We start from the raw sequence: 288,358 nt of genomic DNA on the forward strand, positions 1-288,358 counted from the left end.
AAGAACAAATCTTTTCTATCTTTCTTTTAAAAAACAACAGCGTATAGTTAGGTCCTAAAGGGATAGAAAAGTCAAAGCATAAATTATAGAGAAATGAACTATTTGACACAATGTAATAATTAGAAGGCTGGGGTTTCTCCTTGTCACCGCTCTGTGCACTTATGATGGTGCCAAATGAACAGCCTATATTTTCAAACACCACACAAAGTGAATTTCTAGCAGGGCTACAAAAAGATTGGGAAAAATCACAGTGCAAGTCAGTTCACTTTATTTTTAAAAGCTCACCAAGGTCACAAGCCCAATGAAAGCTTAATTAAAGTCGATGGAAGATGCAGAAGCGAGGCGGAAAGAATAAAATGGCAAGAAAAATCATTTTTTAAAACATATTAGATTATGTGAAGCCAGAGAGGCTTGACACCATCGATTTCAGAAATGGGTTAAAGATAAGGAACCAAGTATTGTAGGAATTACAATGAGGCAAAGCGGGCTGGGAACATTTGCTACACACATCTGTTTTCTAATTCCAAGAGATAAAATGAAGGCTAAGACCTAAGTGTGCCTAAACCCAATAGGCATTCATTGGTAGCCACACATGTAACTGCCAGGGCTCCAATTCCATTAAATAACAGACCATGCTACCGAGTGAACATTTCAGTCTTTCTTCTTGTTAATTGCTAGTAAAAGTTGCAATTTCCCCCCGCCCCCCCCAAGCCTCATTGTTTTGCATAACCCACTCTACCCTCTGCCATTAGCCCTGGAAAAGATGTAATCTTAGTTATTTCCTGTCCAAGAAGATAAACATAGCTTTCCAGCAAGCTGAGAAGTTGCCCCAGGAAACAACAGAAAACCAAACAACCCACAAGTTGAACCAGCACTTCTTATGCATAAAAGTACTGGCAACACGTGATACTTCCATGAAGCTTCTCCTCCTCATCATTGTTTAGCAACCAAAAAAAACCACAAAACACCTCCACAAGTAATATGGAGTTGTTTACAGCAGTCTTTTATACAACTGCATCTTAAATGGACTTGGATGACATAAGGTCAATGCTCACAGGTGTAATCCCCGTCAACAGAGCAATTTCCATTATCTGGGTGAAGATTTTTGCATCTTAACTCCTAAGACACTCGACCCCTCTCAGCACTCATTGTCCGCTAGCACCTTCTGCTGCAGTTACCAACACAAAAGAGGGACAAAAGCTGGTTTCAAAATAAAGAATGGAAACACCTCACATTCTGTCTGCCAACCACAGTTAGTAAGGCCAATTACAAACTTCAGAAACCACCATAAAGGAAAGCTTTCTAGGGGTTTGTGCAAAAACACAGAGGTGTCTGGGAGTCCATGCATCACTGAACTCAACTTCTAGGTGCATTTTCAGAAGGAAGATTGGGAAGGGTCCTCATCCAAGGAACTCCCCAAAATTTCCCAGGAAGTTTTCAGATGAAAGATGAATAGGATTATCCCCTTGCTTTTTAAATAGCACAATACTGATTGCTCTTTTTGGCAAAGCATTGGAAAATACAGTTCAGTATTTTATAACACAGAGCTAGAGACTCTGGACGAAGCAGACGAGCTGTCTGATTTTAGCATGTTAACTGCTTTTTAGCTTGAGGCTGTGCTGGCTAGATGAATGTTAGATTTGCAATCAATTTTACTAGCCCCTCTCTTGTTTTTCGGAGGTCCATATTGAATATTAGTTTCAAACAGCAATACTTGAGCTGAATAAAATATAAGTAGTTAAGAATTACACAGACATTTAATTGTTTAAAAAAAAGGTGGATGAGTTAAAGGGCTGTACATATACCAACATCTACCACACCTTTTCTAAGAATGTTTTTTTCCCTTCAGGACAATGCAATGCTTGCTTGATAGCCAGATGAAATAAAAGAATGAAGAAATCACATCCACCTGAAAATACTGGAGGACTTTGAAGTGACCTAATCGCTCTTAGAATTATCCGTCTGATTATCAGCCAAGGAAAGAATGTAGCCAAATATCGATAATGTAATAGGTTCAATACTACTACATTTATGAAACACGTTCTCATTGTTAAATTGGCCGCACTGTCTTCTCATGTTCACCACCAGTCAAAATATTCTTATTACTACTGAAGGAAGCCATTGCCACGTGAACTATATATTTGTTACTACCATTTGTCCTGTATATAGGCTATGTACAGCAAACAATTAAGTAAATGAATTGTTCATAAACAAACTTTTATTTTTATGAATCTAACTGCAGCCTATAATTATTTGGAGATCTTATGTCAGCAACTTTTGGCCTATGACATGCTTGAAAATTGTGTTTAGAGAATTAATATGGTTGTTTGTAGTAGGTCACCTTGGGATATGTTTCCGCTCTTCCCTTTCTTGATGACACACTTCAGTATATTTAAGTACATTCATGGACGAAAGAGGCTGAAGCAAAAGCAATTAGGGGAAGCCAGGTTAATGGATTAAAAAATTTGAAGGGTTTGGGCTTTTCTTTTTAAGATAATCTAAACCCATGTCTTTCTGGGCCCCTTTAAATGTCTCTGGCCAGATATTTTGGATTATTCTAAGAAAGTTACCTGCAATCCTTTATGTTTAGACTTTCTCTCCCTGCAAGGATATGTGGCTGTGTGAGCTGGAGTCCAGCCTACTTCAAAGGTTTCTGCTTCAGCTGATGTGGGGCTGTGTGACAAGGTGCCTGGCCACCCAGACGTATCTCTCAGTATGTCACGGCCATGCCTTTGGCAATTCCTGGCCCGGCCACACATTGCTGGTGCCATCTCAGCACTGTAAGGTAACTTTCAATGGGCCTACCTGGTGAGCTGACTGGAGCTGTGTAACACTGTCTGAGAGAAGTCTACACTTAATGCAAGCTTGCTCGCTGCTGTGGCTCAGGGAACTTCTTGACTCAGACTGCAGTCCGAGGGCAGAATCCCCCTCCTCACATGCTCCTCAGTCAGCATGGTGCAGAAGCTCTTTGCTTGCCTATGAAGAGCACGCATGAATATTTTTGTCTTCAGAGTCCTGCCGTGACAAACTAGCTGACTGACTGTGTGCCCAGTCCTCCCTGCGAAACTAAAGGGAAGTATCCACAGGCATTATGAGAATAATATCTTCTTGCTGAACACCCGGAAGAGTGTATTTCAGTGAAGATTTGCTTGGTTCAAAGGACTCTTTCTCTTGATATATCTTCCTTATTCTTTGGCAGATATCACCTGCATGCAAGTGACAGAAAACAGCAAAGGCAGGGGGATGTGCAGTAAGAGGGAGGTAATTTCTTTAAAGAGTCCTCCTAGATCTTGTACAGATATTCAAGGACAAAATTCAAATTGTTATCGACACCATGTCCTTCTGAGCCCATCAAGATAGTTCCGACTGGGAAGAAGTGTGTAATGGATAGACAGAAACAAACAGAGATAGTACCAGAAAAATACAATCAAAACAGATCACAGTCATCCTAGGAAAGGATACCAAAGAAGTTTTACAATGGAACTGTAAAATATCTGATCTAGATAGAGTTTTATACAGTTATTCTAAAAAGCAAAATATTACAGATGTCTCTGACATACTGAATTGCTATATGGAGTATTGAACTGGTATATGGAGATATGTAACAGTAGTAGTTGGGACAGCAAGGAACTAGGTTTCACAGAATCACAGAATCATTTAGGTTGGAAAAGACCCTTAAGATCATCGAGTCCAATCATAAACCTAACACTGCCAAGTCCACCACTAAACCATGTCCCTAAACCCCACATCTACATATCTTTCAAATACCTCCAGGGATGGTGACTCTACCACTTCCCTGGGTGGCCTGTTTCAGTGCTTGATAACCCTTTTGGTGAAGAAATTTTTCCTAATATCATGGCCCATTCCTACTCTTGAGTTCTACATAGGGAAGAGAGAGGGATCAGGGGAAGAGAGAGAAAAGTGCCTTCTGACAAATTTAATCGGAAAACCAAAAATTTATTACTTTCACTTTTACCTGAAATAGATTTGGTATACTATGAAACAGATTTCAGCTTACAAGCTAAAAAACCTATTTCTCATAAACTTTTGTACAAATAAAATTTCACTCACACGAATACAAATTTTTGTGAAGAGATGAACATAAAAAGCAGGAAAACCTGACCAGCTGTTTTACTTTCCAAATCATTCCAAATAGATGTGCTTTATTTTTCATATTATTTGCCCAGCTTTAAGTTGAACTTGAAGCCTAATTATTCACAGCCTTCAGGGAAAACACAAAGATTTCTGTTCCAGGTAGGCTACTGCAATGCTCTACTTCACAACAAAGAAGTTTTACCATTTAGTTTGTTGAGCTCTATAATCCCTTCCTAGATTCTAAATAATGCACCTTCATTAAAAGACAAAGCCTTTCAAAGACACCTTAATTTTGCTTCTAGATATTAAGCTGGCACAGTGGATAGACAGCTTTGGCTTCTTATGTTTTTCATGGGACAGTTTAAATCTCTCATGTCAGGCTCGGGCAGTCCTCACTACTCCATAATGTGAAAATTTGCCACTGGGCACTGCCCTCATAACCGCAATTCTTAACAGTGATGATTAAATGAGAGAGAAAAGTCACTTCTACTTGGTCTGTAGTTTTCATAGGGTAATGGATACAGTGTAATCTTAGTGGAAACCTGAGATGCAAAGCATGGTTTGATCGTGAAAGTCATTTCAGTGCTGGAAATGGATGTTTTTTGGAATAATGCCCAGTGAACTGCAACTTTCACAAAGTCAAGAGACTGTCCCATTAAATCTAAAAGGTTGGTTTAGCTGGTATACAGTAGATATTAAACTCAAAGTACAAAAGTCAGATTGACTTATTGAGACATTCATCTGCTGGAATGATAGTCCACCTCTCACTCTGTTCTGCTGAACTACCATGCTCCTGATTATATCTTTATGCCTATGGAAATATACGAGTGACACAAGGCAAGTGTCAACCCAGAGATTCTAAGGTGCATGATAGAGTTATTATCACTTTTTCTTTTTTTCCCATTTAGGAACTAAAAATGCATATAGTGTTTAAACAGTTGACAGGAATATTCTTTTCTTTCCAGGACTGACTTTTATGTTGCATGACCCATTTTTCTCTCTGGTACAAAGTTTTCTGCTCTGTTATCCATGGTGAACTATGGGGAAGGAGGCAGAACACGATCTAAATTCTACCAAAACTCAAGATATACTTCCACAGAGCAAAGGAGTTGTTACGAATCTTTACCTAGTTTTTGAGCATTTGCGCAGGACTTAGCCCATTAGCAGAAACCCCACCAAGGATGCTGTTTCATTGCATCCTGATGGTGAACTTTGAAGGGACCTCTGTGGCCCCAAATAGAAGTTTGCACTCCATGACATCCAAATCCTTGTCTGAGGAAAGTAGCCAGATGTACACCAACCCCTTTCTCTCCTCTAACCCTCCTGTTTCTACAGAAACGAAATCTTACAAGCCGTACAAGAGCCACAGAACAGCTGAGCCGGTGATGGAGAGCCCAGGTTGCACTGTGGAGCGCACTGAAAGATCATATTGGACAAAAATTCTTGGATGTGATCTTCTCCTCTCCACCAGACACAACGACATGTAACTCCTCCTTCGAGGCTAACGTCTCTCAGAAACAATTGTTGCAGAGCCAGGTATTGCCACGGTAACCACCTGGTTGGTAGTCAGCCAAGAATACAAAGTCACTTGATTTCACAGATATCAGAGGTGCCACTTGGCTATCTCCATCCTCATTTTCCTTCAATCTCAGATTGAAAATGAGAATGAAATTGAAAGAGAAAATTAGCCCTTAGGTCACAAGTACGAACATGTGAATGGGATCTGTGTCACCAGTGCAAGCATCTTCTTTCTGCTCTTCCCTAAAAGTAGTCAAGAAAAGTAGCATCAGATTCCTAAACCTTGTTCCTTAGTTTTAATGAGCAAGAGAGAATAACTTTGAAAGGACTTGTACGTTTCAAGTTGCAATACATCAGACTGTCAAAAACATTGGAATGCTACATACCTTAATTTTTTTCATTCACTGTAACACAGTCAGTGCAATTATCTTGTTGCAGTAAATTGGGAAAAAAAGTATCAAGATTGAATTAGCATATGATAGCTATAAAATCTGCATTGCTGGTCATCCCTTTTCTTATTAAAATTAAATAATGGAATATTATGAAATAATTAAATAAGGATATGATTTTTAAACAAGCCTATTTCTCCTTTCCACAGCATTGCAAACACTTTTGGTGCACAGCCGTGATATAATCTGTAATACTATTGGTGACAAGGAAAAAAAAAAAAAAATCAAACTGGATGAGACCTGTAATTTTAGAACCAATATGCACCAGCAAATAAATCTGATGGAAAATGCCATGAATAGTGATTGTTTGTTTGCAAGACATATGAAGGTCAGGAAAAACACTGGATAAATTTTAAAAGATGACAATACATACTGGGAGAAAATTAAAAATTGCTATTTCAATCACATAAGATTTTCTTTGCATCTTTAAAGTGTTAAGTGCACTAAAAATAATTAATACTAAATAATGTGAAAAATCTTACCTCTTTTCAGGTCCCTGGTGTTTACGACACTTTTCAGAACTGCCAGGCTGAAATCACCTACCTCTACCTGCTCACAGAAGCTCAAGAGCCATGTGCAGTGCTTGGATACTCCATCACCAGGATGCCTTTATCATACTAGAGGTACAAACCTAAAGGGACATGGACAAGTACAGAAATAAATGAGTAAGAGCCAACATGGTCTTGTCATTATTGTTAGGAGGGGGAAAGTCAGAAGAAAATATTAGAAAAGCAGGCTGAGATGAAGTACTTGAAACTTCTTCTAAAATTAGTCAATTATAAAAAAATAGCCTACCATTTGTCAACAATGGACCATTATTCTGGAAGCTGTGAGATGTGTGTATCAGTGTTCCGAATATAACAAAGTTCACAGTTTCACAACTGGGCTGTTAGGGAGTGTTGTAATACATGAACATTAGTACAGCTGCCTATTTTTTTTCTTTTTTAAATAGGTGGTTCAGTCATAGCACTTACTTGCATCAAAGTGATCAAAGGCATTATCCCTAAATTCAGTTGTCCAGAGTTTATATCTCAGTTGAGTTTTGGATTTTGCTTTCATTTTGCTCCTGAAGGACTTTGCAGTGAGCAATGAATGCTGATCTGCTAATGATCCTCCATAGCTGCAGTCATTTATGGCTCTGGAACACATGAAACCTTGACAGCAATTCAGTTAATATCTCTGAACATACTACTCTTTTAACTGTCGGTTTAGTTTGGAGTCTAGTTCTACTTTTAGTCAGCCCAATGGATTGCCAGTGAATCCACATTAATCAATCCAATTGTAAAAACTTACTTTCTGATAGTGCTTTTCCAGCTATAGTGATTTAAGGATGCATGCAAGATGAAGTTTTTAGGATTGGTGTTATCTTTTGTTGAGCCAATATTAATCTATATACCATTATTTCCATCATTACCATGTATCCACAGAGAAACTGGTACTAGATTGGTATTAACAGTTTGGTGCTTCTCCTTCCCAGTGTCAAATTGGATAAATCACATACGTATTTTTCCTAGGAGTGAAACTGTTACAGAATATCACTTACAAAAACAAGCATTAGCTGAACGCAACATAGACGTACTTGCACCTACCCTGAACTGTGAGGCAGCTGTATGCTGTGGTGCAATCTGTGGTCCCAGCGCCCTCCACCTTCTAGTTACCGACCTGGCAGGAGATCTCCTGGGTGCCTGCCAGGGCCGTGACCTCATCCGGCTTCACCACAAAAACACGTGGGGAGTAGGAAGACTCCTTCCAAAGTCTTGCCCTTAGATAGACTTGGTGTGTGGCTGAGGCACGTCACTCAGGAGCGCAGGACTTCTTGATGCCACGTTGTAGTTAAAGCTTCAGTTTCCTTGTGTACCAATTTCCAGGCTGAGCTGAAGGAGTATTGTTTCCCAACTAGATAGGCAATAGTTTATGTGGATGAATTATGCACAGAGAGGCACTTATGTACTATGGTAATGCAAGCCATAAAAGACCTAAACCCAGTGGCTTCTGTAATTAAATCATCCATCTCAGGAGAGTCAAGAAAAAACTGCAAATAGACATTTTTCAAAATGAAGAAAAATTAAGTGGTACATAAATGTTTAAAACCACACAGGTTAAATGAGTTTGCCTTTAACAGACTGAATAACTTGTTCTTAAAAGAATCATGAAAGCTGAAGTTATTCACTTAGTATTCACTTGGTCTGTTCTGGCTGATTTCAAATATGAAGTTTAGGGATTTAAAAACAGATCTGAATGAGGTTTTTAAATTATTGTTGAAGTCTTCCAACAAAATTATTGTCTTCCATTGCATGAAAGCCCACAAACAGATGAATGATAATTAACCATTTCAGATTTGGACTGGTTGGTGCATTATTCACAAGTGCATAAAATTTAACATATCTTTGTTGTTGTTCTTGTCCTTGTCATTTTAAGAATTCTGAAATGGCTTTTGTTAGTTCACTCTGGCACCCTCCTACTTGAGAATATCATTTCCGGTTAGATAAGGCTTCTTTGTTTCTGTGCAATCACACCACTGTGCGGATTAGGAAGGCATTTGATTATATTGGTGAACGCCTCACAAGGGGCTGCCTTCAACATCAACATTTAATCGATTTTATAGACACAAACAATGAAGACCTTGAAAAGTAAATTCATACTGAAGTGGCTAAGCCTTTTCTGTAGATCCCTCTAACTCCAGCATTCAATTCAAACTAAGAAAGCTCACATTCTTCAAGAAGTATTTTTCTTCTCTCTTTTTTGGTGATTAGCTATAGAAAGCAGTAAAGTGCCTGATGTACCACATTAAGAAGAATGCTAAGCGGTTTACAAGTCTCAGTAATTAATGACTATTTTTATCACAGAGAATATAGACTACTTTCTTATACCTATCTGAAACTCAATATAAGCCTCTATAAGCCTCCAGGCTGAATAATTGGTGCAACAGAGCTGAAAATGAGATGGAGGATATAATACAGCTCAAGTAATCCTGCCTTTAGCTGAAATGGAACAGTGGAGGCTCTGAGCATCCAGAAATGTTGTTTCCACTAAGATTTAAAGCCAACCAGCTGTCGGCTGCTGCAGTGAAAATTGTAGCGTTATTTACTTCCTTTACTTCAAATATTTAAAGTAACACAAACATATTTACGGGCATTTTTTTATCTCTAGCAAGTTAAGCAATGTATACTTTCACGTTTTTTCTTGTTAGTGGACAAATGAGCATATATTCTTCATAAAAATTTCAATTCAAGCACTCTGGAAATTACCTCAGTTTACAACATCCTGGAAACGAAGAAATTTGTTTTACCTTCTCTATGCAGTAGCTGTAAAAAATAAAATCTTTTCTAAATCATAATGGGTTTATAAAGGGTTTAGAGAACAGGAGGGAATATTGAAAAGGTTTATGCAGTGGTGACATTTTAAGATTGAAAGAGAGTGCTTGTTATACAGAGACCCGATGAAATCTGTCAGGTTGGGATTTACTGTTCAGCACATTTACCTCAGATATGAAAAAAAGAAAAAAGTTTAAAAAAGTAAAATAAAAACCCGCCAATCTCACCTTTTCTTTTTGCAAATAAGATTGGAACAGACAGATGATGATAATGACAAAATGTATTTTCTTGTATTTTTTTATGTCACTTATTAGTAAATGGTACATATAATATATTGTATCTCCTTTCTCTATGAGAGTATCGGAAACAATCCCCAAATGCAGTGTTCTGACCGAAATACAGACATTCAGTGTAGTTTTCCTTGATGTGTTTTTTCTCCCCGTAGAAATCTTGGCTATTTTAAAGTTATAACGGATGAAGTGCAGTCTATAACCTATGTTTTTGGATAAGGATTGTCTGGTTTTTAATTGTGTGCAAGGAGTCTAGCGAAGCAGAGCCCTCGGGCACCACTGTAAAACAATCATTGAATAACATTAAGCCTATGGCAAGGGAGAAGTAATCAGTATAATCGTTGTACATTTTTCCTCCCAGATCCACCATCAGCCTAGAGTCTCATTCTTGGTCTGCTGCAAATGCCATCTTTTGATTACAACAGAATAATGCTGTTAAGGTTTCTGCCGTTGCCACAGTCCTACTGTGTTTGTCCTTGTGACAGATACTTTACTATGTTCTGCTTCATCGTCTGCATCACTAAAATAAGAACACCAATCTTCTATCTCGGGGATATGTTATGAACTTTCATTAGTGATTGTCATGCATTTTGACACTGCTGGACCTAAAATGATGTGGAACCGCAGAACATTGTTATTACTGTTTAATAATGTTGAACGACACTTAGGAGCTGCTTTAGCTTCCTGATTCCCACTCAAAGTGCAACAGATGACTGGTAGGAAATCACTAGGCACTGTGCTTCATCCAAACGGGCTATGTAAATAACCTCTCCTAACACTTTGGCCACAGTGGGCCACCTTTGCTTCTAAGGGAACTGCTCTCATGCACCATGGGACTGTGACCAGAGATGTAAATAACCTCTCCTAACACTTTGGCCACTGTTGCTTCTAAGGGAACTGCTCTCATGCTACAAATCATTCTCCGTGATCACTTACACATTGAACTTTTGTCCCTGGACAACACCATGGGACTGTGACCAGAGACTGCTGAAAGGAGAATCTGAAGAGCTGGCGGTACCTGGTCACTCACTGTCACCTCCATGACCCAGACTCAATTCATAAAGAAAGGGGTTTTATGTAACTGAGACCTTGAGAAGAGAACCATTTACCCTATAAGGCAACATACACCTCTTTCAATGCTTTTAATCCAAGCATGGACGAGTTAACAAAAACACATTAATCCCAGAGACCCTGAACTTCTGTATTCTGCTGATTTTGGCCTAGGCAAAGCATCACTTAGATTGATGAGAATTCAGTTTCAAGACTGCAAAGATGGTGGGACATTCTGACCTTTGAGGATGGACAGAAGTGTCTTCCCTTGATACCTGAAAATGCTTCCTCTCATGCCACAATCTTTACAGTGGTGCCGAGCAACAGGACAAGGGGCAATGGGCACAAACTGAAGCATAGGAAGTTCCGTCTGAACATGAGGAAGAATTTCTTCACTCTGAGGGTGACAGAACACTGGAACAGGCTGCCCAGGGAGGTTGTGGAGTCTCCTTCTCTGGGGATATTCAAGACCCACCTGGACAAGGTCCTGTGCAGCCTGCTCTAGGTGATCCTGCTTCAGCAGGGGCATTGGACTAGATGATCCACAGAGGTCCCTTCCAACCCCTAACATTCGTGATTCTGTGATATGGACCTCAAAAGCAAATATATACCCCGTATTCATCTGTTCTGTGTTCTGCACCGTTTATGTATTATTTTGCCTTTCTGGATTACACTGCCAAAGAATCACTAGGTATTTCGCCAAGAGATAATATAGAACGTTATGCTAAAACTGGTTTATCACACTTACATTAAGTCAGTGTTGTCAAATCTGTTTTGGTATTCACTGTGACATAGAGAAATGCTTCTCCTTTTTATGCTAAATTTTTACTTTCCCCAGCACCAGATTTGAACTGCTTTGTCTGACTGGTTTCCTCAAACCCCAGGTGAACTAGAAATGGGGGAAACTTTGTTAAGATGGAGATTTTGTGAACCTCACATTATTTTCTTTGGTTCACAAAGTCCATTTGACTGTATAAAGCATTTCCTCCAGGATTTTAAGACCAGTCTTTCTGAGAGGTGACTCTACTTGTAAGAGACAGGCCTGTGAGCTACAGAAAATTTTGGTGATGTTTCTGTAGCTATAAGTGACCAAGGGAACAGTGGTTTGGTTGAAAGGAACAGAGTATTGCCACAGAAAAACTTAAGTTTAAAAAAAAAAGTAAGTGGGACTGAACATTTATTAATAGAAACAGTGATAGAGCTGTCCTGATGAGGACCATGTTCTCCATTCATGTCTTAACTCATCAAAATTTTTATTTTATTATTAAAAACTCCTCTAATTGGCTCTATAGGTCTTTATATGTTTCAAATTTGTATATTTGAATACTCTTTTTATCTTTCTACTATCATCACTTTCTTTGGATTTCTCATCAACGTTGTCTTCTTGGTATCACACAATTTATTTTTCCATTTCCTCCTCAATAATTTCACTTTGTTTTCTTATCATATTGACCTACTTATAAGCACAGATTCTCTTATTGTCAGAAGGTGAATCCAGCAGCGTACATGTTAGGATTAAGTTTTCAAAATCAATCCACAGGGGAAAGGGACACAAAAACCTTTAGCACTGTCACACTACTCTCTCTTCCCTGCAAAAAAAGTGCAAGATGACAATATTGCTCTCTGTATATATACACACAGAGCTACTGGCTTTTAACCTGTCCTACATCTTTCTGCGGAATGCTGGATGACAGACAGAGAGATTGCTCGTAACATCCGAAGTTTAACAGACTTCTGTTGGAGGAAAAAGTTCTGTTCAAAACCTCTTTAAAGTTTACTTTGTAGAATCAAGTCTTGTAGGTAAATGCAGAGTTCCTAAACCTCAGTAACAGGGAACTGTGCACTAGGTTATCCATTTCTTAATGTTATGGAATCTTAATGTTGGAAATTGTGCTACCTGCCCACAAGATAATGTATATCTCCAACTTCTGAAGCAGACTGCTTGCAGACCTGCATCACCAAGATGCATTTGACACATCAGGGCAGAGCTAGGGAGAAGAGGAAGAAAAAGGAAAGAGTTATCTGTAATCAGGAAATAATCATGGGAGGATAGTTATTATATATAATATAATACATTATTAAAGCCATGGAATTGGAATCTGCTGAGCCTATGGGTGAATTAGATGCCATATCAACAGTACAATGGTGGTAGTCCAGACAGCTTGTGAATAATTTGACTAGGTCAGTGTCAGAAGCTGACAAGAGGCTCAAAAGATGGGACACTCATGGGAAAACAATGATTATCAGGCCTAGCTTGGTGCATTCGGCTTCCTGGAATCCCATGAACTTCCTCTGTCATACTGAAGGACAACAAGGTCTCACACTGCATGCAGAAGCCTAGGAGAAGCATCTACATCTCAACTAGTTCAACCATGTTATGTCCATAGTATAAAACCTGACCCGCAGGAATGGCAGTCTAGGTCTGCCTTCATAAGCTGGCCATCGCCCGTTGCCACATGCGCTATCCTGCAGCAGCAAAAGCAGGGGAGAGTTCTGCTACCCCTCCCCAGGGAATCAGCAGTGCCACACATAGCAGGGCCGACACAGAAGCGAGTGGGGAGCTAATGCACACTGCCAGGAAAGAGGGCAACTTCTTTCATTTATCAAAGAATGGTTTGGGTTGGAAGGGACCTTAAAGATGGACCAGTTCCACACCCCTGCCATGAGCAGGGACATCTTCCACGGCTTCAGTAAGGCTGCAGCCTCATGGACCAAGGGAATGAACAATGGTGAGGGCTCTTTACACATATTTGCCAGCCTAGCACAATATGTATATGTACACACTCATGTGTATATACACACTATATATACGTGTGTGCGTGTGTATATGTAAAAATCTATAAATAAAGAGTCATGGTGCACCTGTGTGAGTGGATCTGCACAGGAGAATGGATGCGAGCGTCACCAGGCGCAGGAGGGCTAGGGGCCGGCTCTGCCACTACCGCGCTCCGGGAGCAGGGAGGGCCGTTCAAGCTCAGGTGCTGTCACCACATTGGCATGGCCGCACAGCACCCAGGGCATCTCTGCAGTCCCCCGTGCTGCTCTAGAAGGATACAGGGCAACAGCCAGGCTCGCCTATGGCCACCCTCGGTGTACCGCACTGCAGCTGTGCCCTGTACTTACCTTCAGCAATTCAGGCATTGAGCTGCTCTCCTTATTTTGTATTTTTACTCAAGAAGGGCACTTCCATATAGCCTGAATTGGATGCAGCAAATTCTACTTTGGTGTCTGGGTTTTCAAACAGAAGAGAACAGAGCTTTTACCAGAGCAGGAGGAATCGGGAAGTAGGTAATGGAGTAATCCTCTCTCAAAAGAAAAAGGGCTCTGGTCTCTTCTTTCCTCTTCCAGCCGGTGCCACAAGCAGGCTGGTTGCACTTACCGTGACGGCTGAACAACAAGCCTAGTTACCATCTGCACGCTGACAGGAAAAAAAGGAAGCCAAAAAAAGTAAACAACCAGTATTTATTTGTGTAATTAAAAGAGACAAAAACACGATAGAAATATCTAATCTCCACAAGAAATCCCGTAACCAATTTCCAACATGATTAAACTTGCATTGTTGCAAAATGAAACAATCTAATCAACAGTCTGTGTTCTAATTATGTCTACCTGATCCCAAAATATTTTTGAGCTTGTTTATATCCCCAGGCCTTTTCATCTTGACATATTGTAAAATCATTTCTAAAATGAATCAAGCAATGTGTTTTTCTTTCCACGGCAGGTACAGCGTTGTGAGCATAGGGAGGTTCAGAGACCACTGCCATGAAATGATGATTGAAAATCTCAGGCAAGTGGGGGGAGCAATGGAGAGGGAAATGAAAGTGCTCAGGGGCAAGAAACGTACCTAGTGCTGGAAACCGAAGGAAAAAAACACTGTATACAAATGAGAGTACAGCAGACCAGTAGGGTAAGCAGAAACTATACAGTGCAGAAAAAGAAAGGAGGGCAGAACAATGAAGGTGGGGCAATCGGAGGTACCGAGGAGTAGGATGGAGGTAACAGAAATAATTCAAGACTCTTTAAATTACTATTAATTAAGTTTCAAAAATTCACATTTCTGGCTCTCTCTCACACTGTACTATTTTATTCCTGTAAGCATTTACTCAAACCTGATCTTTGTTGTCTTGGCCATAGGAGTTCAAACAGTTAATGATGGTTGGTCTAGGGGAAGACAGATGAGGGCTGATACATGAACATAGCTGAATAGTTAATATTGTAAAACACATAATATGTTACCTCCAAAAGACAGCAAAGGAAAGGGACTTTGTAGAGTGGAAAAACTGCGTCTTCCTATTTCGCTGTACAGCAAAGTGCATTACAAGGTTTTGATCATGATACTGGCTTCTGGATGTTACTGCAACATACAGAATTAACAAGCATGGCATGGCAGTAGGAAAAGACAACATACTTTAAATTTGAAAGACTAGAGTTTGGAGCATTAATACTTTTACCAGCAGACTAACCACATCAATGATGAAGGCGGAAAAAGAAATGCAAACTTTCAAGGTTCTATTTTCCATTAAAAATGCTTATAAAACCCAAGCTACTCAAAAAACATTTCCCCACACACATACACATTTTAATTCCAAGGTTATCATTTAAATCAAGCTTGCTTCCTGCAGTGCTGAAAATCAAAAGGACCTCTAGCACATAGGCAGAGTCCCAATTAGAAAAATTAACAAAAGGCAGAGGAGATAACTTTCAACTGACGAATAAGCAGTTTCCTGCACTTCTAGTGAAGGCAAAGATTACTACATTTTTCAAAACATTCATAAACACTTCAGAGCTTCATTGTGACACACTAACTCCCTTGGTTTCTTGTTTCTGTGTGTACCCAGAAGGAGATACTGTGGGAGAAGATACAAGTATTCCTTGTTTAACATATGTGGAATAAAATTCTCTGCATGAAGGCTTTTTACTCCTCATCTTTTTAGTTTTAGATCCCTGAGATTTAATGTCTTTCCCATTGTTAGTCGCTATTAATGACAGCAACTTTATTATTGAGATCAGTATCCGAGAGAGTGGTCTGCCCTCACTGAGAAGCAGCAGGGTTCTGAAATTTCGGCAGGCTTCCTCTGAAGCACGTCTAGTGGCCCTTCAGTGCAAATAGGTATTCAAAGAGGCAGCAGCTGGAAAACTGAAGGAGAAAAAATATTATTTTGATAATTACCTCTATATTGGGATTAAAAAAAAAATTAAAAAAAAGAAAAGAAAGTCAACAACAACTCTGTGAGCTGTCACCAGGAAATATCATGGAAGCGGCTTCATAGCTAGAAGAGATAAAAACCTGGCTCAAACTTTCATCTTTACTTTGCACAAGTCAGAAGCACGCAGTAAGATTAAAACAACTTTCTGTGTGAACTAATTGGCTTTGTTGAGAACACACTGTGCGACAGACACATCCCACAGAGGATTTTCCCAAGCTCCAAAGGGCCTTGGGTGCCTGATCCAAGGGCAAAAGCAGGAAGGGGCTCAGAGCACAATTTGCTACTGGGGAATGCCAGCAGGGATCAGACTAAGATGTTCTCCTCAACTGTTAAGAGACAGAAGGAAAACGAGAGTAAATCAAAAAATGGAACAGAAAAAACTTGTCTGGGTTAAAAAATAAACAAACCACAGTTTTAGAACAAGGCTAGCAATTCCCAGAAGTACTTACAAGACCTAAGTGGCTTTTGTTCAAGTATACCAGTGCCCATAGTACAAGACAGAGCCACTCAGACTACCTCTGTACTAGGGCAGGCCTGATTACTGGTAAAAACCTAACTGTGGCTGCACAGAGCTCAGCATCTAATCACTTACCTTTTTTCCCTCACCCCTTCTCTGACTGCAATGTATATATTTCTCATTTATTTTGCCTACTCCACCCTTAAGAAGCTTTCTGAGCTTATCAGGCTTTGCTGTTTCTTCATACACAGAGAGACAGAGAAACAGCCTGATTATAAATTTCCAATTATGCAGAAAGTTGGTGTAGCTGCTACTGATTTATATGTTGCTTGATCTTTTATAGGTCATTTTAAAAGTTAACATTTAAATTATTTGAGAAATTCTGACTCTTAAATTGACTGTTTTAATAACATTATTGCTGCTGACTCCCTCGAGTGCTTGTGCTCTTCGTTTTCTGATTTTAATTATTAATCCACTGCCACATGTTGCGTTTCTCTGTAGCAACAGAAAGGTTAATATTCATAACCAATTTTTTAGGTTATTGTTAAAGGTAGGTGAGGAACAGTATGGGGGAAGATAGAGGAGGGAATCAAGTTTTAATTACTTATTAATATTGCTATCTAGGTTGTGTAGCTGATTGCAGCTCTGCCTCTTCCCAGGCTCTTTAACTGCACACCCAGAAGTGTGATTCCACCAGAGGCTGAGCACCGCTCCCTGCCTCTCCGAAATTACCTCTGTGCCAGGTGCTTTCAGGAACCTGTGACCAGCAGCTTTTGTAACGCTGGTCTGCTGAAGTAATAAATGAAGCAAGATATTAGAAAATCAGTCATGAAAAAAGAAAGCCTGTACACATATGTAATCTCATCTAATCTTATGCTTCACTACAGTACAAGTAAGGCAGCCCAGCTTCTTCCTTTGATTAGGAAGGACCACATCCAACTTCCACTCTCAGAAAGCCACAGATCTTGCTGGGAACCTGAGCTTCTTTCTGCTTTATTCCTTAGCGTCTCTCAGACTGATTTTTCTCCCGAGGGAAATCTAGACTTCAAGAGCCACCACAACTTCTTCCCTGCTGCCTATTTCTGGTTCTCCAGAAAGTACAAAAGTCTATTTATTTTATTTTTGCTACAAAGCCACACTGAGAAATCTGCCTTTATCTCATCTAGGATTTCCATCACAGACTCTACTACACATTTGCTATCAGAATGTAATATTTAGTCCTTTCTCAAAAACAGGCCCACTCAACTGCATCATTTACAGTGAAGTCAAAGTGAGAAAGAAAAGAGGAAGTGGAGAAAATCCTTTCACTAGCAATCTTTCCTCCATTTTTTTCTTCCAGAAAAGGTAAAAGCCGTTCACACTTAGTCACATCTAGAACTCGAATCAAAGCTCTGAGTTGCCTGAGACAGATCTCTCCCTGTCCCTGCACAACCTCTGTGTGTTCAAATGGGGAGGTTCCTGCTGGGACCTCTACTCTGAAATTAAAGATGTAAATGGACCAAACTTGTACTTTCCTGTCTTTCAAATGTACGAAGAGAATTGAGACACACACATTTTTTTTTGCCATTATAAATCCTCAGCCCATTTAAAACAAGACCAGAGCCACCTCCTTCCACTTCCCGTTCTCTCTCCTTCTCTTGCCCTGAGAAATGCACCAACAGGAGCTATGGTGCATAAAGTCAAGTTTTGCCTAGGAAATTGAGATGAGAGAATGCAATCTAAAATGTGTCGCAGCAGATATTTATGGAAGACAGAGTAAGATACGTACTGTAATACTATTTTTCCTCATCATATCTAAAGGTTCAGGATCATGTTTGTACTAAAAAAGCCCAGGGTCACAAGCATTACTCAATTCAGATTCAAAATTTAATGTTTACTTGGCACTCCTGCTGTATTCAATCATTCAATCTAAAGCCCATTTTCCCAGGTTTTAAAGTGATATGGCTACAGTCCTGCCACATTAATGAAATGCCCATTGCAACCCTGACAAGAACCCCGCATGTTTAATCGATGAAAAAACAAATCTTTCTGGTGGACGAAAAAAAAGTGGACGTGAGAAGATATTTTTATTATCTTTTCAGATTGTTATAGAATTCCTGTCTACAGAAAGATCCTCATGAACACTATTACTTTTTTTTTTTCCTTTCAATCAGAAGTTTCTTTGCTTTCAAAATTATAAAGCTTTATTTCACTACCTTGTAAGACACAGGCAGGCCCTAGGAATGAAACTCATCACTGTGCACTCATTCCTCGTGTTTTAGATAGTTTCATTCATCTATGTTCACAAGAGAATATTTACCTATGGCTTTGATTAATTTATTTTTCTTTACTGCAAATATTTATTATGCAGCACCATTTGCAAAGTCCTTTTTATGTTCTACATCAAAAAGATGAAGTGAATGAAAACTGAAAGTCTTGCCATATACATGCAAGATAAAAATTCCAACATGTAAATTGCAAGTCCATTTCAAATTTTTCTTTTTGGATCAGAGAAACGATGAAACTAAACTCAGTTTATTTGCATTCACCAGTGAAAACATGCACACCTGTCCATAGTTTCATGCAGAAAGTTGAGTTTTAACTAAGATTACAGTGCATTTAAGACATATTTACAGAGACACTATTGTGATGTTTCTCTGAAGACCTTGTAGTGCTATTCCTGCTCTGTCAAAGACCTCTAGATGGCATACTTTAGTAAACTTTTATGATTACACACATTTTGGCCTCAGTGCAGTTTACAGTGTTTTCACCAATGCTTCTGAATTACTCTACTGTAACGACTGTCAGTTTAATGAGTTATTAAAAGATATTCATGCCTTTGTAGTGTAAAGTGTAGCAAAAATAGAATAAATAACATTTCATTTATTATAAAAGTTCCTAGAAAAAAATGTATTTCTCTGACTGAACAGCATTACCAGCTCTAGGGACAATAAAAGCAACAGTATTTTCAAGCAATAAAATATTGTCTGGAAGAGGACACATGCCTGCAAAAATTATAGTAACCTATATTCCTCCTGCAGTCAGTAAGGTCTTTCTAAATAAGAACTTCACTAAGTTTGAATAGTTTACCCGGTAGGGATCCCTGAATGGTTTTACAAGCAGAACGTCTAGTAAACAAAATGGAAACTTGCTGCTACAAATCCTGCTTAGCATTACTTCAGAATGCTGCATTAATTTGTAGCAAACCCCCAAATGCCAGTCTCATTAGATCAGCAAATACAAATTCCTGTATAACACAGGCTCTCTGTTGCTGCTACATGGAGCCCACTAACTGGCATTTGGCTATAACCTGCCTTTCAGTGCTATACGCTGCAGAATTAGATCCAAGCAGTAAGGCAATCTGTCTGGAAAAGGGCAAGTCAAAAAGATGCCAATTGTTACTGCCGTCAAACCAACTACGTATATATACCCACATATGAACTGAGACTCTTCTCTGCCAATTCAGCACATGAGAACTGGACACAAACAACGTGATTATGGCATGGTTCATCTCCCTTCTATTCAAGATCGTGGCTATCTGGGGCTTCCTGAGTCACAGAAAATCAATGCCAGTACAGGCTTTCTGCGACATGGAGCCATCTCGTGCCCACTCAGATTTCCTACCAACCAATGCAAGCTCTGGGCCAGTTCCCTCATGCCTGTGCTGCTTCCAAGCCCTCATCAGGGCAGGTGGACTGAGGGCTGCATGCAACCGTGTGCTGACTGTTCCCAGATCTCCAGCACACAACTGCCCTTCTCTGCTACTGAGTTGGCATACACACTCTGCTGTCTCACCTCCTCCAATTGACTTAAGGTGCCTCCTCAGTCACCCCTTCTACTCCCTGCTCTCAGCTGCCATGCACCCCCCTTCCTTCTCTTCCTGCAAAGTCCTAAACGCTTGCAAAAAGACAAAAAGAGAAAGCCTTTTCGCCTCCCTCCCAGGCAGCCCCCAAATATTTAACTGGATTATAGATCCTGACCCACACAAAGCTGCCTAATAATTACTAGTCTGGGGGCACATCTGCAACTCTGCGTGCTTTGTTTAGGAATGCAGATGTGAGATGAGTAGATCTGAAAACCTGCCCCGAAAGCCTGAATCACTGGTTAGTTATGTTTGATTCGGTAAGTACATAAATGTTTTGTTTAGCTTTTTAACCCCCTAAATGAAGCCCTGTATACCCTCTGTCTGTGTTCTAGCAGGTGGATGCTACTGCATGTGGTATTCAGAATACCATAGGAAAAGGGAAATGAGCAAATGCTATATAAAAGAAGAACAAGGCAAAAATACCCTTGGGTTATGGCAATCTCCAGTAGATTTTTGCAGGTGTTCCAGGCTTCAACAGCACAGTGAGATTTTTTCATTCATGTTCTGCCTGCTTCCTGGAAAACAGCACTGATGTGAATATCCAAGCTAAAGCAAACAAACCCCAATGTATATTTCAAAAAGAGAATGAGTTTTATATCCCGTAGATTTTTATATAGCTGTGTTCACAAATTGTGCCTAGGCATCTCAGGCATGTTGAACTGTTCAAGCATAAACAGAGCCAAGATTATTTATAGCTCTTTTGTGCCATATTGGATGAGGCTATGTTGCAATCGGACAAGTAATAGGGCCCAAGGTGACACATACTATAATATTAATAGAGGGACAGAGGGGGAAATTACCGAATTGAAGTGCCTGGAAATCTACAACCTATAGCAAGAACAACCAATGTCATAAGAAAGTCATTTCTCTCGTAACACCACATGGATTCAGGTTCCTTTTAATCATTTTGTCTAGTTGTGTACTCTATTTTATGATGGTTTAATTGTAGCTGTACTTCAAATGCGGTGCACTGATGGGGGACAGCAGGGGAGCATTAGGCGTAAAATTTAACTGCAAAGCTCAATGCAGTCCTAATTATGGTGCTGCTATGACACCTCCATAATTACTCATTCTTATCCACTGGCTCTACTAAAATAATTCACAAGACAAAAAGCAAGCTGAGAATGCCAGCATTGTCACTGCAGTCCAAACCTAGACAGGGCTAAAACATAGCGATGGTTGGCTTTTCAACACCCACATCCCTCCACAGAATTTACAGAAGCCTTATTTTAAGCATTCGGTTTCCATATAATTCAAAGGTCATCTAAAACCAGCTGAAAGGAAATGCAGAAGAGAGAAGTCCCTAAAACCTCATCTTTCTCAGGCATCTCTGTGATCTGTGTTAGGTTTTTAATGAAGCCAGGATGCACAGTCCTGCAGCACTTGGGAAGCTTTTAAGCACATGCAGGCAACTTACACTTTCCCTCTTAAAAAAGCTAGAAACAGAAGTGGAATTTGTGCCACTATTTTTCTTTTTTTTTCTGTAACAACCTAGGAGCAGTGCATTTTATTCACAGACGAAATAAATAAGCATCACTATGCCTTTCCCTCTCTAGACCAGGACTGCAGTGACAGGGCTGGCATTCCCAGCTTGCTTCTTGTCTTGTCAAACGCTAAGCAGAGACAGTGGATGGGGAAGAGTAATGATAAATGTGTCATAGCAGTGCAGTAATTAGGATTGCACTGGGCTTTGCACTTGATTTGGGAAGCGCGGATCAATCTTCATTTCTCCCTTTGCCCAGGGAATGCCCTTATCGTGGGACCGCGGAGACAGTCCTTCACTCTTTTTAAAGACTGGCAAATCTAGCCTCCAGCTTTACAACTTGAATTCTTCCTTGGGAAAGGACATGTAAGAGTTTGCATTCCTCGGGCAGAGGATCAATTAAAACTTTGACCTGCACATTGTAATGCAAGGGGCATGTACCAGGTCTGGGAAACCCTCTCAGTACTTCCACCTCCTCTTCCTCCAGCCACATTTATCATGCAAAGGAAGCTAAATCAAGCCTAGACATTAAATACTTGTTCATAAAGACCACAATCTTGGCCACATTCATAAACAAAAAAACTCTTGCTACCTTGAATAGTCCAGTAAGAAAACACAGGTGTGCATTCACAGGCCTTTCAGTACCAAGACAGTTAGACTGTACAATGCACTCTTGTACATGTGCCCCATTTTACGTGCTTTTGTGTTTTAGAGTTTGTCTCAAAGTATCAGAGCTGGAGGAGCTAACACACGCTCTGGGGTATGCAAAATGGTAACCACTTCTATCACAATAAGATTAAAAAGCACTCGTTTCACTTGTGCAGAAAAGGTGGACGACAACTGCCAAAACTTTCACTGCTGTGTTTCAGTCTTTCTGTCCTTTAATTTTAGGGCAGTTTAGGTAGTTATAAAACCATTTACTGGACCATGACGAAAGGGATCTTTAAATTTTGGGGAGAATAACAACAGAGATAAAGCGTTCTTCTAGTACTGATAACTCCAAGTCATCCAAACATACAAGAGTTTGGTTTGAAATAATAAGCTTAAAATATATTTTGGAAATGGTGAAAAAAGAAAAAAAAACAAAACAACTCATAGTTTTAAGTTTTTCCCCTTTAAAAGTAAAGACTACAGACTGAAAAAAAACCCCAAATAAACCCCAAAACAGATTCTCCAATACTAACATACAACTGTGAAAGTGGAATAAGATGCCACACACTGCATGAATTTCAAATAAATAGTAAGTTTGCAACTCTGTCCCTGCTCAGCTCATTCATTTCCAGAGTGTAAGGCTGGCTGATAGGTACTGACAGCAAAGGTTAGATCAACTTCCCAATCTGCTGCAGGGTGCTTAAAGGATTAGTACCGAGGGATTTAATACTATTGAAAGCTTCATTCTCTCCGCTACTTCTAGGTTATTATGAGGAGCTTCTTCCCTCTGCTTACACAACAGCAAAATATCTAATCAAAGGTAAAAATCAGGTACGTTTATTTCATTTCCTGATCCCTTCATGGATGATTTCTGAAAATTGATACCCATTTTACCTAGTCAAACTTGTGAATCAATCAGGACTTACAAGGCACAACTGGTGATCAACATATTGGAGGCCAAGGTCAACTAAAACATTAGAATGTGCATTGCTGACTCTAAATATGGTTACCGTGAAACAAATGCACAGTCATTTTTAAAGTAACAAAAAAAAAAATATTCCTAGATCAAATTTTTGCTTAAAAACAATCTGGACCCACACTTCTACTATATATGTATATACACATATATAGATATACATATATATACACATACACATGCATGTATATATACACTATTAGTGTTTCCTGAAGTGTTTTCTAAATGTGAATTCAAATTCAAAGATCTCTTTTTATGCACACTGACAAAGCAAGACAAAGGAAGTTTAACTGCTTCACTTTCCTGAAGTCAGATTAAGAGTCATCTGACTTCCTACAGACATCTATAATGTAGATGGATATGTAAGAGCTAGTCAATTAGACTTCTACTATAGTCAGCACAGAAATGTAGATTTATTCAGAGTATGATTGATCTTTGCTGAAGGTAGAGGTCGAGATGAGACTAGAGGTCTAAAAATCTGGTAAGAAAAATACCTCTAGCACATTTGCAGATTAATTTCACAACATAAATAATGGCAGCATATTTGCATTAGTTAACAAAGAAAAGTTAAAATCGAGCTTTATCAGAACTCTAAACGTACAAAATGTACTGGACTCGCATCTCTCTTGCTTTTTCTTAAGATCTAAAAATCAAATACTACATCATCCATTAAATGGCATTTTGAAATCTCCCCTGATTCAAAGCACGCCAAGTTGACTAAATTTTCTTTACTCTCAGAAATATAATTCTGATCTGAAGCCAACTACAGCAAGACAAAAGGGATCTGGCTGAGGAAGCTGTGGACGATTGAGGTGAGAGTGGTTAATGAAACACAGCCTCAAATACAGTCATACTGCATCACCACAATATAAATATTTCAAAAGTAAAGATATCACTAAGCTTTTAAAAATATGTACCTATATAATGGAAAAAAGTGCTTAAGAAGCACATTATTCATCATTGCTTTATTTTTTTTCCCTATGAATCTGGAGAGTATATACTTAGTGTCTGTTACCTCTTGCAAGCATAGCAGGGAAGGAATGGATGACTGAACGCACCTGTAGCTAACAATTACAAGGAAGATGTTACAGATTCACGCAGACACCTTCAGGAAAACAGCACAGACAGAAGAGGAATTAAAAAATGTGGGAAGTTTTTTTCTGGAAAATGAATGGCATCCATGGTTAGTGAAAAGTGTTTTATAATTTCATTATTAGTTATTCACAGATAAACAGTAAAGTGCAAAAGAAAACTCTTAAATCTGAATTGTTCTGGTAATGTAGAAGAGAAATACGTGTCTAAATCTCCGTATGTTATTTCTTCAGCGGACAAAGGCTTCCAGCCTACCGCAAGAATGTTCACACATACATAGTGGCAAAATGGACAGCTGTGGTGGCCACCTCTGCTATTTATCTAAGGAGGAAAATTAGATGAACGATAAAAAGGTAGATTTTGTCTCTTCTATAGGAACAAATCATCCTACTTATACCTTAACAATCCATCACTACATTTTTGCCCTTAGCTCAAACAACCAGCTGAGGGGATTTTGTTAATTAGCTATGGATTGCAAGGTGCAAAATTCTTCTATCACTTTGTTTCTTCTTCTTCTTAAAAAAAATAAATCAGAACATTCAAATGCTCATGTTGCCTTTTTCTAATATTTCTTAAGTAAAACTTAGATGTTTAAGATACAGAATAAATAGTGATAGTACTAAGTAGTAAATACTAATGGATGATACAGTACCCATGATGCTAAAAGTGAATGCCAAAATGCTCCAGCAAACTAGGCCACTAGATTTTCTACCCACTATGCTGCCAATAAGGCAAATACAATGATTTTATTCATATAAATAACTGCTGTTGTTCACAGTTAATGGAAACTTCAGCTACTCAGTGTACAGCAGGCCACTCGAAGAAACAAAACAAAAATAAAGCACATCACAGAAGAATAAAACAATTGTGCAGTTGCATGTCTAGGTTTCTACAGAGAGTGACCGTAACTTCTGGTTCCGGGAGCGAGCACACAGGTGAACAGATAACTGCATGGATAAACAAATGTTCAGAATATAATTCAGACATTGAAAAACTGGCTCACAGACCAAACCTGCACAACCTTGAGCATAAGTAGCCTACTTTTTTTAAAATTTCTTTTCCTTTTTCTTTTCTTTGCCTGCATGTACCAGATAAAGCCATACGACTCACAGTGACTAGAACAAATGAACTGGTTCAAAGGGCTGTGTGAGGCAGTCTCTTACTACACAAAGAAGATCCATTTTTCCTTTGCGTGCTCAGTGCCATCTCTAATCCAAAACAATTGCTCTAAGGTGCCAGATGTATACAGCATGACAGCAAGTAACATTAATGCCTGCTTCCTCCAGATACTAAATGTTGCTGGACAGAAAACTCATGCTATATTCTGCTCGTGTCCCACCATTCCAAAAGAAGCCATAATATCTCAGATGTTGCTCCTCAAATAGCCACAGTAATTCTGTAACGAATGTGACCCTAAGGAGAGAAAAGTAATCTAGATTCATTCTGTAAAGAATATAAGAGCAACACAAGGGAGATTAATTACAAGCAGGATGCTTTCTTTTTGGACAGTTCACAAAGTTAAATTTTGGCCATGCCACTGCAGCAAAGATGTTACTGCTGATAACCAAGAAGACCATGAACCACCACAGCTTACAGTGCAGAACCTCAGTGTAAATGGAAGTAGTTGCTGATTTACACTGAAGTTAATCACTCTCTGTAGCTGAGGGCGGTAACTTTCTCACCCGTTTTACACAAGGTACCCATACTCAGGTAGAAACCCAGGGGACAGAGTGAAAAGAAATATGTTGAGAGATTATCAATAAATGTTTCTAGAATCATTTGTTTCACAGAAGGTGGTAAACTCCATACGCCATGCTCTAAAGTGGGCAAAATAATAGAAAAAAAACCAGTGAATAGACTGGATGTTGGATCCTCAGCCTGCATTATAAAGCTCCCTGGAGCCTCACTAGTACTTCCCTGAGGTTAGAGAATTTAAACATGTTAAGGCACAAAATACTGGGGGGAAAAAAATGCCTCTGTTGGTAGCTCAAACTACCTTTGATGAGCATGTACTCTGGCCTCCAAAGGACCAGTGTAAGGTGAACCTTGAAAACTCTCTCAAAGAGATTTGCTGTTGGCTCTTGTCTCTGCCTAGGGGACTGATAACCTAAGTGATACAGCGAACGAAAGTACCATGAGGAAGATTGTGAAGAAAAATTAGCATCTAGGATTATCAGCAATCACATAACAAGGCTTAGAAAGCCAAAAGTCAATATGAAATTAACAGATTAACTGTTCCGTATTACTGAGGAAACACCATCTCACCAGAAGAAAATATAACACGAGCACAGTGAGGCATTTGGCACCTTGTGAAACAGAATGGTTTTCTCCCAACATTAATGACATAAAGATACGTTAGGTTAATCTAACTGGAGAGAATTTTTTCACATACAACCAATTAAGAAAGGACTGTCCATCTCCAGGCTGAGGTGCAGAGGAAGAGAAGGAGGCTTTACAGCTGCTGTCTATTGGAGACATCAGGAGCACCTCGGCATGGAGGAAGGCCATCAGCAGAGCCCACAGCCTGGGCTTCTACCTAACAGCAGGAGAAATCTTCCTCATCCAATGCACAACTTTGAGGCCCAAGTCTCAGCTGGTAGAAAAAATATTAGTGCTGCTTCACTGATTATACTGAAGCTATCTCAGTAAAGGTGTTCTTTCCAAATCTTGCACTTTTTTGAACTAGCAAAGGTTGTGACCAGCTGTGCTACCACACCAGTTAATATGATGAGAAACAGTTGGGCTCACATGTGCTTAACATGGGAGGGACAGAGAGGTACCAGAAGTCAGCATCAGTGAATGAGAGAGATCAAAGCACAGCTGCCTTCTTGTTGAAAAAGGGCCTGATTCCAGTCATCTATTTGCAGCATTGCCATCAGCTGTGACCTTGGAAACCTCACTTCTTTGTTTGCTCCTTTGCCTTCCCACCTGTAAAGCATCCTGAGAGCGGCTGCTTATGTACTAGTGCTGTCTAAAACCTACAAGTTATTCCTGTAACCTGCACTCTTTCATAATTAAATTTGACGGATGCAATTTTGATTTAAAACTCTGTATTGTCTTTCACGTATCTCTGTAGAAGCATAGCTCTTATTTTTAAAGAAGCACTTGACTTCTTTGTTGTTAATTGTACAAGACATATCTGTTCCCCACTAATATCTCTGTGATGTAGTATTTAATTTACTTTCCGCCATTTTACTTTTAATTATTGCAAAACTCCCAAGCAATAATCTGAAGCAACATATTGATGGGACAAGCCTTTTAAATGATGAGACATAATAATTATTAATTACAACTTAAAAGTCCCTAGCAGCACTTTTTTGCTATAAATACTGGCTGACTTCAAAAGCTGGAAAAGACTAGTATTGTGCAACAGTCAATTAACTAGATATATACTGCAGATACCTTTGTTAATGAATTCGATTATTAACAGAGCAACTCTCAGATTGAAATACTGACTCAAGTGTTAGCATCCACATTTTTTTTTTCAAGGACGAATATATTAGCACATATGGGCCACCTAATGAAATTGCGAATTATGATTTTCTCTACTATCGTGCAGTATATAGCGTATGTGGAGTTCACATTTTTACACTTTTACGAACAGCTCAGCTAGGTGGCAAAACTTTAAATTATCCATAAAGGCAAACAATCTTTTGCATTTCTTTGTTGTCTGCATTTTTTTCTGTGGAACATGACAGAATTTTATTGTTAGCTTGAATATGAGAACAGGATTGTAAAAATGCATGCCTGTCACAAGTAAATCAACAGAGTACCCTTCTTAAAACATGTTATGAAAATGCTTAGCAAGTCTCTCTTTTAATTCCAAGCACATTCGAAAACTGGTAATTCCTCTTCAGAAGAAATGTCTTCACAGGTAGAGAAGATTTTTTGTCAGTTTTGTGAAAGAGCTTTTAATTACCAGCATTGAATTGAGTCTTGCACAATTTATGAGGTTTGCTGAGTCTACAGCAAAGCTCACACTGTGAGTCGTTCCTTTCTCTATTTACTTACCCAACTACTGTCTGAACCATGGTTTGTAGGTGGTTTTCCTTCTTTTCAAGAAAAACGAAAACGACAGAGATATGATCTTCTGGTACCAGTGAAAGCAGCATGGGCCAGGGTTTAGGGCATGTGGTCAGAACAGGATAACCGGATTTTCTTCTCAGCTGTACCAGTTAAACAGTAGAAGACTGGACAAGCCATGTCACTGTCTGGCATTTGCAACAACGCGCAGACAAGTACCTTTCTATTCCTGTTAGTTTTCTGAGAAGTGGAAAAAAAAAACCCTGCCATATAGGAATAAAATATAGGATGACTGCTTTGTAGAAGACCAAAGACCAACTCATGCTAAGATAAAACCAAGCACGCATTTACTAGTTTGCTTCTATTTGCAAATTGGATTAACTTTTGTAAAATGCAGTAATTTCCAATTGTGGTCACATTTTTCAAAGAAAATGGGAAGACAGATGACTAGATGCTTGAGAAAAAATGCAAATATTTGTATTGCAGTAGCATCCAGAGGTCCCAGGAAAGACCAGTAGAAAACGGTTTCTGTTCTGATGTGGTGATCTCGGCAGATAGGATGGGGGGGGAAAGTATTATTTAGCTAATTAGTATCTTAACTGGCTCTTTGTTTTATACAAGACATGAAACCTTTCTTGTGGACAAGTGAGAGCACAGCATACCCTAAGAATAAAGTGTTGAATTGAAGCATAGGAAGTTCCGTCTGAACACGAGGAAGAACTTCTTCACTCTGAGGGTGATGGAGCATTGGAACAGGCTGCCCAGGGAGGTTGTGCAGTCTCCTTCTCTGGAGATATTCAAGACCCTCCTGGACAAGATCCTGTGCAGCCTGCTGTAGGTGACCCTGCTTCGGCACAGGGGTGCCCACAGAGGTCCCTTCCAACCCCTAACATTCTGTGATTCTGTGTTAAACATACTAAGGACCTGACTGCACTGGCTGCTACTGTGGGCTCCAATATTTTCATGTCTGAAGGGTCACACCGAAGCAAGGAAGACTTTTGCTGCGTCATTTCCTCACTTAGTCTTTACCAGGATAAATATCACTCAGAAATATATGCCACGCTAACTGCAGAATGAACTGGTGATGTTTAGTTCTGCAAGCAAAGCCATGGAAAACATTGACAATACAACCTTGATGGTTCCTTCCTCCTGATCCTTAGCTCTTGACCCTGTGAAATTCTGATACAAAGGAAGATTAAAACAAACATACATATAACATATATATAACAAATAAGAGGAAAAACATCCAAAGCTGGCACAAGACTGCCAAACTCTACAAGTATACCAGTCCACTGAAGAACTGTATTTTAAAAGCAGCTTTAATTCCTTTTGAAAACTTTAAGGCATTCTCCTTGGGATAAAAAAAAAAAAAAACACCCTATTGAGAGAGACAGAGAGACTCCTAATCATATTTCTTCTCAGTTCTTCTCCCTAGCCCTAATTAGTAGGGGATATTTGCATTGAAACAATCCCTTTTTCTCCTTCATTCATTTGATCAACTGCTTATCCCTCACCTGGAGTCATAATCTCTTGTCTGTAGCTTCATAATCTTCTGCACTGCTAGGAGGATTAGGTATCCAGGTGAAGCATGAACAGCAGGAACTGACGATCACATAGGAAACAAATACTATTCTGACTTTTCAGACGCTGCTTTCCCCACTGGTAATCAAGTATAAAGAAACCCCGACCACCACCACCACCTCTTAGAAAGTAAAGAAGCAACGTTGCAAACACACAGAAGAAAAAAAAAACAAACCTCGAGAAATAGCTTTTTAAATAACTCTCCCCCAAATTAAAACTGCATGGAACTACAAAATGAGTAGTGTAAACAGAGAATAAGAAGATTAAAGACAGACAGAGATTATTCTAATGCTTTAACAAAATTGCTGCAATCTTTACAATGCAAATATTTTCCATTCTGAAAATAGATGTCTCTTTCTCTGGGCTTTCTAAAAGAATGGCAAAGCTGAACCAGAGATGAGAAGGTTACATTTTCAGTCTATAGTTTTTACTGGGCAAAATTGAGTCTGCCTGCTTACAGCCCATGCTCGTTTCTTTTACAAACTTACAGGGCATTTCTTGCATCTGACTTGTATTTTTTTAAAGCCAGTACACCTACTGAAATAAAGCACGATGTTGCCATAACCTTCCACCATAATTGAAAATCATTCCGATTACTTGTGCTCATTAAAAATGTACGAGAAACATTCGTAAAATTCAATATGCTTTTCAAAACTGTAAGATCTAAATCTAGCAACTTCATGCCCTTTTGACACACCCTTTTCATCTCATATTTGAGTCTTTTATTATTTAACATTTTACTGTTTTCCTTCATCTAGATGTCTGACATTAAGCTCAGATACACCCCTCGCTAACACACTGTACAACTGGAAAATTTTCAGAAATTGCTTTGATTGCCTAAATTTGTGAAAAAAGAAAAATTTATTTTGAAATGCATTATGGTCTTTTATTAAGCCTGGATATACATTAACTTTTATAAAAGCCAAACAAAGGCAGATGAACGTGACTGATTATTCAGTTGTGCTTATATGTGGGAATTGGTTAGTCTCCCTCTGAAACAGACAGCATCACCCAGAAAACGAAGCTACTGAAGAAGTAAAAAAGAAAGTCAAGCTATTCAAAATCACATACAACTTTGTACCTCCCATCTTCCCTAACGTTACAATGTGCTCCTACTTACTTATCTACCAATATTGTCCAAGGCCTAACAAAGCGTTGATTCTTCGCTATCAGTTTAATGAGCAATAGATCTGCTCCTCTCCATCACTAGCCTATGGAGATTTACAGTAAGGAAAGCAAGCCAGCCAAAACCTATTCCCGGGAAGTTTACCATCCCTTTCATCAATTAGAATAGATTTCAGTAAGTGAGCGGACATAATAGATGGTATAACTTTGTAAAGGTTTTAAAGGTCTGCAAAAATTCCAGCCAGATATGGATTGAGTTAACATAGTTTTACTGATCTAACCGGTCCCTTCAGTACTCCTGCTGACAATATACAGGCAGCGTCTAGAGAGCTGTCAAAAGACTAGCTGAACAGACTAAAATGAACACCTGAGCCAGGGGAGCTAATATTTGCCTACATGCACATTTCTTCTGAACAGTTTTTTAAATCTTACCATTTAGCAAAACCCACTGAAAAAAGATACCCAAACAGATTCAAATTTTATCTGTAAGTTCTCTTTACGACACTGTTATAAAACAACTTCAGGCACCCATTGCCAGGCGTAGATACACCAGGGCATGAAATTGGTAGCAAAAATTCAATGATGGAGCAATGGTTTAGGCGAGATGGAAGATGTGTGCTGACGATGTGCTGAGGACTGCTTTGGTGGTGTTACACATAATCGGTACTTCAGTCTATGGTTAAGCACATTTCAACACAAAATAAAATTGCAACACACCAAATTGAATTAAATGATGAAAATGATGCAGAATGACACTCACTAGGAGAATTTCTTTCTTTATTCCCCTGTGAAGATGACATCGGGCTTCCAGGAGATGCATTCACTGCCTGAAGGCTTACGGGGAAAGTTACCCTACCCAAGACATTTGTTGTGATCTGAAAAACCCCTCCTCCAGCTGCGGGCAAAGGCACAGGAACCTTCTGAACGTGGGGGCAGCTGTGAGCAGGATTTGCCACATGGGCATCCACAGTGCTGGGCTCATTCCCCATAGTAGCCTCAGGCCACTGACCTTCCAGAGTACGCTGCCAAGCTTGTATCTTTCCTTCGGTCGTGGAAATGGCAAAGTGACGTAAAAGGCAAGAGCTGAGACTAAAAAAGCTATAACATGGAACAAGCTGCTTTTTTCCTCCTTCACATTTATACTCATTATTTCAATCACAGGGTATACCAGAAAAGCCTCGCATCTAGGACAGGTGCTTTAAATGCCAAACATAACTCCAACCAGCTAAATATCTCAGAAAACTGGAATATCATTGGTGATTGCTCCAGAAATAATTGACAAGGAAGGACAAAAATCACTGAAAATACATTATTTGGCCAAGAATTGACTAGAAACCAATGTGTGAAAAAGAGAGTAGGTGTGTGTTAATGGAACGTTCAGCATCTGAAGGCTTCAAGGACCTAGGAAGGAGACAAACTTTTACTTTTTCAGACTGCCTTAAATAAAAATAAAAGTTACACAAATTTAGAAATCATTCTTAAATAAAAATCTTGTCTGTTCCTGAGCAACAAAGCTTTAAAATATTTGTGTTAAAACACCAAAGAGTTAAGGCATCATATTATAGAAAATAACTTAAAATAAGCTGGGCTTTATATTAAATGTTAATTGTTGAAAACCAAATTTGACATCTATGCTATTAAACCTAGAAAATGGTAAAGACAGATATGCCATATACATGTTCTGAAAAGCGCTGCTGCCCAACCACTTGTAACTTGATGAAAATAAGGATCTTTAAAGGCTACAGCTTGGACACATTTACATTTTTCTCAGTACACATACAATTCTCTTAATGATAGTTTACAACATTTAACAGCCAGATAGTTTAAGAACAAAGACTAGGTAATACATTATTTCATAGCAAACAGAACACGCAGTCCTTAACAAAAGTTTAGTAACTGATTAATTAGAATACAACAGAGAAAAAGCATTAAAATGCACAAGAGAAAAAAAATGAAATCATAGCACGACAATTTGACTTTTATATCCACTTGCACAAGATAAATTTAATAAAAGCTATCAAATTCATGTTGCTAGAGTGGATATTCAGTATTCTCGAACATCAAGTAATCTTTCTTAGTAAAGAAGAAAGAAACAGTGGTCTTATTGAATCTCAGTTGATTTGTGCTACATTGCTGCCAACACAAACACAACCGATTAGTAAAGGGGAAAATGCCTATTTTATGTATTTCAGGATAAACTGTGATCCATCACCCATGCAAGCACACGCTGTGTGTCTCAGCCAAAACTGCTTCTTGGAGCCATCTGGTCTACACTATCACCTGGTCAGCCCTGGCAGGTTTGGTGCCTCGTTGGACATTCTGACACCTACTAGCACAGTTTGTGCATCGCCTCCTTTTGTTTTGGTGCACAGTCAAGGAAGTTTGACTCAGACACAAGTGGAAACAGAGGAATGTACATGCACAAGAAGGGAATAGGATGGATGAAAACAATGGAAGAAAGAATGGGACAGGCAGGGGGTAAAGTCGCAGGAAGTTCTCCAGGGTACGGAGTTACGATCTTTCCTCTTTCAGTAATAACTCCAACTGATATGCCAAAGTCTATTTAACTCCCCTCTCTCACCTTTTTTTTTTTTTTTTAACCTTGAAAAACTATATGATAGAAGTTTTTTATCATTTAATTTGGGTAGGTTCAATTTCTGACTTGCCATCTTTGGTCAACCAATTCAGAAAGCATCTCCCTCTCATGCTTCACTCACAGTCTTAAGCGCAGTCCACAGTTCCACCAAAATTCTTCCTGTCTGTATTAAACCAGTTTATTTTCAGCTTCTACCATTTTCCATCAACATTCATCATGCTGGAGTACTTCGTCCACCTGTGTTCCATGCATAAGCTCATAGTATCATGCTCTGCACCAAAACACTTGCCTATCAAAACACAAGCCTAGGTGTAGTTCAGGGGCTCAGCACCAGGGAATTTTCAATGTTTCCAGTCACTCTATTTAATTTTTTTCCTGCTTGGCTCTTTTAATTACTCTAATTTCTGCGTTTACAGTAAACGGCTTGTCAGATTCATAAAATCATTGTTACCGTGAAAGTAATATTTTGACTCTATATTAAATAACATAACTGTATGTCTGCCCTCCAAGGCTTGCTAATTCTGACCAGAACAGCTTATTCTGGCTGAAAAGGAGATAAGAATATGTGCATTGAGAGTGCTTTGTTAGCATGTAGTAACAGTGATAAAAGTTTACACACACACTTTTGTCAAAGATTTAGGGACATGTACTGGTAACTTTTGAGGAAAGAACTTGTCCTGGTTTCGGCTGGGAATAGAATTATTTTCCTCTCAGTAGCCACTGTGTTTTGGGTTTAGTACAAGACAATTCTTAAAAAAAAGTAAAAAAAAAAAAAAAAACAAACAGTAAAAAGAAAAATAAAAAAAAGAAAAAAGAAAAAAAAAAGGGGGGAGGGAAACAGGCCGATATAGCCAAAACCCATTACTGTCAACAATACCTCTCAGCCTGTACGTGGTATCTCAATGGAAACAATGGAAGCACCAATACTTGATCCATCCTAAAGACTCTGCAAATCACTAAAAGTTTTGCATTATGGAACTATACTGGCCTAGCATGGACATGGAGTAAGTGAACAAAATAATCAGTTTCCAGCATCTTAGAACAAGGCACTGGGAAGTTGAACTTTTAGTTTATTATGTGAAGGTTATATTGCTTGTTAGCTCAAGTGTTTAAGCTCTTTTTTCTTTTTGTTCAAAAATGTTAAATTTTGTAATCCTTCAATCCAGCCATCTCAGAGTTGTTACTGAAGCTAGAAAACCTCAGAAGGCAAGGGAAAAAAAATTAAAAACAAATTAATGCAGAAAGATGAGATAAATCAAGTAGTGAAGGCAAGAGTAAATTATCAAAAGATCTTTTATTGAAAATGAGTCATTTTTTCTACTTCAAGAGAAACCCATTAATTTTATTCTCCCCCACTCCATTCCTTAGCATGACTGTAGTTCAAGCAGCAGAATATAAAAATAGGCTTATTAAGATTTGAAATGTGTTTAACTCTCACCATAAGTACTGCAGTCCTTCAAAATTTAATTTAAATATATATATATATAAATCAGGAGAACATGAAAGGGTTTGCACTTGACAATAATTAAGGGGAAAAACTTGGTTCTAATTGACAAATGGTAAGCAAAACTGAGCCAGAAAATAACTGGCATGGGCTGGATTTTGCAATCACTGACAGTATGTGACTGCTTTCATTGACCTTAAATGAGACTTTGGAGGGTTCCCTACAGAGTAATTCTAGGTTTTTTTCAAAAGACAAAATGTAGGAAGTCCAATGTGTTTTAATGTAAGTGAAGCATAGTGATTTCTTGAATATCCGTACTTCAGTTCTATACGACACTGAGCTCTCCAGTCCCGACTAAAAATGAAAACAAAATGAAAAGCATTCAACATACACTACACTTTTAGGCTTTTATCTCACTGGCATCCCTCGGTTAAGCAAATGCTTAAATTGCTTTCTAGACTGGCCAAAGTAAAGTCATGGGGCACGGCAGCTCCTAATTGACATGCAGTAGGTAACACGGGAATCATTTTGCAGTCGCTTACATTGCATATAGACTTCTTCCTTTGGCTTATTCACTTCAGCACGATCATGTCCATGTCTCTCCCCTTTCCTCTCCTGAAGTATTTATCAGATGAGGAAAAGTTCCTCAGGTGAAGGCTGCACTGTGCTAAAAGAAACATCCAAGGCACTGCCATTCCTGAAAGCAACTAACTGAGACCCGACAGCCAAAGCACACCACAATACAGACAGACTCGGGGAATTTAGCTGTAGGGGTTATCAAACCTTACGAGGTAACAGCCATTACACTTTCAGTGACTTCTGCGGACAGAGCTTGTTGAGAGATCTTGCAATAAAACAATGAGGTAAATCACAACAGAGCAGACTGGTGACACAGCAGAAGTATGAAGAATGGTGAGGGCCAAGTAATAAAAAGATGTAATAGTTTGCCAATCATTATGAGTTCTTACTAGGTGATCATTATTTGACTCATATTTATATAAATATATATATATATCAGAATCTGTAGGAACCCAAATTCAGTGGCATAATCCATATGCAGTTTGACAAGGTAGGCAGAATCTTATCTCTAATCTACAATATGAAAACACTTCTGCAAATTTAGCATACTGAGTCTTGAATCCTGCCTTCTACTTCATTTAATTCTGATCCTAAGGTATCAGAATTATGCTAATTACATCTCTGTATTACAAAGACAAACCACAGCTTTATGGAGGAAACATAACAATTCCCACTGACCCCGAACTGGTGATCCCAGAACTTTCCTGATGGACTACATTCACTTGCTTACAGGAAGCTAGTTAAATGAAAGGTCCAAAAGAGCATACTGAGCCAACAAAATGGCTTTGAAACTACTTCAGCTAGAGCATTCAAGATCACACAGACTCAGTGGCTGCTTTAGCAAGTTGTCAGGACAACAGTTTCACTTAATATTTAAATAAATATACTTAATGTGACAGAAATATACAGCTATGTGGTATTTGTCTGTCTGTATATTATCGTTAATGAGTGCAGAGCCTATAAAAAAGGCTCATTAGCAGAATTCCCCAACAGAAAGATCAGCCTTTTCATCCTGTTCCTGAAAACAATCTTTGTAAACTGCCTGTTTTATTGCATGTTAAAGTTTTTATTATTGATTTATTTTGCAGAAATGTCTAGGAATTTCACAAGTAAACCAGAACATTTTTGTTAGGTCTGTTCAGGCAAACAAAAATAAGCTATTCCTGACCCTAAAGAGCATGGAATCTAACAAATGTTGATGCAACCTTCTTGCACTCAAAAAGAAGAATTAGAGATAGGTATTTGTGTGTACCTACATATGCCATACATAAAACATACACACACATTTTCTTTTTGTAGAGAACACCCTGTTAGAGGAAAAAATCCAGTTGGCCAGAATTATTACACAATTTGACTGTTCAGCCAAACCAATACCCCAGACAGGATTGCCTGCACCACCACCACGTGTCCCTCTAAGACCGTGTGGATGTGCAGGTGGCCTACAGGACAGCCTTTAAAAGGGGGTGGGGAGGGAACAGGGACACGGGATGCAGACACAGTAGGGCTTGTATTGCAGATCACAGGACCAAACTGATGCTTTAGTATTTCTTGCACTTCAGGTCATGGCATTGCCACGTCACAGATGTAAACCAGCTACCCATGCGAGTCCAGCTGTGTCCCCTGGAAGCCAAATGGGTGGCTGAGGCTGTCAGAGGGCGAGGAGCCCAGCGCCTGTCTTGCTCAGCACAGCCTTGGCTGCTCATCTCTCCGACACCTGCCCCAACCCACAGCAACAGAGATGCCTCAGGCGCACGGGCTGCCCTCGTGCATTAAATGCTGCTTTGGTGGCACATAAGACCAACAATTTGGGAGGACTAGAAATCGTACCCCAGATATCTCACCTCCCACATGGGTGTCCTAATCACTAGGGTAGAGAATCACAATGTTTTTCTGAACCGACAAGCATTTGGGTATTTCACACCAACCTCACCACTGCTCTATAAGCAGACCAGTCATTTCACACCTAGGTCCATCTCACATTAACACTGAGACCTCTAAAAACCACGATTGGACCCTTGGTAAAACTGTTCTGTTATTCAGATGTTTCAAAACTAATCTTGTTATTTTAGGTCAAATGAAGTGCTTCAAGTATTAAAAACCATTGTGGTTTACTTTGGTAACAAAAGATAAAAACTGTTAATATGATCCTTAAATATTTCTAAATTATTGGTGTGCTGAATAACCCAATAAAATTCAATTATTCACCCAGAGAGGAGACACTGAGCTCTACCTCCACAGAGAAATCCATTTCAGTTATTGTTGGATTTTTATGAAAACCGAGGAGCGATTTTTCCTGGAGGACCGGAATGAGAATGACAGCTTAAACACTTTTGCTTAGCCCTCTTAAAAATTTTTCAAGATAAATTTTTTTAAGCTTTAATGGAAGCTGAACTGTATTTATAAATAATTTTTACTTTCTGTGGCATCAGCTGAATATATAAACAGGGATTACTCTATAAGCAATAAATATATTGAAGTCAGTATTTCCTAACTACTATTTTGTAATCCATACTCAGCAAGGCCCGAACCTGACACTGTGCTGGAGAAGTTTGTGTCTGAGATTCCTCACAATAACAATAAGCATGAATTGCTGAACTGTTGTTACTCAACTGATGTGCCTCTACAAGCATCAGATTCATGCGACTGCTGTAATCACCGCAGTACTGACCGGTGTGTGGCGTTTTCCAGTGAAAAATAATACTAAATGTGCCTCCCACAATCTTGATTTTAGTGCCTGGCACAGGGCTACAATCATTTACACAGGCTTTGGATTAACAAAGATGGCTGGATAACCTTGGTGATTTAATTTGTATTTAAATGAAATTAATTTTTTCTTACGCTGATTAATATTTTGTTTCAATACAGTGCATGGATATCTACAGTAGGCACATTAAGTGTATTTACATAGAAAAAAAATGTTAATCTTAGGGAAATCAAGCAAGGTCTCATATGCAGTGCTAGAGACGACACTAGCTATATATCCCAGTATACACAGCAAACACATTCTTTGAAGAGGAATAGCTTCATATTTACTGGTATACACCACAACTTCCCTGGAGTTACTGATGACCACACGTGCTGGCCATGCAGAAGCCCAACCTGCTGCCCCTGCACCATTCAAGCCGTGCCAAGGCAAGGCCAATGCAGAGAAGGCAGAAGGTGTGCAGCGCCTTGGAAACACCCTGCGCTCGCCTCTGCCACGACCCACCCGCACTGCCTTCAGCTGGAACAGGCTGGGGCAGCGGGGCGACAGCGCCTACCACAGCCTTGGCCACCTCCTTGTGCAGGGACGTCATTTCCCCTCCAGGCACTTCAAACTGTCAGAGTACTGCAACACAAGAAAACACCCGTGCTGCTTCTTCTCACCTGTCAGTTGCCAGCAAGGGCGAGGGAGGTGTTAATCTCTCCTGTGGCTCCACGACAGCTCTCCCAGGTGTCTTCTGGGATAATCCTCGCCCTGCAGCCACTTGATGCATGGGCAATGTGTGCTTCCAGTGACTGGGTATGGGGAGCACCTGGAGGTCTTATCTACCTACTCCAGAAATACACTTCTGCCCATCTCTGGATCCAAGAGTGGCCGTGCATGGCTAGCCAGGCAAGAACCAGCTGGCTCTGAAGCTCCAAATGGGGAGCTGCTGCGAAACTACAGAGGGCTGACATGGTAAAAAGAACAGTATGACCTTTTTATGGAGAACAATTTTTGCCTTTGATGTACCTTTAATGTATGACATGACACCCTCCCCAATTACTCCATTTGCTAGAGCATGCAACATTACAGCACAATGATAAAATACAGCGGAAAATGAGGAAAATAAAATGTGCGAAGGGCATCAAGGGCAGTATTCATCTCATCCAACTCACAGGTGAGCTTTTCCCGACTGCAGTTAAATAAGGAAGAATTTAGTAAGAGAAAAGCATTGCAAAATCTGGAAGTAGTGAATCCCTGTATCAGCGAAGTACTGGAATGTAGATCCTGAAATATATCCTCTATGTGACAGATCCCTACCTGTAAAGCGGGCCGACATCACTTTTACTTCTCCTGTGCTTTTGTCAGGGACACAAATCATCCCTCATGATCCCTTATGTGAATAAAATATTTGTGGCACAAGAAAGCACCAAACTCAACGAGGACTGAGACCTATTCCTGATTTTGAGCTTATGGCTGTACCAAAGGGAACAGCCACCCTTGGGTGCAGCAGACTGGAAGTGAAACAGAGAGCCTTGAGGGGGTGGGGGGAGTCAACTGTTTCACTATGTTCTGCTAAATAAAGAAAATGCACAAAAAACCCTCACAAAAAAACTCCCACAAACCATAAAACTTATTAACTTTTAAAAATCTTCTGGCCCATGAATACAAATTAGTCTCAGCTAAAAAAGCCTTCCCAAACCAAGCTACAACTGCCATCCAAATATCCTGTTGGTAATGATTTTGTGCACTGAAATGTTACACACACTACTTCAATTTCTAAATCTGCATTTCAGATGAAAAAGTGCAAAATAAGGTTTAGCAAATTAGATATTAAAGATTTTGCTACTGACTGCAGTTTCTGTTACATTAGACAAGCACATTATTTGCCTTAGCAGGCAGAAGAACAATGACTAAAGGCTGTTATTATGCCATAATGGCTACATTAAGATAACTATAAAAATAACTGTAGATTCACAACATCAGTTCTGTGTAAACATTTTCAGAAACATTTCTGTGTCTTTAATTTGGTTTGCCATGTTACATAAAGAACAGGGCTTAAGCCAAGGAATATGGATTCACAACAGCAAAGTCTTGCAAATTTAGAAATAATAGTACTGGTCTATCACGCTACATCTACGCTAGCAAGTATTTCAGGAACAGATCAAAGTGGCTGCTGCTGAGCTCTTCACACTGCTATTACATGTGGTTTGGGCAGTATACTGTGGATTAGCTGCAGTCTCATCTCCTACCCTGAAAAGTCTTACCTCCACATGCAATTTGAAGCTTCCTGTTAGGAATATTTATTAGATGCACGTGGCAAGTCCTTGCAGTGGGTGGAGGCCATGCATGGACATACTGGGACCTAAACAAATTACACACCAAGGGGCATTCAGAGTGCTTTTGGAGAAGAGACTGTTATTTAGTTCCACCTCTAAGGAATCTACTTTTTTTGTCCCAAAGCTGCTCTGGAAATTGAGTTAGCACATGGTAAATGGATACCATCAGAGGACTCACTTCAAAACTGCATATTACTTCTCTGATGCGAATCATTGTTACAGGTGCAGGCTTGTAGAGATACCAAACCATCTACAGCACACTGATCTTTCTGAACAATACCACCACTTTTTTGTTATCATTTCTAAGAGGTTCAGGCCTTTTAGGCTACAAGTCTAGAAAAATGTAGTGTTATTACACATCACTTGGTTAATTAACCAGTATCATTTGTGGAAATACTGTGCAGTAGTTGGTTGCTGTTGCTAATGATGTGACTTAGAAATGCAGAAAAGATATAGAAGTGGGTACAAAATACTGTAGAATGTGTGCTTAAAAAATAAAGCCCAATTACTCAAGCTTCTGTGACCAAGAGATACATCATCAGAAGACTTAAAAGCAAAAGAAACAGCTTCTCTAGAGATACCTGCCAGATACATCTGGATACTTCTTTCCTCCCTGCTTCACACAGATTCCTCTATCACGTGCAGCCCATCTCCAAGCAAACCCGGCTTCCCCATAAGGAGGATTATCACATAGATACCTGCTGCTGGCTGCTTGCATCTTCTGCCAGCTGTGGTCACTGTGAAAGACAGGATGAGCACCTGACTCATTCCAGAAGAACTGGAAGAGAGTTAAGAAACTGTAAACACCGTGTGTTTGTGGTTTCATGTCCTTGTTTGCCTTGGCCATCCTGCTATCCGATTTCTTGACGTTGTACTTGTGATCCCTTGAGTGTATCCAGTACCTACGTACTGGCATGGATACGACTGAACCCCTTGGAAGAGATGGGAAGAGGGTGGACTGGATTGCACCAATCCAGCAGGCTGCAGCAAGATTCACATCAAGTCTGACTCTTCCACTGGGCATCTAAGCAACCTCAGAGCTGATGTGCCGTGTCTTTGCAAGCCCTTCACACCTTCATGCTTTGTTTTGCTTCCCTTAGTGCAAAAAGCTGTACCTGGTGAGCTGTGGAGTGATTCTCTAAACTCTTGGGCAAGTCATTTGCCACCCATCAGCTTTTCAGAGTAGAGATGTACAGGGCATAAAGGAAACAGACTTTGAAATAAAGGCGAAGACATGCTCAGACTTACAGTTTTTCCTCATGGGGAAAATTCCCTACCAGCAACTGCAAACACTGCTCAGCAGATGACACAGAGGAATAAATTTAGGAAGCTGAAGATGGTTCACTTGCACATCTCTGATTGCACCTTACATCTGCACTGTTATGGTAATTGCTGTGAGAGCAACGGCTGAAATGTTACTACCAATGCCTCCAGGTCAATGACAGCCTTGAAAAGGAGCCACCAAATCAGGACGACAGAATCTGTAAAATCTGGGAAAGTTAGGAGTTAGAAGTGGGGCCCCTTGTGACCTTTAAGGATAAAGTAAAACACAAACCAACACATTTATTTGTGCTGCAGTCCCCTCTGTCTCCAAGCACCTGAAGGATTTGGCCTTAACAGATCTTTTAATGGGACAAACCTCTTGTAGATACCTGCATCAACATACCCACCCTGCTGGGTGGTGGGAACCAGAGAAGTAGGAAGGGTAAGGACATAAGGGCTGCTCAGAACGTCCGTATGGTTTGAGTGCAACAGACAGAAACTAGCTAGAGGCATGCAGGACTAAGCACGGCGCAGTCCTGCGAGGTGGCAGGACTCTGTAGGGAGCACAAACACACCAGACACCTGCCTACATTGTCCAAAATAAACAGGAAGATTCACAAGCTCTGTTCAGGAACAAGCAAAAACAAACAAGACAGGTTGAAAGCTATGTCTAGCGTCAAAGCATATCATGGCTTGAAGCTCATCAAGGCTGTTAATACTAAAGGTCATTGTATCTAATTAGTCATAGGAATGTCTGCCTGTGAGTTACTGGCAATGAAACATCAGCAATTATCTTTCATGTTTGAACAACCTTGCACAGTGTTTTACATAACACTGTGTATCACCACTCAAGTTTAAATGGGACCATTACAGTCAACCACTATAATAAGTATGCACTGCAGGGCAAGAATTTCGTGACGAGCTTCTATAGCAGCAGCAGATGCGTAACTCTGGGATATTTGCTCCTTTCATGTTTTGTATCAGAACTAACATGAAGATTTCTGAAAAAGAGTAACCCTGTTTGTGCAATGATAGAAAATCAGGACTCTTCTCCCTCCGCTCCGTCAGTACACAAATCCAACAGAGAACTGGATAATTACATTTTTTATTTTCTTTTTGTGCCAATATGAGAACAGCTGTCCCTAGTTAATTTCTAGCTGTATGTCAGTATGGTTTTCTGTTCCCTTTAATGTGTATGTGTGTGCATTTGGTGATAGCATTTCTAGGGATGCATTAACCACCAGTGATACCTTGTGCTTACTACATCCACAGGAAAGATTAAAAAAAAAGGAAAAAACTAAAATTGCATTAAATACATCTGATGTTTTCATTATCACTTCCTACCAGCTATCCCCAGTTCAGCAAACCACATTCAACTTGTTTTAAAATAGTTAATCACATTACTGAATGATTCTGTGAGGATTTTCTTTTTTAAAAAAAGTGTCATTTCCATGAAGGACATGTGGCCACCGTGTTAATCCATGAATATGATTTACTATATTACACTTGTCTGAATACTTTGAGGAACAGTGGCTGGCAGATCGAGGAGGTTACTTAAAACTAGAAGAGTTAGTTCTGTGTAATAGCAGGCTGTTACACAGCACAACTAACACATAAATATTGGATGCAGCGTAGTCACCATCCGACAAGTTGCAGGAAGACTGAGACATCAACTGTAAAGAGCTCATTTTCCAGCTAGGGTTATGTATATTTCACGGCCTCATGCCATTAAAGAGAGTTATATTCCCACCAAATCAGTTTTCCAGTCCAATTCATCAAGCGGCATCACCCACCTTTATGCAAGGATCACCACCGGGACAGCTTGACCCGTCTGGGAAAGATGCTGATGCCAGCAGCCTGGCAAAATCACTGCCTACCAACCCTCCCCAGCAGGCATCAGGCAGAAGTTACACAGCTGATTTGAATTTTAGAAGCCAAAGGAAGCCTACAGCAAGCTAACTCCATAGCCCTATCACTTTACTTGCTTGTTAAAAAAATGTTTCTTATTTTCAGAAGAGATTACAGAGATTCACTTATGCAATGAATTTAATGAAAGCCCCCTCCACACAGCTGCTTACACTAACAGTGTTAGAGCTGTCAGTGTACACGCTTGGCACATAATCCAAGTATGGATTTTGCTTAGTACTCTTACTTTTATCTTTTATAGAACTGTTATGGTAGGGTTTTTGACAAATACCTTTCTATAAAAATGTTCACTTGTCATAATCCAATATTTTTCACAAAAACATCCCATATTTAAAATCTTGGATTTTTTTTTTTACCTTGGGCAAATAGTTTTCTGCACAAAAAACTGTTCTCTATGTAACACAGCCCTTCTGCTCCATTTCATGAAGTCAGCAACACTAGTTCCTTCAGATAAACAATCCTGGATAGAAAAATACATACCAGTTTTTGGACATCATGTGTTTACTTCATTGGTTTTCTCATGCTAGTTCCAAGAAGTGCTTTTTTTTGCTGCCAGACAGGGTTTGTTTTTGTCTGACAAAAACATGCCACAGTCTAAGATTTAAAATTAGTGGAATTGCAAAGGCAGGAATTTAAGTGGCATTAAAAAAAAAACCACCACCCAAAATCTTAAGTCTTCTCGCTTATCCCTACCCTAGAAACACCCCAACCCATAGCGACCCCCAACTTACTACTGACGACTGAAAATTGCAATCGCCTTAAACATTCATAACTAGTATCTACAGAGGTTACAGAATACAGAAAGACTCAAAGAAAATGTTGCATTTGGTCTAATACCACTGTAATGAACAAAGAAAAAAATCCCAACAGAAGCAGCAGCCAATACATGAAAGGAGCTTTGTACAAAAGTAATGGTTAAAATGTCATACATTCTGAAGATCAGGTTTTAATTTCAGTTAATCTTCCATATCTTTACTGTACCAGAAGGTAGTGTTTTGATAGATTTTTTTTTTTTTTAATTTCTTTATAGTGAATAAACTGTTTTAAAGGAATTTACATTAAAATTAGTTACTTTTTGAAGTAGGCAAGTATTTTTGTACTTTGCTACAGGAATAAATATGTATCAACAAGTAAAGACTACAACAAAAGAACTGGCCCAAAAATTTTTAGCATGGAAAAGACTGAACACGTAGACTTTGATCATTCACAAAGGCGATACTTTAACCACAGGAAAATTAATCTACTCCAGTTATCTCGATCTACAACCCAAAGACACGCAGTATTTTGTGAAAGGCAACCAAGCAAAGATGGGATTTACCCCCCACCTTTCCCTTCAAATGACTTTCAAATGACTTCAACTGATATAACCTACTTTCCTCTTGCAAGCCAATTTCCTTTGGAGGTGGACAGCTCACTCAGTTTTTGGTGGAGGTGGTGGGTTGATCGCAGCAAACAGCCAAACACCCTCCCCAGCTGCTCGTTCACTTCCCTCCTCCAGGATGAGGGGAAAATAGAAGGAAGGTGAGAAGGCTTGTAGTCTGAGATAATGACAGTTGAAGAGGTAAAGCAAAAGCTGCATGTGCAAGCAAAGCAGAAATAGGAATTCAATCATGACTTCCCACCAGCAGGCAGATGTCCACCACTTCCTGGCTCGCCAAGGGGTGAGGAGGTGGGGGCAGAGTAGGAAACCAAAAAGCTTCACAATGTGCAAGCACCGTTCAGCAACAGCTAAAAGACTGATGTGTTACTATCGTGGTTTTGCCCCAGCTGGCAACTAAGCACCAGGTAGCTGCTCGCCCACTCCTTCCTCTCCTCCAGTGGGATGGGTAGGAGAATTGAAAAAAAGTAAAGACTCTTGAATCGAGATAAAGATAATTTAATAGGAAAGCAAAGGAAAAAATAATAATTATTATAGAATATACAAAATGAGTGATGCACAGTGCAATGACTCACCACCTGCTGACCGATGCCCAGCCTGTCCCCGAGCAGCAATCCCAGTCCCCTGGCCAACAGCCCCCAGTTTATATACCAAGCGTCACGTCATACTGTATGGAATATCCCTTCGGCCAGTTTGTGTCAGCTGTCATGGCTATGCTCCCTCCCAGCTTCTTGTGCACCTCCTTTCTGGCAGAACATGGGAAGCTGCAAAGTCCTTGACTTAGTGTAAGCACTGCTCAGCAACAGCTGAAACATCAGTGCATTATCAACATTATGCTCATACTAAATCCAAAACACAGCACTATACCAGCTACTAGGAAGAAAATTAACTCTGTCCCAGCCGAAAACAGGACAGTTACCAACACCATGTTCGGCACAAACCCAAACCACAGCACCACAGGGCTGCTGTGAAGAACGTTAATTCCATCCCAGCCAGGCCCAGTACAGCAGGACAGTTAGCTGCTTGCTCCCAATCCCTCTCTCCAGTGAAGAGAATACAAAATAGAGCAGAGTTGGCTCCTTTGCTACAAAAGACTTCAAACAGACTACTGAAAAGTAGCAGAACAAAAAAATACTATGGGAAAAACACTACAACATTATAGCATTTGCAGCTTTGCTTCTTCAGTGTTTACAGACATACCTTTCTTCCTAAACGCACTGTATCTATTTTGTTATATACCTCACACCCTGAGCAAAGACTGAATATTCAACGCACTAAATTGACATCATCCTATTTTAGACTGTCATTGTTCTACACATTTAAATTGTGATTTGTGAGGATTAGTCAGAAGAAACAAGCAAGTTTAGAGGGAGTTCCCTTCTAGCCTTTAACAATACCGAAGATTATTCTGGAGTCAAATGGTATAGGTGATTAGTGCTGTGTCAATTTTAACCCTCTCCTAATATTTTGAGAAATTATTGTCTTTGCCTGAACTTTCTAAGACAGTTTTTAGAACTAACTAGTTCAATTAAACACTCTTTTTCAGGGCTCAGAATAGCTTTGTAAATATGCAAAAATATCAGCAAAGCTGAGACCTATTACTTCATTGCCTACAAGTTCTTACATTTTCTCCTAATTCATTTTAGGCTTTAATTTACCATGAATATCCAAGAGTTATTTATATTTACAGGGTACGTTTTGTACTCACAGGCATGAAAAACATAATTTGTCTCATCTAATGAGTCATAATTAGCTTTTGTTTTTACCTTTCCATAACCAGAGTATTTTAAACATATTCAACTGGAGTTATTTTTACCCAACAATTTATGTAATTCCTTCTAATAAAAGCAGTCATATGTCAGCCTATCACTATTACCGCAATTTCAGATAAAAAAAATGAGAAAGTCTACATAACGGAAACATTACATGAAGAAAAAAATATTTCTCTCTCTAAAAAAAGGGAAACATGACCAAAATGTCTGGATTTTCTTTTTTTCAAATGGTCATGAAACTTTCTTAAAGATGCTATTTTTCTCCTCAAGAATTTGAATACAACTCTAAATAATCTGCAAATCTAAAGAGAGTTAAAACGTAAGTTTGGCATAAGAGACAGCTTTCCATTACAGCAAATAACCCACACCCTCAATCCCTTCAGAACACTTACACCATAAAATACAGCTTCATCTCTGTAGCAGTCCTTCAACAAGTTAGACTTTTAAATGAACAGGAAGTTCTTCCTTTAACCACTCATGTGCAGTTAAGAACCTGGAGTCACAAAAAAAATGAGGAACCTTAAACTTCTTCAAGCTGCTTAAAACATCATTTGAAAGCAGAACTGTGACTGACAGATTAATATGGAAAAACATCGCCTTGCATTATGTCCGAGTACCATACAATTGCTTACCAAGTCTGGTATCTTACTGTTCATACAGCTAGTCTCCCTTTGTCAGAGGATTAGCTACACCACATTCCTGTCTTTCAGAGTACATGGTTAACAAACTCCTTACTAAACTGAATATAATGAGCAAGACAAATTCCATAGGAGAAGAAAACCAAACATAAAGGTCAAACAGTTTTTTCATTAAAATCTCTTTTCCAGTAGTACTCACCAAGCTGAAACACCCACTTCATTCTTCACCTTCAAAATAAACTTCAGGACAGTAAGGCTTGAATTGTGGGAGAAGAAAACAGCAAGGAAATAAAAACTTATTGCTGTAGAATACGGTGGTGGTCTAGTGGATGCCTGCCTGCAAGAATAACCTGGTCTGGAGAAAAACTTAAATAATCCAGTACAAAGAACCATTCAGTACACATGATGCAAGACGGAGAGAAGGTCAGCCTGAATGCTTAGATAAACCAGCAGGTGAAGATGAACTTGAGCTTTCATTGACTGTTAAGAGACTGCAGAGTAACAATTTCTGGGGCCAGAGCTAACAAGAGTTACCAGCACTCTTTCAGGTGACAGGGAAGTATATATTTCTAAGAGTAGAAATATAAATCCTGATCGGTCCTTTACATTAAGAGAGATTATCTTTAAAGACAGTTCTTCCACGATGTCTGAATCTCTGTGGAGAGCTTTGTGTCCAGGGATACATCACCATGGACCATTTAATTTACTTCTGTGACAGAGCTAAAAACTGTCATATTTGACTGCAAAGTGTTGATTTGAGGTGTATCCAAGCAAAAAAAACTCTGGAGCCCATGTGCTTCTTGAAACGTGTCTGGGGCTTCAACCAGTCACGGCAACAGGCATTTACAAGCCTCAGCGCATAACAGTAAGGAGGGACTTTGGACGAAGTCTCGTAATCTGAGTGTGATGCTAGACAGAAGGTGAAATGGCAGGAGCTGAATGCCTCTTCATAATCCATCAGAATACGAAGAGCAGGAGGAAGAAACTGTCTCTCCATAGGTATCACAAGGGAAAAATTTCCAGCCTCGCAAGACAGGCAGGAGCACACCACTGTTAGAATGTAGAGGCTGAGTCCAAAAAGCCCTAATTATTATGCTTCCTATATTTATATGTTCATCTTGCAAATCTTGTAGTGTGCTTTTATTAATCTATCACCACATAAAAGAAAAACGTGTAGTACAAATATTCTACCAATCTCATTAGATTGTTTCTGACCAAGACAAGCTCCTGATTTCAAGATGGAGCAAAATCTAATACTGTCCTCCAGTGTTAAGACTACTGTACAATCTTACAGTACAAGCAATGAAACCATATATGCATTTGTTTTATCCTCCTCAGAGTTTATTTTGCATGTAATTTTACACAGTTTATACTTCACATCATACATTTATTCCTTCTCTTAAAAAAAAAAAAAAAAGGTTTGACACAGACACTTGTCTCGCATTACATTTTGAAACCTGGAACTGGTGCCAGTAAATAAAACAAACAACAAACCACCCTATAAAACATATTAGATCAGTATAATGCAAATATAACATGTATTAGATGTTGCTCGTTATTTCACTACAAGGAAAACAATCTGGAAAAAAAAAAAAAGATAATCCGTTCCAGTTGCTAAAACAGTTCCGTGAATTTTCTTTAAAGTCTTAGTGTAACAGAAATGCTTCTATTAGCCCACTACCAAAAAATGATTAAACGGATGCAGAGGAAAATGAAGCATGATCCTAAACAGTATTATGCTACTCAACTGTAATATAAAATTCTGTCACACGGAACATAGCAGAGTGGGGATATTCATAAAATCCTTTCAGTGTGAGCTCTGCAAAAGACTGTTTTCCATCATGCTGCATTATTCCATCATATCATTTATTTTGCTTAAGTAGTAAGCCATAAGAAAGCATTCCAAGAACTGTGAATAGATTTTCGGTGTTGGCACAACCATTCAGTAATTAACACAATGGTTCACATAAGAAACTAGGTAAAATTATGACTTGGAAATGGTCACGGACATCCTCCTCTTTGGCTATTTAAAGTTAGAAAATTCAGATTTGTACAAAAGACGCTCATTTCAGAACCAATTCAAAAATATGTTTTTAAATAAAAGGAAGAAAATAAAGCATGTCTCATTAATTTGATATTAATTTTCCAGAATATTCTGCAATACATTTTCAAATATACATAATCTTACGCTTTACAAAAAAGTTGTAGCTCATGAAACAACTCACTCGAGTAATATTAGCAGCACTCTGATAATTAACTATCTTGATTTTATCCAAAAAACACCTCAGTTTGATCACTGTATTTTGAGACTGCTTCTTCATGAGAAGCCACGTTTCAAAAATTATAAAAGTGCAAGAACATCATTATGTTCCAAGCTGAAAGGCAGCTTCTGGAAATGTGAAATCAGTATTGTAAGGTCTTGACATCAGTGAAATAAATACAATGGGAAGAATCACAAATTAAGTATCTCTTCCAGTGTAGTATCATGGCAATACAAACAAAACACTCTTCTCACTGAAGATTTTAGCCATTTAAATAAAATAGTTCTGTGATTTTTTTCAGCTGTAGCAGTGAGATGCACAGACTAAGTGATTTGATTGGGAGCAAATAAGCAACTTACACAACAGCATCAGCAGTGCACCAGTCAATCGGCCTGCTCATTTTGCTGTTCAGCATTTTTCTGCAATTTTAATAAAATAAAAAATGGCAAAGTACAATACTCTCGGAGGACCTTCTCAACCATTTGGATAAACAGTTCTAATCACTGGACTTCATTAAAGAAGAGGAGACTCAGATTAGGTCCCACAAACCGTTAAGGCTGCCTTTTAGCCAAAAACTTCTGTTTGATTTAAGCAAACTACTTACTTTTAATAAGAAGCATTAATATATAAAGAACATTTGAACTCACTATCAAAAAAAAAGGATTACAAGATATTACAAACTTCAGAGCAGGGTCAGTCTTGTTATTCTCTGTAAAATTCTGTAAACAACAATTGAGAACACCTGCTGCTTTGCAATACCTTAAGTGTAATTTTGTACTACTAGACTAGAACTACAAACCCAACATTTTCCTTTCTGCCTCTTTTGTAAAGTTTCCTCAAAAGAGGTTCTAGCACGTCAAGTGCTCTGCAATTATACGGTATGTGAATATTAAACTTTAAACACCTAAACTTACTATACTCAGTTTCAGAAAGCTTCCATAGGGCAAGTTTTGTTATACTTAGTACTAGTACAGTGTATCAGCACTTCTTCTATGGCTTGCTTCTTCAGTGATAGTTACAGAGAACTTCATTTTGAGATATCCATATTCTGAAGCACAATAGCCACTCTGCTTGGAATGTACACCTAGTAAAAACATGACAAGAACAAGAACAGCTGAAAAAAACATCAATCTCAAAATACAATTTCAATATAACAGTATGTGAAAAAACACAGGTGAAATACTGTAACTGTTAAAAATTTGATGCTTGTGCAATGTTGCGGGCTATACTAGTCACATTTAAAGAGTGATTATCGACTGCTTAGTCCCCAGCACTTGAATTACACAAGATAACCTGAAAGTTTAATACAGCTTCATTGCAATCTGTTCTCTTCTAGCTTTTTTTTTTTATATCTTACCTTGAAATATTTTAAAGTGGCTACCAGTAGAGGGCCTCATATGACTTACAAAGACCAGTTTCAAAAACCTGAAGACATCTAGGTCAACGGACCGTACAATGACAAATGACAAAGTTTCACAACACTCTTCTGCTGTGAATTAAAGTTGCCCCAAGGTCTATGATGTCATTTCATAGAAGTAAATACCAGCAGTATGACAAAACAATGTGTTCTTCTCACTCTTGGCATCTATGGAGTGTCAGTCTGAGCAATAAATCTCACTCCCAAAACTAGAGAGATTAAAAATTAACCATTAAATTATTTCATTTTTCTTACCCTTTTTTCCTGATTACCAGGAGAAAAAACAAACATATATAATCAAAAGACTCCTCATAGATCACAAAAGAACTTGTGGCAATAGATTTCACATGACATTGCTTCCAAGAAGAGTAGAGTCACAATCTGAAAACAAGACTGATATGTACTACCTACCAATTACCTTGATATATGGTACTCCATCAATTGTCAAGCATATGAATGTGTTTTCTGAACAAGTCAATAAAAATGCAATTATAAAAGGTAACACAAGATTGAAGATTATCGGCTTCATGCTGACAACATCCTCTTTTAGGTTATGCTTCATCCCTGTGGAATGCCTAATATTCTGCAATTTCAACTACGTTATCTACTAACTAGAGCCTGGTGACATGAAAGGCTTTCATAGTTTTCAAAACATAACAAAGCAATAAGCAAAAAGCTTTAGGAAGAAGAGAAAAAGGAAAAGAACAGCTGATCTTCATTGAACCAGACGGAGCTATGTCCAATGCTTCTTGAAAGGCAGCAAACATAATGATTTCCCCTAAGGTTTCGGTGATAAATAGCTTCTACAAATCTCTGCAGGAGTGGAAATACTTAATGAAGTCAACTGGCTCAGAACATATAGATAAAGGAGAGATTTTAAAATTGTGTGTTGAGAAATTCAGAGTTCTGGATTTGTATGGTGAAGTGAGAAGGAACAAATAGAAATAATTTTTCTAAGAAAGAATGTGTAAAAAGTTACTTCAGTTTAAGGGAATAAAAATTAGCATTAATACAGAACACAGCAATTTCAACTATATTCTGGTCATAATATGTCAGATCTTAGGAGAAGTAAATTAGCCCAGTTCCTTTAAATTCAATTTACATCAGCTGAGAATCTGAGAGCAGTGTGGAAGCATCCCACTCCTACCACTTCATTGCCAATGAGAATTTAAAAACTGGTTCAGGACTTGTGCAAATGACTGTATTTAGATTGATGACAGATAAGTTTTCTGGTTGACATGAAGAGATGCAACTGCCAGCTTATGACTTTAGTCACATGAATTTTTCCTTACCTGGGCAAATTAAATTTGCTTTGTATTGTTTTTTGTATTGGTGGGCTTCTTGCTAAACCATAGAAGAGCCACAAAGGGCATTATCTCCTATCACCTGATTTCACTGGTCAGTGTAACCACCCCTAAGGCTTAAATAAAACTGCGAGAAGCAACAAAACAATTAGGACATGAACAATGAATAAATATTGACTAAATATATAAATAATAATTAAATATTACATTCATTCCACTGCTGTACAATTTTTTTTTAAAAGGAAAAATACTACAAAAGTATTAGATAATTCTTCTTACAAATGTATTAGCATTATTCCTTCCCCACAGGGCAACAGTATTACCAGAAATACTACAGCGTATATGCTCTGCCTTTATTCTTTGTTTAACAAACAGACAGAACTCAGACCATTTGTGTGAGAGAGAGGGGAGGAAAAACGTGACCAATGAGGCTGGAAAGATTGCTCGTCTTTCCTGAGGTACAGTGACATCTGGAAGATCATCTGCCCAGGACCCCAGCAGGGTTTTCAGCCATCTCAGTTCAGATTTCTCACCTCCACTCCTTTCTCTTCTGACACCCCGAATTCCAGAACTTCCTCAGCCTTTCCACTCCAGTATTACTTCTTTTCCTCCAGCACCTCTCACCTGAACTACCGCTCTTGTAGTAACATATCCCTGTTAATGTAAATTTTTTTCTCTGTCCTTTTCCTGAGTGTACCGACTAGACTGTGCTCCAATCACATGCTACAATTTGCCACCAAGTAGCACAATTAAAACAAGCAGGAATCCATTACTGACAGGATAAGTCGAAATGCAAGCACTTTCATATATAAAAATATGGATAATCTTTAGCTAAAAGCTAATTAATTAGTAACATTAGGCATATTTTACTTGATGTCTCCATCTGCTTTAGATCAAGAACTCTGCTTGCATATATCTTAACCCATTGTTCTGAAACACATACATACAGTACTTAATAACATAGAAATAAATGTGCAATAGCATACGTTAAAGGGTCACATCCCCAGACACCGAAACAACCATGCTTCTATTGCATTACTCAGTTCTATCTTCCTTAAATACTGAAAGAAATTGGCAATCACAGTTCTTTTTGCATTTCCTAGGTAAAGTACCATGGATTCCCCCCCCCACCTTTTTCTGTCTTTAAGTTATTTAGGTCTAAATTAGAAATTTAAAGAGAATTCCAACACGCTGAAATGCATTAAGGAAGATATCTGTTCTGACACTTTATGATAGGTGTCTGTGACAAATTCCATTCCATTCAGCTTAGTATCCAGCACAACCCCAGTCCTTTTCAGTCAGGCTGCTACTCAGCAAGTTGGTTTCTAATCTTTAGTGATGGATGGGATTCTTTATTAATTTTCATGCAGCTTGTTGGCTAAATGCGCAGATTTATCAAGATGCACCTAGATTCAACCTCTAACATTCAATTTATCAATCACTCACTTTAATTCAGTGTCATCTACAAATCTGCCGAGGGTATGCTCTGTCCCATCATTCCAGTCACTGCTGAATACTTCAAATGGTATCAGCCCCGGCAGTGATTCCTAGGACGCTCTCCTTGGTACCAGTTGACAGCTGGACACTGGGCCTCTAATTACTAAAACACCAGCATCCCAGCCAGTTTTCAACTCACCTAAAAATCTTGTTAACCAGCTCGTATTTCCTCAGCTCCTAAGTAAGAATGCTGTAGGAGACAAAGCAGAAAGTCTCTGCATTGATTGTAGTAACTTCATGCACAGAGCTAAAGCACAGAATCATAGAATCATTAAGGTTGGGAACGACCTCCAAGATCATCAAGTCCAACTGTCAACCCAACACCACCATGCCTACTAAACCACGTCCTGAAGTGCCACAACTACACATTTTTTGAATGCCTCCAGGGATGGTGACTCCACCACTTCCCTAGGCAGCCTGTTCCAATGCCTGACCACTCTGTCAGTAACGAAATTTTTCCTAATAACCAATCTAAACCTCCCTTGATGCAAACTGAGGCCATTAATTTCATCACAGAAAGCAACCAGGCTGATCATGAATGTTTTGCCTTTGCTAAACACGGGCTGGCTTTCTGACTGACCCGTCTCATATACCCCACTTGCTTGGATAAAGACTCCAAGAGGAGGCGGTCCTTGATTTCTTTAGGGACTGAGGGGAGAGGCTGACTGGCCTACAGATGCCTCAGCCTTCTTTTTCGCTTTTACTACAGCCTTTGTTCAGCTGTCAGAAATTTCCCCTGACCACTATGATTTTTCACAGATAAGTCAGCAGCCTTGCAATCACATCACCGATTTTTTTCCAAACCTCTGGGTGTATCCCATTTATACATCACACCTTTAAGATGTCCTTAACCTATTGCTCTGCTACTTTTTTTCAACAGTATACTGACACACAAAAAGGCCTGAGAGCAGGCTTTGCCCCAGGAGTTTAAGGCAAAAAATAAGCATTGAATACTCCTGTACTGTCCCTAGTGCCCATCACAGGTTTGACCCCTCCCTTTGTCAAGGGACTTCCATTTTTTCTTAAGCTGCTTTTCCTTTCAGTATATTTGTAGAATCACCTTCTTGTCACTCTTTGTTATCTCTAGCTAGTTTTTATACATGTAGTACATGGTCTGAGACATGTACCTATTGATATATAAGTATACTAAAAGTATATACAGGTGTCCTGACTAAAACCATCATAGGAAATCTAGGTATTCATCAGTAAAAGACATTATCAGAGATACATCATTTTTGATGCTTTTCTGTACCCTAGGAGGAAGGTCTCAGAAGTTCATTCTTGTCTTCCCTTTTCCCTTTCATATACTGTTGCTGAATTATATATTTCCAATTACCAGCTTCAGTTCTATTGATCTCTGCTCTTCTAACCTGCTTCTTTCTGATCACAAGTTTTATCCCATTCATGTCTCCTTCACCATTTCACAAGGCTCACTTAATGAACATGGACAGAAGTGAAAATCCAAAGTACAGAATACCAAAGAGAATATATTCATAGCTAACCAATGTCTTGACTATCATTCAATCAAGTCATCCTCTGAATCTCTCTTCTGTTTCAAGCTTTCTGTGTTCATCTTAAACACACTTCCCAGCTCTTTCCTCTCCACCAGGCTCATCCATGCTGGAAAGCGCCTCAGGAGGCCCAAAATCCCTGGTGAAAGCAGGGTCAGCTATGAGGTCAGACCAGACTACTCAGGGCTTTAGATATCTCAATGAATTGGCCCTCAGCTTTCTACACCAATTGCTTACTTATTACCTCAGGTCCTTCAAGGTGTCCCACAAACTCCACTATTTTAGGAAACCATGAAAACATCTAAAGCCACACATAGGCAGGCTCATTAGGCCTTTTCTGATTGATGAGCGGAACAACATACAATCATCGAATCACAGAATGCTTTGGGATGGAAGGGACCTTTAGAGGTCATCTAGCCCAACTCCCCTGCAGTGAGCAGGGACAGCTTCAACTAGCCCAGGTTGCTCAGAGCCCCGTCCAACCTGGCCATTAATGTTTCCAGGGATGGGGCCTCCACCACCTCTCTGGGCAATCTGTTCCAGTGTTCCACCACCCTCATGGTAAAAAATTTCTTCCTTATACCTAGTCTACATCTACCCTCCCTTAGTTTAAAGCCATTACCCCTTGTCCTATCACAACAAGCCCTGCTGAAAATATTTTCTCCATCTTTCCTATAGGCCCCCTTCAGGTACTGAAAGGCTGCTCTAAGGTCTCCCCGCAGACTTCTCTTCTCCAGGATGAACAGCCCCAACTCTCTCAGCCTTTCCTCACAGCACAGGTGCTCCATCCCTCTGCTCATTTTTGTGGCCCTCCTCTGGACGTGCTCCAACAGCTCCATGTCTTTCCTGTACTGAGGGCTCCAGAGCTGGATGCAGAACTCCAGGTGGGGTCTCACCAGAGCAGAGAAGCAGAATCACCTCCCTTGACCTGGTGGCCATACCTCTCTTGATGCAGCCCAGGGTACAGTTGGCCTTCTGGGCTGCAAGAACACATTGGTGGCTCATGCCCACCTTTTCATCCACCAGCACTCCCAGGTCCCTCTCGGCAGGGCTGCTCTTAATCCCTTCATCCCCCAGTCTGCATTGATAGCGAGGGTTGCCCTGACCCAGATGCAGGACCTTGCACTTGGCCTTGTTGAAGCTCTTGAGATTCACACAGGCCCAATTCTCAAGTTTGTCCAGGTCCCTCTGGATGGCATCCTGTCGTTCTGGTGTCAGCTGCCCCACTCTGCTTGGTGTCATCTGAAAAACTTGATGAGGGCGCACTCAGTGTCGTTAAGTCATTAATGAAAATGTTAAACAGCGCCGGTCCCTGTACGGACCCCCGAGGGACACCACTTGTCACCAGCATCCATTTGGACACCGAGCCGTTGACCACTACCCTCTGGCTGTGACCTTCCAACCAATTCCTTCCCCAATGGGGAAGGAGAACACCAGATCTGTTCGGGACAGAGTCAGGATGACTCAGCTGTAAATATAAGTTTTTGACAAAGTTAACATTCAAAAAATTAGTCATCAAACTATCATCAAGAGTCTTGTTCTCAATGGAGTATTCAGCAGGAATGAAATGGCGTAATTGCGGTTGACTTCACAGGCAAGATGTGCTAACAGAGAGGATAATGGAGGACACGCATGTTGCTTCTAAGTCAAGTAGAGGATAATGGAGGATAGGAATGTTGCTTATAAGTCATAAACATACAAAATTGGTTTTTGTTACCATCGCTGACCTTTTCATACTGCCTGTGCATTTAAACTAGGAGGCAGTCACACTGTCTGAAACTACGCAAATCCCACACGGATCAAGGCTTCTGGCACTAAAATAGTATAGCCACTCTAATACAAAGACAAAAAAACCAACTTATTACAATCTATCTGTTTCACACCAACATACATGCTGTTCTATCATAATCGCAGTCCATTCATGTAGGCTATCTCACAAACAGGGAAAAAACAACTGGTACTACTATTACTTGCCAGGAACATAAGACACTTTTCAGCCATAAAAATGCTTACCCCATTACACTTTTTTTTCTGTGCTTATCCAGATAATTTCAAGAAGCAAGAGATTAGAAAAGCTAAGAAGAATACAGGAATACCAAATACAAGAAACCCTTGTGAACAATAGCAGCTATAAGAAGAAATCTCACCTTACATATTTTGGGAGAGGATTAGAGTACACAGCAATCTCCAAACATATCTAAAAACTCACAAGCAAGAAGTTCCGCAAATGACAGCTGCTACTTTCAGATCTGTCAGACTAGATTCAGTACCAGGTGCAAGTACAAGTGAAATTGGCTGGAACTGCAATGAGCTACTCTCATCCCACTTTCAGGGTTGGAAAACATCAAGCCCTAAAAATCATTTCAAGGTCATTTTGCAACAGATGGGAGAATTACTAGAACTCAGAGCTAGATCAGGCACTGCAGAAAAATATTTGATAGTGCATATTGCAGCTGGTAGCTGCAGAAGGCACTGTCACAAGAGTCTGTGTCTACATTATCCCAAATTTTTAATTGAAATGAAGGCTTTAGACAATCTCATGTCTCCGTATCTCTACTAATTGTCAGACACTGACACTATTCTGAGATTATAATTAACCATCAATGAATAAAATATATGATAGCTTCTGCTTTCTGACAATAATTTGTTATACAAAACCTCAGACATTTTGGTTTTCATTTTGCTAGATATTGCATATGACAAAGAAGGTATGCTTAAAATAATGTGAAGTTCTGCCTTCCAATTTGTTTTTCAATTTACAGCTGTATAACATGAATATGCAGAAAATCATTTCTCAGACTGTCTTGCTTCATTTATACAAAAAAAGTCCATATACTGCACAGGCTGTATCTCAAAATTGCTCCTCTATTATCTTTTGCACTCTTTCTTCGGGTTAAGAAAGAGTATTTCAAAAAGACAACAAAAACCCTTGGCAAAAACAAACAAGTAAACTAAAACATAAGATAAGATGAAAGAAAATGACTAACAGAATAACTTTGGAATCATTACACTTGCTTATAGTTTTAAGAAGTCAAATGTTCAATGAATATGAGCGAATGAATTTGTAAGTCTTTATCATCAAGAGGTAAAAATAACAAAATATTTTGCTGGTATTAAAGTCTTACTGATTCCCCTAGTTAAAACAGTTAATTTTCTAGCTACAAACATTCTTTCATATAAACTGTGTATCTGTGCACGTCATGGGAGAAAACAGTTAAAGACAACATCAGTACCTTAAAATTCAATACACAAATCCTCATGACGAAAGTTATTCAGATGAGTATTTTCAAAGCTAAGGTCACTAAAAGCTTTTAAATCATTTCAGTCTATGTGAGTATTTTAATTTGTCAATAGACTCCAGGAAGCTGCACTTTGACAGTGAATAGTATATATTAAGGTCACAGTTAAAAATCCAACCCAGTAATAAGGATATTCTTAAAATAAACTATATAATTTCATTTTCATTTCATATGAAAAGATTATATCAGTGGATGCCAAAAAAAGACAATCAGAAAAAAAACATATTGGGGACGGGAGAAAGAAGCACTTTTACATCTACTTACTTTTTAACTAATTGGAAAGAACTACAGAAAAAGTAGATCTATAAAAGCTGAAATATTTTAAACAATTATAGTTCTCAACAAACTGCATACTACTTTGCCAATGACACAATATACTCTTCAATATCCCATTTAGCCTGCTTATTACTCAATTCTGATCATGCACAAAGTATAAATCCCACTGTTTTCATATAAATCCTAACTTTTGGTGTGGTACAAAAATATTTATGTTACTAGGACACACTGATATCTAGTCCCATTTTACAGTAAAATTCAGTCAAATCAGATGCCTTAGAAAAGACTGACAAAACATTCTGAATGATGAGTGTTATTAAAAATGTTTCTTTTTCTTCCCCGCCCCAAATCTAAGTTTCACATCTAACTACAACAAACATGCAAGGTATCAACAAATGACTTCATATATAAAGTGGCACTAGGATCTGACAGGAGTTGAAATACGTGTGCAGCACTTAATTTACATCTTGCAAAGAGATGATAAGACATAAGTAAAACTAATAGTTTATAGAAGCATTGATAAAGCACCCAACTTCAATAAAACATACCTCAAAAAAAGACTACTAGGAGAATACCACAGTGGAGATGTAAACAGAAATAAAACTGTGGTAAAAAGTATTTTTACAATGTCCAAGTGGTTAACAGCTTGGTATTAGAAAGTTTGATTACATGGAAAGTTACACACATTTCGTGTATTTGTTAACAACCCATAACGGAGCAAGCAGTGAACTGGAAAAATCAGACTGTAATAACTATTTAAATCAGTCACATTACAAATGACAATTTTTGTGCATTTTTCTATGGTTTTCAAGGTGTGTCTGGTGATTTTGAAATCTAGCCCTCTACAGCATTACTAAACAAACCTGAATCATCATCTGTTCATCAACAAAATTTTACAGTGAAACGCCCAGCAGTGCTTACAAAGGTTCCTCTCCATCCAGGGTTTTTTGCTCCAGGAATTTCATATCTCCTTCTTCTCATTTTTCTATGTCACTTCGAATATTTCTTTTATTAAGTGATGTTTCTAGAATTAATCATGTCACATCTAATCTTCTATTTTTGTAACACATTTGTGCACTATTCAAGCTTGACTTGAGCAGCAGAATTACCGCATGTGCTTTCATTTTGTCACAGCCCTCTGGGCATGCTTTGCTGACTTCCGCACCTTAGGAGATGTGCGTCTGTCATTAACAGAATATTTATTTGAAGTTTGTGGTGGTGGTGGTACTAAAATTTTTGAAATAAGAAATTGAAGTCTCATGCATTATGTGAAGAGAATAAAATGATTGTTCAACAGCAGGAAAATAACCTTTGAGTTTATTGGGATGACATCATACGATTTTCAAAAAGAAATTTGAGGGGAAGACTTCTACATGCATTTTAGAAACTGCAAACTAAGACTAAAGCAACTCTCAAGGATGACTGATTACCCAAGAACTGGGATGTAAATTGCTATTTAAAATAAAACATCACTGTTTTATTGTAGAATAGCAGCTGGAGGTATTTACTGTAACTTTTGTTCTTTCTTGGAGTTCTGTCTGAATTTAGTCAGGTTTTCCAGATTTTTTTCCCCAATTACTTTTACTTGGTGTCCTTTCACTAGGCGTTTTACCTCTATGTGGTGCTTGTGGCATCTTCTGGGGTGTTGGCTGCAGGTAGTCTGTGAATTGGATTGCTGAAGGACATAAAAGAAAGTTAACGTGACCCATGCTGCTGTTCTTTTTTCTGACCCAGAAGTGCCATTGCCATGCCACAGTTTATGCTGCAATAGTGCATTTGCTGCTTTGCTTGTCACATGCCTTATCTTCCACATGCTCCTAGCAAATTGCATCTTCACATTTTGTCGCCCTTTTTTCCTGTCTTGAATGAATTCCACTCACAATCTAAAAGTCTAAACATGAAATACACATTCCAAATTACAGTTAACTGGCTTGCAAAAGTTAAGTTAGTGGTACATAATTAAGATGCTCTCCAATCACCAAAGCAAGGTATTTGAACAGGACACATGAAGCAAGAATTCTGGAAGCATTAATTTGCTACATAACCTTCAGGAATGAAGTCTTAGAGCCTTTGTTTCTTTGTGTGCAAATGAGCACAGATACCTACCCACACTGCGAGGGCACTGTCACATACAGATACTTAAAAAACCAAAAATTTTCCCAAGCTCCTTTACAACAAGCACGATGAAAGCGCAAGAATTCTTTCATGTAATGAAACTATTTTAAAACAAGCAAACGAGAGAAATGCCAATACCCTGAATACAATGAAATAGGGTGAGCGTGAGTGAGGGAGAGATTAAAAGTGACAGTAATGCTCAGGAGCTTAGATCTCATGAAAGATGTTAAGATGTGACATTAGAAATTGATGTCTTCATTCTGCCATGGAAGAGGAGTGGCCCACACAAATCAGTGTAGATACTCCACTTCTGCAGCCTGATAAGATTACAAGTGTAACTTATTTACAGGTTTTTATGTGTATAAATATACCTGTGCATAGAGATACACACACCTTCACCCATGTATATATTTTAGATACAAAAATCTAGTCAGCAATATAAGCTTTCTCAGAACTTCTTCAGTGAACTCTCCCTTAATTCATGACCTTTTTGAATCTTGCTCTGTCGTGTTTGTGAACTTATACATATGTATACATATGTGAATATATATCAAAAGAATGGGAAATATGTGTATGTATGTATACATATATAAATAATGGGAAAAATGACATTTTAAAGTTGTTAATTGTGGTAAGTGATTTTGATTTCAAGAACAATTTAGAAAAGTAGAGTTTTTATTAGTTACCATCTCAGCTAATAGAAACTGTACACAAGGATATGCCTTCCACTTCATCTGAAGTGATTCGTGGGAAAGTCTTTATCCATTATTCATATGACTTTAGGATTGGAAATTCTTGAAATTCTTGATGTGAACAGAGCAGCTCTGTTCCGTTTTGCAAAGTTTTTCTGTAAACTGAGGAGGAGAATGACAGCTGGGAAATCCATGATTTGCTCTAATTCGTGTTTGTGGAGTTAAGCAAATGATTTTAAGAAAGGAACACAAGAGTCAGTTTCCGCAGAGCTTTAAATAACAAAGCGAGCATAATGGAGTTTCTCACACATGAAAATCAAGCAAGTGATGATATTAAAAATGACAACTCAAAAGCATATTAGAAGGTTTTCATGCATATTGACATGGAATGCTGCGTGTCAGACACTGCAAGAGTGCATGCAAATTTAAATGTAATGTTGAAGGAGAAAAAAAATCATCATTATAGGTCGTAATCAAATCACAACATTGCCATCTCTACTGTAAAGGCTAATTTCAGAAAAAAAATTACCATGCCCCCCCCCAGGTACGACTAGAATAGATTCCATATTTGTCCAAAGAATCTTAGAAGTTATTCAGATGAAAGCAGAATGAAAAAAAAAAACTCACAACCCAAACCTTACTTACCATAAGTGAACTACATCGATAATTGTGAGGATATTCTTCAGAGAAGTACTCTGTACTGTGGTCCAGCCTTTGATGACCTCCATATTCTCCAGCATCAGAATCCAGAAGGATTTTATACTTAAAAATTACTATTAAGGAATCATGACAAATAACTGTTAAATGGGAAATAAAGCAAAAACCCTAGAAGAACTACTGCAACATAATTCATGCTAATATACCAAATATACAGCAAAAAAAAAAAAAGAAATAAAAATATCTAATAAAACTTAAGAGTGGAAAAATACACACAACATATAGAAGCTGTATGACATTTTGTCTTGAAAATTTCATCTTCATAGAATCATAAAGGTTGGAAAAGACCTGTAAGATCATCAAGTCCAACTGTCAACCCAGCACCACCATGCCTGCTAAACCATGCCCTGAAGTGCCATATCTACAAGCGTTTTGAACGTCTCCAGGGATGGTGACTCCACCACCTCCCTGGGCAGCCTGTCTCAATGCCTGACCACTCTTTCAGTAAAGAAGTTTTTCCTAATATCCAACCTAAACCTCCCCCGACTCAACTCGAGGCCATTGTCTCTCCTTGTATCTTAGCATAGTGACTCCTAGTAAAGAAAGAACCTTCCAGTCTCTTCTGGAATCTTCCATGTATGATAAATTTACAGTATCACAGTAGAGATGCATAGCAATTTATGTGATGAACTAGACTAAAAATGTAGCATCAAATGAGTGGATTTGAACTGCATTTAAGAAGTTACATAATTGTGACCATCAAAATCAAGCGGTGTTCAGCAACATTTTACAGTCTGTCAGCACCTGATCAAGTGTTCGTGAGAAAAGTGTATAATTTTACAGAAGAAAACCCCAGAACTCCCTTGAGAGTTTTTCAGAAAATAATTTGAATTATTATAGCACGGAGGAACAAAAGAAAGCATACATTTAATACAAGACCTTTTAAGAGACAAACATTCTTACTGCAGTTGTTAAAATGGTGTTCTTTAACAAAGCAGGACAATGAGTTGGAATACACACACAGATACTTAAATGATTCAAACAGATTTAGCAAAAAAAAAAAAAGACAAAATAATGCTGAAAGAAAACCAGAAAATGTAAGGAAATAAACAGGGATATAAAGAGCTTACATATATTCGAAAATCAGTTTCTTTTTATTTGGTACAACAACAAATAGAATGTTTTCATTTCATGATTATTTCAGTACCTTTGAATTTCTTGTTTGGACACAATTAAACATCTTTTCCCTCCTGAAGTTACAACAGATAGCCTCAATCTCCGCTCCCCACCACCCAAAACATATAGAGAGGGAAATAACAGTGCTCTATAATCCACAAACTGCTTCCTTAAAATTAAGTCATGGAAGAATCTTATTTTGCTACAGCTTGTATTTAATAGGCCTAGGGAAGAGTGAAGCAACATTCTTTTAAGTCAGGGGTTCTTAAACTGCTCTTGTGCTTCTGTGTTTGTTCAACCTTTTGAAAACAGGCCTGCTCAAAAATCTAAGGATTTTGATATTAACAGAAATGGGGTTTTTTACGTCTTTTTACACTACTTTGTTTATATCAGATGAGTATAGCAAATTTTCCAGCCACTAGTCTTACTGATTTAAATCTCTAGCAACAAGAAAGACTGAAGTATGACACGACACAGAGTAGCCTGAAACTAAAAGTAACTGCAAATTTACTCTGAGATATTTCAGTTTAGAAGACTGCACAGGTTTTGCTGACAGAAGGCAAAGAAGAAGCAGAACAGATGCACATGAGGAAAAAAGAAAAGCTGTCAATTAGCTACCAAATCACTAATGTTAAATAATCCTGTCCCCACAAGTATTTGCAGCAAAATGAGAGAAAGATCCAGAACTGCTAAGTTAGCTGTTGATTTCTAGAGGGCAGGTGCCCAAAGGGAGAAATAGCAGATCACCACCTTCTCTGGCAAAATCTTCATATTTGTTACCTTTTTTTTATAAAAAGAAAAATAGTTAGGAAAATCATAATTTGCCAGATTTAGTCCTCAACACCTTACACGTGCACTACAGGCCCACCTACCCCATTTATTTTACTAACACATTAAAATAACTATTCACTTGTTGTCACGAATAACTTACGAAAATACAAACTACAACTTGTAGTTACTCTCTCCAGTGCCTTTTCAAACACAACAGTAGCAGTGGCTGCTACTATTCCACTGTATATTTTATTAACATGACAGCAGAATGTCTCCCTCAAGCATTTCACTCTTCGCTTCTGTGATCTACACTATACATTAAATTTAATAATTTATCAACCTTGCTGAAAGCCCTGACATCTCTAATGATTCCTTTAAAACTATTTACAGCAAATGCAATTGTTATGGCTATGCTAATCTTAAAACAATTTATCCCATTTCCTTAATCCAGGCTATAAAAGTCTGTCTAGAAGTGCTCTCTGGCAATACAAAGTTAATATCACTCCTCTCCACACCTCGCAACATGGCATTATTTGGTGTAAATACTGTTAACCAGATCCTGAATAATGGGGTCAAGCATTTTAAGATCTTCACAAATTAGATATTTCTCAGTGAAAAATAACTACTTTGATAAGCATGCCAAATTGCCTTCCAACCTAAACCTCACAGAAAAGTCATTTTTTACATTTCAGATTTTTACAAGCATGTACGTTTTTGAAGAATACTTGCACAAAAAAATGAAACAACAGTTGTTTATTTTAGTTAAACACATAGCAGAAGTATTTTCTTTTGCAGTGAGGTCTCTTATTTCAGTGACAGAGAGCTAAAAATATTAACCTGTACTCTGACTGAAAAAAAAGTCCAATTTCTGTTCAGTTTGATGCTCCAAATAAATTTCCTAACTACTACAGTGCAGAAGAGAAGCAAAAGCAATGAACACTTGTATGGATAGAGCTGCAAATGGAAAGGCTGTCATTATCTACCACATTAATTACTGAATTACTAGGCTTTTATGATGTTTTGAAATACATATTTTAACACTGTTTTTTAATTTAATCTTATGCATGTTTAATGACACAAAAGCCACCACTAAGTAAATGCAAACCATAAAATAGGATAATTTGTATTTTGTTCCTCAACTCTTACTACTGCTCAAAGAATCCAAGTGCTATTTGTGGCGGTGATGGTCCAGAATAATAAAAAGCATTGCAGAAGAGCAGATAAAAATTTCTACTGACTGACTGTAAAATGACATAAGGCTTACTGAGTATTTATAAAGAAACTAGTCTTTTCTGTATGGCCTGGTTTGACTCACACAAACATCTATCACAAATCAAATATATTCAAATAATATTCAGTACACTGGGTCCTCTGTATTATATACAACAGCGCTATTACAGAGTTTACCTGTGACAGGTTACTCATCAAGTTAGAAAGTCCGGACAACTGGATATAGAGGAAGGGTAACCATACATACAAATAAACAGAAAGTGATGTTGATGGTTTAATCTTCATCCTTTCATAATCTGTTTTAAAATCAGGATTAGGAACTGTTATAGTTTTGATTTTATTGTACAATGAAACACTTTAAGCATTCATACTTCTGGTTCTCTGGTGCTTTCCAGGCATGCAACTAGAACACGAGTGTGTATGTAAATATTTATTTTCTTTTTAATTCATATGTAAATCAGCTCTCATTTTCTCACTACACTTCTCCATATAGATTATAATACATAATAAAGATTCCATTTTTATCCCTTGTTACCATTTCTAGGCTAAAAGCAAAAGCACATGGTTCTGGCAATACAGATGGGACAAAGATAAAAGTACAGATCAAAAAGGATTGAAAATTGTGCTGAAACACTGAATTCCCGTCTGTATATAGAAACTTTCAGAAGTGAATTTAAGCTACAAAGCAAGAAGTGTATGGAAAACAGAAGACATGGGAACGCTTTTGAAAAGCTTTTGATCCTTTAAGTGGTCTTCGGATCAGCTGGCTGCCCTGAACCAGTTATAGTGTCAACGACAGTAACACTGGCACAATCCTATGCCGAATCCACCTGGAAATTACAATCATATGACAAGATTACATTTATTCATCCTCATTACATCTACATGGTTTGAAAGATGTACTCACAAAATTACTGGCTAAAGATAACCTTGGATGCTTTGTTTAGGGTGTGCAGAGAAAGCTTTGGGTGGTTTTTGTTTGTTCATATGAACCAAACGGCTTTCCCATAAAGCCTTTTTCAATATTTCCTAAGGGAAATCCTTTACAGAAGTAGCTACAGTATATATGCTGTCATAGTTGCACACAGCATACAAAAGACTACCTCTTCTTAAGAAGCCTGTATCTCAATAGATAGCTTCATATATTTACTTATTGTTCAAAATATATTAGTAAAAGCTGTACAAAAAAATTAAACTAGATGAACTGTAGATACTTAACTAGGACATTTGGCACACCATGTAAGAATGCAGAAAAAAAAATCCCTCTCCACTCCAGCCCAAAATTCACTGTCATGCATTTTTCAAGAAGCGGTTCCAGAATTCCCGTAACAACGGCAGCCAGTTTGCACCCTCCACATGAGAACTTATATTACGCATTACAGAAAACCAGAGCTTTTTAAAGACAGACAAATGAAGAAAGGAAATAAAATTTCCTAGGAAAAAAGTTTAAAAGTTTCTGTATCAATTCTGACCCAGCATTCTAATCCAGAAACAGATATTACAGGAAGGCTTTCTTCTTTCAAATAGAAGTTAAAAAATAGTAGACTAAAAGAAATTTTTTTTTCCCCTCAATCATTAACAGTGCTATGTAATAGCAAAGTGCTGAAAACTTATATCATTATTGAAACAAGACACTGAATTAAAACAGTGCAAGCACTGTTAAAAGAAGAATTAAAAAAAACCAAACGCATAAAAAAATGCAAATTTAAAATGAACTAAATTTCTAAATCAACATGTCTGCATAGATGTTCTATATACCTTCTTCTAGAAGTTAAAAACATCTACACATTCGTGAAAGCAGCATGTTTTCAGATTTTACCTCTTGCAAAAACATTAAGCAGCAGTGGTGACAGTAAAACATGCAAATAAAATGCTAGAGTGATCAGTCACTGTAATTTTAATGTGAAAGTATTGGCCACAGTAATGGCCAAACCAAGGCTGACTTTGTATGAGGCTGAGTGTTAAATGGCTTCTTAGCATGATTAGTTTGTTAGCTACATGTACAGTAAGGGCATCACAAAAACTTCTAAATGAAGTCTTTAATGTATTGCATGCATTTTGACAAATCTAACCCTTAAACTCTTGGAAGATACTTTTGCCCATCTTAGATGAAAATCAAAGGCCAACTTTCAAGTATTGCACCAGCATTTCTCCTTAGTCTTGTTTTAGCACCTAGCACACCAGCAGTGTACATCTGCATGATCTTCAATATTGTAATAAATGGATTCTCAGAGATCAGGTTGAGTATACCGACAAAGCAATGTAGAATAACTCGCATCAGCATTAAACAGCTGAATATAGCAGTCTTTTCAACTTTGCTCATTGCAAAGTCACTCTAAGTCAACAATGTAGAAGACTACAATTTACTAAGGAGCAACCCTTATGAAGTATGGATTAGAAACCTATCAACAACACACCAAGATTTCCTTGTGCTACTTTGATTTAGAAAATTAAACACAAAAATAGCTTCTTTTTTTTTAGCACTTCAGCATTTAAAATTGGAAACAACATGAGGCAAAAAATGAAGTTCACAGATGTAGGTTTCATAATTTTAACTGCAGCTTTCACAGTTATCAATCACAGTCAGAAGTGCAAGTGTCCTTAAACGCACCAGTAGAATACATATTATCTGAAATTACATTTTTTCTTTACTTAGGCATATTTTTTTGTGTTTTTTGGTACAATCAGAAATTCACACATACAAGATATTATGCTAATTTTCTCTAGGTGAATCTGCCTTGGGAGACAGAAGAGAAACCCTCCCTGGGTTTCACTTTGAGAACTTAATATATTTACTAGGTAGGGCTCTGTGTGTTTCTGTTTGTTCACCCTGAAGATGCAACACAGAGTTATTGCAAGAAAAAACTAAAATTGAATTAATTAGATTTGCGGTAGTTCATAGAATGAGTTAATTCACCATCTGTTTCTTCAAAACTGAAACTGACTGCCCACAGAATTAGAAATACAATGTACGAAAAAGGCAAGTGCAATGTTTTAAAAGTGTAATTTTGTTGACCATAAGTGACTTACCTTCTGTATGCTTAGACATACACATTGAGCTGGGAGTGGAGAGTAAGAGTCATGGGATTGATGCTTACCTTTAGTTGTATAGCTACCAGACAGAAAGAAAGCACATACTAAACTTCCCTCTAATCCATGTGTTTACTGGGTTCTCATGTTCAATGTGAGAGACTAGGGGAATCAGAAGGCGCGTCTACCTTAATATTTAAGATGGGCTTGGGAGTACACCTTTGGAGCAATTCTCCTTGTCATCAACCCTCACCATGCTTTTGTTCGTGGTTCACAGCCAGTTTTTTGTGCCCGTGGAGGGTTTTTTTGGGAGGTGGCGGGTGTTGTGGGTTTAAGGGGTTTTTTTTGTTTGGTTTTTTTTTTTTTTTTTTTTTTAAACATTTACCCATCTTTAAGAATTTTTCTGAGAGAAATAACACAAAAAGCTGTCAAAAGCTGCTATTTAGGAAAGGCATTACGAAAAAAGTTGCAAATTAATGAGAACAGAGCTCACCTAGGCAAGAAAGGTGACCTTCACTTACCACAGGAGTTCACCCACAGAAGGGTAGGACACAGTATCATAAGCAAGTCTGAAGGAGAAAACACACGGATCACAAGTCATAGGATGGGATCACAGGGATGGAAGCAAAAATGACTCAGGCTGGAAGAGGCCTCTGGAAATCATCTACAGGGTCAGACCCAGTTGCTCAGGGCTTTATCCAGTAAGCTTTTGAAAATATCCAAAGATGGAGCCTGCACAAGCTCTCTGGGCAACCTGTTCCAACACTTGCTTGACGCCAGCACTGCGGACAAGTTTCTCTTAGGAAAGCAAAGATCTCTGCTATTAGAGCTGTAGCGAGGAAGGTAGTACCAAGATTGCAATAATCCCCACCCCCCCTGGATACTCTAATTCGGATTCACTGGCACCACCATCTACATTTTCCCAACACCAAGAGCTACCTTGCAGAGAATGCTATTCACTGCCTGTTTTGCAAAAGGATATAGAAAAGCTGTTGAAGAAGTGTCCAGACAGAGAAGTCACCAGGATGACAATGAAGACGACCATATGACTTTCAAGTACAAAAGCAGTAGCCGGCTTGAGAAGTCAAAGGCAACAGTAACGAGCCAGGGCCAACAGAATGTATTTACCCTACAGAAAACAAGAACAGATAAGCTGTCCTGGCAGCAGTTTCCATTGCCAAAATACTACGTGTAAAATAAGAGAAGAGATCCTGGCAACAAGAGAAGACAAGAAACAAAATGAGAAAAAGGAAAGCCAGGCACAGCAACAGCTGCAGAACTGACAATCATTATTCTCAAGATAGACTGAAAGAAAGTGAAAGGATACCAAAGATGAGAAATTTCTCGAAGAAATCAATTTTGTAGAAAACAAGCTATGGGCACAAGCATAATTTACAGATTATTAATATGCACACAGAACAAGAAATACAGCCACAGATCAATATGGCTAATTAATGAACTCTTCATTCACCTAGTAGCCTAGAAAGAAGCCTAAAGAAAGCGGAAACTAGATTTTCAAGCTAGGCATAATAGAATACAAAGACAGTAATACAGAAGCTAAAGGGACAAAATATATGCTGTTAAGACACATTATGGAAAACAAGAACTCTGTCATTAAATACACCATAAACACAGGGAAGACAAAAGAAAGTACAGCTGCAAGGAGGACTGTGAAGAGTCTGAAGTGATTGGGCCCTTTTGGTTTTAATAATCTTGGATTTCAATGAAAAAAATAGCATCATTAATTTCAAGATAACATAATTAAGAAGAGGGGGGGAAAAAAACCTGTGTAAGAGCATTTTCAGCTGCAGAGAAGAGTGAGAACTGCACAGACACCAAGGTCAGCGAGTTAGGAAGGGGAGGGAGGTGCTCCAGGTGCCGGAGCAGAGATACCCCTGCAGCCCATGGAGAAGGCCATGGTGAGGCAGGCTGTCCCCCCTGCAGCCCATGGAGGTCCACGGTGGTGCAGATATCCACCTGTAGCCCATGAAAGACCCCACGCCAGAGCAGGTGGATGCCTGAAGACGGATGTGACTCTGAAGGAAGCCCATGCTGGAGCAGGCTCTCCTTCCCACGGGGTGCCATCCCCTTCAGGAACAGGCTGCTCCAACATAGGTCCCCTGCGGCGTCACAAGTCCTGCCAGCAAACCTGTGCCCATGCCAGCAGCCTGTTCCTGAAGGACGGCACCCCGTGGGAAGGACACACGCTGGAGCGGTTCATGCAGACCTGCAGCCCATGGGAAGGACTCACATTGGAGAAGTTTCTGGAAAACTGTCTGCTGTGGAAAGGACCTCATGCTGGAGCAGGGGAAGAGTGTGAGGAGGAAACAGCAGCAGAGACAACGTGTGATGAACTGACTGGAACCACCATACTCTGTTCCCCTGCACTGCTCGGGGGGAGGAGGCAGGGAAAACCAGGAGTGAAGTTAAGCCTGGTAAGAAGGGTGGGGTGGGGGGAAGGTGCGTTTAAGATTTGGTTTCATTTCTCATTATCCTACTCTGGTTTAACTGGTAACAAATTAAACTGATTTCTCCAAGTTTGATCTGTTTTTCCCATGACAGTAATTGGTGAGTGATCTTTCCCTGTCCTGATCTCGACCCACGAGCCTTTCGTCATATTTTTTTTCGCCTGTACAGTTGAAGTGAGGGAGTGATAGTGCGGCTTTGGTGGGCACCTAGTGTTCAGCCAGGCTAAACCACGACACAAACGTAAATTTAGAGATATGTAAATCTGTATTGGTTGGTAGTCCTGAACATAAAATGCTGGTTTACTTTTGTTACAAGATAACAAGCCTTACTAAAATAAAGGGAAGGGATAAATACATAAAGCTTAATTTTAATGAGCCTGCCAACATCGCAGAAAAATTGTCTAACAAAAATCAGTGTGGGATCTTATGGAAAGGAAAGGAGCTATTTCTGAAATCTTTAAGCCCTTTTCCTGTACCTTCTGCCTCCTTTAAGCCATGTTCTTTTTGAATAGAGAAAAGAAGGTTTCCGTATTGAGTTTTTACTGCAGACAGGCCTTGGAATCAACCACTCCCTCACAGAAAGGTCTAGTCAGTAGTAAAAAAAGTAAAAATGGAAACTGCTGAATGGTTTCCCTGTTAACATTCAAAATTTTATCTACAAACAGAGAACTAGAGACAGCTGACCTAGATGTTGATTATTCTTCTATCTCAAAACTGAAGCAAATTAGGCAGAAATAATTTGTTAGCTCAAGCTGCCTGTTTCTCATGAAAAGGCTTCTGAAAGAGCATAATTTATGAAGCAAAATTCCAGCATGACCATAGAAATGTTTTCCTCTTTCCTTCACATAATGAAACAGAAATTGGGCAATAGCATACACCATTTAATAGTTACACAGACTCACACTGCTGAAAACCTACGTCTTAACCTACGCAGATCGAAGACGCATTCCCACATTAGTATGCTATATTTCTTATTCACATCTATTAACCTTAATGTATCATCTACCTTGACAGAAATTGGCATTTGGCTGATCCTAAATTAAGTCCTTGGCCTCCCCGCGCCGGATACCCCCTGAATTCGAACAGGCAGGGGCAGTTGCATAACCGCACTCCACAGTGGCCTGCAACGCAGCGTCTTCGCCTTCAGCAACTGCACGCCAGTGACTCATTCAAGTGACCTTATTTGCTCATTAGAAGCTCTAAGTGCAAGCTGCAAATGTCAGAGAGCCTGAATTAATGTGTTTGATTTTTTTTTTTTTAAGTATATTTTTGCAGCATTTTCATGACAGCATTTGTGATACCTCCAGTCTGATCTAGCTACGTGCTTATGGATAACTCTGACTTCAAATGTCTTTATGCACCCTAAATTCATGCCAACAGTAAGTGTATGACTGGTACTCATTCACTCTAGCATTGCAAAGCTTTGATATGTTCACTATGTAAAAATGGCAATATTTGTAATGAAGTAACCATTTTTTCCCATGACATTTTTTTCCTGCTTGCACTTTAGCAGTATATGACAACATGAAATGTCAAGATACAAACAGAGATAACCTAGTAGCGATTCGTATTGCTCATCAACATTTACAGACTTCCATGCTCACATATAAAATTAAGGTCTCAGTCCTTGAATACCTCACACTAGGGTACATCATCTTAGGAGAACAAGATGTAGAATGGAGCAAGCCAGTATCAAGAAAAATAAGCCAAGAGAGAAGACCATAGTATAAAAGGGAAGTAAAAATTGACTCCAAGCTGACTGTGCAGAAAAAGACTTTCCAAACCAAGCGGGACCAGAAGGACTGTACTGTCTACTGACTATCATTTTGTTTATAAAAGTACAATAAGGTTTACTACATCAACAGCCTACAAATAAAGAACAGCTGAAAGAAGAATGACATTTTCAATGAGATCAGAACAGAAGACTGCCTATAAAAACGTAGGCCAGAGAGGCAGGAAGCTCTGTATGTTTTAACATACCTGGTAACACATCTGAGAAGCTGTACATGACAACAGCTTAACGATATATATTACTACAATATACTGATATGCCAAAGCTACCCACGTAATAAAGGCAAATTTAATGACAAACGTTACATGAACAAATTTCACTACTTCAATCTACTAAACACACTTAAACCTAGGTAGTGAAAGAATCATCACATTTCCTACAATTCCTAATATATTCAGATAAACTTTTAAAAAGATTGAAAATAATTTAATCAATATATTGTAGCAGTTTGCTGTTCAGGCTCATCCAGTAACTGCCTCAGAGTGTCAACTTAAAAATCCAGCCATTTCTTAAAAGAACCCCAGCAGAGTATCAACAAACTTGTTTTTACGTACTTCTGCTTCATGTTTAAGTTCCAACGGGATCGCAAAGCATTCCTTTTAAAGTGGAGAAGTTGTTCTGAAGATTTAATGTCAGAAGTGATCACATTTCCTGGTTATAGGACACATTTGTTTTAAAAATCTCAGGTTAAAAGGTTCCATTACAAAACTACACATAAAATTCATGTCTCTAATTGCAGGACAAGAGTTAGGAAAAAGCTAGTTAACATTAAGTTTTATTATCTATTTACTTGAAATATGTTGGGGTGTTTTAGTCTGCTGGATGTTGGCAGGGAAGAAGAAAGGACGCTGAAAGCAAGAAGACTACGAGGGCAATAGTGGTTAACTTTGGGATATGTTTCATTTAAAAACTGATACTATAAGCAGTTCTTCATTGTTTCTAGACTACAAATGTTTGACTACTCTAGAAGACTGAGCTACAGTAAGAAAACTTTGTGATATTTTTTGTTTCTCTGATGCAAAGTACTGTTCAAGTCAGCTATTCTTGATTAACAGCTTAGAAATCTTAGCCAAGAAAGACTTAACACATTTAAAGGAAATGAATCCACATAATTTGCATCTCTCCTGGTTAGGTGGAGTATAAAGTGGACTTCCTATGGACTTGTATGGTTGATAAAATACTTGATACCCTTAACTTTCACTTCTAAAAATAAAGTCAAATCCTTCTTCAAGTACCAAAACAAGCCTCCATCTCCTTCATGCTCTGGAAATCATACTACCCTTTTCTTTTGCACTGTCTCACTTTTACCAGTCTTAGAAAGATTACAGAAATAGTGTAAATTAGCCCCCGTTTATTGGTAACAGCTTATGTAGTTACCAAAACTACAGAAAATAAGGAGATACAAATCTAATAGCACTGTCTCCCACTTGCTAACTTTTGCCTTTTTGTCTTGCAACCAGAGGAGATACGAATAGAATACAGAATTATTAGGGTGTGCTAAGAGAATCACAATTATTACATGTGGTCTCCTCACCTGTGAGAAGTGAGGCAATTTTAGTTGCTCTCTTTCACCCCATGCTGCAGTACCTCAAATGTGCTGTTACTTACGACTACACTTACAGTTCATTACCACAACTCAGCTAAGTAGAGGGTGCTTAAGCAACTGCTGTAACTCGATTTTGCTTTTGAGCCCTGTTTCAGAGCTGCACTTCAGTGACCATCTGTATCTTCTCCTTTCTAATACCAAAGTATTAGGTATGTTTAGTTTAATTAAGATGAAGCTTAAGATCTTAATTAACAAAAATGAGACTTTTATTTCAAAGGCCAAAGAGAAAAGTGAAAAATAAAGATGTTTACAAGCTAAATCAAAAGGTTTTGGCCTAAGTGAAACTTCCTTTTTCCTTTTCACTCCTTTGTTATTTTCTCCTCTTTATGCATAACAGTTTAAGAATAAATACTATGATTTTTATTTCAACAATTAAAAGAAACCACTGCAACTTTCTAAATTTTGTTTCAGGAAAGTCTAATGAAGATGCATTCAATCTGCTTTTATAAGCTAAAACTACAAATTTTGGGCAGCTGTATTATTTGTTCAAACACACACACCCAATTCTAGCAAAGTGTCTTTATGATTTTTTTTTTTTTTTTTTTTTTTTTTTTTTTTACTTTTTTTTTCCAACTGAGAGGAATTTTTTTGTTCTCCCAGCATGGGAAACACTGCTGTGTTCACCTTGAGGGTCAACCATGCAAAACATCACAGCCAGCTTTTGAAACCTGAAGATCGTTTCAGGCCAGCTCTGTGAACCAGAACTTGCAAAATCTCTTGCCATATGTCTGCCTAAGGACGTGTATTATTCAGAATGACGTGCATCCTCAGAATCCAAGATACTGGAAGGAAGAGAAGGTTCCTACCTTCAGACATCAAAATTCAAGATTAAATCAGGGTGAGAGCCAGCTGGCAACAGCTCCTTCCCAGCGGTTTTTTAGGAATTTCCCCTGGTTCATGCATTGGACTGCCACAGAATAAAACTAATAGGGGAAGGTTGTTGAAAAGGTGATTTATGGAAGAGTCTACATTTGTGATTCCCAAGTGAGAATAACCAAATTAAGAGAACTACTTCCTCTCAGAGTTGCAAACAGTACAATACTGTACAAGGGGACAGTTGCTTCCTTAACCAAGTAAGCAAGGCTCTCAGCAGGGGTGAAGGTGCACTACATTTCATAGAAAAGAGCGGCAGCAGAATTTAGAGTCCTCTGTTCCCACCAAAGGCAGCAAAGCACGTCACACACTGAGGACAGAGAACCACAAAATCCACTGTTTGCATGGGGCAGGAGGGGTTACTCAGATAAACCAGCTTAACAAAAGCAAATACACTGTTGGTAACTGGCAGTTCCAATAGCAATAAAAACTTTTGGTTAGTAAATGAAAAGCTAATATGGATCTTTATGCTTTAACAAAGGCCTTTTAAATTTAAACTATCTATAATATATGATGTAAACAAAATTATACTGCACACAAAGACAAGAATGTGAACTAACATATTAAAATACAATATAAACTACAAATATGAAACATCATCTGTATGCCTTGTTTATATCATACTTGTTTTGAACACACTTGAGCTGTTGAGTTTCAGTGAACCAAAATAAACATAAGCACTGTAAAAAAGTCGCTGATCTACTACTACTAAGTGAATAGCAAACACTCTCCAATGAGTTTCTGCTTATATTAAAAAAAAAAAAAAAAAATCTATTAGCAATGACTGCTTCTGACCAAGATACACTAGAAAGCTCTTTCAATGTCCAGAGTGAACTAGCAACAGATCAACTTACTGAAACCCAGCAGGGCCTTGATTTGTAAAGTAAAACCAGTGAAAAGCAGATTTTGCAATTTGCTTCAGCAGAGCTACTATACAGCAGCCCCAGCTGAAACAGGAGCAACACATTCAGGATTCTACAGAGGCAGCAAATGCCTAATTTATAAGGAGAAAGGAGATTCTGGTGATGTAAAACAGATACATGAAATTAATTCAGAACAAACCAGAAAATAAAGTCAGGAAAACAGCCTCATACACAAATATAATTAAATACAAGCCTGATGAAAATGTGCTATGGCAGAGTGTGAAAATAAGTGATACAAAAGTTATTAAGAGTGAGATTTTTGTAAAAATATTTCTTCAGCATTTCTGATAATTGAACCTCTAGCATCTTTGAAAAAGAAAGGCAGAAAGCGAACAAGAAAATGTGGATTGGATTTAATAGTATCTGTGTAAGTAACAGAGCAAAAAAGTCACACTAATTCTGTTATGTGTTGTAGTCCTTAATACTGAACTCGTACCTTTTCCATCTGCAGAACTCAAAGAATTTCATGCAAGACAGATGAACTGCAGTAGCATGAACTTAAATGGGTGAATACCCTATGACAGTCAAGTACTGGTATATCTCACAACACCAGATTAAGATTTTACTACTCGAATTTACTATTCCATCCTACTTTTGCCAGGAGTTCCAGCAGCAGCAGAAAGCACTGAAGAAGGTGGGTTTGACCTGATGTTTCTAAACCAGAATTCTGCTAAGGTCCTGAGACCCTGTCAGTCAACTCAGCAGTGCTCAGAGGTTAGGGTAATACATTAAACTGAAGCAACTGAAAAATAGCAGTAGTTTCCTGAAATTACTGATAAATACGAAGAGAGTAGGCCAAAACTGGAACTGTAGTGCTTTAAACTGACACAGCAAGATCCACTAGACTATGTTTGTCAAAGGACTTGAAACAAACTGAATTTGGGCAAATTAAATTCCTCCGGCAAATTAGCATTAATTTTTTGAATCTCCTTCAATGCTAAGAATTTGGACAGAAATGCAAAACCAGCCATGGAAACGCAAAACCATTCAAGCATAATCATTTACTGCTCAGCTGAGCTAAGAGTGCATTCTCAGTGCACACAGCTACAAAACAGAAACTGTACAACCTTCCTGATGAAGGTGTCATCCTCTATGTCAATGACCAGCTGCAGTGCATGGAGCTCTGCCTGGGGATGGATGAGGAGCCGACTGAGAGCTTACGGGTCAGAATTAAAGGCAGGGCAGGCACAGGTGACATTATAGTGGGGATCTGCTACAGGACACCTGACCAGATGGACGAAGCAGACAAACCCCTCTATAGGCACACAGGAGCAGCCTCACATTCTCAAGCCCTGGTCCTCATGGGGGACTTCAACCACCCCTCTATCTGCTGATGGGACAACACAGCAGAGCAGCTTATCCTGGAGGTCATCATCAAGCAAGTGGAAGAAAAGAAGGTTATCAGGAGTAGTCAGCATGGATTCACCAAGGGGAAAACCATGCCTGACCAATCTGATAGCTTTCTACAATGACATGACTGGCTGGGTAGACGAAGGGAGAGCTGTGGATGTTGTCTACCTAGACTTCAGCAAGGCTTTTGACACAGTCTCCCATAATATCCTCCTAGGGAAGCTCAGGAATTATGGGCTGGATGAGTGGTCGGTGGGGTGGATAGAGAACTGGCTGAATGGCAGAACTCAGAGGGTGGTCATCAGCGGCGCTGAGTCTAGTTGGAGGCTGGTAACTAGTGGTGTCCCCCAGGGGTAAGTACTGGGCCCAGCCTTGTTCAACTTCTTCATCAACGACCTGGATGAAGAGTTAGAATGTACCCTCAGCAAGTTTGCTGATGACACCAAACTGGGAGGTGTGGTGGGTACACCAGCAGGCTGTGCTGCCATTCAGCGTGACCTGGATAGGCTGGAAAGCTGGGCAGAGAGGAACCTGATGAGGTTCAACAAAGGCAAATGCAGGGTCCTGCACATGGGGAGGAACAACACCATGCATCAGTACAGGCTTGGGGCGGACCTGCTGGAGAGCAGCTCTGTGGAGAGGGACCTGGGAGTGCTGGTGGACGACAGGTTAATCATGAGCAAGCAGTGTGCCCTGACTGCCAAGAAGGCCAATGGCATTCTGGGATGCATTAAGAGGAGTGTGGCCAGCAGGACGAGGGAGGTTCTCCTTCTCCTCTACACTGCCCTAGTGAGGCCTCATCTGGAGTACTCTGTCCAGTTCTGGGCTCCCCACTTCAAGAAAGATGAAGAGCTACTGGAGAGAGTCCAGCGGAGGGCTATGAGGATGGTGAGGGGACTGGAACATCTATCCTATGAGGAGAGGCTGAGGGAGCTGGGCTTGTTCAGCCTGAAGAAGAGAAGGCTGAGAGGAGACCTTATAAATGCTTACAAATATCTGAAGGGTGGGTGTCAGGAGGATGGGGCCAAGCTCTTTTCAGTGGTGCCCAGTGACAGGACAAGGGGCAACAGGCACAAACTGAAGCATAGGAAGTTCCATCTGAACATGAGGAAGAATTTCTTCACTCTGAGGGTGACGGAGCACTGGAACAGGCTGCCCAGGGAGGTTGTGGAGTCTCCTTCTCTGGAGATATTCAAGACCCTCCTGGACAAGGTCCTCTACAACCTACTGTAGGTGACCCTGCTTCAGCAGGAGGGTTGGACTAGATGACCCACAGAGGTCCCTTCCAACCCCTACCATTCTGTGATTCTGTGATTCTGTGATAAGCAATCCAGGAGATTCCTGGAATGTGTTGATGATAACTTCCTTCTCCAAGGGATAGAGGAGGCCACAAGGAAAGGTGCTGTGCTGGACCTTGCTCTCATAGCAAGGAGGGGCTGGCGGGCAACGTCAAGCTCCAGGGCAGCCTTGGCTGCATTGACCATGAAATGGTGGAGTTCAGAATCCGTAGGGCAGCAAGGAAGGCACACAAAGTTCACTACCCTGGACTTCAGGAGAGCCGACTTTGGGCTCTTCAGGGATCTGCTTGGTAGAGTGCCATGGATAAAGCCCTGGAGGGAAGAGGGGCCCAAGAAAGCTGGTCAATATTCAAGGATCACCTTCTCCAAGCTCAGGAGTGATGCATCCCAACAATGAGGAAGTTGGGCAAAAATGCCAGGAGGCCTGCTTGAATGAACAAGGAGCTCCTTGACAACCTGAAGCACGAAAAGGAAGCCTACAGAGGGTGGTAGCCTGGGAGGAATACAGAGAAATTGTCTGAGCAGCCAGGGATCAGGTTAGGAAAGCAAGAGCCCTGATAGAATTGAATCTGGCCAGGAACATCCAGGGAAACAAGAAAAGCTTCTACAGGTGCATTGGTGACAAAAGGAAGCCTAGGGAAAACATGGGCCTTCTCTGGAAGGAAACGGGAGACCTGGTTACCCAGAACGTAGAAAAGGCTGAGGTATGCAACAACTTTTTGCCTCAGTCTTCACTATCAGATGCTCCAGCCACACCACCCAAATCGCAGAAGGCAAAGGCAGGGACTAGGAGAATGAAGAAATGACCACTGTAGGCGAAGACCAGGTTCGAGACTGCCTAAGGAAGCTGAAGGTGCACAAGTCCACAGGACCTGATGAGGTGCATCCACGGGTCCCAAGGGAACCTGTGGATGAAATTGCTAAGCCAGCATCCATCGTATCTGAGAAGTCGTGGTAGTCCAGTGAAGTAACCAGTAACTGGAAAAGGGGAAATATAACCACTATTTTTAAAAAAGGGAAAAAAGGAAGACCTGGGGAACTATAGGCCAGTCAGTCTCACCTCTATGCCTGGGCAAGATCATGGAGCAGATCCTCCTGGAAATTATGCTAAGGCATATGGAAAATAAGGAAGTGATTGGTGACAGCCAACACAGATTCACTAAGGGCAAATCATGCCTGACAAATCTGGTGGCCTTCTACAACGGGGTTACCACATTGGTGGATAAGGGAAGAGCAACTGATGTCATCTACCTGGACTTGAGCAAGCAATTTGATACTGTCTTGCACAACACCCTTGTCTCTAAATTGGAGAGGTATAGATGTGATGGATGGACCACTCGATGGATAAGGAATTGGATGGATGGTCGCACTCTAAAAGTTGCGGTCAATGGCTCGACGTCCAAGTGGAGACCTGTGATGAGTGGCATTTCTCAGGGGTGGGTACTGGGACCGGCACTGTTTAACATCTTTGTCGGCGACAAGGACAGTGGGACTTAGTGCACCCTCAGCGAGTTTGCGGACGACATCAAGCTGTGTGGTGTGACTGACACGCTGGAGGGAAGGGATGCCATTCAGAGGGACCTGGACAGGCTGGAGAGGTGGGCCTATGTGAACCTCATGGAGTTCAACAAGGCAAAGTGCAAGGTCCTGCACGTGGGTCGGGGCAGGTTCTATGAAGGTTTAAGCTAATGCATTTTCCTGTGTGACTATGTCCACAGCCTCCTCTTACTGTGGTTCCTTTCTGTAGTTTATTTAAGAAGTAGGAGTTACTTGCTTTTTCATGTCTCAACATAATTCCAAAAAACAAAGCATCACAAGTAAACTTTGACTTGTAGTCTTTAAACTGAAATTTTCATTTTTGGTTTCTACAAAACAATCTCATTTGAAGAAGGCAAATTTCTAAATTGTTTTTTGGCTGTACACTAAGAATTAAAGAAAGATTATACTGATGACAAGGAAATAGTTTCTTACCTTTTAACTACAATTTGCATTCATATTAGAAAACAGAAATAAAAGTAGTTTTCAACTTCTAAAGCTTTTCTGTACAAGCAAAACAGTCAAGAAAAGGATATTTTCCTGGAGTTTCAATACCCACTCTGTAGTCCACGTAACTTTGATACGGATGGAAGTTGAAAATAAAAATGAGACCTGCTCTCTCAAATGCTATGACCTTATTGGATTCATGCTTTTCACTCACAAAGGCCTAGGAAAGAAAAAGATGAAAATCCATTACTATAAATATTTGATTTCTAACTGAGTTAACAAGAAAAAACTCACAGCTTCTATACCTCATTTCAGGTAAAACAGTCAAAGATTCAAGCAACACAGATATGGTCATTGACATGCAAACTGAAATTGTTTACCTATGTAATGTCATATTTTGATTACTAAACTGCTTACTTTTTATAAGGCAATGTAAAATGAAAAAGGTAGAAGCATGTTAGGTATAGAACACTAGAAAAATTCTTGCTCAGCGATTGGTAACACAGTCTTTTTATCACACTGTCCTTTAGCTAAAAATAGACTCCTTTTATCAACTCATGTCCTCAATCTACTTGCTATCGGGATCAGCATCACATCTACTGTTAGTAATTTGGAAAATGAAGCACTGGAGAGGTTTTATGTTTTTTAAAATTTATGTGAGAAATAGCTTTGATAAGCCACATTAAACTTCCGCACATTACCACCTTTGTTCTATTTGTGAAAGCCATTAATAAATAACTCGACATCCATTAAAAAAAAAAAATCTTTAAAGTGTATTATGACTAGTATGAGATAATTAGACACTAAGAAATTACAATAATAGAGTTGCTTTGATAAAAACTAAAGTGCAATATTTAGGTAAAAAAGGTAAACACATAAGCGACAGGTTGAAGACTGGGAGACTCTAACTTACACTATACTCTGTCAAAAGTGTTTTCTCGGTAACAGAGTAATTATTTATATAAAGTAAATCGTCAGAACAATTTACAGTTTCCCAAAGCAATACTTGGATTGGATTATAGACAATTTTATAACCTGCTTTATCCAGTCTGCAGTTACTAAATAAAAATAGCAAAAATAATAGGAAAAGAGCTTGCTATGAAGCTAAAAGGAGACTGTCTCAGATTTCTATTATCCGTGGAAGATATTTCAGTGACATGTTTTGACAACCTGAAATATATGGTGGGGCATTATGCAGTGCATAATAAAGTGCTGCTTAAAATTTCTGCATGCAAATTTGGTATTGTTGTTATTCTGAACACGTAACCAACTGGTGACTAAAAACTTATCATCTAGTATATACAGCTTACCGGGGGAGATGCAAGCCAGCCAAATCTTTCCTCCAATTTATTCATGTCTCTGTCAAATGTGTTTAAGAATCTATAGCGAAGAAGATGATCCTCAGTAAGATTAAACTGTCTTCTGGCATAGTGGTAGCTTTCATTATTCCCTTTTCTGGGGAAGTCAAGCCATTCTGGATGCCCAAATTCGTTACCTGTATTTAAAAAACATTAAGGAACTGTGCAATCACGTGCTAAAAATACACAAAAATCACAGAAGTAAGATAAATTGTATTTCCCTTCTACAAGCTTTAAATTCCAAAGAACAATTCTCCATACAAAAATTGGTCATTATTAATTTTTTTCTCAGAACATTCATGCTTGTTAACAGGTTTGTTTGTCCAATAAAACTAGTAGAGCAAAATATCCATGGACTCCAGGGGAAGTATAAAGTGATAAATGTATTATAACCTTTATGCTATCATGCCATGCTTAAAAATTCCTCATTCCCATCTGTTAATAAGAACTACAGAAATTCAGTCAACCATGATACAAATTGTAGAGCTGCAATGAAACCTAAAAACATCATTATAAGAGTATAAACCCATTGTTTTAGAGTATTTAACAGAAATCAGCAATACAATTCACACGGTCAACTTCCACAACCACAAAGGCACCCATTTTATCAATTAAACTTCAAAAGAATAAAAAGACCAGATGGATGCACTTTTTTTTGTTTAAACATTTTATCCTGGCTATAAACACTGTCATCATTATTTCCAGTGTTATAAAAACAGCTATTAAAAAAGGTGACTTGAATCTCTGGTTCCTCACTGCCTAGAAAAATTCAAAAAGACATCCTAATTCATGTAGTGGGCTAGATTACAGTGAATAAAGTATAATGCTTAATGAGGATATATTCAGCATTTGATACTGAAACAAAAGGACTCGGGGGGTGTGAGAACTCGGGGATCTAACAGCACATGTCAATTCAGCCACCTTGCAAGACGATCTCCTTTTCCAAACAGAAAACATGGTGTTACAAGCACCAGAGGCACTTTTCAGGCCAGGATGAAGCATGTTCCAGCTCCGGGTTCCTCTGTGTGTCCACCCACTCAGATTCCCTTGAGTGTGTGCAAACACCATTGTATTTCAGTCTGGTTTCCTATAGCAGCAACGGTTCACACACATCTTGATTACCTAGCCCACAGAACTACTGAACAGACTTCACTTTAAGACACGGAATAGGTTTATTCAGACTTAGACCACACTCCATTAAAAAAATGCAGGGGGGGAAAAGTTGCAATTTAATAAAATAACAAAAGCTTAGCTTCTCTTATGTAGAATTCCCAAAGTAAGTCTCAGCTGTCAAAGCTAAGGATTCACAGCATCACCTCATTTGGGACTCAGGATTTTGAATGACTTTCAAGTATGCAAAACTTTCCTGTTTTATATACTGTTATTATTACAGTTTGAGACCAATCCAAACGGACTTAACGGTTCTAACTCGTGCTATAACCCGCTGCCTAGCAGACTGTCTGTCACTTTGGACTATTCATTTCACCCACGATTAAAATGTGTTAAGTACCTTGAAAGTTCAACACACATTTCAAAGCCTACGATAGCTGATTCACCACAAACATTTTGGATGTTACACATAACGCCTGCTCTCCATAAAATAGAGACCACAAGTGGTGTACCTGGAAATACGCATGGGAAGTCATATGATCAAATTTTTGAGATGGCTTCTATTAAAAGAAAAGATCCTAACATTTCTATATGCGGTTACTCAAGTTTTGTCAATCAGCTGGCGTTTTGTGGGCAGACGAAGGGCAGGGATGCTGCGAGAAGGCAAGCATCGATTCCTGGATGGGTACCCTGCATGTGCAGCCACCATCTGCTGTCTCGCACAGCCTGTGCTGCCTGGAAGGCCCGGAGGATACGGTCGGCAGTGACAGCTATGACTTTCAATGTGATTTTTGTTGATTTCCATGCTTCACGGGAACAAAGAAATGAACAGAGAACAAAAGAAAGGAGGCTGCATATATATTTAGGAGAATCCTTCACAGTGGTATCCGTTTTGTAAACGAACTGACAAGTTGTAAATTAAATTTCCCATTCAAAAGCTAAACCACTAAATTTCATATTCAGCTCAAAACCAGAGACAAATACAAAAGAATCAGAATCACAGCAGGACTTCGAAAATGACGTTGGAATAATGCTGGACTGAGCTCTTAAACTGTGCTAACAATAAGGTACAGAAAATGAGGAAAGATATTGCTACAAAACAGACACTGTATCTAACCAAATTCAGTATTCTCTTAAGAGCTGGGCAAGGTATTACCTTCTTTTGTGATCTGCGCTCTACTGAAAAGACAGGCTACCCAAGATAGCTCAGCTAAAGATAGCAAAAAACATCAGAAAGTCAGAGATTATATGCATCTTGAAAAGATAACCAAAGAAACTATACTTATTTGCTCAAGAAAAACATAAAAATGAGGGAAATAAGCAATATTAGACAGCAAATAATTTAGACTACACTAGCCTATCATTTCAATAGAGTATTCCACCATAAGCAGAGCATATCTCCTTCATGCTTATACCATACACCGACTTCCCCACCTCCACTCGCTTTGCCCACTTCCCCACCACAGTAACCAGTGCTGTTTGAATGTTGCGTTTTCTTGTTTTGTTTTTTTTTTTTTAAAGAAGTGTAGCAAATTACTAAAGCGATGTTAATTTCCTAACCATTACTAATGGCCATTAAGAAAAAAAACTAATTTAACACAGTGCAACAACTTGACCAAAGACTAAATTGCTTGCTGATGTCAGACAAGCATATTGATGGTCCAACACTGCCTGCTCGCACTTTAAACATCTGTTTCTGCGGGCACTTTCTGGACAATATACTCATGAGCCTTCTGTACACGTTGCTTGATTTTAACAGGGTCTCTTCATTTCTCTTTATAGAAAGTAAAAGAGAAGTTCATAAATTATGACAGAATGAATTCAAGTAGGCTTTTCACAGAATCACAGAATAGTAGGGGTTGGAAGGGACCACTGTGGGTCATCTAGTTAAGATGGGGTACAGGGAAAAGGAACTAACATTTCGGGTGCGCGCAGCCCTTCCAACAAACTCCCGAGAGTGCTTCTGCACTTGAGACGCACTAAGGCTATGCATCCCTTAACAAAAAACACTATCTCATACCACTATTTTCTTTTATAATTGCTATTTTTCCCTAGTTTATAACAAAAGAGGGGAGGTGCAGGTAACTGATCAACATCTACTTCTAGAGATAACTAGTGGTACCTGTGAAGCATGCGCTTCCCCCTTTCTCATGTTCCACTTCTCATTTCTGACAAGAATCAGCAACATTCACTTCTTGATAACTGCGACAGCCTCTAAGCATAGAAGTACTATTGGGATTTCTTTTCCTGTAATTAATTTGCTGTTTGATGTAAAGGTCCAAACTACAGATTGACAAGAAGCCAGCTGCTACAAATGATGCAAATCAAGACAATGGAACTAATGTGGGGGAGGCAGAGAACAAAGCTGAAATTAACTTAAATTTTGACTAGAGAAACAAAACAAAGACAAATCATTGAAGTGCAATGCATACTAATTTTATCTAGGAATTAATTCAAGTTTGCCATTTCCTACATATTGTGCATATTGGACAACTTCAGTATGTACAAGATTTCAACATCACAATTCCAACAACTACATTAACTTTCTATTACTATAATGAAAATTTACATCACACTTGTTTATTAGGCTAGAAATGCATTTACACCACAAAGTAGTTAGGCTGATGATGATTACGTTGAAGCTGTGCCCCACAGGTCATTAAAGTTTTCTTGATCTCTCTTCTTTAGACATGTTTACTAGCAATTCTATCTCAAAGAATCAGACTAAGCAGAACTGAAGGCATATTTAAAAGATTCAGCAGGCAGTGTCAAGAGATGCCTGCTATTTTTGTTTGTATTTTGAATTAACTATGACATTAAATATTTTAAAAGAGTTAAAGCAAGCAGTTTATTTTATTTATCAAAGGTAAGAAGTTTAATTAGGTGTATAAGGCTGACCAAGTTTTTAAATGATCTAAAATACTGTAAAAATATCCTATTTAAAGCTGATGAGCTGAAGACTGGACACATTGGGACAGAATTTCAAGAGTTCCATCTTAACGTATTTCTATCAGAGTAAGGTGAGTTATGTCAATTTACACAAGCCAGATATCAACTCATCCAGGAGTTGTAACTAATTTGAATTTAACTTCCCTACCACTGTGAACAATGATGACAGTGCAACAACCTGCAGATTATAAAGAGAATCAACATAAATCAGATCTAGATAACATCTAATGATTACTTGTTGAAACAATTATAAATATTTAAAACAATTAATGTTAATTTTCCCTAGTTGTAAAGCTCTTGGATATTAAGCAATTCTAATACTTTGTATTTACTCGTGTTTGTACTGAATCTTCTTCAATCTCTTAAGTAATTACAGTTAACATTCACACTACTAAAACCAGATCAGAAACTCTATACTGCCTCCAAATTATGAGAGAATGAGCTTCCCTACAAGCATTCATTTGATCTTGTCATCCACGCAACAATAAATAAAGTGAAATTCCAAATAGACTCCTGTTGAAACACTTGGGTTTGATGACTGAGATCTTTGTATTTTTTTTAACCTCTCCAGCACTGGTATTCAATGCCATATTGAAAGATTACCAAAAATCAATTCAGGAAAACAGTTATATTGTAATTGCTCCATAAAACACATGCTAGAGGAAATATTACGTATGAGTAAGTGGTAAAAAGAGAGGTATTGGTAAAATCAGTTCTGTGAGAAAAGTATTTTGCTCCCATTTTCTGAAAATACCAGATTTTTTCTCTTTCCAATCTATGATAAGACAAAAATCAGGATAAACATTGTATTTGCTTTGAAACTCAGATCTTCGGTATCTCCTAGGGGAGAAGGGAGGGGATGCTTATCCTTGCCTGTATTAAAGGATCAAAGAATGCATCACCTCTGGTGTAATACAGAGAAAACACAAGCATGCCTCTAATGTATCAAACACACAGAAGAGTACTGAGTCCTTAAAATGGTTACCCCTAGGTCACATCAGGGATACAGTACTCTATCCACAGTAGCTGACTAGGAGAACCAGGCCAGAATGAAGTTTTGTAGAATTACCTGGGATGTCTGACTTGTTGCTCCAAGAAGAAATCTTTCATTTTATCTAGAAATGTAGTTTCTTGTTCTTCCACCAGAATAACATTGATTTAATTTATATAGCACTAAATGAAGGCTTCCATTTTAATGACTTTTTCTGCTTTTACAGCCTCCCTTTTCTTCTTTAGTACTTGTCAATCTTAACTGTTATCACAACACTGTTCAAGGTAAGACATTCCAGTCTACTTCTCAATATAGCAGTAAACCCCCCTGCATCAGAATTAAATGCCCGTTTAGTTGCTTGTTTCCAACACTGGCCAAAAGCAGACGCCTGGAAAAGTACCGAAGAATACAAGAAGCATGAAAGATGCTTCCTCTCAACATGTTCCACCAGCCCCCTTAATTTTCAGGACATGACAATGATTATTTTTTTTTTCTTTTTTTTTTTCCCCTCCTCCTCTTACAGGCTATACTTTATGCATAAAACTAACATGGAAGCCCGTACTACGTTTTTCACACTTTCAAATGTCCTACCTATCATTTGACTATGCAAATTTTTAAACAGTGAACACTCTCCTACAGAGGTTTTAAGCCTCCCCCTCTGCCCTAAGAAATCCTAAAGAAAATGATGATAGTGGTCCTCCCCAACATCATAAGGATCGAACTGCAATACTAACCGCAATTTCTTCTGAATTTTATGATTAATTGTTGAAGCTCTGAAGAATATAAAAAAAAACCAAAAAACACTATACTAAAAAACATTCAAGATAACCTGAACTAAATTTTCAGAATGTTATCCTTAGATGTACGAAACAGTTTTTTGCTTTTTGATAAATACTGGTAGTTGTGAAACTTTCTGTATAAGACTGTTTCATAAAATGAGATTTGTGTGTTGGGGAATATCAGCTCTAGCAATACCTTAACTGAGACAATATACTCTCTGTCTCTTCTTTGGAGACTTCCATACTGAAAAACCAAAACTGGGTCACAGAGAAACCGCTTCTGGATTCAAAGAGTTTGGGACCACGACTAGGGTGTAGGAGACCTGCCTGTCACGATCCTGGAGATTCTACAGATGATCCTCCTCCCTTCACTTATCTGTCTACAATTGATTTGGATAAAACTCAGTATTTCAAGAACTCTGAAAATTGGTTTCTACTCTTACTTCCTAAGAAATAAAAACAAAGCTTTTCAAATTGGACAGAATCAAGTGCAGCATAAAAATATTTTACAAACCCATGAAAACTGTGTGTATATAAAAACATTATTCATGACATGTACCAAAGCATTTGGCAATGGAAAATTGTACAACATTGCTCAGCAGGAAAATGTTACCTTTAGAAGTTATATTCATCACAAAGTATTTTATTACCTTTTACACTTTTTTTACAAGGGCATTTACTGGTTACTGACCTTTTCTTCTCCTTTGTAGCACACATCACTTGCAATAAATGCCTTCTTGTCAAAGCAAACAGATCAACTTTATTATTCCCTCAGTCGTTAAGGCAAACAGGCACAGGTTAATACAAACAAATTATCCAGGAAAACAAATATTCTGATATCAGACACATTGTTTAAACTCAAGAGGCTTCATAATTTACTACTACTTTTTTATAGAAGCTGACAAATGCTCACCAAGTCTGTGCTCTTGCAAGGTACTCAATTTTATACTAGTGTTAAAAGGTCCAGTAGTCTGATTTTCCTATTTTAATATATTGGCCATTTTAAATCACATTACACTATTGTTTGGTACACAATTAGTCAAGCCTAGATAAATACAGTTAACCTGTACAGTTAGTTTTTGAAGGGATGCTGCACCTGTAACCTCTAGTCGAACCTGCTGCATTGAAGCAGCATCAAGTCATACGGGGAAACTGACTCTGCCTCAGTCCAGCAGGCTGCACTACTGTTGTACAATTTACGTGCTAAGGAAGGGCTTTACATCATAACTCTTTCTTTGCATTCTTACTGTTTTAGCCCTTTTTTCTCTGCAAGTACCTTGAAAAAATGAATAAGAAATAGAAATCCATTGAGGTCTTTGGTAGATACTTATAATAGAAATGTCAGGTCACTTTAAAATGTAAAGCATTTTTTTAAAAAATTAAATAAATTTTGATAACATTTAAGTTAAAACCGTATTTAATTTTCTGGGTTGTGGTATACCAATAAAGGACTTGCTTCTCTCCCATTCCTCCTTCTATCATGGTTGGCCCATCTTCACTCATTTCCTACTGATGTTAAAAAGTTGGAGCTACTGTACTGTACAATTTTATAATGTTGACAAAACAGCTCCAAGTTCTTACAGGAGACAATTTTCCAGTTGTTCCAACAAAAGTTCCAACCATACTAACTAGCATTGTTTAGTCCTCTTATTTCAAACCCGTACCTCCCTTTGGTCAGATCAATTACAGAAAAAAAAAAGTAACAAGAAAACAAGCAATTCTACTCAGAAGCACCAACCCTGTATACCTGTATTAGGAAGGCCAAAAGGCTGAGGAGCTTGCTTACATAAAGCAGTAGCCAGGTAGAGGCTGTAAGGGTCCGGACAGTATGAGGTTAAAATGTCTCAAACATTCGTCTACGGTCCTAATGTGAAGCACAAAACCCGTGAGTATTGGATACAAGGGCGTTCGGCACCTGGCGGTCTGATGCTATATCAACCAAGTGACATCTGGACGGAGGGAGAGACCCTCACAGCCCGATGCTGCTCTGGTAAAGCTAAGCAGACCACTTTTAGTTGCCTCCATACCCAGCTCCCTTTTTACAGCTAACAAGCCAATAGTGCTGTGCCGGGAAGACGTCAAACAGAGGAACCTGTGGTAGGGGGAGATCGTGGCCACTGACTCAGTTCAAGACCAAAAAGACTTGCCCCGCCGCACCTGTAAGGAGCATGTGTGCTACTTTACATGGCAAGAGAGGCTAACTTAGCCTATAAAAGAAAAGGTGGTTATCACCAACTAATTAATTGCATGAGACGTGAGAAACTCAACTAAGGGGAGGGGGCTAGCTACTTATAAAAATTGAAAGAACCACTGTAAAGGCGGCATTCCCCGGGACCTGGACCCCCCCTCCGTTGGCCGGATCAACACTGGACCCAGGACTGGTGATATCTTTTTATTTCTTCTTCTTCCTCTTTTCCTCTCTAACTTTTCTTTTCTGTCCCCCCCTTACGTTCTTATCCGCCTCCTTTGAAACTATAACACCAACGCTTACTATAATCGTACCACAGTAGCTTGTTTACCATAACCATACCACAGTAGTTGTTGCATCATAACCGTACCTCAGTAGTTTGCTTGTCATTATTGTGCATAATCGTGCCTCACTAGTTTGCCTGTCATAATCGTGCCACAATAAGTTTGTTTATCATAATTGTGAATAAACCTTGTAAAGTAATACAGGATCTCTGGTGTCATTTCACCTTAATCCAGCCAAGGGGATTGGCAAATCTGAGTTACTCTCATTAATGGAGTGGGGCATTTAATCACTCTCATTACTGTGTTGTGACACAGGCACAGCAGACAAACTATGGCATTTTTTAGTATTATTTACTTTACTTTTCCACAGAAGCAGAGTGCAAGACGGTTGTGCCAGCATGTTTGTATTTAGATGAGCTATACTTACACGGAAAAATTATTTATCTTATTTACTTGTAGATAGCGTTCCATCAAGAGTATTCAATGAAATATTAGTGGCGCTACTGACAATAATATTCGGATTGGATGCTTTAGTGAGCAGAGCTCAGGAGTTTCTGTAACTCATACTAGTGAATCAGGAGACGTCATCTAGACTAGCAGGGACCCTGAGAGGGCACTAATTTTACTAACCTACTCTTAGAAACTTTCAGTCCTGACAGGTTACCTCTCAGCACCCTTCCTCCACTGTAGAATTATGTATTTCAGACAAAATTTACTCCACGCTCACATACAGTATTTAAAAAAACCTGAGTAATAATGTAAACTATTTGTGTTGCTGTTATGCTGAAACAGTTTCCATGTCACTGTTTCTTATTAGATGCATCTTGGTAAAAACAAGAGGCTGACTTGGATACTGTGACATTTCCACACTCCACCTGTACATGCACAGTGTATATTATTTAGTTACCTACTTCCAAGGGCTCACTAAAATATTTAGGAATAGAAATATTCCACAACACCCTGCAAATGTTAAAAAGAAAAAAAGAAAAACAAGAACAAAACCCAAAAAAAGCATACAAAAGCTGTGACAAGAAACATTCCTGATGATATGGTCAAAGAAGCCCTAGCTCAGTCTTTCAGTGTGGCATACTGCTGGGTATTGACTGGTACCACAACTGACAGGTTAATGGGCTTAAAAAGTGAATCAAGGATCAGACTGGAACAGCAAGAGGTCACAAAGATGGCAAACTTTTTGCCATAATAGATTCAATATATCAGAGTTTTCTTACTGGTGTCAGTAAATCCAGAAGTTCATCCTCTAATTTTGAAATAGTATATAAAGCATTATGTTAATGAAAGAGAAAGAAAATGGAAACTCAAAAAAGCAAGCACTTAAATAGTATCTGATACGTAGGAACGTTAAAGCTTTTCATACAATGTGAATCAAAAATGAAAGTTCGGTAATATTCTGTTCTTGCTGTAGGAATAAATATAGTTAAAATTAAATAATTATGCATTTGTTAACAGCACAAAAAAGAAAACTTGATACTAAAGTTTGGACCAGTTAAAAAAGGCAGTTGATAAATTAAAAAAAAAATTAAAAATTACCAGCTTACCTTTGGAGTCTGGGCATTCACCAGAAATTTAATTACACTACAAAAAGGACCATAAGAGATGTGAAAACTGGCAACACAGATGTCTGGGAACACAGCTTTGTGCAGGACTGTACAGTGTCAGGTATTTTTGCAAACTTCTCCATACTACCTGAATCTAAAAGGAGCTGTTAAATTTCTCATTTATTTTAAACAGAAAACTTTCTAAACACCCCAAGTAACAGACGTCAGGACTCTTGAATATGTAAGTATTAATGAAGTGACATTCAATGATATCAACAGAGAAACCTCCAACTTTTAAAATATTATAAAGCTTTTGAAACAATAAAGCCTTATACTTTCATTAACAAATATTAACACAGCACTCTGACTTTACACAGTTGTATACAACTATTTCAAGCAACTAAACAGAAAGGAAAATACACGCATCTTGTTCCATATAACTGGCAAGTTACCATTTGAGAAAGAGGCATTTTGTGAAAGAAGGGGCACAATACAGTTTGTAAAACAGGAAAAAAACGGCAGACCGTACAGTCTAGAGTAACTCTAGTCAATAGACTGTGAGAAGCCGTGCAGGTTGTGGAGAAGCCATTTGCAGGAAAAGACACATAAGGATGGAGAAGTGGGCAAGTGATGAAAGACAAGGCAGAGCATCAGAATGAGAAGGTTTAAATTAAGCGGTCTCATCTCAGGTTGGGGAAAGACAGGAAAGTAGCAAAGTATGCTTGCATAAGGGAGAGCTCACATCCAAAAAGACACTTCGTAGTTTTCACTGTAAGGTTATTTTTTTTTTGCATATGTACAGATATCCACCTTATCCCTACTAGCCTGATTGCAAACAGCCTAGTCATGCAGTCCTCAGAAAGGTAAAAAGGACATACAGAGAACGTCGTCTCCCTTGTCTTCAGACACTACTCATAAGCACACAGAGTCCACCTGCAACTGGCATATCATCTATTCTAGCAAATCGGCTCCTTTCTGTTATATACATCATTGCGTGCACTACAAATAGTTACATTTACGCAACACATGCTTCATATACAGAACTAATGCAACACGGAAACAAAGAGGCAGATAAGGCACTGATTGGGAACTCGCTCCACTGTCCACAAACCAGGCTGGTCATCCTTATGCCAAAGAAGAAAAAAATAATACAAAGTCTTGCTCTCTTGAACTGTAAAACTCAGCCACCAGAGAATACTTCTGGTTGCAGTTCTGAACCTCGTCTTACCTAATGTCCTCAAAGAAGTTAATTCCCAAGATTCCTCCTAGAATCACTGCTTTGAGCTTACATTAAAGTCCAATTCTGCCAGCTGCCTCCTGCCCTCCACCTGATGTCAGCTCAACCCTGTCATGTTGAGAATGTATTTACAAACTTATCAAAAAACATTTGTTTTAAAATCATCTTCTCAAGACCTTCACAATTTTAAACACCTCTCATTTACCATTGTTTTCAGTGGACCTGGGCACTTATTAAGGTATTTTCAAAAACAGAAGTACGTGGTTATTGTACAAGTCTTTGAAGAGGCACAGCACCATACTGCTAGCTTCACAACTTTTTCCTCAAAGAGATGGGAAGCACCTATCAGCCAGTGCTGCAGCTGAAGCAGGTGGTACCTGGGCACCGTGGCACAGGTCTTATAGAGTCCAGAGGCTTACCTCTGGCAGCCACAGCCTTGAGACCGAGCACATCAATGTTAGACTCCTCTGATGTAAAATAGCAATCAAAAGTATTTCTAAGTTCACGTATCAAATATATTTCAACTTCATTAAGGAAATTGAGTTATTTGTATTTGGAATGTTACATAAGTGAGTTGTAAATTTTGAAGGTACAAGCAGTACTCTGTTTGCAGGACTTGGCACCGTTTCAAAGCAGCCTATTACTGCAATGTCTCACACCACTGAGAGCTTACGTATTCACAAATATACATAAACATAACAAAAGTAAAAATATGTAATTTAAATTTATATAAAAAATTAATTAAGTGGTCTATTTGTTTCTAAAAACACTTTTACACAACAGCCGAAATCTTAGGTGTAACTAATATCTAATAACTCCAGCCATACTTCAGATACGCAAGGATATTTGCTTAAGAATTACCTGGAACAAAGAGAGAAATGGTAAAAATCAAGTAGAAAAACAGCTACAGAGCTAGATGTATTGCATGTGAGCCAGTCCTATTCTGGAACATTTCTGGTTTGTAACATGCTCCCTACAGCAGACTCCACTGCAACAGTGACCATGCTATCAACGTGTTTTTCAGTGGTGCGCTCACCAACTTTTTGAATGTGCTACCTGCCTACTCGTCCCTCAACCTTTTAGTGAAAATACATACGAGACAGTAGTTCACACTGGTAGATTATCATTGCTGTTTTCAACTGTATGTTTTCTAGATTTATTCAAGGGTAGCCAGGCTGAAAACATGGCTTGCACTTCAAACACAACGTAGCAGTGTTGTAACAGACCCTTCTTGAGGAGATTATCTGTCATTCTCTGACTGCATTTCATTGATACCTATTCCTGCAAAGGCCTGCTTCACTTCTGACGTCGCCCTGGAGTCAGAGAAGCCTGTTTGTTGAGTCTGGTCCTTAGCAGGCCCTTCAGATGTGTATCGTATGACACTTTGCTCTGAGATACAGAGCAGAAAGTTGTGCAGAGCTCCTGAAGAAAGAGCAAGAGATAAATCTGATTTGATAGATACAAACACATCTCATCATGGCCTGCTGACTGGTATGTGAACTTTCTGCGCGTAAACAGCGCAAGCTTTACAGTCCAGCTCAGTTCTAATGAATATACAATTAACAGGTGTGATGTGAGCAAATGCAATTCCTGTATAATTAGGTCTGAACATAGCTTAGTCTCCGAGATAAGTTGTAAAGCTCAAAGGTCTTCTCTCAGTCCTTGGACAAAAAAAAAAAAAAAAAAAAAAAAAAAAAAAAATGCAGAAACTAGCACAGAAAGTAAAAGTCAATATCCTAATCTCAAAATGAAAAGTTTACAGAAATCAGAGGAGTACAAAATTTCATATAAACTTCTAACGCTCTCATGAGAAAATCTTTAACGTTAGCAGAGTTTTGCCACAATGAAGTGTGAAAAAACAGTAAAATTACTTCAAAACAAGCCATGTATCACATTTGTTAAGAATCTTTTTACATCAAAATCCTTGCAGGTTCCTAACTCTGCAATTAAACATTATGGCAACATATGAAGTTTTTGAACTCAATCATATCTTCCAACTACATACTGTTTAAAATATACAGATCAGTAAGATACAGACATATTTTCACAGTGTTCATTTGGGTGTTTTAATTGTTATGGAGTTTGACAACACCACTCCAACATAACTCATGTGGTGCTTGGCCAGTATAAGTTACTTCGTAACCCCTTGTTACGAAGAAAGGCAAACGTTATGACCCAGAACTGCATACTAACAATGTTTCAGGATACAGAAAGCCTTCCAAAACGAGAAGAGTTTCAAGCGTTTTAAAGTCAGGTTTCTTTTACAGAGTTCTCTCAAAATTTGTTTTAAGAAACAGACTTGCCTCGGTGAGCTGATAAAAAAGTGCAGCCCTGGCAAAATCCAGCATTCCTACTGTTCAGCACAGTGTATTTTCTCTCTACAACTACTTCAATTCCACTACTTAGCAGGAAGACATTTAAATTTTTATTGTACTTCTGCCTTGCAGCAAAAGAATGTATGAGGCTGATGCTAAATAACCATGCACTGAGGATTTAAGGTTGGATCAAGTTTGTTGTTGATTTTTCTTTGTTAGTTTGTGTTGTGTTTTTTTTTAATACACAGCAGATGAAAATAAATACCAACTACTGACACTGAAAAAATCTGGCCAACTATTCCCTTTGCTTCAGGGCTACTGCTGTGGAATGAATGAAATATTAGCCATCTGTGAAATTCAAACGTGCTGGCAAAAATATAAATACAGAATCCGCATTTTGAGACTCCTACGCTTCGCTAATAGTTTAAAACAATCCTGAGATAGGATGTATCGGTTAACCAGTCTGCTTTCCTATACAGTCATTAAAGTAAACCTGACACATGAGGTAAGAAGATTCATGAAAAGAATTGTATGTGTAAACAAAGGACTCTGAGTGTAGGCAACAAGTAAAACTAAGCAAGTCATATTGCCACTTCCAAATGCTCATGCAAAACCATTTTCAGACAGCAACAGGCTGCATGAGATGTAAAAGGGCCCAAAATACATCCCAGGTACGTATGCCTGAGTTTACCAGTTGATGGCTAGTTTGTGTGACTGAAGTTATTTAACCTAACAGCAGAGTTTGAAGAAACGAGAAAGTGAAGGGTGAATGGGACCCAGCAGAAACTGGACAACTGTGTTTGTAAGAAGGCCAGGATGCTGCACCAGGAGCAGTAGAGGCCTCTGCTGAGCTTAGGGCTAGCCGAGATCCAACTACCCTGCTGGTCACAGGCACTGAGAGGCAAAACCCAGGTGAAGCTCTGAGCTGGCAGCCACTGCCTCCTACAGCTTTAAGATATTGCTCACCAGCTGTCCCACGATGCCTTGCAGGAGATCAGTAACTCCACGCAAGTCCAGCCCAGCCCAGCCCACACGGCCACCTGCAGCGAGCAGCAGAAGCTACCGCAAATCCTCCGAGCACAGTTGTCCATACACGAACCCGCAATGTGCCACTGAGGAAGGAGTGACACTGCTCTCACTTTGTAGCCCACAGCCCTACTCCAAGCACCAAACAGTAGAGTAGCTCCGCATAAAACCTTATCTTGGGGAAGAGTGATGAGATCTATGTCTAGCTGCTAACACAAATGTTGGTTCAAGGTCTTCTAGCTCTATTTAAAGACAAAGCACAACCACCAACCCCAAACCAGAACACATCACAGTATTACGAATTACTTTTTTGGCACTTCCACTCAAACCAACAGTGTTGCAGTATGATTTGCAGGGGTTTTAGAAGGCATTTTTATCTAATGACTTGTTAAAACATGTTGTGGTCTGAAAAAACATCTAACTAGTTCAGACAAAGATTCTCATTAATCAGACAAGAGATTTAAGTGGTTAAAGAAGAATGACACTAACCAAAGTCAAAACTCACTATTTAAGCTAAGAAAATACAAGCTTGCCAAAACCTCCTTGTGGAAGCATCAGTATTTTGAGCAACCTGACGAGGAAAGGGGAAGCCTCAAGAGTTCCAAATTCTCATTTGCCCTATGTCAAATGAAACAGTACATTTATGTTCCAATTCATTTTCCTTCTGCTTACTAGTAAATAAATAGATGCAAACAGTATTATAAACAGTTTAAATTCTATCAAGTGGAAATAAAATCCTGATTTTTCATCTTGCATAGATTTGACTTTTCATCTTAATTTGGAAAGAAAACTAGCTTTGAAATATACCGATATTACAAAGAATGAAACTGCTGCTTTGCAGAGTATGTTTCAAAAGCAGTATCCTCAGTGGTTCATAAATATTTATGTTGGTATAAACATAATTAGTGTGTATATCAGAAGAACGTCCCCCATCATTTCACTCATTTTGTGTATTCATTGTTTCAGAGTCTTCCCCCCCACCCCCACCTTGTTAATTGCTATCTTTAGGGGGTTTTGTTTTGTTGGGGATTTTTTTGTTTTGCTTTTTGTTTGGTGGTTTTGGGTTTTTTGGGGTTTTTTTTAAGATACTCTTACATAAAAAATGAAAGAAGGTGACTGGTTTATTGAAGACTCTAACCAGACACTTGAAAGCAATTTTTCTAAGTGATGTTTATTAGTTTTAGCATATTTCAAAAGTGCTAGCATAATAATTGTATGGTGACAGCATAATCTGCTTCCAGATCTATGCTCATTACAGTTAATCATCAGTAGGATGCCTAAGGCACGATTATTTGTATTGTTGGTTTTTTTTCAGTTTTGGTTTTTTTGTGGTTTTTTTGCTATGTGGAAAAGGATAATGAAGCCTGCAATTTTGTGGTGTGATTCCCCTCCCCCCCCTCCCCCCTTCCAGAAAGAACAGTTAGATATCAGTAGTCAGTGTCTCTGGTACTTTGCCATGCTACAAAAGGGGCAGATTTTAAGAAGTCACATCTGCCTAATGATCGACTGAACTACTTACAACCAGCAGTCAGTATACTGAACTAAGAAGCCAACTGTTCACTCACGGAATAGAAACGTAGTGTAAAAACTGAAATGCTTTGCCTGTCTGTAATCAAGATCTACTAATGAAGGCACACAAAAGGTATGCATTAATGAGCAAACACCCTCTCACTGGAACGGGGACCAAGTCTCACGCGGTTTTCAAAGAGTTATTCTGAACTTTTTGCAACATATAAAGTGTCTGTCAGATGGAGGGTGACTGCACCTGCATGATGTTAAAAATCAGAATTCATTTAAAATCATTGTGATGTGCTGCTTCTACAAAAATACTTAGTCTTGGAAGGCTCACTACATCAGCTCTTAAAATTTAGCATAGATTTTCAATTGCTTCATGCAGATGTTATGCATAAAATGTTTTACATTGATGGAAGTGTTATAAAATTTTATTTTAAAGCATCTTAAACGTCAACCTCGATCCATTTTTATTCACATCTCAGGGTATCCAAAACAAAAAAATTAAAAGTTAAAATACAACAGCAATGTAATACTTGCATATTATTAAAATACTTTTATGACTGTTTACAACACCAGAACAGCATAAAGAAAGGCTGTAATCAAGAACCAGTCTCTGAAGAGCATTACTTTCTCATATTAATCTACAATTAATTACATCAGACACTGAGACCTTCTGATACCATGCTTTTAGACTATGAAATAAAAACCCCAAACCAAATGGTTTTGCACAGCATAGACTTAGCAGCTTTATGGAGCAGGGCCCTGTTTGAGTAACTGAGGATGGTGCTGCCAGTATGGGAGTGTTATGTGGAGACTGCAACTAATGCGAAGGCTAGGGCAGAGCATTACAAGTATCCTGATGATCGGATGGCCTGGATTTACAAGTGTAATTTAAAGATAGTGTCGGCTCATCTGTACATTAAACCAGTCCCAGCACAACTGACAAACGGGTGAAAGGGAAAAAAAAAAATACAGGAAAAGAGAAAATAGAAGACAGAAGAAAAACCATTTAGCAGGTTTAGATAAATCCCATCAGGAAATTGCCCAGTAGGCAATAGCTTTGGAAGCTGAAGCAAAACATTGCTCCTCAGATAAAAAGAGAACTTAGAGAATTGGTACTGATGGCACCTTTCATATCTTCAGGTAGCAAATAATTTATAAAATAGCCTCCAAAATTTGTCAGATTAGAGAACAATTGTCCAGTGAGACCTTCATCCTATTTTTTGTTTGCATGAGGGAGACGGGAAACAAAAAAAAAATTCTTGCAACATTGAAAGAACAAGCTTAAAACAAGATGTTCTTTGAAATTTAAAACATAACAGGGAAATCAACTAGACTGTAATTGAATGTTACCACAGTCTTTGAAAAATCAGTGGTAGCAGAAAACACCCTTTCTGCATGTTTAGTTAATCTTTCACATTCTCCTCCCCTTTTACCTCCGAATAGGGCATGCCTCAAACAAACAGCTTTAAGAGACATCAGAAGATTCACAAGATGCACTAGCTTATTGGCAATATTCCACTCCCTTTCCTTCAGGTAATCATTCTCACTACAGGCAAGAAAGACCAGAGGAAAGATTTGGGCCATTTGCTCCGCCAATAATATGTCTTCTGATAGAGAGCTTTTAAGAGGTACTCAGAGCGTCATCAGGCAGAGCTTCTGCGAATTTTGTATTTCGTCTACCAATTTTCAGGTTTTAGTACAGAAAATTGTTCAGATAACTAGGATATCCAAGACCCACTAATGCACTTCAACATTTCCTGGTGATTGGCATATTACATATGTGAGCCCAGATAAATATCAGGCCATGCATTAAGAACACTAGTATGAAGTATACGTACATGAGCCAAGCAGCATGTGTTCACAAACAGAAGCAGAGGATAATTTCTAGGTTTCAAAATACTGGTGATGATGGCTCTTGGTTTTTTTATTTAGAAAAGCTTCGGAAGAGCTAAAAAAGTCTAAGAACTCTCTATAAATAGCTTGGTGAATTGACCAACTCACTTCGTGCCACCTTTTTTTATGAAGAAAGACACTACTCAGTATATCTTATTCCAAAGCCAACAGGAAAGCAGAAGTTACATGTTTTGGTATCTCTAGCTGCATTTGTATTTACAGGAAGATTACCTCAGAGTATATAGTTAGGCTAGGGACTTTGACACCAAGAGTGAGCAAAGTGACTGATTTATACATGATAGAACAGAAAAGTATGGGGGTTTTGTGTGTGCTTGGTGGTTGTTTTTTTTTTTTTTTTTTAAACAACTAGAATTTACTACTTGAATCTGAGAAAAGATCAAACAGAATTTTGTAATATTAAAAAGAAATCTAACCAAAACCCTCTGGGGGGCTTCACTGGGAACTGATGAAGTGCTCTTTCTTATTGGCCTGGTGGTGTAGGTGGGAGAAAAGTTGCGTTTTGGACAGTGCATCCTTGTAGCAACTGGGGAAGGGATGACTCCGAACAAGCACCTTCACAGATCAGAATGCTAACTTGTGTTTAGAGTCATTCCTATAAGAAAGGAAGGTATCACGAAGCAAGATTGGTTGTCTATCTCAATAGTAATTTTTTTTTGGGTTTTTTTTTTTTTTTTTCAAACAGCTTTGTTCAAAGGAAGTTAGGAAACAAGTAAATAGTTGTAAATGAATAGTCCAACACTGTGAACGTACCAGATCCAGTTCCCAAGAAACAAGAGATTTTCCATGAACTACCCCTTCTCTTCACTCCCTTATATTCTCCCTCCGTATTTGCAGATTACAGCTATCCCTTCCAGTTTTAAAATTCAACAATTTGCTATATACACAGATGCAAGCATGACAAGATTCATCTTATACCTGAAACACATTGAAATTAGCCCTAAGACCTGAATCAGCTGAAGCCATAACAAAGCTAGGAGCCTTTCAAGACATAACTAACTAATCATTTTAGGTTTTCCCTGTGACACCAAGTTAATAGAAACAAAATGAATTTACACCAATAAATGAGAATCGGAGCAGGAATTCTTTCTAGATTACATTACGGCTGCTTAAAACATGATGAAATTTTAATTTGTTTTTCACATTTTGAAACAAATACTTCTGAACTAGCTGTATAAAACAATACAAGCAATCTCATGTAAGCAGGCACCTCCAACTTTTTTTTCCTTAAGCAATGTTTTACTAAAAGAATATTTTAAAACATATTGCTCCTTCCCCTACTCAAAAGTTTCATGTAATTGCTAGAATTTATTTTGTATGCATGTATACATTTATTATTTTAAAACAGTATTTCCAAAAATAGCATTCCATTTCACTGAAATATGTATGCATTCTAAGTACTATACTTCACGCTGTCATTGCACTGTATACAAAGAAGCGACACAGCCTTCTTAGGGCCCAAGCTGAAAATGTATTGCAACATATTAGGAGGCACATAATTCTTTTTGTGCCATTAAGATAAAAATTCTTTGTCAAAGAAAGAAGTAAATTCTGATTTCAGAAAAAAAAAAGCTTGCTTCAATGTCAGAAAAGTGTTGTGTGTTGTGTTACAACTGTTCAAAGAAAGTCAAATATGTATGAACACTAAGATGATTTCTCCCCTCCCTCTCCAGCAATGTTGTATGGAAATTCAAAATGAAAAAAGCGAAACACAAAACAGAGACAAGAAATCATCAGAGATTACTTGCATAAAGACATTTTGAATTGGACATATGAAATACTTATCAGTAGTGAATTTTCATTCCTTCACTTTTTTTTAATTTAAAAAAATAACTTGCTGAAATAAGTGTTTTGCATTGATCCTCTTTAAAAAAGGGAAAACAATCCTCTGAAACAAGCAAAATTACATCACTATTTGCAAAAAAATTATTTGCCAATGTCATTACTCATTCTCTTTTGTTCCATTTCATTCTTTTATAGAGCCACACTGTACTGGTAACTTATTTCACTACTTGTTTTCTTATTTAGGTCTTAATAGGATAATTTTATTGTTAGAAAACAACATAACCTTTGAAAACCTGATACTGCATGGTAACAGTGGGAGGCAGTAATAGAGACAGGCCTGTAACACGAGACTAGTAAAAACTTCTTATGTCCCTAAGTCTAGCCTCTTGGTATCTCAGATACGGCTCCTATCATCCCTTCATAAACAAGACGAAAAAAATCTTCTTACAGAAAGATAGATCTGCAGAAAGAAAGATCTGCTACAACTTCTAAACCCAACAGACTCACTACTGCTTTCTACAGGCTTTTCTCAATGCATATTCCTTGCAGACATCCTTCTAGCACAAGCACTTCCATATTTACAGACAGGCACTGAGAAGGAGTGGAACATAAGCCCTTCAGTCACACATCATACTGTTCTCTGTCACTTGTTCAAGAGTGACTGGTCTCTCTCAGCATTTTCAACATATTCGTAAAACAGAAAACACCACAAATCAAAAAAATACAGAGAGAACAGAACATGTTGACAGCTCCTTTATTAAGACAAATTTTATTTCTACTGGTCTCTTCCTGTATTTAAGTTTTCCGAGACAAGCAATGGATTTAGTCCTGTAATCTTACGCACAGCGTGCAAACCAAACAATAGTGTTCCATGTAGGAAATAAAAAAACCAACAATATAGTCTTTCTAGGCAACAAATATAAATGCAAGTAGTAAATATGAAAAGGGAATTTCACAATTTTTCTGAAAACTTCAGCTACATCTAGGTTACACTCTAGAAACTGAAGACTATTTTAAATTAAGAGACTCCCTGCTTCATCATTTGTAAGCAAGACACCCCTTCCTTCCTGCAAGTAGGAACAAGTATCAATAAATAGCTTGCTACATTTCTAAGACTGGTCACAGCCAGCACCATAACAAGAACACAGCATTATCGATTTTTGTTGCTTTTTGCTTTATTTTGTTTTTCTTTTCTCCTTGCCAACAAATTTCACATAAAGGTGAAGTCTGCACAAATAAGGCAAGTTCTCTTTACATCTCCTGAAATGAGCACATCTTTATTGTGGCATACTTATCAACTTAAGGGCTTTGAATAGTCATATTACATTTGATATAAAAAGACATAGCACAGTTTATAGCATAGCTTCCAAAATTTAGGATTAAATCGGGTGGCTGGGGGGGGGGGGGGGGGGGGGGGGGAGGGAGGGAGGAACTTTCATGAAAAAAACGGAAATAAAATGGAACCTAAAACAAAACCACACTCTTCAGTTGAGGAGATTGGTCTGTCTAAACTTCTAATCTCTCCTTTGAAAAGCACCTGCAGTTAGGATTAAGAATCACCCCAAACAGCACCTCCATTACTCTGTTCCACATTGTCTTTACCTCTCTGATCAGTGTAAATCAGTGCTTTAGCACCAAGATGCTTGCAGGTATGACATGCATTAAGATACAAGAGCGCAGGTAAGGCCCACATTGTGATAAAAAGCAAATTTAGAAACAAGGTAACCTAGCATTTCAAACGTACTATTGCCATACAGAACATTTTCAGTAGTACTTGCTAGGTTCTACTTTTTTTTTCTGTAAAAGAAAAAAAAAATGGAATTATTAGGAAAGAGATGAAGAGTTAGATGATATTTTAAAATACATTGAAAAAGCAGAGCGCTTAAAAGAATGAACTATTCACATATTCATTAAGGCCTGCAAAAAAGCTGCGTAAGTACAGCTAAACAGAACACAAGGGGGAAAAAAGCACAATATCAGAAATGAAGACCTATTCAAAATAGAATACATATTTACACAGTATTTTGGTACATATAAATAGCTAGCACTCTCACTATACAAGCCTAGATAAAAAAAAAGTCCATCCAGTTCAGACTTCTGCACTTTTCCCTTCAGGCAATATTATATACAATTCCTCACTTTCTAAGCTGGTGGCAGCTGTTATGAACCAAAATAAATAACCAATCACAAAAATAAACAAACATAAGGACAAAAGCTCAGCCTGAACCAAGTTTTTTGTTTGTTTGTTTTTAAAAGGCCATATACACATATTCCCCCGGTCCTAGAGAGAACACATGCACAAGACACCCATGCAGACATCTACAGTAAGGGAAAAATATAAAAGGTGTTTTAAGTGCTCATCACAATCACAACGGTTGCACTTTTCACAAATTTAAGGAGTACAAGGTAAATGGTGGAAAGCATGCTGCTGACCCAACAGTACATTAAAACAGAACGTGTTCCTTTAGATTTCCTTTTTTTTCTGCATTAATATTTTGACATAAGACTATCTATTTCTTCATTATGAAGAAAAAAGGCTGTGAGCTTAGGCTGTACAAAGAGCTGACCCATAATAGAACCACCAGGATGATCCAGGCTTTCTTGCAGTATTTTATTTTGTATTAATAGCCTGATGAAAAAAACCTGATAAGCTTAAGAGAGCCGTTTAATAGTCTGTGGACTGATTCAAGTCAGGATTGGATTAATAGATTACTTCTAAATAACATCTCTAAAAAATGCTAGTTAAGGAACTATTCAATGGAAGTACCTTATTTGCAGGACCTGCTCTAATTTTCACAAGAAGATCCGAATAACTATCCCAATTGAGTAAAACTTCTGGGCTTCTGGCCATAAAAAGACTGTGCTAGCACTTCTGGCTTTGTGAATAATCCTCTGTTCTTTGTGATGTTAAGTCACTTGTCCTGTTTCTCCTCCAGCCCTGCACTTTTACATAATGCATTTAGAAAGAAGTAGTCTTTTATATTCAACAAGACATTCCAACTCAAAAGGTACGTGTTCTATTCACAAAAAAAAACACACTAATAAAATTAATTTTCTGTTCAGCCAAAACTAATTTTCCCCTCTTCCTAAACTTCCTTTCTAATTTACTCCACTATATATTCCTCATCTCCCTTCTTGAGAGCTTACTAAAAATCAGCTCTATATTCATACACAAGATTAACCTCGTAACACTTAACTCTCAAGTAAAACTAAAATACCTCATTTTCACTGTATTTTTATCAATTTCTATGAGCTCACGGAAATAATTTACCCTGAATTATGTACAGGAATGCATCTTTTTAGCAGAAAAGATGAAGTGACTGTCCTGGGGTAATGGAGCCTGCAGTTCCACTCCAATACCAGCCTGATTGCATGCCCCCTCCACCCCGGCATTCTCCTGCTCTGCCTTCTACCTTCCACACGCTTCCTCCCCCTCAACACCAATACAAAGCTATCTCTCTATGACTGCTACTACATAAAAGCATTTTTCCATCAAATCTCTTGACATATGGAAGCACACCAAATGGGTTAGAGCGCTTTCAGATTTTTTGTAAACTTCAACAAGGTTATAATAAATTACAACAGAAACGTACTTCATATCAAAGCATGTAGTCTATGCTTGCAGTTATAAATTATAGTGACATCTGAAGCCTGTATATAGTTTGAAATTTCAAACTGAAGATCTCAAAAGACATCTGAGAAAGACAGGTCAACATTTATAAAGGATGTTTTAATACGCTTTACTCTGCAGAATTTAACAGTTATTATGAAAATTTGCATACAAAATACCTTGCCCCTTGAAGATCAACCCAAATTCAACTACAATGTTTAAATTCATATTCTAGTAAATTTCTGAGCTAGTGTTGGATTGATGGCCTCAGAAAAGTAAGACAATGAGAAGATTTTAAGCTAATAAATAGGGCTTGTACAAATAAGAAGCTCTTAAAATCAGACTTTTTTTTTTATTCCAATGTCATCACAGAATGCGTTATCTCAGTTTAAACTACATTGATTTGGGGAATTAATGACACTACTGAGATGAATTAATTTCAAATTACACAACTGCACATATTAAAATCCAAACTGGAATGTATGCCGAAGGATCTATTATTCTGACTTTACTCATACAAAATGTCACCTGCTCAGTCATGTCTCAAAACAGTTCCTTACTGAATAACACATGGGGTTTAATTCTATTAATTTAGTCAGAATAGTTTAGCTTTAGTCAGAATATTTTATCTTTACCTATTATTTTTTTTTCATAAAAGACAGCTAAGTAAAACTAAGCAATGCCATCTGCGTATAGTTTAATTATAGTTGACTGAAAAGAGTTTCTGAACTTTGTAGCTATGAAGGAAAAAAACCCCACAATTATGAAAGGACAGAGTAACAGCCATGCCCTGGCTGTCACATCCAGAATATGTGAAAAAAGCTTTTCATAACAATATGACTTAGTCATAATTTCTATAATAAATCATAATTTTGAATGCTTGAAAAGAGAAATACCTCCAAAAAACCGGTGCTGAAAGTGTAAAGTTATAATATATAGTGTAAAGTTATAATATAGAAGCCTATTAGTGTGATTATTCTTCAAAAACAATAATAAAGCAGAAGCGAAGGCTGTCACACAAACAGAAATGTAACTCTTGTTGCTAATATAACTTTAATATATTTATTTTACAACTTCATTTATTATTCTTTAGCAAGTCCTCACATCACATATAGGTAGACCAGGTTGTATGCACTCACACATGGTGACAGAAAAGATGTTACTCGTCTGAACTGTGAGCTGTACAAATCGTACAAGATGCAAGGCAACAGATGGGAGTTTTAAGAACAAAGCTTAAGACATTAGCAGAATGTCTCAATAACAATATCCATAAATATAACCATGGTTAAATGATGGTTCTAAGCATAGTAAAAAAAAAAAAAAGAAAAAAAAATCTGTAGTCCGCAAAATAACTTAACTCGGGCTTAAAAATCCAATCTCTTTATATCAGTAACCAAGAAAACACACTAGAAAACTACCCATGCTTTAAAAAAACACCTTGTACCTGAAAAAAACCTGTCAGAACAGCTTGATTTACTATGAATCCATCACACTATCGGAATATCTGATACACTAAAGACTTAAGACTCCGGAACAAAGTAAGGAAACATCAGCACTACTCAGAGAAAAAAGGAGCACCACACACAACAGCGACCTCAATTTAGAGGATTCTCTCTGCTTCTCTAGAAAATCCATGGATTTCAATCCATGAACACAGTTGCAGCAACTGTTGATTCCTGAGCAGTTCTGAGGATGCTGCTGACTATGAAGGCTTCCATTTCACAGTTCTGACTTGACAAGCCGCAGTGTGGACACTGATGCACCACCACGTGTATAGACTGCTACTAGTAACCATTTATGTATTTAAATGAGACACACATATGCATGGAGCTCTCTTCCCAGCCCTTTCAAGAAGGAAGTGCAATCAGCTCCTGCAAGAGATTTCTAGTATTTGGACATACTTAATTTGTGAAGAAAAGTTGAGACAGAAGGAAAATCAGTTTGTGTGCATGTGGTTTAGTTTTAAATTATGAGACAGTCTCGCTCTAACGGTTTTTCTCTCAGTCACTCTGATCTATTCTGAGCAAGTGTAGAAATGAAGTTTGTTTCAATCAACCAGTCTACATGAACAAATATTAGCAGTTTATACCTCTAGACCTTTTGGAAGAGAGTCTCTAAGCAATTAATGAAGCCTAATCTACATATTTGGATTCTATCCCCTGCCACTGCCCACCTGAAGTTGTAAGTGGTGGGCATACAGGGTACCATGGAACAAAGTTGTAGGTGGTCTATCACTACAGGACAAGTCATCTATGCAAACCCTAGTGAAGAGTTCACATTTCACTCTTCTTGTTTTCTACCTTAAAATTAAGATAATTGTTTCTGTCAGACCACCATGAAATTAAAGCACCTAGTAGAACTGGCAGCACAGAAAGCACATTTGCCAGGTACACTAGGTAAGCATATTAAGGATTACTTCAAACTACGCATCCTAATCCGCAGTCTTTACCAACCGAGCCCTTAAAGGTTGTTTGTCAAATGAAGTTGACTGAAGGGAGCTGTTTAAAGAGCATTTGCTCTTGCAAGGCCATTTTTCAGGTCATGGTCTAAAAAGTCACACTGTAACCAGTGCTCAGGAGTAATAAGCATGAGAAAGCGTACAGAAAAAGTGCAAAAATTCAAAGATTTGCTTGCAAGTTGTCTAAGAAAACAAAGCCCCCTTACATTTAAGCTAAACACCCTTGGTCCTGATACAATTTCTTTTTTATCTAGAATAGGTAGCAATAAAAGAATTTCATATTCTGTTATATGTAACATTCCCATTTATATTGGAAGTTATTTTGTATAATTTTATTTAAAATCTTTAATTAATAACCTTAAGTTGTATGCACATTTCCCACTCTCATATTGGTGCTACTGATAAGTTTTTGCATCATTTTCTTGTTCATCAACGCATTTTCGAAAGCCTTATTTTAGTAAATCCTTCAGTTTAAGAAAAAAAAATAAAATCTAAGTTTCTCTCTCAAAAGTACTCATAGGAAATACATAATACATAGCATTTTATTTTCTTTTATTTTTAAGGTCAAAGAGAGAACAAGGTCTCATTGTACCAAACCATTAGAGAAGAAGCTGTTTCACTGCATCAAAAAAACTCCTAAGCATAGAGAAAGTAGATAAACTACCATGTAAGTGAACTAACAAGTGGGAAAAGGAAGCTTTACAGATAGACTGATATTAGCGAAACAGGGGTAAATGTCAAGCCTAATGGTAACACCATCAGTCAATGCCCATGACTGCAAAAAATGTTCTAGTTACTGCAAATAATTTTCTAGCTTATATATATATGAAGTTGTTTTGCAGGGGAGAGACTTGGTCTCTGGAGTCCTAATTAAGAGTTGTTTTACTATAGAAAAGTCATGAAAAATAGTGCTAGAGGTTCACGTAGAAACTAATCTTCATTTAAATCAATAGATTTGAGTTTAAGCCAATTTAAAGTGAAAAAGGAAGCAAGCAAATGATTGTTAGCAAGCTGAAAAGCAAGACCCTACAGTGGCATAAAACAGGAGGTGTTTGTGCTATGAAGGATCCCAGGGACCTAAAAATGCTATTTAAGGGTCCCTGGGCTGGATCTTCTGCCTATCCCGGGCAAGAAAGCAGCTACCCTTGCTTGTCTAAATCTAGATAAACAGGTAAGTTTGCAAGGTAAGGAGAGAACATGGAAACAAGTTCACTGAGGAACTGGTACAGCTCCTTCCCATGTCCCACAGTTTCCCTAAAAGCAGGGCACATGCAATGAGCAAGAGAAAAAAAAAAACAAACCCCGCTATTTAAGGGAAAGGAACAACTACCATTGTCTACAGTTTTTCTTCAGGGACAGGATGGAAAATGAAGCCAAAGGAAAACGAAAAGATGTACAGACAGAACAGTTTTGTAGTGTTAAGTTCAACTATTATTTTCAGAAAAATACGTGAGAGTCTATGTTGAAGATAAACTTTGTCCAGTGGGTAACAACCATGGTTGCTTTATTTTCAAGGTGAGATCAGAAGGTTCCTGTAGTATTCTAAAGTCTTATAACAACTTTTATTAGTACTTATTTAGCAATTGAGAAAGTAGACTCAAATCTTAAGCCTTTTTGTTACTTTGTAGGTTACATCAACAATAAAGAATTTTAGTCAGACACAGCGTTTTTGTTTTGGATTTGTTTTCAAATCTACATATTAGAGAGGGCAAAGATCTAGGTCTCCAAATATTTTTCCATGTACTTTTCTGGTTTTAATTAATATTAGATGCATATTACATTTCAAGATTACTACGAATACAAGCAAAAATATTTGAGTATAGAGGGTTTTTTTCCTACTATTTCCACTAATAAAATTATTTCCACTATTTAATACAGGCACACACTATGAATGCTTGAGGCTTTCTTTTTAAAGTGTCATTTAAGTTCAGACAATCAAATGTGTATTATCTATGTCAACATCTTTGTGGAGGCTTGGCTGTGGAGAAGGAAATTCTTAAAGAAACATCACCTGTACCTCTGCTAACATGTTGTGCAGAAGACTTGTAATTTTTGTGATTTCCTGAAGTTGTATGACATCTTCTGACCAGTACTGGCCAGCCTCAGTATTAAAATATCTGTCTAAAACAGGAATTGGGTTGACCAAACTACAGCTACATTAGGACTGTTGCTTTCTACCTGCTTTGAAAGCAGAGGATTTAGACATATCACAAGTTTCAAAACAATTGCTACTTTTTTACTATTACTATTAAACAAACCGGCCTTCCAGAATGTTCATTCACTACAGCACAACGTTTATCATTGTCATACTCATTTTCAGCCAAGCATATGGAGTTTTTCCCTTTTTAGGTTAAGTCTTCCATGCCAGATGGCCATATGAAGCCCCAGAGATTACTTGCAAAGCTGCACAGAAAACTGAAATACAGATCGGAGGACAGAATGCTCCCAATGGTTTCTGTTGCAAGGGAACCAATCTACTGAAACAACAAAACTTTCCTATTCACATTTAAGTTTGCATACATCACTGGCATATAAGCAACTGAGAAGGAAAATAAAAGTCTTCAGTGAAAATTAAGCATCCAGAAACACAAAAAATAATAACAACTACTTCCAGGATTTTTGCAGTGATTCCTTACAGATGCCTGTGAGCAGGCCAGAGAACTATTCAGTGTGAAAAGTGAGAAAGATGGGAGAAAGCCCCAATCAGCATTTGGCATTCAGTGATGCACAACCTCTCTCAACAAGAATCTGCTTGCACTTATGGAGTACAAATGATACACCTACACAGCTGTAATTAAATATGATTCCAGATCTTCAGAGAAATTGCAGGACACATTTGAGAACACAAGTTTGCACTCCTGATACTTTTTTAGAAGTGGTTTGTTTTTCCTTAAGGAGAGCAAATCATTGAGAAAGCAGTGTGTTGCTTTGGTGTCTGTTTTTAGAAGGACCTGGAGAAGAACAGAGGCACCAGTAGTGCCTTGCCAGGTGTTGCAAAAGGAGATTTCCACTCCGCCCTCCACCCCACAGGAGGCTTCTCTTCCTCACCCTCAGCATTCATGCACAACTAAAAAGTTAAAGAACTCATTTGTCACTGTATTTTCTTAACTAGATAGCATGCTGCGACATGCATTTTAAGTACACTGGATTGCAAGCATTCTGAATTTTTATGTCTTCTCCTCCAACGTTTATTACAATCTTTTCACCTTTTATATATAGTGAACTATAACATAGTTACTGAAACATTTGCAGTACTCAAGCATACACAATATTAATTGCTCAATCAATCTGCATTGACAGACTGGATTTAACATGCCACATTGAATTACTGATCATTTTTCTAACCTTACCAACTCATTCTGGGGCAGAGACATCTGCAGTTTAGCTGGTGCATTTTTTAAACATGTTTTTCCTTCACTAATGTAGTATCACTAGTCTGAACAGAAGTGCACACATCATACCTTGCACATTTGGTGCCTGACTACACACTTCATAAATATTTCATTAACTCTTCTTCACTCTTTCTGCATTGTATTGGAAACAATAATTTTGCTAGTATACTATATAACGAATTGATCTGTTCTGTACTGAAGTTGCTTTTTCTTTTCAAGAAAACCCACAAATGTGGTATTTTGAGTGTTTTTCTAATACCAAGGAAGAGAACATGTATCAGTACAGACATGCTTAAATCAAATGCTACCATTGCCTTATTAATGTTCCCCATTTTTTTAATTAGAAAAATATATTTTTAAATACACTATCATGGAAGAAGGGCGATATACATCCAACAATCCCCTTTAACTTGATAATACAAAACGTTTAACAATGAAAGTTGAAGTCAATATTAAGCTAAAACTTCTATAATTTTGAAGTTTGTCAGAAAACTGAGATGGTTATTTACAGCATGCTTTCAGCCTTTTATTCCCCCATAACAATATCATAACTGCTACACTGTACTTGTCACACCACTATACAGAACTGTGATTTCTACTATAAAATAAGGATTATTTTGCAAAGAAATTAAAGAATGCAAATATGGTAAAGAGCATCAAGCATAAATAGCTTCAGCATTTTGCATAAAACTAAGAACAACATTCATCTTTTAAGATGACTACATGGAACTGTAACTTACTGATTAAATGAGATTAACTGATTAACTATTGGACATTATTGTAGCAATAGTGCTTAAGAAGCAACGCAACAGTTCTACTTTACAGCTTATGAACAAAAGGAAAATATTGCTAACTCTTACTATTTCCCTGTTTTGATAGCAGGATGTGCTTTCTATCTCTATGATTTGTCCTTGCCTACCTCATTAAGCCTGTGGCTCTTCACCAAGAAGCAATGAAATACACATCAACTGATTCCAGATTACTTCGTGACAATTAATAACTGAAATAAGCACAGAACTATCTTTAGTAAACACACTGTTACCCTAAAACGTTTAGGAGAGTAGAAGAATAGAGACAAAAGACAACCCAGCTGTGTAAGGCAAGGCTCACCACCTGACAAACTTGCAGAACAACAAAATATTAGTCTGAGTTGTAAATCAGAGCAACATGAACTAGATCTTACCACATTTTTAGAAGTTATTTCTGTTACATTTAGAATCATATTGATTTTATCTTCTTGTCTTACAATACATCTTACAGACAGAAAAACAATGCATGTTACCTTTTGTACTAAATCTTTACAAAAGCATTTATGCTCCAAACTTCAGCACTGTGATAAATACCGTGGATGTAAGATGATGTCAGATCGTTTTATTTCCCTGCCAAGCATTCTGTAGATGAGAAAATGAAAGATTTGTTCCTAAGATTACTTACCCATGAAGTTCAGATAGCTCTCTCCTCCAAGTGCATGAGTAATGAGACGAATCATTTTATGAAGCTGTATTCCACGATCAATAACTGGAGTAAGAGGCGAGAGCACACTCATGTTTGTATACATCTCTGCATCCATCAGTCGGAACGCCAATGTCTTATCACCAACAAGCGCCTAAAACAGTCCAAAAAAAAAGTGGTGAAGAAAACCGTTGGGTGTACTAGAAGTGTTCCTAATGGTTTTTTTAAAGCAGAAGCTCCACATCATAAGTGGACGACTTGGAAGACTGGCGAAGAGTCAAGGACGTGGCTCAGTGTGCACGAGCTACTCCCTGTTGACAAAGAACATCCTTCCACCGCTGAGGATCGCCAGGTCAAAACGACCCTAGTGCTTCTGGTCACTGCAGCTTTGTACTGTGTGACATGTAATCACCTGGGCATGATATATATAAAATCTGCTGTCAGAAAGAAAAATTATCTAAACTGAGGCAGGGACATCCCTGAGCTGAGCCTCGACTGGATCCCAGACCCGACTGCCTGTTTTCCCCTTGCAACCCTCCACATGGTTACTGGGGCTTCCTGCCCCAACAGGAGCGTCAGTGTATGATCAATAAACTAATTTAATAGCTGTCTGACCCCTTTTGTGGTCCTCCATTTCACCTGATGGGATTGAGCCGCACAATTACGTCCGAGAACCTTTCTGCCTACAGATATCAAATGTGAAATGTTAGTGTCAACTCAAAAAGCTACAAGTGACCCACCGCTTTGGAATTTTTATAGGAAAACACAGAAAACATCTCAAGTAAACTTCCTGGGATGTACAAGTAAAGGGCTATTAACAACACTCCTGATTTAGAGATGCAGAGTGAATATGAAACGTTCATTTATATGCAATCAAGAATGTGATTGGTTTGCTGTGATTTCACACAAGAGAAAAAAAAAACTAGTAATTCTGTCTAAAAACAGCGACTGAATTGCTAACTTGCTAGTGTTTACTGTTACTTGAGAAAGGCCACACAAATGCTATGTATCAAGGATTATTCTACTATATTAGCATGCAGGGAGCTGAAAATATTTTGGAGCATTTGTATAACAGTTTTTGTTCAATTAGCCCAATATTCATATTATACTCTAGCATGAAAACTCGCTAGATTCCAGATAGACAGAGTTGTAAACAGGTCTAGCTGAAAAGCACTACCATCATTTAGCTTTCCAGCTAACAATATAACAGCATATATAGCTGATTCCATGAAGTTAAAAACATTTTTGAAAAAAAATTCCTATGTAACAATGGCAAGACTGATGACTAATAAACAACTGCAAGGAACAACTCTTCTCTGGACTCAGAATGTGGCATTTGTTAGTGTCATTTATTTAATGTCCCCTAATCTTTCCATTAGAAAAGAAGTGTTCCCTATTCATGTTTTCTATGCCAGCCCATGATGTTATAAATTGTTATCCTTCCCCCTACAATGATCTCTTTTCTACCCTGAAGAGTTTTCATCTATTTAGTTTTCTTCTTATGAAAACTAACCCACATTTGCTACTATTCTTACCAACTCTCACAGCATTTTTTCCAGTTCTGCTGTATATCCTTTGAGATACAGGACCAAATCTGCCAATCTGCCTCCAGCATTCAAGATGCATACAAACCATGAAAGACTACCCCAGCATACTAATTTTGGTCTTTGTTCTCCCTTCTGTTCATAATAATCCCAGCACTGTATCTGCTTTTTTGACAGCTATTAGCATCGAATTTTGACACACTTATTGTAACCACGAGGCCCTGTATTCTGAACTGGTACTCATCAGCTCATAGCCCATTATAACATACAAGAAACTAGTATTATTTCAAGCCCCTCATATACTACCACTTCAAGTATGTCTGGACCGAATTTTATCTACATTCCAATTTTGTTTCTCTATCCTACTTTTCATATATCATCCTGGTGTATGGCTTTAATCATCATCTTTTTTTTTTCTATATTAAAAACAAAAATCATCTTCCATATGTAGTGATATGGAAAACAACTCAACTGATAAAATCCAGCAGGAAATACAGGAACAGCACCAGTAACGTTAGATGTAATGCTTTAGGATGAAGAATCAGCTTTTATAAGTGCAAGTAATCAGAGAATAATACGCATTTCCAAGTAATACCTGAAGTCCTTTACCAGGATTGGGACTCTCGTCTCATTTCCTAAGTGGACGCTGTGTAACAGTCAGAGAAGAATGTAAATAGGTACACAAAATGAAGCTGATAAACTCAGAATTCTCTTTTAAAAAAAAATACAGGCATTTTTTGGACACTTCTGTTAACTTTTATTATAGAAGGTATAGGAAATAGAGTATCAACCTCTATTATGCAGAAGAAAGAGTTGAAGGTAGGTTACTTAAACCTTTTAAAAAAAATCCATTTTCTAAGAAGTTCTAATTTTAAAATTCTCAATCAATGTGTTTTTTGATTCTTCAGAAACAACCATTATAAAGATTGTGGGACGTGAGCATTATCCAAACTCATCATTAGTTTTTCATTTTTCCCCATATACAGAACCATTACAATTGCTGTGTTTTCAACCAAATTGTTGAAGAATATTTCATTTAGATCTCAAAAGAGGATGTCTGCAATCCTTTAGGAGAGGAAGCATTTTCTTTAAGGGAATACAAGAGCTGCAAACACTGATTCAGTGAACAAAGTTGCTGATTTGTGATATTGTTTATGCTTATCATAAATAGTGCTCCAGATTACTTTATGGAAAACAGATTTTCAAAAGCATGGATTAAATGCCTTCCTATGACAGGCAGGCAAATTAAGAAGCTAGTACTCACTTCTTAAAACCAAAATGAAACTGAAAAATAACACCATTCACTGATTCCAGGCAGCGTTCCTTTATTAAAAAGAAGGATCAAAGCAAACAAAAAAAACCCCACAAGAAAATCCAACCCAAAAAATGAGCAGTAGTCCAGATCTACCCATCTCTGAAATTCTTGCCTAGCCTTCTCAACTCTTGCCTCATTTTTAAAAAACAAAACCCACCAAATGTCTAAACCTCATCTTCTACCTACTTCTATATAAACAAACAGATAAAAATACCTGGTCGTGGCTCTCTGCATACGCAATGTATTTTTCTTCGTACCTTCTGTTTGTTAATGTATGCACAATATTGCCCATATTCCAGTCTTCATCTTTTAGCTCCTTAATTATCTGCAGAAATAAAGGAAACATCATTGAAAAGTAATTGCTGTTTCAACTAAAAGCACGTGACTACCTTTCTTCATTATCTTGGAACAGAAATTTCCAAAAGAATTGTGAACAGTATTACTTTAAGTTCTCCTATTCCCAAGTTTCGAAGCTACGAACTTTCACTGATAATCCAAAGAGATTTTTTCTTTTGTATTCCACTACATAAATAAAATAAATAGAACACTTTGTTTCTCCTGTACTTCCACGTGTACGCAAGGATAACAGGACCTGCCATCTGTCGTGAATTCTCTGATGCAACTCCAGTCACATTGCCTGCTGTAAGAAAGCCCTGGACCAAAAACTGGGAAGAAATATGGGGGCACACACCTACCTACAAACAATACTGAAATAAGCCCTGTATTTCAAGCAACCCTGGCACATGGCAGCTGCCAGCTACAGCTTAACCACAGGGCTGTGTGCTGGAGAGTGGATCACTGCAAGATAGCACTAGGCTATTGCCATGAAGCACATAATAACTTCAGATGATGCTTAGCACTGGGAGTTACACGTTCCCCTGATCTATGAACTTCCAGTCAGTCCTAAACCACAGTTTCAATGTCAAAGCTTTGTAATACAAAACAAGCTTTATATTTTTTGCCATGATAGCTCCTGATTTTTAGCAATTTATATTAAATCACATCAACAAAAATTTTCTGCCTCATATGACTATTTTCCTCCCTCTTCTAAGTCTAGTCCAATTTCAGTGTTAGTCCTTTCTTTCTTCTATAGTACTTTATAGGCCTCGATTGATTGCTACAACACATATATGTAAATATATAGACATAAAAATAAAAGCTACAAGAAGGCAGCAATGCCAAGATAGCTGACACAATGCTGTAAAATTTCACGTTCTGACTGTAACTGGCCATGTACTCCTAAACCTTTTTTTCTTTTTCTCTTTTGACTCCATAAATTCTGGCTCTGAACACATTCCAGTCCTTATGCAGCATCACATTATATACTACATCTACCTTTACTCTGAACTAGTAGTACAGCCACTGTTATGACAAACAGCTTATCTTTCTTACTTCTACAGATCCCTCATTTCATGGAACCCTGGAGCTCCTTCAGGTTTAAAATGGATTTTAGGAAGTTGCCTAGAAAACTTGCTATTAACAGGTACATACTCAAAAGCTGAAGAGAAGTGACAGCAAGCAGTCTAGGACAGTTAGATAACAGCTGATAGACTCTGTTTCTAAACTTTTTTCCCTTCCAGTTGTTTCTGCTTTATTTTTGCCTCAACAAATGTGGTAACAAACTATGTGCATCACCTCCTTCTCTAACTTCAGGCCTTCTGTTGTGGTTGCTTATTTGCAGGTAGAAGCTTCTTGCCTGCACTGCCCTATGTTCTTTTGCAATCAACACGTTCCTAAATAACTGGTGTCTGCTGGGAAATAACTTAGACTACCACAGCTGAAGTTATGCCCAACATCCCATCAGCGTGCCAAGCATCCACCTGCTTTCCCATGTTCAGCACACACGCTAGAAGACTTTTTGTCCCGTTAAAGAATGGAACTTCCTGCAGAATAAGCATGTTTTCCCTCTGAGTACTGCAAATCAAAATAAGCAGACCACATCAGAGACTGCTAAATTAGGTTATCCCTCTTTTTTGTCCCTGTGAAATTCTACAGTCTAGTTTTTTTCCTTGTAATATGAACTTGACCACTTGCCTTTTGCTACTTAGGAAATTGCTCATCTTTGCCTGTCCTAAAGCACAGTAAGAAAATTGAAGGTGTAAGGAAAAAAAAAGCCATCGCAACAAAGTGTTTTCTGTTACTACAAATATATGAGCCCTTGTTGCATTCCAGGATCTAAATTACACACTAAAAGTTTAATGATGCTGTCCCTGTTGGAAAAGCAGGCAAGTTTGTCTTCTGAATGAAGAGGTTTGAAAACTGTTTTCCAATCGACCCTCCACCTCCTAGTTACAAAAGTGAAAGATGCTGAAGATAAATTAATTTGCCTTTTATTTTAAGCTACTCATTAGACTTATTGAAGCATTAATGCTCATATACAACATGTATTGTTTTCAGACGACTATGATAACCTGAGGGATTTGTATGCAATCTTCTAACTGAAAAACATTCTCCTAAACATCAGTAGAAGCCTTTTGAGATCATTTAGTGTTTTCTTCCTCTTATTCTGATTCTTTGTATTAAGCAAAAGGTGATTTAAATCCTTATCGTAGTCAGTGTTTATTAGTGTATTATTGTTCTTGAAGAGCATTTACAGATTTTTATTCGTTTTGTAACATCACTGTGTCATTTGCTGGTGTTAGTATAATTCATTTACGTTTGCTCTGGTTAAACTTTCAGCTCTATGATCAATACCAATTACTATGCCCATTTTCAGGAGGGTTTATTGTATATTTTCAGGTTGGTTTTTTTTTTTCAATTGATATGCATATGGTTAACTTGTTATCTACCTAGTCACACTCAATATAGACTACACATTCTACAGTTGTTGTGAAATTAGTCTATGTGTATTGTACAAAGAAAACAAATATCAGCTAGAACGCAAAGAATAGCTCCTAAATTTACTCTTCTTCTGAAACTTACGTGATATCTGACAGCTCTCATTTCACCCACTAATACCTGTGCTCAAACCTGTCAGAATTTATTTCGATAGGACATTAACAGATGAGAGAGTAAAATTAGTCAGTAGGATTCAGAAGTGCTTTTGTGCATGCACAGATAGAGAAACACCCCACTTTGAAGAGTAGAATGTGCTTTTAAAAAAGTTCTCACCTGTATCCACTTATCTGGAATAGCCATGGCTAGTCGATATTCAAAACCCCCTCCTCCCTCTGCAACAGGACGACAAAGAGCTGGCATTCCAGAAACATCCTTAAATAAAAAAAAAAACACAACATAATTTGCATAGCATTGAAATTATTAGTTCAGGATTTCTACCATACAGTAATACTTCTATACAAACACCCTGTAAACAGCTGCACAGATTGACCTGGGTAGGAGGGGGGGGGGGGGGGGAGGGAATAAAAAATAAATCAGTGAGTGATTACTACACCCAGATTTGCTGTTTGATTGCAAAAGTTACTGGGAAAAGCATTATGACTTTTCTCGTCAAATACTCTACTACAAAATATTTTAATACAGTAGATATTTGAGGGAGAAGAGACCTCAGTAGATGCAGAATTTGAAATAATTAGCTCTCTTGAGCTCTAAGTAATCAATATAAAGTAGTCAATGAAAGACAAATTAAACCTTCATTTTGTTTATTGATATTCTGCATAGAGAATGACATAAAAATAAATGGCTGAATATAAAGTACAGTAAGAAAGAAAAATACAATCTCTACTCTTTTCCTAAAAGCACAAAACCCAAACTATTGATCCAGCTAGCTCTGGAAAATGACATGCTCTTACTGCATAATTTTCCAGTTTCATATTGATAGAGGCTGATTATTCTTAAATTTGTAATTCAAAGTTTGTAAAATAAATATTTATTTCACCATTTTATTAGGCAGTTACATCACACAGCATTCTTTTTCTAAAATTAGCTTACCTAAAGTTGCATGTATAGAAAATGCAAGTCTCCAATAATTGCTAAAGAACTATCAGTACTCAATTTCATTCACTGATGTCAGCGAGAAGCCATTCCACCACAATGGTCATGGATTAACATACACCTCTTGCGTCTACACAAGAGAATTTATGGAATTAAATTCTGACTAGAACCAGGGCTTAATTGGGAAGCTCATTCTGGTTTTCTGGATTCAATCCAGTTTTTCATCCAATCGCTGCATTAGGGTAGCAAAAAAAGATATTTGCACTTGAAGTTATACATACACACGCATACATCTCCCCCCTATACTGACAGAAGCGAGGAGACCAGCCACACCATCATGAAGCTCATGGATGGCATCCTGAGGGGTGGAAGGGAGGGCTGCCATCCAGAGGGACCCCGACCAACTGGAAGAATCAATCAACGGCAAGCTAAGGAAGTTCACTGAGGACAACTGTCAAATCCTGCCCCTGGGATGGCCCAACCCCTGCACCCACACGGGATGGGGACTGCCAGGCTGGGGAGCAGCTCTGCTGGGAAGGCTCTGGGCCAGCAGCGAGCTGAGCATGGGCCAGCAGCCTGCCCTGGCAGCAGGGATGGCCAGCAGCATCCCGGGCTGTATGAACAGCAAAGCCAGGAGATCAAAGGAACAGATTATTCCCCTTTACTCAGCAGTCATTAGATCACACAGAAAACTGCATCCACATTTCCACAACATTCCATACACTACAAATACCAAAATTTAACAAAGCGGAATTTCTTTCCAAACTTTTAGATATTAGAAAAGGAAGCTCAATAGCTCTCCTATATCAGCCAGACAGAACAAAAGCAGACTAATGCTCTCCAAGTTATGCAGGACAAGATGATCTGAAACAAAAGCCTTTCCCCGTGATGCTATGACGCCTACCCGGACAAGGGTGAGAGTGTGAGATTTAAGTAGCTCCCATCTACTTTACTCACAAGTTTGCAAGGCAGATTTTTGGGAAGTAAAATTCCAAACTTAACACTATTTACATCCATCTATTGCTAAAAATTTTATCGGAATACTAAAATAAATAATAAATTTTAAAAAGTGTTCGTTTGTTCGGTATATTTTCCACCAAATGTGAACAGTCAATACCTAAGCATTTGTTCAGACACATGTAAAAAAAGAAATCACAGCTGTAGGGCTCTTTTGCCTGTTTGTTTTTGTAGTACTTCAGGCATGACATAATTTTACTTAACACTTTTTCTTCTCATTATATGAAACTTTCATCACAATTTTATTTAAAAGGCCAGATTGAAAAATAAGCATATTGTCAGTAATACCTAAAAACTTAGAAATTTCTAAGACTATGAATATACACAATATTAAACAGTTGTAAAGACTTATCAGTTAAACAATTAAGGAATATATTATAATTAGTTATGGCTAGACAAAAATATTTTTCTCATCTTGCACTCATTCTATCATCATTATAGACAAGCAGACATTCTTCATCACCTTTTGTAATTTTCAGTTATGTCAGCAGCTTCTCCTAAAATTTTCCTTTAACCATGAAGCACATTGATCAATTCTAAATTTTGTGTAGTGACTCCCTCAGGCAGAAAAATGATGTATTGAAACAGAAGCAGTTTTCAACACAAGCAAGAGAAACTGAAGACATCTTACTAAAAGAACTCTTAGTCCAGGTCATACAAGCGGACTGAACTCAGAATTTCATTGGCAGGAATGCTTATTATCTAAGACTACCTAGAAAATGAACAAATTTCACTCCAAATAAGCCTACAGCTCAATGAAGCCATCTCAAGTTTACTGCTCATTGCTCACCAGATACTGTTTTTGATAGCTTGTCATTAAGTTTTTAGCAGTGGTTGTCTATAATATAAAACTTTACCATAAGTAAAAAATGAAGCTAAGCAATACTTTGTTATCTGAAGATAAATAGGGAACTCTTAAGCAATACAAAAAGTGTTATTAGAAATCTGTGTAGTCCCAAATGAGATCAGATAGATGCAACTTTTAAATGAAAATAATTATTTAAACATAGTAACAGAAAAATCCTCAAGATTTACATGATTGTCTTTTTATGATAAAGAGAAAATATCAGTGAAAACATACCTATTCATACAACTTTAATGCTCTGGTGTTTCATATTGTTAAAAATTCCATGTGCCAACAATAATGTTTTTCAGTGAAAAAAGTTTCATCGATCTCAATCAACTGAAGTAATATAGTCTATTTACTCCCTCAGAAACATGGAGAACTTAAATACTAAATTTACATTAGCATACACATTCAACATTTATAAATTTATTGCATTTATTTTGAAGGGGAATTGTCAATTATGCCAATCTAATTCAAAATACACAAAACCACACTAGGGCTTTTAATCTTTAGTACCATGAATCACTAGTGACAAATGGCAATCATGCAAAAGCAATAAACTAATAAAAAACTCAATCTCATTACAAGTGGGGGGGGGGGGGGGAGGAGAAAACCCCACATTAATTAATGACCCATTAATGCAGAGAAAATTCCCTAAGTGCATGTTCCCAAAGTGAAGTTACTTTTCCCCCACAAGGCAAAGTCTGTCAACTAATTAATATTTCTCAGCTCTTGTCACTCTTTGAGTATTTGAAGTGTGACTAGATAACTAACAGGAAATTCACATCCCAAAGCAAACTAATCAATATTAATGTCATTGAGGACAGCAAATTCTGATCTTACCTCTGCTATGGTTATGCATTCCGGATGCAAGAAATTAATCATGTGGTTGGCCAGCATTAGGTAACACAACGCATCTTCATCCACATGTAGGCCAAAATATTCGTTGTAATCTCCACTGAATCCTGTGCCTAATAAGACAAAAAGTTTTAAAAGGCCACAGTTGCTGGTTTTTTTTAAAACCACAGAGATTTTGCGATATGCAATTTTATAAGCACCAAATTTATTCATAATTTCAGATCTATCCATATAGCAGCACAACAAGACATTAGCCAATCCAGAATTTTATGAGGATTCAGGGAACTTTTACAGCACTATTTCCACAGCAACAGAGCCGCAACAGGACTGCTCAGATTAGAGTTGATTAAATTACTTACCAATCCCATGATGGTGATACAACATAGACGTAACACCATCAAACCGGAAGCCATCAAAGCGATAATCTTCGATCCACATTCTCAAATTAGACAGAAGAAATCTCAAAACTTCCCAGCTGAAATAACATGAATATATTTTATAAGCTTTAGAAACTTCGGGATCAACTACAGTTCCTTATACCACGTTCCCCACTTGCATATATGGTACTTCTACTGGACATTTTATCATTTTATTGACTTCTTTCCCATTTTTCATTAGCCCCAAAATGTTTGTCTTCCTAAGTCTTTGTCTTCTACTGCACATAATTTTAAGATGGCAGATAGGGGTTTAGGAAAAATTGTTACCTGTCTATATAGGCATCTAAACAGGTTAGTGTTTGACCACATATATTAGAGATTAATACCCATACTTGCCACTGTACTTTTCCTTTGTCTCTAAGATGGTTATATTCTGTAGGAAAAGATCTTATAGAAACACAACGGAAGTTGTAATACACAAGATTTCATCCCCGAGATTTTATGGATTTACAGCAATTTCTAGGCATAATAAAAGTTGAAAAGCTGTTGTCCTCCCCCAATTATTTACGAACCACATGTCACCAGTAAATTACCAGATTATCTACTGGGTTGCAAATGTACACTTTTAAAGATTAAGGCAACTTATGGAAGTTGAGGAAATATTTTTCAAAATTCTGAACAACACGAATCGGTTATAACACACACAAACAAAGCGCAGACATGAAATTGAAAATATAAAAGAGGTTCAGCACGTGGAGGCATTTATGAACAAAAATCGTATCAAAGAACAAAATTGTTTCAGGGACAGTTTTTCTGCTATTCGTCACCTCCTCTCCCAGGTCACTCAGCAGCTTCAAAGACCCCCCTACCTTGTTTCTACTGGTCACTCTGCACACCACTACCCTTTCTGCCACCTTTGGTACAGGCTGCCTCAGGCACATCTGCAAACTACGGCTCCAAAGAACTCACCCGCCTCAAACAGCCAGCCACATGAGGTAGTGAAATTTTTGCTCACGTCTTCAACACTTACAGAATCATAGAATCATTAAGGTTGGAAAAGACCTCTAAGATCATCAAGTTCAACCATCAACCCAACACCACCACGCCTGCTAAACCACGTCCTGAAGTGCCATATCTAGACTTTTTTTGAACACCGCTATGGATGGTGACTCCACCACTTCCAAAGTCATGATTTCTCTTTAATCTGTTTCCCAACATAACACAACTACAACCCCACTTACTACCGAGTTACTGTTCAGAGAAGAGTGGAAGCAACACAACAGCATGCAGAGCCTCATTCACCACCCTCCGGTGGGTGAGATAGAAGGGGTACACCTGGCACAGAGCACATCAGTCAGCATCACTGTTACAATTTACCTGGGCACATAGTTGGCATATGGCAATGCAGGAGATCCTTTCTAGATCTCACTTTATTTAATAGACAGAGGCAGCAGACTCATTAGGCAATTATGACACAACGAATAAACTAGATTTTGACAAAACTAATGTGCCCACCTTCCTTCCTCCAAAATACTCCCTCATATGCAGGGTGCTTTACATCTGGAGTTACTGGTATTACGTGAAAAGATGGTGAGGCTGTGGACGCACTATAAAGTTGGTAAAATCCTGATATCATTGAATAGCCAGTTTTTATTTACTTCAACAGGATCACAGTATTTCTTCTTTCCTTGCATGTACTGCACAGATATACATTTGCACATATGAAGACAGAAACATTACTGAAGTAAAACCTCCCATATTTAAGAAGTGTGAATCAATGTATTGCCTCAGTTCAATATCTTTTTTGGGCACGCATTACATAACAAGATTTTTTGTTTCCATTCCCGTGTTCCCTGCCCCACCACAAATCATCCAATTCACAAGATAACACTGTACTAGGAAGATGCTCAGGAGCTTGTCTACAGAACCTTTTATATATTTATTATTTCTCAGGTGAGATGATTTGCAATGAATAAATGGTAGAGAGAAAATCCTTTGATACTGAAAGGAACAGAAAGGTATCAAAATTCCTACAAACTGGCAAGCTGGTCACAAAAATACAACTTTGTGCAGATGTTCGCTGTATCTTTCTCTGACCCAGTATCAAATTTGCAGAAAGCTATTTGCTGCAAGCTAAACACTGTAAGCAAAATCAAAGCAGTAGCTGTATTGCAATAAAAATACTATCTCACGTGGAATTAAGCTAATGCATGTACAAAGAGTAGATTAATTGCTATGAGCTCCAGCCAGAGTTAAAAGTTATTTCTCCTCATTACTGACTGCTTGACTTCATAACCTTAAAGTTCTTAAAATGGTGAAGACGATCTCTACATTTGTAAAACATACACACAAATCCCATAACGGATAACAAATGTAATTTTTTCCACCATTATTGGCACTGAAGATTGATCTTTGGAAAAAGATGGAGAACAAGTATGAAAATAAATTGTAATGACTTTTATATGGAAAAAGTGACTACAGATAAAAACAAACAAGATGAATTTGCTGAACCAAAAGATTAGCTAGCAAACTGATGAGATCAAAAACCTGAGTAGGAGCAGCAGATGTTTTCCAACCATCTGATAGCACATGGGAGAGAAGATTATAAATAAACAAACAAACATAGTAACTCTGACTCTAATCTAAACTTGGAAAAATTCAGTTTTAGGATAATTTCTAGGAATGATGTCAAATACTAGCAACCATACTGACTTTTAGAGAGATAGCTACACGGCTCCAAACACGAGCCAGAACAGTATTTTTTTTGAAACATGCAAATCACACCAACCATACATCGGTTCATGACTTTATCGAAGTACATTTCGTTATAGGAGCAGCAGCATTAGAAAGAGAAGTTGACAGAAGTAACAAATAACATTGCAGAATGCCAGGGGAGGCCAAAATCACAGCGTAATTGAAATACTTCCACTACAGAAGCAATAACTCAAGAACATTTCTAAAAGAAGCACATTGTCATAATTTTACAGACAGATATGGAAACATGATAGCATTCATTAAGAATGTAATTTCTTTTGGGCAAAAGCCATATCTTAAATTATATCTTAACAGTCTCTCATATTTTTGCATACCATAAAATTGAGAAAGTTCTTTCATTGCATGCATGATCTAAGAGAGGAAAATATATACTGTATTATCATTAAGGAACAGAACGATTTACGTTAAGAAATTTAAATAATTCAAAATTCACTTGACAACATTCAAAACAAAGAAGGTCTCAGAGAAGTCTTGATGTTCCCCAAATCCCCCCCCCTCGCCTTGGGGCCAACAGCTCACACATTAAAAACAGACTTCTCAGTTGAAGTAGTGAAATATCCATATCTAGCTAGATGACCTGGTTTCACAAGGTGATGAGAAATTTAACAACTTTCCTATACCAGGTGAGAAGAAAACATGTGAAATTGCTCACAAGTCAAACTCATTATTTATTTTTTTTCCTCCTGTACTAATAAAAAAGCAAAATAATGACTCACTGTAAGAATTCTAAATTCCAGTCCATGATGAACACAAAATATTTAGACACAAGCAAGTAATGCATTTAAACTAGTTAATTTTGTCACTATGGACAAAAAAAATAATATTGTCTGTACCTAAAACAGTTTGAAGCTGCAACTCTTGCAACATATATTAATGTTGACATTCAGGAACTACATTTATTATTATGTATTATAGAAAATGAATGTAACTGCTGACCTTTTAAGAATCTAGACTTTTATTATGATCCACCTGTTTTCAATTCTTAGTGTTTAATTAACTTAACACACAGTAGCAATGAATTGCTAAAGTAATAGCATTGACTTGCTAAAGTATTACTTTTTGAATTATCCCCAAGCATTCTAACAGCTGACTGGCTTAAATTCCAGCAGTGGACTGCTAAACAAAGATACTAGCATTCAGTCTGGTAATGCTACCTTTCAGTGAATCTAGTCAAGTTCATTTTATGAACTAAACATTAGATTTGATACAGAAATGTTCTTTCCTCCCCCTCCCCCATCAGCCAGCATATACCAGTTTGACTGTTATTTAGATGCACTTTGATGAGAGTGATACAGAAGAGTAACCAGTCTTATCCTGTTTGGAAACAACAACAAAAAAAAGAAACTCTCAGTATTCCCACCTCCTTCATTTACATTCTTCACTGTCCTTTAGTTAATATGGTTGCCAAGACCCCTAGCTACCTCCAGCCATAAGGGACTGAGGAGTCAAAGCAGTGCAGCAGGTGCCCACATTTCAGCCCAGGGACAATCCTGACACACACTGCTAGACTGCTCTCAATACCTGCACACATAATTATACTGAATGCCGCTCTACAGAAATATACACATCTCACTATCAGTAACAGAACATGATAGTCATTAACAGACCAAAATAGCTTTTGCTTGGTGATCCAAGCTGCAGTATGCCTCCAAAATGAACTGTGCAGACAACAAACACTAGACAGCTATCCTCCTGGGGCATACAATAAATAACCTGTGAGCAGAAGAGGTCAGCAGCAATATGTCACTTCCTCTATATCAATCCCAAGAAGAGACAGAGCAGCAGTGAATTAACTTTATTCCCCTCAGTAACAACCACAGAGGCACTGATGCAGAGCGCTACTTTTTCTAGACTTCAGATTTCTGAGAGTGCATTGCATGACTGCGTCCTGTGCAGCCAGAATAAAACAAACGGTTCTAGTTCAGTAATATTAAGCTCACTCACATTTCAAAGTTAATATTCAGACACAAAATTGCTTACAAGGAAAAAGCTTATTCTGAAAACAAGTAATACTAATTAATAGCAGTGGCACAGATATCAAAAGGTAAGAAGTTTCAGGAGACTAAAGGTTTCAGTTTAACATGCACTGAATTTTTAATATTATTTTAAAATAAACAGAAGACAACTGACAAAAATCTTGAGGACAGTCTTCTACACTCCAACGTCCAGTTGCAGGAGAATTTAGCTGGTAAAAGTTTTCAAAATGGCTGAAACATTCTTGCAGTATTCTTGAACTATTCTTTACATTGCCACAGTATTTTGGATATTTGCCATAGTATTTTGGTTATTATTAAAATAAATTAATATGATGAAACTTTTTTTTTTTTTTAACATTCCTACCATAAACAGCCCAAAAGACAATCAGTGTGGTCATCACCCCTTTGGTTACGTAGTTCAAGCCACTGCACTGTGAAGGTGATCTGGGGGCAAGGAGAGAACTTACAGGTCAGATGCATAAATTGTAAGGTCTCTACTTCTTGTCCATCACAATCTTGTACACGGATGAGGTTTGAAACTAACACCTGCGATAGCCATAGATCTTTACTCACACAAAGCTTGGAAAGACATTACTCGTACTGTATGGATTATAACTGCACTTTCTTGGGCAAGCTAATGGGGATAGTTCACAATTCTCTAAGTCTCCCACTGCTACTGGCTCAAAACTTCCTCAACAGGGAGCTCGGATCATTAAAGAAGATTTATCTATATCTCTTTCATCCACATCAGTGATAAAGAGAGGCACTTTTTTTCCCCCGAAGCCTCTGAATTTAAAATAAATATTAGCTTTAGCCCTAACTCTGGGAGTGTTTTTCTCAAATTTATCAAATATCTTAATTACTACTCCACTGCTCCTTCCCCACTTACTGCTTACAATCAATTGCTTATCACTACCTCTGTTCTCTGCATTGTGAGGTTTTGTTTGTTTTAAAGAGAAACAGATCCATACCGTGACCTTTCTGTATCACTTGATTAGATTATATTTGCTACCTGTATAGAATTCGTAACACTGAAAGTAGACAATTTATATACTGAGATACAGCAAAGATGTTGACAGTGCCAAATAGAAGACTTCTAACCTTTGATCTTTGGTCTGCAAAGCTTCTTTATCTTTTAAATGACATTTCAAATAAAAAAGCATTAAATAACACCAGTAACAGTGTATTACAAATATCCGAGTTTCATCTTTCCTTAAGGTCCACTACAACACCAAAAACATTAGGAAAGTTTAAATCGCCAATTAAATAGCTTAGTCTAAAAATTTCATGGCCAACTCTCCTTACAGCTAAAAAGCCTCGCGTAGGAAATCTTCACTGACATTGCAAGTTCTTGGGACCCAGCCATGTAACAAAGAGGACCCACTACTGAAGAAGAACGCACAAAGGTCATTGAAGTGGATGCAAAGGTTTTGACAATCAGTAATTGCTATGCAATAAAAAAATTTATTTCCCTGCTCGGATTCATGCATGAGTAAAGAGTACTCAGACATCAGTAAGGGAACAAAGACCTATGTTAAGGACACGTGTAAGATTTTGAACTATAAGGAAGTAAATGAATAAAGAAGAATGCTACAGGTCTGAAATCAGCAGACAAGCAAAGCTGAGTACTAAAAGGCAGGCATTTGAAAGCATACCAGATCATAACCTCGGGAGGTACAGGGACAACATCCTTCTGAAGCAGCGCAAGACTACCTGACTTGCCAAACATTAACCCATTTGTGTCTGTCCTAGGTAATCGCCCTCCTATTGAACCTGAAAGAGCAGAGGTCTGCACCAGAACACAGAAAGTGTTTTAAGCTGAAGTACACAGTCTACCCCGAGGCCAGAAGGGGATGCAGTCCTTACGATGGAAGTCTGAAACACCAGAACAGTAATTAGCATGGAGTCTCAGTATGATCTTGTGATTGAGAAAAACTTCAATATAAAAGTTTCCTGTATTCACAGCCAATAGTGTGGCCCTTGGGAATGTTTTGCTACCTGAAGAGACAATGTAAAAAGCCAACCAGCCCTCGGGGACTTAAAGCAAAGACCTAATGGAAGACAGGTCATTTTTAATTTATCTTGTCACAGTGAGGTGACAAAATGCCACATAAAGTGAATGTGACCTGTTGACAGTCCCTTCTCAGTCTGTTTCTGGTCAGGTATTTGAGTATCAATCCCAACATTAAGTCTACCAGCTGTGAGAAGAGCAGTGGTGACAGCAAAACCCAGCACTTGTTCAGATCAATGTCTACAAAACCTTTAGACATGTAGTGATTGGCATCACTAAGCCAGACAGCAATTTCCACTGGGAAGTACAGATCTCTCTGCACAGCTGCAAAAGGTCAGGGCTTTTTGCCTTGCTTTTGTTTTCAAACAAAAAAAGGGTCCTTAAAGCTAGTAATGGTCACTGATACCAGTTTTCCCAGTAGGAGCTGAACTTCTGACAAACTGCTTAAGCAGCTTTCCCTGAAGAGAATGGTAGTTGCCATTACACAGTTGATTTCCAGAAGAGCAAAATTTCCAAGTGTTTTGAGATTAGGGTAAACAATCTCACAGCTTTCTAAGAAACTGGAAAATAGACAGGAAGAGATAGATGCAAACATTACCAGATGTGGGTAAGCCATTCGTGTTTTTACTAAAGTCAAGATTCCATCTTTCCATATTCCAGGATGTTACTAGGCCACCTTGAACACAACAGTTTTCAGGCATGCACTTCTCAGCTACTAAATGCTTCTCACTCATAGAAACAACCATATCAAATTCAGATGGCTGTAGGAATGAAAAACCTTTCAGCACAGCCACTTGCTCTCAGCTGCATTGAGCATTTTTACAGAAGGATACAGACCTCTGAAAGGGCTGATAGGAAAAACTGGTTTCCATATTTTTACAGGATATCATTCCATTCAGTTGGAATGTGTAAGAGGTAAAAATGCTAAAAATAAACCCCACTAGATGACTAGTGCCTCACTACCACGAGTAGTAAGAAATAACAGGTTGTTAAGACCCTCCATTATTTAGAAATGTGTGCTGGAGAAACACTGGAATCTTTCATTGTAAGATTAAATGAATAGCAAACACGAAACTCGGGCACATCTAAAAGCAGGAAGCATTTATTCTTAGCCACAGAAATTGAGGATTTATTCATGCCATCATAATTAGAAAGCCAATGATATTACACTAATAGAAGACTATATCAAATAAACTCACTGAAAGACTAAAAGTTTCCTATAACAGTGAAAAATAATGGATACTTTTATCAATACTTCCTGCAGAAGACATCTTTGCTTAACTATTAATATCCCTGAATTAAAATGGAAAAATCTCACAAGTATTTCAGAATTTCAAGGCCAGCCTTCACAAAAACAGTCCTTAATTATTAAAGCAGTATTACGAAAAAGTCTTGAGAAGTCAAAATGAAAGAAGGATTATTATCAAATTTGGAAGTGTTTGTTTAGTGAAGATCTGAAATTCTTTCACAAGCTAAAAATCATACCGGTTTCTATCCGGCAACACAAAAGCTAATACTGCTAAACTAAATGCATGACTTTCTATACTGCCCTTTTCATCAGCAAAAACTCCAATTCTGCAGCAGCCACTGACAATTATATACAAATATTTTTACTTTTTTATTTAAAAATTCCAATAAGCAGAACATTGCTTATTATAACATTTATTTTGTGGCATCCAATAATCAAGCTGTAATTTGAAGTTCTGAGCATGAAAAGCTAATAAATATAAAATACTAATACTAAGAAATAAAACTGAAATAACCAAAATAGTTTTCCTGGTTTAATTATATTGAAACAAGTTTCACCTAACTATAGCTTTTCATTTTTTCTTTTAAGAGTAAACTAGAACTACAGGCCTTGAAGACAGAGAGAATGTTCCATTTTAATTAAAATCAGAATTCTAGAGTGCCATACAAGACAATTCCCCTTCTGGAAGCATTAATCCTGATCCCCATAAATTCTGTGTTATGCAGGGACAAAGCACTGCCACTCACCATGCTGTAAACAATACAACAGCAATATGCATTTATTAGACTTGATTCATAGTCAGTAATTAGTTAGGGAAAACAATTTTTTAGAAATAGGTACATCCTTTATTCACATACAAGCAGTGGTTCTGAAGTCCCCACAAAAATACTTAATTTTTTTTTTTCCTCAAAATTCTACTTTATCTGTAAGTTCCTTCAAGAGTTACTGGCACATAGGATACAATACACAGTTAAATTAGGGTGAATGAACATGTGCTAGATGAATAGTGATGGACAGTCTAACATTTTGGGGGGGCGGAATATGATAGAGGGTAACTATCTTTCCTTCTTGCAGGTCCTGCCCAAGTCACTATAGCTGACCCTGGGGGAACACCGCTGTGCGTCCTTGGAGCCGATTCCTCTCAAGAACTACTGAACGTGAGGCAGAGCAGTCTTAGTCACGCACCGCGCAGACTCTGCTCCAAGCACTGAAAGCCGATCCCCTGACCGTCTGATTTCAGATCAGAAAAGCCATACCAGCTGTACACACCGACACACGCACAGACCAAGAAGCTACAGCTATCTGAAAACTGTGAAGAAGCTTTGCACACAAAAAGGGAAGTTTTCTTTGGCGAGCATCAGATCCAAGCTCAACTCACAAAAAGCAAGATTCTGATGCATGGGTCAGGAAGTTGTTTTCTCCTCTGAATTTCCCAATTTTCAAGTGTTTAGAAGTTTGATCGATGTTTTGGAAAGATCCACCATCTTAATTTAGCAGGTTAACTCAGCACTAACTATCTCTATTGTATTTTGCCAATGAATTAAATGTGTTCATGAATATATTCACAACTTTACCGAAATGTTATTTGCACAAAGAGACGAATTTTCTCCTCAAAGGAGCTATGGACTACATATAGGTTTACTGTATCTAGTTCTAGACTTAAATTTTTCAGGCTTGTCCTATCTACACCTGATAAGAGTAAGCCAAATAATATGAAATAAAGCATTCAGTTATTTGCCATAAAAATGGAAGCAATAACTCAAGCATTACTCAGTAAAGGTTATGTCCTGCACAATGCGAATATAAGAACAGCCTTGGAGGCAAAGCAGATATGTGCTTATTGTAATGAAATCTAATATTCTTGATGCTTTTTTCTCAGAGGGCTTCCTTAAGTAAATAGAAAAAAATAAGTACTGAAGACAATTACCTGCAGTTTTAACAGAGCCTCCAAGACACACACATTTTAAAATAGAGAATGTCTCAAAAATAAAATTACAAAACCGTTTAAAGAGCTGATAAAGCCTACATGGATTTCACCTACGATTTGGGTAACATTAGCACTCATACCACTTGTGTTTAATCCAAGTAAATGATACAGTAATAAAATAAAAATCTTCGAGAAGATTTAAAATACTTTTCTCCCAAAATAAAATTCTTAGGATATCTTAAATTTGTTTAGTCATATAATCAAACTGCAAACTAACAATTGTTTTGCTACATGCAACTAAATCACAACAATTTTAAAATGTACCATCAGGATTTTGCACGCAATTTATCACAATTTATAACTTCCATAGTTGAATCGCGATCTCAAATGTTTCAGAGCAGTTTAGTGTTCAAAACTGGGTCTGCTTTCGAATTAAGTCTAAATGTAGTGTAGAAACAGCCAACAAATTATTACACATCAGGTGACTCATGATCTTAAACAGACCATTATCCTGAACCTTCCCCAGAAAATAGCACCAGAGTTAAGAAGGCGACTGGTAAAGAATCAAGAGATATTTAACTACTTTGTTGTGAGGTGATTTTTCTCCCCTTGAAACAGTATGCTATTATACAACATGTATAATAGAAAACAATTATCCTTGACTTTCAACATTCCCTATATATGAAACCAAAACTATACTCTCAATCAATTAATTCCATTAGCAGTGACAAAATATTAAATACCTGGCAAACTTAACATTAAGCTCTACTTTCTCAAAACCATCTTATTAAAAGCCTGAAACAGTGCTTTTTATAAACTTAATTTAATTTATTACTTAAAAACATTGATTCCAAAATTGAGACTCACACAAATTACTTCAAAGGGACACCAAAGCAGTGTTTGGTTCACTGCCTTTCCCTCAGTGTTTCCTACCTGACCAACTACTCCCAGCCTTGTCTTGATGAACCAAATAGAAACATGGTTGTCTCCTGCAACCGTGCAATTAAGCCACAGCTGAGAAATGCCTGCTGTGACCTCCACCCAAGTCAAGGTAGGATTTTGAGTACACTCCTTCCCTCAAACATGCAGGAACCACAGCTACAGCTGACAAAGCACTAGTCATTTTTTTTAGAATATCAGCCTAAATACAAATGCACAGAGAAAAAAAAATATTAAATATTAGTATTATGCCTGTACCTTCCAGATGAAAATGCAGACTGTTTTAAATTGGATTCAGGTGGAAGTTTTGGTTTTTCTAATGCTAATGAATTGCAACACAAATTTAAGTAGCAAAGAAGTAAAGTTCTTCATAAAAGAGAACATTTTGAAAACTCCTAAGGAAAAGCGCCAAAAAATTTGAACGAAGACGACTAAACCTCTGCCCTTGAGAAAATACCAGCATCAGTATAACTGTATCATCAAACACCTGGTTTTCCAAAAGTTAAGTGCACTGATGATTGAGAAGTCTTGTCTGTGGGCAGATGACTGTGAACCATAGTTGCTATGGTGGCAACAGAAAGACTCAAGTTCATATATACCAGGAACACACCAACAAAACCTTCTAAGTCTACCATTCAGTGTCCATACAGTATTATGAATTACTTTTTAAAAACAGGTAATTACTTTGAAAATCCAAAATCAAAACATTAATCCTCAAGCAATGAACTGTGTTAGCTACTTTTTTTTTAAGATAGCAAAACCAAATTCAAAAGAACAGTTTTTATCACATACAGAAGTCTGAACAGGGGACGACTCTTGCATTTTACCATCCTAGAACTTCTACTTACAAGAACCTATTATCTGAATATGCTTTTATTTCAGTCTGTCAGAAACTGGCATACTGGACCCCTGAAGTCTCAGTTGCCTGTCTCCATTTTATTGACCAAAAGTCTGTCCTTCCCTTCCTCCCAACTAGGCAGTTGGCAGCAATGTCACATCAGTAGAAGAAGAAAATTTTAAGATGGGTAGAAGCATTAATTGTCAGTCATCATCCAGTACAGACATTACAGTAGGCCTCTGCAATACTGACTCCATGTCCTGAATAGTAATTTACTAATTTCCTCCCCTGGGGAAGTTGGGGGTAAGGAAAGTTTACTCTTCATACTAGTATTACCTAATACAAAGCTTAGATTACTTCCTCTCACACTTCCAGATCTTACCCTCAGCATAAACAACTGCTCTGGATACAGTCCAAAACATTCTTTTCAGCACTACAGGACAAGACTGCTCAGTTACACGACAGACCTCATCAGGAAGGGCAGAAGAGTTTGTACATTGAATCGTTACCTTCACAGAAAAAGGAGATCTGTAGTGGAAGGCTCAGAGAGCCTTAAGATTGTCTTACTTCATCCCTAGTACGAGACTGAGGAAATGACTGCAGAGGTACGCAGCCATCTGGCAAAGCTGATTTACACATGCATCAGCCCCTATTATCTTTCAGCAAGAACAAAATGCAAAGCTGTTGCATTTGCACAAAACAGCACAGATAATCACAAACACACGGTTCACATTAAAAAGGAATCTATTCTTCAGCACAAGACAGCATTTCTCAATTTGTTGCACTTTTTAAAGTTACATTCTTGAGGAATGTAATTACAGAAAGATAATAGTTCATCTTACGCTGTGCAAACAGAATTGAGAACTTGCAAATGTACTGCTCTCTGTGTGCTTCATAAATACTTTTCCATGCAAGAGAACTTAAAAACAAGTTTATATCCAAAGACACTTAGTTTTTGTCTCAATTTCTTACTAGATGCTATCATTTCAGCTACATAATTTGTACTTCATGAAGATTAATACAAGAAAAATAAGCATATTTATAATAATTGTTACAGTAACTTTGGTATAGAATATGTAGCAAGATTATTATTTGAATTATCTCTGGGAAAAATAGCTACAACATAATTATTGTATTGATTCACAGCTACACTTTGTTTTATCTATGATTCTACTTAAAAAAAATTAAGCACCTATTTTAAAATTTTTTGTCATCTGAATGCATGTTTTAGTATACCCACTATCCTTCTATAGCTGCCAAATTTGTAAGTTCCAGCAGACACGTGGGAAAGATACTGTGCCAAAATGTATTCAGTTGTACTCCCACTAATCTACTGAAATTAAATTGGGACACTGGAAACCTCAGATAGTATCCTGAAAATACTCATAATAATCAGTGTCCTTATTCTACATACAAATTACTAAAATCATATACTACTGTCTACAGCTTATTTGGAAAACTGTTCAAAACCAAAACACTCCTCCACACCCTAAAAAGCTTTGTGTAGCATATATACATTTTCAAGTGAACACAGAAGTGGAAATTCACAAGACAAGGTAACAGCATTTTTGATAGTTTTAAAATCAACTTATATTGCTGAAAGACACCCGATTACTATACTAGAAGTCATTCATTCATCACAGAACCACAGAAAGGTTTGGGTTGGAATGGATCTTCAAAGGTCATTTAGTCCAACCATCCTGCCATGGGCAGGGACATCCTTCACTAGACCAGGTTGCCCAAAGCCCCATCCAACCTCCTCTTGAACACTTCCAATGACAGGGAATCCATAACTTCTCTGGGCAATCTGTTCAGTGTCTCATCATCCTCACCATAAAAAGTTTTTTCCTTATGTCCAATCTAAACCTACTTTCTTTCAGTTTAAAACTGTTGCACCTCGTCCTATCACAACAGGCCTTGGTAAGAAGTCTCTGTCTTTGTTATTAGCCCCCTTTAAGTACTGAACGGCCGCAACAACGTCTCCCCAGAGCCTCCTCTTCTCCAGGCTGAACAGCCCCAACTCTCAGCTTTTCCTCACAGCAGAGGTGCTCCAGCCCTCTGGTCATCTTTGTGGCCCTCCTCTGGACCTGCTCCAACAGGTCCATGTCCTTCCTGTGCTGAGGGCTCCAGAGTTGGATGCAGGACTCCAGGCGGGGTCTCACCAGAGCAGAGCAGAGTGGCAGAAACACCTCCCTCAACCTGTTGGCCACGCTGCTTTTGATGCAGCCCAGGATATAGTTGGCTTCCTGGGCTACAAGCACACATTGCCACTTCATGTCCAGTTTTTTGATCCCCAAGTCCTTCTCAGCAGGGCTGCTCCCAATCCCTTCATCCCCCAACTTGTACTGATGCTGAGGGTTGCCCCAACCTATGTGCAGGACCTTGCACTCTGTCTTGAACCTCACGAGGTTCACACAGGCCCACTTCTCAAGCTTGTCCAGGTCCCTCTGGATGACATTCCATCCCTCAGCAAGTTGACCACACCACTCAGCTTGGTGTCATCTGCAAACCTGCTGAGGGTGCACTTGATCCTGTTGGCTGTGTCACTGTTGAAGATACTGAACAGTACTGGTCCCCATACAGACCACTGAGGGACACCACTTACTGATCTCCACCTAGATGTATTAATCTAACAGTACAATTAATACACTAGAAAAGACTATTTGTTTTTAACCCTATGTTTCTTCTATGAAATTCTATGATTTTTAACTAAAATGAAAGCAACTGTTCCTACTATTTCAGAACATTTTTCAGCGCAACTATTAGCGATCTTGGCTTAAGAGCTAGCAGAATGATAGCAATCGTTGATTAAAATGGAAGTCTGGAGTGGAAACTTCATAACCTTGTGAATAACAAATTTTGCTGTCTAGGCCAGGATAAAACAAAAACAAAGAAAACCAAAGCTAAGATTCTCTGAAACATTTTCAAACAAGTTTGCCCTTGTATATTTTGCCAGTCCAGCATTCCAGGCAAAGAAATTTGCTTACACCTTGCACTTGGTAAACATACCCTTTCTAATCTAATTTCTTCTTTATTTGTCCAAATCTGGATGAACATGGTGCTGTGTAGAAGCAACTGCAGATGCAAACTGCAGAACATTCATTCTAGTACACAATTAATTTATAAGAATGCTATTTCATACTACTTTCTCTAAGTCAACAGCTTTGTTAACCAATGTTGGACAGACATTAGAACAACCAGCTTAAAATTGTTTCGATTAATCCATTTCCTGATAGACTTTTTGTTTCTTTCCCACTTAATCCAACGACCAAATAATTACCTTACAATTTCTTGTAACATAGTCAAAGTAGATTTTCATCTTTTCCAATGCCCTTACCCATGAAGGGGGTGGCAAAGGAAGCCTGAAAACATTGATAACATAAAATTTAGTCTTTTATAGTTGACTTCCTTTTCCTTCTCCAAAAACCATTCACTTCGTAAATAATGTTTGGCATTTAAGCATCAACCCCAGAACGGTCATAAGTCCCATACTACTACTTAAGCTTTGGTTTAAATTTTTATTTCCATTTTGTATGAAGAGAGATATGGAATTTGAGATTACAGGGTAGCAAAAAAAAGCCTAAAATTCTGGAGTAATAAACACTCAAACCAGAAGACGGGGAAAAAAGAGCAGTGGAAATCTTTTGGACGTTTTTTGGTGTTCTCCTGTGTTTGGCTGACTGTTTGCTTACACAGATTCACCAATTCTTTGGATATAGAACGTATCTAAGGAATCTAATGCCAAGAGCTAAATTTCAATGACAAAAAAAGGAATTTCACCTATCTTTGTTGTCTGTAAGACAAACTGCAAGTTTAGCAATTTGAAAACTTACACTACTTATTTCCCCAATTTAAACACCAACTTTAAGTATTTTTTTCTGAACATCCAAGCTTAATTCATTTCAAACTAAATAGAAAAAAAACAAACCCATCAATTCTAAATTACATAATTCAGAATAGAAAGTATTTAGTCACAAGTACAAGCCAAATTTATAGAACCCCAGCAGGTCATTCTTTTAGACAACCTTGGTACATGAAGCAATGAAGCGGATGCAAAATATACATATATCCTTTGTGTGAGCAATACCCTTTATTATTATCACTACTACTTATTATTCACCATTTTGACTAATGTGGTGTCATAATAGAAAAAAACCCCCAAACTTTAATATTCCTCCCTCCCCCTTTTTTGTTCCCTTCAGGGGAGAAGGGGAGGAGAAGGGAGGGAAGGGAAGGCAAGGGGAAATTTAGGACCACCTCCACCTGCTTGCGAAAGATCAGGGTATGGAAATGTAACACTGACCAAAACAAATATATCAAATGAATAGTCCTCACAGGGATAACTTTACTTCTAAATGTGGTTTAATAATGAATGGATTTTTTCCTCAAAAGACACTAATTTGTCTATTTACTGTATTAGAAAACTTAGGTATACTACTACTAAGCCTGTGCTAAAATGTGTTCTAAAATCTCATGCCCTAATTAAACCTGTGCTGCAGTGTTAATAAAATATTACAAACAGCAAGGGGAAAGAAAAGCTGATCACTGTGAAGCACTGAGGATAACAGCAAATGATAATGCCAGTCTCAGAAGCTTCGTGTGTTACAAATACAGGCCCCAGGTTCTAGCTGCATGGGACGCTTATTTTGGCAGGGTGAAAGGAATATGGCTTCATCCCACATGATGAAGTGACAAATCCCATGGTGTTTACATAAATCCCTCCAGTCAAGAAAAAGTGATCTAATGTGTTTCTTTAATCAGGGAAATGACAATAGTCATTACTTGACTTTCTTTATACATCTTAAAGGAAAAGAGAGTCAAGACAGAATAAAAATAAAAACAGCGAAGAACATTCTCCTCTTCATTGTGAAGCCCCTTCTAATATATACACTCACTAAAACAGCCTTAGTGCAATGACTAAATATATTATATACATACTTTTACTTCGTAATTCTCCAGAGAACTTCATTCTCAGATCTTTGTTTTATTGAGATGTCTCCTACAGAAGAAAATTACTAGAGCACACCACAGTGAATTATACGGATGTGTCTTTTCATTCTTGTGTTTATTTGTTCGTATGCATCTATCCTTATAGATTTATTTGACATGACTCTTACTGCACAATAATTAGGGTGAAGAAATCAAGAGGAGTCAGGTCTACAGAGTACTACTTGTATACCTACTTCCCTCACTCCCAGCTAAACTCTAAGTTTACTGTAGTAGAATAACTTAGAAAAACTTTTGTGTCAGCCATCTAAACTAATAATGGTCATCTGTATGGCAAATAATTAACTTTGTTTCTAAATAACTTTATACCAGTGGCAGGGGGGTTGGAACTTGATGGTCTTTAAGGTCCCTTCCAACCCAAACCATTCTATGATTCTATGACTAACACAGATACATAAAAATACTGGGTAAAGAGTTAGCCTCCTTATTAAAGAGGAGACACAGAGAGGAATCAGGACAAACAGATGTTTGATTGTGATTCTCATGGCATGGCAAACAATAGAGAAATCTATAAAACTACCTTTTTGCAAGAAACTGCCTACAACAAATACTTGGTAGGAAAAAAAAAGCCAAGCAAATTTAGTGTAGTATGTTTTTCTAAAAAAGCTGAACTCTTTTTTCCGAACTTGGGTTAGAACAATTTGCTTTGTTCCCAGGGAAAAAGCCTTTCATACAATATTTTCCTTATTTGTTAAGACACATTTGACATGATACACTATTTCAGTTCTTCAGACTTGTCTTATAACCATGTCAGCCAGAACAGAACCTAGAAGAAAAATCAGCAAAAGCTATTCCCAGTCCATCCATTACTATTAAAATGCGACCACAGTAAACCAGTTTGTTTCTTCATTAGTTTCACCAATAATTTTGTAAGTATGAACACTAATAAAATTTATTTCAATAACACATTAGTTCCAGAGTCAAAGTAATTTTGATGTTTAAGTAACCCTAAAGAGAACACCTGTACAAAGCTCAGTGAGTCCATGTAAATACTCCCTAACTCTTAGCACAGAATCACCAACATAGTCCTATCAAAAACTGAACCTCAGCCAGCAGCTAGAGTTGGGAAGCAATTTGGTGCGACAGAGACAGCTACCACCTGAAGCAGCAGGCTGGCCAGCTCAGTTGGATGCATTGACATCCGTCGATGGTTTCAATCAACTTCTAGGGACAAGAACTTCAGTTTTTTATGCTAGTCCATGAAATGGTATCCCTCAGGAAAACATGGCATCCCTTTGAAAATTGAAAGTAATACAACAGATCAACATGATTATCTGCAGATCATTTCCTATCTGTTGGCCTTAAATACACAACTGACTTTTGGAAATGCATACAGCATCTTGACAGTTTATTGTCTTCTACTTTGTAGATATGGTTGTTTAATTGCTTTGTCCCCAGTTGCTATCAATTTTCTTTCTCTTTCCAATGAGCTTTCAAAAACTGGATTTCAAGTGGATCTGTACGTTATACAACATATACGCACTAGAATCAGAAAAAAAGAAAAAAATGACAATGTCTTAAAGATCCCATCTTCTTTCCCTGTCATGCCTAATTTTTCTCCAACCTAGAACTTCTTTGGACGATACGTTATTACTCAACATTCTTCATTTCATTTGTGGATTTTCTTTAACACCTCTCCCTCATCTCAGACTTATACAACTGTCAAACCTTTTCCCCAGCACAATCTTCTATTCACCACAGATACTGTTCGTATAACCTGCTGCTCTAATCACATAAGAATGCTGTGAAAGTTGTCAATTTAAGTGTGGATTAATAAATGCAAGATCATTATTGCATTTAGACTGATGAGGAATGATTCTCTGCAGTGTGTTGAATCTCATCTAATTTTAGATCTTTATTGAAATACCATAATCAACGTCAGGTAAGAATGACTGTGTCTATTCAAGATACGATTGAATTTAATTGGCTACAAGTGGTGACCTCTGTATTTCAAAATATACTACCTGACAAAATTTGGAACAATTGGCTGCAATTTTTCAGGGTGCCTTTTCCTCACATATCAATATATTACTTTATTACTATACTAATTTTTGTGCAGTGACATTTTAGAAACCTCACACGAAGCTGCAATTGCTATCTTGGAGGTTAATATGGGAAATAATACTTCAAAGAAAGTTACACGTATTCTTACACAACGCTCTGAGTTTCAGAGCATCTGTGGATTTAAAGCCTCCCAGTCTGTTACATCAATCTAAGTGCAGTGCAGTAAAACAATTAAGCTTCTAGATAAATGTTTAATTAAAAAATTAAAGCAATTCTACAGCAGATCTAGACTGCATATACTGCAACTCCTATGCTCATGGCTGGAACTTTTTTTTTTGCACTATTATTTTAACCATTCCAATTATATTGCAGTAAGTTTCAATATATCATCCCGTCTGTCGATGCTTCCAGAACTCATTCCCTTCAAGAAAGGAAATTTATTAACTGCTACATCCCCATACGTGAAAGTGCTTACTTGGTAGCATTCACAATGGTTACTAAAAAGAATAGAAAACAGAAAGAAACAAAGATTTTCACAGACACAGAAGGTCTTAAACTTTAAGGTTGAAGTTTTACAAAGTACTTTTATGCCTTTACAGTCACCCTCAAGGTCCAATCTATTAGAAGCAGACTGCTAAGAACATATTCAGGCAGTGTTTTTGAAGTCGATCTGTGATAAAAATAATCACATTTATGAGCTCTTGGGGGGGGGGGGGGGGGGGAAGTATCTCACTATTAGATCATGAGCAGTGCTTTCTTAAAGCAATCATTAAAAAACAATCTTTGCCAGCCCAATCCAATTCCAATGAATATTACAGTAGCTCTAAATACAGAGTTTTCCTAAACTAATTTAGTGAAGGAAGACTGGCAGGAAACAAACTAAAATCAGCATAGGTGACAGTTTTACATCGTGAAACACAACTTTATCCATGTTCATACTGTAATTACCCTATAATCAACACTATACCAGAAAAACCCGTCAGACCGAGAATCTAGCTCATTGACTACTACCACTGCATTACCTTTAATCTAGCTGGAATTATGGCCAAGGTATCTCCCCAATGAGCATGTATTTGTGAGAAACATGCCCTGCCACTGGATGTCATTACTGCTGCATAAACGCACCTGGAAGAATGGCACCTGTACCTGACTAAATTCTCAGAAGCTGTGGAAGACAACAGTTCAGTGAGTACACCTACACTCTGGGAAGTCAACACTTTTGTACATGATACGTTCATACTTCGGTAAATTTCCCCTCTGCCCTTCCCTCTCCCCTCCCTCCTAACTGGTGGATCAACTGTGTCCCAAAACCTGCATAGTTTAAACTTCTAAGGAAATTGCTTAGTTGAGAGAAAGCTGCAACAAAATCTTCAGATTAGGGCTATGCAAACTAATAAAGGTAAAGTTACAGACAAAGACAGGTTTGTTAGTAGCTCAAAGATTCAACAGGAAGAACATGGAAAGGTGTAAAACCGTGAAAGAAAGGAAAAATTAATTACCAACCTTAACACAGGCTGCTGAAGATGTTAGAAGATCAACATGCCTTTACATAGTGAAGTAACATAGTGACCCTGAAGTGAAGTAAATTACTATCTATTGACATCAGTGGACATTTTTTCCCCATAAAATACATCATGAACTCTATACAGGATTTAAACACTGGGTGGCAGAAAAAGACATTGTCTCAGCATCCAAACACAGGTGTACCATGCCATTTTAGACGCACGAGTCTGGAACACAGGATAGGGAAGAGAAGCTTCAGGTGACCCACACCGCATGGAGGGGCAAGCTGGAGGACACGCCATCCAAACCAGAACTGAATCATGCTTCAGCACTTGACAGCGGCCCTATTTCTGCCACACTGACAGCATGGATAAAAGCAGTTTCTCAACTACAGTAGTTTATAACCCATCTTAAGAAAAACTGAAAAAAGGGCAGCACGCTGAACTACGATCAGCTGCTCCACCAACAGTTTAAAAGATCAAGCTGAAAGGAACATCTGCTTAGGCAGCAGGGGACCAGCATGTCATCTGTTGCCCTGATGTAAATTGTGGCTTTTGGGACACAGCGTTTATGCTCTGAACCCTACCTATAGCATTTCAAAGCACACTTGGCACAGATGTCACTTGAGACTTCATAAAATCGAAGGGGGAAGAAAAGACTAAAGAAGATATTTCTCCCATTACATGGCTTAGTTAAGTAAATTTTGTTTCCTCTACAGTACTTATGAGCCTTAATTCCCAAAACAGAGAGTATCACCAACAAATACGAACAAGACAAAACCTCTAGGTGGACAGGCCAAAGGATTCCCGCCAGTTATGATTTGGTGCCTTCACAGAAGAACTAAAGCACGGATATATAAAAAACAGTCTAAAGAAACCACCGAAAACATGGCCTTAAAAAAGCTTCAAAATAGACGCCAGGGATGTCTGCTGGCCCCAGAACCTTGTACTAACATCATCTCTTGCTGATCATACTGCTGCATTCAAGACAGCAGAACATTGTGATTAAAACCAGAATGTAATTCGACCTCTGACTTTTGTGCCAAATTCTTCTCCTAGATGGAGCCAGAACTTAAAAATTTGGCTAAGTGGTCAGGTGAAAAGTGTCACAGTATTACAAAAACACAACCCACAAACCAACCACAAAACTTCGGGCATCACACGATTCCTGCTGAGTTTTATTTCTACCATTATTCCTAAAGACTCACAGAAATTTATCAGTACACCTATTGTCCTAATGTGTGATTGTATTAATCCATTAGAACTGGATTAAGGAAGTGTAGAATCTAAGAAAGCCTAATGAGAATAGAGGACTACAGACTTAAAATAAAAAATCAAAACAATACTCTTGGATCCCAGTAAGCCTAGATAGGCAGCATCATTTACACATTTTAATTATGTAGTACTTGGAAAGAAAAAAAAAAAAACACACTACAACTTCTCTTTGCTAGGCAGTATCTTGTTCTCAATTCTTTTTAAATTGTTTTGCCTGATAAGTATTTTAGACACATTTGCTATGTGGGGAAACGAATTTAAAAATCAAAACACAATCAACCACTCTAATTGTGAATCCCACCTGGTCTCCAGGGTCTACAGCATCACTTCTAATGAACTGGGCAGCTGAATAATCTTCAAATATGATTTTTAGGAAGGAAAAAATTGTTAGCTTGTGCTAAATTAATTACAAGCAGAATCCTTACTTAAGATGGGAAGCTGTTTACATGTATTTGAGTGAGCTATCTTAAACAGGATCACAACAGAGACAAGGCACTTAATTTACCACAAAGACAGTGCCACCTTGACTACAAGTCCAGAGCTTGTGGCATCCCTTTTACTTTACAGCACTTCCCTATCACGAATTCAGGGACAGCAAAGCCACATTTTTAATAGGAACCAAGACAACGGATATAAAAGTTTGTGTTTAAAAAAAATTAACTGCAATCCTCACTCTAGCTTTCTGGTTCTGATTTTTGCATTGGCCACTAATGGGGGCAGCAGGGACACACACAGAGACAATCAGAAGTGGATGGAGATGGAGAGGAAGATTCACCAAATGCACGTTTGAGTAAAAACCCGTTCAGTTCCAAGTTCTGAAAACAATGGAAAAATGTGCCAAAATTATGAAGATGGAAGTTATTTCTCAATCAGTTTGTTATTTTTTTGAAGCAGAATTTGTAATACTTTTCTTGAAAAAAGTTAAGTAGAAAATATTTTTTTTATTTATCCAGTTATTTTCACTCCAAATTCTCATTTTACTGAAACTGAGGTTTTATTCTTGGGTAACAACACCCTGAACAGCGTAATTTTTAAGATGCTGTTTACTAAGAAGTTCACTGTTTGTACAACACTTGCATAAATACGGATATAAAAAACCCAAATTCTACTGCTCATTAAGTGTTGTCTTGAAGTCCACAACAAAAAACTTGCCTTCACCTTCCGAAGTTGCACTGTGGTGCGAGATACAACACCCAGGCTGTCCTTTGAACAGTTTTACTACTGCTTTTTTTGGAGCTACTCTCTACTTACATGTGCATTACTAAAAATATAGTACTTACAATACACCATGAATATAGTCCCTTTTTTTGCGTCTATATAGATCTTTTGCCGCCTTCTGTAACAGCAACTATTCACAGGCCCCTTCCCAGACAACTGAATAATCTTGCACACGCTGCAAGACCAATTTACTTACATCTTGGCTTTCAAAGAAAATAGAGACAGACTAAACCGACAAAGCAATTGTTTCTTAATCTCTTTCACAGCAGAGAATTAGTTTCTCTCAATTCCAAAGTAAACTGAGCATTTTGTGTATTTGATCTCTAAGTATCTGTAGATTTAACAGCTCTTCCCACTACAGAAGGGATTTAATGCAAGCACTGTACAGGAGAGAAGTCTGTACTGGCTGAAAAGATCTGTCTTGAAAAGCAAGCTTTTCTCTGTACCATTCAATAGGCTGTGTTTGGTGTCATTTATTTTCAGCAAACTTTGAACATCTGCAAGTAACTCAAGTCTCTCTCAGATTTTTATACTCCCCCCTCTTTCAGACTAGGTCTGCTCATTTACTGGTATGGAAATTAGCTGGCATGTCAGTAAAGCCTAAATAGAAAAAAAACAAACAAACCAAAAACATTTTCAATGAAATGTCAGTTCTAATTCTTTCACAACTTTGGGAGCTGTACAGATGAAAAAGAGGAAAAAACCCATACACCATTTTTTAATCAGTTCTGAGCAATACAGAATAAACATGATTGTTCCACCTTTTAAGACTTAAAACTTGTCTATAAACACTCAGAATATTTAGTTTCAGATATTAGGACTAGAAAAGCCCTTAACACCTAACAACAGTACACTGCACAGCTTCCTCTGCTGGAGAGGGAAGGAGGGGTTTTCCTAAAAGTTTCAAAAAGGAAACTGAAATTTGTTGTTGCATTTCATTAGAGAGCAGGCAATGGGTATTGACGCACAAGCCACCCTCAGCCATTCAGAGCACTATTTTTATTCATCAGTGGAGCACAGATTCAGTTTCTTTGGTTTCTGCTATTGCCTAATCTCTTCTCACAGCTCTTTCCACTCCCCCTTTCCAGCATTCAGTCTGGTGTCTATTCCGATCACATAGGATGAAAAGTAATTCTGCAGTGGTGGCCCTCCCCAGCAAGTACAGGAACATACCACAGAACGAACAGACCCGTGTAGGAAGTTCTTCAGTTCTGAATAAATACTTCACACTGTCAAGTGCTACCTAGGAAGCAGCTTGCCATTGCTTTCATTTACAAGAGCTCAGAGGGTTGTCATCAGCGGCGCCGAGTCTAGTTGGAGGCCTGTAACTAGTGGTGTCCCCCAGGGGTCAGTACTGGGCCCAGTCTTGTTTAACTTCTTCATCAATGACCTGGATGAAGAGCTAAAGAGTGTACCCTCAGTAAGTTTGCTGATGACACCAAACTGGGAGGAGTGGCTGATACACCAGATGGCTGTACTGCCACCCAGTGAGATCTGGACAGACTGGAGAGCTGGGCAGAGAGGAACCCGATGAGGTTCAACAAAGGCAAGTGAAGGTCCTGCACCTGGGGAGGAACAACCCCATGCACCAGTACAGGCTTGGGGCAGACCTGCTGGAGAGCAGTTCTGTGGAGAGGGACCTGGGTGTCGTGGTGGATGACAGGTTGACCATGAGCCAGCAGTGTGCCCTGGCTGCCAAGAAGGCCAATAGGATACTGGGGTGCATTAAGAAGAGTGTGGCCAGCAGGTTTAGGGGGGTTCTCCTTCCCCACTACTCTGCCCTAGTGAGGCCCACTCCTAGATGAGGAGCTACTGGAGAGAGTCCAGCGGAGGGCTATGAGGATGGTGAGGGAACTGGAGCATCTCTCCTATGAGGAAAGGCTGAGGGAGCTGGGCTTGTTTAGCCTGAAAAAGAGAAGGCTGAGAGGGGACCTTATAAATGCCTATAAATATCTCAAGGGTGGGTGTCAGGAGGATGGGGCCAGACTCTGTTCAGTGGTGCCCACCGACAGGACAAGGGGCAACGGGCACAAACTGAAGCACAGGAAGTTCCAGGTGAACATGGGGAAGAACTTCACTCTGAGGGTGATGGAGCACTGGAACGGGCTGCCCAGGGAGGTTGTGGATTCTCCTTCTCTGGAGATATTCAAGACCTTCCTGGACAAAGTCCTGTGCAGCCTGCCCTAGGTGACCATACTTCGACAGGGGGATTGGACTAGACAACCCACAGAGGTCCCTTCCAACGCCTACCATTCTGTGATCCTGTGATTTACAAATCTTTCCAAAACACTCCATACTAGTACCACTTTCTTTCCCAAATGTAAGAACCTGTTTCTGCTTGGAACAGAGAAAGGTGCGTAACTGCATTCAATTTATTTTCTCATTAAAGAAGTTGGTACTACACAGTTGCTGATTATACATAAGCATAAAATGAACAAAAGTGTGAAATACTATTGTATTGATATTAAAGCTTTAAGATTATCTGAAATAGAATTTAATATGAATTTAAAGATTAATAGGAAGCAACTCACCCAGGAAATTATTATCAGACATACCAAAATGCATTTTTTTATAATACCTAAAATCATAAGGCCTCCCAAATTCATCATTTAAATTGTCCTAAATAACAAATAAATCAAGAACAGTTCATCATGTTAAGTAACATAGTGCGTAAGTCACTTGCTACACTAGCCGCTCAGTTTAATTGAAATTGCAAGTTACTGCACAAGTGTTTCCATTGAAGAGTTGACCTTTGCTATGTAACATCACTTCTGCAACAGTGACCTCCTTAAACAGTTACAAGCCCCATAAGCTATGAAACTGTCAGCCTCAAGAGTATAGCCTATGAGTACAACAATAAAAATCTTTTTTGGCAACTAACTGAATGTATGTAATTCTGATCCAAGGTTTAAGGATATCTGCAACATAAGCACATCTGGTTAATGGCAATTCAACACAAGTGAAGGAGAAGTGTGTGGGGGGAGAAACCCAGTAAATTGAACTTGCAGCACATAAAACATAACAACTAACAGATTAACAAGAGACCGGAACTCTACAGTCACTGAGTGATAAGCCACGGAGAACCACGTAAGTCTAACCTTGCAAGGGTTAAACCAGAACTATGTCATTGATAAGAAAGTCAAACAAAGTTATCATGCATCTCAAATAGGGGTGAAAAAAGCAAATTTATCATGGAATAAGAGGTGAGTGAAACTGTATAGAATTTATTAAGAAATGCTTTAAGGAGATTGCGGGGTTTGTACAAAAGTTATTGTGGGATGTTTAGGGAAAAACCAAAGACAAGAAATGGGAGGAATCAAAGTGGTTCAGCGATGAACAAACACGGGAAAAACGGGAGAAGCAGACTGAAATAAGCTGGCTGCCTGTGTCTGCTTCTCCATTTAAGCCACTGAAATATTCAGCATACGAGATAAATCCCCTCACCCCCAGTACCCCCCCAGAATACAAAGTCAACAGTATTAAAGGCTAATCATCATTTGGCACCAACACGTGGTTTGACACACACACTGTACTTATACTAGTTAATTAAGCATGCCCTAAATGGGTCCATAAAACTGCCTACTGAAAACGACCTCTGGTTTGTATTAACTGTTGACTGACCTCTGGAAGCTCTTTGGAATGTAGTTGTCCTGGGGCAAAACTTCTGCTATATTTCAACAATCTGACAGTTTGACAATAAATTTCCAGGGCTTACAAACATTTTTTTCAGCTAATCTTATTCTTTTATTTATTTTTAGATATAAATATAACATACTATATATAAAATAAGTAATATATAAATATAATACATAATATGAAGATATAAATCTATTTATAATATATAAAATATACAATTAAATATATATTCATATATAATAAACATTTATAAGGTATATATACATAAAAATATTTGAATATTTTAAAATAAAAATAAATATAACTCATAACTACATAATTATGTAATACATACCATGCACATAGTATATAATGTGTACATATGTAGCCATAGGTGACAGAAGAATAACAAAACCTAAATACCATTATATAGTGTTAATATTTTAAGTATTTAGCAAAGTAAAGGAATTTAACTCAGCATATCATAACTGCTGAATAATTCAAATGACTTTTCAAGTTTGATGAATAGTGCAGTTTTAATAGACCCAGCAAGAAATATCAACCACTAACAAACCTGAAGGGACATTTTATACTTACTTTGCATAGTCAAAGAGCCTGCTGTCCCAGAGCTGATGAGTTCCTTTTGGACCGGAATGGAAGAAACATGAATCTGTACCATCAAATTTGTTGAGACCATCTTCAGAGTTTTTTGACGCATGGCTGTGCACAACATCCAGCAAAACAGTGATACCCATTGAGTGGGCAACATCAATCATTTCTTTCAGGTCATCTGGAGTTCCGTAACGGCTATCAGCATGAAAATGCAATGTGTTATGAGTGGTACAATTTGAACTTCAGCTGACAATACTGAACAGTACTCACAAAAACTACATCAAAGTCAGCAGTTCTTCATCATCTTCTTTCCAGTTGTATACAGATTATTTTTCCAGCCTCTTAAGTAGTAGCTATTGATTACAAACTCCCAATTAAAACAATTTTTTATTTATTAAATTACATCATGCATGCAATTGCAGAAATAATTTCAAAGTTTTATTCTTCCCTTTCAATCTGCTAATACATCAAATTCAGTATAAAAGATAACTGATACAACTTTAAGTTTTATTTAATATTGAACACTTCCTTATATTGTAAGAGACAAGAATATACTTGCACTACTGGAATAAAGTAATCCATATTGACTATAAAAGTAAAAGATGGGGGGGGGGAAATCACAACATTCGGGTTTATCAAAATTTTCTTAACAGTTACCTGAATACATTTTCCATCTATTTTCACCCAAGGCCTCACATGTAAGTACAGTCTGTTACAAGCATGGGAAAAAGTTCCCACAGAACACATACAGAAATAGTGTTAACCAAGTCTGTTATGAACAAGTAGTGTACAGGTCTGTTTATCATAAAAGAATGACTTACACATCGTGTTTGTTACTGCCAAGAATTCCACAACACAAAACCCATGCATAAAGACTGCTGAAGCTGGATTAACTGGAATACGCTATGGCAGCTGAAGTTACTTATAACCTTTTTGTTTGCATCCTATACAAAGTGTTTTACAGAAGAGCTGATCACTATGCCAAACTGATTTCAGATTTAAGACAAAGCTAGAGCAAATACCTAAGCCATTACTTTCTCTTTCCGTTAAACACTTATTTGCAAACACACATACAGGCATACTGGTTTCAACGGACGGGGAGTAAGGTAAAAGAACAGAGCAGGTGCTGCTGTACATAAACCTACCTCGATGCTGCGAAGAAGCTTGTGACCTGATAACCAAAACTGGCATAGTATGCATGTTCCATAATAGCCATGAGCTGGACACAGTTATATCCTATAAAAATAGAAGAAATAAACCAAACTCGCTCCTGCCTTAAGGACAGGTAAAAGAGGATTCAACACCAGTAACATATCCATTCCAGTCTTCTCTCATTTTAGCTGCTTCTAATTCTAATGATTAACAACTATAGAGTCAGCTTCTTTCAAGAAATAATTCTATCCAAAAGTTTATGCTTACATGATCTTCCATCACCATTGGAACAGCCAGTTTGTCAAGCGATCTACATATAACTAGGTGTATTGAATCTCTCAGACCAGAAGTGATACGCAAATACAAGCTTAAATTAACTTTGGAATATTAGCTATACCAATCTGCATGTTCTGAACTTCTGCTTCACTTTTGACACTTGTAGTCAGGGGGTGTGGGGGTAGTCACTGGCTACCCATAGTATACCTTACACCCTACAGAATCTTTTTTTACCACTTTAAAACCACTTTTTTCCAACTTTAATGATTACATTCCCCCTCTACAAGAGTCTTTCAAAAACCACAAAATATAAAAGTAATGTGGTTTTGTTCTGAGTTTACCAAAGAACCGAGGCAGTACAGGAGGATCAGGGACACACAGTCCCGCATACCACCTAAGACAATTCAATGCAATATTAAGGGCGGGAAAGCCGAAGGGAGAATAACACACTAATGGTGAAGCCACAGTACTTGCCACACATCCTAACTAAAGCTATCTTTATTATCAGTGAATAAGCACCCCAAATAGCTAGCAAGTGAGGACTACCAGCAAAAGATAGCCTTCAAGATTAATCTACAGTCTGTTGAGACTCCCACCACCACTACTTTTCTTTATCAGTTTAACCAAAATCTTCGTTCTTTAGTTTAGACAAGATACTGGTTTCTTTTTTATTGTTGTTTTTTTTTTAATTTTGCAGCTATAAATGAGTTATTATTAGAAACTAGTTGGCATGACATCAGCAATTTGTCAGATTCATTGCTGTTTTATAATTCAGGCTCATTGCGCTTATTCTTATTTACAGCATTTTTATAAACAGTAACATAGCATCAAATTAATCTCATTCAATTTGCTTGCTATTTATTTTGCTATTTGTCATGCACATATTTCTACAAACTATTAATATCTTAGCATTCTTAAATACTGAGGTCTTTAGGCTTGTCCTAACAAGACATTCCAAAAACAAATCTAATAGCCCTTAAAAAAGCATTTAAAGAAAAAAAAAATACTTATTTCCCACAGCGTTTACTTGTAAATGTAAATAAGAACAAACATTATCTATCATTCCTGTATACCTGACCTAAATTTGATACTGTTTTTATTTTGTGGTGTATTAGTCTTTCCATAACATTTCTCCTCCACAAAGAAAAAACTTTCCTAAAAGCTTTCGTAATCCTCTTAAACATATTAATCTCCTGGAATGACTGAAATTCTTTGGCAGTAAGGAAAGGGTCACAGATACATAATGTTGAATCCAAATTTACTTTTTCTTAAGGACCTCCAGATGTGGAAATTCTCATCACACCTGCAAGCTCAACTTTATTGAAAGGCAAAAGTAATATTCTGTGAAACACTGACTCAACAAGTAAACCTGCAAGAAAAACGTATGGCTTCTCCAGGCACTCTGATAAATAAATTTCAGAAAAAAAATAATCAAAGAACACATAAGCACAGCCACCATCCACAGAGGTCTCAGCTATGGATGTCAGGATTATTTTACAGCTGAGTGTAACAAAATGCATTTCATCAGAGGGCAGTAATAGCCAGCAAGTTCTAATATCGTCCATCACAGAAACAGTGCACAGATACCACAGGAACAAAATATTTGCCTAACAGAAATTGAGGTGAACAGTTCTTCTATGCTTCCTGAGACAACCATACCAGCTGTTTAATACATCCTCTCCAATATGCCAGAATCTCTTGTCTAAAAGAGGATTTCTCACATTTAAAGTTTCCATGTTCTGATACTTCATGGCAACTGTTCAAGGATAAAAAATTTAGCATGCTTATTCTGGCAAACAGAAAGGAAAATCCTTTCTATCCAGATATTTCTTCATCTTCCCTTAGAATGAAGATTCACATTACTAACACCAATTATGAACACAGTATTTTCTGAAGATTCTCTCACAGAAATGGGTCCTTTTTCAAGCTGAAAGCAAACCACACCAAAAGCAAACTGCCCTACAATGTTTATCTAGGCTTTTGCAATCATATTTTACTTAAAAATCAGTAGAGTAGACTTTGAGTCGCATATACTATTTCAGTCTTCATTTCTTCTCCACAGATCTCACTTGTTTATAATTTTTGCTGCCCTAAGAATCTATTTTTATAGAACTTGCAAGCTACAAATGCAAAAACTTACAGACACTTGATAATTACATTATCTAAGATAAGAGAGCACAGGCACATACATAAAAAAAAAAAAAAAAAAAAATCTATCTACAAGTATCTCTGTTACTACTTACCAAGATCCTTTATTCTAGGTAGTACATTGTATGTGAAGTTTTTATAAGAAGCTACTTTGCCTTCAGGGGAAGCAATTCCCACATGAGATTCATAGATTCTCAGGCTTCTTAACCTCTTGGGGGAAGGATGTTTATGCTACAAGGAAAAAAAGCAGTTGTCAGTAGGATACAAGAGCTTGGAAGTGTTGTCACAATCACATAACTTGTACAAGATGAAAAACAGTTTAAGAATTGGTTTGGTTTTCCTTTAAGAGCACAAACGTTTCGGAAATAATTAAGCATTCTAAACTGTTAAAGCAAATGTCTATTTCAAATTAACATTCTTCATGAACAAGAAACTGGACATCCATAATTCAATACTTTTCTTATACCCTTCTTAAATTGTACTGAAACATACAAACTTATAGCAGCCACTGTACTATAAAGTTCTTCTGAATTACTAAAAAGCTTGTTTGAAAATAAAAGACAATAGAAAAACAGGGTTTTAATTTTTAAGCACACCTACTTTTTGCAGGTATTTGAAATTGCTCTACCTTCTTCAAACTAAAAATTTATAAATATTTTAGTCCTAAAGAACACAGTTCCATAACACAGAATCATCTATATTCCAATTACTTAGGATTAAAAAAAAAAATTAAAAAATCCCAAGTCTGTAGGTGAGTACAGTTTTTTAGACAGGTGAAAATATTTAAAGAACACAGAGGCATTTGAAGTTCACAGAACCTCCTCCTTACACTTGAAGAAGAGCTTATATTTGATTGGGGTTTTACTTTTGAAAACAAAAGTCTCACCTGAAAAAAACTTAGGAAAACTACTGCTTAAAACCCGGGTTTCCCCCAGAAGCTTTTTATTTTCCTCCCTCCCCCAATTAAAAAAAACAGTTACAAGATCTCTATTGTATTTGTTAGTTTAATATTAAAGGGAAGTTTTAAAAAGTTAGAACAAAACCAATAAGAACACACACATACGTGAACACAAACTACAGAGACAACGTGAAGAATAAGAAGTTCTGGTTGAGGTTTGTTCCATGTATTTCACTTCCACTGGGTACCTCTCCTATACATAAACTAGCTTAACATGAGTTACCCTTTCTCTGTCATGCAGATGTTTCATAACTTGAGGTGAGCGCTAAAATTTGATTCAAAACAGAGGCTGCAGCACCTCCAATACAGAAGACTGCATATTACTTTTCAGTGAAAACATCAAAAAGCGTAATAATATGAAATAACATCACTTGGCCAGTCTGAAGTTTGAGTATTCTCCTAGGATTTTTTTCACATATCATATAAAGAGTTCATCCTCCCCTTACAGCAGTGCATGAGAAGTAAGAGGGCTTAAAAAAAAATTTTAAAAAAATCAACAAATTTTCCTGATACGTCGAAACTAGAATTTGACTGAAGCATGCATGCCTTACTGTTAAAAGCTTTCTCCAACTTCATATGGCGCTGACTTATTGGGAGTACTGAACTTTATATTTGCAGCTAACTCTTAAACCCAATTCTGACAATTCCCTGCTCTCCTCTGTACCAGGAAGGGCCGCCTAGTCGTGGAATAGTTATCGAGCTTACCTAGCACGTGGGAAGACAAGTACCACTTTAATGGGTAACTATTTTTTATATACTCTATGGGAGTCTAAAAAAAGTAGCTCAAAAACATCCGTCATTAAAGTCACTTCTTTCTGTCAAAGCCATGAAGCAAAACCCTTCACTTTTTAGGTAGCTACTTTAACTAGTAAACTACCTTCTCTTTTTTTCCTTCCAAGCATGGATACAAAGATAATATGATACATGGTTTTATACACCTTTTGAAAACAATATTTAAGCCTTACTATATAAGGGTGTGGTGGATTCCAGTGTACCCAATCGTAATTCACTTTATCTTCATCGCGGACTACATATCTTGCCCAAGGTGAAATACGATAGAGGATTTCGCCATTTTGAGCACAAATCACCACCTATAAAGACACCGTAACATATGCATGCAGTCATATATAATTCATACAACACCTCCTACATAAACCATAGTGGGGAATGAAATAGTACGCTACACAGATTTAAAGAACACACAAATACATAACACGAGTCAAGACAAGGAAAAACAACCCTGTTCAGAGAAATGATTTGTAAAGGGACAGCAAACCATGCATGTCAGACACACAAGCAATGTTCACAGGCAGCAGCTGAAAGGTGAGGATATATATGTAAGCTTCCTATAAGTAATGGGAAAGAGCCTTCCCAAATCAGATTACTGTTAGGTTCCCTAATTTTCCTTGTCATTACTATTTCCCCAACACATTCTTACATATTTAAATAGACTGCAGTATAATGTCATCCAGATGAGAACTGTGATTGTTTGCCAAGTAAACCAATCTAGTAAGACAATTTTTAAAGTCTTAATTCACTCTTCTCTAGTTTGTAAATCCTGACTGATATCATACAGACCAGAACCACAGACCTACACAAACAGCGCAGGACAGCTTTCAGGTCAAGAAGGGAAAAGAGTAAAATTTAAATCGCTGGGTTTCTGCTGTTGCCTTTCAGTTTCTCTGGATTCCTTCATCATTCTAATAATAAAATAAAGTATTACCATCTATCATCAGTTTTACTTTCCATTTTTGGTTTCTTCCATTTTACAATGAAAAAGAACCATTCTTCTCAATTCCTTTGAAAAAATCATAGAACTTCACCAGAAAGAGTGACCAAACACAAACAACCTAGGAGCTCTTTTCGAAGATCATAATTTTACACAACAAAAGCAAAATTGAAATAATTACTAGGATGTTGTACTGGGACCTTGCAGAAAACATAGTATTTGAGGAGCTGTTGATCTTGAACATGACATTTCTGCCCTATTGAATAATTAATGTAATCTGTAGCTTCTAAAACAGCCTTGAAAAAAGGTATGAGAATCAAAGGGCGGAAGGTAGTGTTGCTGACTGGGAGAGTGTTGCATGTTCAGGAGCTAGGGACAACAGATCCATGCTGTGCTGCCCATGTTCCTTGGATGTACAACCATCTCAGCAGGACAGAGGGACCTGCGGGCAGCTCCCTCTTGGCATCAGTGACATGACCTGCATGACCTTGCCTTTGTCTAGAAGTGCAGCAAGAAATTCTTATGAGAACATACTTCAGTAGTAGAGATGTTTTCTTGTAAGGAAGTTATATACCAGGGAGAGCTTCTCTCCAAGGACGGGATCTACTCCACACAGCATGCCCTGGGAAAATCTACCAGGGCACTGTCTGATGCCATGCTAATGCAGGGTGGCCAGCACTGGAAGGCTACTTGCTCACTGTCAGTATTCCTCCTCTTATTCCAACTAAAGCAGTTATCTGAGGAAGCCAATTATTGTCAGGTCTTCCTTCCTGAAATGCAGAGAAACCTGCTCGCTCTCTCCTGCCTCACCCCACCTCCCCCTTTCCAGCACCACTCTGGTTTCACTTGGTATTTTGGCTGTCATTAGAATTAGAACAATAACACAGAAAGTTTGAAGATTTATAAGGCAGCAATGTACAAGCAAATGAAGTCCAGAAATTCTTCATTCTGCTTTTGTTTAGGATTTGAGGGCTGGGCTTTTTTTTTGTTTGGTTGTTGGGTTGGGGGGGGGGGGAGGGGGAGGACTTTTTTGTTTTAAGGAAGCTATGAACATCATAAGAAGCCTCAAAAGAAAAAACGGGGTGACTTTTTTTTCCTTCTCCTTTCTCTAATAATGTGACTTTTCTCTGCTCTCAACTCCCAACAAGTAGTCTGGAAGAAGACAGCTACCCACTACAGAAATAAGATAATCATATATGATTGCTTATAACCATACCTAGTATTCCTTTTTCTCTGTTCTAGTGTAATTTAGATTACATATGCTTATGAGAGGTAGTCACATTTTAAGAAATATGAGGCAATTAATCTAACTTCAGAACATTATTTAATTAGATGTAGTACAGGTTTAGTCCAAAGATGATACTGGAGGTGAAAAAAATTTATTTATTATTAAATACTAAAACCAGTCATGTATACTCTTAATTTAATCCATTAAGCAATGATAAAACACTTCAGAAAAACAGATATTAGAAACACATTTAAATAAGCAACCAGTTATTTCACTTTAACCCCTGCTTCCACAGTTATGGTGCACGTGTTAACCAAAACAAATCTCTGCATCTCATCCTTCTGAAATAAAAGAACTATTGTTGTTCCATAGTCACTCAACTTGAATTGATTGTATTTTCCCCTCATTTCTGAGCCATCAGTGCACTTGATTTAACCAAAATGACTACTGAAAAACTGGTAAGTACTACTTTTAGTCAAAGCATCTATCAGGTCAAGTTTATCGGTTAGACTTTTCAGGAACTGAGAGACTTTTGTTCAAACTTGTACAAATTCCCACCAACTTTCACAGACAGAATTCCAATAGCTACAAATAAAACTTCCAAAAAGCAGAGGCATATGTGTATTTGTCATATATTATGACAGTAACAACACAGAGCCATAAACAAGTGGTGTTAATTTAACACCTTCTGCAAGGGTTCAGTTTACATGCTTTATCTTAGACTTAAGAGTTTGCTCTATTTTAGGGTTCACAATCTAAAATTTGTTTGGTTTTTTGTTTGTTTGGGTTTTTTTAAGAACTTAAAATTTGCAGCTTTATTATGAGAAGATAGAAGAAACCCCTCATGTTCTACAAAATAGGATACATTTAATCAACAATAGAAGTCATACAGTTTGCCCACACAAATGTCAGAAAAATTTCTTAGGGAGGGTGGCACTTATTTTAAACAAGTATTCAGAAAATTCATTTGTTGCTTTCTTCACATTGTAGGTCATCTTAAGGAATACTTTCCAAATATCTTCAGCTATGGTTGCATCTGGTTGAACTTCATAACAATAGAAACTTCAATTTTGCTCATGTGTTGCTGTCATTTTTGAACACGTGCACATAGAATGCATAGTCAAGAGGAACATAGCTAACCCAGAAAAGGAATGATGACGACACTAAAGCTGGTAAAGTTGGATCCTGTTCTTCTCCAGTTTACAAGAGCATCATCAACATAGTTTCCTTAGACATCTACTACATGATCCCTAACAATTTCAGTTCTTATTTCTTATGCTTGCTTAACCCTTTTCTTAATTTTATGTGAATCCCATTTACTGAATGTTTCTTCTCCTTCACTAACTCAATCAACTTCTTACTCCTCTCTCCTGATTACTGTAGAAACTTGATTAGTAAGTTAAAAGTAGAAAAACTTCAGATATTTTCTAAAATTTCTTGAGACAAAACTGCCACATCATCATGCTTAGCTAAGGCATGAGCAAGAAAACTGCAAGAAGCTGAATGGCCTACCAAAACAAATAGCAATTCAGCCCAGGATGGACAAAAATACCTCAATAACAACAACAGCTTTCATTCCCATATTTGCTGTGGTATTTCTTGAAGCAATTAATTACAAAAGATATAATAAAAGGAGTAATAATATTAAGCACATGTGAAACTGAAAGACAGATAAACAACTCTTATTCCCCTCAGCCCAAGCTATTTCTCATAGTCCATTCTCTGCGGTGTTCAGTTATAAAAAGCAGCTGCAATGTATACTCTGCACCTGCTGCAGGTTTTATATGCATAAGGAATACTGAATATAGTCATTACACAGCCCTTTTGACAAAGTACCTACAAATCTATTTAGCAGATACTGTACTTTTGCTACAAATTTGTTTTCACTCATTTCAAACTAATTATTAGAAGTTATGAGACATAACCTAAGCTAGCTACCACTTAGTTCATCAGCATTTTATAGCTGAGCCTACACTTTCTAATTAACTCAATCTTCACTAAAGAACATATATAAAATCATGATGCTTATTAAACAGGCTCTTCAAACTAACCTTGGGATTTACCCACTTCATTTAAGAGGTATGCCCCTGTTCTTTCCTTAAGGTCTATGAGGAGGCACATCACACCTTTTGATATAAACACTACAGTCCTCACTAAATAAAGCTTTAAAAAAAATGCATATCACTATAGCATGAAATGCATTCGTCAACTAGACCAAACAAACTGGCAGAAGTTTGGTCTCTAGTCACAACTAACCTATATGTATTACACTGATTTAAGCTTTATTTAAAGAAAATCCTAGGTAAAAATAGTCACTGTATGATTTTATTTTTCTCCACTTTTGCTGGCTTCTAAAAACATACAACAGAGCATACATACATATCAAATGAGTTTTATTTACACTACCCAAATTTAAAAGACGAAAGCAAAGACAAAAAACAGATGAAGAGAACTTGCCACCACCTACATTAAACATCCCTGTCCGAAACATAGGATAGAGTAGTATCTTACTGTCAAATTGAATAATACATGGGCAACTTTTTTTTTGTGGAGAGGGGAAATCTCTTACAATACCTAACTTTAGAACTCTGTACTACAAGTCTTTTTACCCTACCTCCCCACAGTTTCCAAGTTGGCTTACCCATTGGAAGTTTCTAACACAAGATTCTAGAAAATTCAAAGTTAGTCGTGCAGAATTTGCCTACATTAACACTAGATATAGCTCATCTGAATAGTTTTGGGGTTTTTTTTTTCCCCTCCTCCAGTGGTAAATACATTTACACAATACTATGCGAAAACTCAAAATCCTTGATGACCTTTGAATGTCACATGATTCTGACTTCCAAGTGAAATATCAGTATAAATACATGTAAGTAAATGCTCTCACAAATAAGCAAGTGTCAGAAAGAATGCAAATGTCCTTCAAAACTTGACATTAAAAAGTCAGTTTACTCCAAAAATGGACATGGCACACACACAATTCACATAAGCACAACTGTAAAACAACAAAAAGAGAAGAGCTTAACTTAAGCTGCTCATGTCTTGTACATAAACATTGAAACTGTGTGTTTTGTTTGCATTTTCCATTATAGGGATGCTGGGCATATTTTCCACATTTCTGTTTGCAATGTTAAGCACGCTTAGAGTTTACTTCTGAAACCACTGTAATCAGTGCAGTGAAAAGATGTCTTAGTAACCCAAGGTTTAAAGGCATCAATGCTGCCGAAGTGATTAAGTTTGAAGTAAGAACTTCCAGGTCTAAATAAAAATCACTAGAAAAACTGAACTATATGGCTGTAATACGACCAAACATATTCAGCAATGGCTGGCTTCGAAGGTATGTAAAAACTGGTGTGCAAAGGCATATTCCAATTTTCAAAATTCTGGACTGCTGAAGACCAAGCAAGGCCTAAATCACACAAGCACAATAGTATCAAAGCGACAGTGTGTTCCATGCCTGTCCCACTAGAGTATAGGGAATTTATGAAATGAGGAGTAAGCTGTAGAATAAAACTAAGTACAATGTTTACAGGTCTGTTTCAGTGATGTTTAAAACTCTCAAAAGCAGTTTGTTACAGTTAAGGAGAAACCATCACTCTGAGGGCAGTCTAGTGTCATACGGAAGAGGCAGTGGTGCACTGGAGCAATTCAAAACACCGAAATAGGTTTCATTTCATGTAATGGTGCTTCCAGCGCAGCACAAGTGAGATTGAGGCCTCAATTTTCAGAGACATTGAAGGGTTGAGACTTGAGTATCCTACTATTCTGCCTTTCCAAAATAGCATGGGTCTTCCATATCACCTACCAGCCCCTTCTGACTGTCTCGGGGCATTTCAAGGAAAACGCGGCACTTACATTCAGCCAACTTTCAACTTAATGCGATTCAGAAATCTGCTTGCTTTTTATGAACAGAAGCCACACATTTTTTATTGTACTATCTATAACAATAAGAAGTTTGAAAGTTTTGCAAGTCTAACAACTTTAGTCACGACTACAAGTTTTGATAAAATGTAAACGCATGTGTAAAACAGAGGTTAATGTGGTTGTGCTATTCTTATGAGAGATGAAACTGCAGTAACACGCCACAAAACACCATGTTTAAATTTCATAGGTTTATTAATATCCCCTTTCTTTCCTTTAGTGTTTGCCTACCTTCATCTTCTCTTCACATAAGCTTCACTTGGCTACCTCCTCTTCCAGTATACATGTACACAGATCTTCAGAAGAGTGTGGGAGAAAAATTCAAGTGACAGTTAAACACAAGATCAGTCAATTTCTCTGCACAGCATCTTTTCCTTTAGCTTTCAGTTCCCACATGTGAAGTGGACTTTAATTCCATGCGTGAGCATTGTATTTGATGTGTTCCTGTAAGTTGTCTGCCTCTGCTTCCATTGATGATGATACAGAGTCAAACATAAGCGATACTGTCTTGGTAATTCCTTATTTTTTCAGGTATTTATTTTTATTTGAAACTAGCATCTGCTGGCCCTTTTCTGAAGAATAAAGAATTAAGACTGATTTTTTGCATTTCAGGAAATTTGTCATGTAGTGGTTTGTCATTTATACTCGAGTTGGGGAGAAGAAAATAAGGAGGCAATAACAAGATAACTGATGAATATATGCAAGCCAATAAAATGTTCTGAAACACTGTATTATTATTTCATTACTTTAATAGCTTGAAAGCACTTGGAATGATTGTTGGTATATATGGCTTTTAATACAACAATGAAATTAAATTGGCCATCAAACCAACAATAGCTAACATGAGAGAGTGGACTAGCTTTAATATCAATACAGAAATGCAAGTGACTTGTTATATAAATAAGGGCAATAACCTATTATTTCAATACTTTACAATTTATACTATTTCACTAGCTTCATTCTTATTCATTTCCGAGACAAGCTTATCCAAACATAAAAGCCATAAGAACATAAGCGGAAACACCACCTCATCTCAATAGCACGCACCTGATTCGAAAGTAAGTTTAACCCAAAACCTAAAGAAAGAATCAGGTCTTAAGGACTCTTTCAGAGGTTTATGTTTGATGCTGCAATAGCATAACCATTTATTTCCACTACACTAAATTAATCAGAAATTAAGACATCAAGGCATTTCCCTTCCTCAGTTGTTCTGAGAGTGCACGGTGAAGGAAAAGAACTGCTTGTACACTGAGATGTTTTTCAGTACAATATACACTGTAGACAAAAGTTTACATTTTTACTTTTGCAAAAACAGGGTAACCGAGAGAAAGCACTACACATTTACAAGCATACAAAAAGAATCTGAATCAGTTAATCTCTCCAAAACGTTATACTTAGGACAGGACACATTACTGCTGTAAGAAAACCTGGTCTGAGATTTCATAAATGCAGTTCAGTTTCAAAGAGAGTTCCTGCATTCAAGTCACTGATACAATCCTGATATAAGATCATATTTCTTTTTTGTTATTTGTTCGTTTTCTCAAACCCCCCCAAGTTGCTACAGAAAAGCAAAACGAAGTATCATCATCAGCTGAAAATACTTTCCCTGTACACCTTAGCTGTGTACTTTCCTTCCTCAAAGCGTATCCAACCCTGAGTTTTGTACCCAGGATAGAATACACAGTTCTGATATCTTTTGCCAGTGGATGATGTAAACTAAGCCTATTTTGAAAAGTAAATAAAATCACATCACCACCCCCACATTCCCTAAGTACACAGAGGAAACGGGGCAACTACTACCATTCTCTTTCTAAAGCTTGTACTGGTTTGTGAGAGAAGCCCTAGAGTCTACAGGCATAGTTTTTATATGTTTGTTTTCTAATAGAGGTGACCACAACAGAACACTTTCTAGTAAGGTAATCCAGCCTGCTGCAGAACCTAGGACCAGAATTCAGAGTTCCTTGCCTGACACAGTTTACTTTCAAGATTTAGACAAAAATACAAAAGCTTGACAAAAATTTGGATCAGAACTGCTCAGCACTGCTAAGAGCTTTACTCTGGAATTGTCTCGTTCAAGCTGACAGATTTCAGAGACCAGATAAAACATTTCACTCTTTAATAGCCTCAGAAATAGCAGACAAGGAATGAAGAAGCAAACACAGCTTCAGTAGTGCCTTACTCTTCTTGCTACTGCACAGCCCTGCCTGACAAAGTTCAGGAGAGGCAGCAAGGAGGAACAGGATCAGAATCTGTTCAACACTTCAGCTTCCCCTAGCCAGGATTACCTTCCTAAATGGACCCTGCACCCAAATCAGTAGGGAAGCAGGCATGGAAAACAGGAAGTCTTACCAGAACTCACCTTCCACTGAAAATCTACCGCCCCCAACAACCAAGAAATCCAGCATATCTGTCAAGGTGCTTGCAGTCACTGAAGTCATTTCCTAACAAGCAAATTGAGTATAAACCTTGAAGAAAGTTTCAGAAAGAATGGACAGCATGTTGCTTCTGCCAGGCTGTTCTCCTGCCTAAATTGCAAGTTGGTTACGCTGGAAAGTAGTAATAAAACACTCTAGTCACATTATTCCAAGACTCCCTTTCTCCAACTTTTTTCTCCTCATCAATTTAAGACTACTGTCAAAATTAAGTCCGTCAAGACAAAGTTGTCTGCTTTATTTTTTTATTCTAAGTAATTTTCTCGCAAATAAATCTGCTAAAGAGACAAGTATTTAAATTAAATATGGAAAAAATACTTCTTAGCTATCAGACACATAGTAATACTTCTCAGGTGGTTTATATGTTTAACAAAGTTCTGCAGAAGAATCTGTGCAGTTCAGAAGCCACTGAGGCATGGGTCTGTTCACTGTTCAGATTATTCTTCTGTAAATATATCATCACATCAGCTGTTACACTCTAAACTTATTAGGGATATTAAATATTTGTTCACAATTTCCCCTTCTTTCCCCTTCCCTTCCCCTCAGGGAAAAAAAAAAAAATTTTAAAAAAAATCAATATATGAAAAAAGCAAAATCCTATCTTCCAAGCCAAGTCATGAAGTTATGCCTTGATTTTCCAAAAGAGGGAGACATAGCTCCATTTGTGAATTAAGCATTTCAACTGCAGTGAAGAACTTAAGATGTTTCACTAGTTAACTCCGTCAGATTAAAAACAGAAAGCTTTTGCTCTTGTTTCCATGTTTCTCTTCAAAAAACTAAGAGAAATTAGTAAATACTAACAAAAAAATACAGAAAATACTACATTATCTATTTGAACGTAAAAAAATTTCAAGAGATGGAGACAGTAGCCTAGTATTATAAAAATACCTATGCACATAGAAATAAAAATACCATTGGAAAATCAAACTGTTAAACTCCAGGAAACAGAAAATTTGTTCAAAATGAAAGCAATATCACACAAACATTCCTAAGATTTCAACAGGCATCAGTGTAGAGACATTACCTCACTTAATGATCATGAATGGTCCTAAAAGTACACGGATTTCTACAGGAAGAAACAATGGGCTTTATAATTGGTAGTCACACAAAGGTGGCATTACTAGGTATTGAGGGACAACCAATGTTTTTAAAAAAGGAAAACGCCACATGTATCTATGCTGCAGATCAGCATTTAAACTTATCTTGCAGTCTAGAATCCAATTTTGAAACCCTTTTTCAAAATCAAATTAATAAAGAAAAACTGTAATCTCTGAAATATAGTTTCAGAAACCCTTAGTTTGAGAAATACCTTCTGACTTCACCACAATCAAGTTACTATAACAGTGATATAGCTCAAAGACTATAAAAATTTGTATTCAAACTATAAAAGCATTCATATATGTATTATGTAACAAAGGCTTGGGGTAGGAGAACACTGTTTGAAAGACAACCATAATAAAGCACATTACACACAATAACTGTAACAGTTGTTTCAAGCCATGTCAAGTAGAAAAGAAGCTGCTGAAGTATGTAATAGGGGCAACCAAGCATTAAGTATTACTTCTCCTCAACTATGAAGCATCTGTATAAAGGACAACTGCTGCATAATGCACCTTGCGGCTGGGCAGCTATGGCATAGCACGCTTACTCCTTGATGCTCCTGCTCATGGCTGTCTCAAACTGACAGCAAAATGACTTCTGGGGATGAGGGAGGTCATGCTCAACACCTCTGCTTCCCATCACCTGCTCCCATGGTATTTTACAACTGGGCCAGCCTACAGACCCAAATGGTCCTTCTACCGTCCTCTCCCTCCTTTTGCTGTTGTCTCTCTGCCCAACAACTCAAGAGTCCCTAAAACCTTAGGTCACACTCTTTGGTGGATAATAAAAAAGCACAGAGAATCACGATGTGTTCCCTCTGTTCTCATGTCATCTGCCATGGATGAGTTCATCTGGCCCTCTCCACACATCATGTGCATTAACTGCTTTCTGATATCCGAAGTAGCATACCTTGAATATTTTATCATAATACCTCAGAGAAATACTCAGACAGCCCTGGTGTTGGCTGTGTTGCCAGTACAGATTTCATCTGACAAGACTACGGCATCCAAGGCATGGAGTAACTGCACTACAAAGTTTATCTTCTGCTTTCTCCTTGACCTATAGTCTTCTCTCAAAATTACATTCAAATACAGCTGAAAATTAGTAAGTACATACCAGCAAGTCACACTAAACAGAGTGTCAGAAGTTTTAGCTAATTAGTGGCCCTACCTTCAAAACAATTCCCCCCAAAACCAGTCATGTTTACATATACTTAATATGGACTCTTAGACTTGAAATTCCACTTCAAGACCCCTTCTTTAAAATCTCTCTCCCTCTTCTGCCGAAAAATCCCACTTTTTGGTATTAGATGGGCGTTAAAGCAATCGAAACAAGTAGTCTTCTGTACAGATAATCTAAAAGGAAAATATTTTTAAACAGCAAAACCTCCTACCAAAGAATTGTGCAATCTTCAAGTCACAGGAGAACTAAGTCTGTGAAAATAACTGAACAATAAAGGCTCTGAAGAGCAACAGACCACTGCGTTACAATGCTTCATCACTGCTACAACTTCTCCTATGAGTCCACAAGGATTTGCACATTGTTTACCAAATCCAGACAGGCAAAGGCAAGAGACCATTTACCTCCCAATGAGGTAACAACTCCTCCTGCTATTAAATCTAATCTGCAACCCAGAGAAGTGTACAATAACTTACTGAAGGGTCATGACTTGCAATCAAGCAATGAAACATAAAGGGTATTGTCACTAATGCTTTACTTCCCATTCAGCACCACTAATGTCTAGAAATACACACGCTAGATGACTTAAGTCCTGTTCCCTAAAGTCCAACATGCCAGTAATACCATGTCTGCTCGTTCTTGCACACAGGTTATATACACCACTAAGCTGCAGAACTCATTTCACTCACTGTTCAACTTTGAAGACCTCGTGATTTTATTTTTTTTCCATCCTACACACCATTTAAGACATGAAATTTAAGTGACAGAATTTAACAGACTATGAGCAAGGATATTCCCTGCCCCTGCAGCTGAGGTGAAAACAAGAAACATTAGCAGCATTTGTATTTGTACATATAAGAAAACAGTGAACACTTCTTCACGAAGCTTCCCACTGAAATGCAGTTTCATACCTCTGGCTAGGGGTACCTTGGGTTCCTGCTGTAATTGCTGTCTGACTGCACACAGCCTATTTCACAATGAAAACAACCAGTCATTGGAATAATCTCCCAGGGAAGTGGTGGATTCCCTGACATTGAACACTTAAGATTCTTCAGGTCCTGTCCAACCTGGTATTCTACGATTCTATTTACATCTTCTGTTACCAAAAACCCACCACTTTTACACTTAGCACTCTAACCAGCAGTCTGTTATCCCACAATTAAAGTTTCCCAGGTTTTCATTCTCATTAAAAACACCTTCACGTTTTGATTGCGGACTGCTGGAAATGCACGAGACCTGAACTCGAAGCCAGTCTGATAGGACACTGCTGGACTTCCTGATCAGTCAGGTCAGCTGCAACACCATCTACTTCATTAGTGACAGTAATTACACTTGATTACTTTTACTAACAGAGGTTCCCTGACACTGATTAACCTACCTACTCACCATATTTGATTCTTTTTCAAGGTTTACAAGTTAGACACAGAGCATGCAGATCTACCACAAAGTATAGGATACAGCGGTAAAAACCTGCAAGGATGAAGTTTTAATAATATTCTTTACAACTAACTTCCCTCTCCCCAGCAGCTCATGAGGACAAATAGTTTTGGGTACTTCTAACACTGGTTGGTCTGTGTTCTGACTCAAAGCAGTTGCTCCTGTGCACCCTTCAATATTAAAAAGGGTTATATATTTGGACTGGAAAACTACTCAAAGCCAATACCAATGAACATTTAAAACTTTTTATAGAAACTGATAAAGAAATTGTGACTGTTCTTTATGTCAGCCCCAATTCTGTATTGAACTTGGCACGTGCAACTAGTGTTTGACAATCACTGAAACCACTCAAACATGCAAGAGTCTGGAGTATCAACAGAAGAATATGATGTTAACAAGTGCACAAGATACCAAATCTAATCACCGCTTTACAATACAAAACACTCCCTCAAAAAACTAAAGTTTACCACCTAAATATGTATGTATACACACGTAGATATTTGTGCATGAAGGAAGAAATTATAGATTTAGCAAATGATGGAACACAGTTTTTAAAGTTTTCATTATTTTCTGAGGTGACCTTTCCAAGGAAAACGTTATTTGTTCCTTAAGCTGTATATGATTATGTCTGTCAGCATACACAGAGAAGTTAAAGGCTGGTAAGATGCCCAGAAATGATCTGTTAAAACTCAACCAAAATTAAATATAAAACAGGGGTTGGTTTTCATTTGTGGGTTTGGGGTTTTTTTTAGCCTACCTACATTCACCTAAAAACTATCCAAGAAAGTTACCTATTTGTAGTTCACTCATACAGCTTCAAAAACGTAGTAAGAAACCAACAAATTAGTCACTATTAACAGACAACTTCCTCATCTCTACTTCACTCTTGGTAAAAACTGCATTATGGAAGCATGTCAGCTGTCCTAACTCTTACCTTCGTAACTCAAGAGAAATATGCCAGAATCACTTACGTTATAACTTGTACATTCATGAAATCTAGTTTAGTTACATACAGTGTTTTATTTCATGAAGCTACCCAGCATATTGTTAGGTGAAGTGTCAGATAAATTTATTAGCATATAAAATTCTTGTTCTGTCAAATCATTTCAGAAATAACAGATCTACTGTCATCACTAGACAGGTGAACAATTACTGCTATTTTAGTATACTCTTTTCAGCTCATGGAAGAAAACTTTGTGGTTTCACTACACAGATCTCCTCCTAGTCAATGTTCCAGGGCAGACAGCTCAATCATAATTGCCTGTATTATGGAAGTACTGATCTTACCATCTTTTCTTATTTAGCTGTGTGAAAATATTTTAGAACTTGATCATTAGCCATGAATTTATAAATAATTTTCATCTAGGTTTGAATTCTTATTGGATTCTGTTTTCCAATTGTTCTGCATTTTCTGTGTTGTTCCTCATCATTCCTATGAAGAATATTCAACAAGTTCCCCACTACAGACATTAAGATTTCAATTTTTACCAGTACTGTCCCCACTCCTAAACTCCACTGACATTAGTTCAAAATTAGGATCCTACATACTACAGTGAAAAAATTTACAGGTATTTTTACACAGCTGTAAAACTAGTTTATAAATAAACAGTAAAAGAACAAAGTGGATTGCTGATTAAATTCCTGCATGCATATAGCAACACATGACATTTGCTACGGACGCTTATCCATGTTACGTTTTCCAGAAAGCTTGGTATATACTACAAAAAAATAATCAAGAATACCCTGGCAATGAACGAAGAACTCAGTCATTTTCAACCACGAAAGAAGATAAGCAGACTTGCCCCCCAACAGCCAGTGTTGGAATGACAAACATGTTCATGTTTAAAGAAGCTTTGGTTGTCCCAAAGCATCTTTCGAACTACCTCCATTAGAATAAATAAACAGATGTAAAAAGGCTTAATTTAAAGAAAAAAAAATTATTTTTTAATCTGTGCCCAGCTAATGACATCTACCACAAGTACAGAAAAAAACCCACAAAATAAACATCACACAGCCACAACCACATTTGTTCATTTCACTCACTAAGCTTCCCAGTGATCCATGGGAGAAAGAAAAGTGCACTTTTCTAGAAAGGAACCTTATTTTATAGATGGGTGTCATAACCCACAAGGGAGTCACTCAACTTTTATAAGCATCCACCCCTTCACATAGAAATGTATCAGAAGATCTACAGCTACTCACCTTCTTCAATGTTTATATTTACTTATGAGAAGACTGCCTGAAAAGCTACAGTAGATAGTCTGCTACTATTGAAAACAGGCAAGTGTTGGACCTCTGCTCCTCATTTATTTTCCTACAAAGATATTTTGTGACCAGATCTAAATTAGTGTCACCAGCTACATTCCATCCATTTTCCATTCTGGTTTAGAAATTACTTATTTAAAAGGAAAGACCTTATCACCATTTCAGAATTTGGCATTCACCTGTGTAGAACTAAAGATGAAAACAGTGTAGGCAGAAGCTAAAGATAAGTACCTTTTGGAGAAGACTTTTCCCCCTCAGCATATTAATCAAATCACTGCATAAATGTCTGAAGTGGACTATTTTAACCTCAATACTTCAGAATAATATTGATAAAAGAAGCTTTAAAACCCTTCATTCCCTTCTGCTTCTTTAGTAAAGCGAAAGACAGAATATTTTCATTACGAAAAAGAAATAGTTTTTGTTTCCTAGCCCAGTACACACATACAACAGTGCCTGTGTCTTTAAACATTAGCTCTGCAATCTGAATAGTAATTTCCATCTACAGACAATCCAATATTCTCAGCTTCTATATGAAAAGAACTACAAAACTATGCTCTACCACACAAATCCTCAAGTCCCCAAAAATGCACACATATATGATCATAATCTAACAGAACCATGTAGTTTGAAGAAAACTTACAGAAGAGCAGCAGTTTTCTGAACCCGTTAGTAGAATGAGAAAAGATAAAAAGATCAGCCTTAGTGTGAGGGTAACGTACATCCCTACCATGGGGAATATTCCAAACTCATCCAGCCTTTGTAACAGATAAACTATTTTAGAACTATCTTAACTGGAGACTTTTTTCCATGTTATTTATATCATCTAAATATATTGAATTACACACTGTGATGTGTTAGATTCAGTTGTGTAGGCACCACAGAACAAAAACAAAGTGTCACAAAAGATTATTAGCAGATGAGGCTGGGAGCAGTTCCACATGGATGAAGTCATCAATTATGATTATGCACACTTGTGAATCCTGTTTCTCAGTCTGAACTTTTTTTTTTAATATATGCACTGAAAAGCAAACCTCTTGCAGACAGATAGAACAGTCTAGCTTCATGAGCCTGTCTGGTAATTACATATTTTGAGCATCAGTGACAAAAGTATCCATCTTTGTTTAGAACTGACCATGTAAAAGCACAATTAAAGTGGAAGAGCAAAAAAATCCTAAAAATAAAAAAAGGAAAACAACTCACATTCTGCTCTGCCAGCAAGAGTCTCCTGGCTTTTCAGAAGACTCAGAGCACCTACAGAACTATAGCAAATCATCTTACTAGTACATAAGTACCAGGAGTAATTAGTAGTGAAAAATCTGCATACTAAACAAATTTCTCATAATGCAGTCTTTGTTTTATGGAATTTATATTTCAAAGAAAATGGTAAATGGGAAGAGAGAAAGTACTATAAATACTTAAAAAATATAAGATATGACCAGTGATTAAGCAGGTAGACAGATAAAAAAAATAATCTTGAGCTTTCCCAAATGTGTTTAAGAATATATGCTTTTTGAGATTACGTTAATAATTATCAGCACTCCTCATCATTCACACCTCTTATCTCTACACTGGTCATAGAATATTCTACAGTAGGTAAGCTCAATAGTTTCGTAGATACAACACAAACGGTAAGTTTAGCAACAACCAAAAATCTAACCTACTTACATCTCAAAACCATGAGAAACATTAAGTAACCATTCTGCAGTGTCATACATTACTGCATAATCACTGTATTTCTAAGTTGCAGACAACTCTTTTCTTTCCTGCTCTGTAAAATAAAAAAGTTCTCATCCCTGAATGATTATTCTTAAATTTCAATTTATCCATATTTATTACTGGCATAATTTCATAGAGCATAACAAAAAGCATACAGATAAGCACACACTGAGTAAGCATTTCCAGAGCATTTTTATGCATATTTATTTCAGCAGATTCCTTGTTTACCTAAGCTGTTTTCCAACAGAAAAATGAGGTTGTTTTTCAGGGTGTTAGTTTTGTTGGTGGGAGCCCTGAAAATATATTAGTATTATAGAAATGCTCCCAGTTTCTTAGTTTTCCTAGGCTACAGATTATTTCAGTATGTTTATTCTCTTAACTACTCATTACTGTCCCCCAATTGTACCCAGTATCTCTGGAGCTCAAACTCTGACTGCATTCTCAATAGTACATCTCTGACTGAAATCAGTATTCCCCTAGAAACAGCTAACTCTGATAATCAGTTGTCATTATTCATATCTGCACTAAACATAACTGGCATTTGACAGCTCACAAAACTTTTCACTAATTTTTGGAAGAAAGTATTTTATGGTCATGGATACTCACGAAATACAACTGATAAAGTAAGTTTTCCCTGTGTCTGTATTGAGTTCACCTTACTTAACCTAGGCCTACTGTTCAATAGCCTTAATTAACAAACAACAGGCAGAAGTTTTACAAGGCCGCATGTGTCACCAAAGCAACAATAAAAGACCACCTGAAAAACCATGGTTAGAAGGATCACAAAAATCACCATGATATTGAGATTTGAATAGGATCTTAATCTCAAGTATCAAATACAGAAAGACTTCATCTACACATTACATAATTCCTACTTTTCAAATTATTAATATGTAAACACTGTTTTCATTTTTTTAACATGATACAATATACTACATCTACATTTCAACCATATATGCCTGTTCCTAAGCATCACACAGAGTTAGATGCTAATGTTTCACTCACTGCGGTCACTTCGCACAAGTAGATAAACTGATTCTGCTTCTTAAAACAAAAGATAAAGTTACTTAAAAGAAAACAAAAAGGACAATTGAGTAATAAGGGTTACAAGAATCAGAGTAAGTCTAGAACCAATACCTTTAGCTTTGATCCATGGGGCACAGGAGGACAACCATCTTGTCCAGGTGGAATGAACAACTCCCACTTCCCATATTCCATCTTCTTATATGGATGAGAAAATGGATTCCAGCCATCTGCAATTTAAGAAATAATACTAAGTGTATTTACCTTAAAATGTGTCCAATTGCAATCCAAAGGTATAATAGCATGTTCCATCTTTTTCAGAATAAATTTCAGTGACAGCAGACAAATATTTTATATCCGATACTACCACAAACATTCAAAAGAGGTTCAGTAAAATGTATGAGATTTTCACCAGGAAACCATACTCCAATTCTAATTTGACAATGATAAAATTATTTCTACTTCACATTCTTTCAAAGTAAAAACAACCTCCTCCTCACCAAAAAGCACTATTGATTTTAATAGCACAAATCACGGTGGTATGAAAATTAATGGCTGAGAAGTAATGCTTAATAGAATCAAAACTAAAAACCTCACATGCTAAACAAGCCAGTAGAAGTATTTGTTACTCCACTATGGCAAATCATAATTAGCAGCTGCTGATGAGGGAGAGGGGAAGTGAGTTATGACAAAATATAACCACAATCAAGCTCCATAAATTGAATGATCAAACCAGGTTTGGACACACATGCTGCTCATTGCCTCTGTTTTTACAAGCTGATATCCTATTATTAAACACTCATTAAATATATATAATACAAAAAACAAAGAGGAAACTACAGACAAACTTAGTAGCAATGGCTAGGAAACCACACAATACCAGACATTGACAACAGCCAGGAAACTTGGCCTGAAATGCCACAATTTTATTTAAGTCTAAGATTTTTTTCACTGAAAGTTTCATGAACTAAGGGTAGATTCCATACTTCAAGATTCTTTGTCCTCTTTGCATTCACTGAGCACCAGAGACATGCAAGGCTGGTCATTACAACATGCCCACCTGAATAGTTCACACATCTGCCAAGAAGATCTTGTGTGCTTGTCCGTGTGTTCAAGATTAACTCACATGAGTGAGACCGAACATAAAGCTTCTGAACAGACTTAGGCAATGTAATCATTTCCAGGCTAGAAGGAAGTGGCAAGCCAAGTCTGAAAATTACTTCTATTTTTTTTGCCTTAAAACTTGTCTAACTTACATAGTTCAAGGCAACAGAGACTCCTAAACTAACAGGAAACCAGTCGACACAAAATTAAATTGCAAGACATTAAAGCAACATATGCTTATCTTCCTTCATTGTATTCTATTTGCATGCCATGTCCTGCAGTTAAAAAAAAAAAGTAGCTTACACCTCAATGAAAGAAGACTAAGCAGCCTTCAGTGACCTATTTACAGGAGGTGCAGTACGCAATCTTAAGCAGGCATTTTGTAACAGCTAACAAACTGTTCACACCTTAAACTGTAGTTACATGACTAGTTTAAGCTAGTATAAAACAATTTTGCTACTAAACATGGTAGTCCAGATTAAAACCAATTCAAAAGAATAGATATGCCACTGGAGCAGGATCATCACTTTCAGCACCATGGAGATCACAGCAGGGGAGGTAGAGAATCAAAGAGCTTATATTTATTGGAAAATACATATGTTGTTGAATATAGATGAGTAATCAAAAATATTATCTGCTGCACAACAAACAACTTTAACAATATATGGATGTCTTGAGTTTCAGAGAAAGACGAGGCTGCTTTCAAAGTTGCTAGTTGCTCTTAGGCAGTTGTCAGGTTAACAGCTGTGTATCTTTACAGAACAAAATTGAAAGGCACATATCAAACAGACCAGACTGACAAAAATAACTATGTAAGAAATATTCTAGTACCTATTCATTTTATAGCAGAGAGCAATGTCAAAACCAATGAAGAGATTATTATAATGTTTCCCTTGCTCAAAAACAGACATACAATTAACTCAGTACTGTATTTAGAAGATAGTTTTTATCACTATTAAGGTATTTGGATAGTACAAATAGAAAATACACACATTAGCAGAAGGAAAGTATTTACTAAGCTATTGCTTGATTAATAGCAGAAGAGCTTGTATATTAGTAACATTTAGAGGGATCTTCCCCTGTAGTTTTACTTTGACATTTCAATCAAAAAAATATAATGAAACAAACACTACTAACATCTACTAAGGCCACTAAGACCAACATTGACAACAATACTTTAGCAATAAAGGAATCCTCCTTAAAAGATTGTCAAAACTGCAAACACTATATATAGTGTTTATACACTATAATACATACATTTATTTCATTTCAGGGAATGGTAAAAAAGATGTAGAATACATCCCTAGGATTTTAAGGCTTAAAAAAAGGAAGTCATATAACATGGTATCTGCTATAAGTTACAAGTCTGTCACGATCATCACTAAGAAGGAGACAGCAGTCATCTAAAGGCTCCTGAATGCTCCCAAAGCACTGAAGGTACCTAGAGGGCAAACAGGGAGTTGGAGGTAGAAAGTAGGGCAATATATTATGCATAAACTAGAAAAATTACATGCTCATTTAATAACATATCTGCATAATCCAAATAACACGGATACAGTCCTTAAAGCAAAATGAATGACAACTGAGGGGTATGCAGCCAGGTAAGACCCTGGAAGCCTATGGAAGAACTGAAGACATCCGGAAGTGCTTACGCCCGCGTCTGGACAATTACAGCACATTTTTGTCCAAAGCAGGAGCTTCATTTGGAGTACAACATCAGAAACAGTACCTAAACTTCAAATAACATATGGTAATAACCCTATATCAACTGCTCAGAAAGAGCACCCCCAAACAACACTGCACATTTTAACACAAAAGCAGGAACAAAAAACACAAAGGTGGTAAAAGAGTTAATTGATTTTTCTTTTTAAATTGCAAAAAGCTAAACTGTCCGAAATGCACAATTTGAGCAAAAATAGGAAACAGAAGATAGATGAAAGAGTAACCAACATCTTCAGAAGTTGCAAGACGACTACTTTCAGGAACCTGTTCAGATTTATGACAGTCAAGACCTTCTTATGGGAATTACTACCAACTCTTTCAACCCTCTTCACCCCCATAGATAACCGATTATCTTCACTGCTTTTTGTGTCGAAGGCCTTGCTGGACTTGTCAATGCTCGGACTCATACGTCAAGCACAGAAGAATTAACAAAAGGGAGCAGTTCACCTTGAACAAGGAGGTTTGCTTAACAGGTGACGGCCCACCACTATCAACTACGTAACCCGTGTGGAGCAAGGAAGGGTGCACAGTCAGATGTTGTTTCAGATAAAAACAGAAGGTCCCTCTAAGCACATACTCAGCTCCCCGCCCGAGGGCATGTGGACATGCGGAGTCCCCATTCTCACAACACAACATTCCATGTCAAGAGCCAATTGACACATAATAATTGACTTAGTTCCCCCTCACCTAGATCTCAAAAGTATAAAAATTGGTACTTGAAAACCCTCTTTGGAGGAGGAGCCAAATTAAAGCCCTACCCAACAGATAGGTCAGCAGGCCTGACCTGAACCTCTCTCCTCCTCCTCCCCCCTGCCCCCCAAGAAGGGACACCTTTTTGATTAGAGTCACACCTCTGACCTTGTTTGACATAACCCCAGGAACACATTGGTAACTGAAGAGCTAAACTATTACCTTGATCTCAACTTTTGTAAAGAGTGCGTTTATCAACAGCAATCTTAAATCTGTGATACCGGTTGCTTGAATAAATTACCTATAGTTTCAACTTTACAAAACTGTTTCAGTGAAAGTCCCTGGGAGGGCTCTGACAGGCAAACACTGACTCTGATAAGTGGCTACACACCTAACCCCTTAGACAAAGTGTTGACGAAGTCTGGGACTAGGAGTGGATCCAGCCGCACATAAGCTCCTCTGAGAAGGAGTTTAGAAAGCAAGGGGGTCCACTCTGAATCTTGTGACTCCACAGGCAGGCTTCCCCCCTTGCCACTTATCAGACCCCCTGAAACCCTTTAACACAACACTTTTTGTGAAGCTCCTTTCATTTGAGCTGTATTTCTTGATTACAATGCATGAACCGAACCAAATATGCCAGGTGATGACTTGCCAATATTGAGCAAAATAACAAGTTACAACAAATCTTAGGCCCAGTCTATAAAAGTCACTTAGGGAAACTGTCTGAAGTTGAGTTCCTTACGTACACCAAGAACACTGAATTCCTACATTATTAAAAAACTCTCATGACTTGGTTACAACCACCTCTCTTTCCTCCTTTAGAGGGGGAGGAGTTGCATCTCTGTAGCCATTTAAGCACCTCTACCCTCCACAAGCAGCTTTAACAATTCTGCCTGAGGTGATTACTCTTTCCCCTCCACCTGCTAGCAATACCAGATACTCCCGTTAATCCTTCCTCTTCCCAGCCATGTTCCTTCATTACTGGGTGTCCATCATTCATGACAAGAATAAATGCAAAGCAATATCCATCTCTCCCATATTCCCTTGCTTAAAACTGTAGAAGGAACTTCACTTAGGAAGACTACAACAGAAAACATTGCTTTGTATTAAGGCAAAAAGCATAAAAAGTTCCACTCCCTGAAAACTGAAGGCTTCCTTCAAAGAGGAAGTGGCTCAGGTTTCTCTCAGTTTTACTGCTTAGTTTTCAGATTTTTCAGCAAAATAGGCAAGTGTCTGGGGGTGGGAGGGACCCCAAAACCTGAATAGCAGACTACTTAGAAGTTGAAAATATAAAGACAAGAAGAAATATCTTTGTTTGAGAACAGAGACTTCAAAAACTCTGCCAACAACTACAAATAGAAAAAGACTGAGAAGATTATCAGCAGAAATTCAAATAATCAGCTTGAACAGGTTTTAGGAAGAGGACACTGTCACAGAAAATCCATTAGCCATACACACAGACAAGAGCTTCTACAGAAAAGTTCAGGCCTCTGATATGTCTGAAACCAACACGGAAGACATCTTGAATAGCCTTGTACTTTTAGTTTCTCTCATCTCTGACTAGATCTTCCAAAACTAGCCAACTACTTAAACATTGCATCGTACCTCAGCACCATGAGGCACAAGGGAACTTCTTGCTCAGAACTGCACCCTTAGCATGCCAAAGAATCATGAACTGAGCTTTAATCTAGAACTAAATTCAAAGCTATAACAACTTGGATTTTACCATTTGTCACTTAAAATCAACTTAAGTGCAATACTTCCAGCTAAATGTTAAATTAAGTGACTTCTTATTCCATCTCCTGGCCTTATTTTCACATTGAAAAGTACATAGCCGTGCATCTCAGACTCATAGCTTAACCCGGAGTTTTGCATCAGAAGTTACACCTCTTGTTTCTCACAGGGGAAAAGTACTTCTTGGGTATTGACCAAATCATTCACTTGTTCCAACTTAACAGTTTATACATCAATGCAATGCTGTAACTATTTTTTCAAAAGTGAAAAAGCTTCATAAACTGAGGTTGAATTCTCAAGTGCAATAAACTCCTCTGTTAGGGCAGTTATATTTCTATATTCCACATACTTATGATCAACTGAAGAATGCTCAAACAGAGTCCAGCAAGCATTCACACATTTTCCTTGAGGAAAAGCAATCACATAAACAGCAGTTCAGACAACAGAAGGGGCATGAGAATTCCACTGTCCCACAAGATACCTTTATACCATTTGCTTAGAACATAAAAGCAGAATATAAATGGAGGGATTCTCTAAGGACACTATACTGTTCTACACAGTAGCCAGTTAAGTCTTCCTCTTTCTACATTGCCTGATTTCCAACAGCTCAGTAGCAGGGTCATTAACATTATCTGCTTAAAGAGTGATTAAACAGCTCAAACACTGAAACAAAAACAAGTGTCATTACTGCTCAGGTAAGACATCTCCCTGGATATTACTAGCAGCTTATACTTCAGTCTACTACCTTCACCTGTCTGCAGCCACAGAAGTATAGCCCTCTGACTGCACTCATGAAATCTAGCTATTTTTCCATAAAAAGCTTTGAAGCGAGTAGTAAGAAATTCAGTATCGTATCATAGTAGTATCTAGACTCCCTTTAGGTAGAAGTTTGAGTCAAGTCCAGGGAAAAAATAAAAATCATTCTAAGATATGACAAGTTTTCCACTGAGCTGTCAGATACACAAACTGTGAGAGCTGGTGGCTTAAGTTCCCCTTACTTAGCTCTGAAAAACCTGACAGACTTTAAATAACAAATAAACCTCCCACCAAAACTAACCAGCCCACCCCCCTTCACCTTCCAGCTCCAGCAGAAGCTTTCCCCACTAGTGCAAGAAAAAGGAAGCAGAAACCAAAACAGACATTCCAGAGTCACCAACATTTTTGATCAAACATTAGCTGTGAGGGAAGGCAGACAAGAAAAAAGCAAACTATAGAACAGAAATCACAAGTATGACACTTATATCAAGTACTGACTTCCAACTTAGCATACACATTCACTTACTTCTTCCAGCTTCTTAAAGTCAGTAACTTTTTAAATCAAAATGTTGTTTACAGATAACTGAGTCTCTGCACGTCCAAATACAATTCTCAGTGCTCTAATTCCCAAATTACACAAGTTACCCTCAAAACTTGGCAGTTCAGTGACTTATTTTGAAATAGCTGATTGTAAAGTAGCAATAAATTGCCATTAGTCGCCAAGTTCCTCAGCAATACAGCATGCAAATAAAATATTCAGTGTGTTCTCACTGAGACTTTAAGGTAACTAATGTTGATACTGCCTCTTAGTATCAGAAATTCAGCTAACTGCCTCACACACTTGATTTATTGAGAGGCTAAAAGTACTAATTGTACTAGAATGCCAACAGATACCATATCTTTTTCTCTCCAGTTATGAAGTGTAGAAGAACTCTAAAAGTATTGGGATTTTCTTGAATTCATCTTTTTCATTCTCCAATCCAAGCACAGATTTTTGTGCTATATTAGTTTCTAGCTTTTTTCCAGAACAGTGATACTAAGAATTATTCTATAAATAGGAGCTATCCCATTCACTACAAGTGTCTCAAAATGAGGTACAAAAATACAGTAATTTGGGTCAAAATACCTTAACATCAAAGCTTTTATTGTCTGCTATAAGGCATAAGAGTCATTTATAAAAACTTCACATTTGCAGGACTGATGCTTCACACGTATATAATTACAGAATCAAATTATTCATGTTTATCTTAAGCACAGTTCATAAAGCTATTATCAGCTTAATTATAAACTCAGAAGTTTAAGTTCTCTGCAAGTCTGCACTTGCCATTATAATTTTTTATTAGTATTTGATCCTCAAAAACTTAAATAACAGGGACTAATACTGTATGTCATTTCTTGTGTCTTTCCATCAAACATCTAACAAACTTGCAAACAATACTGTATTAAGTAAAACACTATAAAAACCACTGCTTTCCATCTGCCTACATGAGAACTAAAACCAAAGCATGAACTGACTGCTTTTTTTATAACATGCCATCATATTTCAGTTCAAGACCTAAAGAGCTGCTGTCATTTAAGTTCCATGTTTGCTTCTTTGTTTTTTATAAATTCAACCTTTTACAAAGAGAACTGTAACTGAACCACTTGGAGGGGAAGTTGCAAATCTTATACAATCTCGATACTCAATTTGAATACAGTATAATCGTAAATTTAATTTGAGACTAACCTGCTTGAAAACTTAAATAAAGGTTAAAGGTATTCAGTTTTAATTAAGCATATCTGTAGCAACTCAAATCTAAATCTTCGGGTTTTGCAAGCCAATTTCTCATCAGAATATTATTAAAGCTCATCTAAATTGAATGACAATCCTCCATTCCTCTAGGCTTTCTGAGTACATTATCTTCCCCTTTGGAAATGAATACTTTACTATGATGAATATGACATATAGGACAAGTGTAGTTTTTTCCACATTGAAGTGATTTTTTTTTTTTTTTTAGTCTTTCGACTCCTTACTGCTACATTTCATCAACATCTAATAACAACTATTCTAAGATATTATTCCTAAATTTCTGCTCCATATGTTGTATTAAATAAAGTATTTTAAATGAAGTAGAGTTTAGAAAACCATTGTGGGTTTTAGCTACTGTATTTTGGTATATGTGTACTTCTCCCCCAACCCGCCAAACTAATTTAGAGTTTGTCCTCTTTTGAAAGTATTAGTTATTAATTTCATTAAAAGTATGTTTTTAAAATGACCATCTTAAAATACATATTTATAATAAATGTATTTTTACAATAAATGTATTCTAGTCTTCAAATGTGTTGATTAAGTTAAACACTATTATACCCAACACAAAAACCTTGAGCAGTGGGTGGGGTGGCAGGGAGTAGAGGAGGAGTAAAGGAGGAGAATTTTCTGTGTGTTTATACATATAAAGTTGAGCTATTACAATATCCTCATCTAGCTGTGTTGCAGTCAGTATTGATAGCTTGCATCACTATAATCTAGCAGTAGGTGAACTACACTCATGATTCATTATTCAGTTTTGAATCAGAACATATCCGATTCCCAAATTAAAATTCAAGTACACACTAACCTATTTTATCAACGTCTACTCCAGTAAAAAGAGAGGAGTAGTTCAAGGAAAGCTACTCTATCATTCACTAGGTTAACCATGTCAAACAGGGCTATGGTTGAAAAGTGTTGCACTAAAATTTTCTGTTTGTCTTCTGTATTAAAAACAAAAGATTTTCCTAAAAATAATCACTGTTATAATTTCAGTGTATAGACAAATAGTGAACACAGACGCTCCCACTGAGTTCAAGAAAGAGAAAATACAAATTGCTCACAATTAAAATAAATGCATTTTATGACTCTGATGTTGAGAAACTGAAGCATAACATGAATATTTAAATACTTTCTTTTGCTTATTCTATGTATAAGTGTATTGATCTTGGGACTGTGGAAAAACAATACTAAAACAGTACTGTTTGCTATGAAGCACTGAAAAAAGTCTTAACAATGGATCTGAAACACTGCCAGGGTAGTCCATTTACTTCTCTATTACTGCGCACGTTTTTGCAGAACCTTAACCATAGTCCTTTAGAAAGCACCACCAGATATTACAGCTAGTGGCATAATTCAGCTAGTTAATATTATCACTTTAAATATATATAAGCACACACAATTTCAAGTTCAGGACTTCCTTTCTCAAATACAGAGTTTGCCTTTTTAATAGTTTCCTCAAATAGGGGTAAGCAAGCAGGAAAACTCATTTATCTTTTTGTTTAAGCAGAAGTAGTTAACTGTTTCAACCTCACAATTCATGGGTTTGTTTTTTTTTTAATATAAAAACACACACTGAAAATTCACCAGGTATGTATTTCTGCAAAACAAAAGTTGGATAAATAACATTGCATACTTCTGAAATGCAGTTAAATGAACAAACTCACATCATAGAAAGTCCCCATTCAGCAAGAGTCAGTAATGAAATTCCTAGTATCTTGATGGATTAATGCCTAACCCTGAAGAAGGGATAGAGCAGAGAAGTTTAATGGAAAAACAGAACAAAAACCCTCAAAATCCCAAACAAGAGGGAGAGAGCGGAATTAGCATTGCAGGATTTAAGAGCAAAAATGCACTTGACTTCCATTTAAGAATTTGCAGAACATGATTTGAGTGTAGCTAAACTTCCAAATGAGAAGCAAATTTATACTCGTCTCAAGTTCTAAGTGAGTGAATAAACACCTTCCCAGTTCTCACAGTAAGCAATGCAATTCCTCCATGTAATCCTGCCATCTTCCAGTCCTGTAACATCCTTCCCTCTCCTCCCTGCAAGACAGAACACCATCTACTCTTTCATAAGTATGGTAGTTTGATTTTTAGGTTATCATTTTCCAGGGCTTTTTTCTACACTCCCATGATTTTGAAGGGCCTTCGTCCTTGGACGACCCTGCTGGTAGATCAAAGATAAGCAAATTATTCCACTGTTATTCCTCCTTCTCTGCATACAATTTTGCAGAAGCCTAGAGCTTTAGGCAGAACCTTGGGTAGTTTAGACACAGTCAGCCTAAAGGTACATGTAGTGTGATCAGGCTAGATCCTTTAGACAAGTCACCACCTCATAGGTATGAAAAAAACAAACGTAATACTGACCATCCAATAGAAATACCTATGTTCTTAGGCTATTGCAGGTCTAAGTTATGGAATTCTACTATGCCAGCAAGCCACGACATAACATTTTTAATATTGGAATTTCATCATAGCCACAAAACCGTCTTTAAGAGAAGAGGGTATTGATCTAAAATACAGTGCAGGAAAGAAGAAATATTCCTAAAAATACTTACTGAAGTCACCTGTGAGAAACACTGCTTCTGCTCCTGGTGCCCACTCTTTGCAATATACTCCACCATCCACAAATTGGTTAACTCCGAAGGTTTTGTAACTTTTTGAAAATTTATCAAGGCCTCCTTCATTTTGCTCAATGTTCTTCAAGCGGTTATAAAAGAGAGAATACCTTTCAATGAAAATAGATAAGACTTTTTAGAAATTTTAGCACTTGTCAAGTATAAGAACATAAAAAAACATTAAATGAGACACATTGGCACATTACGTCCAAAGACTGCAATATCAGACTCACCCTTCTCTATAGACATAGAAAAAACAAATACAAACCACACAACTTTTCCATGGCTGTTACACAGTTCAATGCTGCAATCTTCATGTTTGTATTTCCTCTGCTTTATGGGAACAGTTTGTATCTTAAGACTACAACTCCTGACTGGCAGTCAAGAAATCATAGTATTACTACTACACAACAGAACTTCACACTCTGAACAGCCTAGCACTTTTACCGTCATCTTACTAGTATCAGACACAGGCCTCCTAGGAAGAATTGTACAGCACTGCTACATTTCTTTGCCAATTTTACAAGACCATCTCAGGACACCGAAAAGTTTGCAGTACAGTATATAGTAAGTATGGGGAAAGTAGTCTGGCACCTGCAGAAAGCGGCTCCTTAGGCAGCCTCTTGCAGCCTCTCTACTGAGACCATCAGCAAGACTTTGCAGTCCCTGGCACTGCCATGGATTTGGAAAACATAATTGCTACTTCATACAAGTAACTGTTTGGTCTATATCCTAACTGCCCTGGCAAGGACATGGAATGGCCTGAAACCCTAAAGTAAAAGTTTACTAGTAACAGCTTGAAGGTAGGATTTTTTTGTTGTTAAGCTTTTTTTTTTTTTTTTTTTACTTTTTTGTTATGTTTTCTCCAAGAATCTCCTGTCAATTCAAGAAACATCAGGCACACAACACAAATAAGAGGGTCAACTTTGACTCCTAAGATGTGAGCTATTATGTGCAGCCGTACAGCTAAAAGCTTCAGCTGAGAAAGTTATGTTACCTGTACAGTTTTTTTTGTGTTTTTTAAATCAGACATCCCCAATGTAAATTAGAAATGTGTTTGTCTTCTCCATAAATGGAAAGGACTCCTCTGACACGTATAAAAACTAATAAGAATCCCAGAAAGAATAACTTGTCTGCCTCATTACACTTTACTATATTTTGAAAAAGGAAATAGAAACAGTAAAAAGCAAAACAGCACTATGGGATGATATCTTGCCTGTTTAAAAAAAAAAAAGAAAGAAGAGAGGTAGCCTGTCCGCAGTATCAGGACTTAAGATACCACTCTGTGGTTCATTTTCAGGGCCACTACTACAACAACATTTTAATTAGTTCAAACTAGACGATTAAAATGTGCATTTATTAGTTAAAGTAAAATAACAGTATTTATATTAATTTAGAATACTATGAATACTTTCAAGGTTAATCTCCCAGCCAATTTTTATTATGAAGACTGATACTCACCTTTAAAGACAGCAAAATTTGAAAAATGCCTCAGGACACACCATAGCAAATACATTTATAGCTTCCCCCCCCCCCCCCCCCCCCCCCATCCATCTGCACCATTCCTTTAAAATTTGCTCATGGGCATAATACTCAGAAGTGCATTACTAACTACTACTGCTCTGATAATCAATTTAGTTTATAGTGCTTGAGGGAGAACATTTTGTCAAGTTTCCAAGTATAACTTTATTATATATACACACAAACCCAGTGACTGACTTCAATTTTAACCAACTGCAATCATAGAAAGATTTGTATAAATAAAGTTTAAATACAGAAACACAGAACAAGTCGAACAGCCTCAAAAGTTCAACACATGACATTTGGTAAAGGCAAAATTACTCCATTATTGAAAGGTTCTCCTTGGAAAAAAAGTATTTTGATTCATATAGATTTTTTATAAAGTTAAGCCTTCCTTTAAAATATGTCACAAGACCACAGTGCTATCTGCAAATTCCAATTTCTCAGCTATACATAAACTGTTTCAGAACTGCTAGCTGCCACATGTAGTATTTTTAACTAGCTGCATTGCAGCTGAAGCAGGAACCCTTTTGTATATGCTCTAGGTAACTGTTGTAACTCCAGAAAAGATCTGACTGACACAATTAATTTGACACACTTCAAGTATAAAAGTTATTTCAGAACAGGCTATCTTCCCCTCCCCATATTTGCTACAAATACACTTTCACAGCAATTAAGAACACATCTGGCTGCATGAGGTAATTCCCACATTCAGCAAGTAGAAGAAATGGTAAACTTCATCTTTAAACAGAAGTCAATCATGTAAGTCTTTGAAAACTGGAGAGAAAGGAGATGATAGACTTATTAACAGAGAAGAACAGCAGGTCACAGAGAAGGACTAAAATCTCTGTGCAGAAAAGAAAAAGGCTGCAATAAACTTCATACAACCTAGAGGCACACATGCTGACTGCCTACTGCTCTTTGTTGATGAGCCCCCCAAGCAAACGAGAATCAAACTCATTCATCTCATTCTGCAAAAATAAGCAGCAAACAGATCTGAGAGTGGGTTTATTGGGTGGGAAGGATGAAAATCGACTTTCAGAAAGCAATTACACAATTTATATCTTCAGGAAAAATCACTAATCTCTGGATTCTTGTTACAGAAGCACTAAGAGTACATCCACTCTTTCAATTTTTGTCTTTCAGTAGATTCACAGTTTATGCAAACAAAGAGATGACAACACTTCATATGCAAAATGATCATGAGTATTACTGTAAAAAAAGACTTTTTCTCACTTTGCAGTGAGCAAGATTACATGGTCAATAAAAGCAATTTATTTTGGAGGACGGGTCAAGGAATGAAGCAGGTCAAGGAATGAAGCAGATTAGAAGAGTTCTTGATCAGGGATGTAAAACATTACAATAACTGCTTTTTACATAGGAAAAGTTTTGAACAACTAACACAGCACCACATACAGAGTACAAATGCTCCTTCAATTTGTGCACAAGCATGCTGCTTGTGATAGAGCAAGTTAATTTAGGTATTACTGCTGCATCATGGCAGAAATAATGATTGAAACAACTAGTGCTCTCTAATCATCTTTAAAGTGTATTCTAGAATAAAGCATTCAGTTTTTTTTTAACCACTTCCTGAAATTATCAAATATAAAACTGTAGTTTGCTCAAAGTTCATAAAAACCCACTAGCTTCTGAAATGGATCAATTACTTCTGCTGTGAACTATTCTAAAAACCCATCTCAGGAGATGAAGCACATCTGGACACAGAACAAGGTTACCTGTCATAGAAGGACTTGTGAAACTGCAGAAGCATAGTTCTGTATCCTGTCGTTGCTTTAAAGGAAAGTATTCAGTTCAGTGCATGCTCACGATCCAGGTTTAGAAAACTTAAGGTTTTGCTTTCACAGAAATTCTGGCTTTCATCTCTACATTACTGCAGCTTGTTAAACATTTTTATCTTCCAAACTGAAACCCCAGGATTACACGCAGAGGATGACAGGAAGAAGTTTTGTTCACTCAATTCCAAAGACTTACACTGTTCAAGCATACAAGTGTTAAAAGAGGAAAGCTAGACATTAGCTTGACGAGCCCTCATTTTGTGATCCCCTCTCACCACTGAAATTTATATCATTTTCAGTTATGCATATATGCTCATATGACATTATATATAGTCAGACAGACTCTGGACACACATTTCAAAGGCAAGACAATCTTGTAAAATTTTGGACATGTGAATAGAGTCAACAGCAGTGTCCAGATCTGTAAGTCAGGACAAAAGCCTGACTTCTGCCTTCGTACCTTCTAAGTCTCCACAGTTTAATCAGTGACCGCAAAGTCTTTTAAGACTTTTCTACTTCCCTGCATTAAAGTTGACGCTGAAAAGGATTACAAGGCAAAAACTGTATGCAGGGTTGTACTCTTCAAGGCATACATTACCTTTGGGACAAAAAACTAAACAGGGCAACAACTGGACCCACAGAACTTTAGGTACAGAGGGTCTGGAGTAACTGGAACAAGTTATACCTCAAGTCCCTTACTACAGCCAGGTACAGCAACACACACACCCAACAAGTGTGGACAGCAGAAGTGGGATACTTTTGGTGTATTCCTTGCTCCTGGAGTTCTTACGGAAAAGCAAGCTTTTCAATTCAAGTCCCATATCCATTCATCTCACCTTCAGACTTACTGGAAACAGACTTCACAGTCTTGGCATTTTCCCAAGCACACATACACCCAGCTTGAAACAAGACATTTGTTAACAGAATAGTACCTCTGCACCATCATTTTTTCCCCTCCTCTACCACTATTTCACTGTGAAATACTAGTAATCGTAAACATCATTTGAAATACAGTCACAACAGTCTCTTCCTATTGTTACTTTCATAATTTGTAACACAGCATTGCTTTAAGTCCCATGCTTTATATGCAGCTTTGTTTAAACCCTTACAATAGAAGTGTAGGAATTGGCTGACTTTCTATACAAGCAGGATTAAAACATCAAACATGAATTAGTATAATGGCTATCCAGAAAGCAAGTATCTTGCCAATAAAGTAAGCTTCATAGTGAAGCAGTAAAGACAATATTAACCCAGTAACTACTTCAAGGGTTTACCTTTCAGGTGAGCACCTATTCCTCATATTTTATCACTAAAACATTCTGAAATATTTTGTCTTAGATAGCCAGGGACTTAAAACTTACACAGTAGAAGTATACAGTTATCAGAAGAAGATCAAAGAAAAAAGATGGTCTGAAATCTTTCAGTTCAATGCAGAGCTATACAGTTCTTATCTAAAGAAAAAAATGTTCTATTTATTTGGTAACCCGTGACGTACAAAACCCTCCCAGTGCTGCAGTTCCTACCACCACTGACTTCATTCAGCTACCGATCCCATTAAAAGTCTCATGCATATGTTAAAATTAGTATCTTCAATATGGAGCACAAGAATAAAAAAGTTAACCCTCCCCTTCCTCCCCCACCAACTGTCTTAGTGAAGTAAGACTTTTGGCAGACTACTGAAGATGTCTGATGGCAAGTCAGAATACTGAATTAAGGCTCCACATAAAGCCTTCACGTCTTTATTTTTCCAAAGCAACCCGAGGTACTAAATCCTTCCTGGCCACCTTATAAGATGACAAAAAAGGTATTCCAATATTTCAAACTTTTAGATTTAACCAGATAAGCTTTAGTTTCTTTGGCACCACAGTAACCTAAACAGAAACTAGTATAACCAAAAAAGCCTTAGCTGCATACAAGACACCCTCATTTAATCAGTCTGCTGCTGAACTCCAAGACTACTGCACAACTTTAGGGCATTTTCATGCCCGTTCTCATACTTTTTTACAAAGTTGTAGTTCTTGCAGTTTACAGAACAGTCAATCAGCTTAGTTTAAGACTTGTGGTGTCAATACTGAAATTAATCATTTTAGTCCCTCCTCTGCTTACGGTGCTGATTTTAGTAGCTATTAATCTTTTACATTCTTTTTGTCCACACCAGCTTTTGTGTCACCATTTATTTGTACAATATCAGCCCAGTATTCATGCTAATTTATTCCAAAGATGAAAGCAAATAGGAAAGACTATGATAATTGTATCTGGTGTCCACATGGAAAACTCAAATTTGCAGATACCAAAGGGGAAAGCATATGAAAGAAATGCCCAGTATGACTACAGAAAGTACCTAATCCTCCCATTTTACAATAAACAAACACTTACAGTAATGTCAGTGTTAAAAATAAAGCTACAGTCCAAAATATAAGAAAATAGAAGTCTCAGCTACTTCAGTCTGTTGCATTTCTTTGTTTTGCTTCCAAAGTGGGTGTTGGAAAGACTAGAACATCAAAAGCAGAAAGGAAAAAATTGTTTGGTCTTCTCCCTTCCTCCTCATTTAAACAACTGGTTTAGATTGCAAGATACCACTTACCCTCTTTATCAGCTTAATCCTGAAGGCTCTAGGGGAATACTGTCTCTTATTTTCAGCCTTCCACTGTTCCTTGCCACAGTAGAAGCTGTATCAGCATTACAGTGAAACAGGGAATAGAAAAGCAAAGAGGCCATCAAATCCTGTCCTGTACCATCATTGACATATCATGAACAATGCTATTCATAAAGTTACTGAGATTTCTGAACTCCATTTTCAAAACTGCCTTGGGTGCCCCTACTCTTATTACTATGACTGGAAAAGGGCTACAGTGCTTCGCTGAAATCATAGGATCTTCCTAACATCCCCACACAGCAGCTCTGATGGCTAACATAGCATCACCCTCTGCTCCAAAATTACACTGACCTGAAATTCTCCTGCAGTCTTCCAGGGTTCCACTGACTTCTCTGGGCATTTTTAGTTTGGGGTTTTTGATTTTAAAACATTTGTATGTCTTCTAAACAAGAACGCAAACCATCATACCTCTGGAGCAATACTGAGATTGCATGCTGTCTTCAGGGTTTTTGAAGAAAGCTCACTGTGACAGTGTGGGAAGACTGGGACCAGTGGTGTGGAAAAAAGTTAGGCAGTGTGAAAATCATTCACCTACTGATGCGGACAGACCATCAAAACACTCCCTGTTTTGGTATAGATCCACTCTATCTTACGATCCCTGTGGACAATCAAAAAGGTCAAACAACTGTAACAAAAAGTTAAAATTATCAGCGTAGATGCACCACACTTTCACCAACATAATACCATTTACAGATTTATTCCTCATCCTACAGAGAGGTAACTGCCACTCGGTCTGAAGATGTGACATTAACACTTAGGTCAAAGTTCTGTACTTAAGCAGCTCTTACCACTATGCATCTAGTCAAAAATGTTTATCTGCAGTAGTAAAATTCACTCAGAAAACTATGTTATAAAAACAGACTCCCCTGTGGTCTGCCACAACCCTCGCGGTAATTAGTCAAATTCAACAAGCAACATGCTGTGGCATTTCATAGAGCCTGCTTACAGAACAGGCACTCCTGCCCCCAGATTTGATCTGATACATCTATACAGAGCCATGTGGTCCAGGCTCACTGGATCAGGGGCACCTGCTGTTTGATCTCAACCCTGCAGTCCACTGCGTGCAACAGGTATTGTTAGCCACTGTGTGTAAATCACTGAAGTGGTAGTTGCCATCTCATGAAGCACAGCTGTCAGGTCTCCGATAAAGACTGTACTCTCTGAATTTTCCTGGAACGCCAGAATAGAATCAATTTCAAGGTAGTCAAAGGAAGAACATGTGGGAATATGAAACTGGACAATCCTGAAACAATCATGACTAACAATGCCCATTTGTATTACAGAATCACAGAATAGTAGGGATTGGAAGGGACCACTGTGGGTCATCTAGTCCAACCCTCCTGCTGAAGCAGGATCACCTACAGCAGGCTGCACAGGACCTTGTCCAGGCGGGTCTTGAATATCTCCAGAGAAGGAGACTCCACAACCTCCCTGGGCAGCCTGTTCCAAATTCTTGTTATGACCTCTACCAGTTCATAGAAGAAAAGAAGGAAATGGAAAGATAAAAGTGGAAGTTGAAAATGTAGACACAAGACCTCTGAATATTTCCACATTAAGAGCATGTGGCCATTCAAATTATTTTTTTCTAATATTGCTGCTATCACTTTGAAGATGCAGTTACACTTTCACTGACACAGAAGCTGGTACAGAGTCCCTGCTCAGATGAGCAAGCCCTTGATTCTCATTTTATCCTTTACTCTATAGTTATTCCCTCAAACTGTCCTCATTCAGCTGCTTATACGGGGATGGAATGAAGGAAGACAGGAGTAGGATGGATCAAGTTCTTCCTAAAGCAAATTTCTGCAGCCCAGCAAATCAAATGCATCAGGCAGTACCGAACTAGAGTTACGTGGCAGAAGCAAATTCCTGTTTGCAGTTGCTTGTTCAACTTCATTCATCACCAGTGAAAGTGTATCAAAACAGAAATTTCAGATTTTATTTCATTCTTTTCTCTACCCCCCTTCACTCACTTTTCATTTCACTATTCAGAGTCACATGACACAAAGTAATCACACTTACAGAAAATAGTAAAGGCACAGTAAGTCTCAGGTAGGTACAACTACACCTGAACAGCAGATTTACTATATTTTAACTTATATCAACTTTATAGTTTTAGATGATTGACTTGCACTTTCTGCACAGAGAAGAATTTTGCCTTTCTGCAGGTTAAAAAGTAAAGCTCTTGCATGTTTCTGATCTCATGATCTTAAGAAGTCTGTGCATGGCTAAATCTGAATTTCCCAGAGGTTCCAGTTGCTTTATTAAAATTATTCACTACACAAGCACTTTGCCTCTCTCTCAAGTCGGAGGCAATTTAGCACACATTTTCATCTGAAAACTAAGGATTCTAGGGGTTGTCCAATGATATTAAGTTCTTTTCGTTTGTAAAGTGTTATCCAAATAATTTGAGGATAAAGTTATTTCAATAAGGAACTTACACAGTTAAACCATTTCTGTTACAATTCCTACCAAAGTGCTTCACTACCAGTTACTAAGAAGACCACCCAACATAGAATTTGTAAGAGCAAGAAAGTCAAAAATTTCAAAAGCAACTTTTCCAATTTCTTTCTACTCTACAAATAACAAATGCCAACACGCAATTTTTCATTTCTTCCTTTCCAACAGACAGGACAGCTCTGCTCCATGCTTTTCTGGTCTCCCCAAGAGACTTCTTTAAAATTTACCCAACGGAACAGAGGGAGGGCAAGAGATTCAGTAGTGTCTGCTACTGCCAAATCCCATGAACACAGTGGCTTTTACAATAGCTACATCTGGAAAGTTCCTTCAAGTAAATACATTAATTTGACTGTCCTTACAGCTTCTCTCCAACTAGAGTAAATCTCTAGCAAGCCTCTTCCCTGCTTTAAACATTAGGATAACTTAGTGGCTTCATTAGCATTTGACAGCCATAATGTTTTTGCCATCAGTTTCATAACATACACAGTGCTCAATTCAGAACCAAATACATCTTGTGACCACTCCTGTATCAAATGTAAACTTTATGCAACCATTTAGTAATAATTGCTCCACTGGCTTATCTAAACCATTGCCACTTCTAATAACACCTTTCCTCACAATATTTAGAGGTTCTCTTTCCCACATATGTTTGTTCATGTATCACCCCCTTCAGTTTGTTAGAAAGCCATGGATACACCCACAGAATACCTGCAAGTTACTAGTGCTTAGAAGGAGCAGGAGGCAGGTTTCCCCCCCCTCCCCATCAGAAGCCTAGCAAACTACTTCGAAACAATTCAAGTGAGAAGAATGGGAAGTATATACTTAAGTATTAACACTTGCTACAAGAAAGTCATTTTATCTTTTACCCTCTATTGAGATAAAAAGTATATAGTTACTTTTTTTAAACGAATAGACACCCCCCCCAGAAAACCCGCAGCCACTCTCAAAAACTTTATGATACTAAGCTGTGCACAACTTCCCAGAACAGCACAGCTATCTGTATCTGATATTCAGTATCTGCCAAAGCACTCAAGACAGCTTCCCTATCATGAGGAAACAGTCTAAATAAGACAGCAATTACAAAATAATGCAAGCTCTGTATGGTTTTTATTTGTATATAGGGCAAAAAATTTACCAGTAGCATACTTCATATATTTTGTTTTACACATCTGAATATTTATCAGATAAACATTTTAGGTATGAGATTCTCATTTAGTCATTTTCTCGCTACCCCCCTGCTAAGTAGTCTTAATTATGCATGAATTGTATGCTAAAAACCCTTTTTTAGCTATAATAATTTGCTTCTCTGTTGTGAAGCTATCTGAAGCAAGCTGGAGTTTTTTTTTTTGAATTAACATAACCACAAACTGCATCACATTTGAGCAGAAAGCTGAAGTGCAGAGAGGCAGATTTCTTTCTCAAAATCAGTAGACTAAGACTGTGTTAGCTCATGTTTCATGTTACACAAGAGAAAATAAACTGAAAGGTCAGTTGAACAGTTACAGCATTGCCCTTTTCCAAGGTAATCAGCAGAGCATGTAGCAAAGACATGAACACAAGCGTGACTGGAAAGGCAGTAGCTGATAAAGAGGCTTTTGCTGCCAAAAGCATGTGGGACAAAATACTGCTCACCCAATGCCCATCGAGGAGTGTGGCATACTGCAGGCCTCACTTCAGTAACTCCAATTCATTGCTTTAATTGGAAATTGTGTTTTTGTTAAAAACTTTCAGGTTTTTGTATTGCCAAAACACACTAGGATACATAATACTGAACATTAATCACATTCTCAGGTAAGCTACAGGAACAATATCATTAATTTTTTTGTAATAGGGACACATTACCGTCAAAAATTCACCTGGTTTACTAATGCATTTTTACCTTAAGTACACAAGTTCTCCTTGTTATTCAGTACTACTTCACTAGAAACTGTAGGGTAGATTTTCCCCCCATATTAAAAGCACTGTATTTTTCCTCTTATAGGAATGTATTTATTAGTGGAACCTTCCAAAATGATTTCTACTCATCATATTAACATATGCTTGAAAACACTTTAATCTTGAAACAACTCACTTAAATGTTTTATTTACCAGAATTATTTTAATGAAGCTGCAGAGAGCATAATTCCCATTTGATTCCATTGCTAACTATTTCTAACAGACTCTCTTCATAATAGATATCACGGTCTAGTTGGGGGAAAGAGTCAGCAATTCTCACAGCAGTAGTACAAAGCTGGAACCAGAACACAAACTAGAAGCAGCTACAGAAGAGGCTTCAGGGGAAAAAAATCCCACCGAATTTCTTCAAAAGAGTTTTGACATGCCTCATGGTAGGCAAGTGTTATTACCTCTTGAAGGTCTTCAGTAACCTGGAAGTGTCAGTCAATACCATTTCTAAAGCAATTATTTGTATGGTGAGAACCAGCCCATCTACTTCCTATGGACTGTGAAAGCTCTGCATATAGTGACAACATAGACTGGACTTCAGTAACTACTTAATTTTAGTAGTTTAAATAAAGCTATTTTGAATATTTTGTGGTTTTTTTCTCATTAGCTTGCCCCAACAGTGAACGAGCAGCCATCTGTTTCTTTTCATATTTGGAGTTCAAGTCTGCTGCATCAATTTGGCTTCCATATTTTTAGTAATGCTGCAAGTAACATTAACTGGCATAAATGAAGCTCAACACAATACTAAGAAAGATCTATCTATCTTTCTAATAAATGCCCAAGAAGAATCAAGTTTTAGTTGTCTGCCAAACAGGAAAAGGCTTTTAAGTCAGAAATCACTTCTCATTATTACAAATAAGACATCAGATATTCCTCACTACCTTAGCCATCCAACCCACTTAGCAGGCACATATAGTAAGAATTGTTATTTGAGTTTCTTAACAGAAAACATCGCAGCTGCTCTAGCTACAACTTCATTGTTAATTTCCATAAGCATTACTTCACCTCCTTTTAAAATATGTTCCAGAAATTAAAAACAAAGTCTTGATTTAATGGATCAGATCAATGGCTTGTATATTCAAGTTCTCTAACATTAAATAAAAAACTTCTCATCCCCTGACACCCAAACAAAAATCCCTGTTGCTACAGGGCTGTTTCCTTGTCAAACTTTAAACATATTTAAGTGGATAGCCATCTTTAGAAGCTATTGAAAAGATGGCTAGAAGAAATGCACCCACAGCAACTTCCAGCTTTTTTACTACTGCACCAAACCTTTCTCCCCGTAACAGCTTTCCTCAACTACTGTGACCATAAACCTGCAGTATTCCATCTAGTTAAATTACTCAATCCTATTAGTTTAGCCTCAATTTTAGGGTCCTGCACCTGGGGAGAAACAACCCCATGCATCAGTACAGGCTTGGGGCGGACCTGCTGGAGAGCAGCTCTGTGGAGAGGGACCTGTGAGTGCTGGTGGATGACAGGTTAATCATGAGCAAGCAGTGTGCCCTGGCTGCCAAGAAGGCCAATGGCATTCTGGGGTGTATTAAGAAGAGGATGGTCAGCAGGTCAAGGGAGGTTCTCCTTCCCCTCTACACTGCCCTAGTGAGGCCCCATCTGGAGTACTGTGTCCAGTTCTGGGCTCCCCAGTTCAAGAAAGATGAAGAGCTACTGGAGAGAGTCCAGCGGAGGGCTACAAGGATGATGAGGGGACTGGAGCATCTCTCCTATTAGGAGAGGCTGAGGGAGCTGGGCTTGTTCAGCCTGAAGAAGAGAAGGCTGAGAGGGGACCTTATAAATGCCTATAAATATCTTAAGGGTGGGTGTCAAGAGGATGGGGCCAGACTCTTTTCAGTGGTGCCCAGCAACAAGACAAGGGGCAATGGGCACAAACTGAAGCACAGGAAGTTCTGTCTGAACATGAGGAAGAACTTCTTCCCTCTGAGGGTGACGGAGCACTGGAACAGGCTGCCCAGGGAGGTTGTGGAATCTCCTTCTCTCGAGATATTCAAACCCTGCCTGGACACAGTCCTGTGCAGCCTGCTCTAGGTGGCCCTGCTTTGGCAGGGGTGTTGGACTAGATGACCCTCAGAGGTCCCTTCCAACCCCTACAATTCTGTGATGTGGATGTATTCATGTACTACCTAATAAAGTTGTTTTATTTTCCCTTTCTCCTGCACACAAGTATACTCCCAATGTAGTTTTCTTCCTGGCCTTTAAGTATTTATCGCCCGCTTTTAAGCTTACCTCTCCATATTTTATCATGACATCGGAATCTTCACAGTACTCCAGGAAAGAAAAGCACGTGTAAGATTTTTACATGAAAAGAATAGACAGAAAAACAAGTATTAAACATGAGATAGGAAGGAAGGTGTACTTTCGTCACTGAGCACTGTGCCAGTTTTGATCAGTCTCCATTGGTTTGATCAAGGAGTGTTTTTTATTTAGGTTCAGTGGCTGTATGGGGCTATTTGTATCGACCACACATTCAACTCGCCAAGCACACCTGGTCTGCTAGCGGGGTTCCCTGTGATGCCAACGAAGTAAAATAGCCCTTTTAGAAGGCAGTTTTAAGGAAGAAAATGTTATCTCCAGTAACTGGAGAACAAGATCTGGAGGGATTTGGGAGTGGGGGAGGAACACCACTGGGCTACTTTATCTTCTGCATTATCGCACCAGCTTCAGGCACCTCAGCAGAAGCACCGCACTGGCTTCACACCACAAGCTTGTCTAAAGCTAATTCTTAATTGCTTCCTCTGCAGACAGGACTAATAAGGAAAGCCAAGCATTCTTAAACATTTATATAGTCCACAAAGCAAATAGTTTATAATTTAGTATCAACATACTAGAAGTATAATTAGAACGTGTGTACTTAAGAAATGTCTGTAACTAGTCCCAGGCAACCAAGTCTACTCCCACAGAAGATGAGCAAGCAAAAAGCATATATTGTTGACTGCTGCTGTGAATAGTTGTACACAATAATTTACTTCATTCACAGCCAGGCATATTGAAGTTGCAGCCTAAAAGCTGCTCTTTTTCCAGATTTCCACAAGAATGAGCACAAAGACAAGCAATACTAGTAGTTAACCAATTTGCACCATCATCTAAAAGAAAAGTATAACCATCAAATTCTCAAATATACTGAATATTCAAACCTCCTTGGAAAACAGAAGAGTTCAAATTTCATATAATCCAGCTATTCTTCCAAAACATTAAGCTACTGTACCTCCTTGACACAATCTTTAATCTGAATAAAGCTACATGAATTGCTGCATGCCAAGAATTTGTCAAGCACCTAACTGCAGAAAGAGCAGTACTCAGCCGTTGCTGGATTCGTCCCAACCACATACCCATCTTCACATGATTTAAGCTCATAAGTACAACACACAACAGTTTCCAAGACACCTGCCTTCTGATGGGATTGTGGCTCTATTTGATGTTAGCAGGGACAGTCTGATAATCACGTAAGTCACTATTATTTTGCAGCCTCCAAGCCATGTCAGTTTCTTGTTTATAACGCAACTTTTCTGTCACATTAGAAAGCTTATGGTTCAAGTTTTGAATTAATATGGCTAAACAAAATTGTGAGAGACAAGAGTAATAGCTAATACTGCATTACTATGCAAGACTCACGAGTCACAGTAGGTGACTGAAGACTTAGCAAGACTGTGCAGTTTACACCAGAATTTTAAATATCTGAAGTGACGAGGTAACTTGGGACACACAGAAGGCCACTTGCAACAATTCAGTGGGCGGGGAGAAAAAGGAAGCGAAAAGTCACTAACTTAGAAGGCCTGGTATTGCCAGGGTGCGTCATCCTAATATGCTGCACACCCAAGTGAAACTGTAGTCTTCCTCTTACTCTTAGAAAGTACTACTGGGAAAGCTTCAGAGATCATTGAATATTAACATTTGTCTAATACTAGAAGTTAAAAAATACCAGATGAACAAGCTATCTACTTGGTGGAGAAAACCCCTCTGATTTTACAATTTCAGATCTATCTTTTCTGCTGAAGACTCTAAATGCACCTTCTAAAACAACTGAAGTTAGCAAAGTCTTTCCTGTCAAATTTTGACATAAGCTTTATTTACACAACCTTTTGTATAAAAAAAATTAATATTACTAAGTATTCACTTCAGATGGATAAACTTAAACACCGAAAACGCTAAGCAATATAGTAATGAACTATGTTGGACAGGATTTCTGTTTTTAGTAATTTTCCACCCCCACTATGACATTCCTATGACTATTTAGTATGTTTTTTCCTCTTTATAGAGGAATTTAGACAATTTACATTGGCTGACCTGCTTGAAAAGCTGTATTTTAAAGTACCTGTCTATCTTTAAAGTACAAATTAAAAAACAGTGCTCTATACTCAACTGAAAAAATATAAACATGTATATTATCTACATATCTAGGTGTTTACATGAGATGTATACACATATAACATTCCCTTCATTCTCCCCTCTCCCACCTGAAATACATACAACAGAACATAGAAGTAGTCTCTTATATTGGAACTAAGCCTAGAAAAACACGACTAGCTTAAATTCTCAGCCTGGAGAGCTGCCAAAATAAAGCCTGTGAACTGAAGCCAAGCAGGACAACAGGTTAGTCCCAAAGCTTCAGTCGGCACAGCAACGTTATTTGAGGTCAACTTGATACGCACCAGCACAAAGGAATAACAAAGGAGGAAAACCACGGGCCAACAACTTTAGGTATACAGTTTGTCAGGAAATTAACCTCTTCATATATGAGTTATGCATCGAGGATAAACCTGGTAAAGACTTCTGAGACATCATGGAAGAAAAAATATTGTTAGGTATGCAAAGAATTAATGTGTTTTTTGTCACAATGTATTCATTACATCAGAGTAGCTAGGTTATTTAATATTACATAAATCTATAATCTGTAAACTGTGTATAACCCTCAAAATTCCATACTTAAACCTTTTCTTCTCCTGGAAAGCCTGAATTCCTGTTCAGCGTCTACAAGGCTACACATACATTAACACCTATAGGTGTAATCTCCTTGTTTTTCCCTTCTAACATGCAGTTTGCACACTGTCAGTTAGAAGCCTCTTTCAATTGTCATCTGAATTGGTACAAGATAAAAGATTTTAGTGTAGAACATATGTAAAAATTGACAGAGGCAGTGCCAACTAAATAGAAGAAAAAAGTTTCCCTTAGGACCAGGGTGCAGAATCTCTATCCCTGTAGGTTTGAGACCCCAGAGAACAAAATTCTGAACAATCCAGTCCCAATTATACACTGACCTGGTTCTGAGCGGGAGGCTTGGACACAGACAGTATTCAGGGGTCCCCTTCAACAAAAATTGTTCTGTGACTATTAGTACTTTACACCTACTGAAGCTAGCCAGTTCTGCTTAAGAAAAACAAAGAACATGCCAATGAATATGAAAACAACAATGCACATAATGACAGAAATACTACAAGCACTGCAAATGCCAAAGCATTCCAGTGTATCTTGGATTACTGGCAACCACATACACCTCCCCTAAGCTTGCATTAATTTTATTTGTATGTGTATCTAGGCACACAGATAAAGGAATTCCACAATGCTAAACCAGACAAAAATATGGACAAAACAGCCCAGCTATTACCCTGAGACAAGTTTTGCTATTGTTGTATTAGGCAATTTTTCCTCAAACACCTTACTGGCATGTAAGTTCTTTTGCCATACAATTTACAATCAGTTAAAAGTAGTTACTGACATACATGAGGTGAACTTTTACATCAATGTTACAATTATAGTTAGCACGTATTCACAAGGAATGATTACTTTGTTATTTGCATTTTAATTCCTTGTATACAAGTTATATGTATGGTACGTACTATGCAATTACATATGTGTGTATACACACACACAAAGTTTACTTCTACATACACATTAGGTATTGTTTCAAAGCATTCTGGAAGTGTAAACCAATTTAATATTGTCAAGATATTTCAGAGTTTTCAGCACCAAAGTATAAAACACTTTGGGTAGGGGGTTATGGGTGCAAAATTATATTCATACTGGATATTATCCAACACTATTTTTTTCTTCTTCTTGAACCTTTTTAACCAAATATGACTGGTGCAATCTGAGTTTTTCTTCCCAGACAACTAATTAGAACAAGAGACAACCCAGATCCCCGAGTATTCTGCAACAGAGGGGGCCAACCTTCAGAAAAGGTAATTCTGCCACACCTCCTTCCCGACCTGAAGCACAGAACCGCTGCTCAGTGTTTTATCTCTACAGGAGAGGGACCCCTTGCTTTCCACCTCACCAAAATCAGCAGGAATGTGAAGCCATTACATGATATGTGGTATCTTACCTTACCTACCCTCTTGCTTACTGACTGGCAATGCCCCTGTAGCTGCTACCACCAGCCACTCATTTGTGCCAGCAAAAGGATTCTTGAAGTAAAACTGTGTCAATACACAGGTTCCACAAAACCTAGGACCTTACCCTACATTTCAATCAGTTTTTGGAAATTTTAAATCAAGTGCATTGGCCCTAATTCCACAAGACTGAACTTAAAAATCCTGAATAAATCAAGGCTGGGGAGAAGCAGCAATAAGAAGTCCTTTACAAAAGGCACCAACCACTCTCCGGGGATATGAAAGAAAACTTCATCCTAAATTTTCAAGACAACCACAATGTTCTTTGCAGCTTTTGAAGGGGTACGGGTTACTCTTTGGAGCAGCTGCGTTTCACATCTTTCTTCCTTCGCAGGCCTCCCTTCAGGCAAATCAGCACAGCTCTGCATCACCAGGGAGGGAACCAGACTGTTCGACTCACTGCAGTGCGATGGCCAGAGTTAGTATAATGCCCACATATCACAGTCTGACACAGCAAAAGGCTTTAAGTACACATCTCTCTCATTTTAAGATCTCTTGAAGGAAGCCTGGATTCTTATAGTCCCTCACTCATTTACACTAAGAAAAACTCTTATTCTCACATTTTTCTGAGCTGAGCATTTAGTGCCTTTATGAATGCACATGGTAAATGAACTATTATATTTTTTTTAAATGTTAAGCCACAGACCATCAGTGGGTGCACCATTTGACAAAGTTTACAGATACCTCTCTTCAGAAAGCCATGGTGTGCCATCCCCATGCATGATGTCACACATTACACTTGCATTTGCTCATGACAGAAAGCTTTCGGCAACAGACCGGACAGATGAGAGTCTCTCATAGAAAGGCCCTTCTCACTACCAGTCCTTTACTACAGGTCAGACATGTAAATGCAGGCCAAAACCACAGCTTCTTTCCCAAACCCAAAATATCACACAGCTAGTACAGTTAAGTTTCATGTCCCACACAGACTCACAGGAGGAAGAGAAGCTTCTTCAAGGTTACCACCACGTTAGCTATAGATGCTGTATCATTTAAGCGTGATTAGAACAATAAGGAAGTCTCAGGTCTAAGCTGAACATACTTTTTCCCCCTTGAAGGCCCTGTACGCAGCAAATTTTCAACTTGCCAGATGGCTTCACAAGAGAAACTTCTTAATATTATGTATTGTTCCTAAATAAGTATAAAGTTTCAGATTGCTTACTGAGAAAAAAAAACAAAAAGTTTAAGGCACATCAGTATATGTAACACACAACATGAATAAAACCTGATCTGGACAATATTAAAAAGCTCAAACCAGTAATTCATCCCTCTTCAGTAGTGTTGAAGAGTTGATAGAACTGCACTGCACTTTCTTTGAGGGGCTCATACTTACACCCCACCACAGCCAACGTGGATTTCAACTTCCATACACTGTATGACACCGTTAAGACCCCTTAGTAGCACACAGGACCTTGTCAGCAGAGCTGGGCTCCCCACCAGCTCTCCCACAGCACAGGCTCCTAGCCCTTCCCAGCTCCGGGGCCCACAGCCAGGACCTGACCTGCTCTTCACCCCACAACCCTCCCTTCCAGCAAGACCTTCCCCCTCCCATTTCCCACCTTAGTCTGGAGCAAAGCCAGGCTTTGAAATCCCCAAGCAACAGGGCTACCTTACTCCACATAGTTCTCAAAGCAAGCACAAGTGCCCATGATACAATTTTATGCATCTAACATTTCAAATAGCTCACAGATAGCCAAGACAGTAAAAAACCAAGTCATGAAAACTAAATGAAATCCACTCTGCTAAACGTTTAAGGTAGCATGAAGGGAAAAGCTATTCTTTAACTAACTCATTATTTACATATTAAGTTATCAGGCAAAACATGTAAGCAGTTTCAAAATAAATATTTTTACAGAGGCAGATGCCTATTAACAGCAGTGACACTGAAAGTGACATATAGCAACTTTTTATTAAAACAGACTGCAAGGCCTACACTTAACTTACTACCATCTTAAGTTGATTGATTTCCTTTTTTGTTTCTTCTCCCAGAAACCAAAACACCTACAAGCAAGTTTAACTTGCATCCAGGACAGCTATTCTGAAGACCACTCCATGAATTTCACAGTTTGTTGACTACAAGAGTCCAGAAAATCCTCACTGCTTGGATAGTTTGAGAAATTCAGAGCGAAAAAAGAAAACCACAAAAACCCACTCCCCAAAAGCGTCACATAAAACACATGCACACAAACAGTGTCTCCCCCATCAAATCCATAAATAACATACCTTGGACACCCTGTTGATCAGCCAAACATCTCATTTCATTAACAACTTTGAAGACTAAAGAACAAATGCTGCCATATATGATCGCTTGTAACTTCAGCTTGTGTTTGTAATCTTATTTGTGAGCTGTATGGTCCCACCCCACCAGCTCCATACACACTGACAACATCTCTACTCCCTCAGCCCTGACAGCACTAAAATATCTAAAGTTTCAGTAGTATGCAGCATGTTCTGATTAATGTATTTTAGTAACACTGAAATATTCAGCATTATAACAGTGACACACAGTCAGTAATTGGTATGACACATTTTGCTCCAGAAATACTTCTGTTCTGAAAGCATATGTAAGATACAACACAGATGCACCACAGACATTACATGTTACAGGAACTACACAAAAAAATCAGTTCTAGACTACTGCCAAGTACGTAGGTCTTTGATTACAAAGAAAGAAAAAGATTTTTAGAAAGATGGAAATTATAAATAATGCTCTGGAGGGAATTTGCTCCCAGTACCCTGCAAGCTAACCTAGTGCTGCACTTCTTTGCAAAAGAAAGATTTATTACCAGCCTCAGAATCCTGAATTCCCCAAAGACTATGAAGTGCTGGCTTGCACACCCACAACATACCGCAGATTGCTCCCTGTGTAAAAAGCACAGAACAAATGCTTACAAGGAAGATGACAAATGGTTCTGGTGGCAGCAGAAAGCATGAATGAGGTAACTAATGTAAACAGCAAATAGAAGAAGCAATGGAGAGTATCTGTCAAGATCTGAAAACACAAAAAGTTAATATATTTTACCCTTTCATATTGTTTAGTTAATTAAAGATTCCTCTGCAATAACCGTGGGGGTTTTGTATTGTCTGAAAGTTATCATGACATGTTTTCAGTTTGTCTGGGTTTTTGTAAGGTATAAACACTTCTCACAATACATGACATTCAGTAGAGTACCAGCATGATTGCATCCAATACAAATTGCATCCTGAATACTGCAGAAACTATTTCTTTGCAGATTTGACAGTTACCTATATTTCCAGGAATTTAACAAAAAGCAGTTATGTGCTTCCACCTACTAATCAAAATCTCTTAGCAATATCTAGCCAGGATATCAGAACAGTAAGAATCAGTGAATAGTCACAGTGAAGTTTGCCATTATTCTACCTGAAGATTGATAGTCATCTTACTCACATGTACACACGATAGAACAATGCAATTATTTAAGCTCCCTGCATTTGACTAGCTCTCTCATCAACTATCACAGCAGAGCACAAAGGATTGAGCCAGAAGCAATACTCCGCCACAAAAGTTATTGAGATTGTACAATCTGCAATTACTGTGTCACTGCAATAACCATCGTGAAAAGCAGTATTATAGGTTGCTGTTACAACCTGTTTGTTCCAGTCATCTTAACAATTCCAACTACTATTTAAAAAAACTCTACCCACAAATAATCCCCACACCACACACTTCATAGCTAGAAAACAAAACGCAAAGGCTGACACTTATGAAAGAGACATAACCCTAGGTTTCATCACAAACTCTAGAGATGGTCTGCAAATCTTCATTTCCTACTTCCCTTTCCCCTCTGCTCCCATGTTGGCCCTGGCTCTCACCCCACCAACACTTTTTCATTTTCTTTTTGTTGAGGCAATGAAGTTTTTAAAAAGTTGCAAAATAAAGTTATTTGACAGGACAGAACTTAAAATTTACATTACAATAGGCACTGTGTGTGTGTGTATGGAATCCTACTGGCTTCTGACAAAGTTTGCTCTGGCTGTATTATGAAAGGTAGAGGAACCAAAGTATATTAGAATCTTATGGTAGTATAAGCAACAGTATCCTAACTTTTTATCCTCAACAGGTCATCATCTATCCAGGCTTCCAAGTTAGTAAGAGTTTTGAAACATTAGACTTAAAATCTGACATCCTACACTGCAACAGACCAGCTTGTTTGCCAGGGGTATCTACAATTCTAGGATTGTTTAATAAATCTGTCATTCAAATCAGGCTACACATGTATCTGTATTAGGCAAGACTTATCTTTGCAAAACCCCTAAACTCAGTTTTCATAATCTTGATATCTACAGTGAAGAACAGAGGAAGCAACAATAAAGCCAACAAAAACCATCCTGCTTATATAGCACAAAGCACACAAATGAAGCAGTACTAGAACAGAGCACAATTTTCTCACCAAATGGGAAGTTTCTTTAAATGTGCTCGGGGAGGGGGAAAAGCACAGCTTGCATAGCCTGGCAAACAATAAAACAGTTGAGTTACAAACACACACTTATAGCTATTTTAAGCCCCCAAAGACTAATTTTATTGCCCCCACCCCACCACCCCAGCCTATAGTGCCTCACTACATGAGCAGAAGCAGCTACACATTCCCCAGCTATACTTCCACTTTATTCCATATCAGAGTGACTTTTCCTGAGTTCATGTGTCAAAACCATAATTTTCTCTTCACTGCAATCTCAGTTTCTTTCATAGTTTACAAGTGGATTAGTTGATGAAAGAGCATCAAGAGAAATAGCAGGAGAAAGGAAAATCTTAAGCCAAAGATTTCAACCTAACAAACACCACATTCATTGCCAAAACACATGTACAACACCAGTGCTATCTCTACTGTTTTCTAAATGCCTGTTTTAATAGTTTTATTAGTTTTGTATATTAACAGATGAAAGCTCATAGCCCACTGATTTTTGAGGTTTTTACAGTATCTCTTCTCTTCTTGACGGAGCACTGGAACAGGCTGCCCAGGGAGGTTGTGGAGTCTCCTTCTGTGGAGATATTCAAGACCCGCCTGGACAAGGTCCTGTGCAGCCTGCTGTAGGTGACCCTGCTTCAGCAGGGGGCTTGGACTAGATGACCCACAGAGGTCCCTTCCAACCCCTACCATTCTGTGATTCTGTAGGGGAATACAAACCACAGCACTGGACAACAAGCAGTGAGACCCAGACTCTTGAGTAACTGTTTTTTCACTTCCCTCCTACCTTATCCAATAGAGATGTTCATGAAATCTCAGTCTTGGTCAGTCTATTCTGCACAAAGCTTTAGAAAACCAGAAAAAGTCACTGACAAGCTGCAGGGGATTGAGTACTTTCTTTCATTGACATTTAAGAATCAAGAACTTCAGCAAAACAGATTCAAGAAGCAAATACATCACGGACAAATACTAAAAAACCCACAACACCCCATGCCCCCACAAAAAATGACCTTCCTGGTTTAAAATAAAAACACTCAGACATCTGAAATATTTTACAGTGATACACCATTACAAAGCATGACCTACATTACAAAGCCAGCCACAAATTACTGTTTATTCCTACCTTTGTTACAATTTCTTTGCCACAAAAGCAGTTGGTTCCCCAACAAATAAAGACAGCTTATCCTTATTTTTCTCTTGATAATCACCTACATTTTTGTACAATCAGAAACATCAGAGCTAGGGTTTGGAGCCACCACACCAAAATGGCATGTTTCTCTGCACCAGAAGGAAACAAATGTCAGCTTTCAATCCCTTCAACAAGGTGGTAAACAAGTTGCTTTACTAATTCTAAGGTTTTATGCCATTGTTTCTCTGATACACTTGTCTTACCATCTTGCTCCAACTAGTAGCACTCACTCACTGGAGATATTATGAGTAATGCTACAAAAAAAGCCCCACAAACATCAAAACATAGCCCAAGCAATTTTTGGTCTTTATTCTCCTGTTTCTTCTCAACCAGTCACCAACACTATGGCGCTTGCTTTTATGGATCAAAGGCTAAAACATACACCTGTTCAACTCAATAGGTACGTATTGTGTTTATATTAAATACTGTACCAGACATGATGGTAAGCACCATATTGTCTGACATGTATCATGAAGTAATACGGACAGAATGAATGCTGGAAGAGGTTTCAGAGTCTGAAACCCTCTCCTCTGAGAAATCCCTTGATTTCTAGTAGTTCCTGGCAGACAGCCCACAGAGCCTGGGAAAGATGACCAAGAAAACAGTCAGAAAAACACGTAAGGGAACAATACAACAAAGAACCTTGACTTTCTTAGTACATCTGTTTTGAACAAGTAAGGACTGGATTGATGAAACTTAATTTTCAAAATGTCAGAAAGACAGACAAAAGTTACCGCAGTTTACTACTGTCCCATTGCTTTCCTTCATATGGACTAAATGCTGTTGCTTGTATTAGGCAAACCTCATTATGCATTTAAAGAAAACCTGTCCATGAAGAAATCTAAGTGGCATTTTTACAAATACTTAAACAGCCAACAACATACACTGCTGACAGAGTCAACAATGCCAAGAGTAGCCTTTGAAACTGATGACCCACAGCAATCAGCAGAGCCAAATACCCGAAGTTCAAGCTCTTTCATCTTAGCAAAGTCCCCAAGTTGGACAACTGTGGTGTCAAAATTTGTATGTCAGTCACAGCAACACCTAAAGGACTTACAGAAGTGCACCTAGAAGCTGTCTCTGACCTTTCAAAATGTGAACAGTATGCGAGACCCCACCTGGAGTCCTGCATCCAGCTCGAGAGTCCTCAGCACAGGAAGGACATGGAGCTGTTGGAGTGGGTCCAGAGGAGGGCCACACAAATGATCTGAGGGCTGGAACACCTCTGCTATGAGGGCCGGCTGAGAGAATTGGGGCTGTTCAGCCTGGAGCAGAGAAGGCTGCGGGGAGACCTTATAGCCACCTTCCAGTACCTGAAGAGGGCCTACAAGAAAGCTGGAGAGGGACTTTTTACAAGGGCATGGAGCGATAGGGCAAGGGGAAAGGGCTTTAAACCAAAGAGGGTAGATTTAGAGTAGATACAAGAAAGAAATTCTTTACTATGAAGGTGGTGAGACACTGGAACAGGTTGCCCAGAAAAGCTTTGGGTGCCTCCTCCGTGGTAGCGCTGAAGGCCAGGTTAGATGAGGCTTTGAGCAACCTGGTCTAGTGGAAGGCATCCCTGCCCATGGCAGGGAGGCTGAACTAGATTATCTTTAAGGTCCCTTCCAACCCAAACCATTCTGTGATTCTTCTAAAACCAGCTTTATATTAGAAGTGCTTGTTAATGTATTAGAGAATGCTACTCGTGAGCAATATCCTTTTTGCTGCAAAAGTGCTTTGTGCAGATGCCATGAAACCAAGGAATGTGTCACTACAAGATTGGTCTGGGTTGGAGTGGACATCAGCAACAATTCGTATTGCCAAAAGCATGCTCTTGCTCCTATAAACTTTATTCACTGTACAGTCACTTCTCCATTACCTCAGGTGGTTTTCCTGCCAAGTAATGCAATGATTATCCAACCTACACCTCAGAACGGACTAAGCATTTTTGAGAAAACAGGTATAATTGAACAACATTAATTGACAGGTACTGGATTTTTGCAGCAAACTATACTGATCCCTGCTACATAAGCTCTGAAGCTGTTCAGAAGGATAGCTGGAAAAATCAGATCTTGACAGGTTTTGCATCTCCTACCTCTGTAGGGCCTGGGAGATGTTTCTGTCAAAAGTCATTATGGTCAAAGTGTTCCACAATGACACTTAATGGACATAATTGTCATTTACAGCTACTTCCATTTTGTGTTGGAAACCACTCAAAGTCAACCACGACTGCTGCTGCAAGATCAGTCTGATGCCTACTTTGATGACAATAGATTATTTATAATATTTTGGAAGGTGATGCATTACTTCTTGTTCTGCAACTCAAAGGCCCACAGCTCACATGAAGCTTTTGCTTCTGGTATTAAAGAATGTGGTTTTTGTTTATGATATTGTTTCTACTATTTACTGCTAAGCAAAAAAAAAAAAAAAAACAGCTTGGTCAAAATACACAATGGCTGATAACCACACTCAAAGACATGGCTCATTATTTTATAATACTCAGTCCATAACTTCATGGTCCGAAAGCGACCCTATTCAGAAGGCAAAGATACTTTAATCCACTCATTGTTACTGTGCAGTAACAACATTCCTGGTTTACTCATCCAATTGCTATTTAGGTCCAAATTTGCTAAATCTTGAAGTGAGAATAATCCTTAGGACTATCCTAATCTTTTAGTAAAGCCTTTCACTTTGTTCCCAGAATTCACAAGTTGTCGCTGAAATACATATATCTCCATGGACAAATTTACTGTGCTGTTCTTAATTTTACAACTGTAGAACTTACAGGAAGCTTCTACCAATTAAGTATGTCAAGGACTAAGTTAGCTTCTGTACTGTGAACACTATTTGTCCTGCTATCAGTTCATGGACAAAGAAGTGCTGAATTGCTTTCCTCAGAGAAGGAAATTTTGATCTCATTTTTGAACAATGAGATTTATAGATACAATCTTCTGCTACCATTAAGAACTTCATCAGCATCAAGGAACTGCTATTTTTATTATCTTATTTAAAAAGTTAAGCAGATTAAGTTTAAAGAATACATGCATGAAACCTGCTGAAACACACTGTACTGGGAGTCTTGCAGAAGACATTGAATTTGAGCAGCTGGTGACCTCAAACAGGCCCTAGATTCTCTGTTGAGCCTCATACTTAGGGCTTGAGAAGCCTGAACATTAGTGCAAGTAGCCAGCCACTGCGTGGGAACCAGCTGGAGTGCCCCGTGCCAGTCTGCAAGGACAAAGTGAATTTGAAATTAGTTTATGTGCCATCTTCAGCCCCAAAACATGCTGAGGAAAAAAACCCAATCTTAAAGTCAGAGAAAAGACAGCTCACACTATGAATCAGCATTCACTTCATGGCAAATTCTAGGGATAGAGGTGTGGAATCCACTTTTTCCCACATAATGTCAGTACCTGGCATTATCAGTCTGTAGATTATTTGGTAGTTAACATCTCTAGCCTCCTCCAGTCTTGCCCTGCTTCTGCAAACTTGAGCTTTTCACCCATACTCTATCTTAAGAAAATACACATTTCATAAATTACTTATACATTGACATCATAATACAAGGCCCAAAAATCCAAACTCAAAAAAAACAAAACACTGTCTCACTCATGCTATCAGAATTAGTAATTTGAACTTTCCTCAAAAGTTCTACATGCACCTACCATCAAAATTGTGTGGCATCTAAAACTGTGCAGGCAGGGTGGAAGATGAAGGGAGAGTCTTCAGTTCTGAGGTATTTTTATTTACATTTACAGTGTTTACATAAACTAACAAATAGATTTATGAACTCAAACACTTGCTTATGTTAGGATAGCAATATGTAGCTATAAAAAATTCTGTCCAGAATTTTTGACCATACAAAGAAAATCCAAAGAAGTTTGACAAATAAATCTAAATGCTAACAAGCATTATTTGTAATTTTTTGTTTGAAAGAACTAATCACTACCATCACACTCAAATTACACTGCAATAGCACTGCTATTAAAAATCTGTTTGCTGTCTATTTAAAAAACTGTTAGGAGCCTGATTTTTTTTTCTTAAACACTTTCCAATTGTTGTAAACAGTATTAAAATAAAGCAGCAATATTTTGCAAAAACCTTTTCATGTGTTCATAAAATTAAGCATTAAAGAACTCACTCTTATTAGAAAACTCCCATCAAACATGCCATAGATTAAGTCAATCAATTCCACAAGCTACAGTCAAATTTTTCAGTGAACCCCAATGGGGGCTGAATGCATACCCATAGAATCACAGAATCGTAGGGGTCGGAAGGGACCTCTATGCGTCATTTAGTCCAACCCCCCTGCCAAAGCAGGGTCACCTACAGCAGGCTGCACAGGACCTTGTCCAGGCGGGTGTTCAGTACCTCCAGAGAAGGAGACTTCATAACCCCTCTGGACAACCTGTTCCAGTGCTCTGTCACCCTCAGAGGGAAGAAGTTCTTCCTCATGTTCAGATGGAACTTTCTGTTCTTTTAGGTTGTGCCCATTGCCCCTTGTCCTGTTGCTGGGCACCACTGAAAAGAGTTTGGCCCCATCCTCATGATACCCGCCCTTGAGATATTTATAAGCATTTATAAGGTCCCCTCTCAGCCTTCTCCATGCTGAACAAGCCCAGCTCCCTCGGCCTTTCCCCACTCCTCCAAAAAATCTCTGTGTATATGTATACACTTGTGCATTAAGAACATAAAAGTGCAATGAATAAATATATTTTTATGTATTTCCCTAAAAGTATAGAGAAAGCGGTACAGCAAACAAAAGAAAAGCTAGCTTTCACACTCAAATAGAAAACTTTATGCCACTGAAAGCTAAGATACAACTACCTACCTTGAATTTTCCAGAACTAAGAAACTGCCACCTGAAGATCAAGTGACATCTCCACACAAGGCCAAGCACAGCCCTTTTCCTCAAAGCCTCCAGGGATCCACTCCCCGCCCCCCCCCCCCCCAACTTTTTTGGGGTTGGAGGGGCAAGCATAACAGACAAAAACTTTTCTGATACTATCACCAGAACCAAACTGCTACCTTAATCTTTATTTTTTTGAAAGCTCTTTATCACTTTAAGCTTTCTCCCTTACTTCCTGACAAAACAGACAGTAATGCCTATTTTCATTTGCCTTCTTTAAGAAAGGGAAAAAAATTGCTTAGACCATGGCTATAGACCAAAGTAGCTAACCTAAATGCTAGGCCTTGCTGCAGTCTCTCTCCCATCCCTTTGGAGCTTGTCAATGAAAAGATTTCTCTACCAGCTAGTTCGGCATCCCAAGAGGACCTGTTGCTATTCAAAATAACTACCTACCAGTGGCAAGAACATAGCAAAGAGTTCAACAAGGAAACAAAAGTGCAATGAAGGTAGCATCCCAACTGAAAAAACAAGGGGACAAGTAGATTTAGTCTCCTAACTGGACCAAGGAGCGAAGAGAGTACAGACAACACACTACTTGCAAGATGAAAAATCTGAAATTATTTCTACACTGGTTATTTTTAAGCCATGTTTTTCTAAATTCACTTCCTCTAAGCAAGGATGAAAGATGTACAGAATACATCTAATCCCTACTGAAAGAAAGGAAAATTAAAAACAATTGCCAATCGACTGTGCTTCACTGGAAAGCTTCACACACATGTTCATAGAGCCCATACCAGTGGCAGTACTGGACACATACTGTCCACTCCTGAAAACTGAAATATTTTAGTACAACCAATACCCATGTACTGAACTTGAAAGATACAGTAATCCATGCACTTTTCAAAGATTAAGTTAAATCTTAGGAGTTCACATCAACTGAGAGAGGACCATTTGAGCAGACAATAGATTTGAATCACCCGGCTCATTCAGCATGCTGAAGTTTTACCTTGTTCTCCAGTACTTTAACATTCTCATAAAAAAGCTGTAGTCTGAACAGATCGTGAAGTTGTAAAGCATGTCTTTTTTTCAGCTCTGTTCCCTCCTTTCTTACAAGGGATAGATTTTTCCCCATTTCTCTTATATTTCTCCTAGGAATGTTAAGCATTTTGCAGGGTGAGGAGGGCAACTGCAGAAGGGTGGGACAGAGAGAAGGTAACATCAGATGACAAGTCCAACCAAAATACAAACTGAGGAAGGATTTGAGAACTGATAAAGTATTTACTTGCCTTAATTGTTATCTTTGTGTACAAAGCATATAGCTTGTGATACTTTCAGTAGTTCTCTCTAATTTCTTCTCAAAAAAGTTGGATTTTAGCTCTAACCTCTGGAGAGCTCCTACACCAGCTTCTGTACCAAAACATCACATTCTACTATGTGGCTTGTATGTGGCATCATTGCTACTGCTTGCATGACAATGCAAGGCTATTGCACAAATACTTACAACCGGTATGCTGCCCACATTTTCTCAAAAAAGCTGGCACACCAAAACCATACGCAACACTTCATATTTCTATTAGACTAACAATTTCCTAGAGGAGTGGCATTTGGCAGGAAGAATTATTTATGCAGGACAAATCTTGCTGAAAGTAATCAAAGATTCATGATTTCAAAATGAGCTGCTGAGTGTCAGAATCAAAAAGCATTAATTAACTTAGGGCTTACCCATCCCTGTCAAACCAGGAACACTTACACTGTGAATATCTACCACAATAGCTATCAAACAATGATGTTAACAGTAAGACTTGCTTGCATAAACAGGGATCTCCAAAGGCATTTTAGACAGCCTAAAATACCCAAGGTATCTGCTTGAGACTGGCACATACAACAGAATTTATTAAGCTTCCGGGTTTTTTTGCCGGGACAGCAGATACAATACAATCAGGATATCCCCTAAAAGCTATTAAAATGAGCTGCTTGAGCTTCTGTCTCCCATGTTTATGCAATGAATTCATTCTACATGGGCAATTTTCAAGCAGTTGGGGTAGTACAGCATGTTTTCATTTAAAACATACATTAACTCAGCATGATTTTAATATGAGCCTTTCAGACAATCCCCCAGGTTTTCCTGTCTTCCCTCCAAAGCATCTTATCAAATGCTTATACACCCAAAAACTCAGATCTGACATCATATTCACAGGTGACCACAGGGGATGACTGGAGGCACACCACCTGCACGTGCATGCAGCCTGCCTATTAGTGACACACTAGGAAAAACAGAGTGCCCTCAAAACAGAAGTCTGGCCCCATGCACGCAGCTGGCACAGAGGAACTTGCTTGAACAACCATCTAATATACTGTTTTGTCAAAAAAAATCCCCACACTAACTGTAATAAACTACCTACATCCATTTGCAATCAGCACTAAATGTTTATTTTCCACTTGTCCCAGCAGAATGTCTTCTAAAGAGTCTTCTCTGTTGGCTCCCTTTCTCAAAAAAGGCGAGTGCCAGTGAAGGTTAGACCTTAAACGTTGCCCAAAAAAATAGAAAAATGAGTCTCTTCCAGTTGTGTATCTTTGCAATGGTATTTAACCACACTTCAAGATCAATGAAGTCTGTCTGCATATGTTAGCTTATGCACATTCCTATGAGGCTTTTCTTGACCAAAAAGGTGGGGTTTTGTTTTTGTTTGGGGTGGGAGGAATTAAAGAGGAAAAACTGATGCACTTGAAACCCGCACTTGAAACTCTCACTCTCCCAAAGTATTACTTTCGCAGGCTTTCTCCACTTTCCCACCCCTACCACAAAGGACACCATCCTCACTTTGATGCCTCATGCCAGCATCACTTGGAAGTGAGAGGATCCAGACCCCAGCCTCACTTTGAGGACACAAATGGAGACAAATCACTTAATAAATGCAAGACTGGTTCACATAAGGGCTGAAACTCATGTTTTTCTATTCCATGAACTAAGCACTTAAAGTTAATTGTGCATGTGACTGAGCATCACTCAACTCTTCCTGTAGATCTAGGTTACTTTTTTTTTTTTTTTAAAACTTAGCATGATCTTCTAGCTGTGATACTCATACTTTGGGGAGAGTAGGTCCACCCTTACCAGAAGTTCATGCCTTACTGTGAACTTATTTTCTCTCTAATACTAGGCGCACTGGCAGACATGCCAGCACGAAGTCCAGCAACACCACACACCAGAACAGCAGGGACACCAGTGAGCCGTAAGTGCACTGTGCCTGAGCAACAGTGCCAAAGAAAGGAGGAGGGTGTCAAACAAAGCATTAGAGCTACCACTACCTTCAAGTAACATCAGCTACAATAATTATTGTAACTATATTGTATATACTGTAACATACAGCTACAACAGAATGGGATCTGCACATTTAAAGAAACTGTCAATACGGTGTTTTGGTTTTTTTTGAAGTGTATCAAGAGAGTAGGTTAAAATAAATTTAGCATCAGAAATACCCAGATTAATGGAACAGTTCAAAATGTTCACTTAAGTGAACTAGCTGACCTGGATCATTAGACAGGTCTTCAGACATTTATTCAAAGATATTAGACTGAGGGCCTACACTAGCTTTTAATTGCAAATAATGTCCAGATAACATTCATTGGTAAGGTGCCTCCAACAGCAACATGCGGCAAAACAAACTGTTGTTCTAAGCAGCTCAGAGACGTATTCTTTGCAGCATGGCCAGGACTTCTCACTTCAACTTGTTAGCATGAGGTGCTGTAAGTATGTCAAATAAATTGTCAGATACTTGGGAAAGAGGCAAAGCCATATCATAGCTAAACCTTTTTGCAGATTTTTTTCCAGATGAAAACTCATGTTTTAAAGATTTTAAGTATAAAAACCTGATCTTGCTGCACTTGACACATTGCCTTAAGACATTATTTTCTTTTTAAGCTAATGAATAGCTGTATGAAGTAAAGTTTCAATAGTATAAAGTAAACTGAAGCATGAGTGAGAGGTTTTAGATGTCTGACACTGCACAAGTGAACAGGCACTTCTTTTGTGGAAGACAGAAGATGAAGGAGCAGCTACGATTAGATGGCATAGTGGGAGTAAAAAGAAGGTAACAGGGAGATGGAGAAGAAAGAGAAGCATGTATATATAAATATTGAAACTGAACAGGGGGAGAAAAGCATCTTTATGAGACAGGATGTCAGTTTAAGACCGTCCTCCATAACAAAAATGCCTTCTTTACAGCTTGGAAGTAGTAAAGAAACATGCATAAACACTTGAATTTAAATTATTCAGCAATGCAAAGCTTTTCCTCACTGTTACAATAAGGCAGTAATTAGATTCCTGGTCACGTAATCCATTGTTTTAAAATTCTGGGCAAATTCTCAGAGCCCATCCAACACCCTCAGACATGCTAACACTACATAACAGAGCCAAGGGGGCCTCCACTTAGTTTTTCAGGGAGTATTTAGTTTTAATTCTGTCCTGGGTTCAGCTGGGATAGATTTAATTTTCACAAGCAGCTGGTTGGGCTGACCCAAACAGCCAGTCAAATGGGATATTCTATACCATGTGATGCCATGCTCAGTATTTAAGTGGGGAGCTGGCTAAAGGAGGGGCTTTTGCTACTCAGGAGCAAGTTGAGCATTGGGTGGTGAGAACACTGTGTTGTATATGCCTTTTAGCAGTATTACTGATTGTTGTTTTCCTCTCCCTTTGCCATTCTGTTAAACTGTTCTCACCCCAACCCACGAGTTTTTGCCTTTTTCCTTCTGATTCTCGTCCCCATCCCACCAGGGAGGGGGAAGGATTGAGAGAGTAACTGTGTGGTTCTTGTGTTGCAAACTGAGGCAAAACCACAAACTCATATACAGAGACAACTACCTCACTAACAAAATGCAATACCTACATCTTCATACTTTCCTGCCTTTTTGTCAAGCTAACAGCCATTAAGACAATTGCCAGCTTGAACTTTTTGATGAGGACTATGACCAGATATGCATATACTAGATGTACATTGGCCTATGTAACTACTTCCTCATAGACTTAAAAATTAAGGTCATCAGTTATGCAGTCATCTGTGCTTGTTAGGGTTAGTAATCCTAATGCACAAGAGCATTCTAAAGACCACCACAATGCACAAGCATGTATTCCATTAAACTGACAGGTATTGATTCTAGAGCCCTGTAGAAACCATTCTCAGTACTTCAGAAGTTATCTGAAAATACAAGATGCCACCAAAAAAAATACAGCAACGTATTGTTTATTGTGAACATGTAGTTTTGCACACCCAACACAGCAGCCTGTATGACAAAAAACAGAAAAGGAAAATCCAGTTTTTCTGAGTTTGCATCATGGCTCCCTACACAGACGATACATAGTAGTTGTGTTAATTCTGCAACAGATCTTACTCCAGCCTTTCCCTGCTCCCCAGCATCATCTAAAACTAGGATTCCAGCTGGGTTACTCTTCAACTTCCATTCCCAAACTTGCTAGACCCCAACAGTTGCCTTCCTACTCAGTCTTACAAAACCCAACCCAACACCTTTTCACTTTCAGTACCTTAGTCAAGTATCTACCACTGTGCATCTCAAAATACAAAAAGAGACAGAACCATCATAAAGCAGCAGTAATCTGATATTAGGTAGACACAAACAGGACACTGGCAAGTATTTTCCTTCTGCAAGAGTGCAGATGTCTAAGAACACTCCTAGAAACCTATGTACTAATTGACAGACATTTCATTAATTGATCCAGCCACAAAAGCCACTAACTAAATGTTCCAGTCTTCTCAACCAAAAACTCACCAACACTTCAGAAGGAATGGGACCTTCTCTCCCTCACCTATGACCCAGTGCTAAGGCCAGTATTTTGTCTGGCTGCACAAATCAGTGTCCTGTTTGATGCTTTCATCAAAGTAAAGACTGAAGCTGTGCAGTGGTACATCTTTACTTATTTACTCTAAATTGAACTACTCAAAAAACCTTTCACCAAGGACTACAGTCAGTAGATTACAGAGGCAGTTGCAGGGGCTGGTAAAATATAATAAGCCATGCATGCTGTTATAGCAGAAAATTCTAATGGGCAGCACTTTAACACCAGTGTGTAACTCCATAAAATGCAATTACACCACAGGCATTAATGGTTTTAATTGAACCAATTATGTTCTAAGAGGTAAAAGACTAAAAATACATACTAAATTACACAAAGTCTTTAGCCTAAATAACACTTGGGAGTTAACAAAATACTTGCGGGAAAACATATCACAGATGGTCAAACAATGTAGCACAGTAATATCCTACAGAAACACTATCACTTGGGGGCGAGGGTTGGTTTGTTGTAGTTTGTTGGTTTTTTAACTAGATTCTTGTTTCAAGCTCCAAATACCACCACGTTGTTTGGGTCAAGGCTGAACAGTTCATTCCACACACCAAAACAACTGCTACCCTCCCAAAAAAAAAAAAGCTAACTCTGGGCATGAGTTGCTAATACCCACTTACAGTCTTAAGATATCTAAAGGGACAGGTTGGAGGGGGGGTAGTAGCTGGAGCAAAGAATGAGCCAGGCTCTCCTCCAAGGTATACAGGAAAAAAAGACCAGAGGCAATGGACAAAGTTGCAGCCAGGGAAGCTACAGTATAAAGAAAGAAGTTTTCATAATGATGGTAGCCAAACACTAGGAAAGACTGCTCAAAGAGACTGTGGAATCATGTCCTCAAAGGCCCAGCACAACCCAAGGTCCTGGGCAACCTAATTCAACACCAGAAATGATGTTGCTTGAGTGTGAGAATAAACCATCAAAACCAAGCTAACCATGCATCCTACAACAGTCAGGCATAAACTGTTACAAAATTCTCCCCTAGCAATAATCTGGCTATGCTAATGCAGTGGTATCGATAAAACAGCAGACAGACTCAAGCCCAAAGGGTAAGTCAACAACTTGCCAATATCACCGCCAAGAACAGACTCTAAACCTTTTATTTCCCCTCCATTCTGCAGAAGAACATCCTGTTACTAAGCAAGGCAAAGGGAGGACTATTTTTACATGGTTTTTCACAAAGCATAGTATAAAGATCTCCACAGACAAACGTTTAAAAAACTTTGTTTCTCAAGCATCCTTAATCCTCTGTTAAAATCCCCAATTGTTATGCGATACACAGTATGACAGCTGTAAACTACACAATTTCCATCAGTCCTTAATTTAACATTAAGTCAACATCACTGCAAACTTTAAGAAGAGTTAGACTACTACAGTAAAAGTATCCATACATATTGCATTTGATCAAGCCTATTTCACTTCTGCTCTTTACCTAAACTTCCTAATCCAAGCAAGTAAAATCACTTTTGGTGCTACAGGGTGCCAGGCACAACAGATGACTCCTGTCCCCTTTGTCAGGAATAACACAAGCTTCCGGACCAAGGGACTACCCGTATATTTGTTGTTTAAACTACTCAAGTGGCAAAAAAAAAAGCCACTAGCTGGGCATAGCAGTAGCAAAGTTAAAGCCAGACAGTAGTATCAGAAGGAATACCGAACAGATTGTTACTTGTTTAGCAGCTGAGTATCATTTCTACTCAGTTTTCCTACCCTACAGGAGTAAGAGAATTGCAAATACCAAATATATATTAAGAACTAGTCCTCCTGCCCTACCTACAATGAGGCCATGGCAAGCAGTTGACTGTTGATCAACTCCTAACACAGACTGGTGTGACAGCACACATTCCTGGTTGCTTCACCACAGCCTTTCCTACACCATGTGTGGGATACATCTGACCTACTGTGTTACTTAACAAGAGGCCTCGAACACATGATCAACATTTAAGTCACTATCTAAAATAATTGTTACCTTTCTAGAGGCATAAGAACTTCTTGACAGTAAGCTTTGAGATTAATATGGGCAACTTTGTATGTATGCTCGGAACTTCTAAGCTAAATACATTTAAATACATTTCTGCTTCTAGACAGTTGCCAGGTTTGTTTTGCTTTACACTGTTATTTGAAGGATTAGTTACACAAGTGCCATATCATTACGTAACTGTATTAATCCACACAGTATTCAACTCAGGCTGCTTTCAGTTCTAACTCCCATCTCAACAGTAACCAGGCAAGACACACAGCAAAGGAACAGACATGTGGACCACCTTCACACAACAACCAGTTAAACATATCACGATCCTTCAGTCTAGAATATAGACCATATAGCTCCGCTCTGGGTTTCATCGACACAGCAGAGTTGCTCAGGGCTGTTCACGACCTCCTCCAGTACAAGAACTGGAGAAAAGTAAGCGAAATCCACATACTGGAGGCTCAAGACACCCCAGAGAACCAGATCTTCACATAAGCAGCCATTAGGCTGCAAAACTCCTTTCTCCTGGGCACTCTTGATGCAAGAGCTCTAGGTAAAAATGCACCTGGAGCTATAAAATACAGATTGACTGAATCACAATTCATGGAACTTGGGACAAGCACTGCACGGAGATGCCAACAGGCACTTCCCTGCGGTTACACTATTGCTCTTCAGCACTCTCTACCATCCACGGGATGAAAGATGGGATGAGCGTGCAATAAGACAGTGTATCACAGGTAGTCACAAAATTTTTCCTTTATTCTTTTGAGCTAATTAACAGTATACATGTTTCCACAAGGATTATGTTAAGTGGCCAGACTGAGGTTCAGAAGCCAGGAACGGACAAGATACAAGCATGATCATCTGACATTCTGCATTTGATATGGATGAACCTGGGAAGTACACCAAAGTTTTCAAGACTGTGTTCAGTACAGCCGTACTATCCTCAGAAATACAAACACCGTCATCTACAATGTGCTTATTCAGACAACAGGGACATTTGGTAAGCCCAAATGTTTTAATGAATGGTTTTATTAAGAGATCCACCCACTTACTACTTCCTACGCCCCGGCACCCCACTGAAAGAATTAGGCATTTTACAGCACTGCATACATTACCACAAGCTTGCCAGGGATCACTGTTTAAAACACTCCGTTGCTCTATCATTAAGAGATTACAGTTGGAGAAAATGCTCTGTGATTTACTCAATCCTTAATCCCATTTTACAAGGTCCACCCTCGCCACTATTCTCCGCCAGAACCCAGCAGGACACCGGGTAACGCTAAGCCAAAAGCGCCATAATACAGCAAAGAGAAAAAAAAGCCAAATACTTTAAGAAGAGTCAAGCTCCCTCTTACTTCCCTCCCACACCCATAGACTCTTCCAGACCCCTGGGACACGCAGCACTGGTCAGCACTCCCGGTGATCAGAGCACCGCCAGTGAAACGCGGCACACGAAGCCGCGCCACAAGGGCCCCCGGCCCCCGCCTGCGACCAGCCCCGGGGCTCCCGCGGCCTCCCAGGGCCGGCGGCTCAGCCCCGCAGGGCCCCCTCCCCCGCCTCGGCCTGCGGGCCAGCCCCGCGCCCCGCAGCGCGGCGATGCCGCTCTCGGGCGGCTCCACGGGGGACAACGCGGCCGCCCGGAGCGGCTGTGGCGGGCGGAACCGCCTCCCGCGGCGCTGGCGGCGAGGCCCGCGGCGGAGGCCTCCCGGCGACGGCGCGCCGCGCTCGGCTCAGGGGACCCTGCCGGCGGAGGCGCCTCCCCGGGAAGGGCCGGCGCGGAACCCCCGGCTCCGGGCCCGTTCCCCCCGCCGCCGGGGCGGGAAGCGGAGCCGCCCGGCGCTGGCCGAGGGACAGCCCCCGCCGCGACGGGGAGGGGAGAGGAGGGGGAAGGAGGGGGAGGGGACACCGCCCGCCCCGCCGCTCCCCCCGCCCGCCTCGGCGCCCCCAGAGGCGGACGGTCGCCACCGGCACACCCGCGGCCCCTCACCCTGCCAAGGCGGCTCTCCCCTCCCCGCGGCGCGGGCCTAGACCGCCGGCAGGCAAGCAGGGGGTCGGGGCCGGGCCGGTACCTGCGCTGGAAGTCCGCCTCGAAGGGGGCCAGGTAGGGGTCCCGCTCCAGCAGCTGCGGCAGCTTCAGTGGCTGCGGGGGCTGCGTGCAAACGGCGGCCGCCATCTTGCCCGCCACAGGATCCTCGCCGCGCCGCCGCTATATACACCCGGGGAGGGGGGTCGGGGCGGGCGGGCGAGGCGCCCCCTGCCTCTCACCGCCCGGCGCCGCCCACCGGCCGGGGCAGCCCCCCGGGGCCGGGAGGCGGCCGCCTCCGCCGCCCCTCCCCGCCCGCCGTGACCGCTGGGCCGCGCCGCGCCGGGCTGCGCTGCGCTTTCCCCCCCCCCCCCCCCGCCAGTGCCCGGGCGCGGCGGTGTCGGGGCTCCGGGTGCCTCTGGTCTCCTCAGAGCGGGGCGGGGCGGGGCGGCGGCGCCCCCGGCGGCGGCCCAACGTGCGGCGCGGGCTGTGCGCCGTGCGGGGAGGAAGTGAGAGCCGGAGCGATCGGAGCCGGCCGAGGGAGGGGGCTGCCTGCCGCCGCCCCGGGGTTGTTTCCTTGGTGGCCCTTTGATGTCTTTTTCAGCGTGTCTGCCGCCGGGTGAGCTCCGCGTTCCCACGCACGAAACACCTCCCCGCCACCCCCCCAAACCCCCCCCCCGGCAGATTTGGTGTCGAGGTGGGTTCCTCGGCTGTGTGGCAGGGGGCTGGCGGGCAGGCTCAGCAAAGCAAGGCTCCGAGGGCACCCGTGAGTCCTCACGGACGCGGTGTCTGCGCCGCAGAACGTCGGTTTACCGGACGCAGAAAGAATCCTGAGCAAAGCGAGGTGAATTCAGTTGATCCTGACGCGGCTCGGAGCGCTGGGTGGCACAGGTGGATTGCTGTGGAAGTTTTTGGCCCAGTATCAGTTTTTGGGCAGGCCAACCAAATATCCAAGGCAACTAATCGCTAGCCTGGCCGTGCCTCTAGGCCAGCGTTTAGCACTTTTATTTAAGGTCCAGCAATTTTGCTTTGTTTAGACATGTAGTGAGAACGTTTGTTTAGAGGATTTTGAATGTTTTTCAGCTGCGCTTTATGAGCTTTTCAGCTCCTAGATGCCTTAACCTGGTGTCCACAACCATTTCCTAAATTGTTATCCTCCTTTGTAACTTCTCTACCCTACCTTGGCTTCCTCTGAATTTTAGAGCTGCTTCCCCTTCCTGTCTGCCAGATAACAGCACCGCATGTAACAAACACTAGCAATTCATTTATTACTTCACCCAAAATTGGCTACAGTGAAAGTTTCCATAATGGTTTGTTTAATCAACATTGTATGTTTGACTACACTGTATTTCCTTCCTTGCAGCAGTTTCTAGCTACACACACAACACTCAGAGTACTTATGTACTTTTTTCCTTATGGAGTGCACTAGGTGTTTCCTGTCCCGAGAGGGAGTAGGGCACTACTCAAATACTGTTTGCTATAGCAGTTGCCCCAAGCAGGAAGCCCAAGCGTTTTTAATTTGTTATTGAATGAAGCAGCATCTATGCTGTAGCAGAACTACCTATCATATCCAACTCTGACTGATCGGGATTTCTGTTCTTCCCAGTGTCCACAATTTCGTCTGTCTCACTGGAGACTGAAAAGCTGTTTTTAAGATTACCTGTGCTTCTCAAAACTTTCTGCATGGCAGCGATCCCAGTGCCTGTGCTAAACCAAAGTTTAACAGCTCTTAGCATCTTATTCTTGCTTCTAGCATCGAACTGTGTGCGTCGTGTTCTTTTGCGAATGTGTCACTCATTCTCACAGTTAACTAGTTTGACAAAAAACTAAAAGCAGAAGTTCCAGCCTATTATCAAGAGCTGGGAAATTGTTTTTTTACAATAGTTATATGTTACCTGTGCTGCTGCTTTGGGGCTTCCTGGTGTTTGGTACTGGAGAGGTCAATTGCTGTTGAACAGGAGGCAGGAAGGCGATTCCTGCAGCCCTTGAATTCACAAGCGTAGGGAACAGGAGTTTCGGACTTAGCACAGTCTCTTTGGTTTGCTTCATCATCAGGAAGCTCAGGCAAGTTCACAGCACCATTAGTAGCTGTTTGGCATAAATACAAGACAGAGATTTATAAATCAGCATTAGCAGTTTGTGTAAACAGTAGGAAGATGCCTGTGATTTTCAGCTCCCTGAAGACAAGGACCCCTGCTTAACCTTCATTTGGAAGATTTTAAGTAGAAAAGACGCAGTATCCAGCTGCACATATAAGCAACCTTGACCTTTAGGAAGTTAAATTCTGCAAATAGCCCCTGTCCCTATAATAGACAAAGCCCAAATGCTATATTTAGCACGCCATGAACTGAGAAATTTGTAAGTGTACCATTTGTATCTACTCGTGTTCCAGTTTACAACTTGAGCATGATTTTATCTGCCTGCTTTGTCCCAAGTAACTCAAAGATACTAAGGCATATATTATTGTGATTATCTGTTACACTGTGATCTATCTGAGACTCAGAGGCTGAGGTTGCCTCTTAGGACACTGCCATTTAGTCCTGTACCTGGAGGCAAAAATGGCAGTTCAAGAAATGAATATTGTCCGAACAGCTGAATGCGACTTTGTGCATTTGTCAGAGATTGATACAAACCTGGCAGCTGGTGCTGCCAGTAGGAATAGGAAGAGGAGGGCTGTGTGTAATAACTGCTCTTTTGGGAGGACAGCAGTGGCTTATGTAGGAGTGGTGTGTAAGGCATGTGTCTGGCTCCCAATTACCACTGAGGCTGGAGTATATCGATCCGCTCTAAACTAATCGTTCAAAGGATGCTCATGCTTAAGTTATGTACGCTTTAAAATGTTGCATAGCAATACTGAGCAGTAACTGTATAGTTACAATTATTATAACATCAATTTAGTTTTTTTAAAATATGCAAAGTTCAAACAGAAATCAAAGTTTTTGATTAAAGAACATTCAGGATCTGGAAAACATTGAAGAAAGAGAAAAATGGCTACTCTTGTCATCCAGTACCTCCATTCTGATTCACTAATATTTTGCACTTATTTTGCAAAATATGGCAGAGATGCTAAACTGTAGGAACTGGGTTAGGAAAAAATCTTTTTTTCATTAAGGCAGTGGTTCAGATTCTCTCACTTCAATAGTGCCTGTTTGTATCTCAGCCAAAATACATCTGTGTGGTCTCTGGCCTTGACTGGCCCTTGCAAAGCCAGTTCCGGAGCTCCAGGTGCTTCTAAACGAAGTGGCTCAGGGTAGACCTGGTCCCTGGTCCTGACTTGGCTCTATGAGACGCTTCCTGAGCTATCAGTCATCTTTAGGGTACAGGATTCTGCCCTACAGCTGTCATGCACTGCTGCTAATTTCTAGATTGTTCAGTCCCACAGCTATGAGGTACATCGATAAGTTGTACGTGAGTTACAGCATGGTTCCTGCCAAGACGGTTCTCAGATTGCCCAGAGCAGGAGTATGGTGAGGGTTTGCTAGAGTTGCCTTCTAGCCTGCAGGGAGAGAAAGAGGGCAATGGCCAAGGATGATGTGTGCCCAGTTTTTATTCCAATATAGGTATAAATGAGGTAATGCAAATATCCGTACCTGGGTGCTACAGTATGGTCCCAAATACCACAAAGTACTCATTAGCCTGTTCCATCAGCTGTGCTCCATTTTAGCTGTGGACAGTCTATAGACTTCTAGTTTAATCTGTCTGAGAAAAAATAGCAGGTACCAAAGACAGCAAGATATTTTTTAACTCTGCTGTTGAGAACATTTAAGAATTACTAATCTCTCAAAGCGACAAGTCAGAAAGCATGCCCTTGGTATGTTTAAATTCAACACTTCAAGGCTATGTCCAAGATTTGTCATCATTTCAATCTGGGCAGAACTCCTCCCAATTCCTGTTCTTGAAAGCCTTTTGACATCTAGGTGTGGTTGGCCCACTTAGCTTCCTTGCAGGTGAGAAGATCTGGGCACTTTTTATTGCCATTGTGCCTTTTGATGTCTTAAGGATGAGAAGTAGTCCATGGCCATGGACTGAGAAACACAGGAACACATGAGAACACATGAGCTCTACCCTGTGCCTATACTCGATCCCACAATGGACACTATCAAGGAAAGGTGTTCCCGTGGATAGAGGCAGCTGTTCAAAAAGACTCATGTTTCATTATTCCAGAAGAATGGATTCTTGAAGGATTTCCCTGTGTCCTTTGTAGAGATGTCAGACATCTGAGCTTGTTAACGATACACATTGCAGATTCCCACCTTTAGACCGGTTTCTGCACATTCACTACATAACACAAAATGGAGCTCAGAATTTGAAAGAAAACTAGCTTATTATGCCACATTGGCCAGCCATACTTACCCCTAATATTTGTTCAAGAATCCATATGAAATTAATTGCACAGTTGTCATTCAGATCCAATGCAAATGCCCCCTTTAAAAAAACCATTGTCATTTATCTTAGTAGTCTTCTCAGACAGGGAATGGAGATTAAACAAGCTATTTATGCCTATCTTTGGATTCTCCAAGGTGAGACACGTAGGAGAAAAGAAATGGCCAGTGTTGCACAGCTGCTGCCAAAGCTAGACCTCAGCAGCATGTCACAATTCTTAAATTAAAACTGCACTTCTAGCAAGGATTCAACTATTTGATTATATAGGAAAAACAAAGCACATATCCTTGAAAATCGCAGCAAATGTTCCAAGAATCTATTAGGATATCCATTAATTAGTTTATAGGTTTGAGGGTTTCATTTTTGGGTTTGAGTTTGGAGTTTTTAAGAAATGTAGGGTGTTCCTAGAGACTATCTTTTAAAGTCTTACCTCTGGGCTGTTATGGTGTCAGGAGCTTTAAATAACAACACATCTTTAAAGATCAAAACTAATGTACAATCTGAAATACTCAAAAGCTGGTTTCAGGATTGTCAAATTCCAGTAAGTGCAGTTGATGGGAATGCCATTTGCACTTACCATGCAGAACAAAATGAAAACACATTCCAACAACCTGAAAGTCCTAGATAATGGCCGCTTCTTGCTTTCACAATATTGCAGTATTATTACGATTTAGTGTCCTTATTTTCTGTAACAGTATCAAAAAATGTAAATATCTTTCATAGTTGTTTACACTGTAATCAAGACACTTCAAAGTGTGATACCAATTTAAAAAATATCAGCAGATGTAGAACAATATTTGTTGTGAAAATGTCTATGAGTCTCACTAAAAAAAAGGATTTGATTTAGCGGAAAGTCTTTAGTTTCAAGTAAGAATCTGTAAAACACTTCACAGATACAACATACAGGAAAACTTTAGGAATATCATAATATTTTTGGATGTTGTATTTACTGTGTTGTATTTGTGCCTTCTGTATGTGTTTCTCAGAAGTAATTACTGCCATTAGAAACAACCTTCTACAACCACCAGTACTGCTGTTTCCTGGTATTTGCATATTTGTTGATGTGTTGGGGGAAGAACATAAAACATTTGGGACTCTTTTCTTAATGCCGTAGCCACGATACTTGGTAACTGTCACCTCTGTCTTACCGATGTGTTTATCTCTAACACTTCGGAAGTAGGTGGCTTGAGCTCTCCAGGATAGTTGTCCCAGAGGAACAGTCCTGCTATTATTGCAGCGGGCTTCTGTAAGAAAATATTGCTATTAAACAAGGAACTTTTAAATGCTAGCCAAATATTGTATGGTTTATATCCAGTACACTTGGAATTAAGAATGAAACACCACAGCTTCAGCAGCAATTTTGCTTTCTTGTTCTTCATTGACGGGTCTTTCATAAAATCCCTAAGAAATAATCTTACCTAGGAGGTCTCTTGAAGGCTGGTTGCTTAATCTTACATTCCTCCCTGAAACACTACAGGCATTGAGGCTGTCTGGCCTTTTACTCAGAAAAGAAAGTGAGGTTGCCAGATACTCATTCTGAAGGTTACACAGCTAATCCTGGGGTAGGTCAAGTGAGGTGAGAAGAAAGGAGAAGATATGTAGTGCTAATGCTCTGACAGCTCTGTCAATATAAATTCATTAGTATGTGTAGAACTATTCTAGTTTTCAAAAAGCAGAATAGTACCTAAGTTGTATTCATAAATTGAAGTGTGCACTGAGGTCACCACAGTAAAAGCAGATGAATCCGGTGCAAACTTTGTGTGAAGTGCAGAACTTTAGGAAGTCCAAAATGCTTTCTGCAGACGATCTTTTAGATCTTGGCAGTATTAGTTGTGGTTTAGTTTTTAATGGCAGTTGGTGTCAGTTGACCAAATCAATTCCCAGGTGTTTCAGATGAACAGAAGGTTGGGATAGGAACAAGCTCCTTAGTGCTACACTCAAAATCTTGCTAGAGGCAGAAGAGAACACCATATATGGAACTAAGAATTTACTCTTAGTCCAGTAAATGTTTTGACACTACAATTGTCCAAATTATTTGGTTAATATGGAAAAAAATCCCACCTTAATTAATAGTGCAATTTAAATTGTTTTGCAGAAAACATTCTAGCACCTATGCCTTATCCCGTAACGTTATGCCCCCCTTCCCAGCATGCCTCTGGGTCCTAAGGTTGACAATTTAAGTCTTCCTCAGGCAGATGGGGGCATATGTGCTATGACAAGGCATTGGCCTCCTGAGGTCTTCACCACACACAGCCTGATGTTCATGGGAGGGGTTGATGTCTCCCTCCTGGATTTTGAGGTTCCCAGCTGAAGTCTTGACAACTGCACAACAGCCTCTCCCAGATGCACTTGACAGTAAGGAGGCTGTTGGTCATGCAGGAACTGCCCAGGGCTGTCAAATCCTTTGCCCCAGCGGCACTCACAGATGCAAGCTCACTTGGGCTTAGCAATAGTCATTCAGGCACTAGGGAAGCAATGGCAATGGCAAAAAATCACATATACCAGGCTAAAATTCTTGTTTTTGATAGATGGTCTGCTAAACATAGGCTAGTCGTTACATGAGTCCAGCAGAGATGCTGCAAAATCTCCTGTGACTTAAGGTTTCTTAACAGGACTGAGTGATGGCTCTTGAAAACAATCTTTTTTTCATATGTGGTCTTGTGTGATGATCACACATAAGAGTCTGAGGGTATAATGGTGTATAACCATTGTATAATCACCAAAGTTAGTATGACAACTGAAATTACACCTGTGGGGTGTAAAGCTAGTTCAGGTTTCTCTAGATTTCAGAGACCATAGTCTTGCTTTTAAGGTAGTGATGTAACTTGTAGCTTTACATTGCACGTGTGCCTGTCACTGGGCGTTTACACACTATGAGGTATTTCACAGTGATTTCTGGATGTACTTGAAGATAACTGAATCCTACATAGATAATGGCACAATCACTGGAGCAATTTCATAATCACATCTTGGTCAAATTCTGATCTAAGCAATTGTTAAAACACTGAAAACTAGTATCATTGCATATGTAGTGCATGTCTTGAGTTGTTTTTCTGGAGTCTGCCTAAAGAGACTGTGCAGAACACCTATCATGTTCAATAATCCATCTTCATAAATGCACATCTCTCATCTCAGAAATGCTATAGCTATAGATCTCCAAAGTTACCCGATTAGCTCTAGTTGAATAATCATGCAAAGTTACGTACTATAAACGTAACATTTTGATACCCTGTCAGTTTACGGACCCCTGATTTCCACCATTCACTACATGTCTTATGTCAATAAATGAAGGTGCAGTCTTCACAATCCCAGTGATACAGAGCTACCCTTATAGGTATGCAATCCGTTGCCATGTGATTGTATTGTATAGAATACGATTCACCTTTTATTCTTAGAGCACTCAAAATTCTGTATTTTATAAATATAGAAAGCTTCATCCAAGACAAACACAAACACACATTCTTGTTAGGAACATAGGCATACATAGGTTAGTAAGAGGTACATATGTCTTCACACAGAGAAACAGGTTTTCTCTTGCTTGGAAATTAATGCCTTAGGTTGTATCCTTTGTCTCTTATTACCCAGGGTCATCTTTTGATCTTGTTTTTAAACCCAGCCGTGGCAATGGAATTAAAAGAAAACTAGTATGGCTCTCACTTTCCCTATATGCATGTATCTTAATAAAAACATGCATTAAAGAAAACAAAGCAATATGCAGCTTACAATGTATGTACATTTGGAAGGGTTTGCTCATACTGTGCTATCTGTGGAAGATAAAATAAGAAAATATTAATAGTTACCTTAGTTATCCAGGCTAAAGCACCTCCCTCAGTATGAGTTTCTGAGGATGTCCAGGTTAATTAGCTGCATTTCTGTTTCCTGAATACCTTGTTTTGAAGTACATAGTAAAGAAACAACTACTTCATTATTACGTAATAAGAAAATTTACTTGATATTGTTAGATAACTTTGGTAATCCTCCATCTGTTTTTGTTTTCGTTCTATCTCTTCTTTCTAACAAACAGCTAAGCATTTATATTCATTCAAATAGCAATCTTTACAATTAAACGTATTTTTTTACCTTCAGTGTTAATTACAATCAGGTATAATACAGGTAATTTTTGATTTTCTGAGTTAATGTGATCCCAATTCCATAAGAATAGTTTAAGGGCTGATGGCTCTCGGTTAGCATTCCTCAGTTTCAGACATCCTTCCTCTTGGATATCTCTCTGAGCCTTTTGTTTATCTGTCAAAATTCTCCCTGGATGTTGGATTCAGTCGCCTAATCCTACTCAAGAAATGGCTGATACCACTGCCCAATCTGATTTTAGTTTAACCAGCCACTCGCTGCAGATATTTCTCACATTCGTGCGATCAGCTTCTGTAGCAGGGCATCGTGCATCAGCAGTCACACTTCTCACAGCAATTCCGGATTCTCCTGCTTGAATATTCAGCTTCTTTGTTAGCACTTCATTCCCTTCCTCTGCTTGCTTAATCAGAATAGCCTTCTGAATTGCACAGATCACAGCCTGTGCCGGGTATTCAGTCTTTTTGCATTATATTATCTTCTCAGGCAACATCCAGGCTCTTCATTTTCCACTTGTCCCTTAGTTCTACGAGGATGGCAGGCCGTCTCCCATGATCATGTTGTACTTTGATGTCTGTAAAGACGAAGTATAACCAATTAATTGCCTTTTTCCTTATGCCAGTCTTCAGTTAGTGATCTGGTTGGGGGCTTGCTGGAAATATTGTCCCAGTACTGCATCTCTTCAACAGTTTGCTGACCTTATTCCCATGTGTGTGTTTGTGCTAGGTCTGACTGTTTTCTCACTGCACTGTTTCCTACCGCTGCATATGTGCATGGACTACTTTTCTGCTTCTTGTTTGTCATCCCGCTTTTGCCACTTTTACCAAAGAAGAATATGTGAGAGCAGATGCTGACAAAAGTAACAGTTTTTACAGCTTCTAAGTCATATACTCCCATGGAATATTTTTTTGTTTGTTTTTCTTGTTTATTATTATTTAGTGTCCCTTAGATCACTTCTTCCTTCGTATGGGTTGCTAGCTCATTCCATACTGTGCCAGTATCTATAGATCCTAAATCTAAATGCATTTTTGTGTCCAGGAAATCCACTACAACTCTTTAAATGCATCCTGATCCTAATTCAAGTCTTGTTCTTCTCTAAAATTTTGAAGAGAGCCTGACAACTTTTTCTGCTTCCAATACATCTTTGCTTCCTTTTGGCTTGGGATCATCTGGATGAGCCAATCTTTCAAATTCTGGTCTTCCTTTTAAAGCTCATACAGTGTTATATATCCACTCAGTGGGCAGTTGCTGCTGCAGGAACTGACTGATTTGCAAGAATCTGTACCTCAAAGACTGAGTCCCTGCTGAATATGCCATTCTCTCAGCTCAGCCATTTCTTCTAGAAAGGAGAGGAGGGTGGATATTTCTAGGAGCGGAGTGGGCATGTCTAGTAAGGGGTTGGATTTAGTGTTCTTCTTCCTTGATTCCCCTGTCTGCCTGATTTTGTCCTTTACAGATAAGCCATTATAAAAACGAAATCTGTACTCAGCTGGTTCACTAGAAAGGAGCTAGACAGAGATCTGTGATCACCTAGGACTATGATCAGAGGCTTTTATAACAGTATCAGCAAACTTTGGGCTTCCACCCAGTGCCCACATATCATCAGCTTGCTTAGACTGCTGTCTGTTTTCTCCTTTCTCTCAGGTTTTCAGCAAACTGTCATCTTCCACCACAGAGACTGCCATTTATCCAGGCAAAGTTTGCCTGGAGTGAGTCACAGCCAGATCATAGAGTGATGTAACTACTGTTTCTCTGCTTTCCTCAGATTCTTAGTGATCCTGAATCTCCTGGCTGTCCACAATTCATTTGTTTTACTGTAAATTAAATACCTGCCAGGACACAGGAATGCACACAAACTGCATTCCTGGTCTTCTATGATGACTGTAGGCTTCCGCTTACAGAAGTTTTTGCAGAAGGTTGGTTGCTCACCAGTACACAGGAAAGGTTCACAGAAGGGTTTGCTCACATTCTCCACCGATTTGTTACACACTCAAAATCTTGCGTACTACACCATATACATAGTGCTAAGAATTTACTTTTAGTCCAGTAAATATTCTAACAGTCCAAATTATTGGATTAATATAGAAAAGCCTCACTTTGCTGACTTTATGGTCACCTTTCCAATGTGCCTCTATGTCCTAAGGTTGGCAGTTTAAGTCTTCCTGATTCAGACACGAGAGGGGGCTTGCTTTATGACAAGTCATCACCTCCTGAGGTCTTCACAAGAACAGTGTTCGTGTGGGGGGGGTTCCGATTCCTCAGTCTTTGGTAAGTTTGGTTTTATTTTTAAACTTTTTCCTTACACCATCTGCTTCCCTCTCATTGATTCCCAGGTAGTTTGAATATTGCACAATATCTTTACTCCAGGGCTCTCAGCAGATCTCTACCATCCTCTACAATTTTATTCCACTATTATACAAATGTTAGCTCTACTAAAATCAGTAGTTTCAGCAGTATAAAAATGTAATTCCTTAGTGGAGAATCCAGGAGACGGGTTAGAGAGCAGTGGTTGATTTTTCAAATTCACAGTAGTTGTGCTGAAATACATAGTCAGCAGAGCTGTATAAAACTGGAGGTCATTGCATCTTTAAGTTCGAATTTGTCATTTAGGTACTCAAGTAAAGCATCTATAAATGGAAGACATCACAAACATTTATAATGTTGCAATGCAAAGGCCCATTTTACAGTCTGCCTGCAATTTAGCAGTTTGTCAATACAGGCTATAAAAGTCCTGAAGTACTGAGTCCAATGTCTCTTCCCATTCGTTTGGTTTTGCAGAATTTGCCAAATTTATGTTAAAATTCTGACACAGGTTATGAAAAGCCTTATATCCATGACCACTGGGGCCATGAGTAAATCAGCTGACTGTGCACTACTCTCTTAGATTTACAATGGTTCTTAGATAAATATGCTGTAGAAATACTTTAATATTCAAAATGCTCTGTCCTGGTGAAAACTTACAAGTATTTTTATGTCTTCTTTTATTCCAGCTCTTTTTCCTCAAAGAATCTGAACCATGAATGATTGTGATGGGATAAATGACAATACATGGAGTAGTAGGTATACTGAGTCTCTGGAACCCCTCTGCCATTTACTTTGTGTCATCATTGACTCTCCTAATAGTGTTCTAGGCAAAATTATTGTTACAGATACATATTTTTGCCCTAATAACAACCTTCTGTAAATTTAACAATTTTTTTATCCATGATACATTTCACTGTCGTTGGTTAGTCAGGTGGGTAGTAGTCGAATACTAGCCATATAAGTAAACTATAAAGGAAGAATCCTTTCAAACATCTTTAATGTCTTACCCCCGTTAAAACTTAGTCTCACAAACCACACTAAGATCCTCTCCTGACATTTTTCAGTTGATCATTATCTGGCTCGTTTACTATTTGGAGTTCAGGCATTAACTTATGCAAATGAAAAGATTTCTTCATTCATAAGATCATTGTCCAAGTTGTTTGTTCTATTCTATCATTTGTTCTATGTCCTTCTGCTGTTTCAGCTGTGCAGATAAAATACAGAATTGCTCTTACTGTTCATGAATTACCTGTTGCTTCTTGACCTATGCACTGCTTCAGCTGTCTCCTCAGTAACTCCTATGTTGTCATCTCTTTCAACACATGCACAAGAAAAACTGACAAAGATTTCCATCCTGGGAGCTGAGTCATTCTCTAAATCAGGACCATCATCCTCTGAACACAAAATCTTCCTCTGCAGAACCTAAGGACAAGTATTACCTATGTGATTTTACATAGGATGCTTTAGCTTCACTTTCTTTAAATTACTTGTGTGTCTGACTGAAGAGTATATAATTTAGCAGTATCCACCAAAATTTTCTTTGTATTCCTACCCTATGTGTTACATAATGCCAAAAACTTAGTTATCCTTCTCAGTTCTGTCTTCTGTTTCCTTTATTTTTAAATCAATTGTCATTTCAAAATATAGCCATATCTTCACTGGTTTGCTTTTTGTACAAGCATCTAATTTCTGTGAGCTGTGACTACTTTCCTGTCATCTGGGAAACCTGCAGTGCTCAAGGAGCATAACCTCCTGTACAATCAAATTGCTATTCCAGTCATACAATTCAAAGATGCTCATGGTGATTATCAGTCTGGCTTAAGTCATCCAATATACCTAACACTGAAAAGGGCTGACTAACGAGGACATGTGTTAGACATCCTACAAGTGAGGAAGAAGCAAGATCAACTTTTCTTATCCTTTTCTTAGCACTATAAAATACTATACATATTCTTTGTATTTTTCAATGAACAGACTTGCTTTTAATCTGGTCTCTGTGCTTGCCAATAATGTATACTCTGGTAGGTTGAGACCACTCTGGCACTACTACAGGCACTATGAATTTTCCTGTTCATGACCAAATCGCTGGGTTACTTGCAGCTCTGAAGAAAATTTACGTGACAATTTCTGAAGAGCTCTGGAATTGAGTTGTATTACATTGCTTGAAATAAAACTTTTCAGCTTATTTCTCCAGCATAATGCTTTCCATGTTTTAGAATTTTTCATGCTAGTTCTGTTCTTATAAATACTGCCTTCACTAAATTTGTAATCTCCCACATTAACACCCTTTTTTAGTTTTTTTTTTCCTTACTTTATTTGCTTGCATATTTATCTTGTTCCCATCACCTGTCCAGCTCTTTTTTGGTTAATGTGGGGGTTTTTCCTTTTTTTTGCAGTAAGTCCTGTGGCATTGCTATCCTTAAGGAATTTAAAGTTACATGGAAGAAAATTGAGCCCCATGCTGATGGATGAGATAAGCTTTACGGCTTCTCCGTGATCTTATTTCATGTTGGTAAAGGGGCAGAACTGTGGAATACAAGGTACAAATGTCATCAAAATGTTTCCCTGATTTTGTAAGGAGTTGCACAAGGAGTCATTCCTTTTCTGTAAAATGAAGCATAGATGTTCATAGCTGTAAAAAAAAAAAACAAAACACTACCAACAACAGAAAAATAACGGCCATAAGTTGTGTTTTGTTTTTCTAATTTTCTTTCTATAGAGTGAAGCATGGATATTCGTATTGAAAAAAAATAAAGCTAACAATAAGAAAAACTATCACTTGTTTACTGTTTTTCTTAAATCTTGAATCTTTTTGCAAATTTAACTTAAAGCATTAGTCATGTGTCTTGCCCCAGTTTTTCACCTTTAGAATAAACTGAATTATTTCTGCTTTTAGCATCTCTCCTGCTTGTTCACATGATTTCATTTGTATGTTGGGGAACTTTTCATAACATCAAGACTTCTTTCAACACTGACACAATAGCTAGGAACTGAGGTGGGTTCTGCTGTATTTCTGTAGTAAATTGTATTCATTTAATAACCTATTCTTTACGCAGAAACATAAAAACGAGCCTTTTTATAAATTTGAATCAGGTATGTTGTGCCTTTCAGGTTAATGCATTTTGCGTATTGATTTGAGTGCAAGTTTATATATTAACTGAAAGAGGTTTGATTAGTTTTATTCTCTTCATTCATTTCTTTTCAAAAAAGTCTTTTGCATTGTATATTAGCTCTGTTAGTAAAACGTACAAAATCTTCTCTGCTAACCTTATGTTAGAGAAGTTTCAACAAGTTTTTACATTGTGAACCTGGATAGCTAAGGAGAAAAAAATCTTCTTCCAAGAATGTAGTATCTGCGTGTAAATATAGTACTGTCATTTATAGTTAGAGATAATATGCAGAGGTTATAGCTGTGTGAGCTATTTAAAAATCAAAAGCAGCACAGTCAGAATGATGTAGTCATGTTTGGAGGAGCAGTACATAAAAGTTATCCCTCAAGAACATATCCTTCTAAAGGGTAACCAAATATAATTATTTCATGTGGTGCGGTATAATTGAGATGACTTGGAATTCCCCCTCTTGTAACAGTTGTTGATCTAGCTGTGAAGTTTGACAGGGTAAGGTTAAATCTCATTTTCCTATCACGGGTTAGGAAATACTTTTAGTGCTAAGAATAGCTCATTAGAGGTGGATGGGAAATCTCCTTTTCAAGGTACATATTAATTACCGTAACACTCAGTGAATTTATCTTTTCTGGCAGAATAACATACCTTGCAGCTGTATCAATGAAAACTGAATATCCTGTTGATTAAAACTGTCACTTGCCTGGAATAACTAGGTCCAATGAAGTAAAAACAGGGAAAGTGGAGCAAGCTTTTGTATAAAATATATGGTTCTGTTCTAAGCAAAACAGCACCAATTTCTTTTTAGAGAGAATTTGAATGGAAGCCAGGACTTTTGAGTCAGTAAACTCAGATGATCTGAACCACTGTTGTTCTGGACCTCATATGACCCTCTGCTGCACTACTGGCTTTGCAGTGATGTCACTTATGGCACAAAACACATCAGTAAGAAAACTTACCAACGTGTTTGAACCTTAGCATGTGACAGCAGCTCTGTGGAGAGGGACCTGGGTGTCCTGGTGGACGACAGGTTGACCATGAGCCAGCAGTGTGCCCTGGCTGCCAAGAAAGCTAATGGGATCCTGGGATGCGTTAGGAGGAGTGTGGCCAGCAGGTAGAGGGAGGTTCTCCTTCCCCTCTACACTGCCCTAGTGAGGCCCCATCTGGAGTATTCTCTCCAGTTCTGGGCTCCCCACTTCAAGAAAGGTGAGGATCTACTGGAGAGTGTCCAGCGGAGGGCTACGAGGATGGTGAGGGGGCTGGAGCATCTCTACTATTAGGAGAGGCTGAGGGAGCTGGGCTTGTTCAGCCTGAAGAAGAGAAGGCTGAGAGGAGACCTTATAAATACCTATAAATATCTGAAGGGTGGGTGTCAGGAGGATGGGACCAAACTCTTTTCAGTGGTGCCCAGCGACAGGACATGGGGCAATGGGCACAAACTGAAGCACAGGAAGTTCCGTCTGAACATGAGAAAGAACTTCTTCACTCTGAGGGTGACGGAGCACTGGAACAGGCTGCCCAGGGAGGTTGTGGATTCTCCTTCTGTGGAGATATTCAAGACCCGCCTGGACAAGGTCCTGTGCAGCCTGCTGTAGGTGACACTGCTGCAGCAGGAGGGTTGGACTAGATGACCCACAGAGGTCCCTTCCAACCTCTACCATTCTGTGATTCTGTGACATCTGCAGCCTGAAGGCAGAGGCAAAGCACTCCTCCTACAATACACATGGAAAACCCTTGGTAAAGAAAAAGGGCTAGAGAATATGTACATCACCAGATCTATGTCTCCATTTCCACAGGAGCACCCTTACCCTTTCCCATATTCTCTGCCCCAGCACAGAGAGAAATACTGCGTAACCACAGTTTAAGATGCATGCTACAATGCCTTCTGCTGTTCAATCTAAAGTAAATTTTTGACCCACCTCCCTGGGTGCAGTGGACTGCGAGTACAGTACATCCCTAAGAAATTAGTAATATGTGCAGCCTTACTTGACTTTACTTTCAGCTGTTGAAATGAGATCCTCGTTTTTTTCTAAAGTGTATGTGGATGGATGTGTAGAGCTTATGAACTGTCAAATGTGTGACTTGGGAGCAAGTGCCAGAGCTGGAAGGCAAACAAGAAGCTGCTGAGCACTGGATAGTTGACAGTGCTTGTCTAAAATCCAGTTAAGGATCCAGTGTTCCTAGTAAGAAGTGCAATCCGTCTACAGAGTTTTCCAATAGAACAGGCATCTCCAGGTCGTCGTCGTCACAAAGTGACAAAGTATAGAAGAAAGATATCAGTATACCTTCAAAGCACATGGTACTAGGGGAAAAATGCTAAATAAAAGATCTCAGCATAATTAGGGACAAGAAGATTAGCTGAGGAGTCTGTTATTCGAAGAAAATGGCCACTACTGCTGCTGCACAGGTGAAGAAAAGTTAAAAATCATGCATAATTTTGAATGCTATATTTTCATACTTTTAATTAAAATTCACAGTATCGTACTGGAACTTGGCCTATTTTTCAACAAAAACCTAACCAAAAATATGACACGATTACTTAAACTGTGACCCACTCTGGTAAGGAAGGGAAACACAAAGAATTAATTATTCTAGAAACTTTTTTTCCAGTTGTTTAAAATCTTTTCTGTTAATTTTGAAATCTTGTCTCTGCATTATTTTTGGTCTGTGGGTAATCCACAGATAATTGGAGACTAGCATTCATATCTGGAAATTTGAATTCCTTTCACTTGTTTTGATTGAACTTGCATGATTGATAGCCCTGTTAGCTGTGGCTACTTACCACGTTGCTGGTGCTAGATGTTTTGGCATGACTAGTTCAAATACTGTTTTGAGTGACTTTTCTTGGATGGTTGTTTAAAATTTGTTGTTTCTGTAAGGCGGTGATCATCAAAACCCCAAAGGAACAGTAAATTACTGAGCATGTTCTTTTACCAATTTGACCAAATAGTCCCAGAAATATTTTTAAGCATTCACTGACTGGCAGATAGCAGTGCCTTCATATCCAGTAGTACTGTCTCCCATGGGACAAGAACAGTTGCTGGACCTTGCCTCTACCTAAGCTCTTCAGTGCAGAGTCTTCTGAGTGACAGGGCTCTGCCCGCATGTTACCATAGCAGAACTCCCCCGAGATGCTCTCCCTTAAACTTCATGAGCCTACAGCATCCCGTATTCTTTATTTCTGCATTTAAGTCTCACCCTCCTCAGAAGTACATCCCTTAAATGGTTGGATTTCAGTACGTTTGGTTCTTTCTAAGTTAAATGTCCTACAGCTACCACTTTTTGTCCGAGCCCGAAGGAGGCAGATCTTTGTTTCTAATGTCATTAACATAGTGAGCCAAATGCCACTTCTCCCTGGGTGCTAGACCAACGTGCAGTGATTTGCGACCTCTCCTGGAACTGCTTCAGAGAAAACAGCAAAATGTTTCTCCGTCTGTATCTTGCTGTAGAGCTTCCCTGCCCCAATCCATGAAGTGAGTCGGTGTGCCACCGGTGTGCCAAGCAGCACTGCCAGCGTCACAGGTTCTCTGCTCGGCACCCGTCATCATGTTTTTCACTGCTGCACTGGAGATGCTAGCCACCCATCTCCTTCCCGGGCTGGGTTTGCCCCGACTTTTGATTGTAGAATTTAAAAATGGGAAAGCAGGGCTGTAACCTGGAGATAAGCAAAACATGTCGTTCCTCAGCAAACATTTCCACCATTTCTCTATTTATAACTCTTGATAAATTATTGGAAATATTGCCGATCGCAGTCTGGTTCCCTGCTTCCTTGATTCTTTGGTTAATTTCAAGCAAATTCATCATGAAAATGTCAAGCAGTTAAACTGAGATACGGGTAGTAGTCATGAAGCAGATGCCCCCCCAAGTTCTATTGAAGTCAGAGGCACTTAGCCTGCTGGCTAGCTTTCACTCAGCAGAAGGAAGGATCCAATTACGACCCTTTACTACAGTTGTGAGAGGAACCTAAGGCTCTTTATTTTAACTACTACATTAACTAAACACGATTGTTTTTAATGGGGTGATTCTCGGTAGCATTACAGATTGCAAAAAGAAACTTTTTTTGGAGGACCTGATCCTTTAGCCACCCCAGGCGGCCAGGTTTTGTTCCTCCCTTCTCAGAGAAACATCTGTGGGAGAAGTGGTGGCAGGCTGAGGCCTCAGAAGAGTTCTCAAGGGACACCTCATGGATAAGCCAGTCTACTGTAGTTCATTTCCTAATCTACTTCATGCCGCTCTATGGTATTATATGCATCCTTCTCACCCTCAGGACTTTTTATTTTAACCTGCCATACCTAAAGGCAAGTTACAGACCTTATTTAATCCTGAAGAGCGAGGATGTTAATTGGGTTGAAAATGGCAATGATGCATCTGATTCTGTCTTATCTGCGGGGCTCTTCCTGCTCTCAGGACACAGAAGTGCACCTGCATCCCAGAACAGAGGCTTGAACATGTATTTTTCTGTGTTGCAACTAGCTCCTCCCTTGACCCGTTACCAGTGGCACATTACAGAGTGAATCAAATGTGAATCCCACAGTATTTTTCCTCGTTCTGCTTCTGAGTAAGAGCAGGCATATGCCTGAGACTTTTTTGATATTTATTGCCTCTGTTAAAGCATAATTAGCTCCATGAAAAGAAAGGGGATTAACCACCTCCACTTTAGCTAAGACCTCTATCACCTTTATGTTTCAGGCTTCTATTTGGTTCTTCAGCTATTTCAATTACCAGTCAAGGAGGGTTTTAAGTCTGTAATATAATAATACTTGCAATTACTAGTAAATAGCATTTTACAGCATTAACTAGTCTGTCCTTACCACTTCCTTTTCAGGCAGGCAAATAAATGTTATTATCCTCATTTTACAAACACATTGATTAAGTGACTTGCCTAAAGGCCACACATCAATTTCAATGTCACTGCCAAGATTAGCACAGAGAATCTTCTGCCTTGTAGTCACAGAAAAAAGTGAACTGCATTATCAAGTCCACCCCCCCTCAGAAACAAGCAATCACTCCTCAGATGTGCAGTCTAGATAGCATTTGCTCGCTTCACATCCCCCATGTGCCCGTATGCTTCGTCCACCTGCTAAGCTGCTCCATGGTGGTGGCTCAGAATGGTTCCCAGTATGTCTTTAACACGGGAGGCTTTTCTGTCTGCCTCCTGGTTTCAACTAAAGGGCTGGAAAGCACTGCCTGGAGAACCTGTGGAACTCCCACGTTGGTGGCTGAGCTTGTGGAGGCAGAGGGCGAGGGAAGGAAGAGGGCATCGTGCTGCTCTCCAAAGGGCAGCGTGGAGATGAGCAATGATCTGAGGAAGCAGCAGGGGCAGGATTAGGAAGAAATGAGGAAGATCTTCTGCCATTTTAAGAGATTTTCTTTTGCCTCTTCAACCAAGCAAATTTTCATTTTTTAGGTTGTGTACGACAGGTCCAGTTGTCTTTTCTATTGCTGCTGTAGCTACTGTTTGGAAATTGTGGTAGCTGCATTGGTAACATTGGGAGTTGAATCTTCAGCTCTAAAATGCAGTAGCGTATCTAATCCTCAGTCTGTTGAGCTATTGGGTACATTGCTCCATTTTAAAGCTCTGCTTTTAAATTTGGAAGGAATTTTGGATTTGTTCTCCATTGTTTGGTTTAGACAGACGGATTGTGTCTGTGTGCATCTTCAAACTGACTGATGAGCAACACAGACCTTACTGCATGCCTGTGCTATGTATGGCACATGAAAGTATAATACGTAACATCATAGCATGCAAACATCTGTTAAGCGCTACTGACTTTCTAATGTTAAAAACCTGCTCTGTTACAAGTGGTTATTTCTAAGGAAAAATACGATGGTGGCCGTATTTGTTTCCTCTCCAGGACAAGTCTTCCCTACCTGGAAAAACAAATAAAACAGAGAAACTCAAGACAGCACTCTTAATAGCTAATTAAGGCCATCCATGTGTAAGGGTGGCAATGTTTTGTTCTGATTTAGGTACAGTTCACAAAACTTTCTGATTCAACTTTTAAATGTGACATGAAGTCAAAATAACCGTAAATCTTTTGAACCACAGTAGTATAGTTCGTCAGCAGATTCACAAATCTGTCATTAAAGCCCACAGTGTCATTTGCCAACACCTGAATTTGACCTAGTCATTGGAGCTGATACTGTGCCAATGTCTGAAAGCAGATACATTGAGAAATTGTCCAGCATTTATGATAGATACTGGTATTTCAGACCAGACTCCCAGGCAATGAATTATATTCTTAATAAGCATACATGACAAAGTTAAATTTAGGAGTAGAATTTGAAATACTTGCCAAGTTTTTAACTGAAGGTCATTCATACTTGTTTTTTTTTAACCCATGCACATGTAGACACTCACAGGAAATGTGAACGTACCTTAAAAATACCTCAAATATTAGCCATATGAATTATTCATTTCCCTTTTTTTCTGGCTTTTAAAAGATTATTTCTTGCATAAAAGTAACATCATTCAGTTTATTGCTTGTGAGTCACCTGTAGACTGCAGTATCAGAATTATTCAATAGGTTTATGCTTGTCAGAATTTTATATTAGCTCCATTATTCATTAACAGCAAAAAAATAAAGCAGCTTTCTAAATGAATGCTTAAGAGTTTTCTTGGCACTTCATTGACTTGGTCTTCTGTGCACCTCTAGTCCTTACTCATCCACCTCACAATTGTTAAGTTGTCGTATACAGAAGTGGTAATTTTAGCTGCATTAAACTGTGATAGAGGGTTAATCTTGCCTAGCGAAAAAGCAAAACATGGCTGGATAGCCATATATGTGATTATGTGTTCTGAAGCCTGATAAATATTGTATCACACCACAATTTAAGAGTCTCAAGGGCTTCACAACCTTAATTGTGTTTTAATGATGGCAACTCTGTTTAATTATGTATTATGGCTTCTTCAAAAATAAAGCACTTCAGTCTTTAAAATGATATTGTGGTACATCTCAGTTGCAGGGCTGCTGCAATATCTGGGGTACGCCTTGTATTCAGTGGTAGTTTTGGGTGCTAAGAAATGCAAACCAAAGGCTTCTGCACTGGGAAAAAAGCAACATAACTGAATATATAATCAAGAATAAAATGAGAAAGTCATAAGGAAGACAGTAAAATAATGGAAGACAATGTTTGCATGAAAATGACTTAGTGTTTTCTTCTCTTTAGCTTGCATGTTCTGCAGAGCAAGTAGCATCTAGTGTTTTCTGAGGTGCATTACACTGCACAGTGAGAACCTCATTTGTGGTTGATCCTTAGGTAATACTATGAACATAACTGTTGGAAAGAAGTTTTCGTCTTGTTTTTTCTGGTTTGTAATTTATTTTACTGAGCTTCTCATAAACTCTGTACTACCTCCTTGCTGAAAGAAATTATGATTTTGACCAGGCACTTGGGATCTGCGGAAGCACTTAGAGGCATGCCCAAGCCCATCTTCTGAAACTTATAACAGTCTCATTGCCTGTGATGAAACTTCTCACATCATGAGAGTCACAGCCATGCTTTAGTGTTTCACTGGGTTAAGACTTCAGCCATTTTTCCTTTCTTTGCATTTTTTTTCTAAGGCCTAGTTTCTTGAAACTGTGCTGGGTCAATGATACTGCAGCATTTTACCATGTCTTTTGGCTCAGTTTTCGTACTCAAATGTTCACTGATAACATCTCTTTCATTCACTTCCAGAATCCACTCATGATTTTAATAAATATCTCAAGTCAGTGTATAATGAAATGAAATATTCAGCTGTGCATTCAAAAGAAGTTAAAATTACCTAGTGAACATAGGGTCTAATGCAGAAAGCCTTATTTTCACTTTCAGAAGCCCTTACAAACAGAAGTATTCGTGTTTGTCCAGAAATACAGTTTGTGCAGGAGCTATGGGTGAAATTCTCTTCGCTTCTCATGTACAAGAAGTCAGGCTAGCTGATCAAAACACTCCCTTGTGGCCTTAAATATCTTTGATGTATTTTGAAGCTTGTGGCTGCAGCATCAGATCAATTATATGTTATCTTCGTTTCAAAAGAACGATCCTCTGTGATCATTACAGCTGCGTTAGCTGATCATTTTAAATTAACATAACACAAAGCAATTTTAAAAAATCAATTCATATGCTTATCTCCAGAGTTCCAATTTTAAATATGGCAAAAGTGGAGTCAGAAAATGGGTATTCGCAGGAAGAAGGAGCCTTATATTTTCCAACAAACCCCTCCATTATCTCATGGTGCTTTCAAATAAATGATCATGTAACTCACAACTTCTAAAGGGATTTGAAGGTTATTGCATTCCATTCATTTCCAAGTAGACTGGACACTAATAATAAGAAGTAATGACTCAGAGCTTACCTTTCCTGACTCTGGAGCTGAAATGGTAAATATTTAATAAGGGAAACTCTCTTTCCTAAAGTTTTGTTCTTCTTTGTCTTTCGCTATAGTAAAAAGCAAAATTAATTTCTAAGCACATAGCTGTCCAGGTACCACACTCATGGATAATCATATTTCCGTGGTATAGATCCACGGTGCACATCCTGCAAAAACATATGAGCATTTTTAATGATGATAATAGCCCTGATAAAGAAAGAATATAACCGAAGAGCTGCCATACACTGTTGAAAAAAAATCATGGAAGTGTATAATCATTCCCTTCATGTAATGCAATGGCGAAATGGACTAAAAAAAAAATGTTACCATATATTTTACTGTTTTCATATCACTGGAATATCTGCAAACATGATATATATATCTCATACAGATTATAGTATATATTTTAAAATATATATGATATATATGTATATAAACATTATTCATGTACTTTTGAAAACAGTGGGCCCGGTGCAGCATTCGTACTTTAGCACACTTCTCAAACAGGAAAAAATACAAAGGCGTAAGGCTGACAATCGTAGCTCTTTCTTTGCAAGGTCTGAATAGCTGAATATAATTTGTTTCTAATTCTGATTGTTAAAAGACATTTACCTAGAACAAAAACCTATTAGGAGGAAATAGATGATGCTTTGTGTATAACCAAGTGAACAAAAGAATCTTTTTACCAGGAGCCATCATCCCAAGGAGATGCCGCAGCTTCTTTAGAAAATACCTCTCAGAATAGCACGACATATTTGGATCAAGGTAAGAGATAAATAAGGGTGTTCCACCACAGAGAGAAGCATGAATGCAGAGTACAAGGGAGCAAGTGCAAATAAAAGTGCTGAGCTGGATATTTCAGCTCCCTGTCCAATGTTCTTCCCACACTGTCAGATCCGCACAGGCCCCGGCTCAGATCCTTGGCCTCTGTCTAAATGATTTCAAAGACACTTGGGGTTTTTTTCCTTAAGATGGGAAAATACTGTTTTGTAGAAACTAGCTGGCATACAAACAGCAAGAAAGTCTCCACAAGTCTTTACTGATCTTAACAGCTCGCTGCCAAAAGCAAATGCAGGTAACATAGGCACTGGAAATCAGAAGGAGTTCTTAAAACAACTTACGCGTAGGACTGGACTTGAGCAAAGCATTTGACACTGTTCTGTATGACATCCTTGTCTCTAAATCCAAGAGACGTAGGTTTGATGGATGGAACATTCAGTAGATAAGGAACTGGCTGGGTGTTCGCACTCAAAAGAGTTGCAGTCAACGGCTCGATGTCCAGGTGGAGACCAGTGATGAGTGGCATTCCTCAGGGGTCGGCAGTGGGACCGGCGCTGTTTAATGTCTTTGTTGGCGACATGGAGAATGGGATTAAGGTCACGCTCAGCAAGTTTGCCGACAACACCAAGCTGTGTGGTGCAATCGACACACTGGAAGGAAGGGATGCCATCCAGAGACAGGCTTGAGAGGTGGGCCTGTGCGAACCTCATGGAGTTCAACAAGGACAAGTGCAAGGTCCTGCATATGGATCAGGGCAATCCTAAGCACAAGTACAGGCTGGGCAGAGAATGGATTGAGAGCAGCCCTGAGGAGAAGGACTTGGGGGTAGTGGTGGATGAGAAGCTCAACATGATGCAGTAATGTGCTCTTGCAGCCCAGAAGGCCAACCATACCCTGGGCTGCATCAAGAGAAGCATGGCCAGAAGGGTGAGGGAGGTGATTCTGCCCCCCTGCTCTGCTCTGGTGAGATCCCACCTGGAGTCCTGCATCCAGCTCTGGAGCCTGCAGAACAGGAAAGGCATGGACCTGTCGAAGTGGGTCCAGAGGAGAGCCACACAAATGATCCAAGGGCTGGAACACCTCTCCTGTGAGGAAAGGCTGAGACAGAGTTGGGGCTGTTCAGCCGGGAGAAGAAAAGGCTACAGGGAGACCTTACTGCAGCCTTCTCATACCTGAAGGGGGCCTAAAAGAAAGCTGGAGAGGGACTTTTTACAAGGACGTGGAGTGATAGAACAAGCGGTAATGACTTTAAACTGAAAGAGGGTAGACTTAGAATAGATATAAGAAAGAAATTCTTTACTATGAAGGCGGTGAGACACTGGAAGAGGTTGCCCAGAGACGTTGTGGATGGCCCTTCCATGGAAATGTTAAAGGCCAGGTTGGATGAGGTTTGAGTGACCTGGTCTAGTGGAAGGTGTCCCTGCCTGTGGCAGGGGGGATTGGAACTAGATGATCTTTAAGGTCCCTTCCAACCCAAACCATTCTATGATTCTATGCAATAGCAATGGTGTTCTCTGGGCCTCACCCCTTCATTAGGAGATAACATGAGCTGGGTTGGGGGTAATCTCAATTCAACAGCCCACGGGGCTCAGATTACCTACCCTACTTCTTACCTGGCCTTTCCACAGCAACACAGCCGTGGTGGAGCCTTGGCATGGAAAGTGCGCTTGGATTGCTTGGCAAGTGCACACAACTCAGAAGCCACAGGCTGCCCATCCCATGTTAATTCAGCTTGCTGTTCTCAACAAAATGAAGTAAACCAAAGCGTACCCTGAAAATCCTCACTGCAAATAAGATACCTGATTTTTCCTTCTGCTCTGTGACTACTGTAAGAGGACATTATCATTGTCCTTTTGCTCTGCAAAGTACAAGAAAATGCTTTCTGCTAGTAGAATGAAGTCAGAGGTTCCCATCCTTCAAAAACCAGGTAACAGAATACATCAGTAGCAAAAGACACAGTGTAGCCCACAAATATGTGTATGTGGCCACCATGTTGCATACTGAAGATAACTTTAGATTACCTCATGTGTCTACTGCTGTCTGACTGCTAAAGGTGTCATGAAGATCATCATGGTGAAAAACTCACCTTGGCATCTGGTGTGATAACCAGAGCTAGCTAACATCGAGCTCCTGAAGGTAAATTGCCAGAGTTTGCTACTTTAAAGCTATCTTAAGAACATCTGCACTCAACCTGCAGTTCATATGTTCTTAAAGATATGTTATGGATGATGCAACTCCTGTTCTTCAGATTTGCTTCCCCCCCTTCCTCCTCATTTGTACTAGAACCATCCAGAATTAGATTTTAGTTTAAATTCTGTGACAGATACAAAAGATACCCATGAAGTTCACAAGGAGATCTGGACTTCCTCAAAGTTCACAAATGTTTGAATCCTTTGAGGTTTGAGACTATTTCTGCTTCGAATCTAATGGTACTTCTTTGAAAATTCTTATACCTGAAAAAATGCAATTTCTATACAAGTTGCACTACAGACTTTCTTTACTTTTAGCTTTCCAAACTTTGTTAAGGTTAAACAGACATGAATAAACCCTTCATAAAGAGGTAACATGTAATTTTTTTCTTAAAAATACATTTCCACCACAAGACTCAGGGTGCTTTGGGAGGGCTGAGTGGATGAAAGCTGATATTTTTAATTAGCTGGCTGTTTCTGTCTGAACACGGTAGGAAAAGGAGATGTTTACATACTTATTTCTCTGCATTTGGGGAAGAGCAAGAGCAAGCTTGGAGAGTGGTAGAAAGACTGAAGTGGAGCAGTCTCAGTGGAAGAGTTATAACTTCATTTTATCCTCCAAATGGTGCCAGCCTAGGTTCTATCTGTTGGATCTGTATTCCTTGGCTAGGAATCTAACATTTAATTCTTTTAATCTCTCCCAAGACAGAGTAATGATGTTACCAAACCCTTCCAAACCTTGTGAACTCCTCACAACAATATTATTAGTGCTATTACTTTTACTCTTCCTTGCAAAAAATGGGAGATTTGGGAGCCCAGGCATGAAAGTCAAAATGTCAAGTGTCAGAGGTACTGAGAGGTACTGCTGTCTGTTTCCTTCTGCAGGCTCAATAGTCACCTCTTGAGCTGAATAGAAGACTGGCTCTTGTATTCCCTGATGGAAAATTTTCGTTGGTGCTAATTAAATAGTGTGCATGGCTCCAGGTTACAACAAGTCACATATCACTTACTCACAGTCTACTGTTGTTGATTGTAATTTTTATTGTTTAGCTATTTGTTTGAAACTGCGTATGTGTAAGGTAAACGCAACAATTTTTGGAAGACCTCTCTTCATCAGCAGTCGTACTTACCACTTTATCTTTACATCTTCAACTAAGTAATACCATGCCTGGTTATGTCCATGTGCAAAATGAGAGGAAAAAGGTGGAATGACTTTTATGAAATTGTACAGCAAATCAGTAGCAGAACAAGGAAAGAACCCAACCCCTCCTCTTTCCGTGCAGCCCCCCACTTGCCCTGTCTCCTGGACCAATTTGCGAACAAGTTTGGTGACTGCATGCTTGCTGAAGTGCATTTGTTTGTATTGTCTTGTCAGGAATTCAATTTCACAACATCACATGCTACCAACACAAGCACGTCATTGCAATTTATCATGCATTTTGTCAGTGTGTTCTATATCTCCTTAAAGTCTCATATTCTTAACCCATACCCATATGCTACTCATCTGTAGCAAAGCTCTGAATGAAAAAGGTATGATCACAAATGAGAAAGCAACTGTCAACCAGCAACCTACAGATATTCAAGTTCCGCAACACCACTGAATGAAACAATACTGCAAGAGCAATCCTTTTAAAACCTCTAGCATCAATGTCTGACAGAGAAAAAATGTTGGGTTTGGAGGTGCTCATAAGTCATTCCTGAGTTGCCCAGTGCCATTACAGGATTCTCAGATCACCAGACAATGCCATGTCAAGGTGTAGGGGAGAGATCAATTTCTAACTTCATTTTTTTCAACTGAGAAGAAAGTTTCAAATTATTGATATGCCACACTGGACACTTTATGCTCTTACAAATGCAGATTTAAAAGTTAAAATATTCTGAAAATATTTTGAGAATATTGAGCCACCTTCTTAAACCTGCTAATAGCTTTTCTTTCCCCCAGATTTGGACTGGTTTTATTTTGATTAGTGATGGGAATTTTAGCTTTTTTCTGACAATAGGAAAATACATGGATACTTTTTTAAGAATGATACTTTTTAGGGAAAAATGATAATTATAAAAACAAAAATAAAAGAGTTAGTGGTGATAAATAGTAGAAAAAGAGGTTAGTCAGGTTCTGTCCTCAGACACGTGGAGATAATTACCACAAATCAATGTGAAATGCAGCTGGATTAGGTAAAAAAACAAGTTTAGAAACAGGACCAGAGGGACAGGCTCCAGCTGCTCAGTACTGCTGCTGATACCACAGTTCTTAAAGTCAGATGGAGGCACCGGTCCTGAAAGGATCTCAATGTATGCAACTCTGTGTCCAAGCTAGAGATGTCAGTGATACCTAAAAACTTCTGTCCGAGCATGTGGGGGGCTGTTCCCAAGCACCTGGTGTAATGTTTAAAGGGGTAAGGGCATCTGATAAGAGGCAAAAGGAAAGCCCTCCCGTTGAGTCACGAGGTGCAGAGAAGACCCCCTTGCATTCTAAACTCTCTCTCAGAGGAGAGTCTAGGTGTGGCTGGGTCTGCTCCTAGTCCCAGACTTGGTCAACGCTTTATGTCTAAAGGGATAATTGTGTAACCACTTATCAGATTCAACTTCCTTGTCAGAGCCCCTCCAAGGACTTTCACTGAAACAATTTTGCAAAGTTGAAACAATAGGTAATTTATTCAAGCGACAGTTATCACAGATTCAGGATTGCCGTTGATAAATTCACTGTCTACAAAAAGTTGAGCTCAAGGTAATAGTTTAGCGCTTTAGTTAACAATGTTTTCCCAGGGGCACATCTGACAAAGTCAGAGGAGTGACTCTTACCAAAAAGGCGTCCCTTCTTGAGGGGGGGAAGAGAGGTGCAGGCTCATCAACCTGTCCATCAGATAAAGTTCTCGCTTGGCTTCTCCTCCCAAAGAGAATTTTCAAGTGCCAATTTTCATATGTTTGAAAATCTTTTTGCGAGGTGGGACTAAGTCAATTATTGTATGTCTGTTGGCTCTTGGCATGGAATGTCTTGTCAACAGAAGCAGGACTCAGCAGTTTGACACGCCTTCGGAGCAAACATCTTGGTATCTGCTTCCGGGGGCCATCTGTTCTTTATCCGAAGCAAGCTCTGGCTGCATGGCCTCTGCCATGCCCCACAGATCACTTGATTTACAGTGATGGGCTATTGCCCCTTACTTCTGTCTGATAAGATGAGTGCAAGTTAATTGCTCCGTTTGTTAACTCTTTGGCTCTTGATGCCTGAGTCCGAGCATGTCTTTCGTCTTGTATTGACAAGTCCAGCTAGGCCATCGATGACACCTGGTTGTAGGACACAGAGCTCAGGTGTGCCGGGGTCGATGCAGAGGGGAGCCATGGCCGGGCGATACCCTGAGCTGAGCGGTGACACTGCTGGGGAGGCCAGGAGTACCTGGTCCAGGAAAGAGAAGAGCTGGATGAGGGCTGTGAGCAAGTGGGATGCTGTTCACCTGCAGTTTCATTCCCTGCCTGTGAGAAGTAAACCCAAGGACAACGCTTTTATAAGCAGTTTTGGCACCAATAGCTCACCAGCTCCTGTTTCTCATGCATACACGAATGTCTGTCTCCCTGCTGATAGGGGCACTAATTCTGCCCCAGGCTCCGGTTTGAGAGGCCTTGGTGGCCACCGCCAGCTAATCCAAAACGCAAATTTTCATGGGTCACAATCAATTGCGAGGTCCAATAAAACAAATGTAACTTTTACCCCTTCGGTATTAACAGCAGCTTGTTGAAGACCTGTATCTTGACTTCAGTCCATCTCTAATTAAATCTAAATTAAATTTCACCAAGCAGAATTACCAGGGTCCAATTTCTAGACTCTGTGATATATCCCGCCTTCTGATGCTGACTAGCTGTTTGCTAGAGACAAAGATCCACTGAAAAACAAATAATTTTGTCCTTTCTTGCTATGTTATCTCACTTCACAAGAATTAAGCGAGCAGGTTTCGTTGGATAGGCAGTATAATGCACGTTTATATTTATTCACATGTTTTAGCTGTGCAGACCATAAAATAACTTTGGAACTAAATCAGAATTCATGACATAAGAAAATAGCCATACATTCAAAATCTAAAATTTTCCACGTTTCTTTGGTGGGCAGCTTCTTTAAAATGATGCTTTTCAATAACCTTTGCTCCCTGTTCATAGATCTGCTATTGAAGCTCTGTTAATGTGCTGATTGTTGCTTTACTAATGGCTGCTTTGGTCTCACTAAAGTTTTTTCTTTTCTCTGTGAGTATAATCTTTCTTATGCATGCCCTCCATCTGGAAATACATTTTACTGAATTAAATGGACCTTTTCAAAAGTGCAGAACTTAATGTTAAGTTTTAATTAAGCAGTCTTTTTCATTCATTATTTTTTATCCTAGGAGGCTCTAAATCTTAGTCTGCTTTTGCCTGAATATACATAGATTACTGCCTTATTTTATCTTTATATTTATATATTCACTTTGAATGAACTTTGATGAAACTTAAAAAATTTTAGACGATCTCGTATAAATTGTTTTTCTTATGCTCCTTTCCTTCCATCTGTAAACACTGAAAGAATAACAGTTATTGTGTGAATCAAGCTCTGTAATTTTCAGTAACAAAACTGAATACCATTTCGTTAATCACTTACAAGAAATTAGTATTGTGAAAACAAAATGACTGTGTTCTTACGAAAATACCACTTTCTCTATGAAATTTAGAAGATGACTGATAATTTTATGTGCCTCAGTTTCTGAGTGTCCAACTTAAAGTTGAAAGGCCTGGAATACCAGATGGAAAATAAGATTGTCTAGATGTAGTCAGTGTATCAGTCTAATTTGTGCAGTATGTGGTGTTGAGTGTATGATGATACTTGCAGTCCCTGCCACAATAAAAGGTCACTTCCCTGCCCTGCTTATAATTCTCAGTCTTCCCTACAGCCTGTCTAAAGCATCTGCCTGTTCTTTGTCCAGGCTGTTGGGTAGTCTGAAGACCTTAAGCGATGTTGTCTATTAGTCATTAACAGTTATTCTGGATTTATTATGTAAAATGATTAAGAAATATCTATTCCAGATGTCCACACAAAGCTTCGTGTGCTACATAGATATACTCTGAACTAACAAAGCTGTTTCCCATGAATGTTGCTACCTGCAAAAATGGAGCAAATTAATTCCACACATCTTTTGTTAGTATTTATAAACTGATTCTTAAATAAAGATGCGTACATCTGCCTCTTGCTCCAGATGGTGCAATTTAGCTGCCTATGTTACTCATGAGTTGTTTTTGGTGTTAAACAAATGCTTAATACAGTAATTGTCTTATCAAGAGTTCTCCATTTCCCGTAACTGAAACCTAAACGGCATTGCTTCTTTAATTCTCAGAACAGGGAGTTTCCTGTCTTGCAGGTCAAAAGCACAACGAAAAAATAATCTTTTTAATATTTCGGTGCAGCAGCCACAGTTGTAAAACTGCCTGATACTGTACCCTCCAGTTACTAACAAAAATTCAGGCAGTATATTTAATCCAAAATTCTCCCAAGGTCTGAGAGCATGCAGACAGTAGGACAGACCTGAAGCAACCTTTTTTTTTTTCCTTTTTTTTTCTGACATATCACCTGATCACTGAGTTTACATTTATGTTCCAGCCCCTAGAAGTATCAGTTCCAGCTTACAGCAAACCCTTCAGCATATGTAGCAATGCCGTGTTGTTGTCCTAAATTCTGCCCAGGAGGAGGCAGTGAGCAGGCTGCAGCTCTCTGCCAGGACAAACAGATGCTGGATGCTGGTTTCCAATTTAAGAACCATAGTGGGATGGTGCAGCTACTCCTGGCAAAACTAGAAAAAAAGCAGCATGTATGGGATGTCCTGCAGGAATGTAAAAGACACAGCATGTGTGTTTTGTCAAGGTCCTAGCAAACTTGTGGCCCAGATCCACCATATGACTAGCTTTTGTAGAAATGTTTGGATGCGATTGACCTGTCTTCTGGCATAATAAGCAGAAATGACTGAAATATCCCTCTGCTAAGTTATGGTGCAGCTACAATTTTTGCCCTGAAACTTTATTACCAATAGCCTATTTTGAAACAGTATTGAATTCTAAATGTTATGGAATTGTTTCATTTTCGTTAAGTAAAATCTTAGTCTTAGAGAACCGAACTTGTAGACTTATTTTTAAATTGATGATGTTCTTGAGGCTTTTGTAATTAAATAAACGTACAGTTTGAGTGAACCCCTTCAGATCAGTAATACATAGCTAGCTAGATTAAATCCAGAGTAGGTGAATGCTTTCCAAATTCTTATGTTAAAAAATGATTGGAAATTTCAGGTTCAAGAAGCTTGAGCGAAAAAATTGCTACTGCTTTTCACTATTTAAATGAAAAACTTAAATCTAGTTCACTGAATTTTACTTGTGGAGTGATTTTGGAGCCAGAAATAATTTGAAAGGTAGAATTTAAATGAAGATAATTTTTTACTTACTGTTTCTATGTGTGTGTGCTCCCTTGTTATTTACTATTGTTGAGGGTTTGGGCTTTTTTTTAATTGTTTTTCATGTGGATTTTTTTTTGTTTTAATTACCATAAGAAAAGCATTTGGGATAGCTTAGACCTGGCTTGATTTACTGCTTGTGTACCTAAGCTGATATATCCTTTCTTTATAAAAGTTTCTTGAAAGGTGAAAAATCTCTTCATTCTCCTGTGTTCAGGAAAAACAGCATAGCAGAAATGGTAGCCACAGCCATCTAATCTTCTGGGTGTGTGCTGAGCATCCAGAGTTTTTTACCAGAGTGGACATTACCTGACTCTTGATCTAATTTTCACTGAAGCTACTAACATAGCTGCTCCAAACAGGAATAAGCCCGGGAGCAGATCTGATACCTGAAGAATATGCAAGTAAAAGCCATGTTACCACAGGCAACCACAGAATAAGAGACTGGGGATCACATTTTCATAGAATCATAGGTTGGAAAAGACCTCTAAGATCATCGAGTCCAACCATCCACCCAACACCACCATTCCTACTAAACCATATCCTGAAGTGCCACATCTGCATGTTTTCTAAAAACCTCCAGGGATGGTGACTCCACCACCTTCTTGACGTGGTCATTTTCAGACCTAGATGATAAAAACTGAGGTCTGGTCCAAATAATTTTCCTAAAGCTAAGCATCTAACATGAACTTCTGAAGTGCCCTAGTGAAAATCTGGTAGTTCTTTGGGCTCGTAGCCAGCCATGACTGAGTGCAAGACAAGGGATACTTTAAGAAACTTCCTGATCGCCCTTTGGTTGTTAGTATCTTCTTTGTTCCTTTTACAGTTGACTGGCTGTAGGAATGCAGTTTTGGGAATGGAGAACGAGCAGCGCCGTGCATGGGCTCTCGAGTCTCATCTGTGAAACGACAGGGGAGAGGGCCCTTTGTCAGCTCAGAGGCTACAGTCAACCACACGAGATCTCTTGTGCTCCTCTTTCTTGGAGGAAGGGCTTGGGTCTTACTAAGCAGTAAGCTATAATTTACAGGGCAGATGTGGAGATGCTTGCCAAATTCTTTGCTGTGGATGTCATTTTAACTTACCAATACTGGCAGACACCTATGCCCATGTGCCTGGGACAATAAACTCAGAATAGCTAAGCCCAAGTCAAATAGTCTTTGCAAAAGCAACTTAAATTAAACTCATACTCTCCCTGGGCTTTTTGTACGGCTAACAGAAAAAGAAATGCAGGCTGAATTGCTGTCTGGAGGGATGTAAGGTATGAGCTGCTTCCTAACAGTGCCTCTCTCACTGCATTTGCTACAACTCAGAAAATCAAAAACCTCCCAAATTCTGTTCTCCGCTAGGCATCTAGACACAGGCTGAATGAATTGTGGCCATGTCTCATGTCAAAATAACTGAAAAATATCCAGCGTTAACCTTCAGGCATTCAAAAGTCCTTGACTACTTAGCATCTTGTTATTAGGGGGATTTTCATTAATGTGATGTGCCGTGATACCCAGTGCAGAGTTAACAGTGGGAAATTCCCACCCTTTTGTGATTCTGGAGAGTCATGTCACCAAAACAAAACAACGTTTAGCAAAGCACTGCCCCGCTTGCTTCAGTATGTTCACGCAACATCATGTTATCATCATTTGGCAGATATACTGTTTTTATAAACTGCTAAGCTATTGCTAAGCTGCCAGTTCAGGCTATTTCCTCTAAATCTCAGAGATCGGTGTGTTTAAAACTGAAAATTATGGTTTTTCAACTCTATGTTTTCAAAAACACTTTGACAGTAGGTCCTCATCATTTATTCCTCTGATACACTTAAGCCCTTTTACAGTCAATGAATGATATCTGAAGCTATGATACAGAACCAAAGTCTTCCCAGATATAAATAGCCAATTATAAAATGCAGCGCAGGGTTGAATAAATTCTTTGCTGACCCTGTAGGTGATAAAGTGAAGGCCAGAGACGTGGGTTTCATTATTCGTATCATTATCATAGCTCATATGACTCCCATGTTAATGCCAGCAATTAGTTTGCTCAGATTTTCTATGAGAAATTTTCTGTATGAACCTAGCAAACTACATCCTGATCGCTTTGTTCCAGCTTTTTAAGATGGCATAAACACTGGGAATGACGATATATCTATTGATTATGAGCTTGGACAGACTTAACACCCACACAATCATAAGACATGTCCAAATGAGCATCAGGACCCAAGACAGATCAAGCATGCAGCAATTGTACCTATCAGCCTCATTAGCTAACCCTGACCATTCTTCATGCTTCACAGAAGTGCTTTCTGAATTTTAAAGTATCATTAATGGGGAAAAAACGTGTTTCGCTTCTCAAATTATTGCTTCTGTGTAATGATTTTCTAATGTATTTGTATGAGCACAGAAACTAGCTGTTCATATTTCATTTGGGTTGCCTTTCTAAACTATCAGATCCAGTCCTACTTAGCACAATGCTATACCAGGTATTTCTTATACGAAATGAGAAGTGCAACAGAGAAATGCCGAGAGACAGCTAGTTTTAGAAGTAGCTGTTTGGACTACTTAGATTATTACCTGCATTAGTTGTCTTCCCAGACCAGGGGATTCCTTCCGTTTATTCATGTCCTCATGAACTTCCCACCACTACCATCCTTTCCAATTTTCCGTATAGGAAAAAGTGAATTACTTCTCTGTAGTCACAGAATCACAGAATGGTAGGGGTTGGAAGGGACCTCTGTGGGTCATCTAGTCCAACCCTCCTGCCGAAGTAGGGTCACCTACAGCAGGCTGCACAGGACCTTGTCCAGGCCGGTCTTGAATATCTCCAGAGAAGGAGACTCCACAACCTCCCTGGGCAGCCTGTTCCAGTGCTCCGTCACCCTCAGAGGGAAGAAGTTCTTCCTCATGTTCAGACGGAACTTCCTGTGCCTCAGTTTGTGCCCATTGCCCCTTGTCCTGTCACTGGGCACCACTAAAAAGAGCTTGGCCCCATCCTCCTGACACCCACCCTGCAGATATTTGTGAGTATATATTAGGTCCCCTCTCAGCCTTCTCTTCTTCAGGCTGAACAAGACCAGCTCCCTCAGCCTCTCCTAATAGGAGAGATGTTCCAGTCCCCTCCTCATCCTTGTAGCCCTCCGCTGGACTCTCTCCAGTAGCTCTTCATCTTTCTTGAAGTGGGGAGAGCAGAACTGGACAGAGTACTCCAGACGAGGCCTCACCAGGGCAGTGTAGAGGGGAAGGACAACCTCCCTCGTCCTGCTGGCCACACTCTTCTTGATGCACCCCAGGATCCCATTGGCTTTCTTGGCAGCCAGGGCACACTGCTGGCTCATGGTTAACCTGACGTCCACCAGGACACCCAGGTCCCTCTCCGCAGAGCTGCTCTCCAGCAGGTCCACCCCAAGCCTGTACTGGTGCATGGGGTTGTTCCTCCCCAGGTGCAGGACCCTGCATTTACCTTTGTTGAACCTCATCAGGTTCCTCTCTGCCCAGCTTTCCAGCCTATCCAGGTCACGCTGAATGGCAGCACAGCCTTCCGGTGTGTCTACCACACCTCCCAGTTTGGTGTCATCAGCAAACTTGCTGAGGGTACATTCTAACTCTCCATCCAGGTCGTTGATGAAGAAGTTAAACAAGACTGGGCCCAGTACTGACCCCTGGGGGACACCACTTGTTACCAGCCTCCAACTAGACTCAGCGCCGCTGATGACAACCCTCTGAGTTCTGCCATTCAGCCAGTTCTCTATCCACCTCACCGACCACAGTCTTTGTGCTTTGGTAGCTGAGGGGTCATCAGAAGCGGAGAGTTACTCTACACAGTTCACAAGTCAGTCTGACAGAGTGAACGGATAATGACCCCTTATAACAGATGAAGAGACAGCAATCACATTTCTGAAATTTCAGTGTTTTCACATTTAGCTTTTCATTACACTGAAATAAGAAGTAAGATTATCGAGTCTCTTCATGGTAAGGAAATTATACAAAACATTGGTGGTGGTGGGGTGTATTCAAGTATTTTCTTTTTTGTTTTAGAAAGTATTCATTTAAAGGACAGAATCCTGCCACGTGGTGGTCAGGATATCATGTCCTAGGATGTACAAATGCAGCATGCAGAGAGACAATTTTACTTTGTTGTGGTTACTTTAAATATATATGTATAGAGAGAGGTATGTGTGTACGTGTATGTGTATCTCTATATATATCTTCACGGGAATATTTTAACCAGAGCAAGAACCTGAGCATGTATGTGCCTTCCAAATCTCAGGCCGCTCTTGTAGTTGCCAGTCTACAGATCATTATAGTCCTTAACTTTCACTGTACCCATTTCAGCTCCTGCAAAACAATATACTGGAATGGCATGAAGGGAAACATTTTTCAAAAAAAAATTCAGTTACCTTTAGCAGAATAGCTTCTGTATCTCACCAGATGTTGCCAAAGAGTAGGAGAACCTAAATACAATAGAAAGTGTTTTTCTGACATTACATGACTATAAATAGGACAGTGCGGCAGAAAAAATTATGCCCTAAACCAGAAGTCAGAATATTTTTTTAGGTATTATACATGAAAGTATCCCTTCTGGTCTATCTCCGTTTGTAAGAAAGGACCATTCCAATTCCTGCTTTCAGCTTGTGATCCTCCCTTTGTGCTTATTTAAAACAGTATAATTCGGCAGGCCCTTTGAACCGAGATCCTAACTGGCCATCCTTTGCGAGTGCTCCCTTCAACAGGCAATTCTAAAAGGAAGAGAAGAGAGGAGCCTGTCGATCAAATAGAGTTATGGCTAAATCTGGGATACTCTGTGATATAAATTACGGAAAAATGAAAACAATCTCACAAAGTATAATTGTGCACGGCAAATGAGCTTTGAGAGATTTGGTGGGAAGAATGAAAGGTAATACACCAGTATAATAACTGTCAACAGCTTAAGGACAGCCTGTGAACTGAGAGTAAGTAACAGCTTTAGTAAACACAAAGTTTGAATGTCAGGAAAGGTCTTACTTACAGTCCTTTAAAACAAAAAGCATACTTCATCTTTCACTAAAAGTTTGATCTCCAACAGCAGACTTAAACTTTCAGTACAGGATTGTTGCTGATGCCATAAATCAAAAAGCATAGATTACTTTAGATACACATAAAAGCCAAAAAAACCCAGATTTTCTTTTTTTCATTGCTGCTTGATGTTTTTGACTATCAAAAACATCAGGATGACTTCTTCTGGATAAAGACTCCTTGTTGACTAGCTATCTTTACTTATTGCCTACCACATGTACACAGTAACAGAACTTAAAGGTTCACTTAAGTAGAAATGATAGTGTATCCCCCTGGACTGTGCTATTTCTCCAGTGACTAAAATGAGTACTGGCACATACTTTGAGGTCAATTTATTTTGCAAGTAAAATGCTGAGGGCAAGCACCATTTTCTTTCTGCAGATAGGTACTGCGTATTGCCTTTTTTCTCTCCTTTTCCTTTCCCACTAACGAACAGAAGCCATCCTGGCCAAATGTGCTATTTTTGAACAAGTAGCATTGTAATGCATTTGCTGTATGGAAGAATAAACAGATTAAGAAATGCTTAACAGAGTGCTGTTTTTACAAGCACTCACATTAGGCATTGCCCTACCATCAGTCGAAGGCTTTAGGGTATACGCACTGCATGTAGGCCAGGTTTGGATGGTTGGCAGAAGGCCCTGCAGAGTGGGCAGCAAGGTGCGCACCTGAGAGCAGCTCTTGCAGGTGGAGGCAGAATGTCTCTGGGCACAGGTCCTGCGGTGACCCGACACCTGGACACAGATGAGAGCTTCAGCGCAGGGTGGGAGTGTAACAGCAGTCTTCAAGGGTGTTGAACATCAGTGTTGACACGGTGCTTCAAACAAAGGCTCAGGGATGCAGCACTGCCCAAAAGTGAAAATACCAGAAGTCGCTGAAGTAATTTCAGATTTGTTTCAAAAGTAGAAAAGGATAGGGGAGGACTACACACCATCTGAAAATGGCAACATGCGCTGCCAACATTACCCCCCCAAAAAGTTACATTAAAAAAAATTACTTTCAAACAAGTAACTGCATGTTACTTGCTGGACAGTGAGGTGGTGCTCCCAGTCTTCTCCACCTACTCCAAGCATGGAAAAAAGTAAAAAAAACACATTTTCTAAAGCTCTGTTATAAATGAGGAGCTTTCCGATAGCTTAGAAGGGCTTGTTTGCAGGAACTCATCTCTCATAAAAGGCTTGTTGCTGCTCTAGGGAGGAGTAAAATAGCTACTGATGACATTCAAATCATGATCTGTCTTCTCAGACATTAATTTTAAATATGATTCATACTCCATTATGCTCTGGAAACCAAAGAAATTATCCTTTATTGTGTCTAGCCATTTTTCATCACTATGCACTCATAATGACCAATTTTACTCTTCCTTTCTGATATGTGCTTGAAAATGTGCAGAAATTAACCCCGATATTTACATTTGCCTTTAATTCAGCTTCATAAGTATTTCTCAGTGTAAATATAAATTTATACAATAGAACAGAATTATTAGCATCCAACATATATAAACAACATTAGCGTTTAAATTGCTTAAATATTAGTGTTTGTGAATTAGAAACAAGTCCAGGTCAAACTTCAGGGAACAAATACTTTTGAACTTTGTCCTACTGAAACACAAATTCAGATAAAAATACACATTTTAATGACTGTCTAAGCCTGGGTTAGGGCATTGTAATAACCATGGAATTGAAGTCCAAAAATGGATTTGCTTGCAATATTCATTCTCATTTGCAACATCAATGCACTTTTAGTTTTTAAAAAAAAGATCGATCACCAAAAAAGGTCTTGGCTTAAGTTTTAAAAAAAATCCAAATGCAATTCCTTGTTTCAGCTATGTGACTTTGCACAAATCATTTACTCTCTCTGTGGATCAAAATCCCACCTGTAAAACAGAGATTTTCATTATGTATTTCCAAACAAAACAGATATGCTGCATAAAGCTGAGATACTTCCTTCACCTATAAGAGACAGGGTGCATCCTCCCACCTTCAGAGGCGGTGGCAGCTCTGAATCCTGCATCAGGGCAAAGTTCTTCCTCGAAAGCCTGTATGAGAAGTGACATTACTTCACGGTAACTCTCATTAAGCTTTATTCACAGGGTGCACGCCAGTGGAATACTATTTTTAATGTGTCCAGCACCTGTCCCCCTCCCTGCCCAGTCTCAAACTCACTGAGGAACAACTGAGGGCAGCGGGGCTGCCTGTACTGGGAGGTACCACATGGCGTGCAGCATGGAAGCACAGCATGACTCCTGGTCACTAGAGTATTACTCAAAGAAATAATGAGATATGATCACTGAGTTAAGTTGCACAGCACACAGTTCATCTTGATAAATATCTGATGGATTAGGACAGAGAAGTAAATAATTTTTGTTATCACTAGCTACTTATTAAATAGTAGATGAATAAAAGCAGTGAGCAGAGTATGACATGCAGCATCCTCAGAGACAAAGTAATTTTCATTCCAATCTGTCCAGCATAAGAGTTCATGGGCATCAGAGGCTGAGTCAACTGTTGCTGGGTTTATTATTCCAGAGTAAGAAGAATAAGGAGTTACCTCTACCAGTTAGGGATAGCAAATGATATTGTGCAGCTCATACAGCTTGTCACATGTGAAGCAAATCCCACACCTCCCACAGGCACAAGCTTCAGAGAGCACATTTCCAGCTTAATTACTAAGATTCAATTTTAAACTAAGTTATTGATGGATTGCAAATAAATATGAGGTTTGAAGAGTGGAAGCTAGACCTATTTTTAGAACCTTAAAAGTGCTACAAATAAAAGAGGTATGATGTGTAGATGTACTGGGTGCTGGCGATGGCAGCAGGGGGGCTGCAGGGATGGCCTCTGTGAGAAGAGTCCAGGGGCTGCTCTGTCCTGGACACAACCAGCTCCACAATGGACCAACCACAGGACACAGCTAAGCCCATTAGCCAAACTCGTGGCGCCTCTGGGAAAACATCGTTAAGGAAAGGGAGAAAATGCTGGACAAAGAGAATAAGGAACAAAAATAGTCTGAGAAACAACCTTGTGAACATCAAAGTGAGAGAAGAAGGAGGTGGAGGAGGTGCTCCAGGTGCTGGAGAAGCCTGTGGAGAGGATCATGCTGGAACACATATCGACACTGCCCCCATGGAGAATCCTGTGGTGGAGCAGGTGGATGTGCTTTGAAAGAACTGTGGCCAATGGAAAGCCCATGCTGGAGCAGGTTTATCCTCAAGGACTACAGCCTGTGGGAAGGACCCATGCTGGAGCAGGGGATAAGTGTGAGGAGGAAGGGGTGGCAGAGAGGAACTGTTATGGGCTGACAATGGCCCCCATTCCCCATCCTCCCTCCACCACTCGTCAAGGGGAGGTGGAGGAGCTGGAAATGAAGGAGTGAAGTTGAGCCTCGGAAGAAGGGGTGGGGTAGGGGAAAGGTTTTTTTGTTGTCTTTATTTCTCACCATCCAACTCAAATTTAATTGGCAAAAAAAGAAATTAATTTTCCCCAAGTTGAGTCTGTTTTGCCTCTGACGAATTGGTGAGTGATCTCCCTGTCCTTATCTTGACCCACGAGCTTTTCCATCCTATCTTCTCCCCCTGTCGTATTGAGGAGAGGGAATGAGAGTGGCTAGGTGGATGTCTAGCCCTTAGCCAAGGTCAACCCACCACAATAGACAACTAAGTTTGAAAACTGATGCCGAGTAAAGTCTTACAAGACCTACATAAATTCTGAATTTGAAGAATACACAGAAACAGCATTAATCCAAAGACTGACATCTGTAGGACCAGGTAAGCGAGCTCATGAAAAAAGGCAACAATTCTTAGTATTATTATTGTAACGATAATTTAATTAGCCTTCTCTCTACTCAGATTTTTCAAAATGTATTTGACAAGATCCCTCTTTGGCAATGAAGTGATTTTAAATCATGAATTGTTTTGAGGTTTGGATACCGAGAGAAAGAGACAAAAAAGCAAGACTAAATCTTCTCAAGATGATATTCTCAAGTGAGCAAAATATTGGTGAAACTGTGGAAAAGACAGTTCTGGCAATATGACGTTTAGGGTAATTTATAGATTGCCACTCAAAGTACAAAATTACTCAATAAAGAAAGCTGTTTCATGAATCAGTTTAAATTTTGTCATTACTTCAAAATTAATGGATTCTGTGGTTTAACCCTTATACCATTTATTTTGAAAAATGGAAAACAAACTACCAAAATAGTCATTCTGAAGCAAAACTATATTGCAATTTTATTCCAAGGATGTTTCCATACTATTGAGATTCTTCTCCTTGGTTTTTCTTCCACATATTTGTTCCATCTCAGCTCTACTTAAATTCAATAAACCTGTTATACCATTTCATTCAAGCTTAGGTAAACTTGGGTAACTCCAGCTCCTATAACAATAATCTTAAGAACAGAAGGCTACCGTACAAGGCTGAAAGTTTGTTAGAAGTTAAGAGTAAGGACCAAGGGATTAGTTTAGAATAGTCTACAAATACAGAAGTCAACATACTAATAGCTGCAACTGAATTAAAAACTGTGTGAATCAAGCAGAAAGAAGGAGGATAGCAGCAAATTAAACAAGCAGCTGGCATAACTCAAAAGGAAAGGGGAAAAGAGGGGAGGGGAGGGGCAAGAAAAGGAGTGAGGTGCTTTTGGAGAGGAAAATATAATGTTTTTTCCTACTACATTCAGCTTCCTTTGCATTTTTGTAATTTACACTCAAATATATCAGAAGATAACTGATCCATATTGCATTTTCCTAACAGAAATAAAAAGGCATCAAATATTGGCTACGTGATTAAGTAAGATAAAAACATTTTATACAGCCATTGTTTTTATGAGTAATAAATTTACATGATGCTAGCCAGTCACAGTAATTTCTTCCAATATCATTCTTTCATTCATCCTTGCTACATTCCTCAGTTTTGTTAAAAAAACCCAGTCTGTTTGCAGTATTTTAAGTAAAATATTGAAGTTGTTGTTGAATTAATCTTGAATAAATATTCCAAATCCTCACTTAAAGTTGTTCCCATTTTGATCTCTGACTTGTCAAGAGAATGACTAATAAGCAGACAAGCTATCTGTGCTACCCAAGACGTTTGTTCGTATATAAAAGTCCCCCGTCCTTTCCTATCCTGCTATGACGTCTAGCTTCCTTAAAGTCAAAAGTTCTTGACCCTCCCCCAGACATTTTGTGCATTAAGTCAATTAAAACTGTACCAAAACAATAAACAATAACGTGTAGAAACCAGCAAAGACAATTTAATTGCGAAGTAGAATTTCTGGTCTGGAAAGCAGAATGAAGATTTTGTGTATAAATTCTCATAGGTCCTTCAGGAGCCGGAGACAAATTGGAAAGCAAGCACCCAATGTATTGAATAGCCACTTTCCCCTCACTTTTTTTTATCCCGTCCCAAATGAGTGAGAAAATTAAAATGAACACTGAAGCAACACAACATGAACCAATCTATGAAACTTAATGTCCTAAAGATGATTCAGCATGCCTGAACAAGAACACAATGAAGGAAAAAAAAAGTTAATCTAATTATAAAACTTATGACCATGAAGTTATTTATGTTGCAGATATTTGCTCTGATTCTTTGCAAAGCTTTAAATATATAATCTAAGAAAATATTTTTTTTCTGGAAAATGAGTGAGATGACTGGTGATAATAAGTTAAAACGAACTACATAGAAGTGAATATATGGTACAATTTGATGCAATGCAGCTATTGAAATTGCCTTAGTATTGTTAGCAGTTAAAATACACTTTCCTTAAGTGATCAACAAGTATTTTCAGAACTATTTTGGGTAATATGCACAGTTAAGAATGATGCTGAAATTCTTCTGTGAAGCACCTCAGGAAAAGATGTTCAGATATTTGTTTATCAAGTGTCAGCTGGGAGCTTGGCAGGTTAGAAGGCCACATGCTGCAAAAATTTTACTGTACATAAACTGACCTATTCAGGTCTCTCCCAGAAAATGTAACCAGAGAACAACATTCTTCACTGGTTTACATCCAGTAATATTGCATATGACAAGGACAGGACAGAATATGTATGTGCAATTCACTAAATACACCTATTACAAGTTTCTTGTATTTTCTTCTTTCATTTTATACTGCTCTTCAGTAATGATCACTTTTGAAACAATATTTAATTCGTGAAGTATACAACTCTGTAAAAATGATGCCACTGATTTCAAATGCTTTTGGATCAAACTTGTGAGATATAACCCTATTTCAACCTTGAACTGGCCCTGCTCCTGTTCATTGTATACTCTTCTTTGGCTTAACCCTACCTTCTTTTACGTTTGTGAAAGTTCATTCATGACAATGAGGCAAAAGCAGAGCGTAGTTCTTTTGCTTTACATGTCTTACGACCAAGAAAAAAAAAAAAAAAGCAAAGGTTTTTAAATTCCTTGTAGCTATGCTATTTCTCTTGTTGTTATCACCATGTACAGAAAGAGAGGTCTTTTAAATTGCTAAAAAAGACATATTTTTATTTTTCAGTGAAAATCTGATATGGAATCTTGAAATAAACCCATGGGTAGTATGGGGGAAAAAAACCCCTGTATTTTTTTTAAGGTAATAAAATATATTGGTGTGGTCAATGTCATTTGTAGTTTATTCTACCACCCAAAAAATGGCTTAACCTGACTTCAAATCATTTGTATACTTCACATGCACTGTGGTCGTATAGAATCTTCTATAGTGCTTATATTGGAGCATTTTCATATGGGTTTTCTTGCCATGTCTAGCTTTTAGGCTTCTTAAAAACCTTGACTCTTCTAGCTTGGGAAAAGAGAGTAGCCATACTGTAGCACATGTAGCTAGCACCCCAGTGTCTCCTAGGACATCAGATAGGGGAGAGGAGGAATCCCAAACAAACTCCATCACTGTTCACTTTGCTGAGTGGGAAGCTTGTTACACAAGGAGTTTTTTCTAGGCCATTTCTAAGGTTCCCCAACTTCAACATAGGCCATGGAAGGGCCTTAGCATAATGGAAATTAAGATACAGCTGTCTGATTTTGATGAGTCTCCTACATATGCTAAGAAAGAGCAGTCATTCACTCTATATATGTTTAGTTTGTAGACACTGACATTTTCTTACCAGACTTCTCAGCTGTAAAAGACATGTCAGTTAAACAAAATTTTACTACTTATATATGTATATTTCAACTTGTACAAGTGAGCCATTAGAAGTTTTGCTACACGTCAGCATCCCCAGAACTGAATAAATTTCTGTTTCTAGTATTAAGAGATACCTCTGTTGTTGTAAGCATGGTGTGGTGAATGCTGTAGTTCTGAAAGTGCCTGTTATGCCACATGGTGTGCTCCGTGCCACAGATCCTATGTATCAGATATCAATCGCATCTCTCATGTCAGTCTGTTACCTTCTACTCGAAATAAATGGCATATTCTCATCTTCTTAAATACTGCTGTAAGTCCTACTTGTCCATACTTCTTATGCATATAACATCTTGTGCATCAGAATGAGAATACCATAGAGATACACATTTGCATACATATATATATACACACATACATGTAATCTCTATAAAAGCAGTAATGCAGATGCCTTTTATTCAGATTTAAAAAGAAATTCAGTAATGTAGTTGTAGATATATTACAACTACAGTTGTACTTGGCAGTGCTAAAAATAGGTCATATGGATTAAACATTTTCAAGTAGAACACTTTATAACTTAAATAATATTATTTTTATCCAAGATCCCATTTGGTTTAATGCAATTTGTCTGAGAGCGTGCACTAATTTCTGCTCTCAGCATAGCCTTGGGAGGATAAAAATGTTGAATATGATTCTTTGTGGTTTTTAAGATGTCGTCTTTCCTTATTTAGAGTAGATTATCACTACTCAGTGAGGGTTATGTTCCCATAGCAATCATGATTATGAGTTTATGTATAAGAAAAATACTGAAGCTGTCATGTAGCAGGTTTGACTATATTCTATATAAGTAGCTGTTGAATTGTAGCCAGTATCATACAATATTAGCAGGTTCTTATTTACTTGACAGTTGGACCCTTTTGGTCAAGCAAACTGCTTTTCTTATATCTAGCAAAATTTATCACAGTAAGTTGCTAAATTGAAATTTTAATTAAATTGAAATGCTCTGCTAATTGAAATTGAAAAATACAGAGTAGTCTGAAAGTATGAATGAGGAGTAAATTATAGATAAAAGGACTGACAAGAAAGGAACCCATATGGATAGTTTGATGTTTACAAATTGGGTGTTAATATAATATGTAATTTTGCCTTAATTTTCTGTCTTCATTGTCTTCATGTGAAAGTAGTGAATGGATTCCCACTGTTAGAAATGAAAGCCAAGTATAGTCTGCAGAAGTTATTTTTGTCGAATTTAAACAAAGCGCACTGGAAAGCGGTCTCAAATTTTCACCTTTCATTTAACCCTCTCTTTAACATTTATAGCTCTCTAGTGAAGCTTAACAACAGAAAAAGTATCAGTAATTCCTTCTACCAGGCTATCAAAATCTTGGGCTTCCTCTATTGAATGAAAATACCATTTTTTTTTGCATAGTTTATAAATATGTTAGACTGGCTCCACATACTGTATGAGTTACCTGTTTGCTCCTGACTAGTACAAAGCTAAAACAAACCAACTTTTCATTTTAGCCTCAAAACTTAGAAATGAAAGGTATAAAAATAGGTGAAACCAATCATTTGTTGCAAAAAGCTGAGGGCAGTTCTAAAGTTCAAGAAGCTTTTCAAAGAAGTAAAATGAATGTAATCTTTATGGGAAATGTCAATTTTATTCTGGGCAACTGCAGTCAAAACATGAGGGTTTTAGCTGGAACACTTAAGAACCATATGCTCAGTAAACTAGAAGAAGAAAATAATAATATGGGGAAAGGTTAACATCCTGACATTAAATTATGGGCTTTAATAAAAATTATGATATGTTTTTATATGATCTGGTATAACTGACTACAATGGTGGGTAATAAAACAAAAATGAAAGGACTCGTTTCATCTGTCAGTCTTCAGTTGCAGTAGAGCACTGCAGGAAACATAAATGTGTGCGTCTTTGAACTGAGCTAAATCACTATGTGAAATAAACCATTTTTACTTTCAAAGTCTCTGTGCTAGAGACAAAAGTATCACATTCAGACTGGCTTGTTCTGCTCAATAGTATACAAAACTTTAGTCTCAGTTTCAGAGACTAGCCCCCACCTTTTATGACCTCTTTTGTAGGTTTTTTAATTGCATATTTTCATTAGTTAAATTATTAAATACATATAATTGCAATATAGTTGTTAAACAATATAAATCAATATTTTATGAGCTGTAGTTTAGATTACTACTACTTTGGAAAAATATTTTTCTACAAAAAAAATTAATTAGCATAGTTATTAACAGCAATTTTATAGATTTTTTTGTGAAGTCTTTTAAACAAATAAACTTTACTAACTGTAAATAAGTCAAATATTTCAATGAGTGTCTAAGCAACTAAATCTGCTCTGAAGAGTCTAATATATTTTTTTTCCCCCAAAGTGACTAAATAGATAAAGCCAACGGAAGATAAATACCTAACTTGTTAAAGATCCTTGAAAATCTCAGCTGGTGTTCATCAGAATCATTAGATGCTTAAATTCCTTAGGGAATCTGTGTAATTGTTTCTACAGATATCTATCCATGGCTGATTTGATGTATAGGAAAAGTCTCAGTGCAGTTTCTGTATAAAGTTGTTCTTTTCATAAGCATTCTTGGCAAAATCTATGCCTTTCAAATCTGCTGTATTATTAAAATGGTTCCTCAACTTTCTTGTTGCTATGAAATCTTTACAAATAAGCTTGTACTAGTTAAGCTCATTTCCACACTGGCAATGAAATAACTATACTGGTATTAGGCATATTCATAATGATAAAGCTTTACCCACAAATGGGTACCCATAACCCACTGCTTTAAAAAACACAGAACAGTCTTATGTACCAAACTGTTCAGGTTTTGTGTTTTAAAACTGTTCATACTTTAGAGTTAAGCAGAATTAATTCCACCTCTGATTAACTAACTGTAATTTTGGGCTCACAGATTTTCAGGTACATAAGTAAGAACTTCAGCTCTGAGATAAGGCTGAAAACTTGTCTTAAACTGACACATACTTTACACACTTTGGGACTCACTTGCTCAAAGAAAGGATTATATGAAGTCAAAGCTAGACATAGAACCTTTAGATTTTTTAAAGTAGCACTGTTACTCTTATTGAGTGCAGCTATCAATGGCTACAAGCTGTTCAGAAGGGACAGGTGAGAAAGGAGGGGCAGAGGGGTTGCCCTCTACATCAAGAAACGGATAGAGTGTGGCACTGTCTCTGAAGAATAGCCACGAGCAGGTTGAAAATTTATGGATAAGATTTAGAGACTGAGGCAATGTAGCAAACCGTATGGTTGGTGTCTACTACAGGCTGCCCGATCAAGGAGAGCCTGTTGATGAAGCCTTCTTACTCCAGCTACAGGAGGCATTGTGCTCACAGGCTCTTGTCCTGCTGGGGGACTTCAACCCCCCTGGCATCTGCTGGAAAAGTAGCACAGCGAGCTATAGGCAATGAAGGAGACTCTTCAAGTGCATTGTGGATAACTTCTTTAGCCAGGTACTAGACAGCCCTACCAAAGGGGAAGTGTTACTGGACCTGTTGGTCACCAATACCAGTAAGCTCATCAGTGACATCAAGATTGGAGGTAGCCTGGGCTGCATTGATCATGTACTAGTGGAGTTCATAGTCCTGAGGGGTAAGGGTCAGGCAAAGAGTAAAGTCAGGACCCTGAATTTTAGGCAAGAAAACTTCAAGCTCTCCAAGGAGTAAGTCAATAGGACCCCCTGGGAAACCACCCTCAGGGACAGTGGGGCAGAACAGAGCTGGCATATCTTTAAGGACGTTTTCCGTAGAGTGCAACAGCTCTCGATCCCGATGTGTTAGAAGTCAGGCAAGAAAGGCAAGAGACCGGCATGGCGGAGTCAAGACCTGCTGGTCAAACTAAAGAGCAGGAAGGAACTGCACAGGCAGTGGAAGCAGGGACAGGAATCCTAGAAAGAGTATAGGGGTGCTGCCCAGTTGTGTTGGGATGGCGTCAGGAAGGCCAAGGTGTGGCTGGAGCAGAACTTGGCAAGGGACACAAATAATAAGGGCTTCTATAGGTATGTCAACGAGAAAAAGAAGGTTAAAGAAAGCATAGCCCCACTGATGAGTAAGACTGCCAAACTGGTAACAACGGACGAGGAGAAGGCTGAGGTACTCAACATCTTTTTTGCCTCAGTCTTCACTGCCATCTTCTCTTCTCACAGCTCTCAAGTAGATGGACCGCAAGATGGGGACAGAGAAAAAGAATTGAAGCTATTTGACTTTACACGTATATTTCTGACTTGTTGAACCAGGTTTGCCAATCTATTCATAACTGCCTGGTATTACCTTATCAAATGCAGTAAGCATTGAAAATAGTATTATTACAGTATAAATTATGCATTAGACATAAATACTTTATAGTATCATATCACATCTAGAGTAGGAATTAATTACGATATTGCAAAATATTTGCTGAAAGGACTAGTGTCTGTAAGTTTTCAAGATTATGTTCAAATAATACTAGTGTTCACCTATATGAAAATTACTAGTAAATCCTGTTCTTTGCAATGTTGTCCTGCACTTGACTTGCTTAAGGTTTGAAAGTATTATCTTTTCTGCTAGCTACAAAATTGATGCTAAATTTTAAAGAGCAAAACTCTAGGAAAGATGATGATGAAAGCAGAGCTAGAAGTCAGCTGATTTTTTTTTGCCAGATATAGAAGGAGCTGTGTGAAACACTTCCAAACAAAATATATCTTAATGACTATTTAAAAATATCAAGTAATGCATTCTGTTCTTACCTGTGATGTTCTGAAAATACAAAAAAATAAGCATTGAAGATGATGACAAGTAGCCCCTGTGAATAAGTTGTTCTCACAGTGTTCTGCCAAGATCCAAAAATGGCTAGATTGTGAAAGCTGTGAGCTGTCTGCTTTGTAGATGACAGGTATCCTGAAGAGAACAAAGTCAAGCACTGCAGCACAAGTAGGCCAGAGGTATGGCATTGCTGGTGATATTGTATGCATTTTGTGACTCTGACATTTGCAGTGATAGTAGACTGGAGAACAGAAATTGTAGATGTCTATATGCAGATGTTTTGGGGAAAATTTCCAGCAGTATTTGCTTGTTATTAATAAGGTGATAATTCAACCTACTGTAGAGGTCTCTTTTCTCCATTTTACAAATATCTAGTAATTATGTGTCTCTGTAATTTTTCTTTTAAACTATATGATTCATATATTCATAAATGTGGATTATTCATTTGCACATTTTTATTCAGTAAAACAGAAGTAAATTAAGTTTTGCAGGTTGGAAAACTAACCCCCCAAAAGATACATGTTAAATCTCTTTGTAAACTGTAGGATGATAAATAATTCTTATGACAGAAGGCATAGCCATCCAAAACACCTTTTGAGAAATAACTTTTTTAAAAAAAATTAATAGTAGGAAGTTCTAGGACAACATAATCAAAATGATCCAAGTCCTTTATGATCGTACTGATTATGCAGAGGTGATGATCAGCATCCAAGAATTAATGGAGGAAACTTAAGAGTAAAGCAAGGCTTTGTTATGCCCTGCTGCTGTTTGCATTATTTATTGTCTGAATCAAGAAGATAATCAGACATGGCAACTAGATGTTTCACTGGCAAAACCCATTTGACTGACTTTCATTTTGCTGATGACATTGATCAGCAACAGATATACATGGTTTTGTTAAAAGAGACAAAAGAATTGTGTGCCTGTTAATATTCCAGGAATATTGTTAGAATAATCAAATCTTTCTACCTATTTAGAAAATGATAGGTGCCGTAATAGTGTCATCAGACATAAGATGGCCTTTTACAACAAATGCCCTTCAGAAACTTGAAATTTTTTTGGCCACAGAAGCATGACCAGCACTGACACAATATTAACAATTTGCAATACCTCCTTTCCTTCTTTAGAGGTATTTCTAGAACACCACAACAATGAGAAACTTTACTGGAATTCATTTTTCTTATCAGGAAGGTCCTTAAAATAAATTGGAAAGAATGTACTCCATCTTCTGGAAGTCTAAGGAGTCCGGACAAACTGAACACATCAGATGTGAAACATGAACACAGATAGTTGGCAACTTCCACAACAGCTTCAACCTAAAAAGAAAATAACAGGGAGGCTTACTGAAATCACAGATAGAATAGTAAGGAATAAGCCTTCTTCGTCACCAGGAGAATTAAAAGTCGAATTAATCCAAGCCCAGAATATATGATGACATGTGGCAGATAATTTTGAGGGAGAACAAGGTAAAGACAGACATACTGAAGGCATCACATGCATTTCTGTTTTCAACAGGACAAAAAGAGATCACTCTGGTGTGGAGTGCATTTTTACTCCTGAATGTTGTTCTCCTCTCATTTTGTGAACAAGAACAGAGATAAAAATTAACAGCACCCCTAATATCACAAATAAAGGGTGATAATTTGTTAACTACTGAACAATATAAATGAATGCATGTAATAAGAACTTCAGCCTAAAATGGTTTATTTTGCAGTCTGAAATTGTCAATAGGATTTTGGAGGCTATTTACTCAAGTAAGCAATAACAAATCAAATGTTACCATGACAACTATCATATTACAGATGCAGTACTTTGTATAACCTTTGGGTTAAATGGACGTTTTTAAAACTCACTTGGTTTAAAAGTCTGTTCACCACTTTGTACTCTCTCAAAAAAACTTTAAATCAAGAAGTGAAAATGTCAATTCTATTAATTTTTTTACACAGGTGAGGCAGCCAACTTGCTAGGATGTATGTCTACAAATCCAAATTCTAATGCTTACCTGATTATTTGGGCTGAAGAGTCAGAATTGAGCTGGACTTAGCAATAGTCCCACAGAACTTTTTTCCAGGCCAGTGACTATAAAAACTAGCAGCGTTCAAAAACCAGTGATGTTTAGCAAGCCCAATATGTTGCAAAATCTAAGGTCAGGATGTTTTTTTGGTACACTCAGATCTTGTAAGACATTTCAAAGGTGTGCGCACCACGACTCTCATGGCATAAGTGAGACTGAAGGACATTCCGTCCCCTTTGAAGGTGGACCCATCTCATCCTCAGTGTGAGTGGTTCCTTAATGCCAACACACTCTAACACCACCATCCCTGTCACTAGAGTTACAGCCAGGAAAACATCTTTGATTGTGTCATCTCCGTGTCTCAGCCTAGATGTTATTTTCCTGGTTCATATTTTCAGCTACATCACTCCCTCCAAGCTGACTCTCTACAAGCTACAGGTGGGGTCCAGGTGGAATGGCTATCACATCTCAACTGGCACTGGGTATCCAAGTTTTAACAATATAATCTTGTGACTAATTTTGAAGAAATGACCAAGTATCTTTTTGACTAGTATTACTTCATAGTTCCTACCTCAATATTGTTAATTTACTGTTTCATGTCTTCTGTAAGGATTTCCTGACTTAGCTTCTTTCTATATCACAACTGTGCTGTGGACGTCACCTGCTATAGCAGCACCAGGCTATGAGAACATATACCATCTGCCTGATTCAAGTATCAGCTTCTAGTAAATCAGGGTGAGCTTCTCAGACAGGGATCATCCATCCCAGTATCATGTCTGCATACAAACTTAACTGCAGATGGACATTAGTACACGATGGGTAACTTTCATTACCTTATATATAAACTGGAAGATGAATGCACAGCTTGAAAAAATAAAAGAAAGGAAAACACGCAGGTTAAAAGCCATTCATGAAGAATCAGTGGATTCTTGATACTAGGGTTCTATCAGCATCTCATCCAAACCAGCGGGAGAATTGTAACTGGCATTCAAACAGAAGAGAAACAGTTCTGAGAATTATGAAAGTGAAAGAAAGCAGTAGAGAAAAATTGTATTGTTAAAAATCTGATTTTAATAAGAGTGTTCAAAGTTCTGGAAACAGAATTGGGCTTTTGGCAGGGGAGTCAGCAGGCAGAATTTAAATGTTAATTTTGATCTGTAGTGCAGAATTCATTTGGTAATAAAGGCTAGATACAATTTTTTGTAGTAAGTATCCTGTCACATGGGGTGGTTTATATCCTAATTAGTTTATAACCCTGTAGCCAGTCCATCTTACAAACAATTAGCTGAAGAGATTTTCTTAGCCTAGCATTTGAGATGAGTGCAATAAGTTCTATCTTTTCTTCCTCCTGTCCTCTTTGTTACTTCCTGTTCCCATTAACAGCTTAAGAACAAAACCTAAAGGGTAAAAACATCCAGAGTTCTTAAATGACATTAAAGAACACATCTTACCAAACAGTAGCCTTTTTCTTCAAAACAAGTTAGCACTATTATTTCTCAGATTTTTAACATCTCTGATTGATGCACATTATATAAGAACGTTTTGTGCAGATAACAGTATAAAGTTTATAGTGCTAATAATGGAAAAATCTGATTCAGTATTTTGTGTGAGTTTGAGAGACATGAAGAATAGCATTATATCCTTTGAGCTAAAATAATCACTTCCACTGTTCTATCATCAATTGTCCATTGATATTTCAAAATCACAGAGCTTACATTTTAAAGGTATTGTACTGTATTTGTTGTACAACAGCTGTTTGACATTATTTAAAGATGGAAAAATATCTGCAAACACATAGAAGACATCACAAAATAAACTTTCAGTAGCAATTGCTTTAGGTTGAAACCTGACACAAGGAAATAAACTTATCCATAGTAAAACAAATTTAATAGGCATTTCACTCGGGATAAGTTTGGCCTTATGTCATATGATGAGAGCAAGAATTACTTTAACTTAAGAATTAAATACAGCTCTTGACAGAATATACCAAGCGAGAATACAGATGCTTGTTAATAACCTCTTTTGCTGAAGCAGATTCAGGAGAGAATAGGCACTACCCGCGGTGTGCCAACTGCGGATGCTGTAAGCAAAGACCAAGTATAAAGCACTTGTAACCTTCCATAGTCAAGGTCACAATTCAACTTGTGTTCAAAACTGACTGACATCATCAAGACATCAGCAGAAGTACACTCTCACAGATCAAATGCCTTAAAAACATGTTGTTCTGTTCAAGAGAAAAAATAAATTGGTGGAGGAGAATTAACGAAATCATTAAATGAGAATGCCTTTTAAAGCTATTGATAATTATTCAAACATATTTTAGGGCAGAGATATAAATAAAATTTGGTCATACATGCTGATTCAATTTTGTAATTACCGTTTGTTCATCTTTACTAGAAGGCTTTTCCTGATACATCCTGAGGTATTACTTGTGTTTTTGTTTCATTAAATCCCATTATCAACACACAATCAGCCTGTGATCAACGTATGTTCATGTTAGATGCAAACCATGCTTTGTAAATCAGGTTGGCTACAAAACATAAATTCCAAGTTTAAACTAGTCTTTGTACACATTGGTGGTTGCCAATAACTATACCAATACATTTATGACTATAATTGATTTTAAAATAAAAATAAAACAGCAGGTGAGCTCGCTAACTAATGGACTGATTTTGTGTTTAGTTACTAATATTTACAGTGCAACTCATTGTGCAACTCTAACTTGCAGAAAGTTCTTGCATTTTTCAGCATAAATAGCAGAGTATATGGATTTTGTGCATGTATATATACACATAGACAGGCATTACAGTAGTCAAAATTTTGTCAGAAAACTTTAAGAAAAGACTTTCTTTTAGCGACTTCTCTCGCAAAAAAAAAGTGAGCCAATACAGCTAATACCTTGACAGACAGGCACTTTCATTTTTCCATGTGCTAAAAAATACTTTTGGATTCCTTCAGTCCAAAACCACCCTTTCTACTCTTTGCAAAATACTTTAAGTTATAAATGGCCATTAAAATCACAACAGTCCCCATGACATGATAGGCTGTAACACCTCCCTAGGAGGTCTGCAATCTCCAACATCAATAACCTCTAAATTAAGGTGTTTAGTCTGATTAGGGGCAGATTAAGGAAGGACTGATGTGACAGAATTAATCTAGACTCTTAATTATCCATGGATTATGACATTTGTCTTCCCAAAATAGTATTAGAAGTGAAAGTGAACATATTAAGGAAACAGGCAAGTACTATGCAAAGTTGCACCGCACAGTATCATCACCTCCCACTCTCCATGTAGACTTCTATAACACTAAAATAATGCCACTAGCACAATGAAATCACTGTGTTAACCAAAAGAAAGGCACATATGGTTAAGCTAGGAATTTAAGCAGAGCTCGGAGGAAGAAGCAGCACATAAACCTTATCAGTAGACGTGTGACTCCAGGAGGCAATTATAACAAGAAAATGTGAGGCTTATCACAACCTTTCCCGGTATTTGTCTCTGCTTCTGACAGTAATTTACTACGTGCTCGTGCAAAACCCTGTGGATTGGCTCATATGTGGTGTAACATAAAGAGTTTCATCCAAGTTCTATCCAAGAACTCCATGTATATTCTTCAGAAAAGGAGTGATTAACCGTCCCAATTTGAATAATCAGTTCAGAAGCATGAGGGGTATAATATCAGTTTTTGGTCTTTCTTTGAGACATTCGCATTCAAAGGTGGTGAAAAAGATCAGAGAGACAGGTGGGTCCAGTCTGAGACTAGTTAGGGACAATAGGTATCTTCCTTGAGCTACGCTACCTAGAACAGCTATGTTCGTCTAAAAACTGCACATAGCAATCAATGCTTCTGAGGGCATTGATTTAATGGTGGCTCTGTTGCAGCCTGAAGTGGAGCCAACTGACCATACAGAGAGTTGTCCAGTTTGTTAATGGATACAAAGGGAAACCTCTGATTTCTTCTTGATCCTGTGTGATTAGAATTAAACAACTTGAGGAGCAGAAAAAGGAGGGAGGTAGTAACAGCTCCTCCCACACAAGCTGGACATAATTTGTCTCATGACTTGAGTAAGAGTATGTCTCTGTGTGATTAATGTATTTAGTCATGTGATTAAGTATCAGCCAAATCTTCAAGAGCCTATTATGCCTCCTCCTACCCACCATCCCTTCCCAGGAGAAATGAAAGCAATATGATGAACATTCAGAGCTTATTTTTTTATTTTTTACTATACTTCAAACTTAGCATTGATTACCATGCACCTCCTTTTCAAGTGCAAACCCAGTGAGAACATACTTCATCTTAGCAGAAGGTAACCCCAGAAAACTGAACATTGAAAGTGAAAGAATTCTGTGCTATAAACAAGGCTTGTCAAGCTGGAGCTCAGATGATCTCCCAGCTGGCAAAGGGGTCATATTTATGCAGTACATAGCGTATAATTAAGTGGAAGCCTGAGGAGAGTTATTCATATATAGGGGGAGAATTCTTATTCCCGTTCTACTTACCGAAGTCAGAACATAGGAGTCCCATTAGCATGACCTTTTCTCACCTAAATTAGTGCAAAATTACAAAGTTATGCCATTTAACACAATGAACGTATTGATATCAGTCACACTACAGAGAAATATCATGGCCTGTAACTCTAGTTCTGCTCTGTTTGGCCCAAGTATGTTCTCTTTTTTTGGCTTTGTACAAATGTTCACTGGCAAGTGCTTATCTATTGCATATTGAAACTCAAGAAGATTTTCTTCCCTGAAATAAAAATAAATCATATATTCTATTCCAGATCTGACAGCCTTCTCTTGATAGAGACGTAGAAAATTGGGTGTTGTTTAAGCCACATCCCACGAAGCATCTTGCATGCTCAAATGTCAAGCTGTATTTTACATGAGTCACTGACTATCTGGGGATCTTTGGTGATGGTAGGATTTGTATCCAAAGTCAATGCACTTTTTCTTCTACTGTATGGAAAACCTTCACCCTCTTATGCAAACTATATGGGAAAAACTAGGTTAAAAATAAAAGAAACAATGGGCTTAAAAAAACCCCCACAAACACTGAAGTAGCAAAGCTGAGAAAGAGTGATGTCATTTATAATTACTGACACATGGTAGCTGCATGCTTAGTTGGATACCAGATATCCCAATGACACCATTCATACACAAAGCTGGAAGACATCTGTTTTCCTCAAATACATGGGAAATACACAATCCAGGTGTGTACTATTTTTACATTTCCCTATTTGCTGAGTCACTTGGCTACTCTGATCCTTCTTGCCACCTTGATATTGGCAAGACACCTTTAATCTGTGTACTTACTTCAGGCATTGAACAACATGAGCTAAAGTGAAGCCAGTCTTCCCATTTCTTGACCTAGTTACGCAGTGATACAAGAATTAGAGGATTTAGCCCCAGACTGTCCCCTTTTGGGACCTTCTCAGCTGGTGAAGTTTATAACAGAGGCTATGACAAGGCCAAAGCTGGTGTGTAGTCAGCCAGATAATTAAGCAGCACCCTGGGAAGCCCACACTCCTTTCCTTTGCTGTTCCCATAGGAACATGGGTGTAGCAGAAAATATAGGCTCATGTTTTCCATGCCTTTTGAATATAATCATTGGCAACACTTAAAATCTGTGACTATTTCTAGCTTGTCAGTAAAGCTTGAAAAAATGATATAGCCACCTCAGGAGAACATTTTTATTATGCTATCTCCTGAACCAAGCAGTTTCAGCTCATTGGGATTCAAGTAATTAAATGCTCGAGCAACCCCTGCAACTCCAGACGAGAACCCATGGACACACAGTCAAGTACAAAGTGAGCAAGGCAAATACCATTCCAACTTCTGCTGTTTCCCATCTGATAGTCAGTTTGGTCATTCTTTACTGCCCACTTGAGATAGTTACTATTAGAGAAGGAACACTGATGAATCATCTTTACCTCTGGCGATACAGTTGAAATAGTTCAGACAGATCGGCACTTTTTTGCTTCAGCAAACTTAACGCGCAGTCCAGGAAAATACTGCTGAAGTTATGTTGGCATCAGACAAAGCTTTTGGATTCCCCAGTGAGTTGGAATCTGTGAATTATTTTCTGGAGAAGGATAAATCTTGGCAGCATCACTTGATCTAAACTTTGAAAAGCATCATTGAAAGTACAATCACACAAGGTAAAGACACTTGTCCTTTAAAGGTTGTGGTGTGTTTCTAAGACAGAAAGAAAGAGACAGAGGAAGAGGACATGAAAATGTTATGAAGAAGATTTTTCAGAAAAAATAAACTTTTGATTTTGAGAAGTTTCAAAACATAACTTTCTTTTCCAGTCAAAATCATGAGAGACGCCACAAGGACCAAATGTTGCTAGAAGCTGCTTACAAAGGATGTTACATTTCGGACAAGAATCTTAAATATATCTTCCTCAAGCTGGGTTCCCAAAGGCCGTATTTAGGCACTTGTTTGCTTTGAAGAGTGCTGAGCAACCAGACTCTCAATATGATTTCTTGTAGGTGCCTGGCACCACAGCAAAGCAGACAGATGCCTAATTACAGCCTAGGGAGCTCCTCTTTAGGCAGCTTCTTTAGCAAGTCTTGGCCTTTAGCACTTCTTGCAGGTGAAAAATCTTATCCTTTTCTATTTTAGTTTGGAAACATTCACCCTTGCTTTTCCCACTTTTCGTCCCAAGATTCATATATACGTGTAACATGAAGTAAAACATATTGCTTTTTTTTTTTCAAAAAAATATTATATATGCTGTAGTGAAATAATGTATACAGTATTAATATCAGTTATCATTAGGATTATATACACAAAGTATGGCAAAATATTTCAAGGCAAACATTCCTTTTCTCATAGAGATGATTACAGCTAAAGGAAATGACAAAATGAGCTTTCCCATATCTCAGCTTTCCCAGCCACCAATCTGGAGATGCATGCAGACATGACAAATTTAGGCTCTGTGACCATCTAAGTCTTGGTACTGATTATCAGTGTGCCTGCTGATCTAACATTCAGTAAATACCAAGAGCACTGTTTTTTGTAGTACTAATTTTTTCCTGTTTTCAGGATGAAATAATTTTTCATAGGAAAAGAATGTTTTAGTTAATCTGATAATTTATTTTTAAACATTTGAACAATTAATTTGAAAAAATAGCTTAAAAATTACTAAGAGTGAAATATCGGAATATTTATATTAGAACAAGTTTGAACAAAAAGTCTTTAAAATTTTATTTCTTTCCCTCCCTCCCCAACTCTCCACTAAGTTTGGCATGAATCTAGGAGGGGTTCCAGTGTGTGTGTGGGTTGCATTTGCCTTTACTTGCTCTAAAATAACAGAAACAGAAGTTAAAGAACTTGTTGATGTGGAAAGGCTAAATTTCTCCATCATGCCAGAGACTGTGAGATGACAGGTTAGGAAGAAACATTTGGTTAAGACAGCTTTAAATTTATCCTTATTATCCTTATGTTGATACATTTACTCAGATATGATGACTATGACATACAGATTTTCTAAGACAACAGGTAAACGCAGACCTCCAAAGTTTAACTCTTGTCAGTACCTCTGTCATTTTTGTATTCATTTGTATGCAAATATCCACAGAAATGTGTGGCAATGTTTACCACAATTTATGCTCAGTGAAAAACATTTTCACTTGCTTTAATGTTATTTTCCAATAATTTCAATGGATGTCCCCCATTTCTTGTATAACAACTAGGTATTTTTACCTATACCCTTTCCCCCTCATTAGCTACTGACTTTTTAGGCCATACCTCCACTTCAGCCACGTGTTTTGCATGATAAAGAAACCTAGCCTTTTTAATCTTTTCTCATATGGAAGTCATACTAGCCTTACTATTCTCCACATCCTGTTTTGAACTCTAATGCTCTCTTTCTGAGATGGGGCAAGTGCAATGTCACACAGCATTCAGGCTCTTGGTATACTAGAAATATACATAGTGGTGTAACTTGGGGCTTTTTGACTTCTCAGAAAACTAAGAGTTTTATGATAACCTAAGGTTTCTCCTGCTTGATAGCTTATTTAGAGTTCATCAGGGCTGCAAATGTGTGCACATATATATATATAAAGAAAGATACATGGAACTGGGAATATCTACTACTTAGCATGTATTGACACGGTTTCCTGCCACTGTATTATTTAATTGCTCAGAACAGAATGCATCTTTACAGCCAGCTTGGTATGATCAGCTTTAACTTCACAATTAATCCCTTTCTCCAAGTTCAAAATATGTTTGTGTATTAGGCACCTTAAGTCTCAAACACAGGATCTGGGGCCCCATCGATAATGAATTTCCATTATAAAACCTAACCTTTTAATTATTTATCAGCCAACAAAAGACACCTCCAAATGATATTTTCCTGTTTTTCAGGAAACCCTGTCTTTCAGGGCTTTTTTAAATGACTAGGTAAATGACATCCACTGTATCATCTGTATCCATCACATAGAGTGAGAAATGACTTCCTGTTACAAAAAACCTATTGACTTTCATTTGCTGCATCATATTTATTCATGGGTCCTCTAATCAATTCTCTTTATTTCATAACTCTTACCAATTTTATTCTCATGGAAATCTGATATACTTGTTTATATTAACTAGGATTGCTCTGGAGCTCTTTTTTAAAGTTTTTGTCACGCTACTTTTCTTACCTTGGGTACTGAGGATGATACAAAGGAGATATTGCAAACCACAGTTAGCAGTTCAGCAGTTTCATATTCATGGGTGAATGACATCTGGCCCTGGCAATTTATTCCTATTCATTTTTTAAATTTGTTTTAAAACCTTTTTAGTGAGGTTTCATCTCAAGACAGTTTCTCTCCCCCCGCCCCATAATAAGAGGTTCCTTCTGCTGTGGAGCTCTTGATCTGTGACACAAGCTGCCTTGAGCTGTGACAAGTACATTATCTACACATGAAGTAGAGGTTTCTAACTCAGCAGAAGCTGGGAGCTGCTGTGTTTCTGGGGCCACCTATTTTGCAAAATCCTGACTTTTTTGTGGGTTGACCCTGGCCAGCAGGACTCAGGGCTGACTGAGCTGAAACAAAGCCTGCTATTCATGGTGGCATGGAGTAGGCAACCCCCAGTCAAGAAAACTGTGACTACCTGCTTTTCTCCTTCCCTTTTGTTTTCCTCACTGGCTAGGCAATACCAGGAGGAAAATTTTGTATGGTCCTCTTCCTCTTAGCTTGCCTGGCCTTAAAGTTGTGGAGGACCCAGCAGCACGGGTTCCTGAAGTTGCAGGCATATATGCTGAAATGGACTTGGGTGTTGAGCTGTTTGGGGTAGCTCACTAGAAGGAAGTCCTCCAAAGGATATTGTGGCCACAAATTATTCCCATCAGTGAGGTGCTGAGGCTTGCAGAAAAAAAAAATGATACTCCATTCGTAACTTTGAAAACTGGAGTTCATACTTGGGCTTGCTCCCAAGGACAAAAGAAATAAACAGCAAAAACTCCGAGCCCCTACCTTGCACAGAGATAATGCACACGTTTGTTCTAGTGAAAGCAGCTCATTTCACTTCTGTGAGAACTCAGGCAGAGAAGGAGCTGGTATTCTTTCCAGAACCATATAACTGCAAAGAAGACAAGCATGTGATCAGCAGCAAGATACCAACTTCCACCTTGTGTGGTGTCCAGTAGCATATTCTCACCCCACATATACCTGGATTGGCAAGGTCTAGCCTTTTATGCTGAATCTTTGCATATTCATCACCCCCATCAGAAAAACAGAATCCAAGCACTATTGCAGCAAATATTGTGAGAAATATAATACATTTCTTGCACAGCTGTGAGTAACCCTCTCCCCTTGTAGTAGGGAAAAATCAGGCTTTCATAACTGTTATGCACCTATGTTGCCAATATATGATCTTCTAACATGCAAAAAAGAGGCCAGGAAATGATTTAAAATGCCATAAACTTCCTCAGAACAGGTTTTCTGCTGATATGCCTTTCTCCCTGAAGTGCTCCCCATGCTCTTTCTGAAATATTCATTGCCCTAATGATTTCTTCAGGCAATGCTCCTGTACATAAAGATTAGTTCGTCCTATCAGGAAAGAAGCAATTCCAAGGGAACTGTTATGGGAGAAGCCCACAGGATTCAAAAAATGTATGCAGCAAATGTTTGCTTTTCTTCCTCTGCACCTAAGGAATTGTTATTAACCTTTACTTTTAGATGTGGAACTGTTACTGTTATTCATGTTATTTTACAATTAGAAAAGCAAATTTCTGTTTTCTTACTTTTCTAGAGCTGTTATACATCTCTTTTACCCATTATCTTCCTCATTTCACCCAGTTGTGTTGTGCTATTACAACACTGCAGGGCTAGATACACTAGAATTCACATGATCATCCATTCTCTAGACACTTCTGCAGCTCTCAAGACAATTAAGAAAATGTTTCATCTGTCACTTAAACTGAACCCTTTTCCCCCACAACATTTGCTTGCAAGCCCGCTGTGTTTCTAGGAAGTCATGCCTTAACTCCTGACACCTTTGATGCATGGTAGCTGCGTTGTAGCATAGCTTGCTAGAGGAGAGAATTTTCTGTAACTCCAGCAATGGAAACCTCAGAGTGAAAGCGTCCGGTCTTTGCACCCATGATGTTCTGCAAGGAGGCTTGATGCTGCAAGATGGTGAACCGTGGCAAGAGCACCATGTTCAGCTGAGCACCTTGAATACTGTTTCTACAGTTGAAACATTTCAGAAAAAGATAGCTCATACTCTATGTGCATCTCATTAGACTTCTGCACACTAAATTTACTGACATGTAAATAAATAAGTGACCTTTATTAAGATCTACTTCAAGCAATGATGTACTCAATCTTCCACTGCGCTGTGTTGTCTTGTAGTGTAAGGGGTGCCAAAGCTCATTTGTGGGATGAATCCCTGAGTGCGGTAGAAAGCGTGAAGAGTACCAGAATAACATTTAGTAAATGTTGGTCCAGGATGAATTTGAACTGGAAAATAGAGGTGAAGAGCACTATTATACTTACCCAGAAGAGAAAAAGTTGTGAGCTAAAGCAAATCCACAAACACCAGTACCAGATATCTTGCTCACAAGTGTTTCAGTGGTACAATCACAAATCCAGGAATTAATCCGCTCCATGCATTTCACAAATACTTCAAATAGCTTATGGTGGGAGGAATACAAGGCAGATCTCTAACTTCGGGAGCCAGCTCCTAAGCAGGCACATTTAAATATTTTTGTCTTCCATATGTTTACTGAAACAAGGGAATGGTTATTTACCTGTTCCCATCAGTTCTCCGGGTTAATGCTGTATCACTATTAATCTTCTGAGCATCTATTAAATAAACACAAATCACAGAAGTTCCATACAGCATCAAGGACCTCACTTAATATTTTAAATTATTTTCAATGAATAGAATTATGAAGAATAAATAAAAGCTAAATAACACTGATCTCATCTCAAGTGATGTCAGCATATACAAAATAAACTGAAAAGAGTAAGAATTAAAATAACAGGTAGGTATAAACCAGTAAGATAAAATAAATCTAATTTTGAGGTAGAAACTACTTTCGCACACCAAAAAAACATCCAAAACAACTAACACTCTCCTCCCCCCCCAACTCAACAGTTTAATTCCATTAAAGATTTAATTAATTAAAATCTCTCATTCACACTGAAAATACAGACACTAAATATTTGATCAATCTTCCTATTTAAAAAATTATACTGGCCACAAATAAATCAATTAATTTGAAAACGTATTTCACATTTTTCTCCTATTGTAGTATAAAGTTAATTTTAAAACATTAGTTTTAGAAGATGACAATAACTGAGATTACTGCCCTAGGTAAAAAAAAATAAAAAAAAAAAATTACAAAAACAAAGCAAACCAATACCTATAACCAACCCAAAAGAAAGAAAAAGATGTATCTTTTGTGTATTAAGAAGAGAAAAGAAAATTAGGTGAGGAAGTAGGCCATTATTTACCATAGATAGAAAAATCAGAAGTAGTGGTAAATAAACAGTCACCTGCCAATAGCAATCGTAAATAGGACAAAGCAAGAGGAGGTTTCCACTTGTAGAGAAAAAGTGATGGAAAGAATAGCAAGTTTAATACAGGGATGGAAAAAAACTAATTGTCATTAACATAATGGGACAACATGGTGCAGCAGTAGAATCTGTAACTTTTTAAAAAATTATGTGTGTTCACCTGATTGGAGTGGATGTTTTCAAGGAAACAGCTGAACAGTTTGTCCCTGCAAACAAGGGACCTTGGCTTGAGTCAAAGGTCTGAATCAATCTGAGCAAGTTTCAAAGGATTTAAAAAGTCAAGATTAAGTTTTGATGTTAGAAAAGGATTCTGATAAAGAGATTGCTGGGGGTAATAAACAAACATTCTCTTGATTCAAACCTTACACAAAAATAAAGACCAGTTCACTCAAGATTCTTTACCATCAACAACAGAATTTAATGTTAAAAATATAATTGATGCTAGTCGTGAGAAGTGGGTCTTATTAAAAGATACAGTCCTGTTATCTCTTTCTGGGCATGATTACATGCCTAGTTTATATGGCAATGCCATCAATGGAATATACCAGCATTTCTTAAAATCGTTTACCTTCTTTCTACTTTCATCTTGGCATGTTTTTTAACAAAAATCAACACTGCACAATAGATGAAATAAGAGTTGAATCACTGACAGATCTCTAAAAATAATATTTGCTTACAGGTTGTAAAGGCCTTATTAGTGAAGTCCAGTAGGGATCAATCTGTCATCCAAAATTATTCAGTAATTTTATCAGCAGTCTAGGTGATGCCTAGTGATGTCTGCGCATAGCATGAAGGTTACAGTATAGTAAGTAGCAATGAAAACAATTTTCTGCTACAGAAACGTGTGAATTGACTGGTTAGGATGTTGTCAAAGCAATACAGTGTATTAGTATGGTAAAGCACAAGGAAATGCACTTGGTAATAAAGAACAAAGATTGCAACCTGCAGGGTAGTAGAGTTTGATGCAGAATGCATCAATCACGGAAAGTCTATTGAGTCATTGCAAGGAGCAACTTGGACATGAGCTCTGGTGTCAATGATGCAGTTAAATGGATTAGTTGTTCCTTGGTTATATAAAATGGGAATACACATTATGCTAATTCGGAATTTCCTGGAAAACTGTAGCACATATGTGTTGTTTGAGAATGGCCTAATGCATGCACAGCAAGTCCAGCACTATCTGGAAACTCCATAGTATACCGCTATTTGAGAGTGTGGCTTGTATCTTTGTGATCTATACACAGAATTCATATATTCTCAGAAAGCAGTGAGGTTACTCTGCATCTTTTATCCATCCACAACACGCTCATGCTGCATTTACCTCAGGTTTTTGAACATGTGGTAGTTGTTACGGCTTTGTGCATGTACCTTATGGCTCATTTGCTCTATGGCTGAAACCCCCTTTTTAGAAGAGGGCTGAGACATGCCTGGAAATCCTGGCCAAAGACAAATTCTCAAAATTTGCCAGAATGAGATTTCCAGGTGGGAAAAGAATATACAACTAGAGAAACAAAGTAAAAATCAATACCTAGCCTCCCTACACCCAGTAAACTGTAGGTCTACAGTTTCATGACCATGAAATGGTGGAGTTTAAGATCCTTAGGGCAGAGAGAAGGGTGCGCAGCAAGCTCGTCACCCTGGACTTCAGGAGAGCAGACTTTGGCCTCCTCAGGGATCTGCTTGGTAGAATACCGTGGGATAAAGCTCTAGAGGGAAGAGGGGCACAAGAAAGCTAGTCAGTATTCAAGAATCACCTCCTCCAAGCTCAGGAGCGATGCTTCTCGACCAAGAGGATGTCAGGCAGAAACACCAGGACGTCTATATGGATGAACAAGGAGATCCTAGCCAAACTCAAGCAGAAAAAGGTGGTCTACAGAGGATGGAAACAAGGACAGGTAGCTTTGGAGGAATACAGAGAAATCGTCTGAGTAGCCAGGGAGAAAGTTAGGAAAGCTAAAGCCCTGACAGAATTAATTCTGGCCAGGGATGTCAAAGGGAACAATAAAGACTTCTATATGTATGTCAGAGATAGAAGGAAGACTAGGGAAAATGTGGGCCCTCTCCGGAAAGAAGCTGGAGACCTGGTTACCCGGGATGTGGAGAAAGCTCAGGTGCTGAACGACTTTTTTGCCTCAGTCTTCAACAGCAAGTGTTCTAGACACACCGCCCAAGTTGCAGAAGGCAAAGGCGGGGACTGGGAGAATGAAGAGCTGCCCACTGTAGGAGAATACCAAGCCTGAGACTGTCTAAGGAACCTGAAGGTGCACAAGTCCACGGGGCCTCATGAGATGCGTCAGCGGGTCCTGAGGGAACTGGTGGACAGAGTTGCCAAACCACTCTCCATCGTATTTGAGAGGTCATGGCAGTCTGGGGAGATCCCCACCGACTGGAGCAGGGGCAACATCATCCCCATTTTTAAAAAGGGCAAAAAAGAAGACCCAGGGAACTACAGGCCAGTCAGTCTCACCTCTGTGCCAGGCAAGATGATGGAGCAGATCCTCCTCGAAACCATGCTAAGGCACATGGATAACAAGGAGGTGATTTGGGACAGCCAAAGTGGCTTCACCAAGGGCAAATCGTGGCTGACCAACTTGGTAGCCTTCTATGATGGGCTTACAGTGTTGGTGAACAAAGGGCGGGCAACTGACATTGTCTATCTGGATTTGTGCAAGGCATTCGACACTGTCCTGCACGATGTCCTTGTCTCTAAATTGGAAGGGCATGGATTTGACAGATGGACCACTCATTGGATAAAGAACTGGCTCGATGGATGCACTCAAAGAGTTACAGTCAATGGCTCAATGTCCAGGTGGAGACCAGTGACGAGTGGTGTGCCTCAGGGGTCGGTACTAAGGCCGGTGCTGTTTAATATCTTTGTCATCAACAAGGACAGTGGGACTGAGTGCACCCTCAGCAAGTTTGCCGACGACACCAAGATGTGTGGTGTGGTTGACACGCTGGAGGGAAGGGATGCAATTCAGAGGGACCTTGACAGGCTGGAGAAGTGGGCTTGCATGAACCGCATGACGTTCAACAAGGCCAAGTGCAAGGTCCTGCACGTGGGTTGGGGTAATCCCAAACACAAGTACAGGCTGGGCGGAGACTGGCTCAAGAGCAGCCCTGAGGAGAAGGACTTGGGGGTAGTGGTGGATGAGAAGCTCAACCTGAGCCGGCAATGTGCGCTTGCAGCCCAAAAAGCCAACCGTATCCTGGGCTGCATAAAGAGAAGCGTGGCCAGCAGGTCAAGGGAGGCGATTCTGCCCCATTACTCCGCTCTCGTGAGACCCCACCTGGAGTCCTGCATCCAGCTCTGGAGCTCCCAGCACAAGAAGGACATGGATGTGTTGGAGAGGGTCCAGAGGAGGGCCACGAAGATAACCAGAGGGCTGGAGTACCTCTCCTATGAGGACAGGGTGAGGGAGTTGGGGCTGTTCAACCTGGAGAAGAGAAGGCTCCGGGGTGTCCTTATAGCAGCCTTCCAGTGCCTGAAGGGGCCTCCAGGAAGGATGGAGAGAGACTTTTCACAAGGATGTGTAGTGATAGGAGAAGGGGGAATGGCTGTAAACTACAGGAGGGCAGATTTAGATTAAATATTAGGAAGAAATTCTTCACCATGAGGGTGGTGAGGCACTGGAACAGGTTTCTCAGAGAAGCTGTGGCTGCCCCCTTCCTGGAAGTGTTCAAGGCCAGGTTGGGTGAGGCTCTGAGCAACTTGGTCTAGTGGAAGATGTCGCTGCTCATGTCAGGGGGGCTGGAACCAGATGGTCGTTGAGGTCCCTTCCAACCTTCACCATTCTATTCTGTGATTCTGTGATCTAGGAGGTAAAAGAAAATGAAACAAAATTTTGCCTCTGAGGACAAGATGTCTACAGGTTATAGATGGAAATTTGCACTATTTGATGCTTGTGCTCCAAGGAGAGATTTTACTAGAGTTGTAAGAAAGGTCCACAGAATGACTGAGAAAGGCATGCCACAAATTCATTCTATTTAGTTTACTTTGGAGAAGAATAGGGATAAACCTTTCCAGTGTATGCAAAGTACCTACACTCTCAAGTAACCTGAATATCTGCAGTATCAGAATTCACCCACAGTACATGAGCTGAAGTTGCTAAAAATTCAATAAATTCAGCATCCAAATAAGGTGTAGTTTCCATGTATTGAGAGCTAATAATTTAGCCTGGAAGATGGTAGACTCACTTTTGCTTGGAGTATTTAAAATAGGATTCAATATAGTATAATTTATCTTTTGAAGATGGCTGTGTGGTATATATATAATATAAGGAAGTTTGGAGTGATGGCAACTTTGTTGGATTAAATAATTCAGTGTAATGTAGTGTAATGTGAACCATGCAGTATCATAGGGTCACATTCAGAACTTCCCTGATAGAAAGCTGTGCTTTCAGTAACAACTGCTTTGTTGTGTCCTTAATATGTGAAACTTTCTGTGACAGAAGGGAATCTAAACCAACCCTGAATTTAGTTGTAAAGGCACATTTGAATTACCCAAGTAGATATGGCAGCACCAAGGGTTGTTAACCATTCTCATTTTCACGACCGTGATATGACAAATACCATGGGAAGAAAATCAAACCCCCTCATACCTGACAAGTAAGAAGAGTGACTGGTAATAAACCGCAGTGCTGCCTAAAATGATGAGCTGGTTATTCCATTGTAATAAATCAACATTACCTCATTGGTAATGAAGTCTTTTGGATTTATGCCAGCTAAGGGTCTGACCAGCACACAGCATTTTGAAATCTGGGGAAACCATTTTTCTTGGCTGCAATGCATTTCATTTGTCATAAAAATACAGTAAAACATTCAGAAAGGTTACTGAATACATTGTCAAAGTAAATGCATCTCTGTAAATCAGAGTTAGCATGTCTATGTCTCGGGTGATAGTGGTGTTGCTAAGGTAACTACTAATTTCCACCCTAGAGTAAATAGTTATATAAAGCTGACAGCTTATTCTATTTTATGTGTTAGACTCTGGGGCAACGCATGTCTTTTATTTCCTCCTGTGATATTGACCCTAGTTCAGGTTGTGCACCCCCTTCGCTGCTTAAAATCAGAGGTCACCTTTATCGCCTGCCAAAAAAGCTATCAAAGTAACAGCCAGCAAATCTGATCCCTCTGGTCTGCCACTTTCTCATATCCTTTGCTTTTTATTTTGTGTCAGATTATGAGTCAAATTTCTTGACTCACACACTGCAGCTTAGAAACGACATCTATAAAATATCATGTAGCTGGTTTCTAAGTAAAGGCACACAGCTGCTACCAACCCAGTTTTCCCACTTAATTTAAATCTCCAATAAGTAAACCCTCTTGTCTTTTACACTTGTTGAAATCTTTGATGGGCAGCTGTTATTATCTTGTTGAAAACACACAGCAGTACTTACATGTTTATTGGAACTCCTCTAAAACTATCATTTCAAGTGCAGAGTGTTTAGTGGCAATAGCAGCTTAAACTATTTCTTCCCCTGTCTTACGGCACACTTTGCTTTCTACTGTGCTAGCACAATCATTTGCTAGCCTGTGCTACAGCTCTGCTTAGGATTCTCTCTTAAAAATGAGAAAAGCCTTCCTGACTGCTTTTTTTATTAGCCCGAATCAATTCCTTGATTGCGTTGAAAGAATGGCCCTGCAAACAGG

The 288,358-nt window shown here is 38.6% G+C and overlaps 1 protein-coding gene and 1 long non-coding RNA gene across 5 annotated transcripts; one reads left to right on the forward strand and one right to left on the reverse strand.

Annotated features, from left to right (window-relative positions):
* Positions 1-49,091: 49,091 nt before the first annotated feature.
* Positions 49,092-220,355, reverse strand: GBE1 (1,4-alpha-glucan branching enzyme 1). Of its 4 annotated transcripts, XM_075434080.1 has the most exons (18): positions 220,120-220,355; positions 182,940-183,109; positions 172,701-172,816; positions 155,521-155,646; positions 153,693-153,828; positions 151,167-151,257; positions 150,007-150,216; positions 123,056-123,171; positions 122,682-122,809; positions 119,195-119,293; positions 116,298-116,408; positions 113,207-113,378; positions 82,616-82,800; positions 81,395-81,525; positions 62,794-62,911; positions 60,954-61,016; positions 54,395-54,445; positions 49,092-51,121 (listed from the first exon to the last, which is right to left on the reverse strand). In XM_075434080.1, exons 1-17 carry the CDS (start codon positions 220,221-220,223, stop codon positions 54,407-54,409), a joined length of 2,115 nt encoding a protein of 704 aa, XP_075290195.1. In that variant the 5' UTR covers positions 220,224-220,355; the 3' UTR covers positions 49,092-51,121; positions 54,395-54,406. The 4 variants fall into 4 exon arrangements, with proteins under 4 accessions (XP_075290195.1, XP_075290188.1, XP_075290213.1 ...); XM_075434073.1 differs by lacking the exon at positions 54,395-54,445; XM_075434098.1 differs by lacking the exons at positions 54,395-54,445; positions 155,521-155,646.
* LOC142362915 (uncharacterized) lies at positions 219,992-233,600 on the forward strand. The gene is made up of 3 exons (XR_012765377.1): positions 219,992-220,151; positions 231,533-231,602; positions 233,243-233,600. It is a non-coding gene; the product is annotated as an uncharacterized LOC142362915 (long non-coding RNA).
* Positions 233,601-288,358: the final 54,758 nt, after the last annotated feature.

This window comes from Opisthocomus hoazin, chromosome 1, assembly GCF_030867145.1.
Source record: "Opisthocomus hoazin isolate bOpiHoa1 chromosome 1, bOpiHoa1.hap1, whole genome shotgun sequence".
Classification (NCBI taxonomy): Eukaryota; Metazoa; Chordata; class Aves; order Opisthocomiformes; family Opisthocomidae; genus Opisthocomus; species Opisthocomus hoazin.

Coding starts and splice junctions, on each gene's coding strand:
- GBE1 (XM_075434073.1), bottom strand. CDS start 220,223: ATGGCGGCCGCCGTTTGCACGCAGCCCCCGCAGCCACTGAAGCTGCCG. Junction 81,526..82,615: donor GCTGGCTTGCATCTCCCCCG/GTAAGCTGTATA, acceptor TTTCTTTCCTAG/GCCTTTGTGAGTGAAAAGCA. Junction 51,122..60,953: donor GCCACAAGCACCACATAGAG/GTAAAACGCCTA, acceptor TGTTTTTACTAG/GTGTACATTCCAAGCAGAGT.